At 37.6% G+C, this 288,358-nt stretch overlaps 3 protein-coding genes and 2 long non-coding RNA genes across 8 annotated transcripts in view; 1 reads left to right on the forward strand and 4 right to left on the reverse strand.

Moving 5' to 3' along the window:
• The window catches only part of stk10 (serine/threonine kinase 10), a 70,299-nt gene extending 68,244 nt beyond the window's left edge, over positions 1 to 2,055 (forward strand). The window contains exon 20 of the mRNA XM_030154763.1: positions 983 to 2,055. Within this exon, the coding sequence (XP_030010623.1) occupies positions 983 to 1,123 (141 nt within the window). The 3' untranslated portion in view covers positions 1,124 to 2,055. The remainder of the gene's footprint in view (positions 1 to 982) is intronic.
• Positions 2,056 to 11,936: 9,881 nt separating this feature from the next.
• Positions 11,937 to 105,490, reverse strand: sh3pxd2b (SH3 and PX domains 2B). 4 transcript variants are annotated; one of them, XM_030154658.1, is made up of 15 exons: positions 105,045 to 105,490; positions 100,606 to 100,686; positions 80,621 to 80,696; positions 66,775 to 66,851; positions 48,358 to 48,449; positions 30,757 to 30,782; positions 30,389 to 30,424; positions 26,347 to 26,478; positions 26,143 to 26,244; positions 21,538 to 21,621; positions 20,579 to 20,696; positions 18,600 to 18,805; positions 17,134 to 17,180; positions 16,897 to 17,022; positions 11,937 to 15,965 (listed from the first exon to the last, which is right to left on the reverse strand). In XM_030154658.1, exons 1-15 carry the CDS (start codon positions 105,114 to 105,116, stop codon positions 14,445 to 14,447), a joined length of 2,796 nt encoding a protein of 931 aa, XP_030010518.1. In that variant the 5' UTR covers positions 105,117 to 105,490; the 3' UTR covers positions 11,937 to 14,444. The 4 variants fall into 4 exon arrangements, with proteins under 4 accessions (XP_030010518.1, XP_030010519.1, XP_030010520.1 ...); XM_030154659.1 differs by lacking the exon at positions 30,389 to 30,424; XM_030154660.1 differs by lacking the exon at positions 21,538 to 21,621 and having other exon boundaries at positions 105,045 to 105,489.
• A 2,732-nt stretch (positions 105,491 to 108,222) lies between these two features.
• Positions 108,223 to 143,082, reverse strand: LOC115433264 (leukocyte cell-derived chemotaxin-2). The gene is made up of 6 exons (XM_030154577.1): positions 143,062 to 143,082; positions 140,495 to 140,549; positions 131,490 to 131,810; positions 128,583 to 128,673; positions 123,715 to 123,860; positions 108,223 to 110,899 (listed from the first exon to the last, which is right to left on the reverse strand). The coding sequence occupies exons 1-6, from the start codon at positions 143,080 to 143,082 to the stop codon at positions 110,733 to 110,735; spliced, it is 801 nt and encodes a 266-aa protein (XP_030010437.1). The 3' UTR covers positions 108,223 to 110,732.
• Positions 143,083 to 173,411: 30,329 nt separating this feature from the next.
• On the reverse strand, positions 173,412 to 199,333 carry LOC115433416 (uncharacterized). Its single transcript, XR_003937359.1, has 3 exons — positions 199,197 to 199,333; positions 187,740 to 187,747; positions 173,412 to 173,422 (listed from the first exon to the last, which is right to left on the reverse strand). It is a non-coding gene; the product is annotated as an uncharacterized LOC115433416 (long non-coding RNA).
• Positions 199,334 to 278,704: 79,371 nt separating this feature from the next.
• The window catches only part of LOC115433462 (uncharacterized), a 12,942-nt gene continuing 3,288 nt past the window's right edge, over positions 278,705 to 288,358 (reverse strand). The window contains exon 3 of the long non-coding RNA XR_003937365.1: positions 278,705 to 278,834. This is a non-coding gene — a long non-coding RNA (uncharacterized LOC115433462). The remainder of the gene's footprint in view (positions 278,835 to 288,358) is intronic.

The following is a 288,358-nucleotide window of genomic DNA, read 5'->3' on the forward strand; positions in this document are numbered from 1 at the left end:
CACGTGCTCGTCCAGGCCGAGGTCTGTCTGCAGTTGAGCCAGTTTCTTCATGCCTCTGTTGCATCCTGACTATGGTGGACACATTGCATCCAAAACGGCGCGCCACCTTCCGAGCAGAGATTCCGGCCTCCAGGAGCCCCATAGTATGGCATCTTTGGTCACGTGTCAGTCTAAGTATTGTTGAGTTATTGCAAATGATTTTGGTGCTTTTCAGCTTGCCTTTATATACAGAACATGACCACTCCTTAACTGACCACAGTTCCTTAAGTTGAGCAGTTCATTGCTGAGCAATGAGAAAAACAAGTCTTATGAATGCAGACAAGTTCATTCAAACGTGACAATAGCTCAACCTGTCTCAGGTTGTTAAGAAATTGTCTGGGATTATCTTATACAGGTGAAACTTAAACATGTTGATGCAGCTCAGGAACAATAAAACACATTCAAGTGTTGCGTTTTCACTGGCACTGAGTATAACATGAAAATAGAGATATCAATATAGTTACTATTAATTACTGATGGGAAGTCATATATGGACTTTCATTTAATTGGTTAAGTTCTCTTCCAGTGAAAGTACCACCCACTTCTACTGGGAGACTGACCTCCTGCAGCAAGACCACAGGTCTCTAACGTAGAACAGAACCTGACAACCTCACAAATTCAACTTGTTTTTGATCCTTGATAAAACATGCCAGTGATTTCTAATATTGTTAGGAAATAATTGATTTAATGAAAATTAATATGTTTTACAAAACCGCTGTGCATCAATGGTCTCTCACATACACACACACACACACACACACACACACACACACACACACACACTTACTTTACCTGCAGTTTTGTTCCATTTAAGTTTATGTTATATTGTTGTGGTGTCAATAGTTTTATATTTTTATTTGTTCTAAGTATAAGAGCCCTGCTGTAAATTCCTTCATTTAAGCTCAGTCATGTAATCACCTTCTCGTCCTCTCCAACCCTCCAGGCCCTTGAAGAGGAACTAAACATGAAGAAACTGGAGCAGGAGGCCTTCTTCCAGATGACGGCCAGTTCAGTGTGTCCAAATCCCAGTTCACCCCACAAACTGTCCAAGTTTGTGCCTTATCAAGACTCATCCACCACATAAAAGCTGCTGCTGTTGGGCCTCAGCACAATTAGACACAGAAAACACACACACACAGAGGCGTTGTGATTTCATGCTGCCTTGGTTTTAATGTTTTGCCAATGATGGCGACATGACTATCCATCCACTAGGTTCCATTAGATTTAGTGAGTATTTATGTTTTAACTCTTGTTTTTCATTGAAAAAGTGTTGAAGTAACTGATGGATCGAAAAGTCATGGCTCCATAGTATCTTTCCCATACAGTGTTTAGATTTTGGTTTCTTTTTCATACTCTGCTTATTTCCCACCAGGGAGTAAATATAAAGGAAATGACAGTTATTTGTTGGGAAGTACTAGTTTGTCAAGAAAAAAAAAACATCCATTGAAGTTTTTTTTTTTTTTTTACAGTAATAGTTTTAGCAGATGCTGGTGAGCCACTAAAAAAGCACTTTTTCATAGAACCCCAAACAACAAGCACAGTCTTCCAAGTATCTGGACTAAACACACCCACAGCTGAGGAGTTTGCGGACATGTTTATCTTTTTTTTTCCATTTCTTTGTGCCTCAGCTCATTAGACGTTTAGATTTGCGTCCCACAGCTGCCAAACTCTGCCTTATTTATTTTTACTGAAACTTTAATAATATTCATTTTCATCGCTGTAAGTGTTAATTTAAAACTGTTAACTGACATCTACGGTATCACGATGTGCTTATTGTTTTGTATCTTCTGCAGTGGGGGAATAAGGCTAAATCCAAAGTTTATCAGAATTTCTTTTAAATGATTGTTCAGTAATAACATTTTAACAAGGGAAGACTTTCTTTTTTTTATTATATTATGTGTTTTTACTGTAAATCAGTCACACTGGATGGGAACAGACTAAGCCAAAGCAAAATAATATTGTGTTCTTTAAAGGCTGTTTGATGGGGAATTTCATCTGAATAAATAAATAATGTATTAAGTTTATAATTGTTGTGTTATGTGCAGTGAATGCACCGCCTGCTAACCAAAGTGCAATATTACATGTATGTCTCGGCTATGCTTACAGAGGTTTATATTTTCTTAACTTTATCTTCTTTTGCACTGAGAGGAGGAATAATAGGAAGAGTCAAACTCCAAAACGCATCGACCTTTTTATTTTAATCCGTGTAAAGAATTAATCTGTGCCTTTTAATGCCAGCAATAATTCGGGGCTTTGATTTTTGTTTTTTGCAAATGGTTGATGTGCTTTTTGAAGCCGAATCTTCGTATCATCTCGAGTGCGACAATTCGTACCTCTGGATGTTTAATCTTCAGCTGATGAACTTTTTTGCCTAGTTGAGAAAGTGTTTTTTTGTTTAGTTTTTTTTGACCTAGATACAGGTCATCGATCAGGTACAGCTTCATCTTCCTCCTTAACACACTTTTTCTCAGAGTATTTTTAAAGTTATATCAAAGAAAACTACTCTGTTCTGTCGTGTCTAATCCGTTCCATGTCTTCCTCCCTGCCTCAGTTTACACAACGTTGTTTGTATGAAGGGGTTGTGTGTGAATGGATCTATCAGAAGGAACCACTATTGTAAATAACTTGGAATAAATGCAGATTTTCTAATTAATGGATTGTGTAGAGGCTTTTTCTTTCTGAAAACAGGACCAGTATTTATTCAGTGATTAAACTAATATAAAGTAGAAGAGTAACATCAGTTCTACATTTAACTCATTAACTCTTTTATTCACAACTACATTTAGAACCGATTGTAGAAGGTTTTACCTCTGGTCACTTTAGACCACAGGTGTCAAACATACAGTCCATGGGCCAAAGCCAGGCCCACTGAAGGGTCCAGTCAGGAACTAGAAAAGCACTCTGAGAGCGCGGACCTCTGCCAAGGCAGATCAATCCACCCCCACCCTCGTGTAATTTCATTTTATGTTGTAAACGGTGAATCAAAAATGCCATGTAACTCAGGAACAACATTGAGAAGATTAAAACATTTCAGTGCAAAAACTAGAACATGTTGTCAGTGCAAATTAACATTACAGAACTGCCAGTGTAATCTTTGTTTTTCAGCGGCACTCAATTTTGCCATACCTGACAAAAGTCAAATAGAATAACAAAAGACAAAGATGATATAGTCATATAAAAATAGAAAAGAAACATATTCACTTTCTTTCTCTAACTAATGTCTATATGAAGATATAGGAATGTCACTGGTGTTACCAGGAAGAAGAGTTAACACCATGGATAATTTGGGAATAAAACTTCACTTTGAACAAAATGGCTGTCATGTGTCAGACCACAGGTCTTCAGTCAACATCGAAATGATTTAACTCTCCAAAGGCCAGTTCACTACTTCAAAATAAAACTGCTTTGTGTAGCTGTAACAGCAATGTCATAATTTTGGGTGAGTGATATTTGATATTATTAATGATAATTTCTATTTCTTTACCATATCAATGTTGTATTCATTGTATGTAATGTTATGTACATATGAATGAAAAAAAAAGTATTTTTAAATGACATCTATGGGCTTCACTTCCTTGTATGATGAACATGACAAGAACTGCCATTTTATATATATTTTATATTTATTTTCACTAAGTTTTCTATTTGTGTCATTGCAAAGACAGACTTTCTTTATTAAACATATGTAGTTAATGTGATCATTAGGTCAACTTAAAGTATTTTGGTGCGTGCAAAAGTAAGTGACAGCACTTCCACCGTTTCTGCAGGATGACCCACCTGCCGTTGTGTCACCCGTGTCTCCCATGATTTTGTCTTGGTGATTGGAGTAACCGGGTCAATCACTTGTCTTGTCCACAGATCAACAGCTGCCTCCTGCACATCAGATGACATGTTCAGGTGAACAGGCAGCCTTGCATTTGTAAAGGAACGCCTTTTTCCTTCATCTCCCTTCTAACGGAGCCGTTCAGCTTTCCTCTTTGCCAGTATGTGGCTCATGTAGTCCTGCTCAAAGAACACGCGTCTTCCTTACCACTCCATGTGTTTTTATTCCAGGCAGATCGCAGCATAAGCTCTTTGGTCTTAAACTCTGGGAAACATATGACAACCGACCTGAGCTTGTTTTCTTGTGGAGGTTTTGTGCTAGCTTATATAGCATCTGCAGCGTCGCCATGGGATAGCTTGCTAATAGCATAGCGTAGCGTGTCATAGCAGCATCGCGTTTTTACCTTTAGCTTTGCTGCAATGCACTGTACATGCTGTATTGTCAAGCTTAAATACCAGTCAGTGCCTAGTTCTATCCCCCGTGGACTGGGTGGCCTAGTGGTGAAGCTGGGAGGAGATAGGTGATGAGGAAGAGGCAGGGCCAGATTAACGCTTCATTGTACCCTGGGCAACAATATTCAAGGGCCCCATCATCACAACCCCAGGATCCCTATAATCTGGCAAAATACAGAATAAATTCCAGGAATATATGTAAATATACCCCATACTTCAATATCTAACTATCATCAAATGCATTTTGATGTACAAATGTGTAAATGCTCGTAGAACTACACGTGCACCACTATAGCCTCTGGTCAAGGCCACTCACTTGCATATGATATGAAAACAAACACATTAGCATCAGTATAATCTAAAATTGATCCACTACATTAGAAAGAGAGGGAAGTGTCCTCCATTTTCACAAAAAAATAAATAAGAAACCTGTGCTCTTTTCGTGATCAGTAATTCTCTCCGGATGTTTCCACAGATAAATGCATGCTTTTGGGATGACAGGAGTTTGCACGCATAGCAATAAACTGATCCTGTTGATGGTGAGTAAAGAAGCCATTCCCTTGGAACAATGTCGTTGTTTGGGAGACGACAACGTAGCAAATCGTTCGTGAGGGAGCGTGTCCTAGTCCCAAGACCGGACTCCCTTACCGATGCAGGATACCTGGCAGCCCAGTTCTGGAAAGCTGCAGGTCCTCGGTAGATCGCCTCTGCTCGGAGCTGCTCCGTAAGGTGCCCCCATAGTGCAGGATCCCCATGGAGTAGAGACGCTGAAGTACAGAGGCAGCTCGTTGAATCGACGGGCGGCTCAGATGGAGGTGTGCATGGAGAGCCATCACCGTGTCCCTCAATGGTCTCACTCACAGAAGAGTTGACGTCAGCTGAAGATGCCGGGAGCTCTTCTTCGACGCTGTGAACCTGAGCTGCGTTAGCAGAGCAGCTGCTAATGTTAGCCACAGTAAAGAAATTACCTATTTTAAGATAAGATAAGATATTCCTTTATTGATCCCACAATGGGGAAATTCACAGTGTTATCAGCAGCATGGAACATACACATAAACATACACATAAAAACAGTCATATAAATTTGAATAAAAAAAGTGTTTAAAAAGGATAGTGCAAATATGGTTTGGTATGATGTAGTGCAATGGTTATAATACATATATATATATATATATATATATATATATATATATATATATATATATATATATATATATATATATATATACAGATTTGAATATATACAGCATAGATGGGATAAAGGGAGGGTTGTTATTACACCACATATGTAGACCACATATGTGGTGATCTACTGGGAGCAGGACTGATTGTGGAGTCTGACAGCAGAGAGAAGGAAGGACCTGCAGTAGCTCTCCTTCGTGCAGCGTGGGTGAAGAAGCCGGTCACTGATGGTGCTTTCCAGGGCTCTTACAGCCTCATGTAGGGGGTGGGAGACATTGTCCATGATTGATGACAGCTTTGCTGTCATTCTTCTGTCCCCCACTCCCTCGACTGGATCGAGACTGCAGCCTAGGACCGAACCGGCTTTCTTCACCAGTTTGTTCAGTCTTTTCCTCTCTGCTGCCGTGATGCTGCTGCTCCAGCAGACCACACTGTAGAGGATGGCAGATGCCACTACAGAGTCGTAAAAGGTCCTCAGAAGAGCTTCCTGCACTCCGAAGGACCTCAGTCTCCGCAGTAGATGTAGTCTGCTTTGGTCCTTCTTGAAAAGAGCCTGGGTGTTGGCAGCCCAGTCCAGGTTATGGTTCAGGTGAACACCCAGGTACTTGTAACAGTCCACTATCTCAATGTCTGTTCCCTGGATGTTCACCGGAGAGGGAGGGGAGGCCTTGTGCCGGCGAAAGTCCACCACCAGCTCCTTTGTTTTTCCAGGATTAATCTGGAGGCAGTTCCGCTGGTATTAGGTATGTTCTTTAAATTTTCAGCTTTTTTAATGTCCCTCTCCTTTTTTAATTTTCGTTTGGCGCTCCCACTTGGCTGGTTCTCCATGTTTGCAATGTTTTGTTCTTGACGTCTCACATCCGCTTAGTGCATGCACGTTGATTTGCATCACCGCTGATTTGCTTTTTGGACTGACCAATGATGAGAGGGTCTCAGTTCACGGTCACAGACAGCAGGAGCAGGGTTTCTGTGCAGGGCAATGGCTCTGGGCTGCGGACAGTTTCATTTATAAGCAAAAGATAACCAGATACTTTCGTTATGCCCGAGCTACCCAGGGCCCTTCAGTGGGTGCGGGCCCCTGGGCAATTGCCCAGTTGCCCATATGGTTAATCCAGGCTTGGGTAGAGGAGGTTCTGGGGGTCTGCTTTGAATCCCAGCGCTGGAGTAGCCACGTGGTCGCTCCTAGATCGGGCGTTGGGCTGACAGGCAGGGGGAGCACCGGCTCTGCTCGGGGTTGGCTGGTAGGTCCTTGGTTGCCAGCCTGTCGTCCATAGTTCACAGGGGCAGTGGTCCGGTGGGTTCCCATCGGACCACTGCCTTTTCCTATTACTTTAAGCTTTTTCAAACTGATAGCAGAATGGACTCTTTTTCTTAAGCGCTGTATTTTACTACAATTTGATAATATTTAGAGCTTTATTTTATCTAGTTTTATTGACTACAAATCTTCTGGCCTTACTCTTGGAAATTTAAGACATGCTTTTCTGCGCATGCATCTTACTGCCTTGTCATTCATTCCTATGGAATTTGCTAGCTGTAGCCAAGTATTAGCACTGTGTATTAGCATGGTAATAACAATATTCACGGCTGTTAATGACCCTCATTTGCATAATATGGAAACAATAAGGCTTTTCACAACTGTTAACCACCCTCATTTGCATATGAAAACAATGATAATTATCACTGTTTAACCGAAGCATTCTGCTAAACTGCCCACATGGATTGACTTAGTCCCAACATAAAACTCATGTCCACTTTGTTTTTCTGGCTGGGATTTTTCACTCCTAAACTGTCTATGAGGACTGGAATAAAGGAGCGAGAAAGGCACTCAGCTTTCCTGGCTTGCTTGCGTTAACATACAAGAGTAGAGAACACCTAGTGGTAACAGTAGAACAGATCTATGGTGATCTTTGAACCAGGATCACCTAGAATGTGAACAGGGCAGTTATGGGAGGCAGGCAGACGGCTTGTCAGAGCTGGGGAAAGACAATGTGGGACTTGTACACTTATTTTCCGCATGTAGGCTTTACAAGTGGGGTTTTACTGTTGTAACTTTGTTGGACTGATAAGTGCATCAGTAGTGACTGTGTATGTGTAGTATTTGTCCAGTGGAATTCAATGACAGACTGTGCCTGCAGACGCCTAGCCGCCATGTTAGTTGAGTGTTTGGGCTCAGTGTCTGTTCTGCTCACTATTGAGGTGGTGAACTTAAAGTCACCAAGTCAGAGCCGTCCAATAATCATCCAGAGAAGAGTGCTTACAATAACACAATCATCTTTATTGCAATAGGACAATACAGCAGGAGCCACCGGAGACGGGGCGAGACGCCAACAAGCAGCTCCAGAGGGACCGGAGTGTTAGGGCAGTGGCAGAAGGAGGACCTCTGCCTGCCGTCTAAGTACCCTTTGGGGCTGTAGGAACACTCTGCCACGGGAGTCCACGCATTGTTTTATCCGTGGTGTAGGTGTCCATACTGGAGCCTAGTCTCCTGTGTGCCCTAGAGCCTGCTGCTGCTGCGGGACACACCTGGAAGAGTCTGTCCCTCCGGTAATCACACACACCTGTTCACATCCACACACCTGTTCACATCACACCTGTTCACATCCGCTCAGCAGCCCACGCCCACCTCACATCACAGTATTATTTCATCTACTTTTGTTTTTGTGGAATGGGCTGTATGCGTAGCCCCACCACTTCCTGAACTTCCTCCTTTATTTCCTCTCTTTCATTCCTGAACACTCTGATTAATCCAGGTGTGTCCGCTACTTGTTGTGACTCCTGTGGTCACCTGGCACACCTGGATTAATCAGAGTGTCCAGGAAGTAGTAGTGCTGTGCATACAGCCCATTGTATTTTATCTTTACAAAGAGATTGTAAGCGTAGAACTAGACTTCCATACATTTCCTGAAGGAAATGTAACCCATGTGCTCGCCTGTTGCTGGATTGGTGGACTTGTGCGATGTTAAAGCAAGAAATATATCCCATTCACTTCATCTGTGAATGTGTGTGTCAGTGTTTGTGGACTGATGTCACCACAGACTTTCTGTAGACCTGTATTCAGATGAGAAGCTTTTGGGAATGTGCCTTTTGTCAAATATTTTGGTGTGATATCAATCTTTTTTTTAAATAGAAAGCTGGATATTTCTTTTAAATTCAAAATTGAAGATATTTTATTTGGTTTCTTTATTACTGATTTGCCTGTTCGGAAATTGTTTATTCTTAATCTCATTTCCTTATTAGCTAAATTTCATATACATACAAGCAAATTTGCCAATCAGAAACCCAGCTTTGTGGTCTTTAAATCTTATTTGAAATCCTATCTAAACACACTTAACTTTTGCACTAATCCTAAAGCTGTGAAGACTAAAGCCTTATGTGACGAATTTAAGTTGTAATTATTTATTTATTTATTTATTTATTTATTTTCTCTCTTCTTGTTTATTCCTTTACTTTTATTTTTTTTTTTAATTTACTTACCCATTTATGTAATTGTGTTTAATTTCTTCCTGCCTCACCTCGAGCATTATGTTGTTTTTTTCTCCATGCCATGTTCTGGTCTATGTGTATACGATATTTTATAAATAAAGTATGAAAAAAAAAAAGTCACGTAAGCTGTTATCAATTATCTACTTAATGCACATTTTCTAAGTTTTGCACTAAAAACTACAAAAAAAACCCGTCAGGAGTTGATTTTCACAAACAGTTCCTGTGCATGTTTTTCAAGTTCCAACAAATTCATGAAGGGAGTCCTCTCTTGTGTGTGATTTTAAGACTCTGTGTAACTAAAAATACCCAGTTCTGGTGCTGTACAGTATTGAGATAAAAAAAAACCCAAACAAACATCATAAAAAACAAAAAAAAATCATATGAGAAGCCCCTCCCACAGTCTGTGTCAGTCCTGTTAAAGCAGTGTTTAAATAGGCTCCTTTAGTTGAATAGTTCCATGTGTCTGTGTCTGTGATCCCAGGTGAGCTCATTCATTTCATAGAGAGAATTTATGGGAAGTTTTTCAGCTTAATTATATTTATGTTTTTATATTTATTCTAATTGCATTCATTCTTTATTATTTAGATGTATTTTTAATTGTACTGTATCTGTATTAGTGTATCTTTTTTTGTGGAGCCTTAATTATCTTAATTGTCGCAGCTGTGACACAGACCACATGTGCCGTTACCATGACAACAGTGCACTGCACTGAGGACACAGACACAAGCATGCTCATCTATGACTGAAAAAGGTCCCGAACAGCTGCTAATTATGGGAAAACCGTAAATAATAGATGAAAACTAACATGATCATGAGCAGCAGATAACGATAGGATAATATCTGTAAAGGAAACTGGTTCTGTTTACGGATCTCAGAACTGGTCTTGAAAACGGAGCCAACTTCACTCTGCCGGATAATAATAATAAGTGGTGTTATTTAAGGTGAAATAGACATTGTAGTGAATGAGGTGATGTCTGTCCATCACCATTAATATTGCTTCCTTTCTGGACCAGGTCTGGCCAAGCCTCTCATCTAACCACAGCCCCATGGCAAAAAGAGGCCAGAGTGGTTTGGAAGCACAGAAAAGTTTTGCAACTGCAGAAAGTGTTTGGTAAAAGCAAAAATGGGTTTGTAGGAGCAAAATCAGTTTTGTAGATACATTTTAAAAAAGAAATATATATTTTTGGTTTACCATACTTCACTTGCCCTTACAATACTTGACATACGTGTACAATGTTATCTGGCCTCATCTTGATGCCGTTGGAAACAGTTAATGAAGGTACTGAATCTAAAAGATACAGAGCAGTGAAAAGAGAAGGGACCACTCACTGATACACATAACCCCACCTCTCCTTCCTCTTCTCTCTATCCTTCTCTGTCTGGGTGGAACGTTGACAACGAACAGGTCCCTCCCTATCATCCACCCAGAGCCAACGGTGCATCTTGGAGAGCCCCTCCCTCTTCCACCTGACGCAAACCCGCTGCCATCACCCTCTCCACCCCTACCTTACCCGGAGGTACTGGACTCCACCTCCCAAGAAGACCCCTCCCAACATCCAGGCAGAGCCAATGGTGGCCAAGACGGAGAGCAGCCACCCCCCACCTCACATCTAGCTCCGTCTCCGACCAGCCTTCAACAAAATGGAAGAGGGGCCAAAGGGCATGGATGGGACAGAGGAGGCAGAGGACGAGTCTATGACCTAGATGTGTGTTTCCACTGTGGTCAGAAGGGACACTGGGCTCAGGAATGTCCTGAAAAATGCCAAGATGACCAGCAGGGGAGGCCCCAGCGTCAGAACCAGTTCCACTCAGACTGACTACCATCACCAAAGGAGACAGGTGACACACACACACACACACACACACACACACACACAAACAACATTCACTAACAGGAGGGAAGAACAGCTTTACACTGACACACTGCTTTCTCCAGTTCAGGCTAAGATTAGAGAACTTGAAAAAGAGCAGGATACCAGCCTAACCCACACCTATACCCTAATGTCATTCAAAGCAACTTCAACAATTTATTGGACTGATAATTTATGTGCACTGTCTGTATGTCTGACCCCCACCTGAAAATCTCTGTTCCATGTGTCAAACTCCTCCCCACACATTTCCATTGCCAAAGCTAGCTCACAGCAGTGGAAAGATTTGGGTCACTGTTGGATGCAGGGATTATGTCCCATTGACTTCCATTAAAACCACATTTTTTAATCTCGCTACTATTACACTCTATAGTCACTTTTCCATTGACCCTCAAATTGTGCTGATATAACTTGCGCATAAAAATTTGCCCAATGGGAAACGATAATTTAGCCAAAACTCTAGTTTTTTTATGAAAAGTTTTTGCGCTTGCAACAGGTGTTTGGGTGTAGCCAAATTGGTATATCTTGCAAAACTGCAATGGAAAGACCTTTTTGCGCAACTAGAGTCACATGAACAAAAAAACCTGGATGTTGATGGAGGTTACAACAAGAGAGGAGTTTTAAAACAAACATGACGCTGTATATGTGGATACACAAGGAAGCTGAACCATTTTTTAATTCAGTATGGGACAGAGGGGTAACGAGCATTCTGGATTCAAAACAGATATTTATGCGTGTCGCCATGTTCATAGAACGACTTCTTGTGACATCTTGTGATAAACAAATCATCGCATTTGTGATTTAATGGAAAAACCAATATTACGCGCTTCTGTTTTTTTTCGACATTTAGTAAATATCAGTAAAGTTATGTGCATATGTCCAATGGATAAGCAACTTATAACCATATATTCTCTAATGTCAACATTTTATTTAGAAGAAAACTAGTCATATTTGACGTTTTCAGTGTATTCCACCAGCTCTGCCAATAACAGACCAGTTGCATCGGGAGTTGTGCTTCATTGTACCTGGGTGAAGAGTTTTCAGTTGATTTACCTCTGAATAGAAACAGACACAGTCTGAGCCCTAAACTGAAAAATCAGAAAACTTTTATTGACTTAAGTAAAAGAAGAGTCAATGTAATGGAAAAAAAAAATACATAGCAAAAAGTAAATAGAATACAATACTGAAACACTGACACCATCAACCGTCTCATCCATTTATCTTGAATTGAACTGAACCATCTGTGAAACACACCTGAACAATACAACTGGACCCACTTATTCATATGTAGACTTCAAATGCACTCAGCGGTGTGTAAAACAAGGGCAGAAGGTGGTGTGATATTAAGGCGACTAGGAGCAGAACAGATGGACCGACACAAAATACAATCCGTCAGTGTTCCAACTCACAGCCTTGTCAGATTCTACTAGAACTTTAACATATTTTAGTTTCCATTTTGTGAACAGCGGGGAAAAAAAACAAACAAATCTGAGTCATTTGGCAGTTTCAACATTTCTGACCCACATTTTCTCTGGCTTTATCTTCCTAAAATCCCTTCTTCATCATCATCATTATCACACAGTTAAAGACAAAAGAGAAGTGAAAACAGTAAAGATATGACTCTAATTACTGTACAATAAAAATACTTTGATGATATTTTATCACTTGAGACCAGTCAAGCGTTAATGTAAAACATTATTATTATTTTTTATACATTGGTCACACTTTGTTGTTTCTATTTGAGCACCAAACTTCGGTTTGTAAAGAACAGACTGTACATTTACAATACTGCTGATCATTGCACAAATCACCGGTAGATGTTGAATTTCTTCTGCCTGGTCGGACATCTGGCCCAGATGTGCAAGGCAAGTCACATTTCACAATTCCAATCTTTTGGGTATGTGATCAAGATAAAGCTCTTTCTTTCTTTTTCTTTTTTTTTTTTATACATTTTCTTTACATCTTTCAAGTCTGGGGTATCATCTTAACATTGGTTTTTAGAGTATAAAAAACATGGCTATTAAAGTAAAAACGTAAGACTAATAAAATGCGCCGTGGGATTCTTTCCCTTCCTTCAGAATGTGCAAACCACAAACCTGACCTTCCAAGTCTCTGCAGTAATAGAAAACATATCCATGGCACTAAAACTAAGACGTGTGTTGCTATTTCAACTAACAGCATCTCTACTTGGCAAAGGCATCTCCTGTTGTAATTCTTCTAGCACTTGATACCCCAGATTTAGTTCCCGAACCCCCCCTGGTAGGTTCATGTGCAGTCTGTGTGTAGTTTTATCCACGGCTGGGGAAAGACTGAGTATGAATACGATGAACATTGAGTATATTCTCCTTTGGCATTGGATGTTTTATTCTTTTATTTATTTTTAAGAGATGCCAACAGGGCCTACGTCTGCAGCTGCATACAGTATATGAAGCACTTTGCATATAACATCGAGGCACCGTATTATTGAAGGCATGGGTGTGTACGTACATGTACGGCTGCTAAAGCGAATCACCTACGGATCGACACGGGCCGCGACTAATATAGCACGAAAAGCAGATAACGTCTTCCGCTACTGAAATATTTAGACCAAAACAAAAAAAAAAAAAGTAAACATTGCGAGACCACACAAGGTATGTTGTGTTATTGCTGGTTCAGTTAGGTAGAATATCCTCATCAAAATGAAACATAGCAAAATGTGTTAATTACAAAAGATACCTATAAATAAAAAAAATGCTAATTAGACACAATGTAAAGCTTTGTAGTAAAAAGCCTTTGGAAATAAGCATCAGATAACAGGTAATAAGGCCTTTATAAGATAGTTAATAACATTACTTAACCCTTTGGATTGGTGGGAACTGTTTTTAAACATCTGAGTTAAATTAATGTTTTCTACTTTTTTTTTTTTTTTTAACTTTCACCAAGTTTTTTTTGTTGCTTAATTAATTGTTAATTTACTCTCAGTTAACTGCATAGTTTTAATTTTTAACTCTTTAAGCGCCCAGAGGTTTTTTTTTTTTAATATTCAACTTTAATATCAAGATTTCAAAGATGTGTTTCATTCCATAATGTTGCTTGTTGCAAATTGCATCTTAGGTGCTTAAAGGTGAATTGGTTACTTGGTATCATTTTTATTTTGCTTTCTTTTCTTGAGCTGATAGATTTTAAATGTCCTTCTGCTGATTAAGTTTATCTGCATTTGCATTTACTGCTTATGTTTTTTTTTTTTTCCCCTGCAGCTACTACACCTAAACTGTCAAAATGAATAAGACATTCATTAACCTAAAACACATTAATTGTTAGTAAGTGCATAGATAGCTGCTACTAAATGAATAATTAAGTATTAACCTAAACAGCAACAATAAACCTTAGTGGAGGTTTCACAATAGCTATAATGTGTAAGAAGATAAACTGAACTGTGGTCTCATTTATCCCAAACCTCATAAAGCTTTCATGATGTTCATAAGCACATTTATAGTATTAATAAAGGCTGTATTACCTGTTAACTATCAGTTATTACAAAACCCTTCATACAAAGCATTTTTGTTCTTTTAGATGTTCCGTTGACGTCTTTATTTCATGACTGAACACATTTCTGTCTTACGGTTTCTTGCTCAGGTAATTTGAGGGGATCCAGCTCTCGTTTTCTCCTCCTAGGTTTTTACAGAACCACCAGCCGCTGCTGTTTTTCTCCAGCACCTCGAACACCGTACCCACCTTAAACCCCGACGTTTGTTCGTCCCCCTCAAAGTCCGCCACAGCCAAGTACAGCTCCTCCTTACTGGGCTCTCTGAGTAAAGGGGGCAGCTTGTCTTTGGGCGGTCCCGGCTTCTCGCTCTTCACTTGGGGCTTCGGCGGAATCGGGACTTTATTGACCTTGGACTCGTCCTTCTCTTTGTTTGGAGGAGTGAACCCTTTGGGTTTAGGTGGAGGGGGTCTGCTGAGCTGGGGCGGTCCGGCCTTGGGAGGGTCCTGGGCGTCTTTCAGAACAGGTGGAGGTTTGACCTCAGTCGGGCTAGAGGGGTCGGTCTTCTTTGGAGGTGGGGGTCTTCTTGGAGCCATGGCAGGTGGTCTCTGAGGGACTTCCTTGTGAGGCGGGACTGCTGGTTTTGCAGGAGGGGAGGAGCTCTCCTGGCTGTGACCATTGACGTGTTTTGGGGGGAGCTTTGGTTCTTCGGTGCTCTTGCCGTTATTCAGAGTGGGGATGTGAATTGGGGGTGAACTGGGGGGTGATTTGGGGCGGGGGCTGTTTGCCACTGCTGGACTACCATTCTGATGGTTCGCGTCTGAGCTGGGTTCTGCAGGTTTTGACGGCCTCAGCTTGCTTCGGAGGTTTGTGATGTCCAGTTTATTCTCTGCTGGAGGATCTGGTTTGGCAGCTGGAACAGGTTTAGGCTTGACCACTGGCTTGGCCTTCAGAAACACTGCAGGGGGGGCGGTCTCTGGTTTCTCCTCCGGTGGCTCTGGTTTGGGTTTTGGCGGTTGTTTGGGAACAGGTTTCAGGTTAAACTTCTTCACCTCTTTGGCAGAGACCTTGTGGCCACATTCTAGACCCATCTCGTTGCGAAGGTGTAGGGCCTTGCTCTTGTCTTCCTTCTTGGCCTCGGGGGTTTTTTCTGGTTTGAAGGGGGCTGCTTTAGGTGTGACCAGTGGCATGATGACTCCTGGGGCTGGTGGCTTAGGGGGCAAAGGTTTAGAATGGTCAGATCTGGGTTTCTCTGCTATTTCCAACTCAAAGCTCTTATGAATGGACTCCCTTCGAGGGGGCAGAGCTGGTTTCTCCTCCCCTGGGGGGGCAGCTGGAGCTGGGGGAAGAGGTCCAGAGAAGCCCCCCTTGTTAGCATTGGACTTCCAGTCTCTCAGCTTAGGCCGGGTAAAGGACTCTGAGGCTGTGGTGGGCTCATCTGGTAAAGGCTTGGACCAGTTGTCCTCAGCTCCTACATTTGAAGAACCTCCATCTTCCATTGTCAGTCGCTCCATCTCATTGGGCAACGGGGCAAGGAAGTTGGGTCGCAGGGCATTACTGGTCTTCTTATACTTGTCGATAAAGGTGGCAGGAGCCCAGCCCTCTTTGTCGTCGATCTGGATGTACCACCAACCACTCGCATTCTTCTCAATCACCTACAGGAACAGGAAGTAACATTACTTTTAATTAAATAGATAATAATCACCTCACAAGAAAAGCACTCGGAGAGCGCAGACCTCCGCCAAGGCAGATCAGTGGGCCCCCGTGCCCCCACCTCCCCCCACCCCAATCACCACCAAAATTTAATCATTTCTTCCTTGTGCCAGTATCAACATTTCCTGAAAATTTCCTGAAAATCCATCCATAACTTTTTGAGTTATCTTGCTAACAAACAAACAAACACGCACACACACACACAAAGCGATCACAATACCTCCTGGCAGAGGTAATAATACAAATTGTTTACTTGATTTTTTCCCCAGTATTTTACAAGGACAAACAGATTCAAAAACAGTTTTTACCAAACATCAATCACCACACAAAACAGAAAAACACATCTGATGTGTAAATGTTTCAAAGGGATTAGTGAATAACAGAATGTATGCTTGTGTGTGAGTGGTGGGTTCTGCTTAGTTCTTTTTTTACTCATTTATTTCAGCTGCTTTTATTTGTATGTTTATAGTAGGTTTTATATATGATGTACAGATGGGATGGCACTTTTAGATTCTCTTGTACTTATTAGAATGACAGTAAAATATATTCTATTCTATCATAGGGTGAGTAATAAAAGCTTGGACTTGTTAACATGACAAGATTTGCCAACAAACCTACTTTGATTGGATGTTTTCACTCTTCTTTATTGTTCTTTAACACTAAAGGAGCTTCAACTAAAGCTAAACTGTGTCAAACTTAGGTTAATAACCACTATTATCACACCTTTTACAGGGCTGTAGATGCTGGGTTTTGTCAAACCAGGTAACAAAGACACATCCTGGGTAAGTAGAAGTGGATTTATAGTCCAGGCCTAAACTGTCTTCAGAAATACCTCTTTCTGTTTAATACAGCTTTGGGAAGTGTGTGCCTCACCTCGACTTTGACTCCTGCCTGGAAGCTAATACCATCAGGGATGGTGGTCTGGAAATCTGCTATGGTGTAGAACTCCTCTTCAACTTGAGGAGGAACTGGTGGTTTGGGGAGGCTCGTTCCACGTGGCTGCAGGAGGTGAGACAGAAACAAACAGGTCATATAGAGAACTGGAAAATAAAACGACTGGAAACTAGAACCACCATAGCATCATGTGTCTGATTCAACAGGGTCTCTTACAATAGTCAGATCTCTACGGGGAGGAGGTCTGTGTCTGGATCCCACTTCTGTGGAAGCAAAAGACAGGCACAAATAGGTTATTTACTGTGCTGTGGCAGAGCACACAATACATACACAATACAAACCATTATATCATCGCTGTCGGACGGAAACCTTATAAGTCCATCTTTGGTCTTTTGTTTTTGGTCAGTCTTCACGTTGGCCTGATGGTTTTAGAAAGTTTTAACCAATGACAAGTGTTGAAACAGCTTGCGACTACATCTCTTAACTCCGTTCATTTATTTAGAATATATGTTATTTTTCCACTTTCCTGAAAATAACCATTTTGGACATAAGAAGTTTCCGCCCAACACTGACAGTATGGATTTCAAGATTCAGTTCACTAGAAAAATAAAAACAAACAAAAAAGTCAGCAGAGCTTACTACTAACCCCACTGCCACATAACACTCTGCCCCCTCCTGCTCACTGAGAACCTGCCTAGTCAGGGATTCATTTTGAATTTTAAATACAAGATAATTGTAAATTATCTTTAAATTAAATTACTGTCCTTTTTGGGTAGTTCAGTCAAACCAAGACAAACATTATTCTGTCCAAGTCTTAACTTTCAATCTGATTGCACTTTATCTGCTGAATTGGGTAAATAGTCTTCCAGAAATCGGCCAGGTGAATGTTCAAAGTAAAAAAAAATTTAAAAAAATCATAAGAAATATATAACGTAATAACATAATACATACAATACATTAACAAGCTCTGTATCATTATCATTACTACTACTACTTTATTATTACTACTTTGCTACTTGCTGTTTCTACCAGTACTTTCCAATGTGCAATTGCAATTTTTCACAACTGTTTTTTTTTTTAATAGGTATTGTAATGCTATTTTGGTATTTCTTGTGTGGCAGAGACACAATAACACAATTCGTTGTTATTGGAACCTCAATTTCCCGAGGACTCTGCCCAAAAGATAAATAAAGTTCTATCTAATCTAAATCTAATCTAAACGCAGCCATCATACTGTGCACTGCACCTCTCCTGGTGGTAAAGAAAATGTGTCAAATCTGAAAAGAATCTTCAAGAAAGTGGTTGGACAAAAATCTCGGACAGATGGACGGATGAAAAGACAGATGGAATTTCTGGTATTACTATATCCCCTATAGGGCGGGGGTATAAAAAGACTTCAACCACTAGATTTAGATTTTATTTGCCTGAGTTTTGTGTCTGAATCCAAACAATACAGATGATGAGACAAAATAAAGATCAATAAATGGTAGCGTTAATATTATTATTTTAGACTTTGGGGACTGATGCAGAAGCATCCAACACGGTTGTGTTCAATTATGACCAAACTCACACATTTTAAACACAGGAATATTAGGAAACAGATTGTGTATTTAAAGCTACCAACACATGATCTTACTGGAGTCATAATGAAGAGCCTTGGACCTGTCGTTAGCTTCACTTACTACTTTTGTTGTTGTCAGAGAATATGGACAGTCTGTTCTCCTTCTGGTTGTCTTTGTTCTCTTTCGCTGCATTGTTTTGAGGTCTGGAAAACCCATCCAGGTCGTTGGTGCTGGCGTGGGCAGCGGCACCTGCTGAGTGCTTCTGGATCTGAATGTCAGCCTTCTTCAGGTATGAGGCTGGGGCCCAGCCCTCGCGGCCCTGGTACCTGGAAGACGAACACACATGTATAACTGTTGACCTGTGAACATTTAGAGCAGGGGGGTCAAACTCATCTCCTTTCAGGAGCTTTGATGAGCCAGTTTTGGCCCTCGGGCTGCATGTCTGACACCCCTGTTTTAGAGCGTAGCTTCAGAGACTCTGGAACCATTATAACAGCAATACAGGGGTTGGATAAAATAATGGAAACACCTTCACTTCAAGATGATAATGCCCCAATCCATACAGCTAGAATTGTTAAAGAATGGCATGAGGAACATTCTAATGAAATTGAGCATCTCGTATGGCCGGCACAGTCCCCAGACCTCAACATTATTGAGCATTTATGGTCAGTTTTAGAGATTCAAGTAAGACGTCGATTTCCACCGCCATCGTCTCTAAAAGAGTTGGAGGGTATTCTAACTGAAGAATGGCTTAAAATTCCTTTGGAAACAATTCACAAGTTGTATGAATCAATACCTCGGAGAATTGAGGCTGTAATTGCCGCAAAAGGCGGACCTACACCATATTAAATTATATTTTGTTGATTTTTTAAGGTGTTTCCATTATTTTGTCCAACCCCTGTAACTATAAAGCAATAAACCGTTTGTTTCCAGCGGAATCATTCCAATGTGACACAAAACCATAGAGTAACCAATAGTAGAGGCTACACTGATATAAAACTAAGTTATGATCAGAAAACAGCTACAATAAAAATCAGAATCATGGCTTCATAACGCTCCACTTTGGTTCGTTCAGTTTATGCTGTAGAGAAATAATACTTTGTTGCATTTGTCTGTTTTATTAAATTATTCATGACATGCACTGGTCTCAGACTGTCAGCTTGTTTTAAATATTTATCCATTTAAGTGCTTGTCATTTGATTTGCATTTTGTTTTCCGAAAATTGGTTTTGTTGAGCTTTTAGCTGACACGTCGCATTACCATGGCAACAAAGACGGAACAGTAGCCAGGTGTAAGAGGTTACAGATGCACAAAAGTCTCCAATGAAGCTGATCAGGATGCTGAAAGCATCTTTGACAAATGCTCTATAGAAACCAGACGCTAACACTGTTCAGACAGTGAAAAGGAACTTCTAGGAGAGTAGGAAACATTCATCTGTTTAACTTTTAAAATGATTGCAAAAGTATTATTAATAATCTTAAAACCCATCTTTTCTCCTTGGCTTTTGACACCATGTGAGATGTTTGAATGTAGTATTATTCTATTGTTTATTTGGTATTGGTTTATTTTTATTGTTTTTAATTGTACTGCTGTTTTATGTCTTTTAATCTATTCTTGCATTTTATTGTCATTTTGGTTTCATTTATTCTTCTGTACAGCACTTTGGTCCACTGTGGTTGTTTTAAATTGCTTTACAAATAGAGTTGGATTGGATTACAAAAAAAAAAATTAATAAATTATTTTTTAAAAATAAATAAATAAATCACATATTCAAAGATCCCAGACATGTTATTTACATAGATTTTAAATGAAGTGACTGAAGTTTTTGTGTTGAATTTATCAGATCTAATTATTATTTATACAGAATAATTTTAGTGTGTTTTGACTGGAGGGGATCGTTAATAATACAGTAAGAAAAGTCAGATGGTCCAATGATTACACAGAAAAAAGTGAAAGTTAATAGATCTTTCTTTTCTTAGTCATTTTCGGAACTTAAACAAGGAACCCATGTTGTGAATCATTTGTATAATCGCTATAATTTCCATTTCAAATCCTGGGTGATGGGGGATGAATGGTATCATTAATTATTTTTTTCTTACCTGATCTTCCACCAGCCCTCCAAGTTCTTCTGAATCACCTCGACAATCATCCCCCTCTCCAGGTCGATCTCATCCTGGTCCCGGGCCGAGTACGGGTATACCACTGAATACTTCTCCTCTGGAGTTGGAAAACAAACAGAGCTGTTAAACGTAAGAACATAATGTGTGTTTTGACAAATGTGTAGATTCACACAGAGGGAGCACAGGTCAAAGCTGTAGGGGAATAATAGCTTGGGATCGCAGTATCACACTGGGAGAACAAGGGTTTGTGTTGGACCTAAAGTTTCCATCTGACCTTTTCTTCATTAACGTTACAGTAAAAAACACTGTAAAAAGTTCATTCATTTTACAGATATGTTGGGAATGTCAGCATCCAAACAAGCAACACGAACATAGATCCATTCGTAAAATGCAGAGGTTTGAGAGAATTTAATATTTTACCAAAACCATTGCAAAATAAAAAATCATATGACATCTAGAACTGCATTAATTTTACATGATCTAATTTTTTTTTTTTTATGAGGCCAGGCTTGAGCAGCATCTCGTGGAGTAAGAAGACGTAAGATAAACACAAAACGGACACACATCCTGCAAGAATATTAACAAACCTGCACTAGAAATGCAGACATTTCTACTATGTTTAGTTTTACTATTACTGTAGCATCACTTACAGAAATAGAAGATAGAAAGACTATGTAATAATACAACTGTTCCACTATTATTACATTAATGCTGGTTTTTGTATCACACATTAGTACAAAATCTACCATTCACTTTGCATGCAAGGGTTTAATTGTCATGCTTGGATGTTGCATGCAACATACACTGCATGCACATACATAGATGAACAAACATGCTGTGTGCACATACGCGTGCACACGAACGCACGCACGCACACGCACACACACGCACACACACCCACACACAGAATAGGGGGAAAAGAAAGGCGTGCGCTCCACCTTGCCCAAAGCCTGTGCTGAATAGATCCCCTAAAGTTCTGCGACGGCCCATGTGCCTCGGCAGTGACCAGAACCTCCGGGGCACTGACGTCACAGCACAATAAGTGTGGCAGGAGGTGAGCAAATAGGAAGTGAATGTTACTTAGGCTATCCTGAGGAATTTGTCATCCTAAAATATGTTTTTTTTTTATTGCTGTTGGACACAGAAGAAAGGACGATTTATCTACAACTTGGCAAGATTAGACAGTAATGTAAATAGTATTCTACAGAAGTGGAAAAAAGGTTTTGGACACCCCATGCATTCGTCATATATGACATTAAGAATCAGTGTTTAGTCATTAAGCTCTCAGTATTGTTCCATTTTCCAAACCCACATGATCCCTTCTGCACATGCTCCGTTCAGTCAAGGTCAAAACTGGATGTTTCAGCAAAATAATGCCCCTTGAAACTGTTGAAAAAATTTTTGTTATTTTTTCTTGTTAACAATAAACCAAAAAACATTTGCATTTGTTTGTGTCTGTCTGATGCAGCCACATCTTTTGAAACACAAAAAAAGATTTTTCCACAAATATTTCACAACATATTTGAGATTATGTATAATTTTAAGGGTGTCTGAAAACTCTTTTCCACTCTTGGATGTATGATCCATTACTACCCCAATACTACAACAAGAGGAATCACTAACACATACCAACATGTTTTATTAAAACAGCTGTTTGAAGGTTGTGATTCCTAGTTTTGGTGTAAAAAAGACTCAGTTGCATAATGAGTATTCAGTTAATCATAAATGATAAGTTCTCAACAATAGGTTGAAACTAGTCAGTTTAATGCTGAAGTCATGTTTGGTTGCACCACAGAGACGTAACAAAGGCTCAAACTAACAAAATTCAGTTTTCTCCTCCTGTGACCATCAGTTAAACATTCGATTCTTTCATACATGTTTATCATTATGTGATCTCATGTGCAGCTGGTTTTGAATATCCTGTCACAAAATAGCAGAGGCAAACAGCAATAAATAAATAAAGGGTTTAACAGTTAATCACAAAATGTCCTTAAACTTAGACAAAGTATTATGATTAACTGAATAAAATGTCTATCTAAAGATAGAACGAAATAACTTAGCAATAAACATATGATGGTTAAGTGTTATAATTAGTAACTATTACATAGAAAGCTGTCGAACCTTATTTATTTATTTACTTGCCACCGTTGTAGCATTAGTGTCTAAAGTGAAACTTAGTCAAGTTACCTGCTTTGTGACCTTGTAAAATATTATATTGATGTTAGTTTACATCCTGTTAAAAGGATATGATGGTGTCCAAAATATGGAGACCTTTGATTGATTGGTTAATTTCGAGCTTGTGCACTCTATGGACAGTGTTGTTTCAATTTCACAATAAGACAGAGATAATATACCATCCACATATTATATACACATCATTACGTGTACACAAATATATGCAAATATATACAATAATTCACTATTAATAAACACCCCTAGTAGCCCGAAAGGGAGCGAGAAGAAGTAAAACTTATTTACTCCCACCCCCAGTCATGTATGTTTTGTGGTGCAAAACGGCATCATATTAAATTTTTTTTTAAGGTTTAAGTTATAAGTTTAAGATTTAGGTTAGTATGTCTGCCTATGATTAAACTATTTCAGCTGGTACAACCCTTAAAATGCCAGTAGAACATGAAATCGATGCTGACATAGAAACAATGTTCAAACTAGGCTGTGCTGACTCTTAAACACAGTTGGTTCTGCTGTTTAGACGATGATCCTGCTAGCTAGTGATGCTGTAATAATCCAGGGGGTCCACAAAGCCTCTTTACAATTACAAAAAATATTTCAAAAACAATTGATGAGATACGTTCATCAGATTTGTTCTATGTACTCAAAGGTTATCTAAGTTTTTAATCACATTGTGGGATCATGTGCAAACAAATCACTGGTACATTTTTCTTCAACGAGAGATCAATCACTGCAAATGTTTACTTTGACTTTTTGACTGAATATGTGTCACCACAACTGGATGACCTTCAACCAGCCATCATTTTTCAAGTAGATGGTGCACCACCACATTGGGGACTGCATGTTGGTGGGTTCCTAAGTCAAACATTTCCAGACCGGTGGAAGGGAAGGGATGGTCCAATCCCCTGGACACCTCATTCACCAGATATCACTGTCCTGGATTTCTTGAGTTATGTTAAAGATATCGTGTATTGAACAAAGATATGGGACATCAATGACTGGAAGTAAAAGATCACTGATGTTATTGATACCATTGATGAGTCTATGCTAGGGCATTAACTGAAAAGTCGGTTTGTCGATGCATCGACGTCTGTGGCACACGTCGAAGTTACTTTGGAGGAGTTGACTAGTCGTGCGTTATTCTTTCTCCCTTGCCATCACCCGACAGTGTGCAAGCCGTCATTCAGTGCATGTCGATACTCTCATCTTTCTACATGAAAACATGGAGCACAGTGAGCGGCAGTGATGCGCGGATCAGCGGACCCGGCTCAGGTTGGTGCGGGTCCAAAAAATGTTACTTTATTTGTGGGGCAGGTCAAAAAATTCCACAAAGTGGCTTAAAAAAAAAAAAAAAAAAACGAAAAAACGACCCGTGCATCACTAGTGCAAGGCCAAGACTGAAGGAAGAAGACGACTCAGAGTAGGAACTAAACTGACTGATCTAGAAAAACTACGGTCTCAGTAATGTTCTGTGAACCATGTAAGCACCACCAATACTGAATAATAATTTGGACAGCCAGTGTGTTTGATTATTCTGTTCATTTATTTCATGAAGACAATGCACTCTTTTCTCTAACATGCTGTGCATCTTTTCTGCCGCTGTCTGAACCTTTTTCCCACTTTATGTTGTGCACTTAAATTTAAAAGAAAATTCAAGGTGTTAACCAATGTTTTGTTTTGGTTAAATGTCCGAGAAGGACTGTTGATGCTCGTGTCTTAGTTTTTTATTCTGCTCTTAACTGTACATTGTTAATGTTACAGTGAACGTTTGTACAAGTTGCTCATTGTTGAACGGTTGTGTGTCTGTGTTGTTCCTCCGCTGTCAATGTGATGAAGTCATCATACGACAAGTCGACTCGACTTTTACTTTACTGACAAATAAGTCGATCTGAAAAAATCTGAAGTCACTAACGCACTAGTCTATGCTACAGCCAACACGGAAACAAATCCAGTACCGTCTGGATGTGCTTCATACAACTGTCTATATCAGGGGTGTCAAACTCATATTAGTTCAGGGGCCACATACAGCCCAAAATGACCTGAAGTGGGCCAGACCAGTAAAACAATAACAGAAGAATATATAAATAATATCAATTCCAAAATCTGTATGTCTAACTTCTATGTTTTAGAGCGGAAAAAAGTAAAATTATATGATCAAAATGTTTTACATCTACAAACTGTTCTTTAAAGAATTGTGAAAAACATGAACAACTATGAACAAAATGAAATTAAGAAAAGAAAAAAAAGTGGAATTTTAACAATTCATGTCATTATTTTGCCTCAGCTTCTCATTTTCACATGTTCATTACAACGTACAGATCCCAGTGGATCTACAAATATACAAAACATATAATAACAGACAGAATATTAGTGCAATTACACTGAATTCTCATAAGATATTGTTCTTATTTGTTCTGGTTATTTACATTTTTTGTAAAAGGCTAGTCTGTAAATATAAAAGTTTTTGTGTAATTTTACTTTTGTTTATTTATTTTTTTACAGTAAAAAAGGAGCAAATTTTGTGGTTTTCATTATTTATAGTTTATTATGATAGTATTTTACTGGTCTGACCCATTTTAGATCAAACTGACCTTAAATTATTTTAACATCTTTGACTGTTAATATCTTCAGTGTAATTGTTGCATTTCACTAATTCATTCCAGGGGCCAGATTGGAGCCTTTGGCGGGCCGAATTTGGTCCCTGGGCCGCACCCTTGACATCTGTGGTCTATATAGAGGTGAATTAAATTAGGCAAAAAACTTCAATATCTACTTTTCATTTTGTAATAATTTCCACACATTCTTTCCATTCATTTGCTTTTGTAATAAATGTGTTAAATTGTAAAGAGACTTTATGGACACCCTGTATATTAAGTCTGGTGCATAGTATGTAACATAAAACCTATCTGTATCTATCATTAACAGCTGTTTTTGAGAGCATAACTAGTTAAAGACGTAGTTCGCTAGTGGCTATTGACAGCTTTTTTATTTATTTTTTTCAGTGATGTTAATTCTGTAATAAATCTCCAGCCTAATCATATCTAATGAAATCTCAGTGTCAGAAAATTTGCATGAAATCAAGTCGTTATTTTGAGCGGCTTGAAACTTATTTTTAACATTATTACATGTTCACTATTGCACACAATGAATGAATGAACAACATGAATTACAATAAATACACATTTGTTATTCCAGATGAAAACAGTATAATTCTACAGTATTGCTTCTTAAATGTCTAACTTTTGGGCAGTAATGATAATACAAAGATATTACACAAAATATGATGTCAACATGAAGTTGCCTTTAAGATAAACTGACTAAATAAAAACCGGTTGACTTGAAGCGTTCCGTACCTTCTTCTCCAGGGAGACTGAAGTCATCAGGGTCGTCCTGGGCCTCGAGGCAGGTGGCGGGGACCCACCCCTGGGCGTCCTCGGAGCTCACGAACCACCAGCCTACATGAGCATCGGATGGACAGAGTGAGGAAAACGCTGACCCACCTGTATTACACTGACGTAAAGGCGCCGCTGACCCTTCCCCCTCTACGCGTGACTCACCAGACTCATTCTTCTCGATCACTTCCACCACCTGACCCACATGGAGGCTGATCTCGGAGCTCTCCTGCTTCTCGTAGTCCGTCACCGCCACGTACTGGTCCAGGAGGAGGGGGTCCGCTGAGGTGGAATCTCCTGTTTTAGAGACCAGACCACATCCTGGGTTTATACGAGTGGTCTCTTCATCTCAGGTTGGGATCAAACCTCGCTCTAAAAAGGCCTCCACTCATTACCTTCAGAGATCCACTCATGACCTGTGATATTAGTTAATTTGGAGTTAAGTCATTAGGATGAGGGACCATGAGATAATGACCTTTTCGACTTCAAACATTTCACTGACCAGATGTAATGACCTTTTAAAATGTCACTTTTTATATGCACTTGTCTGTTCAACTTTAATAAGTAAAGCTCCACATTTATGAGGAAATGTCAAGAATATTTCAAAGGTCACCATTTTTGTTTCTCATAATGTATGAAGTCGGAGGTTTAAGTGAGAGGAGGCTTATCTAGAGTGATGAGATCCATCCAGACATGAAGCAGAAGAGGTGGTCGACTGATTGGAGAGGAGGGGTGAGGGTGGGGGGGCAGACAGAGATGATGTAAGGAGTATGGAGGGTGGGAGTGGATTTAAGAAAGTGTAGAGGGTTAGGATCAATCATCAACACTGCTGTGAGACAAACAAATCAACACCATCGAAACCCGCCACCAATGTTAGAGCTAAGCCAGCAAAAAAAAAAAAAAAAAAAAAAAGTACAACTAAACTAGACCAAATAATATAACTGTAAAAACTGGGACCTGTGGGATTCCTCTGACCCCTACAACCTTTTCTGTTTTCATTTAACCCTTTAACCCCTGATGTGTCTGTGGTTAGTGTTCTGTATGTAGGATTTATTTGAAATATTCCGAAAAATTCAACCGTTTGCTCAATAGGGAAAAATTTTTAATGTTTTGATAGAATAGACCTTGTACTTTCCACAGACATCTGAGCATGCTCAGAGCACCCCCCACCACTTATGTAAGGGGGGGTAAAACACAGAGCAGTGGGTGAGACCTACTCGCTATAAAAACAGATGGTTTGGGCTTTTTTTTTTTCTTTTTTACTCTGTTTTCCTTGTCGTTTTTGTTTTTTACTGTTTGCAGTGTTGTGGTGATTTTGACCACGTAACTGTTTCAACCAGGTGCCAAAAGCAGCTGGACTGTTTTAGAAAAAAAAAACAGTCCCAAAACAAAAACTACTGGGCCAAAATTCAAATCCTTGTTCTTCAGTGTGATCCAGTTCACAGTTCATGTTCAACATCCTAAATCTCTTACTGATGTACATTCTGAGTGCATTATTTAGTAAAAACCTGTCAAACTTCAATTCATCTCTTTGTCTTTTTGTTTTTCCACCCTGTTTTGACCCTAAAACACACAGTAAAGCAAAAACCACTGAAGAAAAGGAACACAAGCACATACTCACAGCAGCTTTTATGACACTGAAACAGATGCAAATACCAAACAAACAGCCTGTTTCACTGAAATAATGTCTCAGGGGTTAAAGGGTTAAAAGATGAGATTTTCATTGAAACTGAAGAGTTTAACCAGCATTAACGAACAATAAAAAAGCTTTTATTTGTATGTACACTGTACACACAAACCTCATCAAGGCCAAACTTTTGACTGATTCTAACGGCAATGGACAAAAATGTAACAATATCTGACATTAGACGTCATGGATCACCTTAAAGGTTCAGTCTGGGAGATTTTGAAGATTTTGGAAAAAACATCTACTTTTGTTCTGTTTCACAGCGGATTTCACGCAGCTTCCTTTGTTACATTACTGTGTTTGAGTGTAGATTTTTTTTCCCTTCAAGGAAAGAGTTAACTATAGTCTGTAATCTGCAAATTCACCTCCAGCTAAATATTATAAACCGACCCTTTAATTCAGCGTCATCGACACCATACAGCTTTTAATCATTAAATAAATAACTTCTAAACATCCCCTCTCCACTTTAAATGCTCTGAATACAACTGTAATTACTCTATATTGCACAGATCACTCCATTACTCACTGTTTGTAGTGTTAATATTACAAAGTTAGTAGTTTATGTCCATTCCTAGTGGGACTTTAATGTGTGTATGTGTGTGTGTGTGTGTGTATTACACTAACTCAGCACTAATACACATTTTTAAAGAGATTTTTTTTCTGAAGCAGGAGAACAAAAAAACAAAAAACACAATGTTAGGTTTTCCTAAGTTTGTGTTGGATTTAGGTTAAGTACTGGAATTTGTTTTTTAATAAAGTTTATGCACATTTGGATGTACAGTAAATGCAAATATATATATACGTATACATTTACAAATTCCATTAGGTTTTTCATGAGATTTTTCATTTTGAGTATTTACAGAAGAAAACATCAGCAGACTTTTTCTGTTTCTTCACTTTTGGTGCTGCTAGTGTTTGTTTTTTGTGTGTTTTTTTAAGCATTTGTGGTTCATTATGAAGGTGTGGAGGACACACTGAACTCCTTCAGGTCACCACAGTCGGTAATCAGTAGGAAAAGCTGCAGCTAATACATTGCACTTTGCACAATTAGGAAATGTGGATGTAGTTTAACATGATGCAAACATGCATTGTTTAGAGTCCAATAAAAACAATAACAACACACCCTCAGAACCGCCCATAAAGCCTAAGGCAGGGGTGTCAAACATACCACCCATGGGCCAAAACCGGCCCACCTAATGGTCCACTCTGGCCTGTGGGATGAATTTGTGAAACACTGAAGATATTAACAATCAACAGCGTCAAAATCATTTTCGTTCAGGGGCCTCATAAAGCCCTGTTTTGGTCTCAAGTGGGTCAGATCAGTAAACTACTATCATAATAACCTATAAATAATGACCGTTACAAATTTTTACCCCCGCCAAGGAGGTTATGTTTTTGTCAGCGTTGGTTTGTCTGTCTGTGTGCAAGATAACGCAAAAAGTTATGGATGGATTTTGATGAAAATTTCAGGAAATGTTGATACTGGCACAAGGAACAAATGATTAAATTTTGGTGGTGATCAGGGTGGGGGGGGCACTGATCTGCCTTGGCGGAGGTCTGCGCTCTACAAGTGCTTTTCTTGAAAAGACAGCGCAGACCTCCGCCAAGGCAGATCAGTGGCCCCCCCACCCCCGATCACCACCAAAATTTAATCATTTGTTCCTTGTGCCAGTATCAACATTTCCTGAAATTTTCATCCAAATCCGGGGCACTGATCTGCCTTGGCGGAGGTCTGCTCCAAGTGCTTCTAGTTCTCTTTGTTTTAGTGTAAAAAAGTCAAATTACATGAAAATGCGAGCATTTACAAACTATCCCTTCACAAAAAAATGTGAAGAAGCTGAACAAATATGAACAGCGTGAAATGTCCTAAGAAAATAAGTGTAATTTTAACAATATTGTTTTTTTCTATATTTTTTGTGTATTTATAGATCCAGTGCGACCAATTAGTGGTAATGCACATGTGTAAATGATAAGCGGAGGCATAAAATTATTAAAATTACACTTATTTTTCTTAAGAAATTTCAGGTTGTTCATTTTATTCACATTTTAGAGGGTAGTTTATAGATATAAACGTTTTCATAATGTAATTTTAATTTTTCATTGACGTTATTTTACTGGTCTGGCCCACTTGTGGTTATATTGGGCCATATGTGGCCACTGAACTAAAATGACTTTGACACCCCTGGCCTAAACGAAACTTTCTTACAGTTTGGTTCCAACTCGTTTAGATTTTACAAGAGGCGACAGAATTTGTGTTTTCAACCTCATGATCTTCTCCAAAACCTACAACCTGGAATAACAGAGGTAGTCCTGTGCTTAGCGTCCTGTTCTACTCCATACCTCCACCCAGGAAAAGCCAGCCACACAGTGTGATTAAACAGTACTTCTGACACCAACACACGCCTCCAAGCCTTCAACAAATCTACATCCCACCTGCCCGGGCCGGGGGGAGGACAGAAGGGGGAACAGGCCACTAGCAACCCGCACACAGCACGACCAAGCATGGCAGTGTGTTACTACCTCTCTTTAGGAAAGTAGTCGCTCTCTCCACAAACCCTGATGGAAAGGAAAATGAACGGAGAAGAAGACTGAAAAAAATGAACATGGATGCAACTTAAGAATATTAAAAAGAATGAAAAAGACAGAGAATATCATCAGTGACATGTTGGCAAGATGGTTTCTGGTGAAGTGAACTTGTGTAAAACTAAGTGACCACTAGATGGAGACAATGTCCAGTTAGCATTTACAGAGAAAAGCAGAGGAAGTGGCCCCCATTTGAGAAGAATCTCTTAGTATTTCATTATAAATATCTCTCTTCTCTGGGCTTTTCTTTTTTAGAATGCACACAATTCCTTATTCGTGTCTAAAACACAAAAGCAGTGTCTTACCTGTTTTCTTCTTTCCAATGGGTTCCCTAGAAAAGACACAAAATGCTCACATTACTACAAAAAAAAAACCACAAAACAAAACATGTAAATCAGACTGCAGTACTGTGGAGTAGTCCTGGATAACAAACACTATTGTGAAATATTATAATTAATCACCACCGATCCATGGATTTGACTGTATTTCAATAAGACATGGGCCTATTTACTGAAACATACAAGGGTATTTTGTTATCTTTTAACACTTTACACAACTTTCATTGCAAAACAACCCCTTTTCATTTTTTTTTTTTTTTTTTTTTTGTTTAAAGACCTCCTCTGGAGATCTTACGAGACAAAAACATTCTTACTGAGTCGTCATTTGGGCTTGATGAGGTTACTTCACTTTCATAACTTGTTAAAATTATATGTACTTTAATCAGACTCTCCAGATGAGCTGTGTCTGATTTTACAAATGCACCTGCCTGATTTCAGAGCTCTGTAACACTATTAAATATCTATTTCATGGTGGCCAACTCTAAATGTACAATTTCAGTTTAGATGTAAATGTAGCTGAAGTTCTGTTGAAAACATTGTAGCATAGAAGTCTCAATAACATAAACAAAAATAAAATGTTGGGCGCCAGACAGGAAAAAGGGTTAAATTACCTTCAACATGTCAAATTTATTACATATTTAACTTAAATGTGAAAGAAACAAAAAAAACCCCAGCTGCTCACTTCATTGCTACAAAAGATACCAGATAACAACATAAAACTAGAAGCACTCGGAGAGCGCAGACCTCTGCCAAGGCTGATCAGTGGCCCCCCCCCGTGGGCCCCCCCACCCCCGATCACCACCAAAATTTAATCATTTCTTCCTTATCCCATTTCCAACAAACCCTGAAAATTTCATCCAAATCTGTCCATAACTTTTTGAGTTATGTTGCACACTAACGGACAGACAAACAGACAGACAAACAAACAAACCCTGGCAAAAACATAACCTCCTTGGCAGAGGTAATTAACGTTTCTTAATTTTCTCAATTTTAAATCAGCAGTTCAAAATCATCTACATCATCATCATAACATCTCTAATTATTCGACAACTCAAACAAGTCTTAAATCAGGAAATAAACAGTAAATTAAACAGACATTAAATTAAACTTAGGTACTCCGTCTCAACATGTTGAACCAACAAATGTCAAACATGAGAGATCACAGTTCGCACGGAGTTAACAGCTGTTGTTTTTTTCTTGGTCCACACAATAATACCACAATATTAGAATTTAGACAGTTGCAGCCTTGGAGGAGTTTCCTTTTACATGACAAAAGGCCAAAACACATAAAAAAACTGAGTTAAAAAACACTCATGTACGTATCGACTACGCCTGTAAATTCACAGACTGACAGTTCCCCTTTTACAGTTTTTTAAGTGAATTTCAGGATCGATCCTGTGGCTAAAGGAACTTTCAAGCTGTATTGGACTGGAAAGATTGACATATATCGCAAAGGGCAAAAGGAAAGACTTTTACAAACTCTGGGAACCATATATGAACATCACAACGGGTAGAAACATTCAATCCATTTGATTTTTGAAGAAGATGATCATTATAATTATTTTAAGTTATTTTATCATTTGTATTTTTTTTTTTACCTATAATTTTATTATTGATGGTATTTATGTTACTGCTGTTATGAGGGAACATCTTAATTTACTAAAGTTAAATGTGTGTGTATTCATGGGTATGTACAGGGTGGGGAAGCAAAATTTACAATGAACATTTAGTTGTTTTTTCTCAGCAGGCACTACGTCAGTTGTTTTGAAACCAAACATATATTGATGTCATAATCATACCTAACACTATTATCCATACCTTTTCAGAAACTTTTGCCCATATGAGTAATCAGGAAAGCAAACGTCAAAGAGTGTGTGATTTGCTGAATGCACTCGTCACACCAAAGGAGATTTCAAAAATAGTTGGAGTGTCCATAAAGACTGTTTATAATGGAAAGAAGAGAATGACTATGAGCAAAACTATTAGGAGAAAGTCTGGAAGATACTATTAAAGAAGAATGGGAGAAGTTGTCACCCGAATATTTGAGGAACACTTGCACAAGTTTCAGGAAGCGTGTGAAGGCAGTTATTGAGAAAGAAGGAGGACACATAGAAGAAAAACATTTTCTATTATGTAAATTTTCTTGTGGCAAATAAATTCTCATGACTTTCAATAAACTAATTGGTCATACACTGTCTTTCAATCCCTGCCTCAAAATATTGTAAATTTTGCTTCCCCACCCTGTATGTCAGATGTGTTTGTATAATATTGTTAAAAAAGTTCAAAGTTCACTGTCTCTGTTTTGTGTTAAAGTACAAAAATATTGAAATGATGTATTATATGAAATACAAAAAGTGCTCAAAATGGAGCTTGAACTTGACCCGATTTCTCTGCTTTTGGGCCTTCCCCGTGTCTGTGTACCTGACGTATATCAGAAAAAACTGTATAATGTTATGGCATTCGGTGCTAGGAAAAATATTCTACAGCACTGGACTTTGGATAAAACCCTCTCAGTTGCGGATTGGTATAGGATATTAATGGAATTCATACTCCTGGACTTTCTGATCTGTCTCATGCACCACAAGACCAATGCCTTTGAAAGAATATGGAAACCATTCCTTCACTATATTAATGTGAACAGATCTGCTATAATGACTAGAGCATGTGTATAAAAATGATTTTCTTTATATCCAGCTTTCATTGTATTGTATATAATACTACATAATGTATATTGTATCTCGCATACACAGAATGTATGTGTATGTGCATATGTGTGTGTACACTTGTGTATGTGTGTATTTTATTATTTATTTTTTGACCACTCCCAGCCTGTGTTTAGTTTTACTATTAGGTTTATGTGTGTTTAAAAAAGAAAAAAACCCAATAAACACATAAAAAAAGTTAAAAGTCGATAAATACATTGTACAAAACACAGAAATACATTTGAAAAATCATGTGAAAAAAAAAAAAAAAAATCAGGATAAATCCCTGACTGACACCAAAATATTTGCAACTTCACCAAACCTGCTTATATGAAACCAAGATTAACTTTATTTTATGACAAAGGGATTTTCTGCAGAAAACTGACTGACACACTCTGTAAACAATACTTCTACTGTCAGATTTGTAAAAATGCTCCACACCCACGTAGGAAAAGGATGTGTTCTATGAGGAATAGATTAGTCTCCTCGTTTCTCTGTTTCAGGTCGATGTAAAAAGGAGCCTTCAGATAACTGATCTGTGAAATTTAGCCTGATGTTAAATTCAATCCGGCATCTGCTGTGTCTGCTTTGGACATTAGTGAGATAAATAGACCTTCTCTTCACAGCAGGAGTCTGGAGCTGATTCTGCCTCCAGATGCCCTGAAAGGCCAGCGGTGGCTAAAGCTCATCATTTCACGTTCTCCTTCTGCCACTCCATCTTTGTTTTAATCCAAATACTTCTCCTCCTCTGTCTCCTCTCTCAGACTTTACTTACTCCTTTGCTCATTTCACATGGAGTACCTCCTGCATCAACACAAACGCTCCCGGCCCCATAAGCCTCCGCAATTAACAGTTCTGCCGATCGAACAATGCTTTAAGTCTCAATAAATCTTTAGCCATAAGTGAACCCATTAGTGTTCTATAAAAGGAAACCCCAGGCCGGGCCCAGCTAAGCAGTACCAGTGATGTGGATTATGACGGAGCAGGAACGTGTCTGTACTATACTCTGTTTTTGGAGGTGAAAATGGGCTTGAGAAATGTACCAAACAGTCAGCAGTCGTCTGGATCCAAGGCCTAATAGGATTATTAGAACTGATTACAGTATCACATCTCATGTATTTTCCCACGCTAATCTGAATGTGGTTACAGAGAGGACAATTATTACCAAAGCCACATGCAACCCCGACTGTCATCAGATGAAAACATTCAACAGGATTAGTCAACGGTCAAACTGATGATGATGAAAATGTGCCAACATCAACATTTTAATGACACTGTCTTCATCTGATATTTAGAGACATCCAGTGTTGAAGATGTGAACTGTGAGAAAAACTCCAAACTCAGCTAAGGTGAATGCAAAATAAAGAAACATAATAATAATAATAATAGTCTATACGGCCTGATCACAATCAAGGGTACCAGAAAGGGTGCACATATAGATAAAAAATAATATTGCTCTATCAAAAAATCAGACAGGCCATTTTATTTGTCTGATATTTCTCTTTTCAAGTCCAAAATATTTTTGTATTACTGTGTGTACGAAAAATTTCGCAGGCTTGTACCCCTGTCAAATCAGAAATTATTGGGTGTACGGACATTCCAGCCTAATAGCCTCCATATTTAATGCCTACAAAGATATACAAATGTTTCAGCACTCAGGATAATCATGCATTGTTTATTGCATAGATGTCGTGTCCAAAGCATGCATGCTGAAAAATTCCATATATTGACAGAAACAATAAAATTAGACCCACATATTTTGATAATGGTGTACGGACACTACTTGGTGTACGGACTCTACCAGATTGGAATGGAAATCTGGCTTACCACATGGTCACATCTCTGTTAGATCTGTAACTAAGTCTTCCTGGTACAGGAGGAAATAAACATTTGTGAACAAGTTATAACAATATATCTATAAGGCATATGTGTGATATTATTGATGGAAGTATATTGGTGTACGGACACTACATGAATTTTGGTGAACAACGCACCATTGAAACCATGCGGTTCGATGAAAACATCCGTTTGACACATTGTTACCAAATTTTCTGCAGCCAGGGAGCATACCAACATCTGTCTAGTTGTGCATATTTAGTCCTAATAATACTGAAATAACAGGTTCCCATTCTATTATTACAATTACAGCTATACCGTATGATGTGGCATTTTTACACTTTTCTTTTGTCATCTTAAAATCCTCCTAATAAGTGTGTGTCAAACTAAAATGTAAAAGAAATCCACCAGGTATTGAAACTCAAAAATGTTTAATTCTCATATATTTCTGATAAAAGCCTGACCAATCATTTTAGTCGGTCCGAATAAAATAATTGGCCGAACCTGACTGAGCCTCCTGTCAATCATCCATTACGGCCGTCCAGCATCCGATATGTGTCCCTCTGAATCTGACGCTTCACTCGCGCTGCTTCTCCTGTCACTGACCACAGTCTACTGTCTAGGATGTGTTTGGATAGAACTGACATGCACATGTGGAAGGGAAAAAACGGATTTATGAACAGAAACGACAACTGAGGGGCACAAACGGGAGTCTGATGAATGAAGGATGGAGATAAAAGTCCGGAAGTCAGCTGTACTGGACTGAACAGGTCTGCATAAAGCTCAGCTTTTATGACGGTGGGACTCATACAGATACATGTACATGGCGTCACACATGTAAGATGATGTAGGATGATAATTGTATGGACTATGAAACTTCAAATTTCCACGGAAAATTCGCGGAGGCCGCGCGTTCACAGTGCGCGCACCCATCCCCTGGGCACTGCAGTGAAGACACTGACCCAGTACTGCACAGACCAGGTCTACTGATGGAACAGGAGCCGTGGGCCCACGGCAGGTGGATGATGCATCTGATTACTGAGGGAGGGGTCCGCGGACACGCCAAACGGACCGGACCTCCGCCTCTGCTTCCTCCTCCGTTTCCATCGCGCATCAGATGAGAGGAGGAGAGAGGAGCCTCAGAGCTCAGGCAGAGGGAAGGGGGCGGGGCTTTGGAGGGAGGCGGGTTGTTCATGTTCAAACTTCTACTAAGTTCTGTGAGAAATGCCACATCGGTAGGTATAGCTTTAAAGGGATGTAAAAGAAGGGTTTTCACAACAAAATGGTTGATTGTCTTAATACTGAAAATAAGAATTGATAATCAAACAGCTGTTCAACAAAAACGATCAATAAATGAAAAGCAATGTGATGTGTGTATTTTGTGATAAAAAAGACACAAGTGTTGAGTAGTAATTATTTATTGTGTTACAAAACATTATGTACAATAATTTTGCTCTCTTATAACAATAAAACTGTGCACGTTTTCACGCTCATTGGGTCGCCATTTTATCAGTTTTTATCCGATTTTCTTCAAATTTGGAGGATTGCAAGATCTAGTAATAAGATGGCTAAAGAAACATTTTGGTAATGGTTTTGGGGGTATCTTTTTGCAATACTGATTAATAACTGATGCAAATATACTTGTACACCTTGATTGTGATCAGGCCGATATCATAATACTGAAAAGTCTCAGAGTATGTGCATGTGTGTGTGTGTGTGTAGGTGTGTGTATCTGCACAGTTCTGAGAAAATTAGACATTTTAACTGACCAGTTTGGTACCTACAGTTGAGGACTATTTCCATCTCCACATTAAATATCTCAGCAAGTTGATAGGATCAATATTTTGGGAGGTATTAGTCGTGTTGGAATACAGTAGCCTTACAATCGCATTCCTCAGTTGACCAGAAGCGCAGTACCACACTGCATGATGGGAAATGAAGTTAAAAACAGGAACAACACATTTACTAACTTCAGTCCCTAGATATCTGTATTAATATGACCAGCAGAAGAAGAAGAAGGAGAAGAAGAAGGAGAAGCAGAAGAAGAGGAGGAACAACAAAAACGAGACGAAAAAGAAAAAGAAGAAGAGTCCCTCATCAGAGTTAGTGGTATTTTGTCCATTTTTTACTTTTTAGTTCAGGGGATATAATCCATAATCAGACATAATAGATGACAGTAGCACCTGGACACTGACATCCATTATAGAACAGTAAAGGCACAATATGGCCATGAATCCATGCACATCACCCCACTCCCGCTCCAGACATACACGGCTGCTTTCGGTAAAGGCTTCAGGACATGTTAACATTTGTTTTTTCTTCAGTTGAACTACCGTAGATGTATCACCACATAACTACTGCGTGATAACGTCTGTCATTTTTAGTTCCATTTTTTTTTTTTACAAAAATTCCCATTATAGATTGTGATTTATTTCCAAAAGAGAATCAATGTACAGTTTAGAAAAAACAACTTCAAAATTATGGGAATACTTCAAATTATTACAAAACAATATGTTGGTTGGATCACTGTGACACATTTTATTGGTATCACAGTAACACTAGCACCGACACAAGCACCTGAATTTTTAGCACTTTTACACTTTAATACAGTATATATCTTTATAAATTGTGTTACACTGCATTATACAATCACACAGAGGTCGTTCACAGAATAAAAATCTAATTAGATGATTGACTTGATTTGTTAGATCTGCCTTTTCTCATTTTACAGACAGGACCTTGAATGGATCATGTACCAGTATTTATGTGGTCACCAACTGGCAGATGAACTCAACTATAATGCTGTTACATATAAAGTATTTCACCCAATTCTAATAGTGTTTTTTCGTCTTTTTTTTATTACTTTGCTGTTCTGCTCAGCTCAGAGTATCTTTTCACACAAACCTCAGCCTGAACATGTGACTGAATATTGTTTTAACAGTGGAGTGCTCAGAACAAAATGTAAATAGTTTGACCGTTATCCAATTATTATTATTTTTTTTTTTATTATTATTATTTTTTTCATATACAAGGTTCGGGGGGCCCTGGTCTAGATTGGTGGACTACTCTGTATTAATATTTGATAGATTCATCATTGGAAAAGTAGTGGTCTGTGGGAGCCCTAGCTGATAGCCGACCGGTGATGTGACAAATGGAGGCAGGAACTAATCCCACAAAAGTGCTCATGAGCATATGTTCCCCAGGTTGGCCTTAATGTGACATCTATCAAAGCTTTTACTACAGTGGGAGCAGATGGATGGAACCACTGAGGGGCTCAGTATAATAGAGCATTGTTTATAAAGAAAAAAAAAAGTGCACATGCGGTAAACGGGCGCCACACTGCAGAGGACTGATAGAATACTGATATGGATCATCAGTTAAATCACTTTTCCCACCGCCACACCACGTTTCTACCCATATGTCCACTGTTCTGAACCTTTCTTTCCCTTCACTTTCCTTCCCTCCTCGTACACCCATCTCTCTCCTCAGCTCTTACATAATCTGCGTTCACCCTCCTCTTTCCCTGCTCTTCACTCTTCGTGTTTTCTACGCCGACTCCTTTCCTTCTCGCCCCGACTCTACTTCCTCTTTACAGTACACACTCCTCTTCCTCCTCATCCTCTACTCTTTATTTTGCTGCCGTTAAGCAGAAAGTCAGAGGCGTCCCTGTCAGAGCCGTGGATTTACAGGCCGTGATAAATCTTCCGTCACAGTGGCTGCTGTGTCTGTACACCGGCCAACAACGGGCTGCACTGGCAGAAAGCACTAATCCAATTTCAATAAAGACAAACCAAGGTCTTTCCTATATTCATCCTCTTCAAGTAAATGCTCCCTTGCTTTCCTGCCACTCCCAACGCATGCTTGGGGTTTTGTGCGAGGCGTGCGGAGGTATGTGTCCTTGGCAACCCCATCGGTGGGAGGACACAAGACGGACTGATGGTGTGTGAGTTGAGGAAGCAGTCTGGCTCGTCAGATACCATACATACAAACTGACAGGCAGCCGACAGGCCTTCGATTCTGTCAGACAGATTGTCCATTTGGTACAGGACGACTACCACAGCGGTTTAAGACACCCATCACTTGATTTTTATCATTTAACCCTTTAACCCCTGAGACATTAGTTCAATAAAACGTACTGCTGTAAATTTCCGTAAAAGCTGCTGTGAGTATGCGCTTGTGTTCCTTTTCTTTTCTTCAGCGGTTTTGTTTCACTGTGTTTTAGGGTCAAACAGGGTGAATAACAGAAAAAGACAAAGAGAGGAATTGAAGTTTTACAGGTTTTTAGTAAATAAGGCACTCAGAATGTACAGCAGTAAGAGATGTTGAACATGAACTGTGAACTGGAACACACTGAACAGCAGGTATTTGAATTTTGGCCCAGTAGTTCGGGGGCCACCAGTAAGGGTATATCCCTGAAATCCCACCAATCTCTGCAGTGTTTCAGCTGGTAAGGTTTTGCCATGGCGCTATCACCGTCGCATTAGACAACTTATACATACAGGGTGGGGAAGCAAAATGTACAATGAACATTTAGTTGTTTTTTCTCAGCAGGCGCTACGTCAGTTGTTTTGAAACCAAACATATATTGATGTCATAATCATACCTAACACTATTATCCATACCTTTTTCAGAAACTTTTGCCCATATGAGTAATCAGGAAAGCAAACGTCAAAGAGTGTGTGTTTTGCTGAATGCACTCGTCACACCAAAAGAGATTTCAAAAATAGTTGGAGTGTCCATAAAGACTGTTTATAATGGAAAGAAGAGAATGACTATGAGCAAAACTATTAGGAGAAAGTCTGGAAGATACTATTAAAGAAGAATGGGAGAAGTTGTCACCCAGATATTTGAGGAACACTTGCGCAAGTTTCAGGAAGCGTGTGAAGGCAGTTATTGAGAAAGAAGGAGGACACATAGAATAAAAACATTTTCTATTATGTAAATTTTCTTGTGGCAAATAAATTCTCATGACTTTCAATAAACTAAATGGTCACACACTGTCTTCCAATCCCTGCCTCAAAATATTGTAAATTTGCTTCCCCACCCTGTATGTATAATATATATTAGGCCTCGGGGCCAGTTCTAGGGAGGTGCAATGCCCCCATAACCAAACGTCCTGCCCCATCAGGTGAAAGTTCGCAAAGTTTCAGGAAGTAGGGAAAAGGTAAATGAGCTTCACAACAGTAACAGGACATAGAAGAGTGTCACTTTCTCTTTGCGTGTACCTATCGAGAGGTATGTGCGGCACGCACTGCGCTGCCCCCGACCAACCCACACTGCTCTGCTCCCCCAACCACTTGGAAAAAAAAACACCACCTGGTGTCAAAATATGACATCCTGTAAACTCAAGGTAGTGACATGAAGAAAGAGAATTGTTAGACAATCGATATGAACTCAGTTTGAGCTACATCGACCTGATAGTGGCAGAATAATGGTCAGAGAACCAATTTTTTCCAACAAAACTTCACCGATTGAATGAAAATGACACCATATGAACTCTGGATGGTAGCGAGAAAATGGACATTTGTAAGACGATCAATATGAACCAAATTTTATCTCACTCAGTCTATTATTGCTTGGTTTACATCCAAAAAAAAAGATTTTCAACTAAAGCGCCCGCATTTGGATGACTTATAAAACTTAGAGAGGCAGAAAACGATAGGGTTCTTCCACTAGGGGTCCCTTATGTTGGTTATAAAGGGAAAAGAAATCCAACCAAATCTGTCCTAGTTATCGCGTTCACACCAAAGATATCTGGCAGTGGATCCAGCAGCGGCATTTGGGGTAAAACCATTATATCCAAGAAACTCCATTTCGTAGATATTAAAAAGCCCAACTGTCTATTTTTAGAGGGAGTCAGTCTCACTTACTGCTCTGTGTTTTGCCCCCCTACTACACAGGCAGCAGGGGGTGAACTGAGCATGCTCAGATGTCAATAGAAAGAATAAGGTCCTATTCTCTCAGCACGTTTTGAAATTTTTCTTATTTAGCAAACAGTTGAGTTTTTATGAATATTTAAAATAAATTGTACCTACAGAACACTCACCACAGACAAGTTAAAGGGTTCACTAATAAAAACAAAGTTTCTTCTCTTCTAAAACAGGGAGGGTGAGGGTACATTTTCACAAAAATCCTGAGTATGTTATCAACAGCCAAGACCAGATACAGAACAACGCTTCAAAGTGACATTCAGCCCATTCTGATGATTAGTTACAGATGACATTACAGTAGGTTGGTCGGAGCGCCGTCTCACATAGTATTCAATCTCCATAACAACTATGTGTCCTATTTAATTGTCCTTCAGCCCGATGTCGAGCTAGCAGCTGTTCACTCAACACAAGTCACACCACAGATTAGCCACCAGAAATATGGACATAAATAAGGTGTTTCCTCCAAGATCAACAAGATTCATATCACAAGCTGAAAAGTAACAGCAGTAAACAACAGTCAGGAAATCCAGTTGTATACTCGGATACATAAATCCTTCTCACTGTTCAGGGTAACTATGGGAACAGATGGTGCATGAAATAAATGTATACTTTAGTGCGTTTTGAAGGTGGACTGTAGAACACATAAATGTAACAGTGATAGTTTGGAGCAAGAAAAGTCTGATGGCGATTTATCTGATATCAAGCCCTGAAAAAGAATATATCATTCAGAAATTAAATGTGTTGTACATCCTTAAAAACTGACTGATATTTGTGTTTAAATAATTATATAAAGTGATAAATACCTTAATTAATTCATCTTCATTGTTGAACACTAGAACTGGATATCAAGTAAAGTTTATAAAGGTAACTCAAAGTATCATTTTTGGTGTTTTCATGCTACCGCTTTTTCCTGAAAATCAGTATTTTTATTTGAAACGCCTAAACTTAAAGGCACTAGCCTTCATCAGAGCAATGTCTCTCAAAACTGATGGATTGTAAACTGTCCTATTTGTGCTGAATTTGCCAGACAGAAGAACATCTGAAAAAACTATTTAGAAGCAATTAATATTCACTCAAGGCAATCCTACATGGTCCTAGAAACATTTCCAAAGCTGTATTATATGTAAGTTTTCTTTATTTATATTTATTCAGCATAAAATAAATGAGGTTTAGTTTAGTTTGGTGCCTGCTGATAAACTTTAAATGTCCTACTCTGCTCTGATATCAATCAATTTATTCAGGTTTGTAGAAGTAAAATCTAAGACCTTTTCAAGACTACTTCAAACAGAATTTAATCCCCATTTCACAGCCATACCGGCAAAAATTTGTGACTCCAATAATTTAGGAAAATGTATTTATTTACTCCAGTGCCTTGGTGTCCACTGTTCTGAGCCATTTCTCACCAGGGGCTGCAAAGTTAGCAAGAATTTGTTGCTAATTTCAATATAAATTGTCGGGTTGGAATGGGTGGAACTGAGTCGACTAATGTTCCTTTTGTTGCAGTTTGGACATTTAACAGACCCATTTAAACATAATACAGCAAACAAGGTCATGGCAACGTAACTTAAAGGATTGTGGCCAAAACTGGTACTGCAATCAAATTCAAAATACTATAGAGCAGGGGTGTCAAACTCCTTTTAATTCAGGGAACACATTCAGCTAAATTTGAGCTGAAGTGGGCCGAACCAGTAAAATAATAACATAATAATAAATAAATAATGTCAACTCCAAACATTTCTCTATGTTTTAGAGTGAAAAAAGTAAATTTACATTATGAAAAGGTTTACATCTACAAACTATCCTTTCAAACAATGTGAATAACATGAACGAGCTGAAAAAATAAGTGTAATTTTAACAATATTATGAGTCAGTTTATCATTTCCACATGTACATTATAACTTACAGATCACAGTGGATCTACAAAGACACAAAACATTTAGTAACAGGCAGAATATTATTAAAATTGCACTTCTCCTAAGACATTTCAGGTTGTTCGTATGTGTTCAGGTTATTCACATTTTTTGCAAAATTATACTTTGTTTTAGTGTAAATACATGAAAATATTTACATTTACAAAGAGAAAAATTCAGAGTTGTCATTATTTGTAGGTTATTATGATAGTATTTTACTGATTTGACCCACTTGAGATTGAATTAGTCTGAATGTGGAACCTGAACTAAAAGGATTGTTAATATCTTCAGTGTAATTTTTGCATGTCACACATTCATCCCAAGGGCCAGACTGGACTCTTTGGTGGGCCGGATTTGGCCCCCGTGCTGCATGTTTGACACCTGTGCTATAGAGTGTGGTGTCCACTCTGCCTCCCCCCAGACTAGGGGTTGCCAGATCCAGCATGAGCATCCACTACAAGGCAAGGCAAGTTTATCTGTATAGCACATTTCAGCAACAAGGCAATTCAAGGTGCTTCACACAGGACATTGAAATACAACGACAAGGGAAAAAGAAGCACATTTAAAACATTATAAAAGAAACATAAAAGGTGATTAAAAACAACAAGTAAGAAAACAACACATAAAATCCAAAAAATAAAAATAAAAACACACATATTAAAGTAAGAGTTGCAGTGCAGAGTTTCAAAAGAGAATATAAAATTTAAAAAGTCAAAAGCCTTTTAGTCAAAGGCAGCAGTGAACAGGTGAGTCTTTAACCTTGACTTAAAAGAACTCAGACTCTCAGCAGACCTGATATTTTCTGGTAGTTTGTTCCAGATATATGGAGCATAGAAACTGAACGCTGATTCTCCATGTTTAGTTCTGACTTTTGGAACACATAGCAGACCTGCACCAGATGACCTGAGTGGTTTGGATGGTTCATACTGGACTAGAAGGTCTCTGATGTATTTTGGGCCTAAACCATTCAGTGCTTTATATGCTAGCAAGAGAATTTTAAAGTCTATTCTCTGAAAGACAGGGAGCCAGTGTAGAGACCTCAGAACTGGAGTGATGTGGTCCACTCTCTTGGTCTTAATGAGGACTCGAGCAGCAGCATTCTGGATCAGCTCCAGTCGTCGGATAGACTTTTTAGGCAGACCAAGGAGCTACCATATTTACGCATACCAGCATACCATATTTGTAACAGGCCTGGTCTCTTCACCAGGGGCCGGGCTGTGGCCTCTTCTCCTGGACCACGGTCTCTTTGCCCGGGGCCCGGTCCCGGCTCTCAGTGGCTCTTACTGGGTGTTGAGGAGACCACAGGAGAGCCCGCGTCGGTCTTCGAATTCTTCTCCACTTCCAGCCATCTCCATATTTCAAAAGCATCTCCTATACATATCCTGGTTTTGTTTCTCACTTTGTCACGGCATATTTGGGAATAATAAGAGGCCTTTTGGGTTTAGTAACATCAGACATTTGTGATCGGAAATGTTCCAGATGCAGCTCAGTGGGAACTGGTAACCTAGATGATGAAACGCTACTGACTTGGTGACTGGGCGGAGCATCAGACCAAAACACTAAATGACGACATAAACATTACTTGCGGGCTGACACTTAACTTTTCAAATACCAATATTCTGGCTGGACTACTACTGTCAGTGATATCAGCATTTGAAATGAACATGATTCCTTAATGTTTGGTGACATTCAAGGCCATTTTATGATTACTGAGAACAGAATTCTTACATACAGCTCCTTTAAGTCCTACCATATCAAATTTAATACCTTATAAAGATTTTTAAGGTCTTAAATGCAGATTTAGAAATTCAAGACTATTAAGACTTTTTAAGACCCCGCGGGAACCCTGTTTATTGATACCAGATTTTTTTTTGTCCCAATATTAGCTCTTTCATGCATGAATTATGAGAACAACAATCAAGATTTTTTTTTTTCCTGAGTGTTTTTTATTCCTCTTTAGGTGTGAAAAAAGAAAGTGATTGAATTTTTTTATTAACTTATTTTTCATGGAGTTACAAAAATGTCCACTCAGCTGGACATCATGCATTTAATTTTAGAAGCAAAGAAACATGATTTTATTGATATACTGTGTGAGAACTATGAAATAAAAACATTTTCAATGCTGCTAATCTGATGTCTTCTCACATTTTAACATACTGTAACACTAGTTATTACTCACTTCATGAGGATGATATGCAAAAAACCCCAAAAACTTAAAAAAACAAAAAAAAACACAAAAAAACCCTGTTAATTACAGTCTAATCACAATTTCCAATTTTTGTTTTTTTTACACTCAAACATGTTAGTGCAGATCACGTTCATCTAGAACAGCAAAGTTACAGTAATGGTATGAACTGCAGTGTATGGGATTATGCATAGGCGTCCACTGTGTTCGCTGATATGGAACTAAAACAACAAAATCCATGAAAATACAAGAGAACAGCTGGAGAATAGCTGTCCACTGTGGTGACCACTGTGCATGAAAGGGTTAGTGTTGGCCATAGACATCCCACTATTGTTCAGGCTCTAGTAGTGCATGAAATGATCTGATGGGTGATTTCGGCGTCTTAGATCTTCCATTCCAGCATAAATTAAAAGACTCGTCTCTTCTCCTGGACCACTCACCCTATATACACTTACAGATTATGCCACAGCCCTTCAGCTCTATTTCTGAGTCGGGCTCTGAGCAGCCAGTGCCACCCATCAGTGTGTGATGACAGAGAGGTTAAAACTAATGCCTGAGCTGACAGCTGTTGGTGCTGAAACCATCTCTGGGGTTAAATGTGTTCTGGTCTCTATGAAACCAGCCACCCATAACCTTTAGTGTCCCGAAGGCGCTGGGAACTTTAATAACAACAAATTTGCAAGCGAGGCCTATGTGTGAAATTACATGCGTGTCAACATGTGCTTGTGTGCGTTGGATGTGGCGTTTGTTGCCCGCTGATGTCTTTGTTTTGGCACATAGTAACTGTCAGCGCCGGTTATGACGTTAATGTGTTGAGTGAGGTTTACAAGACGCTATGTAGCAGGACCAGCGGACCCGTGTGGTGTCAGCTGTCTGGAGCCTGGTGGCTGAACTGAGATGCAGCTACATGCTTGAATGCACACTCAGCATCTAAAGGACTCATTAAGTGTGTTTCTGTAGAAAAAAAACAAAAAAAACACCCAACAACAGGAAGCAGCATAACAGTATGAAATCATTTCCATTAGAGGGTGTAATGAACGCTCATTATCAGCAGGGCTGGCAGGACCTGACATGACATCAGTCTGGAGGAACAATGACAAATGTTTCTGCATTCCTATGTGAGCCGGAGGGTATGAGTGGACCTTATTAACCCTTTAAGAACTACCATTAGAGCAGGCCGCCGAGATTGCTTTATGGGGTTTTTTGCAATAGAAGTATCAGAAATGTCTTTTTTTGTAAATTCTTTTGCTTAACTTTCGATATCTGACCATTAATTATCATTATTATACGTAATAAATGCTTAAAACAGTGTCTTACAGCAACAAATTGGAAAAAAAAAAAAAAAACAGATTCAAATTTGTATAATACATATTATGAAAACCAACTGTGAATGCGCAGAATGAAACTTTGAGATTACAGAAAAAAAAACTTTCAACTATTTTACATGTACTCAAACATTTTTGTTTGTCTAGATCATTCTGTGTCCATGTTTCATCTTCTTATTTTTTGTTATTTCTAGTCATTTTTATCCTGTGTGATAGTCTCTGTTCACTTTCTATCTACACTGAACAAAAATATAAACGCGCCACTTTTGTTTTTGCTCCCATTTTTCATGAGCTGAACTCAAAGATCTAAAACTTTTTCTATGTACACAAAAGGTCTATTTCTCTCAAATATTGTTCATAAATTTGTCTAAATCTGTGTTAGTGAGCACTTCTCCTTTGTCCTTTGCTGAGATAATCCATCCACCTCACAGGTGTGGCAGATCAAGATGCTGATTAGACAGCAGGATTATTGCACAGGTGTGACTTAGGCTGGCCACAATAAAAGGCCACTCTAAAATGTGCAGTTTTACTGTATTGGGTGGTCCAGGGGGGTCAGAAAACCAGTCAGTATTTGGTGTGACCACCATTTTCCTCGTACAGTCTTCTTCATGAATTCTCTGAAACAGCTTTGGAGATGGCTTATGGCAGAGAAATGAACATTCAATTCACAGGCAAAAGCTCTGGTGGAGATTCCTGAAGTCAGCATGCCGATTGCATATTCCCTCAAAACTTGTGACATCTGTGGTATTGTGCTGTGTGATAAAACTGCACATTTTAGAGTGGCCTTTTATTGTGGCCAGCCTAAGGCACACCTGTGCAAAAATCCTGCTGTCTAATCAGCATCTTGATATGCCACACCTGTGAGGTGGATGGATTATCTCAGCAAAGAAGAAGTGTTCACTAACACAAATTTAGACAGATTTGTGAACAATATTTGAGAGAAATAAACCTTGTGTGTACACAGAAAAAGTTTTAGATCTTTGAGTTCAGCTCATGAAAAATGGGAGCAAAAACAAAAGTGGTGCGTTTATATTTTTGTTCAGTGTAGTTGTAGACAGAGCCCCTGATTTCACTGAGAAAAAACATCCATGATCTGCTTCTTTCACAGACAGAGCATCTCTTTCAGCCCTGGCTAGCTCTGCACACACACATGTCTGTCTGTCTGTCTGTCTGTCTGTCTGTGTGTGTGTGTGTGTGTGTGTGTGTGTGTGTGAGTGTGTGTGTATTTGTATAATATTTACAGCTAATATACATATATCAATGAACTATACAAACCAGAAAAATACAAATAAAACAGTAAAACTCCACAAAAACATGCCAAATCACACTAATAGAACACTCCAAAACAGCGCTTTCACTATTATATACAATTATCTACAACAATTCTCAGCAGAAACCTCGCTAAAATGCTGCTAATAGTAAAACAAATCTTCCCTCTCTCTCTCACCGACTACGCTCTGCTGCGCTTTGCTCCAACTACTTCCACCCCTCCCCCTCAGCCAATGCAGGCCTCTACCTTAATGTGTTCTAGACCAACAGAAAGAACCCAACCTCAGTAAATGGTTCAGGAGTTACGGTAAATTGAGTGACGGTGGATGCAAAATTGTGGCACCGGAGACACAATCGTCCTAAAAGGGTTAATCTTTTGTGTGTGTGTGTGTGTGTGTGTGTGTGTCTTACTCCTTAGGTGGGTTGAGGTCCTCCGGTCTGGTCTCAAAAAAGACCCTGACCTCCTCACACTGGGAGATGTAGACTGGCAGCTGGATGAGGGCCTGAAGGTGACAAAGATATGATTTAGTGAACACACACACACACACACACACAGAAACTGTACAATCACTTCAGTAAAACACAGACGTCAAATAAAGTGTAAAAGAAAGGGTTCAGTGGGGGAATGTCCACCATGACGTCATAGAACCAGCACATATTATCTATAATATAAGCACATTGAGTTTGGTTTAGTTCTGGTTAGATCTATTAACTACATACACACATTAAAGACTATTGACTCCCATTCATTCTGAGCAGGTGTAAATATGCGACTTGTGCACATGTCATGTACATCTTCGGAAAGGTCTCAGTGCCGTGAATGTGAATATGTGTCAGAGTGGCGACAGTGGCGAAAGGCAACCGCGTCACTGGCGATAAGTCATATAAATTATACACAGTGGTTGAAGAAGTACTGAAAAAACACTGTAAAAGTCATAAAGTCCAACTTTCTAAACTACAATTAAGTAAAAATACAAGCATTAGCACTGACATAGTGGGATACACACTCATGTCCAAAGGATTTGGGAATAACACAAATGGATTTTTTTTTTTTTTTTTTTTTTGCTTACATGTGACTTGTCATGTAAGCAATTGTAATTTTAATAACCTTTATAATGCTTGTAATTGTTCTTCAATGTACCTCAGAAACATTTGGAAATAAAGAAAGAAAAAAAAACCTAGAGAGCAAATTTTGAAAAAACAAACCTTGTGTCATTCCCAAAATTTCTTGCCATGAGTGTTGCCTGTCTTAGCCATTATATATAATATACAATAGTTTGAGTTTTAGTACTGGTCAGGTGATGTCTTATGTCGTATCTGCCCTGTGTTGTTTACAAAGCCTAAAAGACAGACAGAAATGTAATGTTACATCTTATATTCCATATTTTCTGGTGTTCTGTGTCATAAAATGTCTCCTCTTCCTAATGCAGCCTAAGGCCTATACTATAACAGTGGCACGATGGAGAGAAAAAGTTAACCCATGAAGATCCAAACATCCACCACTAACCAGAAGCATCTGCTGATCTATAATGTTTAATACCTGTTAATCCACTAATCCTATCAATACATGTTAATAATTGGTGTTAAATACAGTTTGTCATCTTTTCATGGACATCAGATATGACCCGTTTGGACGTTCAGAGACTCCGTAGTGAACGTGGAAACACCGTCATCTTCAACAACACTGATTCACCAGTAAAACTCGTGGAGTTGGATCAATGACAGTGGATGGAGACACCTGGTTTACCTTCAATTAATTATATATTTTATCGGAAAAGTCACTTTTTCATTCAGTTTTCTCTGTTTTCATTTAATTATCTTTGAATTTACCCTGAGACTTAATGAAAATCTATATGAGCAGTGAATTAAATATAGAAAAATACCTGATTTTCATTGAAAAAAAAAGATAAATTCAGGGGTAATATTATAATAAATGATGATAAATCACTTGGGAATTACAAAAAAAAAAAAAAAATTGACAAATACAGTTGTGGGCCTAAAAGGGTTAAATCCATCCATCTTCTGAAACGCTTAGTTCTTAAGTAGGTCATGGTGGGGCCACACTCTATCCCAGATACCAATGGGTGAAGGCGGGGTACATCCTGGAGGTATGACTAGCTCCCCACAAGGCTGACACAAACAACTATCTCCTCTCGCATCCATACTTATCAGCGATTGAGACAGACCAGTTAAATTATTAAAGGTGCATGTGTTTGGACGGTCGGAGGAAGGTGGAGAACCCACGTAGACATGGGGAGAACATGCAAACTCCACACAGAAAGGTACGTATCGTTAGCCTCATAGCATAACTGCCTAAGTCATACACTATATGGAAAAAAGTATTGGAACATGTTAAATTCAGGTGTTTCTTTTCTAACGGGTCTGGGATACGAAACAGTAATGACAAATGTCATAAAATAGTTTCGTATCGTGATAAATATCACATTGATTATTAATACTGATGTAGCCATGATGTGTTCCAACATTTTTGTCCATAAAGTTTAGAAACACCAACATTTCCTTTTTAAGGTTAATGGGAGATTTTTCTTCCAAAGTGAGATGTGAAGAAAGTAGATGATTAGTTATGGTACAAAATTAAATTTACAGTGAGAGCACAAAAAATATTTTAGAAATTTAGAGGTAGAACATTTAAAATCAGTCATGAAAAAAAAAAAAAAAAAAAAAAAAAAATCAATGTTGAGAGAAATTAAGTAAAACCCATCTCTGAGGCATTTTGGAAGCAAAGATAATTTAAACCAAACTAACCAATGCAATCATATTTATCACAATACTTTTGTTCATTTAGTGTATGACGTAGGCAATTATGAGGCTACTGATATTTGAGGGTTTTGAGGGTTTGATGCAAGATACTAACCCCTGTACCACCATCATAAATCAAAATTAGTTTGTGTCACAATTAATCATCTAGATTTTCATGTCAGCCCGAAATGAAGGCTCCCGAACAAGCAAGTGACGAGTTGATCTTGTCTAACGATGTGTCTCAAAGTCCTCACAGCTGTTCAACTTCTGACGTGAATAACAAAGAGACGTTCAAAACACTGTGGCGTTTTCATCTGTTTTCGCAGCGGGTTCTGTTTTCTATTCTCCAGCTCACATCATCGACCCGTCTCGTCTACCTTCCTCCCTCCTCTCGTGCTTCTGTGGACGATCACTAACAGCAGAGAGATGAGCTTTGACAACACAACCCAGATAAAAGACAAACAACCACGTTCACTTTCCCCTTTATTAACATGATCCCTCTCTCTCTCTTTCTCTCATGGCCGATCGTCTCCAGCCTTTTCTTTTGTTTTCTCCTGAACGAGCTTTATCTCCGTCTCTTACTCGTGTCTTTCAATAAAACCTCCAATCAAAACAGATTGTCACCTAAACGGCTTGACGCCTCAAACTAGTCGACAATGCTAACAGCGACCACTGACCCCAGCAGCGTCCAACAGCTGATGGAGCCCACCTTTTCCTTTAGCTGCCTGGAAAACCTCAGTGCTATCCATCATGCTTCCTCTCCTGGCCTCCACCTCTGATTTTAATACTCCTAAGTGTTTCACTTCTGTCCTTTAAGGGAGTCTCCGTCTCCTTCTCGCACTCTCTTACACTCTCTGATATAACATCAGGGCTGACAGATATAGAATGAGAGCCAAATACTCAACCAAGGTGTCCTTGTGTTGCCTTGTCACACTCATCCATAATCTCAGGCCTGGACCTTATGTGGAAAGAGTAGAACTGCTCTGTAATATTAGCTCCGTATTTGGGTGAACACATGGACCATATTGCTAGATTAATATCCCTTAAAATGACCTCAAAATCTCAACGCTTCGTCTACACCTTAAACCAGAGCTAAGTGGCTGATTTAAGTGTTTTATTGGCGACCTCCAAGGACGCAGGCCCAGAATGCTGCTCTGTGCTTGAGGGTCAGAGTGCATCCTGAACCGGCGATCCACTCCTTCAATTTATACCTCTCCCCGTGTCAGCCTGTGGCCAGTCCACTCATTACAATTCTCCCCAGGGAGGAGACGGGAGGGAGGCTCAGGGCACATTACAGCAAATGGACTTTATGGGTGTTCTTTACAGCAGGCAGCATTAAGGTAATTGTGTGTGTGGCTGTGGGAGTGTGTGTATTTTGTGCGCATGTGTCTTGAATGAGGAATAACAAGGAATGGAAATTAGACATCTACTTCTGCATTCAAGGTACAGCGTCTGTATCAGTGCATAGTATGACTGTACAACACAGATGATATGGACAAAAAGTTAAAGCTCACAAGACTGTTGTTGATGGGTGGGTGGGTGTTAGGTGGGTTTTGGGTAAGGAGTGAGCCTCGACCACTGGGTGAGTGGGTGGGTGGATAGGCTGGGAGGGAAATGGAAAACTCAATGTGTCAATGCATCTGAGGAAAAATGGACCTCTGTACTTCGGGGATGACTGTACACTGTACATGTGAAAAACCATGATGTACTGTGTCCCTCCAAACTGAGGGACGATTCTTTCTTTTCTTTTTCTAAAATCAATGAAACATATTTACAAAAGACTGTTGTTTCTACTCTAAAACATACATGATCTTCTGCTATGAAGTAGTTTAATGCCGTGTTTCCACTACGTGGAACCAGCTCAGCTCGACTTGGCTCAGCTCGGCATTTCTGGAGACCATTTCCATTACAGGATACTACTGACTTTACAGGACCTGGACGTCATAGCGATGCGGCGTGTTTCCGTTTCATCTGCTCAGAGAGTTGCTGAAAACTCGCTCGTTGCGTGTTGTCTCATCTGAATTTTTACGTCGGCCACCAAAGACTGAATCTCCTCGACCGACCATGGTGTAGTTTGGGGCTGTTATCATGTGGATTACTGTACCGCTATATTTACTGTCCACTTCCACATGTGTTTTTTGTAAAACGGTGGGTCACAGAGACAACTGTCTGACCAATCAGAGGTCTGCAGTGTTATACGTTACAGTTTAATATCGCTTGGAACCTCGGTGGAGGTGATACCAAAAAGCTAGTACCGGGTACCAGATTCCAGGTCCTTTTCGTAACAGAAATGCAAAAAAGCTGAGCCGAGTCGAGTCGAGTCGAGCTGAGCCGGTACCATGCAGTGGAAACGTGGCATAATACTGTTAATCATTCTTGTCTTATCAATACACTGGAAAAAAATTAAAGTTTTTATTTAAAGGTTCTATAGGTATGATTTAGCTTGTGTGTTTGTTGATGTTAGCTACCTCATTGCTAAGCTAATGACTGTCCTGTTTATCTACACCTGTGGTAACTGCTGGACGCTAATTTCTATGAAGGGGGTCGGTTTTTCCCAGAAAATCTTGTGTTCTTCAGTTATACTTGGTCTTCTACAAAACCAACTGTATTCAACACGTTACCGTTAGCTTACAAATTGAGTTCGCTAACAACAAGGATCCATGTCCAAGCACCAAAGACACGTCAACAAAAATTTGTAAGTAAATGGTTCACATTGGACACGTCGAGTCACCGGAGTCACAGTGTCTTGGAGTGATTGCACAAATGGCATCTATTTTCAATTGTTCCTAATGAGAATGTACAGTATATGTTGCAGTATTTGTCCATCAGCAGCATCTTTGTGCAAAACACTGTGTTTGGATTTTATTTGAATATCCTGTAACTTGTCATGAAGACATTGGTGTCGTCACTGGCGGGGAAAGATTTGTCAACCAAGAAAACTCTGGTCACATAGAGCTATCTGGAGCTTAGAATTGATCCAAACCGACACACAAAACCACAAAAGCCCATTTGTTGGAGCTGATTGGTTGGATGTTGAATGTTGCTGTGCTTTTATCATCCTATGTGTTTCTAAGGTCTCATCTGTAACACAAAGGTAATCAGGGTCTTGATATTTCCTTTTAGGCTACGTTCAGACTGCAGCCAAATGTGGCCCAAATCCAATTTTTTGCTGCTATTTGACCTGTATCTGACTTGTTAAAGACAGTCTGAAAAGCACAAATCCGATTTTTTCAAATCCAACTCAGGCCACTTACAAATGTGGCACTAAATCCAATACATATCGGATATTTTGCAATGCGACATCAGTCTGAACGGCCAGGTTGCATTTATCCGACCTTTATGTCATTGACATGCCAGTACAGCCCGACTGCAACATGCTTGTGAACAGATATAGGTCACTGGAGATGAGTGTCTTGTCATGAGAGTGTTTCGGAGAGGCGGTCACATACAGTACAGGCCAAAAGTTTGGACACACCTTCTCATTCTTCGCATTTTCTTTATTTTCATGACTATTTACATTGTAGATTCTCACTGAAGGCATCAAAACTATGAATGAACACGTGGAATTATGTACTTAACAAAAAAGTGTGAAATAACTGAAAACATCTCTTATATTCTAGTTTCTTCAAAGTAGCCACCCTTAGCTCTGATGACTGCCTTGCACACCCTTGGCATTCTCTTGATGAGCATCAAGAGGTAGTCACCTGAAATGATTTTCACTTCATAGCTGTGCCTTGTCAGGGTTACTTAGTGGAATTTCTTGCCTTATTGATGGGGTTGGGACCATCAGTTGTGTTGTGCAGAAGTCAGGTTGATGCACAGCTGACAGCCCTATTGGACAACTGTTAGAATACATATTATGGCGAGAACCAATCAGCTAAGTAAAGACAAACGAGTGGCCATCATTACTTTAAGAAATGAAGGTCAGTCAGTCTAGAAAATTTCAAAAACTTTGAATGTGTCCCCAAGTGCAGTCGCAAAAACCATCAAGCGCTCCAACGAAACTGGCTCACATGAGGACTGCCCCAGGAAAGGAAGACCAAGAGTCACCTCTGATGCTGAAGATAAGTTCATCTGAGTCACCAGCCTCAGAAATCGCAAATTAACAGCAGCTCAGATTAGAGACCAGATGAATACCACACAGAGCTCTAGCAGCAGACACATCTCTACAACAACTGTTAAGAGGAGACTGCGTGAATCAGGCCTTCATGGTCAAACAGCTGCTAGGAAACCACTGCTCAGGAGAGGCAACAAACAGAAGAGATTTAGTTGGGCCAAGGAACCCAAGGAATGGACATTAGACCAGTGGAAATCTGTGTTTTGGTCTGATGAGTCCAAATTTGAGATCTTTGGATCCAACCGCCGTGTCTTTGTGCGATGCAGAAAAGGTGAACGGATGGATGCTACATGCCTGGTTCCCACCGTGAAGCATGGAGGGGGAGGTGTGATGGTGTGGGGGTGCTTTGCTGGTGACGCTGTTGGGGATTTATTCAAGATTGAAGGCAACCTGAATCAGCATGGCTACCACAGCATCCTGAAGTGACATGCCATTCCATCCGGTTTGCGTTTAGTTGGACCATCATTTATGTTTCAACAGGACAATGACCCCAAACACACCTCCAGGCTGTGTGAGGGATATTTGACCAAGAAGGAGAGTGATGGAGTGCTGCGCCAGATGACCTGGCCTCCACAGTCACGGGACCTGAACCCAATCGAGATGGTTTGGGGTGAGCTGGACCGCAGAGTGAAGGCAAAAGGGCCAACAAGTGCTAAGCATCTCTGGGAACTTCTTCAAGACTGTTAGGAAACCATTTCAGGTGACTACCTCTTGATGCTCATCAAGAGAATGCCAAGAGTGTGCAAAACAGTCATCAGAGCTAAGGGTGGCTACTTTGAAGAGACTAGAATATAAGAGATGTTTTCAGTTATTTCACACTTTTTTGTTAAGTACATAATTCCACATGTGTTCATTCATAGTTTTGATGCCTTCAGTGAGAATCTACAATGTAAATAATCATGAAAATAAAGAAAATGCAAAGAATGAGAAGGTGTGTCCAAACTTTTGGCCTGTACTGTATATTTAAACATTCTTCTTGTCATTCGAAAATTATGAATGAAGTCTGTGTCAGTGAAGCCTCTAACATCACTATCCCACCACTCCTGACTCCGACTCTGCATCCAAATACTCCGTTGTACAGACGTAGCAGCCATTGCACCACAAAAGGCCAGAGCAAAAAACCTGGCTCTCCTCTTTTTTAATGTTCTACTTAAAATTATTTGACTGTAATGGTGCTGACTTCGGTTGTAGAGAAACTTTATCAGTGCCACACACACGCCGATATGAGATGCCTCCATATTTACTTCCATAAACACAGTGCGTGCTGTGTGGTCACGTATTACGTCAAGACCTCTTTTGCGCATGCGGGTCGCTTCAGGGTTGTATTCAGTTCATACTGAGAACTGATAGAAGTCGCATTTAATTTGTAATATGAACGAGCACACAAAAAAATCGGATTTCACAAAAAAATCCAAATTGCGCATTAAGACCTGCTGTCTGAGCGTAGCCTAAGAAGCAAGAACTTACCATTTATGGATTTTTAATGACTGCAAATATTTGATGGTTCTCCATTTGACCATGTCTGTATTAGTGTTTAGCATTAGCCTACCCATCATTCCTTGTGCCAACATCAGCTGCCTACGTCTGACTACAACACCCAAAGAGCCAAGAAACAAGGGCAACTCTGAAACCAGTCTGAGGTCACACACTATTGCTTAAGGGGTCAGAAGCTTGTGATCTGGTAAATCATCACCATAAATTCATAATTTATGATCACTCTAGACCTCCTCATCATGGTTTATACTCCAGGGCCAATTCCTTGTATTTTGTTTTTCATCTGCGCTTCCTGGATCAGAATACAAACATAGGATTTCACAACCAGGGAAATTCCATATGAGTCACTTAAAGCCTCAGCTGTAAAACAAAAAGGCTGACTCAGGTCTTCTCAAAGAAAAGAAACTTGAAACAAACCATAATAGCTCTACAATTTCACCTTGTCAACCTGACTGCATGAGTGGGTGGATGAAAACGCCACTTTTTGTGCTTACAGTCAAGTTCAGATTTGTCTCTACGCTTAAAAGAACCCAGTGCCAAGGATACAATCTGAGACCCAACGTACCATGATACGATCACAGGGCTGAGTGATGTTATGACTTGTTACCACCAATGTGTGACACAAACTGTGGAAGTGGGAGGAGGCGATTTGCTCCGGCTGGCGTGTCACAGCTTGATTTTGTACTCCAAAAACTGAGTTCAGGTCTGGCTTTTTGCAATAATTAAAAGTTTTTATCCCAGAGACTGTTTTTATCTTCTTGAGGTTTTTATTCTGTTTTATTGCATCTTGTTTTTATTTGTTTGATCTTATTTATTTATTTATTTTATCCTTTTACTTATCCATGCTGCTATACTGATGAATGGTGGAACACTGAACAGTTTTTGTCTTGTCTTGACACTCAATCAAGTACCTGACTAACAGGTTCAATGTATGTTTTGTTGTAATGCCATATGCAATCACTACGTGTGCAAAACAAATCTACCCACAGGTATAAATAAAGTAACCTTGAACTTTGACCAGTTTGTTTGTTTGATTAATGAAGCACAATTACAGTCGGACACACATATTACTTATTTTTTCAGTAAAATCCCAGTGTGAAAACATTGCTCAGACACATTGGATGCCAATCAAAACCAACAAATCAGAGGGTAAATGCAATTATAACGACTCTTCAAACACATTCCCAGTAGCATCGTTGCATCCCACTGATGTCAAACTGGTAAGGCTGTTCCTATAAACATCCACACCCAGAGACAAGGACCAGCAACTCACTCCATTCCTCCCTTGAAACTCTTATTTTTCACGTAAGTGGTTAAAGATGTTGCCTACACCAGCTGTACATTCCTTTAACCCCAAACGACACTCTGAAGCGGAGTGTACATTCACCAGCCCCTCCAGTCTAAGTTGGTGTTTTTACACATAAAAGGCCTCTCCCTTCCCTCCAAGAGCTGTGATTTTTTTTTAATATTAGGAACAAAAGGAGGCCTATCAGAACCAAATCACAACTTCAACTAATTTGAACAGTGATTGTTTCAGAGAAAAAGTCCTGTGACAGAAATACAGTTAAATAATAAGGGGGGGGGGGGGGGTATTAGTAAGTGCGAGGTCAGAACGGACTTGTGAAAACATCCTCAAATTTCCCCTTCTCTGTGAGACAGATGGTGGTGTGTATGGTTTAGAGGCTCAAAGGCAGGGCTGTAAAATTGAACAAAAACACAGCCTATGGACGGTGGATGTGCTGACTGGAACAAACTCAGCACTTGTGAGCTCTTAGCCCTCAGCTTAATTCTGTGTTGATAGTTAACCACAAACTCATCCTCCATGTCGGTTACTGAAAACAAAGCACATCTTACTTTGTGGTGGAATGCCTTTCTTCTTTAGGTGGAGTAGCAGAGGTCAAGAGGGAATGACTTTACATCTGTCTGTGTCATCATGGACGTACAGACCGTTTACGGATGTGGAGAGTGTCTCTTAAGACTTATATGTTACAATCCCTTCTTCCTTTGCAAAATAATGACATGTAGATATATGCAGATAAAAAACACTGCTTTATTTGAGGAAAACTACTACTTCCACACTATGAAAATACTCCCCTACAAGTAATAGTTCTGCTTTCAAAACCTTATTTAATCTTTTATCATCCACCAGGTCACGGGCAACCCATTTAAGATTAAGGATTATATCTGAGCCTAGTCTGGGTTGATATGATTTAGGCTGAGCTTTAGCCATAGACTCGAAAAGAGGTCTTCTGTATGCATTAACTGTAAGAGTAAGCCAAAGCAAAAAAAATATGCACAGTATGTAAAGTCAGAGTAGTTCTTGTGCAGTTAAATGGTTAGTTTCACTCCAATATTTGATGTTTTTTAATTAATTCTAACTGCTGCATGAATATGTATGCTGGATTTTACTGCTGTAGATGTTTAATATTAACCCATAAAGACCCAGTGCTACTTCTGTGTCAGTTCCCAAATGTTCTTTTCTCTATATTTGATATTTCTTAAGTAATTTATTACCATTTATTACAAAACTATCCTCTGGATTTTGTGCTTTGTATGTGATAATCAGGTATTTTCCTATGTTTAATTCACTGATCATGTAGATGTTCATAAAAGCTCAGAGTAAATTCAAAGGTTATTATATCAAAACAGTGAAAAATGAAGAAAAACAGACTTTTTCTTTCAAATCTATCATTAACTGAACATAAATCAAGTGTGTCCATCCACTGCCATTGATCCAACTCCATGGGTTTTACTGGTGAATCAGTGTTGTAGAAGATGACGGTGTTTCCACGGTAACTACGGAGGCTCTGAACGTCCAAATGGGTCATATCTGATGTCCATGAAAAGATGACAAACTATATTTTACACCAATTATTTACATCGATTGATAGGATTAGTGGATCAACAGGTATTAAACAGTTTAAATCAGTAAATGGTTTTGGTCACCAGTAGCTGTTTGGGTCTTCATGGGTTAAGCTCCTTCCAACTACTTTATAAACTGTTGATAGTTTATTCAGCAGTAATGCATCATATTCCATAAGATCATTGTATGTTTGTTGCATTTCTGACTGGCTACTTCCGAAAAACGGGCCCGTTTTCAACTTTGTGACAACATGAATCCAAGAAGGTTTTATTTATCTTAGGAATGGGGGGAATTTTTAACCTATACACCCCTATACGAAACACATCATCCTTCAGTTTATCACATTCAACATATTTCAAGATAGGTGGTTTTGTAGGCGATTAAAGACTCTATTCTCAAAAGTAACTAAAGCACAGTATCTGCAGTGTCGTAAAAGCAGAAAGTTTCATAAAATTAAAACGTACTAACTCAAGTTGGTTCTTATGTGCAGTAAACATCCTACGCTGCTAAAACCACCCTATTAGCAGAATAAGTTTCTTGTGGTCTTGTATCGTCATCTCTGTCCTTCATTCATCTTTCTAAATGCTTCTGTGTCTGAATTTTCTGAGAGTCCTTCCACTGTGACTTAACCTGGTCATGAGATTTCCATCACATGGCTGATTTTGTAGATGTACAGGATGATCACATACAGTAATGGGCTCTGGTTCCACAACAGACATTACTCCTTGGTTACTGCAGACAAACACTTTTCAACTCAATGGAGAAAGATGGAAAATTTTAGGCAACTATTGCTTTGAGTAGTTCAAGGACACAAACCTTAGCGTTGCTTCTACAGCGCTCGACAGCGATCTTAATGTATTCACTTACGTTTCTGTGGTTACATCTGTCAAAATGTCATAATTAGTTTCAGGATATTGACAGTTTTATGGGTGCAGCTCTGTTACAGTTGACTAAGAATGTACAGTTGCATTTTTTTTCCCCCATTTCTTACAGCCTAGGGATTAATCTCTTTGTTAAAACACCATGCAATATGCTGGATAATGGACAGATTTACATTATATTCAATTTGACTGAAAGTGCTGCTGTATTTCAAACGGTTAAACCACGGGTGTCAAACATACGGCCCATGGGCCAAAACCGACCCGCCAAAGGGTCCAATCTGACCCATGGGATGAATCTGTGAGATGCAAAAATTATACTGAAGATATTAATCATTTCAGTTCAGGGGCAACATTCAGCCCAATTCGATCTCAAATGGGTCAGATCGTAAAGTACTATCATAATTAGGGATGCACCGATCCGATCCCAGTATTGGGCATTGGTTCCGATACTCAGTTTGTGTACTTGTACTCGTACTCGTAAAAGCTATCCGATACGAATGCACCGATACCACTTACGGCCATGTGACATTCCCAGTTCAGTGCAGCAGGTAAGCGGTGGTGTAATGATGTGTGGGGAGTGTGGAGATTTTTCAAAATAAATGACGGTGATAAAAGTAACGCTGACTGCAAGTAACGTTAAAGACACAGACAGATACAGACGCAGCGTTCTGTCCGTCCTCTGTGTACTTTCCATCCGTTTTGCAGGAGCTCACGGATGCGCACCCAGACAGAGAATACCAGCAGAACCGTGGAGGTAGAGGATCTGTTCAAAGAGTGTCTGTTTGAGTTAGTGAAGAACTACTGACAGATTTATGACAACAACCCAGGGCTGGACCAGGGGTACGGAGCAGTGCGGACCACCGCCAGCGGACATGAAAACGAAACTTATGGGTCTTTTCTCTTTTCTCTAGCTGCTGAAGCTAAGCTTTTAAACCTTATCAGCGAAAACGTTGCAATATTAGTATCACAGTAGTGTTGCCTCTGTCGTCTCCATGTTTGTTATTACTGACTTTCTTATTCTTCTCCTCATAAAAACTTTACTCTTCTTCGTGGTATTTGTCCAGTATGGTTAATTCAGAGCGGCGCCCCCTGGTGGATTAATTGACAAACGCTCATTCCAACACATTAAATGTCAGTAGCAGCACTTTGTTCCAGTCAGACTAATGACAACGACAATAAAGCACATTTACAAAAGGAACTAAGAACTGGAATGGGATTATTAAGGACTCGTATCGGTACTCGGTATCGGCAAGTACTCAAATGTAAGTACTGGTACTCGTACTCGGTCTGGAAAAAAGTGGTAACGGTGCATCCCTAATCATAATGACCTATAAATACTGACAACTCTAAATTTGTCTTTGTATTAGTGTAAAAAAAGGAAAATTACATTAAACTGTTTACATTTACAAACTATCCTTTCACAAAAAATTTGAATAACCTGAACAAATATGAACAGCCTCAAATGACTCAAAAGAACTAACAGGGTTCCTACTGGTTTCTACAAGTTAAATTTAAGACCGTTTTAAGACTACTTAAAGCAGAATTTAATGCCCATTTCACAGCCTCACTGGCAAAAATCTGTGACTCCTAGAACTTAGGAAAATGTATTTATTTATTCCAAGGCCTTGATTCCTACTGTTCCGATTCATTTCTCACTGGGGGCTGCAGAGTCAGCGATAACTGGTTCCTAATTTCAATATAAATTGTCGGGTTGGAACGAGTGGAATCGAGTCGACTTATGTTATTTTCTTTGCAGCTTGGACATTTCCCAGACACATTTAAACACAACACAGCCAACAAGTTTATGGCAACATAACTTAAGACCTACTATATTAAATTTAATACAATTTAAAAAACGTTTTAAAGGTATTGAATGCAGACTTATAAATTCAAGACTTTTAAGACTGTTTTAGACGCTGCAGGAACCCTGAGTCAGTGTAATTTTGCCAGTATTCTGCCAGTTATGTTTTGTGTATTTGTACATTCACTGTGATCTGTACACTGTAATGTGTAAATGTGAAGCTGGGGCAGAATATTGTTAAATTTGCACTATTATTCTTAAGAAATTTCAGTTTATAGTTGTTCATGTTATTCATATTTTTTAAAGGATACTTTGTAGATGTGAACATTTTCGTATGTGGTTTTACTTTTATTCACTCTAAAACATAGGGAAAAGTTTAGAGTTGACATTATTTATATACTATTATGTCATTATTTTACTGGTCTGGCCCACTTCAGATCATGTTGGGCTGTATGTGGCCCCTGAATTAAAATGACCCCTGGATTAAACAGATACCATTAACATACTGCAACACTCCTCTGTCCCCTCTAGGGGAGCAATCCACTGTGTCTTTGTCTTATCACTGACAGAAAATATATGTTACAGTGCATGGGGACCAGGGGAGTTTAGTGTAAATAGGTGAGACAATGTCACCCTCCTCACATTTGGCTACACAGGAACATATTTTCTGTCTATACACTTTTGATCCCTTGAGAAAAAAACCTCCTTCACTGCGTCTCAGTGAGGTCAGAGTCAACTTGCACCAGGGGAGTTTTTAGGAGACCTCACCCGGGTAAACGCCTGCTGCCACAAAGACTTGTTCCAGGGAATTTACAAGGCAAGGGCAACAGCATTATTCATACTGCTGCTCTCTGAATACACTAATCCTGTAAGTTTGGTTATTGTGCTAATATTGCAGTATATACCCTAAAAGTCAAAAAATTTGGACACACCTGGTTTTTCTTTATTTTCATGACTATTTATGAATGAATGAATGAATGAATGAATGAATCCTTTATTTCGAACATATAGACCGTGAAATCAAAACAAAATCAACCAACAAAATATAAGTACTAGTACAGGGTGGGGAAGCAAAATTTACAATATTTTGAGGCAGGGATTGGAAGACAGTGTATGACCAATTAGTTTACTGAAAGTCATGAGAATTTATTTGCCACAAGAAAATTTACATAATGGAAAATGTTTTTATTCTATGTGTCCTCCTTCTTTCTCAATAACTGCCTTCACACGCTTCCTGAAACTTGCGCAAGTGTTCCTCAAATATTCGGGTGACAACTTCTCCCATTCTTCTTTAATAGTATCTTCCAGACTTTCTCGTAATAGTTTTGCTCATAGTCATTCTCTTCTTTCCATTATAAACAGTCTTTATGGACACTCCAACTATTTTTGAAATCTCCTTTGGTGTGACGAGTGCATTCAGCAAATCACACACTCTTTGACGTTTGCTTTCCTGATTACTCATATGGGCAAAAGTTTCTGAAAAGGTATGGATAATAGTGTTAGGTATGATTATGACATCAATATATGTTTGGTTTCGAAACAATTGACATAGTGCCTGCTGAGAAAAAACAACTGAATGTTCATTGTAAATTTTGCTTCCCCATCCTGTACATAAATGATTGATAAGCAAACAAACTAATAAATAAATAAATAAGTAAATAAATAAATAAATTAAAAAAAATAAAATAAAATAAAATAAAAATAATAATAACAATAATAATAAAACAAATGAAATGAATTATACATGCTCGAAAAGGAGTAGGAAGAAGTAAAACCTTATATACTCCTACCTCACATTTACACTGTAGATTCTCACCGAAGGCATAAAAACTATGAATGAACACATATGGAATTATGTAGTTAAAAAAGTCACATAACTCAAAATAGGTTTTATATTTTAGAGTCTTCAAAATAGCCACCCTTTGCTTTGATTACTGCTTATGTCATTTAAATGAGAAGGTGTGTCCAAACTTTTAACTGCTAGTGTATATATGAGCTTCATTTGATCCATATCCATGTGTTTCAAAATGTAAAAAGCTCCACTGCATCTACAATAAAGGCCTAGTTATTGAAAAATTAAATAGCCATTATATTAGCAGGTTGTGCTTATTGCAGCGCATAATGAAAACACATATTTTAGCCAGAAATACATATATAAAGTTTTGCAAGTGGTCTCAGTATTGGGGTATTATATAAAAGAACGTTTTATTACCCGGCCCCCTGAAGGGGAGGCAAGGGGTATTATTTTTGATTTGGTTTGTTTCTTTGTTTGTTTAAAATTGTAGCAGCAAAACTATTGGTTGATTTCATACCAAATTGGGTTTATAGATCGCCAGTGACCCAGATTAGACGTGGTAAGATTTTGGGAAAAGTAGGTCAAAGTTCAAATTTTTTATGAATTTTTCAAATCTTTTTTCTTCTCCCATTTACTTATAATGGGTGAAATTTCAAATGTCTATAAAAACATAAATTTGGTTTCTATTTACTTCAAACTTGGCACATATATAAAGGTAACTGATATGATGACATCAGCACACGCATAGACATGATGACATCAGCTGGATCGATGCCAAAATAAGATACAATATGTGCGAGGGGCGGGGTTTGTTGTGCCTGGCACCACTTGTTTTTTACTGGTTCAGTTTGGTTTGATATCAGCTGCACTTTCCCAAACATGTGTTCTCTTAAAGGTTATTGTTCTTTAAATAAAAAGGCTTGTTTTACTTAATTATTTTTGCAGTGTCTGTTTAACAGTTAACAGGTGAATATAATGGTGACAAATTAGATTAAATAGGCTGGGATTTTTCTCTGGAAACTGAATGTCTGTGGTCTCCAGAATGTGCTGAAAGACTTGGCAACTCATGATGCCCATGTATACACAGTGGGTTTGAAAAGATTGTTTTCCATTTTCCTGTTCGCTGCTGAGTTGATACTACGTGGGTGGGATTACTGGGCCTTTTCTCCTCCATCTCAGCTTTTTTACCCTAGACAGGTGTGTGTGTGAGTAAAGACCCTCCAACAATACAAAGGATGAACAATGATGGCGAGAAATATGATCAAAATATATTCCCAATTTGATAATTAACAGTATTAATCATGATATATTACTTAATGATAGTACTAGTAACGCGTTAAGGCCTGAAGGCTGAAGAAAAGGGTTATTATCTGAACAATAAACATCAATGCAAAGAACAACAACACAAAGAAGGTAAAAAACGTTACCATTTTAAAGATTTGTGGGCATTCAGGTATTGATTTCTGACTTTACAAGACGCACTTTTACAGTACAAAATTCTGTCGATTTCAGAGTTTACTATGCTCTTAAATTGGCTTAAGAGTCTGGTTTTGACCAGCTCTATATGGAAAGTGTCATGAGATAACTTTTGTCATGATGTGGCGCTATATAAATAAAATTTGATTGATGGAATTTGATTGATGTGCACTTGAATGCACCACAAAATCCTTGTTTCTCTGTTAAACTCCATCACAGACAGCAGCAGGAAAAGAAATGCTGCATTTGTAAATGAGACCAAAACACACCTGACACTCATAGTTTAAGTCTGAGTTCCTTGAATTACACTGGCCTACAAGTCAAATACTTCCAGAATAAAAGTAGTGAAATTTTACCGCATGTGAGTCATCGATAAAGAAAAATCAAGTCACAAATGTTGGTTGGCTGAAGTTTCCAAGATACAGTCTTGAGTCAAAATGCGAAATTCGAGAATTAATGAGTGAATGGGTTTTACTCAAAAGGAATATTTGTGTCAGAGCCATCAGATCTACTTCAAAACAGTAGCGCCTTTTACACAGCACTTCTGTTATGGGAATATGTCCCCTTTATTCTGGAACAACGTCTGGTCCCACCTTTATCACAGCTCTGTAATGCCTCTGGACATAGTAACAGCCGTGCTAAAGGTGGAATCATGACTCCAGAATGCTAAGTAAAAGGAACACCTCTCGTTCCACAACCAATGTGTTGTTTTGATGACATATTGCTTGTGTGACCCCCGCATCGGGGGGATTTAAAAATGAGCGTGGGCCGTGTACAGTAAACAAACATATCAATGTGACCAGAAAGATATCGAACGGGGGACAGTACAAGATCCACAAGCTGTTGTCACTTCGGGCGGAGGACTCACTCTATCCATGCTAACATTTGTGGAACGGTGAAAGACTCTGGAGAGATTAGCAACACCGGGGTATTTCCGATGCACAAGTTATACGTCACACTATACGCTGCACTGTGTCACCGCCCCTTTGATTCCAGAACACATGTCCACTGTGTAAAAGTCCAGCCTATCTCACCTCTGTTACTCCTTTGGCTTGGCTGTGGAAATCAGTCAATGGTGGAAAAAAGGCGGGATCACCATCGCACCATTTTTCAAGGATCTCTTTGTAAAAGTGGCTAGTGTCTGCACATGACAATACATTCACTTTACAGGTTCTATCTAGTGCAAGATTTATAAATCTATTGTATAAATGTACATAAACTAATATATATGTGTAATAACACACCATCATATACCTTGAAACATCAGCAAACCAGCAGTTTTGTTATTTGTGTTACGATTAATCTTATTAAAATACATAACATTTAGCACATTTAATCATCCAAGGCAGATAATTTAAAAAAAAAAAAAATGTAGACCAGTGTTGTCATTGTGACTCCTTTGGTACAAACATTTTTCTACCAGTGGAAGGAAAATCTAGTCCCAGCTGTTGGATTAAAACATTAGCAGCACATCTAATCTAATCTAATTAATCTACATTGTTACATATTTGTTTTGATATTCTATTCTTCCCGTTGTTTTTGGTGCATTTTATAATACATAGCACAGCACAATAAAACATGGTGGGCCATCACAGTCTGTATCATCAGTGAGAATCACTGATATTGACTCAGTGGACTCACCCTGCAGTACTCATTAATGGGCCTTAGTCGTTTCATGGCCACATCCCTGATATGGCTTCTCCTGAACAGGATCTTCCCTGGAAAACAGATGGAACACAACATTCAGAACCAAGTACATAGAACTGCTTCCAGTGGCGATGCAACAGTTGTATACAGATGACAGTATGTAGAGGTAGAGGAATTGTGAAATATGCATTTTCTTTAAGTCTTATTTTGCAGATGCTCACTTCCAAAAAACTTTTTTTGATCTGTTAGAGGTGTATTGAAGGACAATAAAGACACAGCAGTTTTTCCAAAATGTAGTTGGTGAATTAGCATGCAGACAAAATCCAATCTCATCATCAATAACAATGACAGCACAATGAGTTGGGCGAGGAGCTAGGTGAACAGCCGACCTTTGTAAGTAATGAATAAATGATTTTGGGAAAGTAAATGATGTGTGCACAGCAGCTTAAAAGCAACTTCTTATCTGTGGTCACAAATAACCACAGTCACAAAGGAGCTGAGTCGCCATAATAATAACAAGAAAAGGCTACAAATAGGCCTCTGAAAACACCCCTCTAACTTAAATGGTATGCAGGAAATTTGAGCGCCAGTGTCTGTTTTCTTCCAGTGTTTAACGGCTGAAGTTTCTCCTCCAAATTCACTGAGACAGCTCTAATGCAAACACATAAACTGGGCAGGAAAAGTCCGGTTGAAAAAAGGTCCTGGGAGCAAAAAAAAAAAAAGACATGTTTGAGAAGTTACTGTATCGTCTCCATCAAGTGCTGTTGGTATTGTTTTTTTTTTTTTTTTTTTTTTTTTAAGAGTATTCGAAGCAGACTTGGTGAGACAAGAATCTGTCTCACAGGAGAGGTCAATCCCCTTCTAGCGCCACCGTGGAAACACCAATACCACGGCTTTTCTGTTACATCAAACCCCACAGCTGAAAACCACACAAGTCTGCTTTGTTTGTATGTGTGTAGTGAACTGACTGCAAACCAAAACTCCATTGAATATTTATTTATGTTCTGTTTTCTGAACCATGTGCAAACGTAGAATGGAAAAAAAACAAGCACACACAAAGAATAGAGAATGTTTCAAAGTTGTGGGGAGTAGATACGGTTTGTGCTGATTTGCCACAAAATCACATTTTACATGCAAACCACAACCACCAACACAACACCCTCCTCACCTCTGGACTCCATCCAACCATCTCTGCTGACTCTTATCTACGAGTCCGCCTTAACACATCAACTCCTTTTCTTTTTTTGAACAAGATTTTCTCAATATAATACAAGTATAGTGCTGAATGGTCCTTACAGATATCTGAGGTACACATGGGTGTATATCAATCGCAGCTAGCACCATAGAAAAAACAGAACAAAACAAAGCAAAACAGAGCAAACAACAGACTGTACATAAAACAATCCCTCCTCAGTCGTTGCCAGCGCACTAGACATAGTAAAGGACCACTATCACAACACAAACCTGCATTAGGAGTAAGTACGGAGTGAGCAGCGTTGATAAACTGCACCCAAACGTCAAGTATTTACAGGGTCTGGAATGTTTTTAGGAAGGGACCCCACACTTTCTGGAATTTCCCATTTGATTGCTGAAGTGAGTATCTAATTTTATCAACTCCTTTTCACACACACAGTTACTTTGCAAACCACTTGATGAGTTTGTAATCTTGGAGCATTTTTCTCTTGAGATTTGGTTTCTTTTGACAGAAAACATGCATGACTACAAATGTATCAGTCAGATGTTTCAGGTTAGGGACTTCCGTTCATCCTCTGCCGTTACCTTTAGTATTACTAAATAGAGCTGCAGTTTTTGATTATTTGTGAAATTGATGAATCTGTCAATTACTTTCTTTGATTCAATTGAAGAAATATTTGAATAGGCAAAAAAAATTAGTAAAAATGTGAAACAAACATGTCTGAACATGATAACTTGTCCTTTATCCCAGAACCAGCTGAAAAAAAACATAAAACGTATAAAAGTAAAAGGATATCTAAAAAATATATAGTGTTTTTTGTTTGTCACACTTAAATGTTTCAGATCATGTTCATTTGGATTTTTTTTCCCCCTTAATAATAAAGACCTATATTTAAAAACTGCATTTTGTGTTTACTTGTGTTATCTTTGTCTAATATTTAAATTTGTTTGGTGATCTGAAACGTTTAAGTGTGACAAACATGCATAAAAATAAGAAATCAGGAAAGGGGCAAACACTTTTTCACAGAAATAACAACAATAACAACAGTATAAAAGTGTATATTAAAATATCTACATATATATATATGTCACAGGAATCCTACAGGATTTCAGTCTCTACTGTGACATATATATATATATATATATAAAATCAATAACAAACAAGTCAAATGACATCTACAAACAATATGTGCATTATAGCCATCAACACATTGTAACTTACTAAAAACTTCAGATGGAACCAACATACAACTTTGTGTTGATCCTGGCGTCATGTGCATCACAGTAAGTGTCCGTGTGAAATATAACAGCAGAACCAGTTTTTACCAGCAGCGAAAATAAGGGAACAAAGCTTCGATTCAGAAAAAGTGTAACAGAATATGTTTTTTTAATCGATTTGAGTCAATTAACAGTTTCAGCTCTTCCACTAATTCTACTACTATGATAGTTTGCATATCCTCCTGAGACCCAGCAATGCATTTTGGTCCTCTGTAGGAGACAAGAGTTTCACAGCTTTACTTAAAAACATTGTGCACTGTAAACAACATTACATAAAAAGAAAAAGAAAAGAATTAAAACATTACTAGTGGATGCAGCCACAGCCCCAACAAGGATTGACAGGATTCAATAAAAATGTATCTGGAAAAAAAATGTTGCATTATGGCAATTATTTAATGTAAAAGCCAAAACTTTTCTCTGGGTCTCAAGAGGATATTCAGCTGAACTTGCCTTGAGACTAGAGACATAGAACCAACATACACCTTACACCAGTGGTTCCCAAACTTTTTTGGCTCGTGACCTTATTTTAACATCACAAATTTCTGGTGACCCCAGAGATTCAAAACGGAGACATTTTTTCTGCTAAAATTAATTTGTTTTTGATCATGTAATAGTTTGCTATACTACATTGCAAATAAATGCTAATTTTAGACAACATTTAGTCTATATAATGTATATTATTTTGGATGGAGGCAGAAAAGCCAGGTGGAGATTACTGCACAAAGTGAGAATTTTATTTTCCTTGGTCAGGATATGTACAGTCAGTCCAGCTTGGATTTACAAGGCTGACAATTAATACTGAACAAACAAGAACTTAAACTATGAATTATGAAAGAGCTGCAGCATCTGAAACCGACCACAATGAACATCTGAAAGATAAACAGTACCACAGTGCTTCAGTTTCAGCTTCAGAGTTTGTCATGTCTTTTATGAATTGGGATTGTCTTTCTCAATTTACCATATTTTTATTACCTCCGCCAAGGAGGTTATGTTTTTGCCAGGGTTTGTTTGTTTGTTTGTCTGTCTGTCTGTCTGTCTGTCTGTCCGTTAGTGTGCAACATAACTCAAGAAGTTATGGACAGATTTTGATGAAATTTTCAGGGTTTGTTGGAAATGGGATAAGGAAGAAATGATTAAATTTTGGTGGTGATCGGGGGTTGGGGGGGCCCACGGGGGGGCCCATTTCCAACAAACCCTGAAAATTTCATCAAAATCTGTCCATAACTTTTTGAGTTATGTTGCACACTAACGGACAGACAAACAGACAGACAAACAGACAAACAAACAAACCCTGGCAAAAACATAACCTCCTTGGTGTGGGGGGGCCCACAGGGGGGGCCACTGATCAGCCTTGGCGGAGGTCTGCGCTCTCCGAGTGCTTCTAGTTAGTAAGTTTTTATTTATTACCTCCACCAAGGAGGTTATGTTTTTGCCAGGGTTTGTTTGTTTGTTTGTTTGTCTGTCCGTTAGTGTGCAACATAACTCAAAAAGTTATGGACAGATTTGGATGAAATTTTCAGGGTTTGTTGGAAATGGGATAAGGAAGAAATGATTAAATTTTGGTGGTGATCGGGGGTGGGGGGGCCCACGGGGGGGCCCACTGATCAGCCTTGGCGGAGGTCTGCGCACTCCGAGTGCTTCTAGTTTATTTATTTTTTATTAATTACTAGAAATTCCAGGCAATCCCACATGGGGTTCTGACCCCAAGATGGAAAAACACTGCCTTACACCTTGTATTTAGGTTGACTAAGACCGTGCTCTAACTAGAAACTAACCGATCCAGATTTTGTGCGACACTATACTGCGACCATGTGCTCTAAACAGTTTTGGTGTGGTTGTTTTTTTTCCACATTTCAGCACAATTACCGCTCTCACACCTTCCCAAGCAAATCACACTGCTAAACAGAAAACAAATAAGTTCAATTCAAACCAATCGAAGTTGAGTAGAACTGGTTGTTTTCAGTGTGATCATCATGACCAGCGATCAGTCTGAGCTCTATCAGATTCTGTGCTGGTCAAATGGCTACACACACAATAACCCATAATGGAAACTCAAATGAACATCCCATGTCTCTGTGGTAGTGATGCAGACCTGCTGAATCCACAAATTAATGTGCATCTGCTACTGCTACATGACAGCAGTGTCATAAAAGTGAGGATGACAGATGTGAAACATCTCCGTCCTCATTGATGGAGGTAATGAAGTGAGAAATTCTGCTGTTATTTCCAGTTGAATTTTAGTTGAAGAAAAAAAATCTGTGCAACACCTGGAGTTCTTCACTTTCACATGTGTTTGGGTGAGAAGCTTTTGTAACCTGGTATGACTGCCAATACTTTATTATGAGCATAGGATTGAATTTCAATTAAAGACGTTTTATAAAATGTATGTCTATGCTATTACTTACACTTCCTAGAAAAAAAGAAAATCTACATCAGCTAAAACCAGAAACAGTATGTCACCCTGAACATGAACTGAATCTGAATCAGCCGTGACAACTGCAAACAATGCATTTCTAATTTAATGATAGTGAAAACAGTCTCAAAATCAGAGAGTGCAGACAACTGGAGACACATCCATTACTGTCAATGACTGAAAACTGGACAGGGTTATAAAATAATACAATTACAGGCAAAATTATTATGTATTCGGATGGGTAAAATGCACTGAATGACTGAATTTCCCTAAGGGCAGTGTTAATTTAGTCATCTAAACTATTTTAGTTTCGGTCTAGTTTTAGTTTTAGTTCTAAATATTAAAATTTTGTCAACTAAATCTATTGTAGATTTAGTCAAAAATCTTCCCATATATCTGCTCTTCTCTTTCTACCAAGTGACAGCATTTTTTTGGTTCCCATGTGCAGCTTTACTGTCGACACAACCAGCAGTTTGATCAAAACAAATGTAAGCGCCTTCCATGTGGCTCATAAAGTTGAGTTCTGATTGGAGCTCTTCTCAACTTGTGCAGCCTCCTCCGCCTTCCCATTGGGTCTTGTTCTCAAGTTATCCCGCCTCTTCCTCCTATCCAGTGGACGTCCTTTCAACTCCTCCCTCTCCCTTCTGACTGGATCTCGTCTCTGGCCAACCTATTCGTCTAGTTTTTATTCGTTGATGAAAGTGTCACAACAGTTACTCAGTCTTTTTGCTCTTGTGCATTATTTTTTAATTTAATTATCAGCTCGTTTTCCTCAGAAAAAATAACACTGCCTATGGGGGCAGTAAGGTTAAGCTTAACCTTAACATTTGATTGTATTTATTGTCTTCTTGCACATAACTCTTTGACCTTTCCTCATACACCACTCTTAAGAGCATAGGTGTCAAAACCGGCCTGTAGGAGGAATTTCAAAGTAAAATAATAGCATAATAACCTATAAATAATGACTCCAAATATTCTTCTTGGTTTGGTGAAAAAAAATTATATTACATTATGCCTATAAATAATGACAACTTCAAATGTTTCTTTTAGTGCAAAAAATAACATTAAGTTATACAATTATTTACATTTACACACTATCTTTTAACAATAAATATGAACAACCTGAAATGTCTAAAGAAAATTAAGTAAAATTTTAACAATATTCTGCCTGTTACTAAATGTGTAGTACCTTTGTAAATCTGATCCATAACGCACATGTATAAATGATAAGTTGAGGTATAATATTGTTAAATTTGTACTTGTTTTTCTTAAGAAATTTCAGCTTTTTTCAGGTTATTCACATCTGTTTTGTTCGGATAGTTTGTAAATGCAAAAAGTTTTATAATTTAATGTTTTGGGTTTTTCGTGCATTAAAACAAAGAAAAAATTTGGAGTTGTCAACATTTAAGGCTATTATGCTACTATGTTACTGGTCCGGTCCAGTTGAGATCAAACTGGGCCGAATGTGGAACCTGAACTGAAAAGAGTTCGACATCCCTGCTTTAGAGGGTCAAAACCAGAACTCGTCCTTACTCATTTACCTTATAATTATTATGGCCAAACTCTTTGTATTTTTATAATGTTTCTGAATGCTGTTAAGATATTACAGGCAGATCGAAGTTAAAACATTTCTGACCATTTATTCAAGACAGAACAGTACGCTACTACGTGACGGAGAGGATTAAAAAGGATATTATCTAGATGGAGAATGCGACGGGACATTCAATCTTAGAGAAACTGGCGTCGTCGTGCCAGAGGAACCGAAAGGACGCCGTGTCTGGACGGTCATCAAAACGAGAAGAGTTCTGAAAGTCAACCCGTGGCCGCCTGCTTCCCTTCCTCAGCCTCTCTCTCCGCCTTTCTTCCTCTCCTCCCCTTGTCACTCCTCAAACAGAAAGCTTTTTTGACGCTTTTCCAAAACTCTCTGGGGTCAGCAGAGAAGCACTGACTCAACACTAGCCACTCTGTATGCAAGTCAGCCTATGGGTGTAGCCCATGAAAAGGGCTTGTTTAGGGAATGGTGGGACGGAGGAGAAGGGGGAAGGAAAAAGTGCCGCCTCAGAGCCAGGACTCAGGAAAGGTAGACTTAAAGGCAGATCGCAGCGCCAGCAGTGACCGAGGGTATCAAACAACATTTGTTTCCTGGTGAGAGTGAGGGAGTAGAGACAACTAGAGATGGGAACACAGAGAGCCTCCTTGTTACACCTCACACACAAAAAAGCTTTCTCTCAATGCTCCTCTTTTAATCCCTAGATGTACTACACATGAATTCCTCCGGTTATTTCACCCTACTCTAGCTCCCGAGGGCAGCTTTAAGAGTCTAATCCCTTTACATAATGCCAAAGCTGCAGACTTGAAACTTGTGGCACAAATCACAAAATGAAAAATTTCAGAAACGACTATTTGGAGACTTTATACATCCAAATAACAAAGTATTCAAGCGCTGAAGTTTCACCTTGAACATGGGGATTAAAAAAGTACTGCACTGGCAGAAGCTTCAAAAGATCAAATTATTAAATCAACTGGGTGAAAGGGGATCTGTTGAAGTATTTTAACAGTCACTTCACAGAGATTAAAACCAGTACGGTTCTAAAAACTGATAATGACGGCCTGTCAGTCTAGGCCATTACATTCATACAAAACACTGAACTGCAACTAGACGAGAAAGAGACCTTTTCACGCCTGAAGGTCTGAAATAAGATTCATGGTTTGTTTGCTTTTTATTAAAATTGCCTAGATTTCTTCTTATTAGTTTTTATTTCACATTGCAAAAGTTTGCATGGCATACACATGTCCTGTTGTCATGATGTATGTGTCCTCTTGCTATTTAGCATTGAGTGGTTTTACAGACAAGTGAACATCTAACATCATTTCAAACTTTTTCCATATTAATTTCAGATTGACTGCCACTATACAATTGTGTATAGTGACAATCTGTGTATAGTGTGTATATGTTGATGCACAATGGCCTCTCATATACATAAATATGTAAAAATTGCACACTTAAAATTATTTGTGTTTTAAGTGTTTATTATTTCATCAGACCATATTTCCATGAATCTCCTCCTTTTCCCTGTGTGTTACCACAGCTCTGTGTGTTACTGACTGATGATAGTCTGCCATAACTTCCTGTGATTCTAAAACTAACAGTGTAAAAGTGATGTTTTCACTCCAAAAACCAAAACCAAACCATAGTTTCCTTCCAGGCTCTTTAACCCCAACTGGTCACGGCAGACGTCCATCCTCCAAAGGCGGGCTCTGCTCCAGGTTTCTGCCTGTTAAAAGGAAGTTTTTCTTTCCACTGCCACCAAGTGTTTACTCCTGGAGGACTCTGTTGGTGTCTGTGAATTGGCTTAAGAGTCTGGTTTGACCAGCTCTAAATGTGAAGTATCAAGAAATAACTTTTGTAATGTGGCACTACATCAATACAATTTATTTGATTGACTGATTGACTGACTGAGACTACCTCTTTTCATATTTCATCCAAATCATGGAGAACTGAACTGTGTTCAGTCCAAACAGAAAAGCTTGACCAAATGAGACATATATATTACCTGTGAGTAAAGATCATTACACTTGACTGCAGAGGGAGTTGAATAAGTGGCCCTGAATTGTTTGCGTTCAAAGTTACTTGGTTTCTTACAGACGCTGCTGCCACAGACACTTCATCGAGTGCTGCATAGCTCTTCAGAAGTCAAGATTTCTTTTGCAGACAAGCAATAAGCGTGACGCGAATGAGGCATGAGCGACAAGGTCAGTTTAACGATTCGGTTCATTTTTCTATTGCTCTGTCCTTCAGCGCAGACCAACAGGGGAATGCGAGTTATTCCACACCACAGAAACTGACTTGACCTGACTAACATATTGTGCCTCCTGCTGCAGAAGGATCTGCAAACCACCAAACTGGCTGAGAGGATGAATCATTAACAGAGAAAAACAAAAACTGAACCTATGTTACAGCCTGATGCACATATTCCATCTAAGCGTTTGGCCATTTAACATCAGTCTGGATGGAGATGCTTTTCCTGTTAGTGAGGATGCTTAGATCCTTAGATGACTGATCATAACCATATCAGCTCTTGTACAAGGCTGTCCTTGTCTTATGACCTTAAAGTGGATCCATCATGATAAAAAAGTCACATCTAATCTAAACATCTTGTATGAACTCTGAGAATCCTGGCACAGTGAAAGGTAACCAATAGCTAAAGATTCTTTGCACATACCATGTAATCTTCAGATAAGAAGACTGCCAAGCCCAGGTGTGAAAAGCAACACCAGATTTAACATGTGAAACTGTCTACAGGTTGGTAAGAAGTGGACGTTTAGCTTTGTTTGGGGTCTGGAAGGCTGGAATTAGCGTGCAGCAGAAATTCAGCACACATGTAGACGACCTAATTTGCTGATGTGAAGACATTAAAGGAATAAAAACCGCCCTGGGGCATTGAACAAACCAAACAGCAAAGGGAAAACCCACTTCCGTGCCTTGTTAGTTTGGTTTCATTCCATAGTCCAGACTTTTGCTGTGTAAGTGAAGGGTTTTCTTGGCTGACAGGAAAAAACTTATGCAAATCAGTAAAAATGTTACTGTATCTCAGCATCCCTTCTAAAATAAATGTCTGATCTGAACTAGGACTGGTGATCTATGAATAGTCAGTTTGAGACACTAGGAATAAAGATGGTTTTAGCTACAACCTGTCTGCCAAGTGTCTGCAAATAGCTTTAAACACTAAAAAACACCAAGAGCAACCACCACCCACAGATTCAAGAGCGTTACCCTGAAAACTCACACAAAGACAGATGGGAAGTCGACTTCACTAAAGAGAAAAATTGTTATTTTATGTCTGAACAGTAGATCCAGTAAAGAAAAATAGCACCATTGTCCCTGTATTTCACCGGTATGTTCTATCAGGAATCAACAGCTTGAATGTGTGAAGTTGTCAGGTTCTGCCGCTATGTTAGAGTCCTGTGGTCTGGATGCAGGAGATCAATCTCTCAATAGAAGTGAGTGGTACTTTCACTGGAGGAGAACTGAACAGATTAAATGAAAGTCCATATATGACTTCCTGTCAGTGTTCAATAGGAACTATATTGATATCTGTAACCATTTCCATTTTATAAGACATCAAAATGTGGCCCATTAAACTGGTCTACAAGGAAAATGCTTCCAGAATAAAAGTAATGAAATGTTACCACATGAGAGTCACTGATAAAGAAAAATCACGTCAAAAATGCTGGTTGGCTGAACTTTCCAAGATACAGCCTTGGGTCAAAATGTGAAATTCAAGAATTAACGAGAGAATGGGTTTGACTCAAAAGGAATATTTGTCTCAGAGCTACAAGATCTACTTCAAAGCACTGTCTGCACATTAGAATACATTCACTTTACAGGTTCTATTTAGTGGAAGATTTATAAAACTATTATATAAATGTACATAAACCAATATATATGTGTAATAACACTTAATCATATACCTTGAAAACATCAGCAAACCGGCACTTTTGTCATTTATTTTCCAATTAATCTTATTAAAATACGTAACATTTAGCACATTTAATCTCTGAAGCAAATCATTTCTAAAAAATTGTAGACCAGTGTTATAAGTAAAGGCACATTTTTAATATTTCAACAATTTGGTAAAAATTAAAAAATCTAAATTTCTCAAAACTGTGAATAAACTTTATAGACATTGTCCCAAGGAAGCTACATAGCCTATAGCTATAATTTGGAAAGAACTGGACCATTAGTTTCAGGGAAGAAGATTGTTGAAATGTAGACATTGGTGACCTTGAGTTTGACCCTACAAGGTCACTCAAGGTCAAAGGTCATGAACCCAAATGAAAGTCCATATTTGACTTCCTATCAGTGCTCAATAGTAACTATATTGATATCTCTAACCATTTCCATTCTATAAGCAATCAAAATATGGCCTATTATAAGTTGAGGCAAATTTTAAATATTTCAAAAATTGTGTCAAAAATCAAAGTATCTCAAAACTGTGAACAAAGTTTGTAGACATTGTCCAAAGGAACCTACATACAGGGGTTGGACAAAATAATGGAAACGCCTTAAAAAAAATCAACAAAATATAATTTAATATGGTGTAGGTCCGCCTTTTGCGGCAATTACAGCCTCAATTCTCCGAGGTATTGATTCATACAACTTGTGAATTGTTTCCAAAGGAATTTTAAGCCATTCTTCAGTTAGAATACCCTCCAACTATTTTAGACACGATGGCGGTGGAAATCGACGTCTTACTTGAATCTCTAAAACTGACCATAAATGCTCAATAATGTTGAGGTCTGGGGACTGTGCCGGCCATACGAGATGCTCAACTTCATTAGAATATTCCTCATGCCATTCTTTAACAATTCTAGCTGTATGGATTGGGGCATTATCATCTTGAGGTGAAGGTGTTTCCATTATTTTGTCCAACCCCTGTATAAAGGTTTAAATGAATCTGAGTTGCAGTTTTGTGAGAGAAGAAGCTTGAAATAATTGCTAACAAAGACGGCAACAAAGACAGTGGACAGAGTGCCTTCACAAGAGCTCATGTTGAACTAATAAAAATCAGCCAGTCTTTGTATCTACCTGTATATATGTACTAGTATCCATGCTCAGTATATTCACACACACTGAACGAGGCCCAGTAGGATCTGTCACAGCTGTTCACCCATTTGCTCCTACTCTGTCTTCATCAAACACACAGTGACGTGTCTGCATGTTTGTGTTCATATTCTCTCCATCAGTTCCAGACCTGCAGAGCCCCCCCCCCCCCCACACACACACACACACACACACACTAAGCTGATAGGGGAGATATGAGTGGAGTCTGTATGGATGAGGCATTCCTCCAAAACAAAAAAAAAGATACTAGGATCCAACTCTCAAACTATTTCCTAAGTATTGAAAACAAACCTCCCTGCTGCCTGTATTTATGTTAAGTATTAATGAAGTTAATCCTTTTGGGCTTTTGGATGATAGATAAGCCAGTGATATTACAGTTTTATGATGGAAACACAGATTTTGCATTTTTACAGTTTCGTCTGGATGTCTAACATATTCTCTCAGTTTCATAAATACTGCACCATATTCTGGCTTGGTTCACAATGGAAACTGTGAGGTTTTGATAATTACTGTGGCTGCAGGATGTTGTTTGATGATTCCTTTGGGTGCAGTGTACAAACCCAACAGCCTCCCATGAGTCATTGTTTTATACATTTTAACCCAATGAGAAGTCTGTGAGAGTGAGGATGAAACAAAGAAATGTTATGTTCTACTCATGTTCTACTTGTTTTTTTTCCATCTATGACTAAAACCATCTACTGATCTAAAATGGTGAACAACTTTTAAACCACTGACCCTATTGTGAACAGTGGAAATAGTGTAATTATCTGCAACATTAATTCACCAATAAAACCCATGTAGTGGTTGTAAATGTTTTTTTCTATTCAGCTGATGATATGTTTAATTGAAAAAGTCACTTTTTCTTTAGTTTTCTGTTTTAACCTCCTAAGACCCAGCTATGGGTTTTCTGTCCACATTTGTGGACAAGAGTTTCACAACTTTATACAAAAAAAAAAAGAAAGGAAAACTGTCCACCACAAAGGACATTCCATAAAAATTTTAAAAACTGCAACTGAAAAAACTGTTGCATCATGATGTTTCCAATATAGGCACTTATTTAATAAAAAACAAAAAAAGCTTGTACTTTGCTGATATTTCTTGAGTCTCAGGAAGTTAATATACCGTACTTTCCGGGCTATAAGGCGCACCGGAATATAAGCCGCACCTGACTATAAGCCGCTGGTGTCCACGTTGTGACATGAGATATTTACACAGAATGATGGTAAACAGAAAGATTATTTAAATATTTATTTCCATATCTTAACTGCTTTTTTCCAAACAGTGCCTGTAACACAGCAGTAAAACGGCAGGAACACGACTGGTTAAAAAACCCAGAAAAGTCATTGATCTATATCTTCATCTTCCTTCTGCTCATTGACACCACTGCAGTCATCTTCTTCAGTGTTGGAGTTGAACAGCCTCAGAAAGGCTCCGTCACACACCTTCTACATCCCCCCTCCGTTGTTGCTCAATGGCACTTCCGTGCTGCAGCTCTATTTCCTTCTTGGACAGACACATCGATTGCTTTTAACTTAAAAGCTGCGAAATATGCATTTCTTCGTGTGTTTTCCATGATGAGGGTTTGTGCATGACACGCAAAATGATTGTTAAAAGTTAAGATTAAAACTTCTCCTCTTCGCATCACCTCTTCCACCTGTCTGTCTCACTTTTGTGCTTCCTGCTAGAGCGCCCCCTGGTGGCCGTTAGCCCGTATAAATCTATACTTGAGCTGCATCGCTGTATAAGCCGCAGGGTTCAAAACGAGAAAAAAGTAGCGGCTTATAGTCCGGAAAGTACGGTAATAACCTTTAAATTTTCTCTGAGCTTGAATGAGCATATATGTGATCAGTGAATTAAATATAACAATAATAATAATACATTTTATTTATAGGCGCCTTTCTTGGCACTCAAGGACACCGTACCGTAAAACAATAAAACAGGAGAGTATAAAACAAGCAATAAAACAGAGTAAAAAATAAAAGGCAGGTTAAAAAATTGGACAATGCAATTGTGTTCACAAAGAGAAAGCGGTTCTACACAGATGGGTTTTGAGTTTGGATTTGAAAAGAGGGAGTGAAGTGATATTTCTGAGCTCCGGTGGCAAGGAGTTCCAGAGTTGGGGAGCAGAAGTGAAAAAAGTTGATTTTCACTTAACAATGAAGAGGATAAAATAATTAGTGATAGTGACTTAGGAAATGTTAGATGTGAACAATTTGTGGAAGTCACCACAAAAATGGGTCTTTAAGGGTTCATCTAAAATAAATAAACAAATAAAATATGATCACTTGTGTCATTGAAAACTCATGAGAAGGGATAATTTTAACTCTTACCTGGTAGGAATGGAATAATCCTACGTTTTGGGTCTTTCTGGCCTCCTTCCACCGGGAATTTATCCAGCAATTCCATCTGAAACACAACAAGTCGGTCAGATTATTCAACATACTGATTTATGGGCTGTAGTTCATGCAAACACATGGACATACGCATGCACTTCCTATAACACCCAACATGATGGCTTAGGCTACAGAGGAAGAGTCCACATTTTTACAAATCAGCAGTTTCTAGAAGGAATCCGGCCAATAAAGGAAAGCCTGCCAATGATTAGGAATGTTCAGAGCAGATGGTACGGTTTTTCCCCTCCGCTTCATATGCTGCTGCACCGAAGGCGCTTTAGGCACCACTGACATAGTGGAACATTTCTGTTTCCATGATTTTCAAAAGCCAAAGAGCAGTGGTTCTTTAGATCCCTTGATCATCATTCCCTTAGTCCATCTGCTTATTCTTTATTTTATCTCTCTAAAACTTATTTTTCTTGGTTTCTTTTTCACCTATTTTCAGTCTGGTGCTTACACATTCGATACATATTCATGTTTCATCACCATCGTCCTAGACATAAACATCTACAATTTGATAAAATGCACTGTGAAAGGCTGTGTATGCCTATAAATGTGTGTGTATCCAAGCTAAATGCAGCTGAAGCCAATAAAACAACACCTGGCCACATTAGCAGCTGAACTCCAAGTGCACTCCCCTTCTCTACTGTACTTTTCCAAACAGATCTGCCCTTTGTCTTCACTGATGCCTGAAGATAAACCACATCAAACATTCAACCAACAGACTTATCGGTTAGAATCAAAAATGCCTCACTCAGTTTAATGTTTTAAAGATGAACATTTGAGTATTTACTTGATATTATTGCACAGAAGCTTCTAACAGCAAAGAAACAAAGACCAAAACATTAAGGGATGGAACTCACTTGTGAAGTTTGACTAGATCAGAGTAAAAGCTCATTTTTAGTCATGTTAGCAAATTTATATGTAATCTAGGTTTTTAACCCTTTAACCCCTGAGACATTATTTCAATGGAACGAGCTGCTATGAATCTGTGTCCGTTTCAGTGTCATAAAAGCTGCTGTAAGTATGTGTTTGTGTTCCTTTACTTCAGTGGTTTTGTTTTACTGTGTGTTTTAGAGTCAAAACAGAGTGGAATAACAGAAAAAGACAAAGAGAAGAAGTTAAGTTTTACAGGTTTTTACCAAAAATGGCACTCAATGTAAATCAATAAGAGATTTAGGACGTTGAATATGAACTGTGAACTGGAACACACTGAACAACAACAATTATTTGAATTTTGGCCCAGTAGTTTTTTTGGGCCCCTCTTTTATTTCTAAATCAGTCCAGCTGCTGGTTGGGACCTGGTTGAACTCCAAAAAGCAGTTACACAGTCAAAACTCGGTAGAAACGTAGAAAAAAAAAAAAAAAGGAAAGTCTCCACAACACAGCAAACAACGGCAAAAACAAAAAACAGGAAAATGGTGTTAAAAAAAAAAAAAAAAAAAAAAAAAGCAGCCCAGACCTACTATTTTTATAGCGAGTCAGTCTCACTCACTGCTCTATGTTTTGCCCCCCCATTACAAAGGCAGTGGGGGGTGCACTGAGCATGCTCAGATGTCAGAAAGAATAAGGTCTATTATATCAACAGGTTTTGAAATGTTTCTTATTGAGCAAACAGTTGAATTTTTATGAATATTTAAAATAAATCATACATTCAAACATTCATCACAGACACATCAGGGGTTAAAGGGTTTATCAGTCATGTGAAACAATGGATGGCAGGGAGTTTGTAACATTGTCTTCCAAACAAAAGTCAGCACCTAGTTTAGTTTTGCCTCTTAGTTCTAAGGAAAGCATATTAGTGAAATCAGAAGCTGATTAATGATCTTGTCTGTCATTCATTAAGTCTTCAGTGGTATGGCTTGAATTACATCACTACATTGAAATGTGGGTATCTCTGCTGTCATTAGGAGATAAGCAAACCAACAGGGGAAAAAATCTAGCAAATGTATAACTCATTAGCTGATTTTCGAACTAAAACTGTTTTGCTTTGACAAGAATTCTTAGCTCTCGGAGAAGAAGGAAAATGCAGTAAAAGCTGAACCCTGTGACCAAGGCATTAAAAGAATAAAATGAGATTAATGTTCTTTCTGATCCACTGTGATTCACTGTTAACTTGATAAAATTACCTCTACCAAGGCTGAGAACCAAGGAGTCATTTAAGGGTTAAAAAAAAAGGGCTAACCAAATAAACCACATATGTAAACTTTCTGTTTCTATTTTTACTGGTGTGTGACAGTCATTTCTAGAGTTTGCAGAAGTACACCATATTCACTCTGCAAACCGTTTCCTGTTGTCATGTAATGTCTACAACTGTGCAATCTGACTAATGTTTTTATTTCACTGCTTCCCAACTGATCAATGACTAAAAAGACACTGGATGGTGAAAATCTGGAGAAACATCAGACTTCATTTTAAATTAGCTACTGATTAACAGTTAGATTTAGCACTCAGCCGTTACTGAATCTAATGGGTGGTATTTCTACATGTAACAGTTGTAAAAAAGTGCATTATGTTTCTGAAATACTTATGCTCCGCTGCCTTTTCTCAACATTTACACAACAAGAAAGGACACTTATTTCTGATTTTCATTACATTACCCCTTTCCTTTCTTATTATAGTCAACATAGGAATTGGTTGAATGCTAACATTAGCTATTTAACAGGAGCCAATGGTTATCAAAAATGTTTTTAATATGACATTGTCAAAAATGACATTTAAAAGGTTACCAAATATGTTCCTACATTAACATACACACAATGAGATTATATTTTAGAACAAAGCTTAGGGTATATCCCCAAAATCCCCCTAATCCTCAGCTATATAATAAGGAAAATAAATGACAAAATGTATAAAAGATACAAACTTAATTTTGGATGATCGATATGAACCAAATTTAAATTTGATTGGCTTACCATATCTATTAATAATGTCCACAAAAACAAATTTTTCAACAGAAGCGAACCCCATTTAGATAAGTGTTAATACTCATGGAACACCCAAAATCAATAGGGTTTGTCCCCCAGGGGTCACCTATGTTGGCGCTAAAGGGGGCTAGTTATCGCATTCAGACGAAGGATATCTGACCTGACTAATGTCAGAAAATTATTTGCTGAATAATGTCAGAAAAGATATTAGATATTTGTTGGACGATCAATATGAACAAAGTTTGAGCTTGATTGGCCTACTATTTCCTTAATAATGTCCAAAAAAATTATTTGTCAACAGAAGCTCTCCCAACCATTTGGAAAAAACACACCACCTGGTGTCAAAATATGCCATCATATAAACTCAAGGTAGTGGCATGAAGATAGATAATTGTTAGACAATCGCTATGAACTCAGTTTGAGCTACATCGACCTGATAGTGGCAGAATACTGGTCACAAAACCAATTTTTCCCCACAAACCTCCACCTAGTGAATGAAAATGACACCATATGAACTCTGGATGGTAGCAAGAAAATGGGCATTTGTAAGACTAATTGATTGATTGATTGAAATCTTTATTTCAAACATGTAGACAATCAATATGAACCACATTTTATCTTAATCGGCCTATTCTTGCTTGATTTATGTCCACAAAACTGATTTTCAACTAAATGCCCCTATTTGGTTGACTTATAATACTCATAGATAATCTGAAATCCATAAGGTTCTTCCATTAGGGGTCCCCTATGTTGGTTATCAAGGGATAAGAAATCCAACCAAATCTGGCCTAGTTATTGCATTCACATAAAGGATATCAGGCGGCGGCAGAGGATGAAGGTCAGGGTAAAACCATTATATTCCTGAAACTCCATTTTGGGGAAATAATTATAGGATATTACAGAATTAAACCTTTGCTAATGTGCTTTGCTAACAGAGAACGAGGTGTCTAAACTCCTTTCCTCTAGCCGTCCTACAACATGCTTGTTGGACCCTATTCCATCCAACCTCTTACAGTCTGTTGCCCCTACTATCACAGCACCAATCACACATGTGATTAATGCTTCAATGACTTCAGGAACATTTCCTACAGTATTTAAACAAGCGCAGGTAACACCACTACTCAAAAAACCTTCCCTCACCCCCACTCAAGTGGAGAATTATCGACCAGTCTCACTCCTCCCATACCTTTCTAAGATCATCGAAAGGGCTGTTTTCAAACAGGTCACAGAATTCCTCTCCCAAAATAACCTCCTGGACATCAACCAATCTGGCTTCAAAATCGGCCACTCCACTGAAACGGCTCTGTTGTCTGTGACAGAAGCCTTGAAAGAGGCTAGAGCAGCAGCCAAGTCTTCAGTACTCATTCTACTGGACTTATCAGCAGCATTTGACACTGTCAATCATGATATCCTGTTATTCATACTCTGGAACATGGGCATCACAGGCCACGCACACTCCTGGTTTCAATCTTACCTTGCTGGTCGGTCCTTCAGTGTGTCCTGGCTAGGGCACACATCAGCAGTTCACCGCCTCACCACGGGGGTCCCCCAAGGCTCTGTGTTGGGCCCCCTCCTTTTTGCCATATACACCACCTCACTCGGTCAGATCATCCACTCACACGGCTTCTCATATCATTGCTATGCTGATGATACCCAGCTCTATCTGTCATTCCCACCTGATGACTCCACAGTCTCAGTGCGGATCTCAGATTGTCTCTCTGACATATCTGCATGGATGAAAGCCCATCACCTTCAGCTGAACCTGTCCAAAACTGAACTGCTGGTCTTCCCAGCTAAGCCAACCATACAGCTGGACATCTCCATCACTATTGACTCCATACCTCTGGCTCCTACCAGTGTAGTACGTAACTTGGGAGTCATGATTGATAATCAGTTGACCTTCACGGATCACGTTGCCTCTGTCACCCGATCATGCCGTTTCACTCTGTTCAACCTAAGAAAGATCAGGCCATACCTAACCCAACAGGCCACCCAGCTCCTGGTGCAGACTATGGTTATCTCCCGTCTTGACTACTGCAATGCTCTTCTAACGGGCCTCCCAGCTTGTGTTGTCAAACCACTACAGATGGTCCAGAATGCAGCAGCGCGTCTGGTCTTCAATCAGCCTAAAAGGGCACATGTCACCCCCTTACTCATTGAGTTACACTGGCTACCCATAGCTGCCCGCATCAAATTCAAATCTTTAATCCTAGCCTACAAAATTCTCCGTGGGTCTGCTCCTGTCTACTTAGGTGCACTAATAAAAGCTTATGTCGCCCCACGACCACTCCGCTCGTCTGGGGAACGTAGTCTGGTGGTCCCCAGACCTTGTACAAGACAATCCAGGCTCTTTTCATGGGTCGTTCCACGTTGGTGGAACGCTCTACCAAGTGCTACAAGAACAGAGTCATCCCTGCCTATCTTCAAGAAGCTCCTGAAGACCCAGCTCTTCCGAGAGCACCTCCTATCCTAGCACTTTCAAACATTCCATTTTAAATATTCTAATAAGGTTTTTCCCAGGACAACCACAGATTCTTTCACGATTATCTCTGGACCTGCTGCGGTGGTCCGGCCTCTTCCCTGCCCTCATCATCACCACTCACTTATCCTCAACCGCCTCCATGTGTCTCCCCCTACTCCCCCTTCTCCCCCTCTCCCCCAGTCCCTATCTCTATCGCTCTCTCTTTTTCCCCTTCTCTACTCTCTCTCTTTAACCCCAACTGGTCAAGGCAGACGGCCATCCTCCAGGAGTCTGGGTCTGCTCGAGGTTTCTGCCTGTTAAAGGGAAGTTTTTCCTCGCCACTGTCACCAGTCACAAGTGTTTGCTCCTGGAGGATTCTGTTGGGTTTCTGTAGAATTGACTTAGAGTCTGGTTTTGACCAACTCTATATATAAAATGTCAAGAGATAACTTTCTTGTGATCTGGCGCTATATAAATAAAATTTGATTGATTGAGTGATTTAATTGGTTTTCCCCTGTAAGTCGCTTTGGAAAAAAGCGTCTGCCAAATGCGTAAACATAATGTAACCTAGTGTAACATGTAAAACTATCGAAGCATAATGTAGGTGGTCAAATGCTAATATTAGGTTGTCTAACAGGAGCTAATGGTTGTTTTACCAGGACACAGACATGAAATAAAGGTATTAAACAGGTTCTCAAGGAGGTCTCTTTTCATTAAACATACAACATTTATACGACAGACAGATATTTCAGAAATACTATCAAAGAGTAACATTAGAGGGTGGATGCTAGCATTAATGCTAACAACTAGTTATTAAACCATTAGCCTTTTTAGACAGTTAATGGGTTAGCCAACTAGCATATGACCTTAGTAGTTAATGGAATTTAATGGGTTATCGTATCTGAAGTGTTATGTACCATGTTGTCTTACTTCCTAATGTTTAATTTCAGAACTACTATATCTGCAGTTCTTCCGCTCTGGGCTTACGTAATGAAACAAACACAGACTTTAGATTTGTGTCTTGGCAGATCATTTTTTCACACGTACAGTACTCTATCTGGGAACAAGAGGCAAGAAACACACCTGACTCAAATTATAAGACCAAAGATGAGCCCATTATCATCCTCTGATGTGGGTTCAAGGTTAGATTTTTACTGAAATGTTTAATTATTCAGTGTCAACTTCTCCAATTCATTACTTAAAATAATTGAATTCAGATAGTTTTAACATCAAGTGTCTGTTGATATATTTGAGTGAAACAATAAGTTGTACTGAGCCAAAACTAACAAAGAAAGGAGAGCTGAGGAACATTTATCGGGCAATGTGATGGAGAGGTTATGGGAAAGAAGGGCACTTGTGCCAAATAGTATTTGTGAATGCTTTTATGGACCGACTGACTATTAAGGTGACAAGAGATACTGCTATTAAAAAAAAAAGACTGGCTTTTAGTCAAATCTTCACTCAGGGCTTAATGTTTGACTTTTGCACAAAAAACAAAGAAGTACAAAATTACCAAACACTATAGATGTTTAAGTGTACATTTATCTCTTCAGAGCATCAAGGATGAATGCACTGACATGAAACCTAATGGTGAGCATTTGTTGGAAGCTTTAGTCATGCATCTCATGACAAACTGGCACAAGAGATGATCGAAGATGAGAGATGAGATGAGAGAAGATCGAAATTGGAGAAATATAGAATTCTTAACTTCTGGGAAGAAAAAAATGGTACCTATAAATCTTGCTGGCTTAAGAATGTTTAATTATTGACACAGTGCCAACTTTAAGATAGACAGTATAAACAAAGAGACAGGCTGAAAAAGGGGAAAAAAAAGAGTCAAAGACAGAAGAGCCTTTACCCCCCACACTGTAATTGTTCCCATGTGTCTGAGTGCAGGCACACCCAGTCTGTGTCTACGCTAAACCTCGTATCTACTCTGTAATCAAAGCCACTCAAACACGAAAAGGCATCTGGAGAGAGTAAAGATGTCTCTTCAAAATACCAGTTACATCATGCGTCCAACATCAAATATTCATGCTCTACAGGCAGGAGGATGACAGGCTGAGGCGGAGCAGTCAGTCAACCTCCCCATGACTTTCCAAGGCTGTTCTGAAATATGCTTTTAGAACCATATCCTTATGTGCTTGTTTCCAATAGGAGCACATGCACGCACATACGCCATAATATACGTAGGTTTAACTTATTTCCTCAAATAGTGACCCCGGCATTTATTCCTCTTTGTTGCAGAAGGTGCCAGGCCTTTATTTGAAGGGGGCTTGTATTAGAGACAGGCCTTTAATTGTAATTTCCTCTGTTAATCTGAAATGTTCAATCAATAATCCTATCAATACATGGAAAATAATTAAGGTAAAACACCGTTTGTCAGCTTTTCAGGAGCATCAGATGTCTTTTTCAGATGCATCCATAGTCTGTGTAGGGAACTTGGAAGCACCATTATCTTCTGAAACATTGATTTACCAATAAAACTAAATGACAGTGGTTGCAGATGCTTGTTTTCATGTAGAATTAATGATATATTTTGTTGAAAAAGTCATGTTTTCTTCAGTTCTCCATGTTCTGATACAATAACCTTTGAATTTACTGCACTTTATCTAAACGTAAATGGTCAGTAAATTGAATAAATGATTTTCATTGGAAAAATGCAAAGGATAGCACTATAATAAATAGTGATAAATCACTTGGTAGTGGCTAAACACAGAGAGAAATTCATTTGGACATCACAAAAAAATACTTCCGTGTTTTTCAGGGGCTGAATGTAGAAATTATCCTAATTAGTATGAGACCTCATTTTGAGCCACTCACGTTTATGATGTTAAAAGTAATGCAATGTACTTTTCTCCAAGGAAAAGGCCTCCTTAACTATTACAAAATTAAAAGCCATCTAACATTTCAGTGGATAGAAACCGTGCATTGGTTAACCCTAACCATGTCACATGACTAAGTGTCTATAAATGACATTTTTGCTGAAAATGTACAACACACACCTGCAGTGACAAACTTCAAGTGAGAGAAGAACTGATGCGTTGAACAGCTGAATTATACTGTTGAATGTATTAAATTAAACTTGTGTCAGGCTCAACACTGGCTATCATTAGAGGCCAAGCTTGTAAGTGACTCCTGGTTTTAATTTAAATGTTCCAACTACAAAATAATGAAAGATAGAAGAATGAATAGACAGACATTATCCTGACCACTAGCTAACTCAAGATAAATCACTCCTCTGCTATGAGCCTCAAAAAACCTCTTTAATTCATTTACCATCATCAGAATGTGACATTTTGCTTTTTCCCTCTGGAAGCAGGTGAGCGGTCTCATTGAACCCTTATTGTGCTATGATTTTTAAAGATGTTTTTCCCCTGTGCAAAGAAACACAGCTATTAACAAACACATAAAGTGTATAAAGCCTTCCATATCTGTGTACAAAGCACTCAGTTTATCCACCTATTCCAAATTGTGTTTTTATGTAAATGTCCCCCCCTTTTATGTAAATGTGCCCACCTTATTGTCAGAAGGTCCTTTAGTCATAAAATTAGTTTAGATTTAGTTGATAAATCTAACCCTAACCTTAACCCCTTTCTGACAACAGGGTGCCTCCCGTCCTGCCTAGATATGATGTGCTTTTATAAAATGCACTCATTTTAATAAGATATAACTAAACACACACTTTCTACAACAAAAACTAGACGCTTAAGTATGTTTAATTCAGTTCAGTGATATTTTTGGTCTTTTATTTGATGAGTTCGTCTACATCACACAGTCAACAAAACAGTAGAAATCAACCTGCCTATGCGCATTTTATGTCAACTTGTTGACTATTACTCAGCACAAAATAAACTCTTAAGTGTCCCTGTCACCACAACAGTCTGTTAACACATTCAACGGTTCTGTAAACCTTTAAACACTGTTATTTCATTTGACTGGTTCCATCTGAGTCAGAAGCTAATGTAATCCTCCAAGGGTCTATAATTTGTCTAGTCCATATCCGCTTGAACCACATCGGGAGCCTTCAAATAAAGGCCTAATAAAGAGTACCAGCGAAGCGCCAGGCCCTGAATGAGAGGATAAAAAAGGCAGACAACAATGGCTGTTCTTTGTACAATATGCTGGTCTTCGCTCCCTACTGTACATTCATGTCTGTGGTCATTTTTAACACAATGCACACTTCTTGTTACAGACACGCCTAATGTTTGACAGAGCCTGACCTTTTGCCCCACCACCCACTGGGAGCACCAGGTGGTCACCTAACCCACAAAGACTCAGAACTATTTTGTGTGGTGACTTCCACATTAAAGGAGTGATTTTTTTTCCTTTTTTAAATGGAATTATGCATTTTAAAACATTTCTCTGTGGTCTGCATAAACTGTAAATGCTATGCTTGGGTCTGAATTTTTCATTAACTCAACTCCACAGGTCCATCTTAAACCCTATTTCTGAGTAATGACACCAGAAAGGTCGTTATGAGCGCTAGCCCTTTAAATGCAAATGAGTCACTTCATGCCCCACCCCCTCCAGGTTGTTGACTGTGCTGCTCTGTTCCGTTCAAGCAACGATTGAACATTTTAGGTAATCGGCTCAAAGTTTGGACATATTTTCAGTATGGACTACAACCACTGCTGCTGATAAACAATTATGCAGCACATGGAGAAATGTTCATTGGAAGTCTTGACCTTATATGCGCAAATGTCGTGGCATAACTAGTTATATACGTAACAAACTAAGAAAGTATTGAAACGGGTTGTAGAAATCCACTCGATTTTTGCTGGAATTAATATAAAGATAGCTTTGCAGCACCTGGAGGGTTCAAATTCAAACTTTTTGAAATATTTGGGTCCAAATACACAAATAAATGAACTAAAGACTAATAAAAATGGGTTTAGCAAAATATGACCCCTTGAACATCTTTCTACATTCATCCATTATCAAGTGAATTATCAGCATTTATTATATTATATCATTTATTATACTATTATCCTTTGCATTTTGTCAGTGAAAATCAGGTATTTTCATACATTTAATTAATTGGTCTGGGTGAGGGTGGGGTACATCCTGTTGGTAGTTCATCACAGGGCTTGGTAAATTCAGCAAATATATCAAAACAGAGAAATTTGAAGGAAACTTTACATTTTCTGCAAAATATGTCATTAATTCTGCATAACAAGCATCTACAACTATTGCCACGGGTTTTTCTAGCTGAACCAGTGTTGCAGAAGACAATGGTTTTTCAGTGCTCACTACAGAGAATATGGATGCATCCAAAAAAAAAAAAAAACATCTGATGCTGTGGAAAAACTTAAAAACTGCCTGAATATGATTGTATTGGTAGGAATTGTGGCTCAAAAGTTATTGAACATTTTAGATCAGTGAATGCTTTTGGGTCTTTGAGGGTTAATCTCGGGTTGGATCCAGGTATACTTAGAATGGTATGCAGGTTTTTTAGTGTTGCATTCGAGGCACCAGGTTCCTGAATGGTGACATCTGTGCTGTGTTAACATTAAGCCGATCCAACATCTGAAAAGATTGGATTTAGTCACATCTTCTGGACTTCACATCTCTGTACACACATTTTTTATGATGTCATGCATTTTCCCACCCTCCTCTAACAGGCTAAAGAAACCACTTCCATGTACCTTCCTTCCACTAAAATCTATCCCAGAATGCATCAGACAGGAAGCACAGTACCCCCTGGGCATATCAACAGTCTATGGCAACAAATGAAGAGGAACTTTCCACTTAACAGTTCCTGATTTACATATTACAGCACCGGTGCATGAAGTGTGTATCATTTTCTGGTTTAGTTTCTTGACACATTTAGCAAAGAACTGCCTGTTTTCTCACAGGTGGCCAGAAATAATAAAGCATTTTCCTAAAACAAGATTAATCCCAATCACTCGACTGTAAGTTCCAGTTCTTGTCAGTCTGAATCAAGATAATTCAATGACAGCAAATGGTTAAAAAGAAAAACAGGTCTACTTTCACATCTGGGGTTTTGTGAGCCTTGGCCATACTCCTTAGAAACCCTTTCCAACTCTAACAGTCAGGAACAAACAAGCACATAATGAAACTGAATGCAGTAGTGACGTTTACTCTGTAAACATTTGTCTTTTGGATTTGATTCACAAAATCATCAAGAACACAGTGAAACCCCAAAAGTTCATTTTAATCCGTCAGCAGAAATCTCAATACATGCAGTCATTGTTGGCAACACTGGCAAACATTTATTGCCAGCATTTTTTTCTCCAACAATTATCCTGGACTCAGCTGATAGAGTTTTAAAAATACATGTGAACCTGGACTGGACGGTTACGCCAAACTTTACCTCTAGGTGTTGCATTTGACTCAGAAGCCTCTCCACAGTTTGACGTAATGAGACCGTCACAGCCCAAAAATGAGCGTGAAGTGACTCCAGTCCACTTGGTGGCAGTAATGCACCTCTAGGCTGGCTTATCAACTGTCAACAAACAGCAGGCAACGTAGTTCACAATAAGCTGACTGTATGACTTTTATTTACATGTTGCCTTTTCTATATTTTACAGCTCTCCTCTTTAATCACCTTAAAATTCCATGTTGCGATGTTGGTGCCTTTTTTTTTTTTTTTTTTTACATTTGACTCCTTTCCTCATGGCCCCAAAAACACACAAAAAAAAACTTCTCTCATAAATAAGCACAACAGGCACTGGGCATGACTTCCCTTTACTGAAATGTCATGGAAGTGTCCTTCATGTTGCTGCCCTCATCTCGGCTTGGCAGTAAATTGCACATGGCTCAGCAGAAACAAGGATACTGGTCGCTGATGCAACTCATTATGTAAAAAAAAAAAAAAAACAGTACTCAATTACAAGCCACGTCTCTAATAATAGCTGGGAGTGAGGCCAATACAAAGAAATACAGGCTGGTCCTCAAAAACAGACCAAGTAAAAATAAATAAATAAATAATAATGATGAGGCTTGATTACTAGTTAGGCACTGTGTACAGTTGTGTCACTTTAATTTGAGACATTCAGCAGTATAATGTCAACATTTGCTCTAGATCATTCATCTGAACTGATACCGTTCCACTGCAGTAGCTGCAGGTGTTTGAGTAATTCAACCAATTGTCAAGAAGATAATTCATCTTCAAATCATCCAATCTCCTTCATGTTTGGTATTGGGTGCAACCTGGGAAGCTCTTGAACAAGTTCGTTGGTTGTCAACCTTGACAGTCATTTTCAAGGTCAAACCTAGGCTGACACTAGAGCTGCATAATAGATCATTTGAGCATCATCATTGCAATGTACATGTGCGCAATTGTCACATCGCAGGTCCTGCGATGTAGGAGGCAAATGAACTCAATGTGTTCTCATCTAATTTCAAGGGTACCTGACACACACTGCACGCAGCGATCCACCAATCACAATCATTCTTAATCAGTTTGCCGAAGCAGACCACGCCCCTGCACATGGAGTGAGTCACTGGTAACAACATTGAAAAATAGGACCAATGGCCTTGTAGCTTACTGGCCAAATTAAAAGCTTTGGGAAATGTATCCAGATGCCATTTACACCCAGTTATGTGTATTTATTATATTACAGAAATAACCCATGTTTTGGTCATATTCCAATCAGATCTGTAAAAAATTCAAATTCCAAGTTGATATCATTGATACTTACTAATTTATTGGATCAATCTACTTCCTGTCTCTTATAATGGGAAAAATTTTCAAAGTCACACCAAATCCAGAATCAGATTGGGATCGAAATAATTTCAATACCTTATGTTGACATCATCATAAAGAAGCTGTATACCAATTTTGAAGTCAATCGGAATTGTAGTTTCGGAGAAGAAGATGATTGAAATTTTTGTAACGGACGACAGATGATGACAGACGACGACGCCAGATGCCGCATGACGACAATAGCTTAAAGCCTGTCGGCCGGTAAGCTAATAAAAATGAGCAACGAACAAGACAAAATCACCAAAAAAAAAAAAAAAAAAGACTTGGTGCCAAAAACAAAAGCAACGTCAGTTAATCTGGAATTATTTCGGCTACAAGAAGGACGATATTGAAACACGTGTTCTGTGTCGACAGTCCCTTGCACCTGTTACCACAACGAGAGGAAACACAACTAATTTGTTTGACCATTTATGTCAGCATCACACAGCTATTATATCCTCCTGAGCATTTTTTTGTATTGCAATATATATCGCAGGGTTAAAAAAAGTCGCAATGTCAGTTTTTTCCAATGTCGTGCAGCCCTAGTTACACATCAAATTTGGACGGCAATGTTGCCCTACATTTTTTGGGTCTTTCGGGGTCAGTGCATGGCCACGGGGTTAGAGGAGAACCCAGGACAGATGAGATGAGGGGATAGTGATACTGGTAGGGGAGCAGGGACCAACAGGGGTATAGGTGCAGGGCAACCCTCATTGTCTGAGGGGTCATTACAATATTCAGTGCTGATCTTGTTTACTTTGCCAGAACCAGACATGATGACAAATGTCCGTTCAGCAGGTCTGCATAAATCAAACAGCCATAAGCTCTTACACCAGAGCAGCAAACCCAGGAACTGACCTAAATCTACATCTGGACTTTCCTTTTTTTCTTTCTTTATTTCTTTTCTGGGCTAAAGGGATACAGTATGTAAGTTCATTTGATTCTGAATGTGACCAAATGACATTAACACATTGTTGGTGGGTTGTGAAATTCACATTAAAAAAAAAAAGCTCTTGAGCAAATAACATGCTCCCACTTAATCACACACTTCAAAAGGTTTGGTAACAATATTACTGCAGATGGAAAGTATGTGACAGTTGCAAGTGCAAATGTGAAGAACCAAGTAGCACTGCATTTTTTTCCAAGTTTTAATGAGCAACTGTATTCTAATTTTAAGGCGATTGTGGGAGCTGGAAGACAGAGCTTGTGAAGTTGAGCGGACACGTATGCAGCATGGAAACTCTTCTTACTGACATGGAACTAAAGCTGCAAACTCACTAGGACAACGAAAAGCAGTATCCTCGTCTTAGGAAATACCATGTCTTGATGCTATTTAGGCTGAGACAGTTTCACAGTGATGGTTGTTTGTGTATTTTAGGTAGAACATGTGGTTTAGAAGAAACAACAGATATATCTTAGGTGCGAAGAGCGTCAGACTTTTGGTGAAGTCTTCTCAGGAAGTGCAGACTGTGAGACATGAAAGGCATTAATAATTACAGAGAAGTGTCAGCTGTGATGCCAGTGTTGTTTCTATTTAATGTGGTGGGCTTAATTCTATACCATTTGCATTTATAACCTTCATTAATGGGTTTTAATGTTTTAATGCAGTAGACATTAGAGGCATTACTAACATAGCTGTCTAATAGCTGTGTGATTTGGGTGCCTGTCTCTCTGGAAAAAGGCTTTAAATTCTATGGTATTATTTTTAGGCTTGGAAGTATACAAATTTCCCTAACAACAAGCAGAAAATGAAATGACACAAGGCTGAATGGGTATGTGGGCCAGTGGTCACAAACAGCACATGTTGCATCAGCTGCTTGGATCTGGGCTGTTGACGGGATGTGGTGAATAAGGCTTCCTGTCTGGCTCGGAGACTTCAGAATGACCACAGACATGTGTTGCTTTGTACAGTGATGTTACTCCTGTGATTTCACGTCAACCACCATGCTGCTGCCGAGACAGCCAATGGGTAAAAGGATGAGTTCATACGTAGAAAACTCAAATAGGATGAGAGGAAATGAGTATAAGGTGGTGAGCAGCGGAGGTACGTGACTCAGATCTGAATCGCTGCTCTGTCCAGACACCTGTGATGAAGTCTGATGATGTCAACCCACTGCCTCATCCCTCAAAAGCTGCTTAATATAACAGCATGGCGGGACAGATGGGATTTAATGTCCATTTATAAAACGCACCTTTTCAGATGATCAAGACAAACCGCTTCATAGATTTCTACAAGAAATACTGGCACACAAAACACGTATAATCCTTTTTATCAAGGTACAGAGATGAGATTTAAAACATTCTAACCTGCCACACCACAAAATGCTGCTGCCTCGAGGTGGCTTTAATACATTAGTGCCAAACTTAACAGGAGATAAGAAAATGGTTTGTAATCTCTCCAGTTGGTTTTATCTACATCTCGGTTGCTGACGAGTCCACCCACAGGCTGTCAGCGTATCAGAAACGGCAACAAATGACCCTGCTGGAAAAATTAACCCACTCAGACGACAGCACACATTTGTTCTCATGCAAGTCAGGGCCACTGATCCTATAGTGTTTGTTGCAGTGACTTTTAAATGTACTGGGGTTATGTTAAATTTAAGATGAAACAAGCACTGAAAGCCATTGTTGAAATTAAACCTCTGATGAAAGGTCTTTTTGTTTATAATGGGATAAGGAGATTGATTAAATAACAAACATTTAAAGCTGCAGTGCTTGGTGGTTTTTGGCATCACTGGGAAAAAGTTGCATAAGAACCTTTTAGCATATTTTAATTCAAAGGGTCTGGGTGGAGGAAAGGGTTCTAGCCACTTCTATAAGCTTTGTTTTCAGGCTGTAGAATATCTGCTAGAGCGGCACAATATATCGTTTGAGCATCGTCATCGCAATGTACGTGTGCGCAATAGTCACATCGCAGGTCCTGCAATGTAGGAGGCAAATGAACTCAACGTGTTCTCATCTAATTTCAACCTGGGTAACTGACACACACTGCGCGCAGCAATCCACCAATCACAACCGTTCTTAATCAGTTTACCGAAGCAGACCACGCCCCTGCACATGGAGTGAGTCGCTGGTAACAACATTGAAAAATGAGCAACGAACAAGTGAAAAATCACTGAAAACGAAGACTTGGTGCCAAAAAGAAAAGCAACATCAGTTATCTGGAATTATTTCAGCTACAAGAAGGATGATACTGAAACACGTACTCTGTGTCGATAATGCCTTGCAATTGTTGCCACAACGAGAGGTAACACAACTAATTTGTTTGACCATTTACACTACCAGTCAAAAGTTTGGACTCTCCTTCTCATTTAAATGATATAAGATGGACCTCAGATGGCCATCAACTGTTCAGCATCACTGGAAACTCCTTCAGGACTTTTGGAAAAAAATTCAGGTGACTATCTCATGAAGCTCTTCGAGAGAATGCCAAGAATGTGCAAAGCACTAATAAAAGCAAAATGTGTCTATTTTGAAGAATCTAAAATATCAAACATGCTTTGAGTTATGTCACACTTTTTTTAACTGCATAATTCCATATGTGTTCATCCATAGTTTTGATGCCTTCAGTGAGAATCTACAATGTAAATAGTCATGAAAATGAAGAAAAAACAAGTGAGTCCAAACTTTTGACTGGTAGTGTACATGAGCACCACACAGATACAGGGGTTGGACAAAATAATGGAAACACCTTAAAAAATCAACAAAATATAATTTAATATGGTGTAGGTCCGCCTTTTGCAGCAATTACAGCCTCAGTTCTCTGAGGTATTGAGTCATACAACTTGTGAATTGTTTCCAAAGGAATTTTAAGCCATTCTTCAGTTAGAATACCCTCCAACTCTTTTAGAGACGATGGCGGTGGAAATCGACGTCTTACTTGAATCTCTAAAACTGACCATAAATGCTCAATTAATGTTGAGGTCTGGGGACTGTGCCGGCCATACGAGATGCTCAACTTCATTAGAATGTTCCTCATGCCATTCTTTACCAATTCTAGCTGTATGGATTGGGGCATTATCATCTTGAGGTGAAGGTGTTTCCATTATTTTGTCCAACCCCTGTATTTCGTATCACAATATATATCGCAGGGTTAAAAAAAATCTCAATGTCAGTTTTTTCCAGTATCGTGCAGCCCTAATATCTACCACATGACATAGACTTGGCTGAAGTGTTTTAATGCAGGTAAGGAGGCAGGAAGGAGCTAGAATGAACAATTGCTGATCAGATTAAATTAGATGTGACTCTACAACTCTACATGGAAGCTTGGATAAACCTCAAATTAAAGACATTTAGGTTTTGATTTGGCCGAGAGAAGAGAGCTGCAGAAGATAGAGTATTTTTACTCTGATTTAGACTTCTGCTACTTAAATAGCAGTAGCCACTAAAAGTAGACCTTATTGTAACAATACATTGCTGTGTCATGTTTCTCTTATTAGTTCTTACCCCTCAGCCAACTAGTCATCAACAACAGGAGTGTTTTTATATCCTGCTGTGTCTCCCTGTACATCTATCTGTCTGTCCATCAGTGATTACTCTTTACCAAATAGATCTCCTTCAGGATTGGGATTTAGGTGCAGCTTCATAAGCTCTTGGATGAGTTCTTTGGCTTTTCAACCTTCATTTTCAAGGTCAAATCAGGGTCGACTCATCCAATTTGGACAGCAATGTTGACCTTCATTTTCAGATATTTTGCGGCTAGTGCATGGTCATGGTGGAGATAGGAGAAACTAGCACAGATGAGATGAGGGGATAGTGACACCGGTAAGGGAGCAGGGAGTAACAGGAGTATAGGTACAGAGCAGGCCTCATCATCAAAAAGGGGCTGAGGGGTCATTACAACACTCAGCGTTGGTGACTGCATTACCTCCTGTTAAAGTAAACACTGTCTGGTTTCTTGGTTTCTTTGCTGGTTGTCTGTCAGCAGGTGTACATAAAAACTACTGCAGAGATTTTCATGGGGTAAAACTATTTTTGATTCAAAGATGCATCCTAATGAGATATCAAGATCAAATCCAACTGTGAATCCATTTAATTGTCACATGTCTAATTAGTGATACACTGCTGACAGGTATGTAGTATGTTTATGTCAGTATTGAACTTGTTGAATGGTGAATTGTAATAAAATCAAAACGTAAAGTTCCATACTTCTAATTACAATAATATGAAGTCAAATTAGATGAATCCACTTTGTCAAATTCAGATCAAGGTGTGTGATGGTTCACAAAGTGAAGATGACCTTCAACATGTTGGATATAAAATGTCATCACTTTATCATTTTATCCCATTACATCAGTTAGACAATACCGGCGACAAATGTTCTTAGTAAGTGGGCCGTACATTTTTGAGTCGACTAAAAACATGATTAGTGAAGTTCACTCAAGTTCATTCAAGAATGGGATATTTTTAAGATACTGCATTTTTATCATAATGGAGAGGAACTGCAAACCTCACAGAAATGAGTGAACACATCCAAAAAGAGACAGAAGAAGGAATATTTTTTCTTTTTTTCCCTAATATTTGCCTGAATAACAGGACTGTGGGGCCTTGGTGGAGGTATGTACTCTACTGAGAGCCCTTCTAGTTTGAGGTGTGATCTGACAGAGCTCAGATATGTACTCTGAGGATGACTGGCAGCATGACATTGGCTGTTTTGTTTAAAGCAGAATAAACAGACTTAAGTATATGCCATCATAATCCATTTCTTCTGTTATTTGAATCGCACGTCACATCAGCTCACAATGTAAATGTAAGAAAATCCTTTATACTGTTATGAATTATAATGGTGTAAGTGAGCAAGAATCATGACCCCACATTAAAGACTACAGAGGATTAGTAGAAGTAATTTATAACAGAAGACAAGCTCTATAAATGTTGTGGCAGTTGTTCTACACCATGACAATGGATGGGTTAGTAAACCATATACATCAAATGTTATTAGTGAAGAGCACACTTTACTCAGTGTTTTCAGCCAACCTGCTCTAAGTGCACTAACACAATACATTATAGTTTATAGCTTTTACATTAAATTTAACTCCACCAACACCTCTATGCTAGAATGCTGCCATGATTAAAAATCAGTTATAGCTGATGTATAAATAACATTTGTCAGGTTTTATGGGATTAACTAAAATTAATGGAATTAGTGACGGAATCACTCACATTCTGACAGTTACACTTGCAGTCACACCAAACATATCTGGACAACAATCATTTTCCATCTCATTGCTCATGCTCTGGCAATCCAAATCAATTAAAAGCAATTTAATCCAGTTAAGATCTACAGTGGGCTGCGCCTAAATTGAGTATGCGGTCATTACTAGCAATTGCCTCTCTGGGTTTCCTGGAGCCCACGCTCTGTAAGCTCAGCCATGACAGCGGACCCGGCTCCATTACCTTCGAAAGAGGAAGGGAAAGTAGGATACTAATGAGATTCCCTCCTTGTGCAACACACGCTGCCAGTATGACGTTCGAGAATGATTCAGACATTTCTGTGGTCATCAGTGTGGTCGCTGCATTCATCAGTGTCCTCTATTAACTTCAATGGGATATTTTCCTGACTCTTCTCGTGCAATATAATTATCAGTGTCGTATGGGTGGAGCGGGGAGAGCTTGGCCACAAATACTGGATCTCCTGGGGACATAGTCGTATCCATGACAGAAATGGCACTTCATCTGTCTGATATATGCTAGTCTATGTGAAACTAATACCTGCCACACGACTTATGTCTTAAAACACAAACAAAACCCAACACACCTTTAGAAAACCTAGACAAAACATCATAAGACAGATTCCTACACTTTAACTTTTTACATTACTCACCTGTAGGTCAAAGAACTTGCTGTAGCGTCTGTAAATGACCTCTGTACTGCCATCACTCCAAGATACTTTGATAATGTAAACCTGGAAGATAAAAAGAAAGAAAAAAAACACTCAGAAAAGTCATGATTGTCAACCATGTGATGACACAACCACCCGACGGGAGATCATTTTTGACTCATCGTGACAGTAACGAGCGCAGGAGTCACTTCTGGTGAAAGGATCATGACTAAAGGTTGGTGGCACACTTGTCAGGCAACATGAACATGGCAGGGATATCCTATTATTTCATCTCCTAGTCCCACTTATATCACTTCCTGCCAAAGAGGAAATCATGATTTTGTGTGGTCTTATCTGTCTTTGCAAAATTGCAGCACTTATTTCAGCTTCAACCATAAAAACCAGAACATCAGCCTCTGGTGAGCTTTTATGGTTAGCTATTATACAGAATCTTAAACATAAATAATTTACGTAGGGGGAAAAAAATATGCCCCAGGCCCCCCATATAACTTTATTTTTAATGACTTTTTCTTAACAAGGCAAACCTCCTATTGTGCTGTTTACATGGCTAACAAAAATGCATATTCCCCCTATTTCTATGCAGTTGTGCATATCCTGGTAAAAATATGATTTGGTAACAGATATTCTGACATCAATACACAATCTCCATGTTCTAGTGCTTCAAACACCTTCTGAAAAAGGTCAGCATTTTGAAATTTACTCATACACAAATGCCTGCTGGTATCCCCTTTCATAATGTTTAACGATAGGTTAGGTGTGTTTCTCCTGGGGATGAAAAATGTGGGCTTTTTGTTTTGAAGGGTGCGTCTTTACCAGAGGGGATCTTTGTCTTGACCCCAATGAGAGTAAACAGGGGCCACGTGGTGCAACCTGTGATGACATCCACAAATGAGTGCAATACCTGAATGCACTAAAGAATCCTCATGAAAATCAGAATAATCCTGCATATCCCAGGATATACCTCAATCAGAAAATGCTCCATTCAGACAAAGGCCCAATTCAGGGTATCCAAATCTTGTTTACGTCACATCTGGCATATTCAGGATATTGACAAATTTGGAATAATAGTGTAATATTAGGGTATGTGTAAAAGTACTCAGTGTACAGACTGTAGCATCAATGACAGTCATTCACTTAGAAATGGCTGACATGACATCAACTAACAACCAGCTCATAGCACAAAACCTATGCAAGCATAGAAGCATGAAATCTGACATTCTGACAGAACTTAGCACACCCGACATTTTGACAGGGAACAAATTAACACAGCTGTTGCCATAACATTCTGACGACTGACAGGAGAAGTGGTAATAATATTAATTATTTTATTACAATGGAACCTTTGACTGGGTTGGATACATTCAGCATCAAGTGAACATTTAGTCCTTGAAGCCGATGCGTTGGAAGCAGCAAAATAAGAAACAAAAAGAACTCTGTCACTTTGACCAGGTCCGTATTGTATCAGCGACTGGGTCAGAGCATCTCCACAAATACAGGTCCTGTTGGGTGTTCCTGGTCTGCAGTGGTTTAATACCAACCAAAAATGGACCAAGGAAGGACATCACAATCTCAGGCCAACTGATCATCTGTGGAAGGTGTTGGACAATTAAGTCTGATCCAAGCAGGTCCACCTTTTTTACTTCCAGGACTTGCTGTTAACATGTTGGTCCAGATACCACAGCACACTTTCACAGGTCTGACAGAGTCTGGGCCTTGGGTCAGAGCTGTTTTTGTGGAAAAATGGAAACCCTACACATTTAAACAGGTGGTAATCATGTTCTGCTCCCATAAATGCTGGATTGGTTGAGATGTTGTTGTTCTTTACACCACTTTTGGTACTTCCTAACCACTTTACATCAGGAATGTCAAACAAGATCTGGAGATGCTCTGACCTAGTGATTTTATCATCATAATTTCTCCCTTGTGAAAATTGCTCAGATCCCTACAGGTACTCATTTTGCCATTTCTAACGTATCAACATTGAGGGCTAAATGTTCACTTTCTGCTTAATATTTCCCACCCACTAACAGGTCCCATTGTAATGACATCAGCAAAATTAAAACCACTTTGCCTGTCAGTGTCATAATGTCACATGGCTAACCAGTGTATAAAGTAGTCTAAATGCACAATTCAATGAAATGTAGAACACAGAGTTAAAGGTTTAGATATTTTAATGTGGGAATGCCTCACGTTTGCAACTTTTGCATATGAAACCATAAACTCAGTCATTCTGAGATCATTCACAGCAACAACCAACCAAAGGCATCTACTCCAATCATCACAGTCTGGAGGTTAACCCAAACAAACACACTCCTTAATTTTCCTCCCAGTAGAAAAAAGAAGAAGAGAGAGGAGGCAGGGAGGTGACTGGAAACTCCCTGGTGGATCGCTGGGTCTGGCTGAAAGCTCCTGGCCTCGCTCCCAGACCTTCTCTAGGCTCACACTCATCTAAGGGCCAAAAAGTCACATATGGGCACCACTGCAGGAGACTTGTAGGCCAGTGGGGAAGCATTCTCTTTTGTTACATAAAGAGAGTTACATTTCAAAGCCTTATATGACAAATATGAAACAATATATTCCCGCAGAAATCAAAGATGGTGTTTACTATCCTGAAACCACTGTGTCCACTTACACTGACAGAGGCTCACACAATGAGATAAGCACAAAGATCCAATTTGCGTCTGGGCAGTGACTACATTAAATCCTCCATAGTCTGTGAAAATAATTGAGAAAAATAACCTCTCTACACACATAACGCATAATTATGGAATTCCAAGTAAGTAAAGTGAAGCTATAACTTTAACAATAATGACACTCTGGGAAATGAAACTCCATTACTAGAAGTGAAGTGCTCTCAATTTTTCAGTCCTTTCCTAATCTTTCATGGTCCGACTCAGACAAAGATGAAACTTAAGCTGCTTTTTGTATTCTGAACCACACCTCAGGTTTGTCAAAGCTTTAGGGATTGAAGTCTGTGTTTGTGCATAAAGGAGTAAAAGGCCAAAAAAGAGCAACATTGGCTACATCGGAGAGCAAAAGAGACAGATGGAAGAGACACAGGGACCACAAGAACTCTATGTCCTTGACCAGTAACATTCACAGCGGTAAAATGTGTTGATCCCTCGACCCGGGTGTCACTTTCACACATGCACAGATGCAAACCAACACAGGATCCCACGCACATGTACACGGAACAAACACGGATACCTGCTGATCTCTTGGCATTGACACTTATTGGCCCTCGAGATCAGATGATGTCATACAGCACAGCGGCCTGCATGGTTACGATCTGACTTCAGGCACTTACACAGAATAGACTGACCCACATTAGTCTCCCATTACTCACTTTCAGACAGTGATGATACAAGTCTGATTGTTTATGAACCACAGAAATACTTGAAATGGGTCTTTGTCATTTGGACATTCTTGTCTCCCACACAAGCTTTGGAATATCAGTGGGGTGGGTTTCTTTTCCAGTCCCCCGTGGAGTAATATGGTAATACAAAACAGACACGCTCAAGTAATGAATGCAACATGATGGAAACCAAATAATAACAGCATCACCCGACATCCACCCGAGGGATGTTACCACTTTTATTTAGATCCCCCTATTATGGATGCCTCCAGGTATACTAGTGGGAGTAAACTGAAGAGCATTAAAGCGTGACAAAGCCAGGATGTTCAATTTATTCTCCAGCCTTGACCCTTTGAGGGATTCACCTGGACAGCCTATTATTAGAAAAAAAATAAGACAATCTTCAGGAAGTGGCAGTGGAGAAAACACATTTACAGACATTTAACTCCATGAACCTCCATACACGAGCGCCCCAAACACCTACATTTCACTTCTGGAATCACACAAAGCTCATACATTCGCATTCATACATGTGACCAGAGCAGATGTCGAAGGGATGGGTCATGGGTCACATGGATCACATCAGTTTGACTGCATTGTAATGACATGGTATAACAAGAGTGATGACCTTTGCCCTTTAAAGACAAAAATGTTAAGTGTCTACATAAAAAAAAAATTTAAAATAAATAAATCAGACCCAAGTGGAGCAACAATATTGTCTGAATTCATATTCAGCTTGAATACCTGGAGGTTACTGTTAAATAGGGTCAAACTTCAGTTTTACTTGATTTTTCTTGACTGAGATTTACTTTCATTTTGCAGATTATGTAGTCATAACGGTGATAATAATGTTAAATCTATAATAAGTGATGTTGTGGTAAAATAAAGCCGGATTCTGGTAGGGGTTTTTTCCGTGTCGGCTGCTTTGGTAAACTGTAATCTGACACTCTCTTTGTTTTTACTTTACCCTACAGGAAAAAGGCCGAAAAGTGCCGAAAAACGCCGAAGCGGTGCCGAGTTCAGGCAGCGAAAATCACAATAGTTCTGACCGTAAAATGAATCTTACGTAGTGTTTGTTGGGATTCCTTCGCTTCTGGACATCTTGCACTGTTACTTCTTGCACTGTGCGCCGTGGCATGATGTCCTCCTGTTCTGCTGTTCTGCTACGTCTCCTGGTTGTGAAGAAAACTACTGGGACCAGTCAAAACCCGGCTCTCAAACTTTGCACTGTCGCGACGCCGCTCGGTCCTCGCGCCGCTCCGCTCGCTCCTCGGACCTTCGGACGGCAACAGATGCAGTTTTACGGTAAAGCGTCTCACAGTCCCCCCACCGACATTCAGCCGCAGTGAAGCCTGAAGTTAGCAGCCGCTCGGTCCTTCCTTTGCTCTTTCCTCTTTCCTCGCCCCCCTCCCGTCCTCTTCTTCTTCTTCTTTCGCCTTCTTGTTCCGTCCCGCTGACGGCTCCGACCAAACTCCCAGCCTATCCCAGCTCGCCTACTCCCATCTGAGGGACTGGGACGCTCCACTCGGCTCCACGGACCACCCTCTAGCGTCACGGACACACACACGGGCTGCAGGATCACTTAAGGCACAGGTGTCAAACATGCGGCCCGGGGGCCAAATCCGGCCCGCCAAAGGGTCCAATTCGGCCCGCGGGATGAATTAGTGAAATACAAAAATCACACTGAAGAGATTAACGATCGAGGATATCAAAATAAACTTAGTTAAATTCCATCTAAAGTGGGTCAGACCAATAAAATACTATCATAATAAAGTAGGAATAATGAAAACCACATATTTTTCTCTTTGTTTTAGTGTAAAAAAAGTAAAATTACACAAAAATGTCAACATTTACAGACTAGCCTTTTACAAAAAATGTGAAAAACCTGAACAAATATGAACAACCTGAAATGTCTTAAGAGTAATTTTACCAATATTCTGTCTGTTATTAAATGTTTTGTGCATTTGTAGATCCACTGTGATCTGTATGTTGTAATGAACATGTAAAAATGAGAATCTTAGGCCAAATAATGGCATAAATTGTTAAAATTGCACTTTTTTTCTTTAAAAATTTCATTTTGGTCATAGTTCATGTTTTTCCATTCATTCATTCATTTTCTGAACCCGCTTTATTAGGGATGGGAATCATTAACAATTCCGATTCCATTATCGATATTGCTTATCGATCCGATTCCTAATCGATTCTCTTATCGATTCTCATTGGGTGAGGGAATAAAAGAGTACATACAGGTGTGTTTGCATTAACTGTCTTTTATATTTCCATCTCTGCACAGAAAATATAACATATACAGTATGTATAAATAATAATAACAGATGATGCTGGGCCCGGTTCGGGGGGGCGTACAGTGAAAGTGAAACTAAAGACGCTTTACTGATTCTTCTATTGCCGCATTTCTACTACGTGGAACCGGTTCGACTCGGCTCGGCTTGTCTCCTGTTGTTGTGCACCTCATTTCTTTTACCTTCTTACCTTCGGAAACTTGTATTTGAGGAGTTATGACGTTTGTTGCCCGCACCGGAACCGGCCCGGCATTCACTCTGCCGCTACATTCACAAGCACCACTGAGTATCAAATACGTGACATTCCTGTAAATGATTCACATGCTGTGGACAAATGTTTGAGGATATTGGAGGGATTCCACCCTGTTGAAGACATGGAAGCTTTGACAATATTCCAAATGGACCTGGTGTTATCTTTTTAGACAGTTCCTGCCTCAACGCCATGTTGGCTACGTTCTGACCAAAACAATGCAGCGTACTTGTGACGTCATCACGCATGCACAACGAAGGCGGAATTGATAAGCAGAATCGTTAAGCAGGCAGGCAAACGATTCCAAGGAATCGAGCTACTGGGAACCGGTTCTCAAAAAGAACCGGTTCTCAATTCCCGTCCCTATGCTTTATCCTCACTAGGGTCACAGGGGTCGCTTGGAACCTATCCCAGCTACATAGGGGCGAAGGCAGGGTACACCCTGGACGAGTCACCAGTTCATCGCAGGGCTAACATGTTTTTCTGTTTTTTTTTAAAAAGATAGTTTGTAGTTGTAGAAATTTGGATAATATAATCTTACTTTATTCACTCTAAAACGTAGTAAAGTAAGAGTAAAACATAGAAATTAGACATACAAATTTTGGAATTGATATTATTTATGTATTATCATGTTATTATTTTAATGAGCCAGCCCACTGCAGATCATATTGGGCTTTATGTGGCTCCTGAACTAACATGAGTTTGACACCCCTGACTTAAGGGTTCACATCCTGTCTGTTTAAAGCTGTATCACTGGGTTGGGCACTTAGAGTGAGATTTAGGCAAATCACACACTTTTTTTTTTTTAGTGTGGAACTAATCCAACATTTACTGAATGAGAAAAAGGAGAATAACACAAGAAACTACAATCTATGAATATACAGACAGAGGATTGGAATCTGAAATGCATTAAAGTTTAAGGCAGGGGTGTCCAGTAAAATAATAACAGAAGAATATGTAAATATATAAATAATATCAATTCCAAAATTTGTATGTCTAACTTCTATGTTTTAGAGCGGAAAAAAGTAAAATTATATGATCAAAATGTTTTACATCTACAGACTGTCCTTTATAGAAATGTGAAAAACATGAACCATGAACAAAATTAAATTAAGAAAAAAAAAAAGTGCAATTTTAACAATTCATGTCATTATTTTGCCTCAGCTTCTCATTTTCACATGTTCATTACAACGTACAGATCCCAGTGGATCTACAAATACACAAAACATATAATAACAGACAGAATATTAGTGCAATTACACTGAATTCACTTAAGACATTGTTCTTATTTGTTCTGGTTATTCACATTTTTTGTAAAAGGCTAGTCTGTAAATGTAAAAGTTTTTTGTGTAATTTTACTTTTATTTATTTTTTTACAATAAAAAAAGGAGACAATTTTGTGGTTTTCATTATTTATAGTTTATTATGATAGTATTTTACTGGTCTGACCCATTTTAGATCGAATTGACTTAAAATTATTTTAACATCCTTGATTGTTAATATCTTCAGTGTAATTGTTGCATTTCACTAATTCATTCCAGGGGCCAGATTGGCCCCTCGGCTGCATGTTTGACACCTGTGGTTTAAGGTAACGTTCAACCTATGTTCCCATAAGAGTAGATTTCGGGGGGGGGGGGGGGTATGTCCATTTATACCAGCCAATAATAATGAAAGAAGCAGAGGTGGGGTTTTTTAGCCCTGTGAATGAATTATGAGCTCATACAATCCAACACAGATCCTTTAACAAACACTTCAATTTATTCAGGTTTTAGTTTTAAGTCAGCTTCAGTATTCCCGAAGTTATTCAAAAAAGCTCTTGGACACTTCATGCATTTGTGATATATTGAATTAAGAATCACTCTTAAGTCACTGAACCAAGTATTGTTCCATTCTCCAAACCCACATGCTCCCTTCTGCATGCACACTGTTCCATCAAGGTCAAAACTGGATGTTTCAGCAGGATTATAAAACACTTCCATAGCATGACATATTGAAACTGTCAAGAATGTTGTTATTTTTTCTTGTTAACAATAAACAAACAAAAATTGCATTTGTTTGTGTCTGTCTGATGCAGCCACACCTGTTGAAACACAAAACAGATTTTTCTAAGTATTTCATGATAATCTTTGATATTGTGGAAAACTTTCAGGGTCATCAAAAGCTTTTTTCCACTTCTGTGGGTGTGTGTGATATGTATTCAGTGTGCAGGAAGCAGAGGCAGACACTGGTCTTCATTTTTTTCCCAGTGTAAATTAATTATGTCACGATGAGAAAAAAATAATAACATTATTCTTTGATTAACATTTGGGTCTTAGGGAAGAAATCAAATTCATATTTCTTTAATGAAAACACTTGAAAATAATGGTAACTGAATTATCATGAATTCATGCATGAAAAAAAATCATGCATGTAGTTCATCATGAATCATCAGTGATGTACATAAAGAAATGGTGAGTCATGCATAAACTGATGCATGAATTCATGATAATTCACATACCATTATTATCCATTATTATAAAATGTTATGTTTTTTAAGTTTTGAGCTGAAAAAGTTTTGAATTTATTCACATAAATACATAAATTCCAGTATAAACTAAGGTACTGAATGCTTTTGTCCATGTGGTGTATGTTTTGAAGTATCTACGACACTGAGGTCAAAGGGAGGATCCGTTCCTAACTGCAGCTGCAGGATACTCTGATGTCTGGGTGTGAGTGTTAGTCATGAGATGAATAAGTGGTGATGGAGTAACAGGAAAACTGCTCTATAATAATTAAAAAAAAAAAAAAAAAGTACTTAAGCTCAAATTCAGATACTTGTGCTTTACTTGAGTATTTCTATTTTGTGCTGATGTGTTCTTTGACTACACTCTATCTCAGAAGCCAATGTTAAACCTTTTTTCTTCTTACTTTTTTAACACTACATTTTAGTCAGTTTTCAGATTAAAAGTCATAATCCCTTCTCAGTTCAATGTTTCCATGTCATTTCAATTGCATTTTGTTGGCACTTTGTTCTTTTTGGTTCAGTGTGCAATTTGCAAATTTTGATGTTTTTTTTCTTAACCCTTAAAGATCTAGAACAATTTTTGTGGTGACTTACATGTGCATTTTTTCTCTCCATCTAAAGTTTGTTAAGTGATTTATCGCCACTTACTATAATATCACCCTCTGTACCTTGCATTTTTTCAGTGAATATAGGTGGGTTTCTGCATATTTAATTTACAAATTGTGTAGATGTTCATAAAAAGTCAGAGTAAATCCTAAGGTTATTATATGAGATCAGAGAAAACAGAGTAAATTGTGAGTTTTTCAAAATATATACTATCTGAACATAAAAACAAGTGTCTACAACCAGTCATTTGTTCATTCATTAAACTACAGGTGTTCTACTATTGAATCAAGCGTTACAGAAAATGTCAGTGTTGTCAAATTCACTGTAGATTCTCTGAACATGCAAATGGGAAACCTGACAAACTGTTGAACAGTTACTAAACATAATATATAAATGGATGCTTTTGGCTGCTGTTTAGGTCTTTGAGGTTTAAAATGCACAAAGGTCAGGTTTGAACCATAACATTTTCATTGCAAAATAGCTCCATCTTGTGGAGTGTTGTACTCATTACATTAAGGTTATATTTACAGCAGTCCTTCCCTTTTCCCCCCACCCAACATATTTAACTTTTAACATCCCATAATTCATTTCTAACTGGGTTTTATTTTAACTAAAAGCAGAAATGAAAGTCACATTGTATTGAACATCTGACAAATGCACAGACATTACGTAAAAGGTCATATGAGTCAGTGTTGAGGGATGGAATGGGGGTTTTTCAAAGAAGGAGGAAAAGGTTGTAATATCATAATTATAGACATGTTTTTCCAGTAATCTTAAAAAAGCCTCCCCCCCCCTTTTTCCACTTAAAAAAGCAATAATTAATACAACATTCATATGAAAAGTGATGTTTGTGTGAATAGTACAAACAATACCTATAATAAAATGAGAAAACAAACATATACATTGAAACTAAAGAAACACAGTAACCCAGACTAATGAAACTTAAAAACAAAAATCAAACAAATGTGTCACAGACCTCAAATTATAGCTTGGATTACCTTTGAATCATACTCTAAACAAATTGTTCAAATGAAAATATGAATTGTTTGGGATCAGTGATGGTACAGATTAGAGAAAAAGGGTCGTTTCAACAGGTCATATGAAGGGTGAGGGGTCGGTGCCGTCACACATTTGCAGCTTCAGGTGTGAAGTGATGCCGGACAAACGGTCTTGTAGTGGCAGCAGGTAGCCCAAAGCTTCGCCTTTAGTAACAGGACCCATGTAGCGGTAAGGACGGATGTTGAAAATCTGCACACAGTGAACTGGACACAAAAAAAAACAAAATACCAGAAGGGATCATTAAAATCATTATGCTGCCTTCAAAATTTCATCTCCTTCCTGCCTTGTGAAAAATACTCATCTCCACATGCGGTGATGTGTTGAGTATTTGTGATAAATTAAAGAATTCATTTTTAATAATGTGTAAAGCTGAACCGTCTGATGGACCACATGTCACTTCCAATTGGGTTCAGGGAAACAAATAGATTTAACCAAAAGCAGAAATGAAACAAATGCAAACACATTACGCAAATGGTCATGAGTCTATGTCGAGGAGTGAAACGTGTATTTTCTAAAAGTAGAAGACTGGAAGCTTGTAATTCCAGAGTTATAGATAGGATTAGGATAATACAGGGTGTCCATAAAGTCTCTTTATAATTTAACACATTTATTACAAAAACAAATGAATACACAAATCTGTGGAAATTATTACAAAATGAAAAGTAGATGTGGGTGCTTCTATTAGACTGGTCCCTAAAAGCAGGACAGAGGGGCTAAAATTCAAACCAGATGTAGACTGATGTTATGAAGCAAGTTCGGAAGCACTTTGGGTCTGTTTTAAAAGTAAATATTTACTGAGATAAAAGAGAAACTATTTTTCAGATAAAACACATTTTTATTTGACGTGCACATACAAAAATCTGCATGTAACACGGTAAAAAGGACAGCAAAATTGTGCACTACTATTTTTACCTCCGCCAAGGAGCGGCGGAGGTTATGTTTTCACCGGGGTTTGTCAGTCTGTCTGTCTGTTAGCAAGATAACTCAAATGCCAAATGTATCATATTTGGTACATGAGTTTTGAAGCCCTCTGCATGATAAGTGTGGTATTTTTTTCTTAAAAAACCTGATGTATACAATTAGATACATGCAATACACAGATAATCCACCAGGGGGGAGGAATTCATTCACCAGAGGCCTTTCCAGTGACACTACAAGGCTGTCATTAATGAGGAAGGAGGCAGAACTTTGCCAATTTTGAAAATGAATGACCAATTTGTTAGACATGTTTGAGTTATATTATGTTTCTGTTTGTTCAAAAATAATAATATTTGAGCATTGAGACCTGATGTATCAAATATGATACTAAAACGAAACTCATACATGGAAATTGATATTTGAAAATATATTTTTTTGGTTGTTCAGAAGGACCAATAAAGGCTCCAGTTTCAAAGAACTGGGTTTTCTATCAGTGACTTAATGGTTCAGGCTTTACAGGGTTAAATGGGCAGGCTCCACATGTAATGCGAGTGGACACGATAGGTTGCGCACGAAACCTCAAATGAGACTGCTAATTCATGAAAAACCCACATGTCTGGGTTAGAAAAACCACTAGGATCGACAAATTTAACATAGTGTCTTTATTTATAGCGCGATATAAGACCATTTACAGCTATGTGGTCCAGATCAAATACACTGACACCTAGGTAGCTTTTCATGTCCCAGTTTTGGTTCTATTTTTGGCCCTAATATTTTATTACAAATAAAACATTTTGGGATGGCTCTGAGTATGATTTTTTTTAAAAGAGCATAATTTTTTGCATTTATCTGAGGTCATCATTAGGTAAATCCTGGGAGGAAATATGTCTAAATTGTATTTCATACTTTTATTATTGGGTCTAAAAAAGCTGGCAAAGTACCAGATATCAAAATAAACTCAGTTTCATGGAAAGACCCATACTGAAAGTTTTATTTTGCCTCATTTAATTCAACACTACTGTATATGGACACCATTAGTATCATAACCTCAACAATGGTGTCAATGACATCAGTGATCTTTTACTTCAGGTCGTTGATATCCTGTATCTTTGTTTGATACACGATATCTTTAACATAACCCCACTGAAAGAAATCCAGTGGAGTGATATCTGGTGAACGAGGAGGCCAGGGGATTGGACCGTCCCTTCCAATCCACCGGTCTGGAAATGTTTCATTTAGAGCCCACCAACATGCAGTCCCCAATGTGGTGGTGCACCATCTACTGGAAAATGATGGTTAGTTGAAGGTCATCCAGTTGTGGTGACACATATTCAGACAAAAGGTCAAGGAAAACATTTGCAGTAATTGAAGACAAATGGCTCAATGATTCGACTGGACATGATCCCACAATGTGATTAAAAACTTTGAAAACCACTGAGAACATAGAACGAATCTGATGAACATGTCTCATCAATTGCTTTTGTAATAAATCTTTTAAATTGTAAAGGGACTTTGTGGACGCCCTGTACAATTATAACAGAACAAGTGTAAATGAAGGGCATATATGAACTTCTTGTGAATGGGAATTTGTTCTGGTTTCTGTGTTAAACATGTTGCGTGGTTGTACGTTTTGTTTAAACATGAAAGGGGTCACATTCAGAATGTTAATCACATTTCCTGCATTCTTGTGAACTTTATTAACTAATTCATGCTTTCAGTTTATGATGCAAATGTCTAGATTTATGAAAAAGGAATACACAGTCACAGGTACCAGGTGACAGTGCTTTCAGTTATTCTCTATGACATTAAAATATTCACTTTTGTGTATCCTCATGGCCCTAACAATATCTAAAGCCCAGCTACAAAATGAATCTGACATAGTTGGACATGGATTTGATATCTCCCACGGTGGTGGTTGGCACTAAAACACAATGTTCACTAATACAAGTTCAATTTATGATGTTCACCAGTGTAATCCAGTTACTTTCACACTGTGTTATTGTAGATCACACATCTGAAGTACTTATCACATGTCAGTCACTGCAGGTGTGTGTGTGTGTCTCATGCTTTCAGCAAAACTATCATTATTTTCATCCCTTTTTCACCTCAGCGGCTGATAGGCCATAAGCTGTTGTGAAGGCATTCTGTCCAGCATCGTCGTCGTCATCATCTTCATGTGAACTGATCGGATTCATTTCAAATGTTATATGTAGCTTCCTTAAGACAATGTCAACAAAGGTTGTTCAAAATTTTGAGACATTAAAATTTTGGAGTTTTTTATGAATTTTTGAAATGTTAAAGAGATATACATTAGAGATATAAATATAGTTACTAATGAGCACTGATAGGAAGCCATATATGGACTTTTATTTGGGTCCATGACCTTTGACCTTGAGTGAACTTGAAGGGTCAAACTCCAGGTCACCAATGGCTAGGTTCAACAATATTCTTCTCCAAAACTACTGGTCTGATTAATTTCAAATTTTATAAATAGCTTCCTTTGAACATTGTCTACAAATGTTGTTCACAGTTTTAAGAAGTTTTGATTTTAAAATTTTGACAAATTTCTGAATTATTTAATATTTGCCTTTACTTATAATGGGCCATGTAGAAGCCAATAATATAATAACAACCAATATCGTAATAACAGCTGATAATGTAATAAATGTGCATTTTTAAAAATAATAAGCCAATAACGTAATAGAATTCCTGAACCAATAATGTAATAACTTTTGGCCAATAACGTAATAACTCATTAGCTTGAAAGGCTAAGGAGCAGCAGACAGGACTAGAGATCATTTTTACCATCAAGTTAAATAGACAAAAACATGGAGAGAGCGAGAGAGAGAGAGCGAGAGAGGGAGAGAGAGAGAGAGAGAGGGAGATTTTATCACAGTTATATCTAATAAATGAAACTTAAATATAGAGATATTAATGTATTATGATGTTATTGGCTGAGGTATTACATTTGCAAAAATTTTTTGGTAAGACAAGTTTTGGCCAATAATGTAATAACTTATTACATTATCGGCCAAAAGTTATCGGTTCAGGACTTTTATCACATTATTGGCTTATTACATTTTAAAAATGGCTAATTTATTACATTATCAGCCGTTATTATATTACCTTTTGTTATTACATTGTTGGCCTCTACAGGTCATATTTTGATGGCTTAACATGGAAATGGTTACTGATATCAATATAGTTACTACTGAGCACTGATAGGAAGTCATATATGGACTTTTATTTAATTAGTTGAGTTCTCCTCCAGTAAAAGTATCACCCACTTCTATTGGGAGATTGATCTCCTGCATCAAGACCACAGGACTCAAACATAGTGGCAGAAGCTGACAAAGCCACAAATTCACCTTGTTATTGATTCTTGATAGAACATGAGATACAGGGCCATTGGTCCTTTTTTTTTTTTTTTTTTTTTTGTAATGCAACATATGATTTACACACTCAAAGGTCTGCGAAGCAATGAATGATTTTGATTGAAAAACTACACAGATTTTATTATGTACTGGTGAAAGAATTGTTGTGTTGCCTAATTATTAAGGTGCATATGTGCATGGAGTTACATATCCTCATTATCATCCTGTCTTCTGCTTCATTGGTCAGACCATCTATGCATAGATTTATTGTAGCGCTCCCTCCAAAATTTCTCTTTCCAAGACCTGCATCTAATCTTCAGCATTCATTATTCTGTCATCTATGTGTTGTATTGTGCCTTTTATATCCAGGTCAGCAGGTAGAAAGTAAATGGAAGATGTGGACTACTTGATGACAGCTACTGGTCTATATTCATCCATTTCCACTTTTGAAGGAAAGGAGTAACAGGAGAACAGCCTTCACTTTTTCTTTGAGTTGAAGAGGTGCATGATGTGCTACTTTTTTTAAATAATTTGGAGGAGAGGATAGAAACCCCCCCCACTGTGGTCCTGGTCTGATCAGGTAGTGTCATAAATTATGAATGGATTTTTAAAAGGTCTATGTCTGACTCTTTTCCATTCTTTCCAGTGACAGCTTTTATCAAATACAGGCACTGATGGTTTCTAAAAATCACAATTAGCTTGTTTTTTGTTTTAAATTCATGTCAAAATGCCAAATGTTAGGCTTGAAAATGGTAGTCAAACAAGGTGAGCTTTGACCACTACTTATAGACAATTTTACAGTCAGGAGAAAAACCACGAAACACAAATTTTGTTGCTTTGCCTCTTCAGTTTTTTTTGGCTTGTGTTTGTGACAGAGCCATGCAATGAACTGGCTAGAACTGAGATGATTAATCGAAACCAATTATTTATTTATTTTTTAAGTTATGTGATTTTCTATTTATTACAGAGTATTATAGAGTTATAGAGTTTTATTACTTACTACTATTATTATTATTATTTTTTTTACATTGTTTGTCTTTTGCATCTTTTTGCATGTACAATTTTTCTTGCACTATAATCTGTTGCTGCCTTGACCAATCTAATCTAATCTAATCTAATCTAATCTAATCTAATCTAATCTAATCTAATCTAATCTAATATGATATAATATGATATAATATGATATAATATAATATAATATAAGCTAGAGTTGTATATTTGTTACATCAGTTGTTAGCAAATTACTAAATTGGATACAAATTTGTTGAAGATGGCAGTGCACATATTGTTTGTCAGTGTCATTTAGTTAGTTTGTCAGTTAGTTAGTTAGTTAGTTAGTTAGAGATACTTTATTGATCCCAAGGGAAATTCAAGCATCCAGCAGCAGTACACACCCTAAATACACAAAGCACAATAAATACAAATGCAAATATACAAGATAGAAAAATATCTTCTCACTATATGTACAAAAGACAAAAAAAACAAAACAACAACCTCAAGTTCAGATACTGCTGAAATAAAATAAAATAACATAAAATAAAATGAATAAAGTAAAATAAAGTAAAATAAAATAAAATAAAATAAAATAAAATAAAATAAAATAAAATAAAATAAAATAAAATAAGGGGTCCCTTGAAAAGAAAGGACAATCTGTGTTATTGTTATTCTTTCCTATTTTTTGACTGGGCAGTGTTGTGTAGTCTTGTGGTCTGTTTGTGTGGCATTCGTTTATATCTATAGATATTTTTACATATACACTTGAATAACAATAATAATCAATAGCTGCATCTCTAGAGTTGGTGACCCATCCAGGCAGGGTATACACCCTCATGAGCACCAAGCGGTTTGGTAATGGATGGAAGTTGGTGATATATTGACGAACAATGATAAGCATTTTGTAAGTTTCAAAAACAATTACTGCTGAGAGTCAGTTTGGTTCACTGCCAAAACATTTTACAGTGACTCTACAATTGATGGTTGTGATCCACAAAATACAGTGTCCATAAAGTCTCCTTACAATTTAAAACATTTATTACAAAAGCAGCCGATGAGATCTGTTCATCAGATTTGTTCTATGTACTCAGTTTTTAATCACACTGTGGGATCATGTGCAATGATTTTTCATCAATGAGAGATCAATTAGTGCAAATGTTTACTTCGACCTTTTGACTGAATATGTGTCACCACAACTGGATGACCTTCCACCAACCATCAGTGATGGATTCCAGTAGATGGTGCACCACCACACTGGGGACTGCATGTTGGTGAGTTCAAAATAAAACCTTTCCAGACCGGTGGATCGGAAGGGATGGTCCAATCCTCTGGACACCTTGTTCGCCAGATATCACTGCCCTGGATTTGTTTCTATGGGGTTATGTTAATGATATCATGTATCGAGCAAAGATAGGGGACAACAATGACCTGAGGTAAAAGGTCACTGATGTCGTTGACACCATTGATGAGTATATGATACAGCCAATATAACAACAAATCCAGTACCGTCTGGATGTGCTTTATGCAACTAATGGTGTCCATATACAGGGTGGGGAAGCAAAATTTACAATATTTTGAGGCAGGGATTGAAAGACAGTGTATGACCAATTAGTTTATTGAAAGTCATGAGAATTTATTTGCCACAAGAAAATTGACATAATAGAAAATGTTTTTATTCTATGTGTCCTCCTTCTTTCTCAATAACTGCCTTCACACGCTTCCTGAAACTTGTGCAAGTGTTCCTCAAATATTCGGGTGACAACTTCTCCCATTCTTCTTTAATAGTATCTTCCAGACTTTCTCCTAATAGTTTTGCTCATAGTCATTCTCTTCTTTCCATTATAAACAGTCTTTATGGACACTCCAACTATTTTTGAAATCTCCTTTGGTGTGACGAGTGCATTCAGCAAATCACACACTCTTTGACGTTTGCTTTCCTGATTACTCATATGGGCAAAAGTTTCTGAAACGGTATGGATAATAGTGTTAGGTATGATTATGACATCAATATATGTTTGGTTTCAAAACAATTGACGTAGTGCCTGCTGAGAAAAAACAACTAAATGTTCATTGTAAATTTTGCTTCCCCACCCTGTAGAGGTGGATTAACCCATAAAGACCCAAACCACCACTGACCACCATAAGCATCTCACATGTTTAATACCTGTTGATCCACTAATCTTATCAATACATGTAAATAATTGGTGTTAAATGCAGTTTGTCATCTTTTCATGGTCATCAGATATGACCCATTTGGACATTCAGGGGCTCCGTAGTGAACATGGAAAACACCATCATCTTCTACAACATTGATTGACCAGTAAAACCTATGAGTTGGATCAATGACAGTGGATGGAGACACTTGGTTTATGTTTAGTTAATGATAGATTTGCTGCAGAGGTAACTTTTTGTTGTTTTTTTTATGTTTTGATAAAATAACCTTTGAATTTACTATGAGTTTTCATGAATATCTAAATTAAATATAAGAAAATATATGATTTACAGTGAAAAATGCAAAATACAGAGGATAATATTATAATAAATAGTGATAAATCACTTAAGAAAGGTTAAATATAGAGAAAAAATTATTTGGGAACTGACATAAAAGCAACACTGGGTCTTTATGGGCTAAATGAGGCAAAAGAACAAAAAAAACAAAAAAAAACAAACCTTCAATATCTACTTTTCATTTTGTAATAATTTCTACAGATTTGTCTATTCCTTTGCTTTTGTAATACATTTGTTAATTTGTAAAGAGTCTTTATGGACACCCTGTATATTCAATACATGACCCAAACAAAGAAAAAATTACCAAGATTCAGGATAGAAAATTGGAAAACACTTCCAGGTGGCATTACCCTCATCATCCCCCATAAATCCCTCTTAGTGTGCTGTAAACAATTTGCACATATGATTAACACGCCAAGGTCAGTGGGACACTCTAATGCCCTGCCAATAATATGAACCAGGGAGATAACTGGCTTAGTGTTTTTCATTCTTAATTCCAAATGGATCAATTTTACAGCCAAGACCCTCAATAATAACGGTCTTTATTGCTATTCTATAGACAACAAAAGCAAGTTGGAAAATGAAAAACAAACAGCTTCAAAGTAGGTTGCAGTCGACAGCCGACTCATCACCATCATTAAAACCTGTGAGCTCCTAATAATGAGTGTCTCAGCATTAACGCGAGTATCATGGAGAGGTAATGTGTCTCTGTGATGTCTAATCATGTCTGTGTTTTACCCACAGATGAAAGGAGCTGACAGTACACGTGTCCGACTGATGATACAGTTCAATTAGAGGTAGAGGCAGAATGAGGACTAATGATGTGTACTCATCACCGCCCCGCTGTATCGACTCAGGACGCGCTCACAACGCTGGCACCCACATAAACGCATACGTACAGGTGAAAAAATATACATCACCAAGCTGTGTGTGTGTATGACAGGCTCCATTTACACAAACACACACACACACAGCGCTGATGCATTACAGTGTTGTGTAATACAGGCCTTTAGCGGGGGTCATTACTCATGAAGAGCCTTTGATGGGGTTTCACATGCAGCTGGGTCCCGGAGTAGAAGGCAAGAGAGAGTTCAATAAAGTCTTAGCCACCCCCCAACACCTTGACTAATCCCTCTAAATCACTCCTTCCTTTTATCCCCATCTACAGCTTACACCTAGCAATGCCTCTGCCCTGACAATGGCCTTATACACTGTAGATTACAGGAATTTACGCTCTGGGATAACAAGTTCTTGCAGCTTAACAGGGCATGTTAAGGTGTTTTTTTCCCTTATTTTCTTATTTTCTTATTTCTATAACCATAATCTATTGCACAGGTGCCAAACATGCGACCCGAGGGCCAAAACCGGCCCGCCAATGGTTCCAATCCGGCCCGCGAGATGAATTTGCCAAGTGCAAGTTAGGGCATCAAACTCAAAAATAACATCATAATAACATATAAATAATGACAACGCCATTTTTTTCCTCTTTGATTTAGTGCAAAAATCATTAAATTATGAGATGGGATGAGTTTGTGAAATGCAAAAATAGATATTAAAAAATTAACAATCATTTTAGTTCAGGTTCCACATGCAGACCAATTCAGTCTCCAGTGGGTCAGACCAGTAAAATTCTATCATGATAATCTATAGATACTCACAACTCCTCATTTTCTCTTTGTAAATGTAAATATTTTCATGTATTTACATTAAAATAAAGTATAATTTCACAAAAAATGTGAATAATCTGAACAAATGTGAACAACCTGAAATGTCTTAAGAACAATAAATGCAATTTTAACAACATTCTGCCTGATACTAAATGTTGTATGTATTTGTAGATCCACTGTGATCTGTAAGTTATAATGTACATGTGTAAATGATAAACGGAGAAATGATATTGTTAAAATTACACTTATTCTTTCAGTTTGTTCAAGTAATTCACATTGTTTGAAAGGACAGTTTATAGATGTAAACATTTTCATTGTTTAATTTTACTTTTGTCACTGTAAAACAGAAAAAAGTTTGGAGTTGACATTATTTATATATTATTATGTTATTATTTTACTGGTTCGGCACACTGAAGATCAAATTAAGCTGAATGTGGCCCCTGAACTAAAATAAGTTTGACACCCCTAATCTATTGAAATTCAGATAATGAGTGTCCTTATTCATACAGTACGTAGAAATAAAACTGCTGACTTTATTGTAGGCTTTATTGTTATTACACATTGTGCATCAAAATTACAGATGGTCTCTATGCAACTATATACAACACATTAACAGACATATATTAAAAGAAGTAAAATATATATATACAGTATACATAAAAAATAACGTGCGAGAGAGAGATGTGGAAATTAGAAATATACTGTATGACAAGGTACAAAAATTTTACATTTAAAAGTAGTATTAACTTCCTAAGACCCAGCTATGGGTTTTCTGTCCACATTTGTGGACGAGAGTTTCACAACTTCATACAAAAAAAAAAAAGAAAAAAACTGAAAGAAAAAAGAGAAAAGACAACTGTCCACCACAAAGAACATTCCATAAAATTTTTAAAAACTGCATCTGAAAAAATGGTTGCATCATGATGTTTCCAATATAGGCACTTATTTAAAAAAAAAAAAAAAAAAAAAAAAAAAAAGCTTGTACTTTGCCGACATTTCCCGGGTCTCAGGAGGTTAATAAAAGTCATAAGAGTTTATGACAAAAAAATAAATATAATTTGTTGTTTGGTTTTTTCTGGTTCTGCAGCAGATACAGCACAAAATGTTTCCCCTGTATGGCTGATATTAACAAAAACTGCCCACACATCTCATAGCAGGGGTGTCAAACTTATTTTAGTTCAGGGGCCACATTCAGCCCAATATGACTTCAGGTAGGTCAGATCAGTAAAATAATAACAGTGAAAAAAGTACAATTACATTATAAAAATGTCTACATCTGCAAATTATCCTTTAAAAAAATGTGAACCATGAACAACCTGAAATTTGTTTAAAAAAACAAAACAAAAAACAAACAAGTGCAATTTTAACAATATTATGCCTCCACTTATCATCTACACAAGTACATTACAACTTATATATTACACTGGATCAATAAATGCACAAAACATTTAGTAAAAGGCTAAATTTAGGTAAAATTGCACTAAATTATTTTCAGATATTTGAGGTTATTCTTATTTGTTCAGGTTATTCACATCTTTTACGAAAGCATAGTTTGTAAATGTACAGATTTGCATGTAATTTTACTTTCTTTTTACACTATAACAAGAAAAACATTTGGAGTTGTCATTACTTATAGGTTTTTATGACAGTGTTTTACTAGTCCAACCCACTTGAGACCAAAATAGGGCTTTTATGTGGTCCCTGGGGTGTTATTTTGGCATTTCACAAATTCACCCCCTGGGCTGGATTGGACCCTTTGGCCAGTCGGTGTTGGCCCACGGGCTGTATGTTTGACACTCCTGCCTTATAGAATAAATGCATTTACTGCTCAGGTTTGACCACAGTGTTATGAATTATGGAAGTCAGAGTTCATGCTATGGCAGCTACAAATGTCCCTTCCCTGTACATTTCCTTTTCTTTCCTCTGTGAAATGAGCCTTTTCCTCCCTGTATTTACATCAGTGTGATATTAATCGCTATTTTAGACGACACATTCGCATTTATCAGAGAAAGCTCCTCCTTCTGCTGCCTCTCCTTCATCTGTGTTACTGTTTCCAGAGACACACGTGTAAAACCTGTTACATTAGTGTGTAACAAGCCGTGGCTGTTATATTAGTGGAACCCCCATGTCCTCATCAGGTGTATTTATCTGGATCTCTGTGCTGTTTAACCCTCCGGTATCCCATCCATCAAGGCCCTTACTAAGCACCAAGTGTGCCTTTTTGGCACACTTGTGGAGTAATGTAAAAAAAAAATTCTCACAGTTTGTTTTTAATTCTTTTACACTTTTTTCTATTTCATCAACTTGAGCCGTAAATAAAAATACCAAATACTCAATAATTGTCACATTTTTTAACCCTTTAAATGCTGTGTTTGTAATGGAAACAAACCATTTTTTGGGATGCAAAAAACACAAAAAATTATTTTTTTTTCAAAATACTACATAAAAAGTGGATCACATATTATTTGATTTTTGCAGCCTGGCATATGTCAATGATTAACTCCAACATCGGTTAATTTGCATTATTATTTTTGGCGCTAGGTCAAATGTTAAAAAATACTAGCATCTGTCACCAAGTGTGCCAAAATGGCACACCTATAAATCAAACTATTAAATATTATATATTGATTTATTTTCTGCTCTAATTTGATTTTATTTTTGTAAATCAAAGTAAGCCCTAATCATACATATCAAATAATCATTCATTTTAATTTTTTTTAACCCTTTAAACAATCTCTTTTTATCATGATGTCAGTACATTTTTTGATGCAAAAAATACAAAATATGATTTTTTTTCAACATACTACATAAAAATTGGATTACACATAATTAGATTTTTGCAGCCTGGCATATGTCAATGATTAACAGCAACATTAACAATGTTAATAAATTAATTTAGACCCTCACCTCTGAAATGAAGCCCAGATATCAGTAAAAGCAGGATTTATGACTTAATGGCTTTCGGATCAAAAACAGTGGTTATAATGGAAGAAATAGTGCGTTTTAGGCACACTTGGGAGAGAGATGCTAGTCTTGTAATTGTCTTTTGTTTACAATGTGCAAATTTTAGTTGGTGGCCAGAATTTTAAAGATCATGCAAAAATTAACAACTTTTGAATTCTAACCTTATTTAAATTGTGAAAAATAATATGAAGTTTTTTAACACAAGGTGCAAAGTGTGCCTAAAAAGTGCACCCAGATACCGGAGGGTTAACACTGGTCTTTGCAATAGATGTAAACAATGAAGCTGAAATAATGAATAATGTTCTACCCTCATATTTTGTCTGCAGAGTATACCAGGCTTTACACTGACACTTGACTTTTAATAATCTACTTATTAGTCCGAGAGGAAAATAGTACTTTTATTGATAAAACTGTAGCTACATCTTGATGCAAACACATATGCACACAAGTGGAGCTTTACTTTTACTTATAATGGAGAATTTTTACAGAGGTGTATTTGTAATTTTAATCAGAAGATGTGAATACTTCTTCCACCACTGCGTTTAGTTGATTTTTTTTTTTGACCCACTGATTATGTGAATACAGTAAACTTACCATCACTCAGAAGTTTAACCCCATCGTACTGTATCCCAGTTGGATCCATGTGAGTCACTGGACCTGCCAGAGAGCCAGAGAACGGAGCGTTGACAAGCCCATAGTCATCACACACCACATCCACTGCCTTGTGGAGTTTATTACCTCTGTAAGACAAAAAAATAGGACCAGTGGCCCTATATGTCACCTGCATGTTCGATCAAGAATCAATAACAAGTTGAATTTGTGAGGTTGTCAAGTTCTGTCACTATGTTATCAGCTTCTAACTTGGGAAAGCAAAGTGACTCAGACCCTCTTCTGGATCACTGTCAACCTCCATCACCTCATTAATAGTAAACAGACTCCGATCAGTGGGGAGACACAATGAGGAGATTATTGATCACAGATGTTGTAGTTCAATTGTATTTACTGTTATTATTATTTGTTTGTTGAATTCAGTTTAGTTTGTTTGTTGTTCTCTGTCCACCTATAGTCTTTCTCAGTGTTGTGTGTAATGCATTACTATGTAATTACTCATCACTTCATTTGTAACCCAACAACTTTTTTCGGGTAAAAAGTAGTGTAACGTGTTACTCCTGAAAATTTGGTAAGTTAACGTAGATCCTTTTTTCAATTCGCCACAACGTTACTTTTCTTAGGGACACATTTGACAAGTGTCACGTACAATTTTTTCCCCTCAATTTTTTTTACGCCCAAAGAATTCTGTGCATGCTCCAAACTGTCGGACATGTGCAAACGCATTCTTTTCTATGTAAACATCCGGTAGTCATCCGGTAGTGAAACAACTGCACCTGCGCAATAGTCACAGGCTCTTATTTCACCTCATTTCTCTAGGTAACTAAACATGAGTTGGACAAAAATAGATAAGCCTTTATGTATTTTGTGTTCACCTATATGCCCATAAGATGTACCGAGGCAATGTTATTTCATATTGTTTGATAGGGCTTAGTGGGGGTGTTGAAGAGTAGAGTAGTCCAGTGTTCTGTTTGTTAAATTTTTTATAACAAAGAGCACAAAAGAAATACGTGTCCCCCATAGTAGAACTTTATGCAGCCCATACATGTAGGAACAGATATGTGGTTCTGCCCAAAGTCAAGCAACATAAAAGTAATGTAAAAGTAATGAGTAATGTAAAAAAAAAAAAAAAAAAAAAAAAATCTGTCAAGGGTAACTCAGTAAAATAATGGATTACTTTTTAACCATTTCATGCACACTGGTCACTCCAGTGGACAGTTATTCTACATCTGTTCTCTTGTATATTCATGGGTTTTGTTGTTTTAGTTCCATATCAGCCAACACAGTGGACGCTCATGCATCATCCCATACACTACAATTCATACCATTACTGTAACTTTTCTGCTCTTGATAAACTTGATCTGTAGTAACATGTTTTAGTGTAAATCAATTGCTAATTTTTATTAGACTGTAATTAACAATTTTCTGAAACAAATTTTTTTTTTTTTTTTTTTTTTTTGCATATCCTCCTGAGACCCAGCAATGCATTGTGTCCTCTATCGGAGATAAAAGTTTGACAGTTTAACTAAAATGCTGTCCATTGCAAAGGACATTCCATTAAAAAATCAATCAATAAAAAAAAAAAAAAAAAAAAATTAAAATGTGTCTGAAAAAACTGTTGCATTATGCAGTTTCCAATCAAGACAATTTTTTAGTGTAAAAAAGCTAAAATTGTTAATTTCCTGGGTCGGTCTCAGAGGATATTATCTCCATGAAATGAGTAATAATTCATATCAGAGTATGATAAAATGTGAGAAAACATCAGATTAGCGGCATTAAAAAGGTTTTTATTTCATACTTTTCACACAGTTTATCACTTTCTGATGATGAGTTTTAAATGCATGTTTCATTGCTTCAAAAATTAAACGCATGGTGTCCAGTTGAGTGGATGTTTTTGTAACTCCACAAAAAACAGGTTCATAAAAAAATTCATTTGCATTGTTTTTTCATGCCTAAAGAGGAATAAACACACTCAAGAAAAAAATATTGACTAAGGTTCTCATAATTCATGCATGAAAGGGTTAAAGAAGTAACTAGTAATGAGCAAAAGTTACTTTTGAAAAATAACTTCCCCAGTACTGGTCTATGTACAAGTACTGTATTTACAGCTACTGTATTCACAGAACTTCATGACGTCACAAAGCCACCACTGCCCCCTGCTGGTGGGATTAATGAAGTTTTCTGTATTTGAATCTACCACTACTACTACCACTACTACTACTACTATTAATAATAATTCTTTTATAAGTCATTCTGAGGTCAGACAGCCCCTCCACTTGCTCCAAATTTAACCAAAATGGTCGCCTTTGTGCTTTATTAGTGCTTGATTTAACCATTAGAATTTTGATTTGTACTGCTGTGGTTTTATAGATATTACAATATTTATTTTCTGGTGATGACATCACACAGCCCCTGCTTTGTTCTAAAATGGTAACAGTGGGATACTCACTGAACAGTGCTGTAATTACACGGCTTTCAGCATTCCAGTGTATTATGTTTAGGAAAAGCCCTTTTAGTTCATTTTAGTTTTAGTTCATTTGTATTATCATTATAAAAATAGCATGATGGGATAAAAATGCAGTTTCTACCCTTTATTTCAACGCAAACCAGAATGAACACAACAATGTTTTATGGGAAGCGAGTTGGTGGTAATAATGTTAGTAATAATGCTATAATTCTGTGTAGAGTTACAGCTTTTTTATCAGCACATGGCCATATGTTTATGAATGTAACCATGAGTACATGTTGTGTTTATGATGTAAATCAAAATGTCTGCACTTTTCATAAGTTCATTTTTTTTTTCATTCTAAACAAAATGTAACAAAATATGTAAAGTTAAATGCTATATTTTTCAGTTCCAGATGCCTGTTACTAAAGTAAGTAATGTAAATGTGTAAATGATTAACTGAAGACAAAATATTGTTAAAATTGCTCTTAGATTGTTCATAGATTTTCAGAATATTCACATTTTTTGTGAAAAGATAGTTGTAAGTGTAAACATTTTTCTTAAGTAATTTTATTTTTTTTGCATGAAAACAAAGAGAAAAATTTGGAGTTGACATTATTTATAGGTTGTGGTTGTAGGTTGTAAAGCTTGAGCTCTGTTTGTTTGGATAATGACAGCTAAAATAGTTGGTATTACAGTCAGGACGCTGAAAAAAATGCGGCATCAATAAAACAACCTCCATGCCTGAGACCAGAAAATGTGTGAAAAAGTGACTATTGACTCAGTACTGTGGCATGAAATGTTAGTTTGTCTGTTACCACAGAGCCAATCAGCACCCTTGTTATATCATGGCTAGACTGATAACGTATGTCCCAAAAAAGTACCAAGACAATCAGAGAGTGAATAGGTCAACCTGATCCCCAGTGGGCAGTTAGCTCACTTAGTAGGGTACTGGACTGCAATGTGGAAGATTTGGGTTTGATTCCTGGTCAGAATATCATTTCCTTTTTTTGTCAAAAGATTTTCAAATGGGGAGGGGGGCACTGATAGGTAAATCTAACACTGATATAAATCACCCACTGGGACACTGTTCAGTATGCAGAATTCCACAGGACCACAGCACTCAATACATTGAACTGACACAGAACTGAAGTCACATGGCACACTACAGCATCTAACATGTAGCTCCGCCCACTTTCTCCAACCTCCAAAGCAAAGAACACCATAAACCAACATATAGAGTATTTAGAACAATAATTCCTATTCTGTACTATTTACTATCACTACTTTGTCTTTTCTTCCATCAACTGCCACAGTTCTGTGGTAGCAAAATGTACAAAAGAATGCACTGAAGTATACTCCATGTATCACCACAGTACCATGGCAACAAGAGGCTAATGAGTTCATGGAACAGTATCCATGACTGACTCTAGTACAAATGCTAACATTTAACTGGCTCTGTGGCAATAGACAAACTGATATTTTGTGCCACAGTACTGTGGCAGTAGCCATTGCCTTTTTTTTTTTTTTTTTTTTTTTTTACCTTTATTGCCTGTTGCCACATACATGCAACATACCCAAAACTCTCTCTACTTTAAGTGCTATAGTCAAATTAAATATTTCCACTTAATTTAGCATCTACTTGAACGCAAAAACACACATGATATATTTTTTAATATACTTGTATATAAATTCAGACGAGAAGAGGTTAAGGTGTTGTTGATATGTATATTGTATCTGAGGACAATTTAGTGTGAAATGACACCTAAAACTGTTAGAGGAAAATGTTTGCACCCATGCACGGTTCCTTATTAATCTCTGTCTCTTATATTAATGTAGGTATTTGTAGTGCATTGAAATAAAAAACAAAACAAAACAAAACTATTTACACGGTAATAGGATTTGATTAATTATAAGTACATAAATATAAATTCATATTTCATTGTAGATGTTAAAACATTATTCATATATATACACAATTGAGTAATTCTTTTTATTTTCATTCTAAAACTGTACTTCTGTAATAACATGATCATGGTCCTTTAAGAGCAAGACAAGAAAAGAACTCATGGGTAATAGAGTCAGTGCATTGTTGTCTATTCGTGCAGAAACTTAAAGAATGCTTGATGCAAACCGAACTGAGGACAGTAATAAAAGTTGCCCAAAACAAAGAAGAACGTGAGTCGGGTCGTTCATTTCAAGGGTGCAACATATTTCTTTATTTAACAATAGATGGTGAAACACAACACAGTCATAGGAAAAGTCGAAATGAGGGAGACTTCAGTAGTTTATTAAACCATCATAAATCACAACTGAACATGAGTCTTCAGTGTTTTTTTTTTGCCACTGGCAGATGAATTTGTGGCCAGTCATCTGAAGCATTCGTATATAGAAAGACCAGACTCACCTTCTAGAGTTGAAAGCTCCACATCCATACACATCACATGCCCTGACTCTGTTGTTGTGGTGACCAGCACAAAGGATGCTCCAGGCTCCAACTACAGACACAGTCAATAATCAGACATTCAGACCCAAAGCAAAGTGACAAATTATTTCAAAACCAAGTGCTTTATTCTTCTTCTTCTCATTATTCACTGCATTTAATAAAAGATGCTCTATATTCTTACAAAAATATAGCTATAAAACCTCTATTCAAAGGTAGTGTTTTCTTAGACATGAAGCGAGTTCAGCTTCTTTTTGTGAGACGTGAACTGAAAACATGAGAAATTTTAGGGATCACTAAAATATTTATAGTATATGTATTTGTATTTTCACATCATAAATCATGTGTAATATCAGGCTATTATTGATTGATTCCTGAATGATTCTTACACACATGAAGAATGAGATGTAAAAGCTTTGCACATTTGTTATTCAATGTATTTGGAAGAAGGAAACACAGAACATTAACCCATAAAGACACTGTGACCAAAAGTATGTACTGAACTAAACTGTTGATCCACTAATTTTATCAATACATGTAAATAATTGGTGTAAAATACAGTTTGTCATCTTTTCATGGTCATCAGATATGACCCATGTGGATGCCATCACCCTCTACGACACCGATTCACCAGTAAAACCCATGGAGTTTAATCAGTGACACTTGTTTTTACGTTTAGTTATTGATATCTTTGCTGAAAAAGTCACTTTTTCTCCTGTTTTCTCTGTTTCTAATATAATAACCTGCAACTTTAATCTGAGCTTTTATGAACATCTACATGATCAGTAAATTAAACACAGGAAAATACCTAATTTTTACTGAAAAAATGCAAAATACAGAGGATAACTTTATAATAAATGGTGATAAATCACTTAATTAAAGTTAACAATAGAGAAAAAAAATATTTTTGAACTGCCTCAAAAGTAGCTCTGGGTTTTTATGGGTTAAAATAGAAGAGAGATTAGTTTTTCATTTCCAAATCAGTCAGTGATAAAGTATTTTTCATTTTCCTGGCCAGAAACAGCAGATACAACAAAATTGTCTTTTTTTGTCATTGTGAAATAGAATGGTGAAATACAGTTACAGATTCTGATTCTGTTTTCTATTAATACTGTCACAGAACAGTCTATTTTGCTCCTTATCTCTTTCCACCCATCTGTGGTGCTGTAGGAGACAAAATGGTAATTTTCCTAGACTTCATATTATTATTAAAAATAAAAACAGCTCCTTTGTGGCCATTTTTGAAAAAAAAAAAAAGAAAAAAAAGGTCCCTCTAAAGTCACAATATATTTTGTGTCCTGTTCAACATGAATCCATCCAGATCATCACACCACCATTAAAACTGCCCTTATAACCTCTGCTTATGTGCCTTTGCAATTAAAGTGTCAGAAAATGTCTTTTTTGCCAATTGTTTTGCACCTTTGTCTTCAGCAAGAAATTAACTTTCAATATCTGGACGTTAATTATCATTATTCTAAAAAATTAAATGCTTAAAACTGTGTGTTTTCGTAAAACAGGGGAAACATGGACTTGAAGTTTTAAGCATATTTATTGTCAGAAACAAATAAATGTCCATAATCAAACTTTTAGAGATTGCAGAAATAAACCTTCAACTATTTTACAACTGCTCAAACCTGCTTGTTGGTCTTAAACATTCAGTATCCATATTACGGAATTATATTTTTTGTTATTTTCAGGTGTTTCTTTTTTTTTTTTTTTTTAGCCTGTGTGGACGTCTATCAAACAGTTCCGTTCTACTTGTGATAGAGTTCCACATTGCAGCCCTAAATCAAAAAATTATTGTTACAATTTTCCACCATCAAAGCTTTGTTTCCTTAATTTTGCTAGAGAAAAATGTGGAGTTGTCATTATTTATAGATTATTGTGTTATTATTTTACTGGTCCAGCTTTGAGATAATATTGGTCTGTATGTAGAACCTGAACTAAAATGAGTTAGACACCCATGTTCCAAATTAAACGCTTGAGTTCTGTTTGTTTGGATAATAACAGTTAAAATCATTAGTGCTACTGTCAGGGCACTGAAAATAATGTGGTATCAATAAAACCATGCCTGAGACCAGAATTTATTTATTTATTTATTTATTTTTTATTGCATGTTGTCGCAAATATAAAACATACTCAAAACTCAATGTATTTGATGTGCTATAATCAAATTAACAGTCTCCATTTAACCCTTTCATGCATGAATTACGAGAACCTAATCAAGATTTTTTTCCTAAGTGTTTTTATTCCTCTTTAGGCATGAAAAAAACAATGCAATTGAACATTTTTGTAATGAACCTATTTTTTCATGGAGTTGCAAAAATGTCCACTTAGCTGGACACCACGTGTTTAATTTTTGAAGCAAAGAAACATGTATTTACTGGCATACTGTGTGAAAACTATGAACGATTTTTTAAAAAAAATGCTGCTAATGTGATGTTTTCTGATGTCACATTTTAACATACTCTAAAATTAGTTATTAATCACGTTATAGAGATAATACGCAAAAAAACAACTTTTAGTGAAAAAAAAACCCTGTTAAATACAGTCTAATAATAATAACAAGCAATTAATTTACACTAAAACATGTTAGTAAAGATGAGGTTTATCAAGAACGGTAAAGTTACAGTAATGGTATGAATGTCAGTGTATGGGATGATCCACTGTGTTGGCTGATATGGAACTAAAACAATAAAACCCATGAATATACAAAAGGACAGCTTTGAATAACTGTCCACTGTAGTGACCACTATGCATGAAAGGGTTAATTTAGCAGCAAAAATACAAATAATTAATTTTTTTATATACTTGTATGTAAATTCAGGCATTAATATCTGCAGTTGTATATGTGTACTTGTGTTGGTTTACCAGGCAAACAGCATTGCAGTGTCTTGGCCCCTGAGCACTTGTCTTCCAGGTAACGGCCTTGGCAGATATAACGGCTCAGCTGACAGATGCCGCCCAGTCTGGTACAGCTGACATCGCCTCCCGACCCTCTGGAAACACCTCTACTCCCTGCCTCTTTCAGCTTTTTCTTCGGAGTCACAGCTTTCGGTCTCCTGTCATCGACTGCCGCTGCTGCTGTGTTATTTTGTGTTGCCTTTGTGGTGCTGTCTCTCTTCTTGCCTGGCCTTCGTCGTTGTTCACTTTTACTTTGTTCATGTTCTAAAGACCACGTCAGCAGGACATCTGAAGGAAAAATGACAGTTACACATAATTTCTCACTCACTCTTATTATTGTCACTTGTAACAAAGAGATGTAGTAAAAATATTACAGAAAATAAAGAACTTGTACATCTGAGGTATAGATGTAATCAAAACAGATATTTTGTATTGTTTGTGCTATATCTGTAATTCATAGAATTTCAAATATTTACATTTATCACCACCATCTACACACCTACTTTCTTTTAGAGACAGTGAAAGGAAGAGGGGAAACAGCATGAGAAAACAACAAAGAAGGAAAACAGACAAATTACTTGAAAGTATCAGGATATTTGTCCTCTTTCAAGGTTCAAGGTTTAAGGTTACTTCATTTGTACCCGTGGGTAGATTTGTTTTGCAAAGGAAATGATTGCTTTTGGCATTACAGCAAGACATACATTGAATCTGTTAGGCAGGTACTTGATCGAGCGTCCAGACAGGACAAAAAGTGTTCAGTGTTTCACCATTCATCAGTATAGCAGCATGGATAAGTAAAAGAATAAAATAGATAAATAAGATCAAATAAATAAAAACAAGATGCAATGAATCACAATAAAAACCCAGAGAAGATAAAAACAGTCTGGGATAAAAACCAGGATAAGAACATAAAATTAAAAAAATTAAAAAATTGAAGTCACAATAATAATAAATAGAGCAAAGAAATAGGATAAATAACTAAAATAAGTTAATAAAGTGCAATGTCACTATTTCTTATTGAGCTCAGTGACGGCGACAGGAACAAAGCTGTTTTTATAATGCTGGGTCCTGCACCCTGGGACTAAAAACCTCCATCCAGAGGATGACAAATAATGTCATCCTGATGACATTATTTGTGATACGGATGTACAAACCATCCACCCCATCCTTTATAATCCTTTACAGTCACACTCTGGTTTACCACTGCACTAGAATCCTACATTTACAGTTTACATTATCATGTTATATTCATTACTTTACTTTTTGGTTTTTCTGTGTTTTTCTTCATGTTGAAAAAAAAACAAACTGCCCTCATAGCAACAATAAATAAATGTCTTTATACATTTATATTATTTATTTATTTGACTTTTGTTTAACCAGGTAAGTTAGTTGAGACCTGATTCTCATTTCCAATCATGACCTGGCAAAGAGGCAGCACACAAACAGAATGAACAACAGAAATATATAAATAAATAAATCTATATATTTTCCTCTAATACCTTTTTGACAAAAAAAAAAAAAAAACATTATTAGTTTTTAATTGAAGACAGTCATCTTAATATTGAAGAGGAATATGTTATTGGACTTGTGTGCAGATTTTTGACGTAAGTATGAAAGATATTAAAACAAAAAAAAAAAAGGCTGTTAGATTAAGGGTTATTTCTTGTAATTTATTTATTTATATTTTACCCTATTGCCTCAAATAAAAACTGTAAGTCATGTACGAGCCATGTCTCTAGTAGCTATGGTAGAGATCAACATGATCAAATGACTAGTATTCATTTAAAGGGCACATAATAAAAAAAACAAAAAACCAATATGGCTAAATGTCTGGTGACTAACTATGACATGTTACCACTTAAGCACATTTTAGTTAATATATTCATCATATAATCCAGAAGGTTTCAACCCTTCATTGTCCTAGACTGCTCTTTTCGAGTGTTATTGTTAGATTGTGGACACTGCAGGTGTATGCGACACTTCTGCAAAACTGTCATTTGTAGAAACTTACAAGTGCAACAGGAAGACAACACTTACACAGTTAAAGCTCTTTTAAGGAACAAATGCTTTCTATTCACTGAAATACTACAGATAACTCATTTTTGTAATGGTTAAAGAAGTGTTGCATTTGGGAAAAAAAAAAAAAAAAAAAAAAAAAGCTTTGCAGCAACATTACAAATGCAAATGGATCAAAATGAGATTTTATACAAAATATGACCATTCCTATTACACAGAGGAAATCAGAATTAAAGGCCTGCCTCTTATTCAAACCTAATTCGCATAAATCAGTGGAACCTGCTACAGCTGAGAAAAATAGAATAAATGACACTTTTGCCCTAAAGTTGAGATAATTTTGTTTTCAGACACATTCCTCTTTTTATTCCTATTTATTCACATCAGTAATCACTTTTGACCAAGAACAATGATTATATACTGAGTCCCAGTTCCACTTTATCTATGAAAAATAAATCACATCGACACAATCATTTAATGAGAAAAGACAAAATATTGCATTCCAACTTTAAGGGCAACAGTGTAGTTAGAAAGACAGTATGTATTTCCAGAGGTTTTAAAAATGTATGGAACTGCCTTTATTTCTGTTTATGAAATAGCTTTGTTAGATAACGGTTTATTACATTTTCAGTCACACACTTGTTGAAAACCCATTCCCTCATCCACGTGGACAGACAGAGTCATAGTTCAGTTTTTCATGGTGTGTTCCATTCTGACAGCATACTAATTATCTTGGCCAGACATGAGTCTTTGATCTTCATTAACTCTATTAACCTCAGAGCCACAGAAAATATTTCAATCACAATGCCCTGGAACACACACTGGGCTCAGTGATTGAAAGGCACTGCTTATCACTGGAAGACCTTAATGACTGAAGAAAGTCATGCAGGATGTCTGGCTGTGGTGCGCAAAGCAATTTTCTGCAACATGTGAACTTAAATTAGAGGAGGAGATAAATCTGGAAGAACGTGTGCTTGTTGCTAATGCAAGAATGTCTTAAATTAGTGCTTTGCTGTATTAAATGGTTGGTAGTAACACATACTGAAGTACATTCTATACTTACAGGGGTTGGACAAAATAATGGAAACACCTTAAAAAATCAACAAAATATAATTTAATATGGTGTAGGTCCGCCTTTTGCGGCAATTACAGCCTCAATTCTCCGAGGTATTGGTTCATACAACTTGTGAATTGTTTCCAAAGGAATTTTAAGCCATTCTTCAGTTAGAATACCCTCCAACTCTTTTAGAGACGATGGCGGTGGAAATCGACGTCTTACTTGAATCTCTAAAACTGACCATAAATGCTCAATAATGTTGAGGTCTGGGGACTGTGCCGGCCATACGAGATGCTCAACTTCATTAGAATGTTCCTCATGCCATTCTTTAACAATTCTAGCTGTATGGATTGGGGCATTATCATCTTGAGGTGAAGGTGTTTCCATTATTTTGTCCAACCCCTGTATGTTGGATATATATTTAGTCTTGAAAAGCCACTCTGTTTTGTTACATTAAAACATCCATTTGAAATACTGACTTCTGTTCTGTTTTCTCTGTGAACTCTAGCAGCAATACATCAGAAAAATGAGGAAATATATGGAGCAGAGATAAACAGCACCATGTACAAGTCCCAGTCCAATAATAGGTTTGTTGGTTTAGTAAAGTTATAATAACCACATGTATTGTATTAAGATCCAATGTGGATCTATATGAAGTATGTACAGCACTGAAAACTAAAGTTTCAGCAAAATAACAGCTTCTATAAACCACAGTGGAAATATTTAGTGTGACCTCCTTTTGTAATTAACATGTCTTTATCCCTTTTGTTCAGACAATATGTGATTTATTGCATACATTTCCTGATGTTTTATACCAGGTTTCATTTCAACATATGTCAGATGTTTGTAACTGTTTGTGCTGCTTCTTGTCATGGGGTAAGAGGTCACACTAAACAGTGACTTTAACCTTTACAAACCATTTAGTTCAGTTATTTGTGTGTCTTTAAAGGCTGTGGACATATCTGCTGCATTTTCTTGTAACTGAAGAAAAAAAAAAAACAGACATAAATGCATGTATGTATGTATGTATGTATGTATGTATGTATGTATATATGTGTGTATGTGTGTATGTATGTGTGTATGTATGTATATATGTGTGTATGTGTGTATGTATGTGTGTATGTACTGTATGTATGTATGTATTTATGTGTGTATATATGTGTGTATGTGTGTATGTATGTATGTATGTATGTATGTGTGTATGTGTGTATGTATGTATGTATGTATGTGTGTGTGTATGTATGTATGTGTGTGTGTATGTATGTATGTATGTATGTATGTATGTATGTATGTATGTATGTGTGTGTGTGTATGTATGTGTGTATGTACTGTATGTATGTATGTATGTGTATGTGTGTGTGTGTGTGTGTGTGTGTGTGTGTGTGTATGCATGTATGCATGTATGTACAGGGTGGGGAAGCAAAATTTACAATATTTTGAGGCAGGGATTGAAAGACAGTGTATGACCAATTAGTTTATTGAAAGTCATGAGAATTTTTTTGCCACAAGAAAATGTACATAATAGAAAATGTTTTTATTCTGTGTGTCCTCCTTCTTTCTCAATAACTGCCTTCACACGCTTCCTGAAACTTGCGCGAGTGTTCCTCAAATATTCGGGTGACAACTTCTCCCATTCTTCTTTAATAGTATCTTCCAGACTTTCTGGTAATAGTTTTGCTCATAGTCATTCTCTCCTTTCCATTATAAACAGTCTTTATGGACACTCCAACTATTTTTGAAATCTCCTTTGGTGTGACGAGTGCATTCAGCAAATCACACACTCTTTGACGTTTGCTTTCCTGATTACTCATATGGGCAAAAGTTTCTGAAAAGGTATGGATAATAGTGTTAGGTATGATTATGACATCAATATATGTTTGGTTTCAAAACAACTGACGTAGTGCCTGCTGAGAAAAAACAACTAAATGTTCATTGTAAATTTTGCTTCCCCACCCTGTATGTATGTACACAGTAAAAAATGCAGTGTCAATATTTCAGAGTCAAGCTGTTTTAGCCCTGACAGAGTATTTTTAACTCTATGGAGAGTAAACCAGCTCTAACAGTAGAGTTAAAAGTCAGTGTAAAGTTCTGCACAGATGCAGAGTAAAATTCAACTCTACAGAGTGATGATTCGTGCCAGTCTGCTGTATTGCATAGTGGATACTGGACCTTTTACTCATTGTGTTCTATTTTATGTGCAGGGGTTCAAGAGGGGTTTTGTGTTAATGTTTATTTAGGTTAATGTATCTGTCTCACACCGTTTATTGGCCTTTTTGTGCTTTTTTTTTTTTTTTTTTTAAATTAATGTGACACCATTAGTCAAACCTATAGGCAGAACAAAACTTGCATTAAAAGCAGGGGTGACTTTGTTCTGTCAAGCGAAAAGCATATCTAAAAATTCTAGTAATCCATAGAGCAAACTTACGCCCTTCATGACCCCATGGTGGGAACCCCTGAAATTCTACATTGTTTTAATGTTAACGGACAGTGCAAACTAATGGTGAAAATAATACTGCAGAGATAATACTGCGGAGAAATATATGTTAAAACACTACCGTCATGTTTAAACTAAATTTACTGTGAAATTTGCTCTATAAGGAGTAATCATACTACTCTCAACAGTGTGAAAACACCACAGTGTTAAATATTTTTTACACATTTCATTGTTAATTTGACACTGAATTGAGTAGAATTAACCCTGAAAATCTGACACTGGCCATAGAGTAAATTTTACTGTAATTTTAAATGGGACCAAATGTTATGTGAAACAGTTAAATTCAACTCTCAAAGAGTTAAATTGACACTGTTTTTTACGGTGTGTGTGTGTATATGTATGTATGTTCTAGTTTCAAACCCAAAACAACAAACCTAGAGGTAGCCTAAGACTTTTACAAATCACTGTATATACACACACACACGCACACGCACACGCACACACACACACACACACACACACACACACACACGCGCACACACACACACACATTTTTGCCCCTATGTGAAAACTACCCATGGAGGCTGTTTGGGACACTAATGCAACAAGGGATGACATAATGCATAATGTGTTACGCTGACGTGTGTCCTTTGAGTCCACTTGAAATACAATATACCTCTTATGCTACAGAGTGCGAACGTCCACTGCTTGGCATGAATCATTTCATCTCATTAACAAGATGGCTGTCTCATTTTTATGTTGCCCAACAGTCCCTTCGAGTCACGTTGCCCTGAGCTTTGCAGCTTGACGCAATAATGTAATGTTGCATTAAGCATTCAATCATGCTTTAAATGTCTCATCTACTTGCACTCCAGCAATAGGCTGGAACCCCCAAGGTTTGTGTTTACAGGAGTTTACAGTCTGTTAATAGCGCTCAGTTCAGGGTAATCCCCAGGCAGATGTTTATATGCAGTTTATTGTTCCAGTAATACGAAAGTTATTAGTGGGAGCTGCTGAATGGTAATTGTCGTGCAAGTGCTGAGTGTCCTTATGTATGCATGGAGATATGGTTCTTATCTATGAGAAAGTACTCACTGCTTGTCTGTGCACGTGCCTTTTTTACGTGGACATGAGTCAGTTTTACACTCAAGAAAAGAGCTGTCAACTGACTGTGATGGCTAATGGTTGGATTTGATTTGAAGCATTTTGCAGACTTTTTAAATACAATTTCAAATAAATTTAATCTACGTAAAGGTTTTGTAGGCAATATTTAGTGATATCTAGTGGAATAGCTCCACTCTACCTACAGGAGCAGCAAAAAAAAAGGTGTTAATTTTGTCCTTTTCTGTCTGTTTTTGTTCATCAGGCATTCACCCTGGTCCACACTCAAACAGCAGATGATGGTAACACATCTTTATGCTGGGTACCACCCACTGGGAAACAAAAAAAAAGAAGCTGCTGTAGAAACAAGGAGGTGAAACATGTTCAACTCTGTGACTTTAGCTTGGGGTCTGTTTTTAACGCCCTTACAGCATCAATGGTTCGATGTGCAGCCAGAGAGAAGTCAGAGTAAGTTGTTGCACATGCTGCCATGACAAACCAAACTCTAACCACGTTGTCTAGGACGACGTTCAGACAGCAGGTCTTAATGCACAATTCAGATTCTTTCGTGAAATCTGATTTTGTTGTGTGCTCGTTCATATTACACAATAAATGCGACTTCTATCAGTTTTGAGTATGAACTGAATACGACCCTTAAGTGACCCGCATGTGCGAAAGAGGTCCTGACGTAATACGTGACCACGCAGGCACAAACTGTGTTTACGGAAGTAAATATATTTTTCCCACCACTCCTCCTCCTGGGATGCAGAATTGTGACATTTGTCACATTTCAATGACATAAAGGTCGGATAAATGCGACCTGGCCGTTCAGACTGAAGTGGCATTGCAAAATATCAGATACGTATCGGATTTAGGACCACATATGAAAGTAGCCTGGGTTGGATTTGAAAAAATCGGATTTGTGCTGTTCAAACTGTCTTTAACAGATCGGATACAGGTCACATGTGGGCAAAAAAATCAGATTTGGGCCACATTTGCCTGCAGTCTGAACGTAGCTTGCGTGTCTTTCAGAGTATCCTCTTCATTTCCCGAAAATGACGCTGTGGATGTACCTTACACGTCCAGATGTGAGGCGCTGACCAAGCATTAATACGAGATGACTTGGGAATATGTAGAAAATGCTCGTTTTTGTTTGATTATCAATCAATCAAATCAATCAAAGTTTATTTATATAGTACTTTACAAGAACACAAATAAGACCAAAGTGCTTTACATCTAAAAACATGATCAGAATTATGAGATAACAACAGTTTAATCAAATGCTATAAAAGTGCATCAAACAATAAGACATGAGACACAGTGATAGAAAAGATGACAGATTTAAAACCTAAGAGTGTCTCAGTGCTAAGGGTTAAAAGCCAGTCTGAACATGGTCTGATTATGAATTAATGAGTAGTATATTACATATAAATCCCCCTAAAATTTGACACACTAGACCTTTAAAAATGCACAGCTATGACTGATACTGAACAATTTTCTACCTCAGCACTCTTTCATTGGTCGTCTGTTATAAGAACATATGAGTAATCAACACTGACTATCAGAGAGCTTATTATGTGTAATCGCTCTGAACAATGTTGAAAGAGTTTTGAATTGTTCTGTCTTTCACTTAACCTCCTAAGATCCAGCTATGGGTTTTCTGTCCACATTTATGGACAAGAGTTTCACAACTTTATACAAAAAAAAAAAGAAAACTGTCCACCAAAAAAGGACATTCCATAAAAAATTCAAAAACTGCATCTGAAAAAAACTGTTGCATCATGATGTTTCCAATATAGGCACTTATTTAATAAAAAACACACAAAAAAAGCTTGTACTTTGCCGACATTTCCTGGGTCTTAGGAGGTTATAGGGATTCATTACAAGTTTACTGGTTGTCACTTTTTTGCATTGACAATAATTGATATCTGTCTGTGCCCTGGAAAAGTAATTACTATTATGATTCTTACTTTACAAATGCCAAAATCGTGTGTTCTTCTGTATATTTTCCATACTGTAGACTACTTACAGCACACAAGCAGAGCTGCAATGACACAGACCCTCGACAGAATTCTCATCATTACAGGATCAGGCGAGTCTGTAGAATAAGCAGAGGCCACAGAAAATCTCATCCATCTCATCAGATAACTGTCCATCATCTTTGTATAAAAAACCAGGGCTCTATATAGTTTGGTTATTTCAAGTATTTCTGAAAATTCCATCTGAGGATCAATATCTTGAGCGTCTTATTGTGGACTAAGTTTCATCCTGTCTCAACTCCCATGAGCCGAACAGAAAAAAGACCAAATATCTATTTCTGACTGAATAACGCTCAGATTTTATAGTGAGGGAAAAGTAAACTCTTACCAGAAGTGGTGCAGCAGCAGCAGCAGGCGCAGCGGGTAGAAACACAAAGCAGGGACTGTTGGAAAGCAGGTCAACCTGCTGAGGAAGCTGCAGGAATAGGCCACAGGACGTCCCCCCACTGTCAATATTGATATTGGCCTTTAAAAAACACACCCATTTAGTCTTGCTGGAAAAGACACCTTTTAGACACATTATGTAGTGAAACTCACACAGAGCTAGTTATTGTCCTCTGAGAAGTTTCATCTGAAATCAGATGATACCAACTGAGCTGACAAATCCATCAAAATCTATTTTGTTTTGGAGAGTTTTGCACATAATATCAGTGATGATACTGATTATACTTTCTCCAGACTTATGACAAGCTACTTATTTCTGAAGTCTCAAAGGTTAAGTTTTAACCTTTGAAAAATATACTACAGTCTACTCTCGTTATACCGCCAACTTCCGTTCACGGCCAAACTGGCGGTATAGCGAAAATGGCGTTACAACGGGTTGCGTCCATAATGTGCATGTCTTTACTATATGATGTCTATGCTGCCTCCGTTAACCCGTTCTAATTGCGTTTCTAAATAAATCTTGATTCTGTTATGTTGTAAGGGATCATTTAAAGTGGGGAAACATTTTAAGCATTATTATACCTTGTCGGGAAATGACACCCCATCATCTTGAGGCTTTGGCTTAATCCCACGTCCTCTTCCCGACATCCTGACCTACTGAGTGTTCTGCGATAAATGAACGGTGGCCGTTCCGTAGACCCACTCGTAGCTTGTCGCGATCAGCGTCTGGCGGGTTTGTTTCAGTGCATTGTTAAAATTTATGTGTACTCGATGGCAATCACGCTGGCGGTATAACGGTCGGGAAATCAATGGTATAAGTGTTGTTTGTGCATGGAACTGGGCTGGCGGATGGCGATAGGCGGAAATGGCGGTAGCTAATGGAATAATGCACTGGGGATTTTTGTGCAATGGTTTTGGTCGGCGGTGAGCGAAAATGGCGGTATAACGGCGGGCGGTTTAACGAGAGTAGACTGTATCTTAAATATGTAAATAAATAATAAGAAGTAATAAAATAATGGATTCTATTTTATAGTTCATGTTTTACTCTTGAATGTTTCTGCCTGTCTTTCTGCACTTGTTTTTTTTGTATTTTGCTGCTGTAAACACTACAATTTCCTCAAAGGTGGGATCAGTGAACTGTTATCTTATCTTATCTTATTGCTAGAACTCCTTGACATATGAAGAGGTGGACTCAAATGCACGACTCACAAAAACTGAAGATTTTAACAAAGGTATTTTAATAATGAAAAAGTGATTAACAGAAAGCGCTCACAAGGAGGATATAAAAAAAAAAACTACAAACAAATCTCTATGATGAACAAAACTCTCACACAAAAACTTGAAGCATAAAACTGACAAACATGAAAAAACCTGGTAGGCAGCTTGATGTGAAACACAATGAGGGGATCAGATGAACCGGCACAAGACAAAGGGAGACAGGACTATTTATACATGAGGTAGGGGAACACAGGTGAACACAGTCAGGGGTGGGGCTAACAATCACACTGGTGGGAAAACACACAAAGGGAGGAAGTCAGGGTCTGAAACAAGAGGGAAGAGATGTGTATAAAAAATAAAACAGGAAGTGCAAGACAGGAGCAAATGTGAAACTCTAACTTAACATAAAGTGACGAATCAAACAAAGACAAAACACTGAAAACCAAAGACGAGACATGATACACTAAACATTAACATGATTAACAAATCTGACGAGACATGACACTTATCTTATCTCATCTCATCTCATCTCATCTCATCTCATCTCATCTCATCTCATCTCATCTCATCTCATCTTCCAATCCAGCTGCCATATGTAATTTATCATATAATTCTTCTAAAACAGCTGAGGAATTATTCGCCCATCTTCACTGTACTTTAGGTCCTGATGACCTGCTACAAAGCCATAACAAAATGATCCCATTAATGCTTTCTGACTTTTTAATCACACAGTATATATTTTCTGCCACCTGGGGTCCCTCAGTCAAAACAATAAAATATGTAGAGGTAGATGATGTTCTCAACTAGTGTGGGATCAGGGGAGTATTAACCACCACTGGCAGATGAGCTAATCTATTAAAGTTTTATTCACATTATGGTTAATGATGTATATTTGTGTTCGTTGTAAATGAAAAGGCTGTGGTGGCTAAGTGGTTAGTGCTGTTATTTCACAGTAAGATGGTTCCAAGGTTGAACCTCTGTTGGACCAGGGCCTAGCTACATATCTGGAGTTGACATGTTCTACTCATGTTGTGTGGGCATCCCCGTGGGTACTCTGGTTTCCCCTGCTACATGTACAGTATCAAAACATGTATGCTAGGTTAATTTTCCTGTGGCCTTTACATAAGGTACAGTTTAAATATGGAGTTGGTTCTTTCGGCTACTGGTGGGGCCTTCTTGGCTTCTTGTATATATTTGGACGGAAATGGAAAATGTAATGAAAATCCGAAAAACTGTCCTTTCTTGTTGTGTAAATGCTGCGAAAAGACATCAGATCATCATTCGAAAACTGACTGCCCGTTCAACCTCATCCATTCTCATCTACCTTCTTTTGTATGTTTTTTTTTTGTCAGTATTTGTCTCTGTATTTGTTCTTCGATTACCATTTAGTATTAACTTCGTATCTGTTTACCCGTCTGATGTATGTTTGTCCCTTGGCTGTTTATTGTAAAGCATCTTTGAGTACTTAGAAAAGCGCTATATAAAACCGATGTATTATTATTATTATTATTATTATTATTGTATGTCTCTTTGTTATGTCAATGTCTCTTTTTGTTATGTCTGCCCCTACTGTTGTTGCTGTCTGTGTTGTATAATGTTGCTGTCTTTTTCTTGTAATGTTCAGTCAGTGAAGAAGAATTTCCCTACGGGGACCAATAAATTAAATCTAATCTATTATTATTATTATTATTATTATTATTATTAAATTACAAATATTTCAGAAACGTTATACCCCCCCAAACTGTAGAAAGTGCATGTAGCAGTGTCAGTCTTTAGTGTCTGCACTGGTTGAACGCTAACACTAGCTGGTTAACACTTAAATGGGTGGGTTAAAACGTCATATGTTTGATCTTAACCCATAAAGACCCAGTGTTATTTCTATTTATTTCAAATTAGTTTTTCTCTCTATTTAACCTTTCTGAGGCGATTTAGCACTGTTTATTACAATGTCATATTCTGTATTTTGCATTTTTAGGTGAAAAATCATGTGTTTTCCTGTATTCAATTCACTGATGTCAATCTTAAAAGTCTAAAATAAATTTGAGGGATATTACATCAAAAACCCAGAAAACTGAAGAAAAAGCTACTTTTTCAATACAATCTATCATTAACTGAACATAAACTAAGCATCTCCATCCACTTTAATGGTAACCAATAAAGAGCCAAATATCCACTGGTGACCAAAAGCATCTAATGATCTGAAATGTTTCATGCCTGTTGATCCTCTAATCCTATTTTTACATGTAAATGTTGGTGTAAAATACAGTTTGTCATCTTTTCATGGTCATCAGATATGACCCATTTGGACGTTCAGAGGCTCCGTAGTGAACACAGAAACACCGTCATCTTCTACAACGTTGATTCACCAGAAAAACCCATGGAGTTCGATCAATGACAGTGGATGGACATCCTTGGTTTATGTTCAGTTAATGATATATTTTACTGAAAAAGTCGCGTTTTTCTTCAGTTTTCTGTATTTTTGATATAATATCCCTCAACTTTATTTTGGACTTTTATAAATATTAACATGATCAGTGAATTAGAAATCGGAAAATAGATGATTTTTCACTTAAAAATACAAAATACAGAGGATAATATCATAAAAAATAGTGATAATTCACTTCAGAAAGGTTAAATAGGGAGAAAACTGTATATGGGAACTGCCACTGAAGTAGCACTGGGTCTTTATAGGTTAAATGAGGTAGGTGGGGAACATATCAGGATGTACCCCACCTACCCTCGATGGTAGATAGAATAAGATCCAGCACCCATGGAAGAGGATTAAGCAGTTTGGGAAATGTATGAACAATTCAACAAAATATAACAGGGCCATGCTTTTTTAAGATACTTTAATGCTAAAATGTTACATATTACAGCCGTAAGTCTAAGCCATTTTTTTTCTTCAATAAAATCCACTTAGCGAGGGAGCGGTAGTGTATAAATCTTTATTAATTTCATGGCTGCATGAAGTACAGAGCACTCAGCAGGGATAGGAAAACCATGTTGAGTCTCTCTGCTGCATACCCTCCTACCACCACACAGCAGATTTTGCATCTTAAAAGCAAAGAAAAAAAATCATTAGAGGGAGATAATTAGCTTTTAGGCCTCACAACATGCAAGGGAAGTCGATCAATAGCATGAATTTCCTACTGTCTATGGGACACTTAAATTGGGAGAATGAACGCTAATGTATGTGAATGGAGTATTTAAGAGTTTACTTAACCCTTTATCGGGCAAGAGACTATTTTTGGTCATTTCCGCATGCATTACAAGACAGTGACAGCAACAGTTGCAGTGAGGACAGTGAGGCAATCATCTCAGGTCCAATGTGGTCTACAGGGTCTGTAAGGTCCATGAACAGTGAGTGTACCTGCTTTGTTAGGTACCATGAAGTAATGGTACTAATGTAAGGAATGATGTTCAAAGGGATCATGTGGATGTGGACAGGGGTCTGGATCAGCACTTATGTTGTAATGTTTTAAAAGTGATGTTCTAATGTTCTAAAATACATGTTCCTTTCACCTTACATGTGTTTTTCTTGCATTTTGTATATTTACTTCTTGGATTTTTTTTTTTTTTTTTTGCCACCTATAGACAAGGAACCAAATATGGTAACTTCATTGACCTTGATTTTGTCCATGAAAATAAAAAAAAAAATGAAACATTTCCTAAAAGAAAGTCTTGTTATGTACTCTAATAACACACTAAGGTTGAAGTTTTGAATTTCAGAGTATTTCTATGAGTGAACTATAAACGGTTAAGAGTTTAAAAATGCACATCAAAGCTTAAATAAAGAAAAGATTAATTCAGACTGTGTGTGGTGTAGAAATAAAAAAACAGAACTGTATTTGTATGTGTTTCAGAAGTATTTCACTTTTAATAATAAAATAAGTTGCTCACAAAAAAAAAGAGAATTGTTCCACATGTTTCTTTGGACTTACAATAAAACAGAATATCAAAGGTACTGTGTACAGAATTTTATATAATCTAGTAGTGACGTTGGAGATTGAAACCAACTGAATATCTCCACCTCTGAGCAGCTATGAAAACCTCCAGGGGTGCAAAAAAGTGAAAAATGTGTAAGACTCTGCAGCCATTTTTTATTTTTATTTTTTAAATTCTGGGTCACTTCAGAGACATCATGTTGGAGCATCTTGCAATAAGTTGAACACCCACTGCCTCACCCTTCACCTGCACTGGGCTGTGTTAGTGCCGATGTTTGGTTTGTCCATTTTGGGCTGTTTGAGGATATTAACACTCAAACACAGTCAGTGAGAGTAATGCACTTTAAGACTAGATGTCATCTGCAATAAAACAGAAAAGAAAGTAAAAGTTCTGAGCTGTTTGGAGTAGAAACTTGGCAGCAAAAGTTCCTCTGACAAAGAAATTCATACAAGAAATCTTTATGCCTGGGAGAGGCAAAAAGTTTCAATTTGCTAAAAAGTAAAACGTGAGCCTCATACTGGGAAAACTAGGCCAACTATGTCACACCCTATAGGCCTGATTTTATTTTCACAAATCAGCGATTGTGTCGTATAGAAAAGATCACCCCCTTCTTGTACATTGTTTTTCCTCTTTCATTTGGTTACCTGACATAAAACAAAAATATTATTGGGGCATTTAGAGCGGCAACAGATGTATGATACATACATACGACATACTGAATGCGAATATCTGATACTGAATGCCAATTAAAAATAAATTTAAAAAAAAGCAAAATGTAAATAAATGCAATGTAAATAAATTAAAGTGAACCTGTACTGATCATGGTTATGACATTAACTGTGCTTTGTGTATTACTTATAAGGAAGAGGGGCGTAAATTTAGTAAATAATCTCCATAAATGCACCACACTGGACCTTTTTATTATGTGAATTACCTGCAGGGGCTGAAATTATGAGGAGCAGCTATTACCGGCCAGAAGTGATGCACCATTGTCAATTCAGGGTGATCGAGTATGAGAAAACAAGCAGCTGTCAGTGAGCGAGAACGAGTGGATTTCTGCACTTGTTGTTTGTGCATCCTTAAATTTTGCTATTTTTTCCTACAGATGCGACCCAGCACGGGCATAATGTGTTCTCTTAGACTGGTGTTTGTTGCACGGGGTCAGTGACCAGTCCATCACAGCCAAAGTAATCAGACAATACAATGGGTCTGCGTCGATACCGATGTTGGAGCAGCCCATGAAGGAGTCAACATGTCACTGACCATGAATGACTGATGGAGCAATGACCTAGTACTCACGCATATACTGACAATGGGCTATTATGTAAGTTGCCTGATGAAACCACTAGTATTATGCGTAATCTTTTGAAATAGCTAACAATGAAAATTCACTACAGGTTCCCCTTTAAGTGACTAATTTAGTATTTCCATGTGCAGATCAATAAGATAATATTATAATTATATATTATATAATTTTGATATTATATTATTATCATTGTATTATAATATAACATATATAATATGTAGTAGAATAATATTAACCCTTAAAGACCCAAACATCCATCGCAGACCAAAACCATCTACTGATCTAGACTGTTTAATACCTGCTGATCCACTAATTCTATCAATACATGTAAATAATTGGTGTAAAATACAATTTGACATCTTTTCATGGTAATCAGATATGACCCATTTGGACATTCAGAGGCTCTGTAGTTACCATGGAAACACTGTCATCTTCTACAACATTGATTCACCAGTAAAACCCATGGAGTTGGAACAATGACTGGATGGAATCACTTGGTTTATGTTCAATCAATGATATATATATATAAAACTGAAAAAGTCACTTTTTTTTCTTCAGTTTTTCTTCTATTTTTGATATAAATACCTCAACTTTAATCTGAGCTTTTATGAATGGATCAGTACATTACACACTGGAAAATACCTTATTTTCACTGAAAAATACAAAATACTGAGGATTATTTTATAATAAATGGTGACAAATCTCTTAGGAAATGATAAATATATTGGAAAAAATCATTTGGGAACTGCCACAAAAGTAGTACTGGGTCTTTATGGGTTAATGGCACAAACAAACAGAAATGTCATATTAGACAGAAACAGTGTCGCGACACCACCATGTAAGACCAACTGCAGAAACTTAACCCTTTATCAGGCAAGTGACTGTTTTTGGTCATTTCCACATGCATTACAAGACAGTGACAACAACAGTTACAGTGAGGACAGTGAGTCAACAATCTCAGGTCCAATGTGGTCTCCAGGGTCTGTAAGGTCCACCTCTGCATGAACAGTGAGTGGACCTGCTTTGTTTGGTACCATGAAGTGATGGTACTAATGTAAGGAATGATGTTCAAAGGGAGAATATGGATGTGGACAGGGGTCTGGATCAGCACTTATGTTGGTCTAATGGTCTAAAATACATGTTCCTTTCACCTTACATGTGTTTTTCTTGTATGTTTTATATTTACTTCTTGGATTTTTTTTTTTTGCCACTTATGGATGAGGAACCAAATATGCTAACTTCATTGACCTTGATTTTCTCCATGAAAATAAGAAAAAAATTGAAACATTTCCCAAAAATAATAAAGTCTTGTTATATCCTCCAATAACGCACTAAGGTTGAAGTTTTAGAGTATTTCTATGAGTGAACTATAAAGGGTTAAGTTAGACTAAAGTTTTGACAAACTGTGGAAGAGTTTGAAACAGCATTATGACGATCCAGACCAGTGGTCCGGTTCAGGAAGCAAAAGCTGTCAAGCCAGATCCCAGACCTTTATCAGCCCCTCCATCAGCAGCTCAGGTAGGAGGTTATTGCATGAAATACTACATCGAACTGCCACGGCAATGATGATGATGAACCAATTTTTCATATTCACATAACAGTTATGGATGAAAATGTGCATAAATTCACATTCCCTGACAGTTTGGTTAAAATTCATGGATGGAAACCTGCTGAATGATTTTTCTTTTCAGGTGATTATATAGTAATGAAAACATAATACGGATTACTATATTCCATTTCTGCAAATAAATCCCTCTAAATCTCACGTACTACACAATTAATGTAAATGAAGTCCACAATTGAACGGTTTGATTGATTTGTGTTCTCATATCCAGGTTTCTTTTCAGTGCATCTTATCTTCTGATGTAAAGCGGTGCAGATAAGGTAAGTGAAGAATCTGAAATGCTTTCATTTTAATTCGGAGCTGGTTACTCTCTCTGAATTCCAATGTACCGAGGACAGGGGAATGGACTCAACTGTGGCCGATGGTGAGTTGAGCCTCTTTGCTGCCAGAGACAGCTTTGATAATCAAATATCTGGGCAGAGGATTACACTGATGGACCATATGGCCTGGAATCTGAAAAGGAGTGAGGGAATTAGGGAGTGAGGGAGACCGACAAGGACAGAGAGATGTAGGGGGTAAATATGAGAATAGCTCAGTGAGTGAATGGATGAGCGAGTGACGGAGTAATTAGGCGAGAAGAGGGACAAGGAAATAAGGGAGGCAGGGAAGGAGACGGCAATGTCTTGAAAGAGTAACGAGAAAAGCCTATTTGAGGATGAAGATGAAAGACGGAAAGATGAGGAAGAGTCATTTGAAAGTCCAACCAGATGTCTCGCATCCTGAAGACTTTCTGTGACGGCGAAGAAAAGAAAAGAAAAAAAGCGTCATATTGACTGTTTGAGAACCCTTTGATAAACATGGGTACTTAAATAGAAACACACGCCACATTCTTCAGAGTCCTCGGAGGATACGACTGACATTTCACTCTGGATCCTCTGTCAGTTAGTTCTGGCATTTCAAGGAGAGGGAGAAGAGATGCCACAAGTGTTTCCTAGCAACAGTTCACTGCAAAAAAAAAAAAAAAAAAAAAAAAAAGAAAGAAAAACTCCCCTCCCCTCTCTCCTCGCTTCCCTCCGTCCCACCTGCTCTACCCCTCCCACTTTAAACTCCCTCCTTCCCCGAGATACGAGTTGCAGCAATGCACCACTTGTTTTAGACCTGAAATACATTCTAATTCTCTTGACTCTCCCTCTCTTTGCCTCCTCTTCCCTACAGCAAACTGCCAGGCCTGCATCAGATGACATTCAGGCCCCTGTCATCTGTAAAGAAAAAGCACACACTGAGAGGCTATTCCCCCCTTGAAGGTTGAAGGCACTGCAACTGTTGGCACACAAAATCCTGAAAGCATGCGGGGATATTTCACCCCTTTTACAAGCTGTTCAGTGACGGGGATGAGCCTGACTTCTATTCTTTCATTTCACTTTCACGGCGCCTTTTTCTGGTGCTCAGGTGAAAAGAGCGATTCACAAAAAAGGGCTTGTGAAAAGGAACTGTGGTCTTTAGTTGGATCGGATCGGCTTCTCGGGGCTAAATCAGCGTTTTCTCAACACTGTGGTTCAGTCACACCCACTGTGGGTGTGTGGGGAGGGGGATGGGGATGGGGATGGGGATGGGGGGCAGGCGTGCATCCAGCCTGAGCAGACTTGAATAGACAAAAGTGCTGTAGGGCAGGAAATGACCGTGAAAATGCAGGAGCCAACAGACAGGGGGCACCAAAGTCTGAATAATGTTTTCCACTAAAAGCATTTCTATGTTTGATGAGAAAGGGCTTCCAAGGAGTGTCAGCGGACGGACAGCAGTCTGGTCACACAACTCTGTCTCTAAGTCTGCAGGGAACAAACCAACATTTAGCCAGACATATCTTTTAAAATATACAAATGTCACTCCATGTCCTTCATCCCTCTTGTGAATTCCCATGAACCCGCAGTACAAGTTAAAAGCCAACCTGAGCAACAAGCAGAAAGACAACAAAGCCAACGACTGAATGTGACTAGAATCTCAAGTCCCACCAGCGTCAGACGCATGGGCTATCATCAAAGTGAATCATTTTAGTATTTCTTCCAGAGCATTAAAAACAACCCGGACTCGACTGCGTTTGTGTGAGTGTGTGGAGATCTACTGGAGGAAATGGCATAATAACAAACGTTCCTGTACTGTATGAATTTTTCATACACATGGTTGAAGAAACAGAACTAGCACTGCAACCGGCAATAACATATATACAACTGTTCAATGAGAGAGACAGAACAGAGTGTCTTCATAACACAGCAATTAATACACCATCATTTACTCTGTTTGGTACTTTGCAAACATAGTTACTGAATCCACCTATACCACCTAGTCCCACAACAGACAGATAAGATTTATTTTACAATAGAACTAATATTAACCCTCCGGTATCCCATGCAGCAGGGCCCTTACAAAGCACCAAGTGTACCTTTTTTCACACTTGTGGAATAATGTAAAAAAAACCCAACAACACACAGTTTGTTTTTAATTATTTTACACTGTTTTCTATTTCATCAACTTGAGCTGTAAATAAAAATACCACATACTCAATAATTGTCACATTTTTTAACCTTTTCGTGTTTGTAATGTAAACAAACCATTTTTTTTGGATGCAAAAAACACAAAAAAAAATTTTTTTTTTTCAATCTACTACATAAAAAGTGGATCACATATTATTTGATTTTTGCAGCCTGGCATATGTCAATGATTAACTCCAACACTGGTTAATTTGCATTATTGTTTTTGGCGCTAGGTCAAATGTTCAAAAATACTAGCATCTGTCAAATCGAACTATTAAATATTATGTATTGATTAATTTTTCTGCTCTAATTTGATTTTATTTTTTTAAATCAAGGTCAGACCTAATCATACATATCAAATGGAAGAAATAGTGCGTTTTAGGCACACTTGGGAGACAGATGCTAGTCTTGTAATTTTCTTTTGTTTACAATGGGCGCATTTTAGTTGGTGGCCAGAATTTTAAAGATCATGCAAAAATGAACAACTTTTGAATTCTAACCTTATTTAAATTGTGAAAAATAATATGAAGGTATTTAACACGAAGTGCAAAGTGTGCCTAAAAGGCGCACCTGGATACCGGAGGGTTAAAGCACATTTATTATTACCCCGCCCCCCCAAAGGGGAGGCGAGGGGTATTGTTTTTGGTTTGGTTTGTTTGTTAACACTCTAGCAGCAAAACTATTGGTTGAATTATATACTGAATTGGGTTTATAGATTGCCAGTGACCCAGAACATATTTCATTACATTTTGGGAACAGTAGGTCAAAGTTCAAATTTTTATGAATTTTTAAAATCTTTTTTTCTCCGATTTACTTATAACGAGCGAAATTTCAAATGTCTGTAGCAGCAAAACTCTGGGTTGGATTCACACCAAACTGGGTTTGTAGATTACCAGTGACCCAAAATAGATGTCATTACATTTTAGGAAATGTAGGTCAAAGTTAAAATTTTTAATTCATTTTTTTTTTTTTTTTTTTCCCCATTTACTTATAGTGGGCGAAATTTCACATGTCTGTAGCAGCAAAACTACTGGTTTAACTCATACCACATTTGGTTTATAGATTGCCAGTGACCCACAATAGATGTGATTACATTTTGTGAAAAGTAGGTCAAAGTTCAAATTTTTTTAAAGGACTTTTTACAATTTTTTCATCTCCCATTTACTTATAATAAGCGAAATTTCAAATGTCTATAAAAACATCAGTTTAGTTTCAATTTACTTCAGACTTGTCACATATATAGAGGCAGTTGACATGCTGACATCAGCACATGCATAGACATGATGACATCGACTGGATCGATGCCAAAATAAGCTACAATACAAGCGAGGGGCGGGGTTTGTTGTGCCTGGCACCACTTGCCTGACACACGTGCCTGGCATTCTGTATAACTCACTTATTCTCCCTTATTTAGATTACTGTACAGAGGCATGGGGAGACACTTACAAAACTTCACTTCAACCACTTTTCATTCTGCAAAAAAGAGCAATCAGAATCATTCATAATGCAGATTTTGGGGTTCACTCGAATGACTTCTTTTTAAAATCCAAAACTCAAAAATTTTTTGACTTGGTGGAACATAAAACAGCCCAATTATTATACAAAGCAAGGAATAAATTGCTACTGAAAACTTTCAAAAAATGTTTTATGAAAGAGAGGGAGGTTATAATTCAAGGGAAAACTTAAATCTAAAGGTCAGAAGCGTGTGCACAACATTGAAAAGCTTCTGTATCACTGTTAGGAGAGTTAAACTGTGGAATAGATTGAGTGCAGAACTAAAACTAATTGCCAGTATGATTGTGTTTAAAAAGAGGCATAAAGAAATTATTTTCCAGAGGTACATTGATCAATAAACTCCATAAGGTGTGTGTTTGTTATTTGGATATCAATTTTGCAATGTGGTGGTGAATGTGTTGTAATATGGATGAGTGACTAAACGTACATGTTTCAAAATTGCTGATACATTTGGGACAGTGTTGTTTTCAGTAAGCTTGGAACGGTTTGAAGGGGTAGGATTAGATAAGTTTATACTTCTTCCTACTCCTTTTTGTTCATATGAATTTTGAGGCTTAAGACATTGCAGTTTTAAGTTACCATTTTGTTTTGTTCTCATTCTCTTGATCGCCATTTATTTGTATTTCTGTTTTTAAATTGTCATTTACATGATCATAATCAATCAATCAATCAATCAATCAATCAATCAATACTGCAGTTTCCACAATATATATAGTTTATGTTCTATTGATACATATTTTACATCTCATATATTGTATCAGTCTAAGAGATCAAGCAAACCTTATGTAAAAGGTTCAATTCGTAAGATCAGCCTGTATTTGTGTGTTTATGGAAAATCATAATCCATGATCTGAATCATAATTTTTCCACCTCTTATTCAATACAGACAATTTACAACCAAATTAAGTTTTCCCTTGATTTTTCCCAGGTGTCTTGGTGGGATAGCTTTTTCAATTGTTGTGACTATTAACTGCATTTTTGCCTCATTTTGGACCAAAAATTGTTGCTACACTTTAGCAATATCTAGATGAAGTGAACAAATGCATCCACATTTTTACGTACTTCCAATTTTTGCATTTTTAAAATTATCTTTAGCTTATTTCATCCAATTTAAGTTTTAGTTTTTTAAGCTTTGAGTCATGTGAGCAAAAATCTAAGGAATCTGTCTAATTCAGAGCCTGAAGCTGACACACTTACGGTAGTTTTTCATCGTTGTTTTTTCAGTAGAAGCAAAGCAACACATTCCAGTAACTCTGCAAGTTAATGGAGACTAAACTGAACACTTATCTGCCACTAGACTCTAAAGCAGGGCTTGTCAAAGTGGGGATCGTGAGACGAATTTCTAAATTGTCTTAATGAGACCCCTGACATGATTGCGATATAATGACAATGGTATTATGACACTTCTCGAATGCAACTGGGAAAATAACTTTGCATGACTTCTGAAGAGTGGGACAAACTTATACATTAGAAGAACAAAGTACAGATCAATTGCACAGGGCAACAACTTGTTTGCAGATGGGACTTTTGTTTACCTAAGGATGTTCAGTGGGCAGAAACTGTTGTGATTTGTTCAATCAAGTAACCAATCAAAACAGAGGAGAGGTGGGCTCACTAAGGTGTCTTGCTTCTCCCCTGGAACCCACGGGTGCCATGGCTCCCCCTCACCTCCACATGGATCAGACAGCGGTGTCCGGAGCAGTGGGCGATGGTTCCTGTTAGGGATACACCAATACCACTTTTTTCCAGTACAAGTATGAGTACTTACATTTGAGTACTTGCCGATATCGAGTACCGATACAAGTACTTAATAATCCCATTCCAGTTGTTAGTTCCTTTTGTAAATGTGCTTTATTGTCGTTGTCATTAGTCTGACTGGAACAAAGTGCTGCTACTGACATTTAATGTGTTGGAATGAGCATTTCTCAATTAATCCACCAGGGGGCAATGCTCTGAATTAACCATACTGGACAAATACCACAAAGAAGAGTAAAGTTGTTGAGAAGAAGAAGAAGAAAGTCAGTAACTAGAAAAGCACTCTGAGAGCGCAGACCTCCGCCAAGGCAGATCAGTGCCCCCCCCCCCGATCACCACCAAAATTTAATCATTTGTTCCTTGTGCCAGTATCAAAATTTCCTGAAATTTTCATCCAAATCTGTCCTTAACTTTTTGAAAGATCTGGATCAGTCTTTGCCATTTGATAGAACACCCCATTGTAAATCCCTGAGTCAAATTGCATGAGATTTGCACAGTTCCCCCATATTGTGATTTCCACCTTAAATATTAGTCCCATATTTATTTTACCTATATTTTAAGATTCCTTGACCATGAAAACATACCATTAGCAACTGGATTCATAATTATATCCTTATTAGTTCAGTAGTTATTCACGAAAATCACATTTCTCGTAATGGCGGTTTTCTTCTGGATCTAGCTCCTTAAGTATTAAAGCTACATGAAATCCGGTGGCATACTCCCGATGCGGAACTGACTGAGCTACACGATGGCGCTTGTCAGAAATTTCTACCTTTAATATTAAAGGCACAGTAGGCCAAAAAGTAAGGGCACCCCCATTTTTTATATAAATTGAGATAAAATCCGCCTTCTGGATCAGATCCGGATCAGCCTTTGAAATGTGATAGAGGACCCCATTGTCAATTCCTGAGTTAAATTTCATGAGTTTTGGTCAATAATTAAGCGAGATATTGGGAAACGAAAATTTTGGCCCCATTTACCACAATGTTAACGAAAATTTCTAAGTGATCCAGAATCCAGGATTTCTTCCGGATCACCCCCAAAAGTAATCATTTCTTCCTTATCCCATTTCCAACAAACCCTGAAAATTTCATCAAAATCTGTCCATAACTTTTTGAGTTATGTTGCACACTAACGGACAGACAAACAAACAGACAGACAAACAAACCCTGGCAAAAACATAACCTCCTTGGCGGAGGTAATAACAAACATGGAGACAACAGAGGTAACACTAATGTGATACTAATATTGCAGCGTTTTCACTGGTAAGGTTTAACAGCTCAGCTTCAGCAGGTAGAGAAAAGAGAAATGAGCCAGAAGTTTCGTTTTCACTTCCGCGGCAGTCCGCACCGCTCTGTACCCCTGGTGGTTCCTGCTGGTATTCTCCGTCTGGGTACGCATCCGTGAGCACCTGGAAAACGGATGGAATGTACGCAGAGGACAATCAGAATGCTGCGTCTGTATCTGTCTGTGTCTTTAACATTTCTTGCAGTCAGCGTTACATTTATCACCGTCATTTATTTTGAAAAATCTCCACACTCTTCTCACTCCCGACACATTATTCCACCGCCGCGTACCTGCTGCACTGAACTGTGAATGTCACATGGCCGTAAGTGGTATCGGAGCATTTGTATCGGATGTCTTTTACAAGTACGAATACGAGTACACACAGTGAGTATCAGAGCCGATGCCCGATACTCGTATCGGAATCGGTGCATCCCTAGTTCCTGTTGTCAGCTCTACATAAACTAGGGATCTATTCTTTCATTGTTGTTCTGTGGTGGAAGTTCATTTCTGCACCTACTCTTGGCCTGAATGGAATGAATGACACAAATATAGGTGGTCAGCATTTACAGTTTCCTATTTAATTTCTTCATTAATTCCTGGCCTAAGAACATCCTTTAAAGGTCCCGTATTATGCAAATCTCACTTTGTGAAAGTTTTCTTATAGTAGTGTGTGTTGCAGTAGCCTCATTATGAGGTTCGAATTTGAAAACTGTCTGTTTCCTCCCTGCCTTGCTACACCACATTTTGTGAAAATGCCTGCTCAAACGGCCGAGTTTGAGTTGGGTCCGCTTATGTCGTCATAAGCGGATTTAACTCCTCCCCCTGACTGTGCCCCCACCCTGCATGAAAAGGTAAGCCCCACCCTGGCAAAGTACCTCCTGGACAACAAACATAGTGAAGGCGAGACACACAAGTTGTGGTGTTGTTAGCTGCACACACCAACAAGATAGTTTATTTTTGCTCCCCACTTCCGAGCCTCTCCGTAAAAAGTGGCTGGATTCTATCTTTGATGGTCATGTACCAAACAACATTCCCAAACGCTTGTATGTGTGTGCCCGGCATTTCACGGACGAGTGTTTTTCGAACATGGACCCATACAGCTCCGGCTTAGCACAAAGACTCCGAATCAAGAAGGACGCAGTACCAACGCTTCGTGACCCAAGTACAAGTGTGGGAGATGTAAGTTCTTATCATTTTTTTGTATCTTTACTACATAACCCTACATTACGGATAAGCTGGTGGTTGTTGATGTGTACGTCTAACATTAGCATGGCAGCTAACATAGCTCGGTTACTGCTGCTAACGTTTGCGTCCCCGTTAACATGCAAGAGCTGATAATATCAAGAGACATTCAACAGAACTACTTTGAACACGGGCCTTTTGTGGTTGGCATCAGTATAGTTAGCATCAAGCTTGTTAGCAGCTGCCTGCATTAGTGGCGGCAGGCGTCTTTCCGTGTCAGGTCCACGAACCCGACACAACACCGCCATTTTCCGTCGGGGCTCAATCACGCCTCAAGGCAAAGAAAGCCAGTGTTTGAAAAGACGTTCTGTCTGAGACGTGTGTATTGTAGATGAGAGCCATGGCTTCACAGTCAACATTAGCGCGTAGTACCGCTAGTGGAAGCCGCGTCCTCTCCCAGAGAGGGGAGGGGGAGTGGGCGTGGACAGATGCGTTCATTTGCGTACCCGGAAGCAGGCCCAGAAACAGCCTGTTCTGAGGAGGGCTGGTGAGAGTGACTTTTTCGACCGCTGAAACTCCGAAAAAAGGATGATTTTGGGGCGAACAAACTTAAATACTATGTTTTTGGGCTTCTGAGACCTTTATGACGTGACTGAAAAATAGCATAATACGGGACCTTTAATGAGCAAATGTAACCAAACAGGTAAGGCATTGCTGGGCCTACACGTTTGACTAATGGTGTCACATTAATAACAATAAAAATAAACATAAAAAGGCCAATAAACATTGTAAAACAGACAAATTAACCTTAATATACACCAACACAAAACCTCCTTGAATCCCTGCACATAAAAAAGAACACAATGAGTAAAATGACCTGTACCCACTATGCAATGAGGTAAAGATGCCACAGTATCCTGGTTTGAGTCCTGTCCTTTTTTTTATGTTTCAGTATTGTGTTATGAATATTGTTTTAAAATTAAGTTTGCATATGACAGCAACAATGTTCAGTCATACATTATGTTAGTAGGTTTATTATTTTAGATTTTTCTTCTTTTTTTTTTTTTTGTTGTTGTTATTTTTGGTTTCTGTTGGATTTTCTTCCCATTTTGGTTTATTGTTGCCACACCCTCTTTTGGGATATAATGAGGCTGATTGCCACACACCTGTTTTGCTACATGCATTTGGGTTGCCACACAGAGCAGAGCAGGATTGTGCTGAACAAAGAAGTGAGGTGAGCACAAAGAACATTTGAGTTTGATTTGTTTGACACATTATTTTGAACAAATATCAAGCTTGACAGTCATGTGGAATGGGTTGTTTTTTTTTTGTTGTTAAAGCGCAGTTTGGTTCGCATACCTGTTATACATTGGATGAGTGAGGAGTTTGCACCCTTGGTAGGCAGAGCAAGGTATGTGTTAATTAATTGTAGTGGCATGTTTTGATCTTTTGTTTGTTCTCTTGTTTGAAATGTGTGTATTAAATTACAATTTTAATTATGAGTAATATGTCCTGTTGTAATGTCTGTGTTTTTAAAGAAAATGTAACCTAAGTAAACTTTGTAAAATAACTTATGTACAAATGTTGTGTTTTAGTTTCACGATGCATGATGATGAAATAAAGATTTGCACCAGTCGAACTCTACGCCGTTTCATTGATGCCAAGGGCTGCTATACATTAGATGGAGATTACTTTGACATATTCTGCTTTTATCTTGTAAATTGTTAAATATAAAATCATACCATGGTTGTCAGGCTGTTCTGTTCTTTTGTGCTTTTTATGCCCATGTTTGGTTACGCCTTTTAGTGTGTGACTCCTGTGTGCACATTTTATTTATGTTTCAGTCACTTAGGGGAAAGTGGGGGTTGCCGGTCACAGACGCTGTTATTTTGGGGGTCGTGAGTTTAAAAGTTTGGGAACCCCTACTCTGAAGTATTGCTACTGACTGAAATAAGCTCAGTATCCTGGTGACCTGGTTGGTTGTTAATGTCACCTGACTCCATCGCTAAACCAATAAACCAATTACTGTCTCAGCTAACTACATCCATGATAACAGCTGTACAGTCATTTTACGTAAAGAACCTGAGTCAGTTTTTCCACAAAAATCCACATGCTTTGGTGACTGTTGTGCTCCTCTACAGCTGCAACAATGAACAACAATAGCTACCATTAGCTTAGAAAGAGGAGTCAAAAAAATGATCAGCTCTCCAACAAATTGTACATCAGTACAAAAACATGAGGGAATTTATGTCAAACCGTTAATCTAAATTATAGTTGGGTGCTTCTATGAAACTGTTCCCTAAAAACAGGATATGGGGCAAAAAATTCAAATCAGATGTAGACTAATGTAATAAAGCAAGTTTGGAAGCACTTTTTGGGTCTATTTTAAAAATAATTATTTTACTGAGATAAAAAAGAAACAATTTTTCAGATAAAAGACACATAATATTGTACATTACATTTAATAAAAAAATCTGCATGTAACATGGTCAAAAGGACAGAAAAATATACATTACTATTTTTTAATATCTTTTTATTCTCTCACAGGTACATTTTGGGAATTGAACTAATTAGTCAAGGCAGAGTTTCACAAAAATGACTGCTGTTGCAAAATCATTTACAATGTATATGCATTTAACTGGGCAGGTTCTGTATGTAACACCAGTGGACACGATTGGTTGCACACAAAACCTGAAATGAGACTGAGATTCATGAAAAACCCACATGTCTGGGTTAGAAAAACCACTAGGATCATCAAATTTAACACAGTGTCTTTATAGCGGTATATAAGACCATTTCAAGCCCTGTTTTCCAGATAAAATGCACTGACACCAAGGTAGTTTTTCCTGTCCTAATTTTGGTCCTATTTTTGGCCCCAATATTTTATTAAAAATCCATTAATTTTGGGATGGCTCAGAGCAAAAGTATAATTTTTTTTTTTTGCATTATCTGAGGTCATCATTAGGTACATCCTGGGGGGAAATATGTCTACATTTCTCTTTTATTAGTAGGTCTAAAAGTGCCAGGTACCAAAATGTACCCAGTTTCATAGACACTCATTTTCACAGTAGTATTTGCTCTTTTAAAGTATAAAAAATGAGCATTTTTGGTAAATTTTTTTGTCATATTTTACAAACAAAAGTACTGAAATATGATATAGTCAGACAAAAATAGTATCTGTACATTAGTATTCATACGGCACTTATCCCATAAAGCTACCTCTATTACACCAGCTGGCATTCACAACACTGTAACTGTTGTGTATCTTATCCTCCATGTACAAACAAATGCATTCATTTGACATTTTAACCCTGACATTTACTTAATGTTGCATCACAACCTTTGTACCGACAAAATTAATAGAGCTTGTGACACAACAAATACAAAGATGATGCCGGAGATATTGTGTCTCAGATGCAAAAGTAAAAAAAAAAAAAATAAATAAATAATGGTATAGTAGGATGTAAGGGAGGCCGGGAGACGACCGAGATGCCTTTGAACTGTGCAGGAGTGGCCAAAAAAAAAAACACGACAGCAGAGAATTGAAGATGATGAGCGTCCCACATGTCGCTGTGAATCATGTACGGATCAAAGAACGGTTTCTTTGATTGACGAATCAGCGCTGAGTAGAGCGGGAATATGAAACACAGAGGAGAGGGCGCCTTAATCATATCCCTTTACTTTGATGAAGAAGATGACAGAGGTATACAGGGTGACGGATGTGATGGAGTAAAGGAACGGCCTAAATGAATTAAGAAAGAACTGATTCCCTGTTGAGAACATGGCAGTCACCTGTGTCACCACAACTATCATCTGATCCTGGTTATAGGGGGCAAAAAAAAAAAAGAAAAGAGACATGTTTTTTTTTTCTTCTTTTGGTTGAAGAAAGAGCTCTGTTTTGGTTCTCTCCCCTTTTCGTGGAGAGCTGAAAATTTACTTTCAAGTCTCTTGGGCTGTAATAGCTATGCAGGAACATGTATTGCTAACCCGTTGCACATCTTATCCCAAAGAGTACAGAATAATGTTTGACAATTTGTAGTGGTTTGGATTTATCTTCAGAAGAGGGGAGTGAGAGTGGGGGTGGGGGGTGATGATAAATATTCTGCTCATTGCATGGCATATCCCAGGTGATCAGCATGCGGTGAACACAGAAACAGCTGCTGGCCGATCGATTTGCTTGAACAGTGAGGTTGCATTGATGAGGGGATAACACAGACGCCACTTATCCTTATGTCAAAGATCATTGTTGGAAGCTCATATTAGAAATTGAGTCTTGTAATGAGAACAATACATTAGTAGTAAGTTATCTCTGTCCTTTGCAGCCCCTGCTTTCATTTCAGCAACATCTCATTTAAAGTCTGTTCATTAAGAAGTACCTAATTACACCCACATTATCTATAATTACAGTGTTTTTACATCACACTTCCCAGATAAAAGTCCTTTAAATGCAGCTCCAGTGTATAATTAGTTATAGTAAGCACCTACTACACACATAATTAGATAGAAATTGATACTGATACACCTGTCTGCAGCCGACTAAAATACAGCATGTACAAAGACACAAACGGAACCATTTCACCATAGGATGATTACTGTTTCAATGAATCTACAAGTTAAAATCCTGCTGGGAAAGAAGCATATGCTGAGCAAAGGGATGGAAAATAAAGCACCCTTGGCATCTGGCAAGAAAAAAGCAGACAACAAACAACAGGCAAAGAAAACAGACAATAATGAGAAACGTGAAGGAAGGAGCTGACTTGAGATCACAAACAAGAGCTGGCTAATTTGTTAATGTTTCAGCGTCTCAAACTTTTCCAGAACCACAGCTGCGACAGTATCAACCTACAAACATCCCTAAAGGGGCCAGAGGAAAGGATGAAAGAGAAACAACAGAAACAGGACAGTGCAATGACAGCGGAACAGCAGCTAACCTACAACTGATGACAGCCAGAACAAATGGTTTCAGGTTCCCTTTGTGTTGGTTTTTATCCTGTAAAAATCTGCTCTTTTCACGCAACCCTATCCAGAACCCTAACCCAACCATAACATACATTTACCGGTGATCGTTAGGAGGTTTTTAACCCCATAATGCCAAACGTATCATATTTGATTGCATGAGTTTTGAAGCCCTCTACATGATCAGTGTGACATTTTTTTTCTTGAAAAACCTGATGTATACAATTCGATACATGCAATACACAGATACTAAACCAGGGGGGAGGAATTCGTTCACCAGAGGCCTTTCCAGTGACACTACAAGACTGTCATTAATGAGGAAAGAGGCAGAACTTTGCCAATTTGGAAAAGGAATTACCAATGTGTTAGACATGTTTGTGTTATATTATGTTTTTGTTTGTTCAAAAATAATATTTGAGCGCTGAGACCCGATGTATCAAATATGATACAAAATGGAAAGTCATACATGGAAATTGATATTTGAAAAAAAAAAAAAAGGTTGGTTGTTCAGAAGGACCAATAAAGGCTCCAGTTTCAAAGAACTGGAATTTTCTTTCAATGATTTAATGGTTCAGGCTTTACAGGGTTAAAGTGACATATGACTTTGGGTGTAATCCTACCTTGCTCTACCAAAACAACACCAATCATTCCTATAATTACAATCCTTGTTGCATTTGCCAAATTATTGTATTTTCATGAAATAAATACAGTAATATTGCTTTAGAGTTTGTGGGATACTAAGCCCTTAACCATCACATTTTCTCATCTGCCTAAATATCATTTTAACCCAAAAAGAAGGTGAATTTTCACAGACAGACAGACGATAGATAGATAGATAGATAGATAGATAGATAGATAGATAGATAGATAGATAGATAGATAGATAGATAGATAGATAGATAGGAGGGGGATAGGACAGCCTATAAAAGGCTGCTCTTTTTCATTGTGTGTGGAATGCTGCCTGAACTAGACTTAGAAGATGCTTTACATAGACAGTATATTTTAACTTATTATCTGTGTCTTTTTTGTAAATATTTTTTCCCTGCATTTTGGGTGAGAATGAATAAACGAAACTATGGTCTGCACCTGGACATGCTGCCTCCGCTCTGCTCTGTTCCTCCATGTCGCTAACCAATAGGCCTACCAACAACAGTTAGATTAGATTAGATTAGATTGGACTGGATTATATTATATTATATTATATTATATTATATTGGATTAGATTAGATTAGATTAGATTAGATTAGATTGGATTGGATTGGATTAGATTAGATTCAATTTTGTTGTCATTACACCTGTACAAGTACAAAGTAACAAAATGCAGTTAAGCATCTAACCAGATGTCCATAGATTTTTGGGATACTGAAAATATATTATATTGATTATATAAATATTAATAAACATTGATATTTTATGTACAAATTATGGACATATACAGGTGAATAGAGACATAATATATAGATTGAGGTGATATTAACATACTATGCAATTAAATACAGTACTATGAACATATTGGATGGATGGATGGACGGACGGACGGACGGACGGACGGACGGACGGACGGACGGACAGACAGACAGACAGACAGACAGAAAGACAGACAGACAGACAGACAGACAGACAGACAGACAGACAGATAGATAGATAGATAGATAGATAGATAGATAGATAGATAGATAGATAGGTGCAGCAACAGCATTTGACATAGCAAAAAATAGAATACAAGAATAAAAAATAGAACACAAGAGCTAACACACTATACATAATAAATTAAAAGTAAGTACAAACCGAACTGGGCAACACATCTGGAGGATTTAACAGTAAGGTGCAATAATAAACTGTAATCTGCAAGTAAAATGTAATTTTCCGGTGGGATGGAGGTGCAAAAATAACAGTAAAGTGCATAATGGAAATATGGTGCAAGACCAGGTTAAACATTAGCCAGAGTTGAGGTTATTGTAAAGAAAAAAATATAATATTATCATGTGATAAAATTATAAATAATATATAAAGATATATTTAATCCTCCAGCTCAGGTCACCTGTTGGCGACTTCCAACTGGAAACCAATTCATCATCCGAACAGTGTTTTTGGAGGTTAAAATGTCAACCACTTGCTCAGTTACATCTTTCTCTGACACTCAGGTTTTAATCCGACCAGAAGATGGCAGTAATAATCCATCAGAGGAGGCTGCAGAGTGGGAAGCAGCAGGCACGTTGCAACAGCAGGAATCTCATAGGTTAATTACATAGCACTCTCATGCCAGGGAACGTGATCATTCAAACAGTATCTAACTGGATAGAAGCACACAGACAGAGATCGAGAGTGAGAGATAAAACAGAAAAGTAAGAGAAGGGGAGAAGAAAGACAGAGGAACACTGAGAAATCTTTTATTTTGCTTGCTAATAATTGTGTCACAGTGTTTGCTCGCTCTGCTGCATCTCCTCAGTCTGCCGTAACAGTTACAGAGCCTCTTTTTCATGTCGTTCACATAATGACAAACAAGACCTGGCAACACTGGTGGGCCAGTTTTACCAGAAGTGGTGACTGAGAGGCTGAATCAGATCAAGCATCTTTGTTCATATTCCACAAAACATGCACCCACATGGTGTATATACAAGATCTGATAACAAACGTTAGTCTACAACATTAAATATGAACGCTGTGAACTCAGTGGGATAGCAGTGAAAGCAGCAGTGATGGTACGACATTTATAGCAGATGTACAATAAAACAGATGTAAAACAAGCAAACTAAATGCACACCATACAACGGACTATTATGAGTAAATGTATTCTCTTGTAAGGATTTCTGCTTCCCACCACAGTTATAATGTTCCATATAGTGCTGTTTCATTTCATTCAGCCTATCAGAGTTTTATTTTAGTCATGCCATAATGTTTGAAGGTTACATTCATCTACGCTGCACTATACACAAAGGCTTTCAGCTGTGTCTGTGGTTCTACTTTTTACCTCTTCCATTTCATATAATTTGAACATAAACCACTTCTTTGCCACCTTTAGTCCCAACAAGTCAATGACTAGCTGTTTCTCACAAATAACAGGAAGTAGGAGCATCTGCAAAGACAAACACCTGTAGAGTTTAGGATTGGGGAGAAATATTGAATGACAGGGTCCATTATTATTGCATTAAATGTAAATAAAGTGATTCTTGAGAAAGCCTGTTGATATTTGACCTCAAAACTAGCAATGTTGAGGGCTTAAAATGAAAGTATTTGGAGGAGAAATACGATGTAAGTCAAAACCAAGAGAACAAATAGTGTTTGATGAAGAAACATTTAATAGGATCGATAACTTTATTGACACTGCGTAGAAATGTAGGAAGGGGATTGTCTTTTATCTTTATTCCCTCTAAACTGTCCCATCAATGAATTTTACCTTTTCATGCATGAATTATGAGAACCGTCGTCAAGATTTTTTTGTCTAGAGCAGGGGTCGGCAACCTGTGGCTCCGGAGCCGCATGCGGCTCTTCAGCCTCCTTGTAGTGGCTCCTCCCTTTACTGCGGTCAAGCCAGCCGCGATTCTCCTCTGCATGGGCAAACCAGCCGCTAGCGTTTTTCTTGTGCGCTACTTATTCGACAATTACGGTAGATGAGCTGCATGGAGCGAATGTGCCTTCCAGACAACAAAAGTAACGGCTCATTTATGCTCTACGTTAAAGACACAGACGGATACGGACGGAGGGTTCTGTCTGTCCTTTGTATTTTACTCACATAATTCTGTCCATTTTCCGGGAGAATATGGAGCAGTACAACTGGGAACTGCGGAGGCAGTGTTGAGTTTTGAAGAGAATAATTTTCATAAATAGCGAGACTTTTCATAGAGCAACTGAATGAGTATAAGTACTGTGTACTTTTGGGGTAATCCTACAACAGATTACATTCCAAGCTACAAAAGTGTTTGTTTTCGTCTGAAATAGGCTTTAAGACTAAATTCAATGATGAATAAAATTAGGATTTCCAATAAGTACCTCATGAATTTTTTTCAGTTGGTATTAGTACTTCAAATACTATTAGCAAAAATACTATGAACTACTTTTACTGTGTACTTTTGAAGTAATCATATTCAAAAATCCCTTCCAAGCTCCAAAAATGTTTGTTTTTTCATCTGAAATAAGCTTTAAGACTAAATTCAATGATGAATTTTTTTTTTTTTTTTTCCAATGAGTACCTCGTGAATTTAGTATTTTTGGTATTAGTACTTCCTATACTATTAGCACAAATACTATGAAATACTTTAACTGTGTACTTTTAGAGTAATCATACTCCAGAATCCATTCCACACTGCACTTCTGTTTGTTGTATTCAGTGGTTGTAACAGATAAAATGTAAAAAAGATTAAAACTTTTAAAAGTTTATAAGCTCTGTTACTTTTGGCGGCTCCAGACTATTATTTTTGGCAGAAGAGGGGGCAAAATGGCTCTTTTGATAATAAAGGTTGCAGACCCCTGGTCTAGAGTGTTTTTATTCCTCCTTAGGCATGAAAAAAAAAAAACGTGATCGAGTTTTTTTTTTTTCATGTCGTTACAAAAATGTCCACTCAGCTACACCATGGATTTAATTTTTGAAGCAAAGAAGCATGTATTTGAAACCCAATAGGGTCAAAAGACAGTAATGTCCCGTCAGAGAGCAAACTTTGATTGATTGCCATTCCAACATTTATTTCAATATGAAGTAGCTCCTTGTTTTGGATAATCCCTTATTGTTCAACTAAAGCAAAAATTAATTTAAAAGTAAAAACGTGGGTCATTTAGCAACACTAATCTGTCAAATTGTCTCTAAAATGTCCCGTCAGAGAGATTTCAAATATCATGTGTTGACTCAATAGCAGAAAGTGATATGAAAAGAATGAAATTAAAACATTTTTAATGCCACTAATGTGATGTTTTCTCACATTTTAACATATTCTAATATTAGTTATTACTCACTTCATAGAGGTAAAATGATTTTAAAAAAAAATCCTTTTTGCTTAAAAGAAAATGTTAATTACTGTCTAACAATTAACAACTGATTGACACTAAAACATGTTACTGCAGATCAGATTTATCAAGAACAGTAAAGTTATAGTAATGGTATGAATTGCAGTGAATGGGATGATGCATAAGTGTCTACTGTATTGGCTGATATGGAACTAAAACAACAAAATCCATGAATATACAGGGTGGGGAAGCAAAATTTACAATGAACATTTAGTTGTTTTTTCTCAGCAGGCACTACGTCAATTGTTTTGAAACCAAACATATATTGATGTCATAATCATACCTAACACTGTTATCCATACCTTTTCAGAAACTTTTGCCCATATGAGTAATCAGGAAAGCAAACGTCAAAGAGTGTGTGATTTGCTGAATGCACTCGTCACACCAAAGGAGATTTCAAAAATAGTTGGAGTGTCCATAAAGACTGTTTATAATGTAAAGAAGAGAATGACTATGAGCAAAACTATTACGAGAAAGTCTGGAAGATACTATTAAAGAAGAATGGGAGAAGTTGTCACCCGAATATTTGAGGAACACTTGCGCAAGTTTCAGGAAGCGTGTGAAGGCAGTTATTGAGAAAGAAGGAGGACGCATAGAATAAAAACATTTTCTATTATGTAAATTTTCTTGTGGCAAATAAATTCTCATGACTTTCAATAAACTAATTGGTCATACACTGTCTTTCAATCCTTGCCTCAAAATATTGTAAATTTTGCTTCCCCACCCTGTACAAGAGAACAGCTGGAGAATAACTGTCCACTGTAGTGACCAGTATGCATGAAAGAGTTAAAGCAAAGTTGTTCAATAAACTAAAGGTTAAAACAGTAAACTATAACAATGTAGGTTGAAGGACGTTAAATAATAACATGCTTATTTTATCTCTACTGTGGCTCACTGGAATAAGGATATACTTTTCTATCACGTAGCAGCTGGATTATCATTCTCCTTCTTTTCTCTATCTGTGCATTATTGCTTTGAAAGTCCTCCTCGTTACATGAAAGAACAACCTCCAAGCTGCAGCCTCAACCTGAAAATGGCAAAAATGGCAAGGTCTGATAAAGGCACACAGATTTTTAAGCGCTGTTTTCTTTTGTAGGGATTTAATTGTTTTAATACCATGATGCGCTTCCATACACACACATGTTCCACCAAAACAAACACTTTTTTTTTTTTTTGCAAATGCACTGGTAAAGACTACAGCCACTTTTACACAGAGACTCCGGAAAAAGGTGAGATGGTGATCCCACCTTTTTTCGACCATTAACTGATTTCCACAGCCAAGACAAAGGAGTAACAGAGGTGAGACAGGCTGGACTTTTACACATCGGACCTGCGTTCTGGAATCAAAGGGGCGGTGATGCAGCACATTTTATAGTGTGACGTTATCATGTCCGCTTCGGAAATACCCCGAGCATAGCGGTGTTGCTAACCTCTCCACACCTGACCCATCTTTCACCGTTCTACAGGGTGGGGAAGCAAAATTTACAATATTTTGAGGCAGGGATTGAAAGACAGTGTATGACCAATTAGTTTATTGAAAGTCATGAGAACTTATTTGCCACAAGAAAATTTACATAATAGAAAATGTTTTTATTCTATGTGTCCTCCTTCTTTCTCAATAACTGCCTTCACACACTTCGTAAAACTTGCGCAAGTGTTCCTCAAATATTCGGGTGACAGCTTCTCCCATTCTTCTTTAATAGTATCTTCCAGACTTTGTCGTAATAGTTTTGCTCATAGTCATTCTCTTCTTTACATTATAAACAGTCTTTATGGACACTCCAACTATTTTTGAAATCTCCTTTGGTGTGACGAGTGCATTCAGCAAATCACACACTCTTTGACATTTGCTTTCCTGATTACTCATATGGGCAAAAGTTTCTGAAAAGGTATGGATAATAGTGTTAGGTATGATTATGACATCAATATATGTTTGGTTTCAAAACAACTGACGTAGTGCCTGCTGAGAAAAAACAACTAAATGTTCATTGTAAATTTTGCTTCCCCACCCTGTACAAATGTTAGCATGGATAAAGTCCGGCACCAAAGTGACAACAGCTCGCAGATCTCGGTGTTTCCCCAGTTCGACATCTTACTGGTCGTGTTGATATGTTTGTTTATTGTACACAGCCCCTGCTCATTTTTAAATCCCTTCCGGTGAGGGAGTCACACATACGATCATCAAAACAACACCTTGGTTGCGGAATGAAAGGTGTTCCTTTCACATAGTGTTCATGATTCCACCTTTATCACTACTCTCTTACTACCTCCAGAGGCATTACAAAGCCACAATAAAGGTGGGACCAAATGATCCCACCATTTTGTTTACACAGATGTCATTCTGGAATAAAGGTGAAATATTCCTGTAACATAAGTGCTGTGTAAAAGGGGCTGATATTAGACTACCTTAGCTTCTAAAATTCCAGATAGCAAACTTGTGTGCAGTCGCCAGGTTGGCTAAGAGAGTAGAGAGTTTTAAAAAACACCTCATAACACTCTTGTTCAAGCTTGCTTTTTAATTTCCCAACTGACTCAGGGCTGCTACAAACTGATTGCACTTTATGTATTTATTATATTTTAATTGTATTTTATTGTGTTTTAATGGTATTTTAATTGTATTTTTATTTGTACTGTTTATTTGTACTTCACACTGTAAAGCACTTTGTGACTGTCTGTGAAAAGTGCTCTATAAATAAAATTTACTTTCTTACTTACTTACTAAATGTTTTTAACTCCATCAGTTTGATGAGGAAACTTTGAATAATCATTAAGTAGATGCAGCAGAAAGTTATAGATCTTGCAAAGTAACCTCAAAAAAGTGTCAAACTCATGGAAACTGTAATATTCTAATAATAACTGCTTTACAGTGGGTACTGCCATCTCTGATTTATTAATAGTGTTCTTAAATGTTCACTATGTACAATTTACATGTGCTTGCCAGTTTATGAGAAGTGTGTATTTGAGTCTGTTTTGCTGGGATTCAGCCTTTTGTTGACAACATCTGACTCTGTTTCTAGGTGACCAGGACAGTCGGTCTATGTATGCTCATTTTTGTGTAGAAGACTGTTTTTTTCTACAAAAATCTTGACATTCACTCCCACTTCTTCGACTCCTCTCATCTGCTCCTCTACATTTATAACAATGTGCAAGAAAAACCACAAAGTCAACAAACCCCAGTACAAAGTCCACATGAACGAATGTTACGTGGATCGAATGTTATTGAAGCTTTAATGACAGATCCACTCGTGACCACAGCAGGCATGACTTACTGGAATGATATCATGCATAAACACACATGTACAATCCATATTTTACTAACCTGATTATGTCAGCAAGTCTTTCAGGACCACTGTCCCTAAATTCAAAGTCATCTTGTCCTGTGCAAAGCGTATGTTCCATTATGGAATAGTGATATATAGAACATTAAGACCTACTTTACCAGAGCTGAGGCTGTGCACAAACACCAGATTTCTTTTTAGTGCACATACAGAATGTACAGCTACAAAACCACAAGGAGACATTTACTGAATCTGACATAATGTGTATTACATTAGAATCACTTACTCTACCTTTAAGTTAGCCAGTTTAGCTTGAGGGAAGTTTTAAGTTGTGGGTGCGCCGCTGACCTTCACTTCCCCCCACCTGATTTCAGTCTATAACTATTGACTATTTCTAGCAGTATTTTCACCACATAACTTATGCCTCTAATACTTTTTTACCTCAGAGCAGGAGTTCCATGAATACCAAACTCCGCACCCAGCCAGAAAACTCTGCTGGTGTATGAAATCTTAATAACACTCCCGCTGAAGCTTTGATAAAATCTCTTGATTGCTCGATAAAACTCACACACCGGTAGGCAGTCAATCTCTCCATATATAGATTTAGACTTTGCAAACAGCAGATGTAAGACCTTTAGAAACCACAATACAAATCAAAGCTTCCAAAAGAGTGATAGACAGCTAAAACTCCTACTGAGTCTTGCGCATCTACCATTGATCTGCTGTCCTGAACCAGTCTGGACTACCATTTAAAAAATAACATTGCATTCAGACATAGCACCTGGGATGAATACCAAGTCTGGACACATATTCTTAACTACTCTGTTTTACAAAGCTATTATAATGAAAATTCCTGATATCATAACATCCTGAAGTGTTGTCTTAACCCATAAAGACCCAGTGTGACTATTGTGGCAGGTCCCAAATGAATTTTGGTCTCTATTTAACTTTTCTTAAGTGCTTTATCACCATTTATTATAATAATATGAGGATGATATTATTTATTATATCATCCTCTGTGTTTTGCATTTCTTCAATAAAAATCATGTATTTTCAAATATTTCAACATTCATCATCAATCAATCTTGACTTCTTCCCCGGAGTCTCTGTGCTTTATCGCCTCACAGGTTTTCCCAGGATCATCACAGGTTTTCCCTGGATCATCTCTGGACCTGCTGCTGTGGTCCTGCCTCTCTCCTCCTTCATCGTCATCACTCACTTATCCATATAGTTATGATAGTGTTTATTACATAGTTCCATAGATGTTCTAGTTCAGTTTTCTGTGCATCAACTGCATCCATGTGTCTCCCCTACTTTCCCCCTTCTCCCCCTCTCCCCCAGTCTCTCTCTATCTCCATCGCTCTCTCTTTTCTCCTCATTTACTCTCTCTCTTGAACCCCAACTGGTCAAGGCAGTCGTCCATCCTCCAGGAGTCTGGGTCTGCTCGAGGTTTCTGCTGTTAAAGGGGAAGTTTTTCCTCGCTACTGTCACCACTCACAAATGTTTGCTCCTGGAGGATTCTGTTGGGTTTCTGTAAATTGGCCTAGAGTCTGGTTTTGACCAATTCTATAAAGTGTCATGAGATAACTTTGTTATGATTTGGCACTATATAAACAAAATTTGACTGATTGATTGATATTTAATTTACTGATCATGTAGATGTTCATAAAAGCTCAGAGTAAAGTTAATTGTCATAATATCAAAAACAGAAGAAAAATAAAGAAAAAGTGTCTTTTTCACTCCAGTCTCTAACTAACTGAACATAAACCCAGTGTGTCCATCCACTGTCATTGATCCAACTCCCCGACTCCATGGGTTTTACCGGTCAATCAATGCTGTAGAAGATGACGGTGTTTCCACGGTAACTATGGAGCCTCTGAATGTCCAAATGGGTCATACATGATGACCATGAAAAGATGACAAACTGCACCAATTATTTACATGGATTGATTGGATTAGTGGATCAAAAGTTATTAAACATTTTTGATCGGTAGATGATTTTGATCACCAGTGGTTGTTTGGGTCTTTATGGGTTAAACTGGTAGATATAAATCATGCACTTTAAGTAAGCCTGAGAATATAACCAGCTTTTGAAAATAATAGATTATAGCTGTCTGTACATGCACTAATTATAGTATGGAACTGTATAATGGTAGTTGGCTGAACAGGACTCTATATTGTACCTGAATATGTGTTTCTAGTTTGTGTGTAGGGGCTAATGGGTCTACACTCTATTACTATGGACTTGATCCATGGACATTGTTAACAGGAGTCATTAGTGTCAGCACAGTCAGACATAAATAGTATAAAGAATGCACAGGGGTACCTTTATACCCACTTAGCGCAGAAAGCATTGACCAACCTGGGTGAAGAAGCTCAGTGTGTGAGTCTGAAAGCAGATCCCAATTATACCCCACTCCCATGGTGATGATGTTCCTTACTTCCGTGTAAAAAATAGTATTTTGTCATTTAAATCACTGGTGGATTCAATGTTATCCTGGATGGTAAGCTTGATAAATCCTTCTGAAACACGCAAATAGCCTCAGAGTAAAAAAAAAAAAAAAGGTGGTTTAGAAGAGACCTGCAACCGGATACTTTACACACGGGGCACTTAAAGAACAATACAGGACTTATTAAGAAATATAAAGCAGTCTCTATGGATCACAAACATTCATTTGTAGATTTGTGTTGGATAAAAGATATAGAGTATTTTGCCAGTAGAACTCCGACCAAATGGAACAAATATTCATTTAATATGTAAGAGCCATGGTATTTAATGGCAAGAGGTCATTTTGAAGCCAATCATCAGAGATTTGACCATCCCCATGTTGGCTATATTGGAGGTGGGAATGACCATATTTGGACAACAGAGGCTGAGCAGCGGGATCATGATTGGTCAGAGCTGTCTGCAAGGGGTGAGTGGTATGATGATGATATTGATATTAATATGATTCTACTTTTTATGCTGGAACTTTTTATGCTGAAAACTTAATAACATGGTACAATAATAACTGAAAAACAAAGGAAAGTAAACAATATGAAGTCAAGGTTGGAAATGAGAGTAAAATATTGGAAAGTTGTTAAAAACATCCAATTCCGTTATATTAGCATCCTACATCTAGTAGAGAGGAAATGCTAGCTACAAGTAGGGATGGGAATCGAGAACCGGTTCTTTTTGAGAACCGGTTCCCAGTAGCTTGATTCCTTGCCTGTCTGCTTATCGATTCCGCCTTCATTGTGCATGCGTGATGACATCACACATACACTGCATTGTTTTGGTCAGAATGTAGCCAACATGGTGTTGAGGCAGAAACTGTCTAAAAAGATGACACCAGGTCCACTTACTTGGAACACTGTCAGAGCTTCCATGTCTTCAACAGGGTGGAATCCCTCCAATATCCTCAAACATTTGTCCACAGCATGTGAATCATTTACAGCAATGTCATGTATTTGATACTTTACTTAGCGGTGCTTGTGAATGTAGCGGCAGAGTGAACGCCGGGCCAGTTCCGGTTTGGGCAACAAACGTCGTAACTCCCCAAATACAAGTTTCCAAAGGTAAGAAGGGAAAGGAAATGAGGTGCACAACAATGGGAGACGAGTCGAACCGGTTCCACGTAGTAGAAATGCGGCATTAGAGGAATTAGTAAAGAATCTTTAGTTTCACTCTCACTGTACCCCTCCCCCCCAACCGGGCCCGGAGTCAGCTGTTCTTATTACTTGTACATGCTGTATATGTTATAGTTTCTGGGCAGAGATGGAAATATAAAAGACAGTTAATGCAAACACACCTGTTTGTACTCTTATTCCCTCACCCCATGAGAATCGATAAGAGAATCGATAAGGAATTGGATTAATACGCAATATCAATAATGGAATCGGAATCATTAAATTCCTAATGATTCCCATCCCTAGCTACAAGCCTTCCAGCAAAAATCTGTGTGTTCTTTTGTAAATAGATATGGTTTATCAGCTGTTACTGACTGATGTATCATGTTTAATCTGTTTTAGTAAGGCTCTCCAGGGTGGATAGACTGGATAGCCCCATGAGGTGTTAGCAAGATATGCGTTAGCATGCAAATGTAGCTATTTCTGGCAATTATAAACGTAATAATGCTACTGCATAGCTTTCTGATTTGGCTATTTTTTCCATCTGTTGTCACAATGCTTCAGTTTAATACAGTGTAGTACACTAGTTTGAAATTTGGATATGTAAAATGGCATAGATTCGATAAAATGAGTGACGCACAAGCAATAAGTTTGCTATTCTTCCTGCTGATGCCTCATGTCTTTTCGAACATGTATCCATTTCTGTTTTGTTTAAAGCTCTCAGTTTTTCAGCTTAAAAAAACAACTGAGCTCAGGGTTCTTTATCCTGTAGGCAGTGAATCCCAACACAGAAGAGCTTTTAGGCTTTTTTGTTTGTTTGTTTGTGTTATGTCTCATGTCAAAAGTCGACCAGGAAAAGCTCATTGATATTTTTTGTTTCTTGTGTTGTTGACAGCTGCAGTAGTGTTTTGTCAAGACTCTCCCAAAAAGATTATTGGAATCCCTACAAAAATACTGTAGAGCCTATGTAATACCAGGCAGTTCTTTTTTTTTTTTTTTTAATTGAAAAATACAGTGTTATTATGCAGTGTAGTCGAAATAATATTGCCACTGCATTTTTACATAATGTATAAAGCTGTTGTCCAAGATATGTGGCAAACAGATATACTGACATAATGTGACCATGGAAATGTAAATCATCTTGTGGTGACCCTGGGCATTCTGACATTAAACTATTAAATATAGATGTCAGAGGATAATTATTATTATTATTATTATTATTATTATTATTATTATTACCATGACGCTTTATCAGAGAGTAAGTCAAAAGTTCTTTCCATGCCTGGTGTTCACCTGACCTCACTCCTCTAATTAAGAAGCTGAGATACAGGAGCAGTCAGTAACAGTTCATGTTGAACAGCTACAACAAACAAAACAGCTGAGTAAAGTGGGCGTACATTTGTTTCTCTGGAACTCTTTGTCCTGCACAGAGTGCCTTGTGACGATGATTGAATGCTAAAGAAAGTAGATAAAGGCGTTCTTTCTAAAGGGGTAAAAAGTTGAAAAGAGGCAGCGAATAAAGTTATGTGACAGGAGAGACAAGGGGATCTGAGAGGCCTGAAAGGAAAGTCTTAAAAAAAGAAAAGACCGTTCCATGAAATAACAAAATGTGAGGGGGCAGGAGTTGCTGTGTGCAGTGTAACTTTCTCCATCAAGAGTGTGCAGTGGAAGTGTCAAAGGGCTGGAGAGACACCCAATAGGGAGTGACACACATCACCTAACACTGCTCTACTGCTCTGACCCTGTCGTCCAAAAAGCACAAATCTGGTAGCACCTGTCCAACTTTTCTAAAAATGAACTTTTCCTGGACTCTGATGTTTGTGCAGTCAGATAATGATATGCCCCGAACTCACATCAAATAGGAATGAACCGAACCCCCCCCCCCCCAAAAAAAAAAACAGGAGCAATATCCTGTTGTTTTAATCCAGTACATTAGTGTTGTTGGACTCATCTCAGACCTGGGCATAGACTGTAGATCAGTGTTTTTCAACCTTGGGGTTGGGACCCCACGTGGGGTCGCCTGGAATTCAAATGGGGTCGCCTGAAATTTATAGTAATTGATAAAAATGAAAATGGAAATTTACTAATAAAAAAATATATGGTGAGTTGCGAAAGACAATCACAATATATAAAAGACATGACAAACTGTGAAGCTGAAACTGAAGCACTGTGGTACTGTTTATCTTAAAAATGTTCATTGTGGTCGGTTTCAGATGCTGCAGCTCTTCCATAATTCATAGTTTGAGTTCTTGTTTGTTCAGTATTAATTGTCAGCCTTGTAAATCCAAACTGGACTGACTGTACATATCCTGACCAAGGAAAATAAAATCCTCACTTTGTGCAGTAATCTACACCTGGCTTTTCTGCCTCCGTCCATAATAATATACATTATATAGACTAAATGTCATCTAAAATTAATGTTTATTTGCAACATAGTATTGCAAACTATTAAAATGATGATTACTATGATCAAAAACATAAATTTTAGCAAAAAAAAAAAATCTCCATTTTGAATGTCTGGGGTCGCCAGAAATTTGTGATGTTAAAATGGGGTCACAGGCCAAAAAAAGTCGGGAACCACTGCTGTAGATAATTAGTGGACAGAGGAACCATGATGTCACCCAGTGCACTGCAACAAAGGCCTGTACAAAAATAAGAAAATTAAACTCATTATTAGATTAAATGTCTTATTTCAAGTAAGATTATCTGCCAGTGCAGTAAGAAAATTGCACTTATCAAATTTTCTTTAAAAAAATCTAAGGATTATAGAATCCTAAAATTCTTATTTTAAGCAGAATATACTTGTTTAAAGTCTTCACAGTAAGATTTTTTTTATCTATGGTACACTGCAAAAATCAAAATCTTACTCAGTATATTTTTCTCATTTCTAGTCAAAAATATCTCATCACGCTTAAAATAAGACATAATCACCTAAAGAGTAACTTTTCAGTGAGATATAAACACTTATTTTTAGACAATAAATCTTGAAAATCTTATTTGAAGAAATCTTACCAAGATAATTTTTATTTGTTCCATTGGCAGATTTTTTTTTTTTTTTGCTAAATTCAAGATTTTTTTTTTTTTGCTTTATTAAAGCAAAAAAAATCTGCCGATGGAACAATTGAAAATTATCTTGGTAAGATTTCTTCAAATAAGATTTTCAAGATTTATTGTCTAAAAATAAGTGTTTATATCTCACTGAAAAGTTACTCTTTAGGTGATTATGTCTTATTTTAAGTGTGATGAGATATTTTGACTAGAAATGAGAAAAATATACTGAGTAAGATTTTGATTTTTGCAGTGTACCATAGATAAAAAAAATCTTACTGTGAAGACTTTAAACAAGTATATTCTGCTTAAAATAAGAATTTTAGTATTCTATAATCCTTAGAGTTTTTAAAGAAAACTTGATAAGTGCAATTTTCTTACTGCACTGCCAGATAATCTTACTTGAAATAAGACATTTAATCTAATAATGAGTTTAATTTTCTTATTTTTGACAGGCCTTTGTTGCAGTGCACTGGGTGACATCATGGTTCCTCTGTCCACTAATTATCTACAGTCTATGGCCAGGTCTCATCACACTTAAAATAAAACATAATCACCTAAAGAGTAACTTTTCAGTGAGATACAAGAGCTTATTTTTAAACAATAGATCTAGAAAATCTTATTTCAAGAAATCTTACCAAGATAATTTTTACTTGTTCCATTGGCAGATTTTTTTATTTTTTATTTTTGCTAAATTCAAGAATTTTTTTTTTGCTAAATTCAAGCAAAAAAAATAAAAAAAATAAAAATCTGCCGATGGAACAATTGAAAATTATCTTGGTAAGCTTTCTTGAAATAAGATTTTCAAGATTTATTGTCTAAAAATAAATTCTTATATCTCACTGAAAAGTTACTCTTTACGTGATGATGTCTTACTTTAAGTGTGATGAGATATTTTGACTAGAAATGAGAAAAATACACTTGGTAAGATTTAGATTTTTGCTGTGCATTGACCTTCAGAGCTTTAGAGTCCTTGTCCTTTAGATCTGTTTCAGTATCAGACAAAGAGGACTTCCAAGACCACAGCTGTAGGGATGTCATTAAACTTTCTGTCTACTTGCTGGTAAAGGGGATATTATACCTCACTCTGTATCAATCTGTAACGTTTGAAACAAAAACAGAAAAACAAAACTATATAATACTGTTGGGTCATTTCATCCCAAATCAACCAGATTTCAGAAAGCGCCCCCATGACCCCCTAAGAAAATTCTGAAAAAATTCACACTTGTTCACCGACCAGATAAACAAACACATCCAAAATTGTAATGTCATATCTGTAATAGTTTATGAGATACAGCCCTTTGAAAATTAATGTTTGTTTTTTTTTTTTTTTTTTTTTTAATTTTGCAAATTTGCTTTTCGGCCAACTTTGAGGAGCTATATCTCCTTAGGTATTCAAGCCACACTGCTGAAACTTACTCTCTGGGGTGAAATCCCCCTGAAAAGACCATACTTTGTTTCAAAAAAATTGTAGGTGTCTTCATGTTTGGTCCATGAGGCCTTGAAATCAGGCGAAAAGGCTGATTCTTCAAAATGTCTGCTCTCTTCAGGCTTGTACTGTTCCATAATGGATGAATGTAGAGACCTAATTTTTTTTGCATGGATTCTTATGGTCAAGATGCAACACTATACTACAAAAAGACTAAATTTCAATGAAAAGTGTTGCTGTGAGGCAATGAATAAAATGGGTCGATTTCAATTTTTCACAAAAATACTCTTTATTTGAGCACCCAAATTACCATGTGGCCAGTTAATGAAAATTCTGATTTTTTTTTTTTTTTTTTACCATGTCTTCATATATGTTTCAAGATGTTGTGGACAAAATTTTAGCTTTGGGATAGAACTGGTTCTATTTCTAACATTTTTTTTTACTGCACGACTATATTTTCTTCAAATTGTATACAAACGTAGGTGTAAATGGCCTTTTTAACAGTATAATGACATTGATTATTGCACAAGTTATGATAATGCTTGAGATATTTGAACTAGGTGTGGAACTGCATGATGGTTCAGATAGAATAATTATAGATTTCCCAGAACTGGCTCAGGTTGATGCCTGGAGTAGAGACTAGTAGTAGAGAAATTGGATGGAGCTGGTCAGTTGACCCAATTTCACTAGGGTCAATGACATAAATGTAGCTAAGATTTCCCAGAATTTTTATGATGCTGGCCAGCCTAATTTTGGGAATTCTATTCATAATCCTGAACAAACTTATTCATCATGGAGGAAAAATGTGTTGTTGGATTGATCTTAAAGGATGAATGTCACAGAAAAATTAGGCTGTATCTCCTAAACTCTTACAGATATGACATTAAAATTTTGGATGTGTTCGTTTATCTGGTAGGTTAACAAGTGTGAATTTTTTCAGAATTTTCTGAGGGGGTCATGTGGGGACCATTGGTTGAATTGCCATGGAATGACCCTTTTGTGTACAGGGTGGGGAAGCAAAATTTACAATATTTTGAGGCAGGGATTGAAAGACAGTCTATGACCATTTAGTTTATTGAAAGTCATGAGAATTTATTTGCCACAAGAAAATTGACATAATAGAAAATGTTTTTGGTAACACTTTACTTGAAGGTCTAGTTTATAATGCATTAAGCACACATTCATAAGACATTATAATGCATTTATAATGCATTATAAAAGTCATTACAACAGTTTATGATCATATAAAACAACTTATACCAAGGTTAATAAAGTATTATAAGTGTAGGCATAATGTATTAGAAATTCAGCTTTCATAATGTTTTATACATCCATACCAAAGTGACAACAGTGTTTGTAGGAAGAATTTCAAGTCCTGGGTTACAGGACACATTATCAATTGTATGATATAACACAAGTATGATGACGTATGAGCAGTATCTGCTAGCTCTAAGTAAAATGTAAGTCAAAAATTATACATCCAAGTGTTCTTAATAACTCTTTATTTTGCAAAAACAAAACATTAAAAGAACAGAGACAGTAAATAGAAGTGTTACATGTTGCTTTATACATAAATAAAAAATATTGTGGCACCTCTAAATCTTTGTTAATTCAAACACATACTTTTTTTTTTTTTTTTTTTTTTTTTTTAAATAAATATGAAATCCCTAAAATAGGTGGGTATAGGGACCAGTGACAAAACCTAACAAAAGTTCCCCACCTAAAAAAATAAATTCCCTCCCACTGCTTTGGTATGGATGTATAAAACATTATGAAAGCTGAATTTATAATACATTATGCCTACACTTATAATACTTTATTAACCTTGGTATAAGTTGTTTTACATGATCATAAACTGTTGTAATGACTTTTATAATGCATTATAAATGCATTATAATGTCTTATGAATGTGTGCTTAATGCATTATAAACTAGACCTTCAAGTAAAGTGTTACCATGTTTTTATTCTATGTGTCCTCCTTCTTTCTCAATAACTGCCTTCACACGCTTCCTGAAACTTGTGCAAGTGTTCCTCAAATATTCGGGTGACAACTTCTCCCATTCTTCTTTAATAGTATCTTCCAGACTTTCTCGTAATAGTTTTGCTCATAGTCATTCTCTTCTTTCCATTATAAACAGTCTTTATGGACACTCCAACTATTTTTGAAATCTCCTTTGGTGTGCAGAGTGCATTCAGCAAATCACACACTCTTTGACGTTTGCTTTCCTGATTACTCATATGGGCAAAAGTTTCTGAAAAGGTATGGATAATAGTGTTAGGTATGATTATGACATCAATATATGTTTGGTTTCAAAACAATTGACGTAGTGCCTGCTGAGAAAAAACAACTAAATGTTCATTGTAAATTTTGCTTCCCCACCCTGTATATAATCTGGATCCGCCTAGATTTAGTCTTGGTCTACCTTGGTCTTGGTTTTGACCCCTCGAGGTGTTGGTCTTATCTTGATCTCTGGTCTTGTTCATGATTTAGTCCTTATTTCAGGTGATCTTGAATACAGCATTAAAACATACTGTGCAGTACTTTCAAGGGAAAAGTAAGAATATTCCTGAAATCAGCCACTGGGCCATTTTCAGTCTGAGAAAAGCATGTTGCAAACAAAGCCTTGGCCTTGTACTCACAGAAAGGATTAAGTTGTTGGGGAAAAGAGGAGTGAATGAAGAACTAAAATGATCCTGAAATAGTGAAAGGCTGGATTTCAGACTCTATACAGCAGTAAATCCTCTTTTACCTTTCCTCCTCCATCCTTCTACTGATAGTTCAATTGCACACGCCGATCCAGACATGCGTTCGGTCATAATGTGATTGTTCGCACATAAGTTTGCACGACCGTTCTCTCAAACATTTTTGCATTTTTTCACTCAAACAATCTTACTCCATACACAATCCCAAACACACACAGATGCGCACACATGCACGCACTCACGCAAGCATTATATCTCTGTTGTTCACCTTGACTTAGCAGAGGGCTGTTTCCGTAAATCCATCCTTATCTCAAGTCTCAAATGCACCCAGATATATGACCGTGGGATCTGACTGAAATATGTAACACTATCAACAGGAGTGATAGACACACCCATCCACACATTTACACACATACACACACAAATATTATGCACAAATATGGAGAGGCAGAGAGCTTTGTAAGATGGTCGAATCAACAAGTGTTTGCAGCCGTGTTTCAACGCAAGTATCAAGTGAATATGAAGCAGATTTAAGCCAATGATTTGCATTTCCATCAGTGAATAAATTAGACTCCTATAGCGTTGTCAGAAAGTGTGTTATAGGCTACGTTACTGAAGGCTGTAGAAGAAGTAGAGCATCCCGTTGCTGTTTTCAATCTAAAATAACTGATGTTTTTTCCATGGATGAAACCGAACAATAATTCGTTACCCAATATGAACCTGTTGCTACTAACATTCATGTTTTTGTGCTTAATGGAAATATCCAGACTGACACTGGATCATTTCTGTCTTACATCTCTGTTATGTCAGAACTCACTGAGAATCCTTAACAACCTCGAGCAAGCATAAAAAAGATTTTAAATTAATATTTTCTGATGTGAAACAGGGCTGGTGTTGCATTCATAAACTGTTTTGTGTGATAATATATACAGTTTAGACTATCGAAGGCATACTGTTACAAATGAGCAAGAAAAAAATGTGGAATAAATTTCATAATTTAATGCAAGACAAACTGGAAGTTGAGAACAGAGAATATAATGTAGTATTGATATGGTCAGTTATTATAAGAGTGTAATTTCTTGGATGGACATGTATATATTAGATTAGGAATGCTTTTACACACACCTTATTTGTAGGTAGGTGGTCTGGACTTAGGAACATTTAGTGCTAAAGGTTAAAGATTAAATGTTAACTCACTTTATCATTTCTGTAGGGCACGGTTTTTCAACTTTGGGGTCCGGGTCGCCTGAAATTTCTAGTAACTGATAAAAATAAAAACTTACTAATAAAAAATACATGGTGAGTTGAGAGAGACAATCAGAATCCATAAAAGACATGACAAACTGTGCACCTGAAACTGAAGCACTGTGATACTGTTTATCTGTCAAATGTTCATGGTGGTCAGTTTCAGATGCTGCAGCTCTTTCTTAATTCATAGTTTGAGTTCTTGTTTGTTCAGTATTAATTGTCAGCCTTGTAAATCCAAGCTGGACTAACTGTACATATCCTGACCAAGGAAAATAAAATTCTCACTTTGTGCAGTAATCTGCACCTGGCCTTTCTGCCTCCATTAATAATAATAATAATAATAATAATAATAATCAGTGACGTACAGTGGGGTTCATGGTTGGGGAGGCACTGACTCTTTCAGAGCCAGATCTACAAATATATGGTGGCCTGAGAAACTGGAATAGAGAGAGTGAGCAAAAGGAATGGCCTGGGTATATGGGCTCTGCATCAAGTCAGCATAGGTAGACTGGCAGGAACTCAACAGGAAACCTTCAAAAGGAGCCATTTCAAACTAAAAATAAAAAAAAGTTTACGGTCTTACCTTTATTTGTACATGAAATCCATGCGCCGATCCTGGTGAATTAAAGTGTGTAAAAAAGAACGAAGGAGATTATAAGCGCATGAATCTGTGGACTCACAGGCGCCATCTATCATGAGGCAGGGGTACTGTTTGCCTCCCCTAGTGACTTTTTCACTGCGGTTTTCTGATTAATCTGTGAGCCTAAACACATTACAGAAATACATTCCGTACATTATGCAGATTATGGAAGGATAGAGCATATAATCAGAGTGTTTGAAAGCATTTTAACTGCGATATACAGAGGGACAGCGACACAATATTTTCATCGGGTACCAGCAGAGTTCATGAGGGGAGTAGACAGTTCTCCTGGAGGCACAGCACAGCGCTGCCTCGCGGCGCATCTCCTCCCTGTATTTGAATGGAGCATGCGGAAATTCTGCTATTCTAATTGACAAAAAATAAATAAATAAATAATAACAATATTGGATTCGAACGGAAAATGAGTTTGTAGGACATATCAGCTGACAACTATCAACATTTATTATATTTTATAGTCAAGTTTTTTTTCTTTTCAAGATTGACAAGGGAGGCAGAGAGCCTCCCCTGCCTCCTCTGACTGCACGTCACTGATAATAATAATAATAATAATAATAATAATAATAATAATAATAATAATAATAGTAATAATGGATTGGATTTATATAGTGCTTTTCTAGACACCCAAAGCGCTTTACATTATTGACCCATTATTCATTCGCTCTCACATTCTCCCTCTGGTACATTATGTCGACTAAATGTAGTCTAAAATTAACGTTTATTTGCAACATAGTATAGCAAACTATTACATGATCAAAAACAAATTAATTTTAGCAAAAAAAATGTCTTGAATGTTTTGAATGTCTGGGGTCGGCAGAAATTTGTGATGTTAAAATGGTGTCACGAGACAAAAAAGGTTGGGAACCACTGGTGTAGGGAAATTCAGTTTGTATTTTACCCATTTCAATACATACACACAGTAACCTTCCCAACCATTAGCAATTAGCATCAGCACTAGGGATGTCCGATAATATTGGCCCACCGATATTATCGGCCCAATATTGGCATAAGAATGTAATATCGGTGAATATCGTTATTGGTTTTTTTGCCTATCATTAAAACCGATAAAATAATGCCTTGATTTCGCCGGCATTTACTGACGCATAATTGAAGCATTGTTTGTAGCTGGAAGAAATATGCAGTTTTCAAAATTGTACAGTAGAGTTGCCACACTGTAATAGACTCATGGAGTGAGGAAGAGAAAATAAATAAATATGGCATTTTTTCCACAACTTAAGTTGAAGTATGTATTCTTTGCACAGACAGTGTTTACATTTTGAAAGCCTTGTTGCATTTGAGAATGCATCCGATGGGGCATCACAATAAAATTAGGCATGATGTGTTAATTCCATGACAGGAGATATGTGATGTTACCTAAAATTAGTTTAATATCCCACATACATCGGCAGCAGTATCGGTAGATATCGGAATCGGAAATTAAACGTTGGACAATACTGGCATATCGGTTTTTGTCAAAAAAGCCAATATTGGACATCCCTAATCAGCACATTAGGAGCAGTGAGCTGCCATTGAAGGTGCCCGGGGACTGACTCTTTATACATAACACTTCTGTTCCAGGAATATTTCACCTTTATTCCGGAATGACGTCTGTGTAAAGAAATGGAGGATCATTTGGTCCCACCTCTGTCACGGCTCTGTAACGCCTCTGGAGGTAGAAACAGAGCTGTGATTAAGGTGGAATCATGATTCTGGAGCGCTATCTAAAAGGAACACCTCTCATTCCACAACCAAGGTGTGATGTTTTGATGACATATTGCGTGTGCGACCCCCGCACCATATACAGTAAAGAAACATATCAACGCAAACAGAAAGATGTCAAACTGGGGGGATGCCGTTTGAGTTTGAATTAAATTTCAAATCTGCACCGCAAAAAAAACATCACTCTACTCTGTCCATCTTTCAGTGTTGTTCTGAGAGCCAACACTGCTATGCTCGGGGTATTTCCGACACGCAAGTTATACGTCATACTATATGCTGTGGTGTGTCACTGCTCCTTTGGTTCTGGAATGCAGGTCCGCTGTGTAAAAGTCCAGCCTGTCTCACCTCTGTCACTCCTTTGTCTTGGCTGTGGAAATCAGTCAGTGGAGGAAAAAAGGTGGGATCAACATCTCACCTTTTTTCCAGGATCTCTTTGTTAAAGTAGCTTAAATTTCCTCACGACTGTGGTCAGGGGAATGGACAGGAGAATTAATCTATATGTGCCTGTTTTTAACCCTATAATGCCAAATGTATCATATTTGATGCATGAGTTTTGAAGCCCTCTACATGATCAGTGTAATATTTTTTTCTTGAAAAACCTGATGTATACAATTAGATACATGCAATACACAGATAATCCACCAGGGGGGAGGAATTCGTTCACCAGAGGCCTTTACAGTGACCCTACAATATTATCAGGAGGCAGAACTTTGCCAATTTTGAAAAGGAATGACCAATTTGTTAGACATGTTAATGTTATATTATGTTTTTGTTTGTTCAAAAATAATAATATTTGAGCAGTGAGAACTGAAACTCATACATGTAAACTGATATTTGAAAAAAAAAAAAAAAAAAAAAAAATTGGTTCTTCAGAAGGACCAATAAAGGCTCCAGTTTCAAAGAACTGGAATTTTCTGTCAATGATTTAATGGTTCAGGCTTTACAGGGTTAATGACAGGGGAAACTGGAACCTATGTGGTGCAGAAAGAACCGATAAACTCAATAGAACCAAAATTACAGGTATGGAACCTCCCCCAGACCATGGTGTGGACAAATTGGCTGGTCTTTGGTCTGAACAAAGAAAATAATCTCAGTCTGTGTTGAGTTGAATCATGGATCAGTTGGTTTACAGCGTGAAAATACTTGGTTCGGACTTTCAAACCAATTGCAGAAAGTTACACAAGGTTGTCGTCATCTTACAGACAAAAGAGGAAAACTAATACAAGATGAAGGAATTGAAAGTGAGCTGATCTATAATGATGTGTAAACCACCCAGTAGACATAGATGATCACAACAAGATGGAATGATATCATGTAAACTTGATTAGTTCACTCCAAAACCAGCACTGTGAATGTAGAACTAAGAAGGCTTAGTGTATATCCTGAAAAAACCTAAAAATACAAAGGTTCAGACTTTGGCTTGGAGTTTAATCTGCGTAAATGTCAAAAAATCTAATTCTACATCTATGATAAGTATGCCATCATATCATCATACTATAAAGACCATGGTTATGCAACATGCCTTTAAACCTATTGTCAAATGAATTGCACACACTCAAGCTTTCTGACATACATCTACATCTGAAATATAATACACTCCACTGCTCCTTTTAGACTGTGAATATGTGTAAATGCATGCTCTTCCAAATCCTCCATCTTATTATAGTGGCAATATTTCTTTCTCATTTTGACTTGCAAATATGTTTGGACTGCATATCAAGTGTTAAAACTGTTTCAGAATAATATTTTACCATAATCCTGTTTTTATGCATAGTTCATGAGCACACTGTCTGACAATCAAACGCACAAGCGTCGCTGTTTAAAACCCTTCTCCCTCTAGGCCTGTGTAAAGCACCCTACACTGAGTGGAGAGGATATACTGTAAGGATAGACAGATGTGTGAGTGAATGTATGTGCGAGTCAAACAAGGATGGTCAAGACTCTGGGGAACTAAAACATGTCAGTTTCTGGGGTGCAAACTGGCTGATTGCAAAGACAGATCCTGCTGGGTATCTTCAAACTAAAGTCGTCTGGAAAGAGAGGGTAGATGGAGAAAATGAAGGAGTGGTGGAAAGTAAAAAGATAGAAGGTCCTAGTACTTTTGTTACATTAATATTTTCTGTGTTGTCTGATTTTGTTTGTTCCTTGTTTTTTGTGTGTTTGTTATGTTTGTTTGATTGTTGTTGTTGTCTGCTTTGTCTTATTGTTTACTTTATTGTGTATTCATATGTGTTGCCTTCAAGGATTTATGTATGTATATATGTACTTATTTATTTTTTTTACTTTTCTGGTATGTCAATATGGATGTGTATGTGTATCTATGTATATGTGAGCAGGGTGTGATTTGTCAAAAACCAGAGGGGAGAATGTTTTTCTGTTTTGTTTTGTGTTTTGTTTTGTTTTTTGTTTTTTTTGGGGGGTGGCAATTATAACGCTGTCATGCAACTTTACATCCTGGGTTCTATTCATCTATTACAGGGGTGTCAAACTCATTTTAGTTCAGGGGCCACATACAGTTAAATTTGATCTGAAGTGGGCCGAACAAGTAAAATAATAACATAATAATATAGAAATAATTTCAAATCTAAACTTTTCTCTGTTTTAGAGCGAAAAAAGTACATTTACATTATGAAAATGTTTACATCTACAAACTATCCTTTCAAAACATTTGAATAACATGAACAAACTGAAAAAATACGTGTAATTTTAACAATATTATGCCTCAGTTTATCATTTACACATGTTCAGTATAACTTTAGGATCACAGTGGATCTACAAATACACAAAACATTTAATAACAGGCAGAATATTATTAAAATTGAAAAAAAAAAAAAAAAAAACGCATTTCAGGTTGTTCATATTTCTCCAGGTTTTTCACATTTTTTGCGAAATTATACTTTGTTTTAGTGTAAATACATGAAAATATTTACATTTACAAAGAGAAAAATTTGGAGTTGTCATTATTTATATGTTATTATGATAGTATTTACTGGTCCTGCCCACTTGAGATTGAATTGGTCTGAATGTGGAACCTGAACTAAAAGGATTGTTAATAACTTAGTGTAATTTCTGCATTTCACAAATTCATCCCAAGGGCCGGACTGGACCCTTTGGTGGGCCAGATTTGGCCCCCGGGCCGCATGTTTGACACCTGTGATCTATTATACAGCGGATCGTACACAGAATTTTCACAACTTCTAACCTGTATCCACTGGACACACAAATCCTGGGCAAGACCCCCACCCCCCACCCTTTACAGTGCCCCAGTGCATGGGGACATTTGCGAATTCTGAGACTGCCGACAGTTCAGTTCAGGTGAACGTTAGTGCCAGTATTGTAGATATAGGTGGAAGAAAACTCAGTCACAACCTGCCTGTTATTTTAGTTGGTTGGTTGTCCCCCCCTGAGGATGAAATTGATTTAGCAGAAGTAGGGATGTAAAAACCAGAGGGCGGGGTTGATCCCCCCTCATTCCCCCCAACAAATTGGATCCTGTATGTGAGGATGATAAGTGAGGTTAATTACTTGCAAAAGATCGAAGGGACTTGATTTTTTCATATATTATGCTAATAAGAAGCTAAAGGACAGACTGTTGTGCGGAGAAGCGGTGGGATTAAATACATTACACCTGGTTACAAAAAAATGTTTTTTGCAAGTTGTCTAGGTTTTTTCAACTGAATTAGGACCATTTTGCACCGCTAAATCCAAAAATGACATCTGTTTTTCTCAATCAGGTCAGGGTTTTTTTTACTAATTTGATTTTGAAAAATTTGATCGTCTCACAAAATTGATTGCATTTTTTGTGACTTTAACAGTTGATTTTTTTATATAGTTCTCACCCAAAATAGGTTTTAAGAGAAAAAAAATCATTTGATCTCTTGATTCCTGTTAGGTACAATGGTGTATTCACCGCAGATGTAGCAGAATACGTCAGGCTTATTTTTGCAAGATCTTCTAGTCGAAGCCATTTCATTCACCGGTAATATTAAAAAAAACAATCATAAATTGCCAAAAGTAAAATCTTCAGAACTCGTTTATTGCAAGAAATATGAAAGAATTTTGTATCATATAATGTGAAAATGCCCATAAATGTAAGCAAAAATGTTAAAAAGCCAATATGTAGCATAGTTCAGAAAGTTGACCTGATTGAGCAAAATTAAAGTAATTTTTGGATTCAGCACACCAAAATTATCCTAAAGCTCAAAAAACTTAAACAATAAATTTGTTGTTGACCAGTGTTATACTTCCTCCCACTCCTTTTCAAATGTGTAAATGAAGTTATGTATATGTATAAGTTGTTTTTTATTTTTTTTGTTTTCTTCCATGACTTCTTACTACCTGTTTTATTTCTAAGAACTAAGTAAGATTACTGTCTTGTTGCATATTCGAAATAACCTAAACTAAAGTAAAAAAAAAAAAAAAAAGAAAAAAGAAATGAAGAGGAGAAATAAAGGCAAAGGGGGAAATGAGAAGAAACGACAGGTAGCAGAAATGGCCTTTTGATTAGAAACTTCATGTGAGTCTTAACATTATGCGGAAAGTTTCAAGGTCAGACATAGAGTAACTAAGAGTCCAGGAAAGAAAGTGTACATAAATGGGATACTGGAACATTAAAAGACGTACAGCTGAGTCCAATGTACACATAGGGCATGTGAGGTAAACCTTTACAGAGCTTCAGAGCATCAAGGGATAAGGGGAGAAGGAGAACAGGGGTAGAACATCGAGGTTGGAGCCCTGGCATCCAGAGGGACAACCCGCCTGCAGAGCAATGCCACTGGGCATTGACACTTCCCCTACAATGATTAATAGGGCTGTCACTTATGACAAATGCAGCACTGTGTACGTGACCTACTTCAAGATAGCAGAAATACAACATTACTTCTTCCTCTGTTTCTATTTCCTCTTCTTTCTTTCCATCTAAAAAGGCGGATCAGGTATTTCTCCCACCAGTCCTCAAATGCCTCCTTCTAGTCGCTGGGGTTGTGCCAATGTTCTGCCTTTATCTGGGGCTGTAAAGATCCTCTGTACTGACTGAATGGGTTTGTCTCCTCTCTGTGCAAAGGGACCAGGGAAGGACATTATTGAGTTTGTGATGCAGTGAGGTCCCCTACGAGTCCAGGGCTGACACCAGTGGGAGACAACCAGGACAGGTTTTTCACACCAATCCTGCACCTTGTTCGGTACACAAAGAATAGTCTAGTAATATCAAAGAATAGTCTAGTCATATCAAGTTCTTCATGCGTTCTTCAAAAGGTGTTAATGGAATACCTGGCAAGAGTTAGGCAGTAATCTAAATAGTTCCAGGAAGGCAGTAAAGTGACACTTGTGCCATTTAGGAAAATGACTGGATGACACCTTATAAAGTTGGACTTTGATACCTTAAGGGTGTATTCACACCTGAAAAGTCCTTTGGTCCGCTTATTTGATTCGGATCAAATGCGGACTTTATTTTTTTCATTTGGGTCGGATCACATTCACATTGCACTTTTTGCTAGTGGACCAAAATGTGTGAACAGAAGCACGCATGTGATGAACTGCGCTAGCATTGGAAAGAAAAGTCAGGGGCAGGGTGAACCAGAGACGGCCGGTGTTGATGAAAATAGACGTGGTGCTCCTACATACAGTTATCATTTTCGGAATATAAATTGTATTTTTACAGACGCAAATTTACAAAAATAACGTTAACACTCAAGAAAAGCTCAGTCGGAGCCAGTTTCATAATACGGGCATCTGACCAAATGTCAATGGCACACTCAGTCTCCTCATTGCTCCACGTCTGTCCACAGCTCATAGCTGCTGCTATCAGCTCTGACCACCCGTAAACCTCGGCTACTTCCAGTGGCTACGGTGGCTCGTCAAGCACAAAAAGGCACAAGATTCCCTGGTTTGGTTCAGTTCGAGGTCAGTTGTATTCACACCAGAAGTGAACCGGCCCAGAGTCCGGCCCAGAGTCCGGCCCAGAGTCCAGAGCTTGTTTGGTTCGAATCAGAGTTCGCATGTTTGTATTCACACCTAAAAAAGAGTCCGGACTTTCTGGGGAAACGAACTCTGGTCCGTTTTAAATGGACCAAACGTGGTAGGTGTGAATACACCCTAATTTTAAGTCTCTGACAGCCATATGATGGGAGTAACAATAAACAAAATCCCGTAGTGGATAAAACAAAGCCAGGGAGGCAGAAGTATAAGCCAACAGAAACTGAAGGAGCTTCAAATTCTACCTCCATAATGATAATGGGACAACATAAGAGAAACAACATTATACCCTGGGCACTAGTCCATCTCCTCCCCTAGTCTTTAAGTGCAACTCTGATGAGCAATGAAGGACAATCAGCTGTCCAGAGAATGGACAAAACCCAACAATTACATTGAATTGTGATCAACTCCCTTAGTTAAGTTTGTGGTCAGTTCTGATTGAGTTCACACAAAGTGGGAGGAGTCGGCATCAGCTGGCCGGACATTAACATGGAGAGACCTGGAGCTGCGTACTATTTGTGGGTTAATATTCTGATTCTGATCAATGTCATATAATTAAGGCACCAGAGAACTGAATTATAATATTATAATTAATTAAACAAATCTATTCTACTGACAATTTCAGCCTTACTCTTCAAAATTCAACTCTGGCTCTGTTAAATAGTCTGGAAGCATAATAGACCAAATAATATAAGAACAGAATTCACTTTCCGCCAGATAACAAGCCCTAGGCCTCTGTTTAATCAGTCTCACATTAAGATTACAAACAAAACCAAAACCAAGGGATTTTGATGGTCAGTATAACTATTGTCTCCTTTCTTTCTTTCTTTCTTTCTTTTTGTAACCTTTATTTAATTGAAGGAGATTTTACAAAGCATTACAAAACACAAAAAACAAACCCCTCTATACTTAATAACTGTACACATATTTCCCCTTGTCTTCTTTACATCCTCCTCTCATTATCTGAATTGAACTGGAATTCATATACACATTTAAGTGTTGCAGGGCAAGATAGCATTAGGTTAAGTCTAAAGTTTTTGAAAAATTTTTTTTTGTGATGCATCTGAGGTTTGTTGTTTTGTGAAAGATTTTCAAGTTTTGTTGTAGATCACACTGATGTCACATATTACAAGATGGATGTTTAGTTATTCCCATATTCCCATACATTAGCCTTTTACTAGAGTTTGCCGATGATGTTTATTCACAAAAACCCTGAAATAGTTATGCAGTTGAGAGGATAATTTTTGCTGAACAGTGAGTGGAAACTGTGCAAAATATGGTTTTCCTTGTCAGAAAAAGCAGAAGAATCCCACTGACATTTAGTTAAGGGAAGTAAGAAGATGCTATTTTCTGGGTTAACCTGTTAAACCCTGACCATATTTTCAGGGGAAAAACGCCTAAAAAGACATACCCAAAGTAAATGAAGAATTACTTCACAATAATAAGGTTCATATGGATGTTCTTGGTGTCTATGGGCATTTAGAGACCTCACAGAATCTATTCCCATTGTCTAAAATATTGTATCTATTACTATGCCTGAGTAAACTGTAACAAACTGAAAGAGAAATTAGAATTTTTTATCCTTGCCTGTTTTGTTCCGGCTGGATTGACGATGATATTCATAAATTAATTGTTTGTGTCGGAGATTTTTAATAGCGTATATTTCACCCCACAAAGATTAAAAATCATGTTTGAACATTAAAGTTTGCACTAAAATACAGTTCTGATGTACTTTTATTAACATTAGGGTCTAAACTTTGAGCAAAAGTTGAAAAAAACATCAACATTTTATAGTAGATGAATATTAATATAATTTTTGATCGGGCTAAAGGGGTCATATTTTGCTAAACCCACTTTTATTAGTCTTTGGTTCATTTATTTGTGTATTTGGACCCTAATAGTTCCAAAAGTTTGAATTTGAACCCTCCAGGTGCTGCAAAGCTATCTTTATATTCATTTTGGCAAAAATGGAGTGGATTTCTGCAACCCATTTTAATTCCTTCTTAATTTGTTACGTCTATAACTATTTACATCATGACATTTGCACATATAAGACTTCAAGACTTCCGACGAACATTTCTCCGATATAATTGTTTGTCAGCAGCACCAGTTGTAGTCCATAATGAAAATATGTCCAAACTTCATGTCGATTTCCTAAAATGTTCAGTTGTTGGTTTTATTAACGAACACAAGTGGCTGAACAGGACAGAACAACCTGAAGGAGTGTCATTACTCAGAAATAGGGTTGAAGATGGACCTGTGGAGTTGAATTAATGAAGAATTCAGACCCAAGCAGAGCATTTACAGGTTATGTAGACCACAGGGAAATTTTTAAAACGCATAATTCCATTTTAAAAAACCCCAAAATATTACTCCTTTAACTTACAAAAATATATCTCTGCTCTTTTCCGATAAGTTGTTGAAGAGTTGGTCTGAGCTGCAAGTAAACACAGTTGTTTTGCCATGCAATAAATATGCATGTCTTTCCATGTCTTTATTCGTTATGCTCATAATTAAAGTCATGAATCACTTGCTTTTAGCTGCTGATGTGGGATGTACTTCCATTCTAGTACTTTGGTGCAGCTTTAGACACAGCCGATCATATAATCCTCTTACTGCATTTAGAACAATGGGTATGCATCAGTGTCGCGGCTCTAGAGTGGCTTAAGTCATACCATGCAGTCAGTGTTTTCTATGTAAGGACTGCTAAGGCTGGTTCTTTCATTGCTGCTTTGTTGTGGGGTTCCTCAGGGATGAGTCCTTGGGTTGATTTTATTTGACATCTGTTTTCATTTATATGCAGATGATACCCAGGTTTACTGCAGCTGCAATAATGTCAATGAAATCTGTGACTGTTTTCCTGCCAATCAAATCCAAATTGGCGCAGCTATGTCTGTGCTCTGAATCCTCCTACATAGATGATAAACATACTTCCTATACTACTAACATACCCAAATCTCATTCATTCACAGTATACAAAGCTTAGTGTTTTAATCCATACTAATGTAACTTTAAATGTGTCAGGAAACTGAGACTTTTTTTCTGCCACAAACCTTGAAACAGTTATCCACAGTTTTGTTTCTTCAAGATGAGATCATTTTAGCTCCTTTTTCTTCACCTGCAAGAAAAACATTTCTTTACCGTCTACAGTTAATCCAAAATTCATGTACCAGAAAATGGGAGCACATTAGACTTTGTACTTTTGCACTAGCTGACAGTTAGTTTTACAGCTGATTTTAATAAGATACAGTACTTTTAAAGCTTGAACAATTTGGCTCCAAAATAAATTTCTGACCTTGTAACACCCAATATAGCACATGACAGAGCTCGAGACACACTAATTCTGCCCACTACTTATGTTTCCTAAATCCAGGTTAAAAAAAACACTAGACAGTCCCAGATTGAAGATGCTTGGCCCCTTAGATCATCTCCACCACAGTGAATAATTCCCCTATGAGATGAATACACTAAAGAAACATATACATTATTAATCAGTTCTTTGATCCTTAAAACGTCCCCCTGGAACGTGGATTCATGCTTCTATCTTCAGTTGCTCTGATACTATTTTAGTGATTTTAGATTCAGTACTGTCAGTTCTATTATCAGAGTTTGAACAGGTCTGATATGGAAAAGGAGTGAATTGGCAATGAGTATAAATATGAAATTGCATGTTCCTATATTCAAAACTTTGGTCAGTAATGCCATCAAATATACTGGATTTAGAAATTAAATCAATTTTGGATTATTTTACCTACATAGGTACACACAAACATATATACATACATACTGTACATACATACTGTACATGCATACATACATACATACATACATACATACATACATACATACATACATACATTCATACATACATGTATACATACATACATACATACATTCATACATACATACATACATGTATACATACATACATACATACATACACACACATATACACACATACAGTACATACATACATACATACATACATACATACACACATATAAACAGATATACATACAGTATATACATACATGCATACATACATACATACATGCATACATACATACATACATACATACATACATACATACATACATACACACATACATACATACATACATACATACATACATACATACATACATATTGTACATACATACATATATACATGCCTGATTGTAATATACCCAAAAGGTAAGGATAAGGAAAGACTTTTGCTTTCAGGGTCCTTAAAATTAGAATACTTTTTCCTCTTATATAGTCGAGTCCTCATGTGATCCTTTCCTATGCTATTCATTTCATTGTTTTTCTTTTGTTGTTGTATTTCATTGCTTTGTTTCATGGTTTTTCATTACTGTATATCTGTGACTCAAGTGTATTATTTATTGTTATAAAATAATTATTTGTTTCCCTCAGCCTTTGTGCACCGCAGCAGTGCCTATTCAACCTCCACTTCCTATGTCACCAACCAATTCTGAGATCATTCCAATATGTAATTATGGCTGCGCAGATTGTGGTCTTTGAAAAATCTGCATTTTGGGCTGAAAATTGTAGATAATAGAGGGAATTCAGATAATGAGCTTTGCAAATGGATAAAACAAAGCACATGTAGGACTCTGAAGCTCCCCGTAGACCCCCTACAAAGGGAACGGATCAGCTTATTTCATGAGTCATAAGTAAGACTGGTTAAGTTTTGTCCCAGGCGGTGCAAGTAACTGAAGCAGTTCTACATCTATGCCTTGCTTGGAGACTTGTAGCTATGCAGAGTCCTGCTGAGCTTAGGTTTCTTCTGAGTCAGTTTGTCTGTATGGGAAAAAGAACTCCCAGTGCACAAATGATTACACATAATGTACAAGTACACTAAATAACAAAAAAATTATAAACTAGAGAAGCACGTGTATAGTCACACAACATTATATATTTTTTTTATAAAAAGTTAACTCTTTCTCATTACAAATAGCTGCAGTGAAGGAAAGAGCAAAAAGGACGTTCAAGTCTATTTAAAGCTGTGAAGTTTGACAGTATTTGCATGTTTAAGTGAAGCTGTAGGTACAAAGCACCATGCTGAGCCAGTCACAGAGGAGAGATGATAGAGGGAGTAAAAAGGACAGGACACCAAGAGGATGAATGTGAATGTGCATGGAAGTAGACAGGAGTGTTTGGGATTTTGTAAAGTTATTGTAATAGGGTATTTACCTGCTCCAGGTGCTCCAGGGATGCTACCTCAAAGGTTATGTGTATGCAAATGATATTTTCTCGCCTGGATTGTTCACCACAGCGGAAAGCACTTCATGAGGTCCTTTATTGCGTGACCTTGTCATGCTGAGATGCTACATGGAGAATATTTTCCTGTGAAATCCATGCTGCTAAATTCAAGGGGTCAGCTCTGGTACCAAGCACCAAAGACAAAGCATGAGTGCACTTGTCTTTGAAAATGACAGAAATGATTTTGGGTGATGTTGGGAATACAGAGTGCATGTGTCCGAGGTTTTACCATGTCCTTATACAGCTTTACTCAAGGTAATTTCTTATGATGCTGTTGTAGTTTGTGCTGTAAATACATATCCATAGAGATACATGATGATATGTACATGTGAACATACCTATGCATAAAAAAACATGAGAGTCAACAGTGTGGCAAGAGGTGTACAAGTAACGGCTAGAAATGAGTTGTGCAAATACAATTGTGTGCAATGACTATTACAAGTGTCTAAAATGTGCAGGAGTTACAACAACAGGGGGCAGTAGTGCACCACAAAGCACCCAAACCACCAATTGTCCCACTCAAAATTCAGTCCATCACTCACTAAAAACAGTCTCTACCGTACATCTGTGTTTTAACGTCATCGAGTTTTCTCTTTGTCAAAATAACAGTTTTGTAAGCTCCACGTATGGTTCATGTTAACTTGATTAGCTCAGTTTTTAGTCTGATCTGAAAATAGCCACAGTAAAACCGTAAATCACTTTCATCTGGAATGATTTTTTCCCCTGTAATTTGTTCTGTCAGTAGCTGCACTTAATATCTGTTTTGGTCAGAATTTTCACAATTTAGTAAGTAAAAAACACAGCTAACTTAGCAACCATAAAAACACTGTCAGTAAGTGCATGTGTTTATGGAGTAAGCTATTGCTGCACTGACAACTTGTGAGGTCAAACTTCATTCCTTTATTCTCCAGCAGGGAAAGCAATGCGGACTCTTTTTGCTTCTATTTTTATCATTTCTTTTCTCTGACTTGAAATGTTCGGTTAATATTGTTCTATCTCTCCTTCCTTATCAATAATAATGAATTAGAACTAAGTCTAGTGAGTACATCATATGTACTTACTGTGTTGGACTAAGGCTGAGAGGTCAGACTCAAGCCTACAGCGGCTCACTACTCACTCTAGTGGTACTAAGTGGTATTACAGAGTACTGGCTCTGGTCAGGCTGATAACACTGGTCTACAATTTTTTAGAAATGATTTGCTTCAGACATTAAATGTGCTAAATGTTACATATTTTAATAAGATTAATTAGAAAATAAATGACAAAAGTGCTGGTTTGCTAATGTTTTCAAGGTATATGATTAAGTGTTATTACACATATATATTGGTTTATGTACATTTATATAATAGTTTTATAAATCTTCCACTTAATAGAACCTGTAAAGTGAATGTATTCTAATGTGCAGACAGTGTTTTGAAGTAGATCTTGTAGCTCTGAGACAAATATTCCTTTTGAGTCAAACCCATTCTCTCGTTAATTCTTGAGTTTCACATTTTGACCCAAGGCTGTATCTTGGAAAGTTCAGCCAACCAGCATTTTTGACTTGATTTTTCTTTATCAGTGACTCTCATGTGGTAAAATTTCATTACTTTTATTCTGGAAGCATTTTCCTTGTAGACCAGTGTAATTTAGTACAAATCCTAGCAATAAAAGGCATCAAAACTGTTATTTATAAACATTTTAGATTATTTTGGGGTATTTTGAAGTATGAGTATTACAAGTAACTCGTTTCAATGTGCAGTGTGTAGGATTTGGAGGAAATGAAATATCCAAAGTTATGTTTATATTAGTGCTGTAAAATGATTAAATTTTTTTACAAGATTAATCACAGGGTTGCTGTGGATTAATTTTGATTAATCACAATTAAATATCATACATTTTTAATCTATATTAATCATGTTTCATTTTGCATGAGTAAAAAGACTCAAGAAAGAAGGGAATACATGACAAGGTTCAAGGTTTGAGTTGCATTTTACTGACATTAAGGGCAAAAATTCAAGTTCTTGGTTATGGACTGAAAATATATCAGTTTAGGGTCAAATTTTCTCAGGAATCTGAATCTGAAATCATTTATGCAAAATCTTTTGTGGTTTTCAAATCACTGAGCCTTTATTGACACAATGTTGAAACAAAAAAACATGAAATTTGGCCTATGCACTGCTTGATTTAACAATTCAATTTCTGTCAAAAATCAAACCTAACATGCTTTCTTCTCTTCATCTGTGAGCTTTGAATCCTCCCCAGGAGGTCTTCCCTCCTCCACCCCTGGATGGCTTTCATCTTGGCATCTTAGCCCTATTCAGTCAGTCTGAATTAAAAAAAAAAAAATCAATTAGGCATTCCTCCATAACATGTGTAAGAGTTGTTTTATTAGTTTAACTATAAATTGATATATAGAAGGCTTCCTAAAGTGACTCTGCCTGGTTAAATTGGCTTCATCATTGACAGAGCAAGTCAAAATCTAACAAATTGGCGGGCAGTTTCAAAAACGAATATGAAAGTTTGGTTGTAAAAAAAAAACTTGATCTCACTTTAGGAAAGTAAACGGGCCTAAATAATATAAACTACTTGTAGCCCATGTAGGTGGGCATGATTGATTAAATTTTGGAGGCTAGGTATTGGAAATTGAGTGACTGCAAGTTTTTTTTTTTTTTTTTTAATAACAGTATGTGTTTTTTTCACAAACTAAAAACTGATGGGGGTAGGGTTAGTAAAAGTAATGATTTTGCTGATCTAATATTAGAACATACTTAATTGTTGGGTAATGCTTTATTCACAACAGAAAAGAAAGAGAATGGTGTATAATACATACAGATTTATGATAATGTCAACTCTACATAAAGAATTATAAGTCAAATTCTTACCTAGAAGCCAAAAAATCCAAACAAAATTGTCACAGGACGTCTTCTGAGGAACTGGCTGATCTGACGTCATTGACTTTGAACTGAAATCACTGAAACTGATTCTCATTCAAAAGGGCAGAACATAAGCTCTTCTTCTGAGGTTCAAAGTAAGCAAGTTCAATGAAAATTTGCAAGCAGCAACAGGATTAATATGGGTTTTCAAATTATTTGTCACTGAAAAAGGGTAATTTTTGCCCACTTTTCAGCAAACATCATGCAAAAAGTCACACAAGGACAAGTGAGACACATTTTTTGATGTTATATTCTGAAACTACACAATTTTTCCAATAAATTCAACACGAGACACTGCATGAAAGGTATACATTTATTCCACAAAATTTTTTTCACAATAATGTCACAATAATATTGCTCAGTTTCAACCTTGTCATATATGCACTTAATGTGTTTGTTGCAAGCTGGGCAACACTTCAGCTGAAGTGCTAGCAGAATCCCTGGCCAGTGTATGCTTCACATTAATGTGGTATTTTAAGCTGGAAGTGCTTCGGTGAAAAGAAAACTCCTTCCTGCAGAGTACGTATAATACTTTATGTCGGTTGACTGTTCCGTCTTGTTTTTTTTGTCCTCATATTTCCATCCAGAGGGCCAACGTACTGTTTAGCGTCTTCTGTCTTTATTTGGGTGGTTCTGCTGCCTGTCACTACTGGATCAACTGCCCATTTGTGCGTGTGTGACAGTAACTCTACTTGGACAAACTGCTTGAAATGCGTTACCAGAGACGTTCAGAGTCATTTGTGCTGCAGATGGGCTAATTGTATTAAAATTTTTAATCAGATCATGATGATGGATTAATGTGTTAACCCTCCGGTATCCCGTCCAGCAAGGCCCTCACTGAGCACCAAGTGTGCCTTTTTCGCACACTTGTGGAATAATGTAAAAAAAAAAAAAAAAAAATCATAGAGTTTGTTTTTAATTCTTTTACACTTCTTTTTCTATTTCATCAACTTGAGCCGTAAATAAAAATACCAAATTCTCAAAAATTGTCACATTTTTCAACCCTTTAAATCCTGTGTTTGTGATGTAAACAAATCATTTTTTCTGGATGCAAAAAACACAAAAAAATTATTTCTTTCAAAATACTACATAAAAAGTGGATCACATATTATTTGATTTTTGCAGCCTGGCATATGTCAATGATTAACTCCAACATTAGTTAATTTGCATTTTTATTTTTGGCGTTAGGTCAAATGTTCAAAAATACTAGCATCTGTCCCCAAGTGTGTGTAAAATGCACACCTATAAATCAAACCATTAAATATTATATATTGATGTATTTTTCTGCTCTAATTTGATTTTATTTTTGTAAATCCAGGTCAGACCTAATCATACAGGGTGGGGAAGCAAAATTTACAATGAACATTACAACTGAACATTCAGTTGTTTTTTCTCAGCAGGCACTACGTCAGTTGTTTTGAAACCAAACATATATTGATGTCATAATCATACCTAACACTATTATCCATACCTTTTCAAAAACTTTTGCCCATATGAGTAATCAGGAAAGCAAATGTCAAAGAGTGTGTGATTTGCTGAATGCACTCGTCACACCAAAGGAGATTTCAAAAATAGTTGGAGTGTCCATAAAGACTGTTTATAATGGAAAGAAGAGAATGACTATGAGCAAAACTATTAGGAGAAAGTCTGGAAGATACTATTAAAGAAGAATGGGAGAAGTTGTCACCCGAATATTTGAGGAACACTTGCGCAAGTTTCAGGAAGCGTGTGAAGGCAGTTATTGAGAAAGAAGGAGGACACATAGAATAAAAACATTTTCTAATATGTAAATTTTCTTGTGGCAAATACATTCTCATGACTTTCAATAAACTAATTGGTCATACACTGTCTTTCAATCCCTGCCTCAAAATATTGTAAATTTTGCTTCCCCACCCTGTACATATCAAATGGAAGAAGTACTGCATTTTAGGCACACTTGGGAGACAGATGCTAGTCTGGTAATTTTCTTTTGTTTACAATGTGCAAATTTTAGTTGGTGGCCAGAACTTTAAAGATCATGCAAAAATGAACAACTTTTGAATTCTAACCTTATTTCAATTGTGAAAAATAATATGAAGTTTTTTAAAACGAAGTGCAAAGTGTGCCTAAAAGGCGCACCTGGATGCTGGAGGGTTAATTTGGACAGCCCTAGTTTATATCACTGCATATTCATTTGAAAACAATATTTTGTTGCTGTTTGTGGCAGCACTGTATCTGTGATATTGTAGTACCCCAAAACACCAACAAACATACGCATGTTGTTGCAGCCATCATTTTTTTTCTGTTTTAGATTTGACACTAGAAAGACAACAGGTATTCAGTTCCCTTACAGATGTTAATAAATACTTCATGATGTTTCTTCATGGTGTTGACCATAACACATGACATGTTCAGTTTGCATCAAAATGACATCATCTCTTACATTTTGTTCCCAGTCCATGACAGCTACCATTTCATTTATTTACTTCAGATCCTCATTCAGTATTACTACAGTAACTACTATTCCTCTTGGGCTCCACACAAAAACAAGCAGGACATTCACACATTTTTAACAACTGTTCGTACCACAGCCCATAATGCTCATTACACATCACTCTTCTCAAAGGCCTGACTGTAAAAGTAAAAGCACTCGGAGAGTGCTTTTCAATTTTGATTCATGAATATATGAGTTTAAACAGAGTAAAGACAGTTATAAATGGATCACTAATTTAAATTGGGGTTTTTTTGTTCATTTTTATTGTTATCTGTTCAGTTTTGATCCTTTTGTTGCTTATTTTTAATTTTTGGTTGTTTTTTTGTTTTAATATTTTTGTGGTATTATTATGTAATATTAATTGCTTATTCATGTCATTAATTTGATTATTGTTTGCTTGGAGATTTTCTTAATCTTTTTTTCATCAGGTTGTTTATTTTTTATTTATTGTTTTGATCACTTTTTTCAATATGTACTGTTTGTTTTTTTATTCATTCTATCACTCATATTGTTCATTTTATTGTTTTTTTTTTAACCATTTGTATTTTTTAGTGTTTTTTTGCTGATTATTTATTCATTTAATCACTTTTTTCATCGAGTTTATTTTGTTCATTTTGCTGATTTCGTGCTTTTTTGTTCATTTTTACAGATTATTTGTTGATTATTTTGTGCCTTTTGCTATTTTTTTTGTCGTCATTTTGTTAACAAGAAAAGCACTCGGAGAGCACAGACCTCCAAGACAGATCTGTCCCCCCCCGATCGCCACCAAAATTGAATCATTTGTTCCTTGAGCCAGAATCAACATTTCCTGAAATTTTCATCCAAATCTGTCCATAACATTTTGAGTTATCTTACACACAGACAGACAGACAGACAGACAGACAGACAGAGACCAACGCTGGCAAAAATATAACCTCCTTGGCGGAGGTAAAAACAGAAAACAGCTCACTGTAAAGTCAATGGAGCTCTCTTGCAGTGAGTGAAGATACCACAGATGATCAGTGGTGGAAACACGCCTGAGTGTGAGTCTAAAGCAGGGGTGTCGAACATAAGGCCTGTGGCCCAAAACTGGCCTGTTAAAGGTTCCAGTCTGGCCCGTGGCATGAATGAAAGTACAAAACTTATACAGAAGTTATTAACAGTGAAGAGTGTTGGAGTCATTAGGCCCTTTCCCACCAAAAGACCCAGGAACTTTATTACCAGGAACTTTTTGGGGTAAAAAAGTTCCTGGTAACTGCGTTTCCACTGCACCCGAAAGTTCAGGGTAATTTGTAGCTCAGGGGCCACATTCAGCTGGGATGAATTTGTGAAATGCAGATGTTATTAACAATCATTTTAGTTTGATTATAAATAATGACAACTCCAGATTTTTCTCTTTGTAAATGTAAACATTTTCATGTAATTTTACTGTATTTACACTAAAACAAACTATCATTTCTCAAAAAAAAAAAAAAAAAAAAAAAACCTGAACAAATATAAACAACCTGAAATGTCTTAAGAAGTGCAATTTTAGCAATATTCTGTCTGTTATTAAATATTTTGTGTATTTGTGGATCCACTGTGATCTGTGAGTTGTAATGCACACATGTAAATGATAAACTGACACATATTGTTAAAATTGCACTTATTTTTCTTAAGAAATTTCAGTCTGTTCATGTTATTCACATTGTTTTAAAGGATAATTTGTAGATGTAAACCTTTTCATAATGTAATTTTACTTTTTTCACCCTAAAACATAGAGAAAAGTTTGGAGTTAACATTATTTATATATTCTTATGTTATTATTTTTCTGGTTTGGCCCACTTCAGACCAAATTTGGCTGTACGTGGCCCCTGAACTAGAATGAGTTTGACACCCCTGATCTAAAATAAAATAATAGCATGTTAACCTATAAATGATGACTCCAGATTTTTTTCATGGCTTAATGTGAAAAAAATCGTATTACATTATGCCTATAAACAAAGACAACTCCAAATTTTTCTCTTTGTTTTAGTGCAAAGAAGATCCCCCATTAAATTATGAAAATATTTACATTAAAAACTGTACTTTAACAATAAAATGTGAATAACCTGGACAAATATGAACAACCTGAAATGTCTAAAGACAATAAAGTGCAATTTTAACATTATTCTGCCTGTTACTAAATGTTTTGTGCCTTTGTAGATCCAGTCCATAATACACATGCATAAATAATAAGTTGAGGGATAATATTGTTAAAATTGCACTTATTTTCTGTAAGAAATGTCAGTTTTTTCAGGTTGTTTGGATACTTTGCAAATGTAAATATTTTTGTAGTTTAATGTTATAGTTTTGCACAAAAAAAAGAGAACAATTTGGAGTTATCATTAATTATAGGCTATTATGCTATTTCTAGTGTGTTGACCCTTGCGGAAGCATGGGTCATTTTAATACAGATACCTATGCACTGAAGTTAGCAAATGTGTCGTTCCTGTTTTTAACTTCATTTCCCATCATACAGCATCAACCATCATGGACATAGCTACATGATTGTAAGGCTTTTGTATTCCAAAATTACTAATATTTCCCAAAATATTGGTCCTATCAACTTGCTGAGATATTTAATGTGGAGATGGTACTATTCCTCAGCTGTCGGTACCAAATCGGCTAATTAAAAACGTCTACATTTCTCAGAATCATGCTGATACACACACAGACACTCTGAGAGCTTCCAGTATTATGATAGAGATTTTACTGGTCCGACCCACTTGAGATCAAATTGGGCTTTATGTGGCCCCTGAAAGAAAATGAGTTTGACACCCTGGTCTAAAGGCTGCGTTCAAGCTGTCATTGGTCGTGTCTCAGTCAGTAACGTCACTGCCCACTGTGACCCCAGTAGTTTTAGAAGTGCATGTGTCAGTCAGCGTGGATGTGTTCATGTCTGCACACACCCTAACACCTGTCATTGTGTCTCCTCCTGTTGCGTTATTGTGTGAGTGCTGCTTTTGTATATATAAATGTGCATCCTTGTGTTGTGTCTATGACCCTCTGTGTGACTTGGTGACCCATTTAGGTGTGTGTGTGTGTGTGTGTGTGTGTGTGAGTGTGTGTGCGCCCATCTGGAGGTGTGTGTGCAGCCATGGAGAAAGAGTGACAGGCCCTGTCGTCCCTTTCACTAGACACTAAAGTGAATCAAAAGGGAAAAAACCAAGAAAACCAGGAGATCTCTGGCCCTGGTTGTCTCACTGGAGGCTGTATGGAACATGACAAGTCCATTCACACATCCTGGAAGGAAAAAAAAACATAGAGGAAGAACAGAAGACAAGCAAATTTACAGACACACATAAGCACAGAACACAAATCCTCCTCGATTACAGGCTTTTAGAGTGTGTGTTTGTATTACCACTTGTCAGTCCAATTATCCTCTAACCTATGACTACATCTATCTTTGCTATTCCAAAAGTGCTAATTGTTTTGTAACTCTGCAGCCGTAGTAAACAAAGCTAAGATTGTGTGAGAGGAAGGATCTCTCCAGCAGAATCATAGTAACACATAGTACAAAGATTACACAACTCCAAGGACGGTCACAGCCTGTATATGGGTTGCATTCACACTTTCACACATAACCACACACTTGTGCGCCTGAAAACACATACACATTGATCGATATGACAGTAGACATTGGGGGACTTGTCATCGTGGATATAAAACTGGAATGACTTTCATCACTTTCTGAGGATGCTGAGCAAAGGCATCTGGCTCTTCTCACTTTTCTTAACTTCTCTCTCTTTCTCTATTTTCTGTCTTTTTTTGTCTCTTTTGTCCACGAGCCCATGCCACTGATGTCCTCTCCTCTTCCCCCACTTTTCTTCTCTGCTAATAACCTTTCATGGAGGTGTCCCATCTGCCTTTTCTTTTATTATCTTTACCCCAAAATTCCTCATTTGTGCTGTAATCCTGTATTTTTTAATCCTTCCTAATGTCTGTCACAATCAGTTTTGACCTTTTCCAGAGTTAGGTGTGCATTTTACTGTTTGTACTGTATGAATAGACTTCCTTATTCAGCAACGATGAACTATAGTAGTATGTGCACACACCTTTCCTGTGCATTGAGAAATATTTCAGGTGGAATCATTTTTAATCTTCTGGGTACCTCTTTTCATGTCAGATAGAATTATGTCTACTCCACACAAATATGCCTCTTTGTGTGGGATGTTATCAAGGCTGAGATGTCGACTTAGATCTAGATATAATGTCTACCTTTAAAAAAAAATTAAAAAAAACAAACAAAAAAACATGCTAAGACAAAGTATCACCGATCAAAAATAATAATATAATAATAAGATTTACTTCATATGGCCTCTGTTCAGTATTCTGTTTCATTTAAATGCTTTTTAAGTCACACAACTATATAATTATTACTTCCACCAGGAGGTATTGTGATCACTTTGCTTTGTGTGTTTGCATGTTTGTTTGTTTGTTAGCAAGTTAACTCAAAAAGTTATGGACAGATTTTCATGAAATTTTCAAGAAATGTTGATTCTGGCACAAGGAAGAAATGATTAAATTTTAGTGGTGATCGGGGGGGCAGATCTGTCTTGGCGGAGGTCTGCGTTCTCCGAGTTCTTTTCTTGTTAACAAAATGAACACAAAAAATTAACAAAAGGCACAAAATAATCAACAAATAATCTGTAAAAATGAACAAAAAAAGCATGAAATCAGCAAAATGAACAAAATAAACTCGATGAAAAAGTGATTAAATGAATAAATAATCAACAAAAAACACTAAAAAATAAAAATGGTTAAAAAAAAATCAATAAAATGAACAATATAAGTGATAAAATAAAATAAAAACAGTACATAATGAACAAAAGTGATCAAAACAATAAATAAAAAATAAACAACCTGATGAAAAAGAGATTAAGAAAATCTCCACGCAAACAATAATCAAATCAATGACATGAATAAGCAATAAATATTACATAATAATAGCACAAAAATATTAAAACAAAACAAAAAATTAAAAATAAGCAACAAAAGGATCAAAACTGAACAGATAATAATAAAAGTGAACAAAAAAAGCAACAAAAATGACAAAAAAAGAATTAAATTTAGTGATCCATTTACAACTGTCTTTACTCTGTTTAAACTCATATATTCATGAATCAAAATTGTGTCTAGTCCCTCAGAAATAACAATATTAAATACAGGGTGTCCCATAAGTCTCCATACATAGGAAAAATAAACGTTTCTTGACATAAATCATTTTTATTTATATAATATGCTCTATATGACTGCCATTTTGTCGGGAACACATTTCAACGCGTGTCCTCCACTGCTGAAGAACTATAAAGAAGAAATATAAAGAAATACATGTTAGAACCATATATGTACGGAATGTATTATGTCTCCTATGTATGGAGACTTATGGGACACCCTGTAGTTTCCAGATGTCCTGGTTTCCTTTGGTCCTATGTTACACCACCATAACTGACAGGAATAATTGCCAAACTCCAAAAATATTGTTAGACAAATAGTAAAAATAACAATCTGAAGTATTTTTACCCACAGCTCTGCAGTTAATCTTTTCTCCTCTTGAGACCTGCTTGAGTATTTTTGTCACATCTTCAAGCGAGAGGCTTTAAACCAGCAAAGGAAGATTGATAAGATGATGGAGAGTCCAATATCTTACCAATTTCCTCAAATGAAAGCACACTCAAACAGAAAGGCCATAAGACGTGTCTCCCCGAAGTGAAAGAAAAATGTGCCTTTGCTCAACATCTATTTGAATGTAGATGTGTGTTGACGTACGGTGTTGTGATGTTAAACCCCCCCCCCCCCCCCATGTTATTTATTTCTTTTTCTACAGATGGAGGACTAAGGGACTTCCAAATAAACTCCATCTTTGTCTGTCTGTATCTTACATTACCCATCATCCATCTCTTCTCTCGCTGCTGTAAAGACCAGGCAGGGGAAGCCGTCATGACACATCTGGAGAGACGGATCGCGAGGAGAAGTGCATCTGACACGGTAAGTGGGTTTAACAAAGGCCTGAGGAGACTCTCTGGAGCAATTGTAACTGGCACTAGAATTAAGAAATGTGACTGTGAGGTTTTTTTTGTGAGGCTGGTTCCACAAATCAGCCGACACTTACCTATGTGAGGGTGTTTCCTGCGTTCATGTCAACGATAGTGGCTCAGTATGAAGAAAGGAAAATAATAGAGTCAGAACAAAAATAGGAGATGAGGACAAATAAACCGTTAACCTTGTAACGTAGAAGTCTCAATAACCTAAACAAAAAATAATTTGTTGGGCGCCAGACAGGAGAAGGGTTAAATTACCTTCCACCTGTCGAATTTATTACATCTTAAACTTAAAGGTGAAAGAAACAACAACAACAACAAAAAACAAAAGAAACCCAGCTGCTCACTTCATGGTTACAAAATACATCTGTTAACACATAAAATTAAGGTTTCTTAACTTTCCCTCTTGTAGACCAGCATTTCAAAATCATCTGCATAATCATCAAAACATTTCTTATTATTCATAAACTCAAAAAAAACATCTTAAATCAGGAATTAAACATTAAATTAAACTTAGGTAGTCCATTGCTGATCACAATAGGTTTTTCATGTAGGTATAGAGTTGAGTTGAGTTGAGTTCAGTTGAGTTCAGTTCAGTTCAGGGGGGATGTGTGTGTGTGAGAAGGGGTAAAGATGTAGGGGGTCCAGTTCAGGGCAGGTTGGAGGTTAGGGGCATATAGGTGTAGAGTAGGGGGGAGAGAGAGAACACAGGGGGTTTCCTCAGGCCAGACAGGAGAAGCCAGGAGAGTTTGGGGAAAAAAGGGACTTATCTGGTTGGGGGGTGTCCTCCGAGAGAGAGTACTCCTGAGTCCGAGCAGGTCAGGTCCGCCTGCTCCAGGGATTCAGCTTCTCTTTTTAAAATCTCCTGGGTCCACATCGGTCCATTTCCAGATTCTTCCGTTAAAATCACATTAAGGTTTTCTTTTTTTGTTCTTCCCTCCTTTCCTTGTCAATCTCACTTCTCCTTTTTTCTCTGACCTCCTTCCAGTCTCTCTTTTGTTTGAGTTTCCCTCCACCACAGCTCTCAGGTGTGTCTCATTTATCAGCTTCCCTTCCCCCTCCTTACCAGTGATGTCATTGTTAAGTTCTACTTCCTGCTACAACCTCATAGTATAACAGTATATGGACAAAAGTATTGGGACAGGTGAAATTCAGGTGTGTCTTTCTAACAGGGGTCTGGGATACAAAACTATAACGGCAAATGTCATAATTGTTTTATATTGTGATTGTGCATTGATTAGTTTGGTTTAAATCTTTGCATGATCTTTGCTTCCAAAATGCCTCATAGATGGTTTTTACTTAATTTTTCTCAATACTAATTTATTTATTTATTTATTTTAACCTTTATTGAAGGGACGCCAAGTGACAAAGAGATTTATGTTCAGTATCATACAATATTTACATCCACATTACATCACCATAATGTGTGTGTGTGTGTGTGTGGGGGGGGGGGGGTTAAGAAGATATGTGACATGTAATATACTAAAGAAACAAAATGTCAGTCAGTAATAAAAATCAGTGTCCTGTCTTGGTTGTGTAAATGTTGTGTGTGTGGTGGAGTGTGTAAGATGTGTAGTGTGTAAGATGTGTTGTGACTGTTGTGATGTGGGCTTCTCAAAAAAAACTAAAAAAATAAAATAAAATCAATCAATCAATCAATCAGGGATATGACCAAAGACAATCATTAGGTAACTGAAACTAAATGAGAGGAAGAAGAAGGAGATGGAAAAGGAGAGAGAGAGAGAGAGAGAGAGAGAGAGAGAGAAAGGGGGAAAACGGGGCATAATAAAAAATAGATAAGTAAATAAATAAATGAAAATAACCAAATGAGATTAAAAGTACAGTCTGACATTTGATGCCATTGCCCCCACTGCCTCACCTCGTCACTGATTTTTTGTTTTGTTTTTGTTTTTATGACTATGATTTTAAATGTTCTACCTCTAAATTTCTCAGAGGGATACAGGTTTGAATATAAGTGCTTTGTAAAAGAGATTGGGTTGAATTTACACTTAATAAATAATCAAAACAACATAAGTTATTTGAACAGATATGCAGTCAAATTAAATATATTTAATTAATTTAAAATGCAAGAAAACTCAGTAGTTCTAATAACATAATGTGACAAAGGAAAAAAAAAAAATTGTATTACTCAATTTGATGGTTTAAATGATTTTGAACTTGCATTTTTTTTCCATATTTTCCTTGTGTGACACTTGTCTGTCTAAAGGCCTTTACACACACTTTTTGTGAGACTAATTTGAACATTTATTGTTGTTGTTAAAATCATGAGTAGTGAATTAATAAAGGCATTAACCAATCACTTTACAGACTAGATGTGACAATAAAAACGATGGAGCCAGACCTCTTGATTTCTACCCATCTTGTTCAGTATAAAAATAAAAAATAAATAAAATTAAAAAAAAAAAAGATAATGAAGATGAGACAAGATGGCGACACCCAGGGCAAAGATGAAGCTCCAGGTGATATTGAATTCATCACTGTTTCTCTCAAACAGCCTGCCACAAATATATTCTTTTACTGAACAATCTCACATTATTATGAAAAGACCTGATGCAAAATGTCTGTCCTTTCATCACACCGACAGTGTGAAGAAGCTTTTAGATGAACCCTTAGATGTGTGAGTGTCTGGACCCTCCACTCTTCCATAAATGGGTAAAAAATGACCCATGTTAAAATCAGTGTGTTTTTATGCCACTGTTATTATTCATTTTGTCACGTTAAAAATATTCATTTGTATGATATTTTAGTTCACAAAGAATGACTTCATGTTTGATTTTTTTTTCTTGTTCTTTCTTTCTTTCTTTTTTTTTTTTTTTTTTTTTTACCATTTTTACCAATTTTATATATATATATTTTTTTTAATATTTAGAAAACTTGAAAAGCAAAGTATGTCTAGTATATAATATTGTCGCTGTCAGGCAGAAACCTCTTATGTTCAAAATAGTTATTTTTCAGGAAACTGGAAAAACAATGTATGTTCTAAATCAGGGGTGTCAAACTCATTTTCTTTCAGGGGCCACATTAAGCCAAATTTGATCTGCAGTGGGCCGAACCAGAGAAATAATAACATAATAACATATAAATAATGTCAACTCCAAACTTTCCTCTGTGTTTTAGAGTGAAAAAAGTAAAATTATGCAACCTATTATGCCAACTATCCTTTAAAACAATGTGAATAACATGAACAAACTGAAATTTCTTAAGAAAACTAAGTGCAATTTGAACAATATTCTGTCTCAGTTTATCATTTACACAGGTCAATTACAAAACGTACAGATCACAGTGGATCAACAAACACACAAAACATTCAATAACAGGCAGAAAATTGTTAAAATTACAGTTCAGACATTTCACAATGTTCATATTTGTTGAGGTTATTCGTGTTTTTATGAAATGTTAGTTTGTTTTAGTGTAAATACAGTAAAATGACATGCAAATGTTTACATTTACAAAGGGAAACATTTGGAGTTGTGATTATTTATGGGTTATTCTGATAGTATTTGACTGATCTGACCCACTGGAGATTAAATTGGTCTGTATGTGGAACCTGAACTAAAATGATTCATATCTTCAGTGTAATTTTTGCATTTCACAAATTCATCCCAGGGCCGGACTGGACCCTTTGGTGGGCTGGATTTGGCCCCCGGGCCACATGTCTGACACCTGTGTTCTAAACGAATGAGTAGAGTTAAGAGATGCAGTCACAAGTTTTCAACACTTTTCATTGGTTAAATATTTGTAAAACCATCAGGCAAACGTAAAGACTGACCAATAGAATCATTTTATGACAAGAAGAAAAAAAGAACAAAAATGGACTTTCGAGGTTACAGCGACGATATATAGTATATAACAGCAATAGAACAATGTCGACTTACATTTTTTGAGTGAGTGAGTGAGTGAGTGTCATTTTGACCCACTTATGGAAGCTCGGGGTAAAAATACAAAAACTACAATGTCATAAAATCTATAAAAGGTAAAATCAAAATTGAAATGGCATGATGTCAACAACATGCTTTTGAGGAATACCTGGAATATGAAATAATGACAACTTTTTATTACAAAGATATGGTAAGAAAACCTCACCGCGTCATTTTTGATCCATTTATGCATCTAAGTGTTAATGCTGAAAGCTTTTTTTTGTCCTTTGAAAAATGACTAAAATTACCTGAAGGTGAAGCAGCAACAAGCAGTTCTGTTAGAAAAAAAAGGTACATGAAGTGTTGTTTGTTGATGTGGAAGTGCACTCTTTATATGATGTGGATTTGTCTTTGTCCAACTCCGGTCCGGTCCGTCTTCCAAAGGTGTCTGTGCTGACCTTGATCTACAGCAGGTCATACACAGTTTCATACACCTGGATTTGATGTTTCAGGTGCCGCTTCATTACACAAAGCAATAAGAGACAAGTGCAAAATGAGCTGTGACACCATCATTTCCCCATCTCTCCATTTTTACACACTTGAACACATGGATGCACACAAAGCCTTTTTGAAAATCTGCACAAATCTCTGTGTCCTACAGGTGTCAAACATACAGTCTCTGGGTCAAAACCGGCCGATTGAAGGGTCCAGTCCAGCCTGTGGGATAGATTTGTGAAATATAATAATTACACTGAAGTTATCAATGAAGGACGTTAAAATCATTTTAGTTCAGGTTCCACACAGACCAGTATAATCTCTAGTGGGTCAGACCAGTAAAATACTATCATAATAACTCATAAGTAAAGACAACTTCAAATTTTTCTTTTTGTTTTGATGCAAAAAAGTTAAATTATATGAAAATGTTTACGTTTAAAAACTATACTTTCACAAAAAAATTAGAATAACCTGAACAAATACGACCAACATGAAATGTCTTAAGAGAAATAAGGGCAATTTCACTAATATTCTGCCTGTTATTAAATGTGCGTTTTGTGTATTTGTAGATCCACTGTGATCTGTAAGTTGTGTAAATGATAAACTGAGGCAGAACATTGTTAAAATTGCACTTATTTTTCTGAAAACATTTCAGGTTGTTCATGTTATTCACATTTTAAAGAAACTTTGCAGATGTAAACATTTTCATAATGTAATTGTACTTTTTTCATTGATATTATTTTACTGGTCTGGCCCACTTCAGATCATTAAAATTACACTTCAGACATTTCACAATGTTCATATTTGTTCATATTTGTTGAGGTTATTCATGTTTTTATGAAATGTTAGTTTGTTTTAGTGTAAATACAGTAAAATGACATGCAAATGTTTACATTTACACAGGGAAACATTTGGAGTTGTGATTATTTATGGGTTATTCTGATAGTATTTGACTGATCCAACCCACTGGAGATTAAATTGGTCTGTATGTGGAACCTGAACTAAAATGATTAATATCTTCAGTGTAATTTTTGCATTTCACTAATTCATCCCAGGGCCGGACTGGACCCTTTGGTGGGCTGGATTTGGCCCCCGGGCCACATGTCTGACACCTGTGTTCTAAATGAATGAGTAGAGTTAAGGGATGCAGTCACAAGTTGTGTGGCTCCTGAACTAGAATGGGTTTGACACCCCTGCACCTACACTACCAGGCAAAAGTTTGGACTCACCTTCTTATTTAAATGACATGAGATGGACCACAGATGGCCAACAAGAGCTCAGCATCATTTGGAACTCCTTCCAGACTTTTGGAAAACATTTCAGGTGAGAACCTCATGAAGCTCATCAAGAGAATGCCAAGAATGCACAAAGCAGTAATAAAAGCAAAATGTGGCTATTTTGAAAAATCTAAAATATAAAACATGCTTTGAGTTTTGTCACACCTTTTTAAATTACATAATTCCATATGTGTTCATTCATTGTTTTGATGCCTTCAGTGAGAATCTACAATGAAAATAGTCATAAAAATAAAGAAAAACCAGGTGAGTCCAAACTTTTGCCTGGTAGTGTATAACAGTGGTTCTCAGTCTTTGTCTGTCTGGCCCCTCTTTGGAGGATGAAATATCTCCAGGACCCCCTCAACCCCAACAACATTGCAACAGTGGTGCAATTATAACTTTTATTGAAAGAAATATCAATATCGTAACAATACTTTTTGCTTTTCCTTGAATAATTTTTGTTCAAATTAAAAATATCTTAGACTTTTGCTTGAACAATACGAATAAACACAACAAGACTGCTCCCTGAGACAATATTTTTCCAAATAAAAATAGGAAATGCACAATTATGTTACAACTGTGACAATAAAGTTATTGATTTATTTATTTTTTTTAGAACAAAGGCATTTTGGTAACAAGGATGAACATTTTAACAACATCAGTGGCTGCAGTGAGCCTGTTTCCATTGCACATCTCAGAACATTAAAGTGCAAGCTGTACAAACTGTGTAAAAACAGAAACATTGTACATTTTTCTTTTCCAGTCCAATCCTTGTCCATTCTCCAAACCTAAACTCTTTGTCTAGTCTAGTGACAGATCACCATGGCAGTAGATTTCTTTGTTGTACGTTCCTAAAATGAGTCCAGGGTGCTTCAACGCTAAAACATTAGTTCCACTGCTACATGTTCTAACCTGAACAAAATAAAAACAACCACCCAGGAGTGATCCCATGCCCCCCCGGCACGCCTTTGCACCTCCCCTAGGGGGTCCGCCCCACAGTTTGAGAAACACTGACCTATAGTGACATTTACGTGTGGATAGGATGCCCAAACACAGACAAAAATATAAGTTTTTGTAAAATATCTGCATCAGTGTGGATGGTTATTGATAAAAATGAAAACGTCCAAGGACTAGGTAACTCATATTCAGATGTATGTGTAAGTTTAGCAGATACATTCATGTCTCGGCCGTTCTGTTCTGCCTGTTGTGATCTTTTTAATCTTGCCATCCTCTTGGGGCTCCACTCTGTCACTCACCCTCTACATCCAAACACTGCTGTCTGCTGTATAGTCTGATCTTATTTTCACCTTTATACTTCACGAAGGATGAACATAAGAAAAACACTGTGATGTCGAGACCGTGTCGGTGCCTTTCACATCCACACACTTACTTCTCAGTAAACATAAAGGAGATGGTCGGCCGGTTTCAACCCTTTCCTTCCCACGCAGGTCCTGACCGTTCCTTCTCTTTAACCGAACTCCCAAGTATACAGGGTGGGGAAGCAAAATTTACAATATTTTGAGGCAGGGATTGAAAGACAGTGTATGACCAATTAGTTTATTGAAAGTCATGAGAATTTATTTGCCACAAGAAAATTGACATAATAGAAAATGTTTTTATTCTATGTGTCCTCCTTCTTTCTCAATAACTGCCTTCACACGCTTCCTGAAACTTGCGCAAGTGTTCCTCAAATACTCGGGTGACAACTTCTCCCATTCTTCTTTAATAGTATCTTCCAGACTTTCTCCTAATAGTTTTGCTCATAGTCATTCTCTTCTTTACATTATAAACAGTCTTTATGGACACTCCAACTATTTTTGAAATCTCCTTTGGTGTGACGAGTGCATTCAGCAAATCACACACTCTTTGACGTTTGCTTTCCTGATTACTCATATTTGGCAAAAGTTTCTGAAAAGGTATGGATAATAGTGTTAGGTATGATTATGACATCAATATATGTTTGGTTTCAAAACAATTGACGTAGTGCCTGCTGAGAAAAAAACAACTAAATGTTCATTGTAAATTTTGCTTCCCCACCCTGTATGATTAAATAATAAATAAGACTATGCCCCAAAGCAAACAGAAAGCAAAGTTCTAGAGAATAAATCATGATCTAAATAAGTTTTCACACACACAAATATGGCTGTAACACAGGGGTGCCAAACATGTGGTCTGCAGCCCAAAAACGGCCCACTAAAGGTTCCAATCTGGAAAACTGCCAAAATTATATTTAAGACATTAACAGTCAAGAGTGTTGAAGACATCACTGAGCTGCACTTTGTCATACATGCATATGCGCTTTATTATGTACTTTATTCTGCTAGGGAATGTCTTTTAAATGGTGAATGTGCTTTAGGTGTGTTTTACTTATGTGTGTGTTTTTAAGTGTCTGTTTTTTAGATTTTTTTTTTTTTTTTTTAATCCTATTATTAACTTATTATTGGGACCTGAATACTACGGTGGCCGACAAGGGCCAAACACACTGCAATGGCCCAATGCATCTCAGTTAAAAGAAAACAGCTGCAAGTACAGAAACGATGCAAATTCACAAACTAATACACAAGTCTAAACGAGGTACAAAAAGAGGAACGTGGTGCAAATGAAAAAATGCGTGTCAAGAAGCAAAAACGAATGCATAAATCATCAAATGATCTGCAAATAAAGAAACGATGCAAACCAAGAAAACATCTGCAAATGAAAAACGCTGCATAACCAGTCACTACAACTGAAGTTTTTTTTTCATTTGCACCACATTCCTCTTTTTGTACCTCATTTAGACTTGTGTTTGAGTTTGTAAATTGGCATAGTTTCCGTACTTGCAGCTGTTTTCTCTAAACTGAGACGCTTTTAGTCGTTGCAATGTGTTTGGCCCTTGTCAGCCACCATAGAATACACATTTCGTTCTTCATTTACTACATTGAATGAATGACATTAAACTTTGAACTCATTGTAGCTCAGGCCACATTCAGCCCAATATGATCTAAAGTAAAATATAAAAGCATAGTTATCTATAAATAATGACTCCAAATTTTCTTTATGGTTTAATAGGAAAAAATAAAGAAACTAGAAGCACTCGGAGAGCGCAGACCTCCGCCAAGGCTGATCAGTGCCCCCCCCTCGTGGGCCCCCCCACCCCCGATCACCACCAAAATTTAATCATTTCTTCCTTATCCCGTTTCCAACAAACCCTGAAAATTTCATCCAAATCTGTCCATAACTTTTTGAGTTATGTTGCACACTAACGGACAGACAAACAAACAAACAAACAAACAAACAAACAAACAAACAAACCCTGGCAAAAACATAACCTCCTTGGCGGAGGTAATAAATAAATGTTATGAAAATCTTTACATTAACAAAATATCCTTTAACAATAAAATGTGAATAACCTGAACAAACATGAACAACCTGAAATGTCTAAAGAAAATCAAGTGTAATTTTAACAATATTCTGCCTGTTATTAAATGTTTTGTGCCTTTGTAGATCAAGTCTGTAATACACATGTCTAACCTCCTAAGACCTAAGAATAAAAAACAAAACAAAACTGTCCACCGCAAAGGGCATTCCATAAAAAAAAAAAAAAAAGCATCTGAAAAAACTGTTACATCATGATGTTTCCAATATAGGTAATTATTTATTATTATTATTATTATTATTATTATTATTATTATTATTAATAATGATAATAATAATAATAATAATAATAATAATAATAAAAGCCAAAACTTGTACTTCCCTGGGTCTCAAGAGCATAAATGATAAGTTGAGGCATAATATTGTTAAAATTGCACTTATTTTTCCAAAGAAATTTCAGTTTTTTAAGGTTATTCACATCTTTTTTTGTTTGGATACTTTGTAAATCTAAATATTTTCATAGTTTAAAGCTATTTTTTGCCATAAAATAATAACAAAAACTTGGAGTTGTCATTAATCATAGACTATTATGTTATTATTTTACTGGTCCAGCCTAGCTCGGATCAAATTGGTCTGTATGTGGAACCTGAAAGAAACTGACTTTGACAGCCCTGCTCTATCAACTGTAATGCTTTTCCAGCTTTAATCTAATTTTAATATCAGATGTCATTTTGATAAGTGACCAGTGATCACATCTTGGGTGGTTTGAAGGTATTCTGAAGTTTACCTCTAAACATGACATTGTGACATTGGAAGGTCACATGCATTAGAGAGATGAAAAATAAAAGTCGTCCTGACAATTCAAACAGGACGTGGTGAACAAACGTGGACCGAACCATATCCATGCATTGACAAGGAAACTGCAAAAAAAATTAAGGTTGTCATTTTAACATATCGCCTGTAGAGATCAATTTACCCCCAATGTTAACACTGGCCAACAACAAATTTATTGTTTAAGTTTTTTGAGCTGATTTAGGATAATTTTGGTGTGCTGAATCCAAAAATCACATTAATTTTGCTCAATCAGGTCAACTTTCTGAACTATGCTACATATTGGCTTTTTAACATTTTTGCTTACATTTATGGGCATTTTCACATCATATGATACAAAATTCTTCCATATTTCTCGTAATAAATGAGTTCTGAAGATTTTACTTTTGCCAATTTATGATTAATGTTTTTTTTAATATTACAGGTGAATGAAATGGCTTCAACTAGAAGATCTTGCAAAAATAAGCCTGACGTATTCTGCTACATCTGCGGCGAATACACCATTGTACCTAACAGGAATCAAGTCACAAGTTTCATAAAGTGTGCTTACCAATCTTATTTTGGTATTAAACTTGGTGACCAAGATAAAGTTTGGGCGCCACATGGTATGCAAATAATTTTCAAAATCAAATTAGCAAGAAAACCTGACCTGATTGAGAAAAACAGATGTCATTTTTGGATTTAGTGGTGCAAAATGGTCCTAATTCAGTTGAAAAAACAACTTGCAAAAAACGTTTTTTTGTAACCTAGTGTTATGAACTAGATAATGCATGAATAAGTGAAAAATAAAACCAGCCAATGATGTAAAAATTGACCTTTCGTATTATTGGCCTGTTTTGTCAAATGCTTTAAAAACCATCACTCTTCTGTTCTTGTCAGACAGCAGTAAGCAGACTCTGAGGTGCAGTCTGTTGTCTCATTATATCTTTGTATATGTAAAAATGTACTTGCTTCATCCCCGCTTCAGTGACTTCTGTGTTTTCATCCTAATTGTATCCAGAGTGTTAAAAATCTTCCATGACAGCATTTACTGACACTTTAACTCTTGTTCGTGACGTGAAAAAGGCCCTGATGACAAAAATGAGCATAATTATAAGATACATTTATTATTTATTTCTACTTTTGCTCTTCAATATTTTTTATCCTGAATATCTTTTTATCTGGAGTCCAAAACTTACTTACCCTTATTCATACATTTGTTTATTTTCAGGATTTTAATGCTTCAGATGCCTCTTTAAAACTGTTATTCAAACTAAATGATGAAAGCAGAGCAGAAGAAGGAAGGATTTAAATGTCATGTGGAGTAATTTAGAATTTATTGTTAATCTGATCAATTTATTTGGAAAATTTCCTATACACAAAAATGAATATGCCAAAACATGTCCAAATTTAAAGTCTTTCTGATGGAATTTGAAAAATACATTAAATCAATGGAATTTACTGTATCTTTAACAAAAAAAAAAGCACTAACGCCCTGGCAATTTATAAAGAATTCTTTAACCCTTTCATACATAGTGATCACTACAGTAGACAGCTGCTCAACGGTGTTCTCTTGTATATTCATGGATGGTTTTGTGGTTTTAGTTCCATATCAGCTAACAGATTGGACGCTTATGCATCATCCCATACACTGTAATTCATATCAGTACTGTAACTTTGCTGTGCTGGATAAAGCTGATCTGCTCTCATGTTTGAGTGTAGAAAAAATGCTAATTGTTATTAGATTGTAATTAATTTTTTTTGTTTTGTTTTGTTTTGTTTAAACAAAAAGTTGTTTTTTTGCCAATTATCTCCATGAAGTGAGTAATAACTAGTATTATAGAATGTTAAAATGGGAGAAAATGTCAGATTAGCTGCATTAAAAATGTTTTTATTTAGTAGTTTTCACACAGTATGTCAGTAAATACATCTTCTAAAATTAGACGTATGGTGTCCAGCTGAGTGGACATTTTTGTAACTCCATGAAAAATAGGTTCATAAAAAAATTCAGTCACATTGTTTGTTTGTTTTTCATGTCTAAAGAGGAATAAAAACACTCAGGGAAAAAAAAATATTGATTAAGGTTCTCATAATTCATGCATTAAAGGGTTAAAATGGACTGAACTTACTTTCTGATTTATTTATTTATTTATTTATTTATTTTTCTTATGTCTGAATATTTAAAGTATTTATTATTATTATTATTATTATTATTATTATTATTATTATTATTATTATTATTATTTGTCTATTCTTTTTTTGTGTCTCTAAGTGTTTGCACTATTTTAATTTATTTGTTTAGATGTTTTTTTCCTTTTGACATCTTGATGTTTGTTCAAAATTTCTATGTGTTGCAGACCTATATATTTTCAATAAAGTTGGAAAAAAAAAAAGGAATGCGTATGCAATATGTTAAAGTGTAACTTAAGTTCAACTTTAATTGTTACTGTAACCTTACTGTGACTTAGTTAAACTCCATCCACTGTGTGATTCTAAAAACAGCTTTAGAGTCTGAAACAGGTTGTGACAGAGGTGGTCCATGTCTGAAGGCATTAATGCAGAACCACTGACTGAATAATAATAATAATAATAATAATAATAATAATAATAATAATAATAATAATAATAATAAAAGTATATTAAGCAACAAGTATTAAGTATCAACATTAAGGTGAAAAAGAAATGAACAGAGGAAAATAAACACAGAAAAGAATGCCTTCATGTCAAACTGTCAAACAATATTACTGTCTCAGAATTGTAATGCATTACATGACTTCGGTATTACTTTTGAGTTACATACAGACTCTTGTTATAAATGGCATGTGCACAGTAGAACCCCCCCCCCCGCCCCAAATACAAGAAATAGGAGAGGTTTAGGATGCATAACTTTGTGCTCCAAAGTACATGGGACAGATAGCTCAGTGAATAACACTATGGTCTACGATGTTGGAATCCCAGCAGGAACGCTTACATTTTTTTCAACATTTTACATGTTCAAACAGGTGGTGCGGCACCAAGGACGCCGGTAGATAAATCTGCAATTGATAAAGAATTCTGACTAGTCATAGAAATGTAAGCTTACCTTGTCATTGCTCATCACAGGGATCAGGCTAATGCTAAGTAGCTTCTTAAAGCAGGGTTAGTGTTAGTAATGAACGTACGTCCATGTGGACAATGGACTGTCTTCTACCACCTTCACCACTGGCTGAACACCAACAGGAAATAGAATGTTACAGACACATTTTTGATCCTTTAAGGTCTTGCTGATTTTTTTTTTTTTTTGTAATTAAATTATGGGCGAAAAGTGTGTTGTAACACAAGCGCTATTGAACATGTACCGAGTAAAATATTACTGAAAATTGATTAGTAATGCCTTACACTACTGCATTACAGCAAAAAGTAATCTGTTACTGTAATGCAGGGGAGTAAATTACAAAAGTAATGCATTACAGCATGGGTGTCCAATCCTGGTCCTCGAGGGCCAGTGTCATGTTTTAGATGTTTCCCTCTTCCAGCACACCTGATGGTCGTTATCGGGCTTCTGCAGAGCTTGATGATAGGCTGATCATTTGAATCAGGTGTGTTGGTAGAAGGATACATCTGAAACATGCAGGATACCGGCCCTTGAGGACCAGGATTGGACACCCCTGCTGTAATGCATTACTTTTGTAATTTACTCCCAACACTACAAACAAATGAACCAACCAACCAACCAATTGAAGGATGATCAGTAACTGCTAAGGTGATTATTTATCATCATACTGTTCCTACATGTTGTAAGTCTATGTGTGGTGGAAGGACATGAGAAAAAAGAAAAGATGTCAGAATTAAAAGAACACAGTCTGTTCAGCCATTATTACCTCTGCCAGAAGGTATTGTGATCGGTTTGCTTTGTGTGCGTGTTTGTTAGCAAGATAACTCAGAAAGTTATGGACGGATTTTCAGGAAAAATGCAGGAAATGTTGATACTGGCACAAGGAAGAAATGATTAAATTTTGGCAGTGATCGGGGGTGGGGGGGCTTGCCCCTCTTGTTTATGATCTGAATCCCATGTAATGAAAAACTGACGTTCAATTTGCCCCCATAAAGTAAGTTGCTGAGTCATCAAACTGGAAGCTCTTTAAGCCAAATGAAAACACTTTTCTGAGCAACATGACATTCAACTGTCCTATCTGAGAAAAACAAAAAACAAAAAACAACTTATGCCAAAATTTAATTCACGGGTTCCATCTCCTTGCCTGACCCCCCCAAAGCGAGTTAAGCAATATTTTGAGAGCATTCTCTGTAAGATTAAATTTGCCCCAAGCTAAATCTCCTTGTATCCTATTTGATTCAGGAGGCAGAGACATAATCACCTTCTCAAATATTGTGTTGTGTTCCTGGATGCTCCTGGTCTGGGCTGCCTTAAATGTAGTTATTATTAAATGTAGCGAGACTTCAATTTAATGAATATTTAAAACTATATTATGGAAAATAGGTTAAAATACATATCTATATGTTTACTTGGGTACTAACGTTATATAGTGTTCACAAAGCTGTTCAAATTCCAAGAAATCCGTCATTTTAATCACTTTAACTAGCTGTTCCAGAGGTTGCCTGTAAACATGTCATGTTCCCTTCACTGACATTATGATCAAATATTATATGGTGCTTTTTCATTAAAGTGAAATGACATACTGTGAGTCAGTACATGATGAAAGTAATGTGAGTAAAAACTCAATGTTACCTCATTTATTAACATGTTTTCAAAGCTATTAGACTTTAATTGATGAGTATGGTGAAAACAACAACTCCCATGATCCCATGCTACCTCAGGACTGCTGAAAGTATGGGTTAAAATTACCATGTTTTTTTTTTCTTTTAAATCCACCAAATGGCTTTTCTTTCCTTTTTTTTGAGGAATTGTATCTAAAGAGTGCATAAATGCCTCATAGTTTTACACAATAGAATAGACAGTGGAGAAATCTAGAATTATATAGAAATCTAACTAAACTATCAAAACATAAAAATGGGAATGTACATCATAAGATTGGAAATGAACTCTGTTACTACTCTTGATACTAAATAAGCATTAAACTAAGCGGAAACCTTTGATACAATGATATTTGATGCATTAATCTGAGTATGTTAAAGGTTAATTCACCTCATTATCCCTATATGGAAATTCGCTTTTGGCATTTTACTCATCTGAATACACACACCTGCTGGCATTAGCACATAATACACATTAGGAGCAGTGAGATGGCAATGAAGGCATTCACGGACCAAGTGTAGATCTTCATCAGTATTATGGTCATGGGTACTGACAGGAGAATTAACCTATGTATACCTGTCTTTGTCAGCTGGGAAAACCAGAGGACCTAGAGGAATCTCACTAAACAACAGAGAGAAAGGTCAAACTCAACACGTCTAGCTGTGAAGTATTAACCAGGCTGACATACTGCTGTTATTTCAACGGGGTCTTAAAAAGTCTTGAATTTACAAATCTGCATTTAATACCTTAAAAAAAAGTCTTTAAAAGGTATTGAATTTGATATGGTAGGCCTTAAGTTACGTTACCATAAAGTTAGTAAACTTAGTCCACTCAGTTCCACCTGTTCCAACCTGACAGTTTATATTGAAATTAGGAACCAACAAGTGGTACCGGGCACAACAAACCCTGCATATATTGTAGCTTATTTTGGCATGGATCCAGCTGATGTCATCATGTCTATGTGTGTGCTGATGTCAGCATATCAACTGCCTCTAAATATGTGCCAAGTTTTAAGTAAATTGAAACTAAATTGATGTTTTTATAGACATGTGAAATTTCACCCATTATAAGTAAAAGGGAGAAAAAAAAAGACTTCAAACATTCATTAAAAATTTTGAGCTTTGATCTACTTTTCCCAAAATGTAATGACATCTATTCTGGGTCACTGGCAATCTATAACCCAATTTGGTATGAATTCAACCAATAGTTTTGCTGCTACAGACATTTGATTTTTTCCCCCATTATAAGTAAATGAGGAAAAAAAAGATTTTAAAAAATTAATAAAAAATTTTCGCTTTGACCTACCATTCCCAAAATGCTATCAGATCTATTCTGGGTCACTGGCAATCTATAAACTCAATTTGGTTTGAATTTAATCAATAGTTAAGCTGCTAGAGTGTAAACAAACAAACAAACAAATAAACAAACAAACAAACAAACAAACCGAACCAAAAACAATACCCCATGCCTCCCCTTTGGGGGGTGGGATAATTATTGCCAACTTTGCAACCCCTTGGTGAGAAATGACCACAGAATGTGCAGCTGTTAGTCGCATGCGTCACCCAAGAAAGCTGACTTTGGGAACTTTAAGGGACAGCTCACAAGCAAAAAGTCAAAGTAGGGAAGTGCAAATTTAATTGGTTGGAGAAAAGACCATTCTCGACCTGGTTGACACAAATGGAGGGGAACATGTTTGAAGTTCACTGCACCTCAATTCAACTCGGAATGATGGCAAGTAAATAAATACATTTTCCAGTATATCCATGAAATAGGCTTTGAAATGGGCATTAACTTCTGTTCTAAGTAGTCTTAAAAAGTCGTAAATTTAACTTGTAAAACCCTGTTATTATTACTACTATTTTTACTGCATCATTACTGTGCTACCATACTCTATCATTGTTTAATGTTTATTTCAGATGTGCATTTCCGGTATCTGGAAATGTAGCTTTTCAACTCTAAAATCTGACAGATCAACAGTAACCCATTTTAGAGTTAGAAAAAGAAGGAAGCAATGCTTATAAAACAAAGTGGTTTTCAAATGCAAAATAAATTCACTAAACCCTTTAATCACCAGTTCTCAGGCTGAGTCTTCATTTCTGTCTTTCATTAATGCATAATATTCGACAAAAGAAATTGACATTGAAATTGGGTTTTTATTTTGTAATCAAGTCCTGTCTTTCTTTTGAGGTTAAAAAGAATCTTCTTGCTGCAACGTTTATGTCTGTGCTGGACTACAGTGATATGACTTCCATGCATGTGTCCTCTGAAAGCTATTTATCATGGAGCACTGAGGTTCATTTGGAGCTTTATAGCCCTCACTCATCACTGTTGTATGTTTGTGATGTGTGACATGAATTATCCCCGCTCAGACTCCAGCTTTGGCATGTTCATGTATCTTAGGTCTGTTTCCATCATACCTTCAAAACTACATTAAAAGAAAAAAAAGTACAGGTAGTTGCATTTTTCAGTCTTTAGATTTACACCTTCTGTCTGTTCCAAAGGTCAGTTCCAATCTTAGATAAAATGGCCTTAAATACGGTAGTCCCTCGGCTTGGAATTAATTACAACATGAGCTAAACCTTAAGGAGATGGCCTTTCTGGACACTAATCTCAGTGTGCTAAACTGTGGTTAAATTTAAAAAAGAAAAGTGTGTAAATGTGTGAGATTAATTTTGAAATGGAACAAAGGGAAAAGGGAAAAAAAAAAAAAAAACAGCCCAAACATGGCTCAAGTGTAAACTGAACCATGAAAAGACCAGGGGCCTTATGTAGTGAAATATTATTTTAATTTGGATGGTTGAATTCTTGGGTTTAATCACACGTCAGTCAGTACTGGTCAGGATTCTTTTGTGTCACTGGTTAGTGTTAAAGATCTTTGGATAGGTCACATCTTGGTCACATACTAAACCGTCAGATTTATGATCATAGGACTTTACCTTAGGTACACTTTTAAACACACATGCCCACAGACGATCGTAAACAAGAGATAAGAGGTAATATAGGGTTTTACATAGAGTTGACGTATTACATCTGTTTGACTTTAGAGTCAGATGACACCAGTCCATGTTCTGTGACCCAGCCCACCAGCACAAGGGGTTCAGCCCATAGTTTGGAGATCAGTTTACAAGGATTATAAAAGTGATGTGGATTGAAATGTCTTGATTCATTTTCCTGACTTGAGGTGTGGATCCTCAGCTGAGTTATATTTTGTTTGTAATCAGATCAAGTCAACAATAAATTTATAAAAATGAGACCTAAAAGAATCTGGACTTATTTTTGGAGCTTCCAACAAAAGAACACGTTAAGAGTATAAAGGGTACATATGCCCAAAAATGTGGCGTGTGCCCTTTTCCATGCACATGTTCAGATGTATAAAGAGTGAAATAATCGTGGAAATGTGCGGTGCTCCATGCCGAGTCCATGACTGGAGTATGTATGTCTCTAGTGCTTTTGAACCATTGGTGACACTTAGAGGTGATACTGGGAAACTGTTCATGTAATCCAACCCGTATGCTGCCTATGGCGCCTCTCTGCACCCGGATACTCTGCGTTGTGTTTTAGTGTGAATCAAGGTTATTATCGTTAACGAAAACGAACGAAATGATGAAACCTAAAATTGAAAAAACATTTTCGTTAACTGAAATAAATAAAAACTCTGATTAAAAGAAAAAAACGATAACTAACTGAAACTGTATTGTGAGCTTACAAAACTAACTAAAATGTATAAAAATTATGGATAAAATTCCCTTAGTTTTCGTCTTTGTCAATGTCGGATTGATATCAAAATGATTTATTTCGCTCCAGCAATTTTAGCTAGCAGCACCATACGACACTTCACAGTCTGTCATGTCTGGTCACTGGTGGTTTCCAGTCGTCTTCTGGTCCTAACTCTACCTGGAACATACAGACTAAAGCTGGGACAAAGCAGCACAGTCCTGTCTGGGATTTACTTTAGTGATACGTGGGGTCGGGTTTGTTTTTTTTTTTTTTTGGCGCACCGTGTGTGTGTGTGAGTGACAGAGATAGAGTGGAGCTAAATGACAGCATCAGTGTTGAACTAGCATCCAGGTAAAGACTGGAGAGTTTATCACCATGAAAAGGCCTTCCAAGGCCTGAACTGCACAGTTTAGAAGAGGAGAGAAGAGGAGGATGAAAACTAATCCAATTACAGAGGTATGGAACCTGTTAGAATGTTAAAAAATGTTTGATGTTACTAGCTACAGCTAGCTGAATTGAAATGAAGCAAAGTTGGCTAATAAGGGAACTGGAGATGATTAAGATATGAGATATCTGCTAAGGTGTGGTTTACTGATGAGGAACTGGGTTATATATGTTTATAAGTGGTTTATATATGTTTCTGTCTGGTTTATTGCTGGTTGGCTGGTTTATATATGTTTCTATCTGGTTTACTGCTGGCTGCTTTGTGCATCTCCTCTCACGCTTTGCACATCTTTGCATTGTTTTCACATAAGTGACGTTGTGTATGGATCGCACCCTCCCCAACCTGCTATAGGGAATTTATACATTGTACTGTACATGTGTTTGTGTCTCTGCTCAGTCAATGAGCCGCCCTAACCCGACCCCCAAATAAAGTGTCCAGGGTAACCCACTGATTCGCACCTCACTAATTTCTTTGAATAGGATGGTGAGGAAGATAAAATATATGAAATAATTAAAACTAATACTAAAACTAAACTAAATTAAAACTAAGCATTCAGAAAAAAATGATAGCCAATAAAAACTAGAAAACATGCTCTAAAAACTAATTAAAACTAACTGAATTACAGAAAAAAAAGTCAAAACGAATTAAAACTAAACTATAATTAAAAATCCAAAACTATTATAACCTTGGTGTGAATGTAATGCAGAGGGACGAGACGGACACACGGTAGCGATGACCATGTTGTTTATTTTCTTCACTGACACTGATGGCTTCACTCTTTCCAGCTTTCTAGCAACATGAAAACCATTTCAACATCAGAATATGTTGCATAAAACTAAATCACATGTACAATGCAGTGCTATATTTCCACTAATTTACAGATGACTGACACCAGGAAGCTAGTGTAACATAGTTATAGTAGTTTTAAATCCTGATAAATTGGAAGGTAGTGCCCCCTTGTGGTGCAGGATGTTTGCAAACTATAAGTTCATTGATTGGAATAATAATGTTATTATTGTAATTATTCTTGATTGTTCTTTTAACTTAAGTGTGTTACCTGGCGTTGTTTTAGTCGTAGTCCTGTGTTTTGTTTGGTCCTCCGCCCTCTTCTTCATTGATTTATGTCCGGTCTTCTTCGTGTATTTCCAGGGGTACCCCAGTATAAAGTCAGGTTCCTCCCCTTCCTCTTCACTTTTCGAATGTCTTGTCAAGGGAAGAAGTAGGTCATCTGTTGTTATCCATTGTCATTGTGTATTATTAAGTTTTTTTATGTCCCTTTTTGGCATCTAAGTTTATCTATATTGTTGTCTGCGTGGTGGTCGAGTGGATTGGGTGTTGGTACTAATTGATTGTGCATGTGTTTGATGGGTGGATGAGGTGCGTGTGTGAAAGTATGCGAACCAGTGTCTTTTTCATTATAGTTTGGGGCTGGACCGTAGTCAGGACTGATTACACTGGGTTACAAAAAAATGTTTTTTGCAAGTTGTCTAGGTTTTTTCAACTGAATTAGGACCATTTTGCACCGCTAAATCCAAAAATGACATCTGTTTTTCTCAATCAGGTCAGGTTTTTTTGCTCATTTGATTTTGAAAAATTTGATCTTCTCACAAAATTGATTACATTTTTGTGACTTTATCAGTTAATTTTTTATATAGTTCTCACCCAAAATAGGTTTTAAGAGAAAAAAAAATCATTTTCTAACAGGATCCCTGTTAGGTACAATGGTGTATTCACCACAGATGTAGCAGAATACGTCAGGCTTATTTTTGCAAGATCTTCTAGTTGAAGCCATTTCATTCACCTGTAATATTAAAAAGAACATTAATCATAAATTGGCAAAAGTAAAATCTTCAGAACTCGTTTATTGCAAGAAATATGAAAGAATTTTGTATCATATGATGTGAAAATGCCCATAAATGTAAGGAAAAATGTTAAAAAGCCAATATGTAGCATAGTTCAGAAAGTTGACCTGATTGAGCAAAATTAATGTGATTTTTGGATTCAGCACACCAAAATTATCCTAAATCAGCTCAAAAAACTTAAACAATAAATTTGTTGTTGACCAGTGTTATGTTTTAATTTGCATATTGTCAGAACCAGAATAAACAGAGTGTAAGTGCTGTTTCCTCCTCCAGTCGCAACGTTGTGTCCTGCGGGTCCATTTTGCATCGCACCACAAAGAAACACAGCGCAGAGAAAACACCACCGTTCACACTAGCACATGTGCAACTTAAAAACTAGCCACACTCTCGGCCGACATAAGCATAAAAATATATTTAACCACAACTGTACATTCCCAAACTTCATCAGACCCTTTCATATTTGTTTTAATACACATACCATTCATACTGAATTACTTTACAATTGTTAATAGTTCAAATATTTGACTATACTGGAGAGACACATTCACATTGTGCTTACCTTTCAAGCAACAAGAAAAACATTAGCGTAAAAATGGCGCTCGTGCAGCCATCTACCGTAAAATACAGTGGCTATAACAGGGATTAAAGTTCTCCGTCACCACGACGGATTTCCGTCATAATGGAAAAATTGAGGGGGGAAAAAAGTCATATTGAAGTAACTTCCCCACGTGTGTCGCGGAGTCCAGTCAGCACCGCGATCCTGTCCTGGGTCTGCTGTCCTGAATCTGCAGCGCTCTGGTCTGCAGGTGTTGAACACAGGCACGCCACGCACAGGGGGCTGATAGATTTAACAGTGATGATAATAAGATGACTTATTTATTTTTATGTCGGGAGGACAGATTGATGACTATTTCTCTTTGGAAGGAAACGCTGCTCATTCTGTGCCTCAGAAACACATGGACAAGTTCAGCTTTACCGAAGTTCAGCCTCCAGCCTAACTTTAGTTTAGTGCTAACAAGTAGCTTTCATTATGAAAGAACCACAGCGAAAAGGGAAGAAGACAGAACTGATCTACATGTACCTTCATGTTTGGGTTCTTAGCTTATCTCCTCTTGCCGGTATATGACTAGTGTGTGTGTTTGTGTGTATGTGCCCTTCCCGTGCGTGCGGCTGTGCGCGCCGCGGCCTTACGCGGTTACGCGCCCGACTGCATAAGTGCTTTATTTTGACCCGTTTAACATCTTATTTCTATCTGTGTGGTACAGTACGAAGATAAAATTGAATGAATGAGTAACACCCTTGGTATTTGCAGTGCCAAAAAGCAGAAAAAATAAAAGATTAGTTAGTTAGGGTTACATTTACACAGACATTTTCCCCAAAATTCATGTGCTGTTGGAGTTAGAGTTATGTTTTAGGAGTTCCTAAATTGTTAAATAAAAAGTTTTTCACTCATTTTTTGTAGTAAGGTTTTCTTCTAGTTATTATTTTCACTTGCTTCAAAGGTTTTCATACCCTTTAAAATTAACCAGAGAGCACCAAAATTGACCTGAAGCTTTAAAAATTTTCTAGGGGAGGACCCCCAGACCCTCCACCAATTCCACTCATGACATTTTTTCTATCCATGTTACTAATCTTCTACACCTGTACACTCTCCCATTCAGTGTGTTTTACAGTATTGCCAAATTTGACTATATAAACTTGTACGCAATAGTAGTATTGTATTGCATCATTTTTAATAGTGGCCAATGATTTTGACCAGAAGACAATTTTCAGACAGATGAAAAATTTTTGCTTTAATCCCTGGGCTACAAGGACAAATGGCCAAAATCGCTAAACCCCCCGAGGGGAGAAATAATACCACAGCGTCATCTACTGACCAAAATAGACAACTGCCTTACATTAATAATGTGAAAAAGGTCATTCCTCCGATTGATGTGCACATCAGAGATACACAGATGAACAATTAACACATCGACACACCATCCTACTGCCAGAGCAGCACATCCCCCCACCAGACCAACCCTGGACCCATCAATGCCAATCCTGCCCAGGAGGACATTCAGCAACCATATAAAGAGACAAGGACACAACATTCACTGGTTGATAAATGCATTTAATGTAATGTTAATGTCTGTGAGAACATTTATAAGTCGGTTCAGTTGCTCATTGATGCCGCCGATTGTCCTCACGATGTCCTCTGGTGACTCGGGTGTCCTCATGCCGGTTGGATGGGCATCAGCAGCTGTTGCGGTGGACTGGAGGATCAGCTGACACCAGGGAGGCAACAGGAAGCCTCTGTGGGTCTGTGACACAAGCTGATACTGTGTCTCATCGTTTTCTGTCTCATTGTTGGAAAATAATAAATTGAGTGATTAAACATAAGTCACAGTCTTTGGTTTCCTGACATGATTACGCATGAACCTTTATCTCATTTGGCTGTGATCAGACTATTGTATGACCTGTGGAATGAACAAACGTGTGTTACACAAATACAAAACATATACAGTCTACTCTCGTTAAACCGCCCGCCGTTATACCGCCATTTCCGCTTATCGCCATCCGCCAGCCCAGTTCCATGCACAAACAACACTTATACCATTGATTTCCCGACCGTTATACCGCCAGCGTCGCGGCGCGGCACCTCCGAGGTGCGGCTCCCAGTGTTGTCTTTTCCGTGGAAACCGGGTCGAAATGGCTCTTTGAGTGTTAAAGGTTGCCGATCCCTGCCTTACAACATAACAGAATCAAGATTTATTTAGAAACGCAATTAGAACGGGTTAACGGAGGCAGCATAGACATCATATAGTAAAGACATGCACATTATGGACGCAACCCGTTGTAATGCCATTTTCGCTATACCGCCAATTTGGCCGTGAACGGAAGTTGGCGGTATAACGAGAGTAGACTGTATTTACCTTGGGGCTGATCCGAGTCACCCACATGTGCCCCCACCACCCCTGTTAGACCAGTGTCACCCACACCCAGCCAGCATGTCCATGTGGGCCACAGAAGGGTTACATTTGGGCTGCATATGAGGGTCCCATGTGGGTTTGTCCGCAGTTTCCATGGTGGACCCACATGTGTTCGCCCATATCAGAATCAGAGATCTGAATATCTCATATTATTGATTCTTCACACTATTTATCCTACGATATTTGTCTATTTTTTAATGTAAATAACTGTGCCATTTACTGATATTTGTTGTTGTTTTACTGATACATGTTGTCTGTCTGTAAATTCTTGCACTGAACCTGAGAGCTCTACCTCAATTTTGTTGTACTTGGTACAATCACAATAAAGAGATTCTGATTCTTTTTTGTTTTAAACCCAAACCCATGAACATTCCCACCCTGTTGCACCAAAAAAAAAAGAAAGATAATTGATGAAAAGAATAATAAATAAATAAGGAACACAGATATTAGTCACAGACTTGTATTAATAAGACTACTGTGGAATAAGTGAGGGATCGACCTCTTTTATGTGATTTAGAACAGGTTGCCAGGTACTGAAAAACTTTTTGGCACATCCTCTTTGAGAATATCTGATTTTTTTCCAATGTTAAAAGATGTAAAAGATCCAGAAACCAAGATTTAAATGTCAGAGGTTGTTTATCGTTCCATTTAAGTAGTATTAGTCTATGAGCTAAAAGAGTGGTGAAGGCAATTAGATTTTTAGATTTTTGGTTAAAATGAAAAGAATGTAATGTAATGCCAAATATTGCAATTGTTGCCTCAGGTTCAATATGAAACCCTGTTATATCAGAAAGAAATTTAAATATAGACTGCCAAAAGTTTTTCAGTTTTGAACAAAACCAGAACATATGAGACAGTGTGGCCGGTTCAGCTTCACAAAGATCACAAGTAGGATTCAAGTCTGATTTAATTTTTGTCAACTTCACTTTCGACCAATGCAGTCTGTGAACCACTTTGAATTGAATTACTCCATGTTTTAAACAGATTGAGGATGAATGAATGTTGTGAAGTATACAGGGTGTCCCATAAGTCTCCATACATAGGAAAAATAAACGTTTCTTGACATAAACCATTTTTATTTATATAAAATGCTCTATATGACTGCCATTTTGTCGGGAACAAATTGATCCAAAACACTTCCTGTTTTTTTGAACTTGACAATAAGTTTTGCCACAGTGTCGTGTGTGATACTCGTCCCATGTTTTCTGTTAAATGCGCTTGCAACCATACGACTGCTTGCTGAACCGGCCATCAGGATGATTTCAATTCGTTGCTCTTTATTCAAATGCATTCTTCGGGTTATCTGAAATATAAAGAAATACATGTTAGAACCATATATGTGTGGAATGTATTATATCTCCTATGTATGGAGACTTATTGGACACCCTGTAGATTGCCATACATCTTCAGAAAATTCTGTGGCCTATTCTTTCTCCCATTTTCTTTGAACAAATGCCAAGGGTTCCAAATTAGAGGAACTGATTACAGTGTATATATTCTGATTCTGATATGGGCAAACACATGTGGGTCCACCATAGAAACTGCGGACAAACCGACGTGGGACCCTTATATGCAGCCCAGATGTAACCCTTCTGGGGCCCACATGGACATGTTGGCCGGGCAATAGTGGCGACTCTCTGCTCAAATGGGCTGAGTTCAACCTCTTCTCTCCCTCCACCTGTTTTGACCTCCTCTTCGCATCCACCTTGACGTCATCAGCTGACCATGCAGAGGGGAGCCCTGTTTATACTGATTTGCATATTTAAATATGGGTGTGAAGAGGGAGGAGTCTGGTACTCCAACATATGTGGTCAATTCTACGCTGATTGTATAAAGGAAATGTACTTGGATTTGGGTGTACGCACAGTTTTATTCATCTGGATTTTTTTGTGTGTAGGGAGTTTTCTGGATTTAAGCGTACGCCAGGTTTTAGTATGAAATCCAAGCAAGTCTTTATACATGAGGCCCCACATGTTAAAATATTTAAGTGGAAAAAATCTGATCTATTCTTTGTCTTCTGGATTTACAAATAATGGTGTGTTCATTGACTGTTTTAGAAACCATTAAGTTGGTTATTGTTCTGCACCTAAGGAAATAATACAATTAAGTACAACGACAAAGAAGAGGAAGATCCTGTATCGTTCCATCAAGTGAATCAGCACCAACAACAACCTTTTGTCTGTCTCAAAGCAACCGAGCAAGAGTTTTCCAGACAATACAACACATTCTTTTTTTTCATTTTGCAGGCCCATGCTTTGTATTCTCAACAGTGCACTGCAGAATGTGCTTTACATTAAACCTAATTCCAATGTAAGATCATGTTCACTGCCACATGTAAAATACTAGGAGCCGACAGACAATGACATTTGGCGTTGCTCTTGCGGTGTTTTGTGTAAATCGTTGATTTCCATCACCTCAGCGGCAGTTTGCCTTCAGCGCCCTTTAAATCCAAAAGGAGCATCAAGGATTATCTGCACTCAGGAAGATTTCACCACTCTGCATTACATATTCTGGTTGTCTTGCCTTAAGTTAGACCTGACATTGGGCCTCTGCCATGGAACAGCCTGTGGTCATAAGCCTCTCCAGTAATCAGCGAACAAAAGAGCTGAAATGCAGGATCAATGTGTGTTAGCGTTATCTTCCTCACTGCCTGCAGCATGTGAGTCAGGAAGGAAATGTCAGAGAGGTAAACTGATCCATATTCAGAGGTGCAACACAAGGCGGTGAGCTGCAGCAGCTCCAGTGTATGCACTTCTGAGAGGCATGCAGTGCTGTGAATGCAAAAGGAGGTCAGAGCGTGAAGGAAAGCCTTGGCCTAGAAAAAGCATCAGCTCGTCATTGCCATTGGTTAGTTTGTGCCACTTCGTATTTGTCCACCATTGTAAGAAGTCACCACATTGTAATGACACCGGTCTATCTTCAGTGGAGTTTCCAACAAACCATTTTCCAGCAAAATATGTCACCACTGTACATTTCTGAAAAACATGCAGAATTTTGTGAACCATAAAATATCAGTTAGACTACATTCAGACAGCAGGGCTTGATGCACAAGTTTGCAAGATTTTTGGTGAAATCCAATTTTTTTGTGTGCTCGTTCATTTTACACATTAAATATGACTTGTATCAGTTTTAAGTATGACCTGAATGTGACCATGAAGTGACCCACATCTGCAAAAGAGGTCCTGATGTAAATTAAAGTGAATATGTTTCTCCCGCTCCTCCTCCTCTTGGGACGCAGAATTGTGATGTTTGTCATATTTACCTCCGCCAAGGAGGTTATGTTTTTGCCAGGGTTTGTTTGTTTGTTTGTTTGTTTGTTTGTCTGTCTGTTAGTGTGCAACATAACTCAAAAAGTTATGGACAGATTTGGATGAAATTTTCAGGGTTTGTTGGAAATGGGATAAGGAAGAAATGATTAAATTTTGGTGGTGATCGGGGGTGGGAGGGCCCACGCGGGGGGGCCACTGATCAGCCTTGGCGGAGGTCTGCTCTCTCCGAGTGCTTCTAGTTCAATGATGTAAAGGTTGGATAAATGCGACCTGGCTGTTCAGACTGAAGTTGCATTGCAAATTATCAGATACGTATCAGATTTAGGACCACATATGAAAGTGGCCTGGCTCGGATTTGAATAAATCGTATTTGTGGTGTTTTTTTTTTTGTTTTGTTTTTTAATTGATTTATTTCGAATATGGAAATGGTACAAGCTTCCTGATAGACATACACATACACAACTAGAAGCACTCGGAGAGCGCAGACCTCCGCCAAGGCTGATCAGTGGCCCCCCCCGTGGGCCCCCCCACCCCGATCTCCACCAAAATTTAATCATTTCTTCCTTATCCCATTTCCAACAAACCCTGAAAATTTCATCCAAATCTGTCCATAACTTTTTGAGTTATGTTGCACACTAACGGACAGACAAACAGACAGACAGACAAACAAACCCTGGCAAAAACATAACCTCCTTGGCGGAGGTAATCATATACATATATATCTATACATATACATACACTTACATATACCCATGCACATACACTTTCATATACATGTATATACACTGATACATACATACACATATAAATTCACATAGGCTTCTCAGCCTCTATTCCCTGTGCCATATCAATGAGTAGAAGACAATAGTCAGCAATGATAACTATCCATTATCAGTTGTAACTGCTAAACAAAATATTTTTGTACATTTTCTTAAACTGGTTCATATTTGGACTTTGCTTGAGTTCCTCAGATTGTTCCATAACTTGACACCAGAAATGGATAAACAAAAACCTTTAAAGGTTGTCCTGTTTTTGATTTTGAAGTTATGTTCTCCTCTTAATTGATAATCTCCCTCCCGATTCTTAAACATTTTTGGATATTTTCTGGTAATTGTCTGTTTTTTACCTTGTACATGATTATTGCTGTTTGGTAAGACACAATGTCAGTGAGTTTCAGTAGTTTTGATTGTCTAAAAAGTGGATTTGGATGTTCCAAGTACTGAACCTTGTGAACAGTCCTTATTGCTCTTTTCTACAGGATGGTAAGTAATTGTACTGATGTTTTAAAAGTATTTCCCCAAACCTCAGCACAGTAATGTAAATATGGCAAGACCAGTAAACAGTAAAGTGTGCGTACTATTATCCAATAATTGTTTTGCCTTGTATATGGCTGCAATACTTTTTGAGACTTTGTACTGTATATGTTTGATATGTGATTTCCAGTTCAGCCTGTCATCTACTTCATCTTCATCAACCCTATGAAATGTATTTTCATGTACCCTTTCAATTTCAACCCCATCTATTCCATTCTCCCCTTTGTGTTCACTTTGCCGAATAACATACATTTAGTCTCCGCTACATTTAATGATAATTTATTCAAGTAAAACCATGTTTTTAGAGCTTTTCAATTCCTCATTTATAACTGCTTCCACTTTTCAAACTGTCTTTAACAGATCAGATACAGGTCTCATATGGGCAAAAAAATTGGATTTGGGCCACATTTGCCTGCAGTCTGAACGTAGCCTTAAGGCGGCCATACACTGTGCGATTATTTCGATCGTTGCATGCAGCTCCATCTCAAACTGTGCGAATCAGTCGTACAGTCAGGCTCACGATTCATGCACTCACACTGCATGGACTGACGCTCGTATGCGACCTGACTGCTCACACTGTAGGACCATACACCACAGGACGCACCACACGTTCGAGTGTTGTATCCGGAAATACAACCTTAAAATACCAAGGAATCCGTAAAAGTACATAGACGATTGTGTACTGGTGTGAGCCACGAAATGGTAGTGCTAAACAAAAACCAACGAGCTGCTTTGGCAATATGTGCCATTATCTGCGGGGAATCAAAAAAGAAGAAAAGACAACGATGTGTTTGGTGCAGGAATTGTTTGTCCAGACGTGGACAGTATGGGCTGTCATCCTACAGCAGGAACTAGAGGTAAGCTGCAACAGATAAACTGCACTAGGCCAAGAGCCAGCTACTGTTAGCTTGTATGCTACTGTACGCATCTGTATTCGCGCATGCAGTGTGAGAATTTGAGGCACATCGGCTTGTGTCACTGCTTTGACAGTACGATACACTCACAAGGAGCGAGCAGGATTTCAAACAGCTCCGTTTTCCTTGCAAACACACAATTGCTGGTTGTGAGGTGGTCGTGAGGTGCTAATCGCTTCTTTTTACCCCATGTACACTGCACGAAGCACAACACACGATTAGAGGCACATCGGGCCCGATCCCAGAAAGAGTCGCACGAGTGAGAAATTGTCTCTAAATTCGCACAGTGTAAGGCCGCCTTTAGTGTTGTAGATAAGACCATCTAAACTAGTGTTTCTCAATGGGTGCATTTTGAAGGAGAAAGCTGAGAAGGGGGGTGTTAGTCACTGTCATTCATCACAATGTATAAGTATCAATATCTGAACAAACTTTGTTCATTTGAATATAAAATAAGATAAAAGTATAGCTTTTCAGTGTGATAAATACCAGCGCTGCTTGTGCTGTCAATGGCTCAACTACTCCACCCCCACCCACCCAGTCTACCTATTTAGCTATATAACCCACCATGTCCTCTGCGAACAGGTCTGTCGTGTTACTTATGGAATAACGTACCCCAAGTCAAATATTTCGGGGACATGGGGACAAGAAGCTCGTGATGACACCGTTAGCGGGTGTTTGTTCAAAAAAAAGTTGAGAACCACTGATCTAAACCAAGACCAGGTCATCACTGAGACCAGAGTGTAAAGACACCAAGACCAACGTCTTTGAGGTGATGAAACCAAGAAAAGACCAAAACCAACACAGGGACGATATGAAGCCCAAGACCGGACACATTACAAGAGCAGTACGGGAACCAAGTCATGCACACACACACAGACTGAAGACTGAAGGGTGACGTGATTCCACTCGTCACTGAGCAGCATGAGGAGGGGGAGGTCTGTGGAAAGATGAATCAACGATCGACAAAAATGACCCCTAAAAGAAATGCTTAAAAGACTTTTTTCAAAACCACATGAATGATATAAGTGAATAAATCTGAAAAAGCACTGAATGTTTCGTGATACCCTACAGCTGGTATCTTGACTGGTGTTAAAATAAAATCTAAAGTACTTTTTTCGTGGACAAAACAAAACCAAGAGACACGACTATGAATTTTGATAATTATACATAATATTAGTGTGGTTTTTTTTGTTTGTTTTTTTTTCACCTTTCCTGGACAAGCAGGAAATCCAACTCCCATAGGTTTTTAAAGGTCAGTAAATCTATTTTGGTTTTGCACAGGGCTTTATTTGAAATGTTTTTTTTTTCTTGTTAAAATAGCTGATAAAGTTGTTCAGAATGCATGTATCTAAAAATGTTAGTATACAGTATATTTCTGGGTCTTAACTGTTGACATTATTTCTATCTGAGGTTTTACAAACAATAGCTACATTTGACTCCAGTGCCTAAAAACCAACACAAAGATTGTTCTAAATTGTTCTATCTTTATCTCTGCGCTACGACATCTAAACTCTCCACTCATTCACTAAATATAAAACTAATGCTCAAATGAATGACTGCATTTATGTAGTAGCTAATGGAAGGTACGCTGATGTTTCATCGTGTTTCCTGAAGTGTTCCCTCCAGGTTAGCTTAACCCAAATGTTCTTCCTCCCAGGCATGCTGTCCGTCTGGTCCTGGGGGATCCTTAAGCTTTGATGTAATCCCTCCAGAGTGGTGTGGATCTGCCTCTGTGGACTTTTCTCCCGGTCAGTCATGCCTGGAATAATCCCACAGAGTGTATGTCTCTGGATACTCCTCATCAGATGCCCAGACCTCCACAGTGGGTCTTTCAACCTTCCAGATGTTCACCCTCCTGACTTTTTCTCTACAGATGTATTAAAAAGTAAAGTGAATGTAGGAGTACTCAAAACCCACAATGCACTCTGGTTTTAGTTAAAGACCACAGAGCTGCAACATACAGTATGTTACCCTGTAATTCTATACAGTAGCTGTGTTTCTGCATAATGCTCAAACACAATTTAAGTGAACTTTTGGAAGAAAAAAAGGCGAATTTGGTGCATTTTCATCAGAAGGTGGAGCTATGAGGCATGACTGTAAGAAAAAGAGTAGAAGAAGTAAAGAATACTCAAGCTGTTATCGGTCTTCTTTTTTTTTATATCCATAGATGAGACGAAAGAGTAATTAGGTCTTATCAGTCCACTACAACAGGGGTGTCAAACATGCGGACTGTGGGCCAAAACCGGCCCGCCAAAGGTTCCAATCCGGCCTGCAGGATGAATTTGCAAAGTGCAAAAATTACACTGACGATATTAACAGTCAAGGGTTTTGAACGGGTTTTAGTTCAGGTTCCACATTCAGCCCAATGTGATCTCATGTAAAATGATATAATAACCTACAAATAATAACTCAAAATTTTCTTCTTGTTTAATGTGAAAAAGTAATATCATATGATGCCTGTAAATAATGACAACTTCAATCACAAAAATACTTACATTTACAAACTATCAATAAATAGTGAATAACCTGAACAAATATGAACATCCTGAAATAGTGAAAGAAAATTAAGTGCAATTTTAACAATATTCTGTCTGATACCTGTAATGTGTTGTGCCTTTGTAGATCTGATCCATAATGCACATGTATAAATGATTAGTTCAGGCATATTATTGTTAAAATTGTACTTATTTTTCATAAGAAATTTCTTTTTTTTTTTTAGGTAGTTCACATTTTTTTGCTTGGATAGTTTGTAAATGTAAATATTTTCATAATTTAATGTTTTTTTTGCACTACAACTTGGAGTTGTCATTATTTATAGGCTATTATGTTATTATTTTACTGAGATGACATTGGGCTGTGTGTGGCCCCTGAGAGAAAATGAGTTTGACATCCGTGCACAACAACCACCATGTTTTCATGGTTTATTGGGGTTTCTACCAAGGTGCTAGGACAGGGGTGTCCAATCCCGGTCCTGGAGAGCTACTATCCTGCATGTTTTAGACGCGTCCCTCTTCCAACACACCTGATTCAAATGCTAAGCCTATCATCAAACTCTGCAGAAGCCTGATAATGACCTTCAGGTGTGTTGGAAGAGGGAAACATCTAAAACATGCAGGATAGTAGCTCTCGAAGACCAGGACTGGACACCCGTGTGCTAGCAAAACAGCTGATCAATCATGTGTTTGTTAAATTAGAACAAAAATGTGTTTCCATCAGCCGTTGAGCAGATAATAAATCTAAAAAGTAAAACAAAAGGCCTCTAGCTACAATAAAAACTTTTTCTTTCTTTTTTTTTTTTTTTTTTTTTTTAAACAGAGGAAAGTTGTTTTTTTAGTGTTGCTGTTTTCGTCAGCCTTTAACAATGCGTTACTTCCAAAAATCACATAAAAATCTTGCACATCACTGCAGCCACTGTGGAACAGATCAAGGTTTCCTGTATAATCAACTGTAAGCAGATTCAAGTTTAAGGCTACATTTACAAACAAATATTTTGGAGAGCACAGTTAGAACTGATGTAATGTTCTGTAACTTTCCATAAATGTTTATCCAAAGTAATTGCAACCATTAAATGAATTTGTCTGGCCCATGGGCTAAGGGAAAGTCTCCTATCTCATATTATTTTCACATTCATTCCAGCCTCAACATTTGTGTTTATTTTTTGGATCACAGATAACTGTTGAATGTTGTATACCCTGATAGTTCTTAAACAAATACACTCAGTACAGAGCAGATACCACATGTTGGGCTCACACTGAATATACATCTTCCATATATTGCTGGTGTCTTTTTCATTCCTCAGGTTTCTCTGCTGCTGTGAACGGAGCGTCTGTTCCTTAATGACTTCCCACCTGTTTGACTAATTACTGTCCCACTACACATCCACTGAGCGTGGAAGACGGAGAGGAGAGTGGGCCTGTTCTGTGAAATGTTGCATGTGCAATTCCACCAACATTAGTCAACAAAATGTGTTCTTTTTTTGTGCTTGTATGAGTGTGTATACTGTATATGCTGCTTTCAGTTAAGTGATGTTAAATTGCTGGCGAGTTAAGAAATGCCTTATGAACGCTGGCACACACACTTGGCTTTATTTACTGCACGCCAATTTGTTTTGCATGGAAACTGAGGCCCTCCGTCGTTTTTGGCCTTATACGTGCTGGAATTCTCTAAGCACTCCCTCTAATTGGTTCTCCACAGGAAACATACATACACATTGCATCTTCTTTTTCCTCACTACATTCAAGTACGCCTGTTAACTTTAATTTAAAAAACCCACAAGAGAAACATAAGGTACATCATCTGTGCATGCCTTTGTAAAAACATCATATTAATAATGGTGATTGATTACATATTAAATGCTACAATGAGTAAACACATACACAGTGAGAAACACACAAAGAAATTAAGCAAATGATCCAAAAACATTCAGTAGAAAGAAGACTTCTATTTGGCAAAATTACATATAATTCTATAAAAAATATACAGCACTGTGCAAGATTCTTAGGCCTCCTTTAACTTTGTTGTTTTTGCAGGGTTGAAATGAGCATACACATTTTGTTTGTTATGTTTGTTATTCTCTTTTCTTCAGATACAACAAAAAATACAAGAAATATGTGCAGTGCCTTAAAAACACACAGAGAACTGAACTATATGGGTTGTAAAGGTTAGAATCACTATTTAGTGTGACCCCATGACAAGGAGCAACACAAACTATTAGAAATGTCAGACACGTGTTGAATAGAATCTGGTATAAAACATCAGGAAATTAATGCAATAAATGTCATATAGTCTGAACAAAAGAGTTAAAGACACCATAGTATTTTTCACTGAAACTTGTTTTTACTGCTGTATATACATCACATTTATCAGACTGGATTTTAATAGAGTCTGAGAAATGCATGTGGTCATTACAACTTTACAAAACCAACAAACCTAATGTTGGTCTTGGACTTTTGCGCAGTACTGTTTGTAAGTTATGTCTTTGCAAATTCAGGACAGAATACTTTGCACAAATCTCTTTGGTTTATACATATTAATAAGTCAGAAAATGGTTCACAGTTAACATCCTTTAGCTGTGTGACATTTCTTTGCAGTTTCGGAGCATTAAGCCTTTTAAGAATAAATTGCCCAATGTATAAAAAAATCTGGTTGCAGGTTTGACAGGTGGATATATTTATATATAGGAGTTATGGAGCTGAAACACAACAGATGGTGATTCATCCATACGGGGGTTTAAAAATATATGGAGACTGTGAACAAATGTGAAGGAACCTGTGACAATACAGAGCAGCGTATAACCACGGAGCTTTAAAGATTAAAACTTTCAAAATAACTTTAGCTTCCCTTTTTTTTTTTTGGTGTTTCTAAACTTTTTGCTATTATGAAACATAATTTTACATGCTTGTAGCATAATGCAATGTACATCATTGCGATAAAAAGTGAAAAAAAATATCATGAGTGTCGATATGTATTTTACCCCAGTGACAAGGTACTGTGCTGGAAATTTGAAAATGATTTTTAATAGTGTTTGAATTTGACCTTGAAAAATGTGTACGAACCCAGAGTGAAGCAGTTGCTGTTAGATTCTACTGGTGATGGTTGTGTCATGTTACAGCTGACATTGGAAATGCTGTGTTACCACCAGTCTAACCGCAGTGTGTGTTAGAAACATAGAAGTGGCTCCAGTTCTGCTAGAAATACTCACTGAGTCCATTTCAGTCAGTCACCTCACGTTAGAATATTATTTCCAGTAGCAAGCAGCAAGAATTTTGCAGGTCTAGGGATCATGACTCCCTGCAGATTTTTACATATAGGTATTGGAGAATGATGAATAAATGCCTTCAACTCTGACCTCCAGGTGGAGGGGGTTTACAGCACTGTCATGGAGCAGCATTTGTGTTTCCAAAGGGAGAGCTGGGAAATCCATGTGGTTTAAACAGGTGCCAAAAGCAGCGGAGCTTAAGTTACCTGCTTGGATTTGCTTACTGGTATCACTCAATTCTTTTTTTTTTTTTTTTTTAATTCTTTATTTATGAAAGTTTTTCTTAACAGATACAAAAACAAACAAAACAAAAAAATAAAAACAGAATGAACAGGTCATGTGGTTAAGGGGTTACAAATACCGCGTTTCCACAACGTGGAACCGGCTCGACTCAACTCAGGTACCAGGTCCTATTTCTGGAGACTGTTTCCATTACAGGATACTACCCGCTTTACAGTATCTGGACATCATAGCAATGCAGCGCGTTACTTCCGTGTTGTCTGCTCAGAGAGTTGTTGATAAACTCGCTCGTTTCATGTTCTCTTGACAAGCTCATGCTGAATTTTTACGTCTGAACCTCCTCGACAAACCATGGTGTAGTTTTCGGGCTGTCATCATGTGGATTAACCTATCGCTATATTTACTGTCAACTTCTACATCTGTTTTTTGTAAAATGGCAGGTCACAGAGACGACTCTCTGACCAATCAGTGGTCCGCAGTGTTTACACGTCACGTTTTAGAATCTGGTCCCCAGTCCTGGAACTTCAGCAGAGGTGATACCAAAAAAGTAGTACCGGGTACCAGATTCCAGTCCTTTTTCGTAATGGAAACGCAAAAAGGCCAAGTCGAGTCGAGTCGAGTCGAATTGAGCCGATACCATGTAGTGGAAACGCGGCAAAAGATTACTCTGATTAGACAAACAACACAATTTTTACACAAATGGTTTAAATGTTTGTCTCACAGGCTATGTAAACGCATTGTGTAGGTCATCTGTTCTAGTAAATGGAGATATTTTACAATATTGGTAAAGACAGTCATCAGTGGACATTCTCTCATAAGCCAGTATTTAGTAACAGTCTTTTTACTCGCTGCCAGCAAGACCATAAGGAGTTAAGCATCATTCTTACTAAGACCATCAGGTTCATGGCCAAGAAAGAGGAAAGGGAATGGTGTGCTGATTTTAAAACCCAAAACTTTAGAGATGATTTTCAATGCTTCCTTCCAGTAAGTCTGAATTGAGGGGCAGGACCAGAAAACATGGGCGTGATCCACCATGGTTCCCCCACATTCTCTCCAGCTGCACTGCTGCAGGTATCACTCAGTTCCTGATGGACGGCCCATCGGTCTACACAGAGTGGATGAAATTAGATTAGTTTTCAAAATAAAAAAAAAAAAAAAAAAAACAACCACACAGATTTACTGTATGAAATGCAAAAGAAAACAAACCAAATCTTCTCTCGTGTTGTTTATACCTGAAATTAACCCTACTGACTTGGACTACAACATGATAGACACAAGACAAAAAAAAAAAATTCAACTACACATAGCCTACTTATTCAAAAGCAGAAGCACAAAAGTTGAGTGAAAAGGGTCAAATCACACCATGGGCTGCAGAAGTTACACTGCAGCCACAATATGGCACAGTCTTTTCTTCCCACCTTTGCTTCTAAATATATACTCTGACATCTTATAGAGTTGGAATCATTTTGCTTTTCAGACACACATTTTTCTTCCGGTTTATCCACATCAGTAATCACCTTTGACCTGGTGCAATAACTACACACTTAGTCCCAGTTACACTTTACCAATCAAGAATAAATCACATTGTCATTTCATGAGAAGAAGTAAAATTATTTCATCCCAGTTTCATGGGCAACAGCACAGGTTAATTCTCCTGTGCTGATGAAGATCATGAGGGCCTTCATCGGCAGCTCACTGCTCCTAATGTACACTATGTGCTAATGCTAAGTACTGAAGTGTTTTTCAACCTTGGGGTCACAACGCCATGTGGGGTCGCCTGGAATTCAAATGAGGTCACCTGAAATTTCTAGTAATTGATAAAAAATAAAAGAATTACTAAACTTTGTTTTTTAATGATTCAATATATATTTATTTATAATTAAAACACCGCACACTTTTTCTAATAAAAATCAAGTTCAAATAAAATGCAGGATATAATATCTGAGAGGTATTTCTTGATTGACATGATCATGTGACCACATGTGTTACTACGCTTCAACCTGCAGTCAGACTGCAGTCGCAGTCAAAAAAACTGGACCGAACAGAGAATGGAAACATTTCTTTACCTGCCTGGCTCTGCTAAGACATCTCCAAGAGAAACTGAGAAGCAGACACCAAAAAGGTGCATTATATACATTATATAGCCTAAATGTCGTCTAAAATTAACATTTATATGCAACAAATTATAGCAAACTATTACATGATCAAAAACTAATTAATTTTTGCCAAAAAAATCATCCGTTTTGAATGTCTGGGATCGCCAGAAATTTGTGATGTTAAAATGGTGTCACGAACCAAAAAAGGTTGGGAACCACTGATGTACTGTGTTTGTATTAGGATGGGTGAAATGCAGAGACTGAATTTCTATACTGGGACGATAAAGCTAGTTAATCTTTAACTGCTCCTGTTGAATACTAAGGGTGGCATTTTGCTGAAGGTTCTGCCTGGATCTACAGATTAAGTGTCATTTGTTCTTCCTACTCATTAACATCTTCTAAATACCTGCTGCATGTCTGTCACTACAGGATTATATACAATATTAGAGTCAACACAGTCCTCTGTTATGTACTGATAATTGTTTAAAATCCAACTAAGCCTCCCATGTGCCTCCATAAACAACCTTGCATGCCTTGTTGAAGTCCTTGTTTGCCATTAAAGGTACGGTGTAAACAATTACCTGTGGTTGCTATTGTGATCTCTGTCTCTGCCTCTTGTGCACTGCCTCCCATGTTGCCAAACCCGTGGTGGGAGAATGAAAGATCGATACATCCCAACCTTCTCTGCTCCAGCACTGATTAAGTTGGGTTAGTATGCACCTCCTCCACTTGTAAGACAAATAAATTATAGCTGATTCGAATCAGACAAGTGTGAATGAACAAAGGCCCGAATACATGGAGAGTGTGGGCAGGCGATCGATCCGAGACATGCCAACATGCTAATGTGTAAGGTGATTAAAGCTGACAGGCTAACAGGGCTGCTGACCTTAAAACTGGGGATGTGTCCTTCTGCCCGGAGTGAAGCCATCACTGCTGTCTTCAGTGGAAAGATGAGCTGAGGCACAATAAGGGAAGCATTGTCTATTATCTTGAAATACACAGTTTCATTTGTGTTTTGCAAATGCACCTCAGTATATTTTGAGTTTAAGACTTTTTTTTTTAAGTTCTGTAAGCAAAAGTACAATAAATGTGTACTCAGATCTGGCAATATGAGCCCAGTCGAAGTCTAATGATCAGTAATAGCAACACAGTAACTTTCTCCACACTTTAGTCAGGCCATCTGAGGATTGTAGATAGGTTTGGTCACCCTCCAGTATCATTTCTGACATAGGGGTGAACAATTATCTGATGTGCTTGTATAGTTTTTGGGAAGTACTAAGTAGGATGCTGCTTTAGCAAAATAGAATCAGTAGAGATGTTGAAATTGTTGCATGTCGTCGTATTAATATGACTGTTCACTACAAAAAAAAGGGCAATAAGAAGAACAGTGTCTGTCAAAATGTTCCATGTTCAGGGCACATTTGCAGTTTAAAGGATGTGGTTCTTTCACTTAGAGAGGGACTTTCAAAGCAATAACAGACAGAAACATAACGTGTTGCACACTTTTAATCCCCTCAGCTGAATATAGTGTTAGATTCTGTTGAAAGTTTCTGCCCTATAATTTAGATTAGATTGTCTTTGTGTAAAACTTATTACATACATATTCATAATTGAAAGTACTTATATATTATAGCTGCACAAGGCTGTATCAAGCAAACATATCACCGCACCAAAGGGGTCATGTCTCCATTTGACTTTGAAAAAGTAGGTCAAGGTGACCTGTTTTCAATAGGCTTCCGCTACAAACCAAGATGCATCCACAGTATAAATATGGTGCAGATATCTCAATGTATTCTTCAGATAATATGATTACATTGTTAAATGGACAGACAGACAGATGGACAGACGACAAAACAATTACAATACCCCTTCGGACAGAAGTTGGCTGAAGGGTAAAAAGGAAGGAGAATGGCAATTCCTTAACTGCATAACAAAAAGATTGTTTACATGCAAACCAAATACACCGATCATTATCTGATTTCTGGAGTTATCAAATTATTCCAGTGATCATGTAAACAGGATAATCTGATAGGTTTTATATGATAACGGCAGTAATCTGATTATGACAAATCGGATTAACACGCCTAGATTTCTCCTCAATACTCTGATGTCTTCACGCATGTATACAGGTTAATCTGATCTGATCTGCGCATGTGTAAAATCTATATTTTTATATATAAATGTATATAAATGGAAGTTACGCAGTGGCGTGAGCCTAAGCAAAAAAGTAAACAATGAAATGAAATGAAGGATAGCAGCATCATGTGATCTATTTTGTAGTCTTATTAGCTCCTTCCACAGTAGGATAGCTAACGCTGATACCGTAGGCGTTGGCATGGTCAACAAGACAAGACCGGATGTTTGAAAATGACAGGAAGTGTACACCTTATGTCATAATGTACGTACGTACTCCGAAAGAAAACAAACAATGGACTGAAATATGTAAACCAGGGTTTTTTAATCATTGTATCTCTGAAGTGCATGTAAACGCGTTGCATCTAATTACGGCAATTATCAGATTACTTCCAGTTATGGAATTTTTATGGTCATGTAAAAAGGGCTCCTTTTTTTTATTCTAGCAGAGTACATCAAACAAACTAGATGAAACTTTAACTGAAGATGTCATTGTAGGAAGAATTTGAAAGAAAATCACAATATTGTTAAATAGTTCAAGGGTCAATAAGGGGTAAAGGGGTTTATCATTTATCAAGTAACTGTGTGTGTGGATGTGTAAACCAATAAAGAGATGGTCACATTCAGTTAATTAATGGAAAAAAACAAAGAGAAAAGCTGTATTAGATGGAAACAATGACAAAATGTGGCCTTATATGAGAAGGTACAAACAAACGTTACAATAATTTTAATATTATATTATATTATATTATATTATATTTTATTATATATCTGACTGGTAAAGTATAAAACAATGATTATGAGGAGCCAGTTCTATTCCTGTAACACTAGTGGGTGGAGATATAATGGATATAAATGGGAGAATGAAGAATTGTCTGTAACATTCAGTCCTGTGTCTTACCGGGGGTCAGCCCTTTGTTCCCCAGTGCCTATGTAGGGTTAGGGTATGGGGGTTAGGGTTAGACGCTGATGAACACAGGTACGCTCCCTTCTTACTGAGGTGAGTCATCCACTGCAGCTGCTTCTTCAGTTGGTCTGATGCAGATTTCCCAGAAGTCCTCCACCTTATTCAGTGAGCATCTCTCCACCTCGGTCCCCAGTGAGTCCACCTTCTCTCCAGATGAATTTTTTTTTTACACCACTTTGTCTGGCCGACTCTCATCCTTTTGTGTGATGCTCACTCCCCGGCAGATCGCAGCAACATGTGTAGTATCTCAGTGCAGACGTCAACAAACCTGAGCCTCCTGAGGACAAACGGCCAACTCTGGCCCTCTGTGTTCAGGGACCAGTCCACCTTATCATCCAGATGCACACTGAGATATTCATATATTGTCATGTTAGAATTATATAGTTGAAGAACACATAAAAACCTAAGCATTGTATAATTAGAATGTAATGTGTTATAATCATGATAACTATGTTTTGTAATTTTAATGTAATGTGATATAGCTATGATTCCTGTATTTTGCTGATTTGCGCTAAGTTGTGTGATATATTGACAGTGTAAGGTTACATGCTTCAAAGAGGGTCACAGGTGGGCTAGTTTGGGTTTTAGGAGGGGAGAGGTTTAAAAACAGTTTCTTTTCTCCCGCCAGCCGTCTTTTAAATAAGTGTCTGTAAATGGAAATGTGCAATAACCTTTTATTTATGTGTGCAATGTTTAGTATATATTTATTTTTCTCTCGGTTTTAGAGTTATTTATTTAAGACTACCTCATCAGTATTCTATATCTATCTATCTATTGTGGTTAACCCTCAAAAGTCAAGACCAACAGACATATTCCTCGCTGTAAAATAACTGCTGAACCTCTAATCATAACTGTGTGGAGTTTTGATAGAGGCTCCATAATTTATGCAAACAAATAATGTATGTTTGCATTAGTTTAGTTGATAATGTAAATATAGTCAGGTAAATATAAATAAATACCCTTAAAAACACACACAAAAATATTGAAAATAAAGGGACTGAAGTTGCTTCGTAAAGACTAGATGTACAGAAAAAAAAAATATGTGGAAGCTTTAAATTGTGACTTTATTGTTCACAGTAACAAATATTGTTAGTTTGTCTTTTCAGTGAGATATCTATCTATCTATCTATCTATCTATCTATCTATCTATCTATCTATGAGTGTGGGATTAGAATGAATAAGGGAAGAGTATGATGTTATATTTTTAGACTAGGGATAAAGATAAGAGGTTATGAGGCCTGGGGTGCAAGGACAGGGGGTAAGAATGAAGCGGTTAGGTGAAGCATGGGTGATATGTGAAAACACTGGCTGAAGTTAGGAGTAGGAAGACCACATCCCATAGAAGAGTATAAAGAAGCAGGAAAAAGATAATTTGGGGCTCTTGAGGATGGGGGGCAGAGAGATGGGTTCTACGTTTGGAGAGTTTATATCTGTGGGCCTGGAACACTGATTCTCTTTGGGAGACCACAGACTGATCAATGCTCATTAAATGATTGATTCATTGTTATTCTTAAATCCTGGTTCAGGTCTGTTTAATGGTCAATGTAACGAACACGGAGGATAGAGGATTAGAGTCAGATTTGTAAATAGAATCCCAACAGTTACCATCTCACTGGGTACGGTTACATGATGTTTTTTTAAATCCGATTTATTTTTCCAGGAGAAATTAATTCGGAACTAAAGTATTTTTTCTTCTGTTTACATGGAAATGTTAAACCCAAATAAAGGTTTACATGAGGTATTAATGAGGTAGATAAGTGAGCAAAAGGGTTTGCGCTGCAGTGCTCACGTTGCCTTGTTCTCGCAGCCCTTCTGTTAGCTTAGCTTAGCATAGTCACTGCATTTCCATGCTCACACGTTGCCAGTTTTTTAAAGGTGATTTGTTGTCTTTTGTAAGTGATTTTCTGAAATCCAATTCTCCCTAATTATTTCTTTAGATCCACGACTTACTGCACTCATACAATCTTGGGACTGTTGTGTTGACGGAAGTCGGAAAATCTTTTTGTTGGAAGAGATGCATGCTCTAAATTAGCTTAGCTTTACTGTTTTAGCTTTATATTAGTTTTTATTTCCCAAGATGTTCTTACTGCAGTAAGTCACATGTTTTGAGCCTCAATTTGTGATCATATTGACCCCACCGGACTAAAGTAATGATTAGGGAGAACTGAATTTCACAAAATCACTCATAAAATACTCCAAATCACCTGTAAAAGCCTGGCTATGTCTGACCATAGGAATGAAGCAATTATGCTAAACTAGGCTAAGCTAAGCTAACAGAAGGGCTGCGAGAACAAGGCAGTCGGTGCACTGCAGTGCAAACTGATTTGCCCACTTATCGAGCTCATTAGTGCATGACAAATGAATTAATAAAAAAACAAGTGGTGAACTCCTTCAGGGTTTTCCAGGCTGGTAGATCCCATCAGAATAGCCCACTGGAACGGTTTGGGAAGACCAGACTGCATTGCATATTCTTCTGCCAGCGCAGAAAGTGTGCATCATCGTGACAGGACAAGACAACGAGCATGTGCAGAATGGCAGGAATAAAATCCAAATGGAATCGCCCCTATGTAGCTGGGATAGGCTCCAAGCGACCCCCGTGACCCTAATGAGGATAAAGCGGGTTCAGAAAATGAATGAATGAATGGAATAAAGGGTTTACATGTCTGAGGAATAATTTAGTTCGGAATAAAAAGTGGATTAAACCAGTGACTTTATTCGGGTTTAAATTTAATCCGAACTATTCTTTTTCAACTGGAATAAGGTGTTTACATGGGCATCTTAAATAGGATCTAACGTTTAATCAGATTAAACCAGGAATAAAAGTTGTCATGTAAACGCACGGACTGTCCACCCCACATATAGGTTTTCTTAAGGTTTTAGACTTAGAGGTGTTCAGCAGGAGGCAGATCTTTAAGTCCAGTCATAAAAGCCTTTGGTCATTTCCATGTCCTCTCCTTCCTGTCCATTCCAGGTACACGCCACAATAGCACAATCACAGTATTTCTGGGCGTGACACATTAAATTTAGAAGAAGTGTTCATATATTCCCATTTTTTTTTGGCAGATGGAAAGCCACTTACAGAACACACTATGTTTCATTATCTGGACAAGAAAGATATGATTTAATATGCTGCCCCTTCTATAAATCATTTACAGAGAACCTGAATCAGAACTCATAACTTTGGGGGAACTCAAGTTTATTTCAAACACTTATGAAAATGCAACTCTTGGTCGATGTGATTACCTCAAAAATTGGGCTGAAATAGTTTTGTAGCTTGTCCGTAATTAATCATTATCTTGTAATGTATTTATTCATTTTTAGTGTACAAAACTTTCTAGTATTTTCTAACTTTATTTATTCTTATAACTACGTATACGCTGCTGTCTTGTCCAGGTCACTGTAAGAAAATAAATTTGTAATGTTTTAATGATGATTTCACCTGATTGAATAAGGAACACTACTCATAACATACTGTTCACACTAATTATCCAAACCTAAATGTCTACCATATTTGAACCATTCTGAAATTCTGTTCCAGTTATGTATTTGGTCTCAAACCTTTCTTGACACAGTAACACAACACATGGCGAGTACAGATGGGAAATTGAAGCTCCTTTCATTTGTTGTGTCAGGAAAATCCACCAAGGAGGGTGAATAGATTGATTTGGTCCACACATCATTAGCTGTTCACCCATATAACCTTCTTCCCTAGGCTGTCTTTGATGAAGAACAATGTGGCAAAAGAAATTGGATTGACTGATTCGCATTTGTTGGTGGCGAGTCTCTTTGTATGCACACCTGTCAGCAGATTGAGTGTTGTCATTTAATGGGAAAGGTTAAACCATCTGATTACTGAAAACATTCATTAACCCTGCATCTACACAAGTGAATGAATAGAATATCATCTGTGTTACAGTGTGGAGGACAATATTTTACATATATTTGAAATTTGTCTCATCTTCGATCAAAAAACACATTTTTCATCCCATTGTCCAATAAATTCTTCTTTACCGTTGCCTTTATGAAAGACACAGTGATGGACATAAACTGCAATGAGTTTGGGCAGATGAACACCAAAGGAAGCACATGCAATAAATAAATAATCTAAGTCCAAGAGACAGGTTAGAAACCATGAGGTAGTAAAAGAAAAGTGTTTGACACTGGAAATGTATGAAAAAATAAATCGTTTCAGTGCAAGAACACATTTACAGAAACCGGAGTTTGCAAAGTCTCAAGATTCAGAGATCCTTTATTGTCAGTTCACAGATGCATAACATACAGAGAACTGAGATACTGTTTCTGTCTCATTTTGTTCAATGTCATGCATTTAAAAAGGATAAAAATTGAATAAGAATAACTAAACTGGATAAAGAGTAAACTATAACAGGATATAAAGCAGTAGTTCCCTTTTTTGGCTCGGGACACCATTTTAACATCATAAATTTCTGGCGACCCCAGACATTCAAAATGGAGACTTTCTTTTTCTAAAGTTACTTTGTTGTTGTTGTAATAGTTTGCTATACTATGTTGCAAATAAACATTAATTTTAAATGACATTTTAGTCTATATAATGTATATTATTATGGACAGAGGCAGAAAAGCCAGGTGTAGATTACTGCACAAAGTGAGAATTTTATTTTCCTTGGTCATATGTACAGTCAGTCCAGCTTGGATTTACAAGGCTGACAATTAATACTGAACAAAAAAGAACTCAAACTATGAATTATGGAAGAGCTTTAGCATCTGAAACTGACCACAATGAACATTTGAAAGATGAACAGTACCACAGTGCTTCAGTTTCAGCTTCAGAGTTTGTCATGTCTTTTATGGATTGGGATTGTCTCTCAACACACCATCTTTTTTTTTTTTTTTCTATTAGTAAGTTTTTATTTTTATCAATTACTAGAAATTTCAGGTGACCCCATTTGAATTCCAGGTGACCCCATGTGTGGGGAAGAACACTAATATAAAGTGTATGTGTCTCAGTAAATGATCTGACAATAAAATCCATGTGGTTTTAGGAAATGGAAACTCATCACTGCTACAGTTTGTGACCCAGTGGGATTAGAATCATCGCTCCAGTCTGATGCCGATGCCAGTGATGGTGACAGGCTGTGTACTAGGGTGACCAGTTGTCCCCTTTGTGTGGGACTGCACAGCATTATTACCATTTTTCCACATCCCATAAATTGAGACAATGTCCCGCATTCAATTGGCTCTGGCTCTCCAAAGTGCCGGGCAGTCGCCTTTCTCTAAACTTGACTTTCATTTTATAGCTGAGAGGGCGCTATCACCATTGGCTGTGTCTGCTGTCAATCAACCAACATACAAAGATTTCTTTTTCTTTTTTATCAGACAGGTGGAAAAACATCACCTAATACTTAGGATGCCGTCCTCTGTGGGATGCCAGGCAGTAGGGGGCATAATCGTCCCCTGCTGCTTGGCAAACCTGGATAAAACAGCTGACAATGACACGTCACAGTAACATGAAGTGACAGGTGCAGCCGAGACATGTCAAGGCAAAAAATCTACTTTTTCCACCTGTCTGACAAAAAAGAAAAAGAAATCTTTTTAAGTTCAGTCGACAGTATGAACCTAATCAAACAACCAACTTACATGTGGGGTCAGGAGTCCATCAACCTGTCCCGAGTGTCCTCCTGACCTCCGCCCACTGACACACAAAACAAAGGCAAACACCTCAGACACCAGTATGCAAATATTGGTGGAAAACATGGAAATTCTGCACAAAAAAAAAGATGCGATGACAGAAAAGAATGTGAAAATGTTTATACATGGTTGAAAGCGGTGTGGGATGATTCACAGAGGGTATTCTGCGAACTATGTCAAACTTATTTCTCCATCACGCACGACGGCAAATATGACTTGATGCGACACACTGTGTGTGATATTTGGTTTCATCCCTGTTCCCTTTAGCCTATTTTTAAGTCTGGAGTTTGAACTGAGAGACTTGAGGTGACAAGATATGCTTCTGTTAAGTATGTGGATATCTTTTTTTTTTTTTGTTACAAAATTCCACAGGATATTTAATTGATCTTATTTTATGTTTATAATTGCGTTAGAATGCAACATGTTTGTTCTGTGTAGGGATGGACAAAGGTTTTGGGTCCAAGTCATTTTAGGTTGGTTGGAAGTGGAAACAGCTGTTATAATGTTGTCAGTTATGCCTTTTGCTTTGTTGCACATAGATTAGTTTACCTTTGAGGGTTGAGAACATGCACTCAAATAAAACAAAGCTGATTCTCTAAAAGTATTCAATTCCAATATTTGAAAATGGTCACAACGGCTGCTCCCCATAGGTTCTGCCCCCCTCCTGTAATTTGTGTTATAAAAGGTCCATTGTGGTGCATTTATGGTGACTTTTTTTTTTTTTTTTACTGAATTTGCACCTCTGTTGCTTATAACCTCTAAACCAGATGATGAAAAAACACCTACTTTGCGTTTCCCTTTTTCCCCCCAAAAGACTTGCCTGACAATAACATGTCACATTCAGACTTCCTTACAGTTCCAGAACAAAGGCTGATACTCATGGGGGTCTTTGCATAAATACCACCACTGAACATTTGCTTTCTCTCCACCAGCATGAATAAAAACAAAAAAAAACCAAAAACAAAACTGTCAGATTGTATTTTACATGACTGGCAGAGGAAAGTTAAATTCACTGTTTTTCCTCTAAACATCTGTTATATGAGATTAAACTGAAACTCGTGCTCTGACATCAGTAAGAAGAGTGACATATGCAGTCAGGAGGAGAACATTAACATGCTGGTGGCTGCCACGGATCACAGAGTCCTCAGTCACTGATGAATTGCCTGGTATCCCAGTGCCTACTCCTCTCCGTCCCAGAGGACCCATTTCACACAGGCTTCACCCCCTCCCCTCCCCATTTCCATCCTCCAATATACAACTATTTTGCTTTGAAATGCCTTTGTCAAAGTTTAATTTGTATGGAAATAATAACAGAAATGTACTTACATTCACCATTGTAAAACAACAACAAAAAAGTTTGTTGAGGTGAAGAAATAAACACTGGATTTTTCTGTTTTCCTGTAATGCGTTACTTGTTTCTTGTTTTAAAGACTTTACACTGGTTTGATCTTAATTTAACAGGGATTTGTAAATTTTGCACTGTTTTTTTTTCCATATACACTGAACAAAAATATAAATGCCCCACTTTTGTTTTTGCTCCCATTTTTCATGAGCTGAACTCAAAGATCTAAAACTTTTTCTATGTACACAAAAGGCCTATTTCTCTCAAATATTGTTCATAAATTTGTCTAAATCTGTGTTAGTGAGCACTTCTCCTTTGTCCTTTGCTGAGATAATCCATCCACCTCACAGGTGTGGCATATCAAGATGCTGATTAGACAGCAGGATTATTGCACAGGTGTGACTTAGGCTGGCCACAATAAAAGGCCACTCTAAAATGTGCACTTTTACTGTATTGTGTGGCCCAGGGGGGTCAGAAAACCAGTCAGTATTTGGTGTGATCACCATTTTCCTTGCACAGTCTTCTTCATGAATTCTCTGAAACAGCTTTGGAGATGGCTTATGGTAGAGAAATGAACATTCAATTCACAGGCAAAAGCTCTGGTGGAGATTCCTGAAGTCAGCATGCCAATTGCATATTCCCTCAAAACTTGTGACATCTGTGGTATTGTGCTGTGTGATAAAACTGCACATTTTGGAGTGGCCTTTTATTGTGGCCAGCCTAAGGCACACCTGTGCAAAAATCATGCTGTCTAATCAGCATCTTGATATGCCACACCTGTGAGGTGGATGGATTATCTCAGCAAAGGAGAAGTGTTCACTAACACAAATTTAGACAGATTTGTGAGCAATATTTGAGAGAAATAAACCTTGTGCGAACACAGAAAAAGTTTTAGATCTTTGAGTTCAGCTCATGAAAAATGGGAGCAAAAACAAAAGTGGGGCATTTATATTTTTGTTCAGTGTATATTTGTAAACATTTCTATTTGACCTGCAGTGACACCATCTGCTGGCCGTTTACATGTGGACACCCTCTGCAGCCCATTACCTTCATGCCCAGCTGGCAGGTTCCTATTGGTTAGACCCTACTATATAGGAACCTAGTTTTTCAGGTTCCTGTTTGACTTCCTGACAAAGGCTTGAAGCTGAAATGCGTTGAAGTTTTTTAGGTCTAGATATGACCATGCCATGCTAATAGAGGCATTTTAATGTTTAAAGAGAGTGCCTTGGATTTTTCTTCCAGTGTGATAAATATTTTGAATCCCTTTTTCCAAAGAGCACCTCGAACAAACTGTTTTTTGGTTCGAGAAGCATTCCTTCCCAAACATTTTTTGAAATACAGCTATTTTGCTTTGAAATGCCTTTGTCAAAGTTTAATTTGCATGGAAATAGACCCAGAAATCTACTTATATTCACCATTGTAAAACAACAAAAAAGTTTGTTGAGGTGAAGAAATAAACAATTTGAAATGTACACTGACCATATAAAGGGAGACTGTTCTGCTCTTGAAATTAGAATGTGATAACTGAATATGATCTGAAAAATATGCGGTGATACAGGGAGGAAGGAGAGTATAATTTCTTCTAGTGAGTGGATATGAGCTTGTATATGTCCTCAGTAGCAAGGACATCACCTGCAAACACAAATTCATTGCCTTTTCCTAATCTTTAGTGCCCTCCTCTCCAAATCCTCTTTAATAGGAATTTGGCAGAGAGGGTCAGACCCACAACTCTCTTGGTGCTTAGAAATAAGCACTAACATCTGTGAACTTACCTTAAAAAGACACTGCATTTGAAAGACTTTGGAAGTGTCGTTTCTCTGCCCAACTCTCACACACACATACCGCAAAAATGATATTCACTGAGATCACCTTGAGCTTGTTTTAGTCCTCAGAAGACATTCATAAGGGAACAGATAAACTGCTTAAATGTGCAAAGACAGGACTGTACATGTGGAACTTTAGGGAAACTGTTTAAATTGACTTGGCAAAAAGTATCAGCGAGTGTACTGCTCACTACAGATAAAAAAAAATGATGTATTCATTATATCAGCATGCCCTTGGGTGAGATAATGTGGGAATAGAAGTAAGCGCCTCTCTTCTCTGGCTGAGCCTTCTATGAGCTGTGAAATCAGCAGACAGCTATCCCCAAATACTAAAGGGATACGAGTGAACATTCTCAAGACTGTACATTCATACACCAGTGCACATAAAAACAAATGCAACCAGATATTGGCATGTACATATTTATTTTTTCTTTCTTGTGTAAAGCACCTTCGTTGTTCAGGGAGATATACCAGGTGTCACCATGTGCAGCTGAGCCAGGAGACTAGTGTCTGAGCGCTGAGGCAGAACAATGATTTGACACGTCACCTGAAACAGGGGCACGCTGAGACAGATGCCACCAGACACTGAAGCCAAGCGCACCAAAGGCCTGCAGAGACCGGGACAGACTCCTCATAGATACACTGGTATTCACAGACGCAACGAGCCTGTTTACATGCACACCAATACTCCCATCATTATCTGATTTCTTATAAAAATGTTATAATAATTAACACATATGAATCAAATAAAAATGAAGAAATAATACACATGAATTAAAAAAAAAATGACACAATTTGAATGTATTCATTTAATACAGTGAAATGGTCTCAACTCCAAAGATCTTTTTTTTTTTTTACAACAAGAATAAAATAAAATCTGGAGTTAGGTAAAAAAAAAAAAAAAAGAAAAAAGAGTGAAAGTTACATTTCTGGCATTTATTCTGTAAGTTTAACTTCAGTTTGTATTCAGGAATACTTTTGGACGGTGTTATTTTTTGGGGTACATTCAGCGGGTGTTGAGGATTATGATTGAACACCAGAATGGGTGCTGACTGCTGGGCGGAGCAACAGAGAAGACCAGTGTGAGGCAGGTCAAGGTACCATTTTACTTCTCAAACAAAGCCCTTTATTAGTCTGTTAGTGACTTTTCTGTCAGATCTGTCAGTATCATAATATCACAGGTGTATATTTCTGCTCGGACTAACTTGCTAACCAGCTGCTGAAGTTAGATATTGCTACAAACTTAGAGTGTGGAACCGGTGTTCTGTCGAGTTGAGCTGCTCCGTCGAAGTAAGCTACCGGTAGCTTATATCGACAGTGACGTCTATCGATTGACGGTACCCTGTCAAAACATGCTACGTTACGTTTCGACACGCCTATTTGAAAATGAAATAATGCTTCGACTGTAGAAAAACACCATTATTTACTTATTCATCTGAATATGGGTAGAGGAAGCTCATTTTGACAAGCTTATAACTTCTATCAAATAAAGCTCCTACTATAGAAACACCATAATTTGTGTTATTATCATGTCACTTCAATATTCTACGTCTATCCTTCGTGCACATGTAGTTGCTTACAGGAATTGTTAACATAGATTTAGTCAGTTAAATGGTAGGTTACCATTATTGGTGTCTGTTGAACTAACTTAAACAATAATCTAAATGCTATTAACACCCACCTGACCCACGTACTTAACGCTATATCATACAATGAGAACTTCCTTACGCTATTATCATCTAACATCAATATTCTACGTCTATCTTTCGTGCACATAATTGCTTCCATGCTTACTGCTCAAAAGGCACTATTAAAGAAATATACTTACAAAATATGACTCACTTCTGCCTGGGGGAGCACAAATCGATGGGCATTTAAACTGTGAAAACGCTTAGGGGCGTGCGCACGCTCAGTAGCTCAACTCGACAGGTAGGGTGGCTCGACAGAACACCGGCTAATTTTAGTTCAACAGCTTCAGCTTTTAGTCTGGGGTAAGTTATACAAAACATTAACGTCATAGTTAACATTACGTCTGCTTTTCTGTGTGTATATATGCAAGTTAACGTAATCTTACAGTGTGGTTAGTTCTGTCAATGTAACCTAATACGTGTAGATTAAACTGCTGCCTGCAAACAAAGGAATGTGGAGAAGGTGTTTCCGCTGGTAAGGTTTTGCCGTGGCACACCACCACGCCATGGAGTGGGGGTTGGGGGCATCTTATACCAGATGATATGCAACCCACCCACCCCCCCCCCAGTATGTGCCAAGTGATTTATAATGTTGCTAACGCACCCGCGAGCAGGCACGATGATGTCACTCACAACCCCCCCCACAATGTGCTTGCGCTCCCTCAGTTGAGAACCACTGCCATAGACTGTTGGGTTAATGCCTTAGTTAGCACAGGCTGTAAATTAATGCTGTAACACATGCTGTGCAGTTTACACACAGCTCCACTACTTCCTGAAGTTAAAGCAGTTCCTTTACTACCTACGCCAGGAGGTTTTGTGATTGCTTTGCTTTGTGTGCGTGCGTGTTTGTTTGTTTATTAGCAAGATAACTCAAAAAGTTATGGACGAATTTTATGAAATTTTCAGGAAATGTTGATACTGGTGTAGCCGGAATGGTCCCGTCCACTCCAGCTACACTGTGTTGTGTTCTGGTGCTCAAATAAGATGCGGACACAGACTGGCCTCATTTAACTTCTCTTTATTCTGAATGAATTCAGAGAGAGCAAAAATGCTGTTCAGTTTGCGGTTCTTTCCTGCACAACACACCTCTCGCTGTCCAGCTCTGGGCCGACTCATTTTAAAATACAACAACAAAAAAAAACATTATATTCATTCTAAATGAATATCCAGGTTACAGTGATGTAAACATCAACATATTACCATGAATTAAGGCACATATTAAAATAAGAGTCAATCCATACAGTGTTGTACAGTAAACCAACATTTTTTACAATACTAAATTGGTTATTTAAGAACACATTAATGAAAACACAACATGATAAACATACCTGAATGAATTCAGAGAGAGCAAAAATGCTGTTCAGTTTGGGGTTCTTTCCTGCACAACACGCCTAATATGAGAGAAAGACATACTCAAAACGTGTCTCTTAAGACGACATAATGGCGGTCGCAACCCGCACACACACAGCATACATAGCAGACGTGTTAAGCTAGCTCTCTCTAACTGTGAATTTCAGGGTTAATAAACACAAAAACATCACTCATTCCATCTCTTTAACAGATATTTATAACAACCGAACACTTTTTAACAGTTAACTCAAACTGAGAACTATATATTTGTGTTTTGTGAATGAGCAACAATGGATACATACCTCTCGCTGTCCAGCTCTGGGCAGACTAACGACAGGTCGGAAGTGACGGCATAGACCCGCTAACGTCAGTGGAGGATGCCATAATACCACTACTGCACAATACAATATAATACAAAATAAAGACTTAAAAATAAATAAATAAAACAGAAGATTTTGGTGAAATTAACCCTCAATACACCTACAAAATATGACAAATACCCCCCAAAATAAAAAGACAATATTCCTGTACAGTGCATTTTTCCATATCTGTTACACTGGCACAAGGAAGAAATGATTAAATTTTGGTGGTGATCGGAGGGGGGGGTGCACAAGGGCCCACTGATCTGCCTTGGTGGAGGTCTGCGCTCTCCGAGTGCTTTTCTTGTTCCCTTTTTCATTATTGGACACACTGGTTAATCCAGGTGTGTCTGACCATAGACACACCTGCATTAATCACTGTGTCCAATAATGAAAGACAGGAAACAAAGGACCTTGTTTAACATCAGGAAGTAGTGTGGCTGTGCATAAAGTCCATTGTGCTATGAAGACTATTTTGTGACAGTCCATACATTGCTATTATTACTAAAAGTAATCTTTTGTCTTTAGGTGGCCAAGGTGAGACTCGAACGGACAAAGAAATGGGTGAAAATATTTTTATTATGTCCTTTTATGTCCTTTTTCTTTTGGCCTTTATGAAAAGTTTACTTTGCTTGATAAGGTTAAAGATTTCACAGTAAATGTGACCTGAACTGTGAGCATAGAAACCACTGTATAGGCCGTTACCATGGATGGAAGCAGCTGAAACAGATGGACAGGGTGTTCAGTTTTTAACTGTTCATACAATAGGGAAAAAAGAAAACGTGAAATTCTTCATAAATGGTCCAACTATCATCCAAGGCAATAAGATATAGATTCTTTGATGTGGTTTCTCCCTTTTGTCAGCAGCAAAAACCCTCTTGCTTTGCTTCAGTGAATCTAAATGCAGCTGCCAAGATTTTGACATGTGCTAGAAAATAAGAGCCCATTGCACCTATCATCCTATGTACTAGTCACTTTAAAAGTTAACACATTACTTTTAAAGGTAGTTTGGCCCCAAGCTGCATTTGTGACCTTTTAACTTTCTACACACCGCCTTAAACCCAGAGGTCCTCAAATGTTGCCTTTCTGATGTTTTCAAATTCTAGTGTGTTCAGGGCGTTCAGTCTTTGGAACAACTTTGTTAGTGAGATTAGAATGTCTGAATCTAGTTTATTTAAGTCTCCTCTCCAAATGTAAATTCAGTAATGCCTTCTAGTGATCCCAAGTTCACCTCCATAGACAATTAATCGCATTGTTTTAAATTTAGATTAGATAGAACCTTACTGATCCCTTGGGCAGAGCCCTCAGGAAATTAAGGAAACGCAACGTTATGTTTAATCATGAATTCTTGCTCATTCTCCTGTTTCTTTGTTAAACCTTGGAAATGTAGCCTATAAATAATGTTTACGATTAAATTATAAAAATGGAAACACTGCAGAGAAAAGTTAATAACTTAAGGAAGAATAGTCCTGCTTTTATCACTTTTCTCATTTTTAATCAACATCTTTTGATTATAATCATGTGACTTGAAAGTGCATAGCAGTGAAAAACAAGGACAAAGTTAACCAAGACAAATTGTTTTGTGGGTTCCAGATGCAGAGACAGGAATGAGGTAACATTTATTACTGAGATTACGTAAACAGGCACAAGGAGTTGAGCAAGGGTGCTGCCGGCCATTTGGATGCCCCAAGCATAATTACTTTAAGGAGGGAAAAAAAACAACAACAAAACACTGGAAACTTCTTTAGTGCTGACAGACACTAAAAATCACAATAAACTTAAATAACCTTACTAGCATACATTAATGTATTAATGTTACAACATATTACGCAATGTTTTCAGTGTCTTACTAATATCTTGCTGAATATAAACCACAGGGGGCTGGAGGACTGTGGGACCATAATTCATCATATTATTTCAAGCAAATATATCTTGTTTTGCTTGCAATGGTCAGACAATGGGAGTAAAAGGGGTGTGTGTTGGGGGGGTGTCCTTCCTCCTCAGCATTTACAGTGGGTACAGAAAGTATACAGCCCCCTTAAAATTTTCCCTCTTGTAACGATAAAATACGTGCAGTTGTAGATTTGTAAACCTATTTGGCGCTAGGGTTTATTGACACATATGACAGGAGGGTTAACATGTGGGACTATTTAGGTCAGTTTTTTTTCTTTCCCTTTTTTCTTTTGTTTCTAATCCAACCTTGGTAATATAATCTGACCCACATTGTATTCACCTACTGTAAGTGCAGTTAGATTCACACAGCATTGTGTTTGTATTTTCCTTTCATGACTTCCTTTTCTCATCTTTCTTTGACCTCCTGACATTTTCCAGTGAGGCCAAGGTGTACAGAGGGTACAGAAAATACTCAGACCCCCTTAAATTTTTAATGTTTAATGTTATATTGCAGCCATTTGCTGAAATCTGTGTAAATCTAACTGCACTTACAGTAGGTGACTGGACCATCCTTTAACTAAAGAGAGGAGAGAGAGTTATCCTACTATTCATAAACATGCTGGTGTGTTCTGAACTTTAAACAACAGGTGAAGATGGACATATGTCAGACTGATCTCAATAAATGGCGTTGTATGTCATGCCAGGTCTCATGCCATTTGGTGTGCTATACGTACACATTTTCGACCTTTTTCGTGTTATTCAGCGTCATTTGATTGTGTGTCAATTTACACCAAGATCTGCGGTTCATATAACCCTAACCCAGTGTTTGTCAACCTTGGGGTCGGAACCCCGTGTGGGGTCACCTGGAATTCAAATGGGGTCGCCTGAAATTTCTAGCAATTGATAAAAAAAAAAAAAAGTACTAATTAGAAAATATATGGTGACTTGAGAGACAATCCCAGTCCATAAAAGACATGACAAACTCTGAGGCTGAAACTGAAGCACTGTGGTACTGTTTATCTTTCAAATGTTCATTGTGGTCAGTTTCAGATGCTGCAGCTCTTTCATAATTCATAGTTTGAGTTATTGTTTGTTCAGTATTAATTGTCAGCCTTGTAAATACAAGCTGGACTGACTGTACATATCCTGACCAAGGAAATTAAATTGTGCAGTAATCTACAACTGGCTTTTCTGCCCCTGTCCATAATAATATACATTATATAGATTAAATGTTGTCTAAAATGAATGTTAATTTGCAACATAGTATAGAAAGCTATTACATGATCAAAAACAAATTAATTTTAGAAAAAAATAAAAAAAATATATATATTTTTTGAATGTCTGGGGTCCCCAGAAATTTGTGATGTTAATATGTAATTTTTTTTTTTTAAATCACAAGCCAAAAAACATTGGAAACCACTGCCATAGGTTCTGCCCCAGTGCATAATTCTCATAATAAAAAGGTCCAGTTTGGTGCATTTATGACCATTTCTTACTGAATTTGCACCTCTCTTGCTTTTAAGTAATACACAAAGCACAATTAATGTCATAAGCATGACCAGTACAGGTTCACTTTAAATTAACTGAACATTTCATATAATGACATTTTGATATTTCAGATGTTATAGATGTGATGGATATGATAGATGTTTCGATTCACTCAGTCAAGACCTTTCGTAAACAAAAAGGACCAAAGGGAATCAAGTCAGAACAAGCTGGACTGATGAGGAGACAGAGTCCAGGCAGTGACACAAGAGCAAAAAGGCTGAATAACAAAAAATCAAAAACAAAAACAAAAACAAAAAAACAAAAAAGAAACTGGTAATAAGTGACTGGAATGTGGTGGATGGTACCGGAGTGGAAGTGGAAGGGCTGAGTGTTTTGTTGAAGGTGTGGATTATTGAACTGGTTGCAGCTGGTGGTGGCTCTGCACTGAATCCAGAACACCTGCCCCCCCACTCGAAACCAGACTCACAAGAAGAGGGAGAAACACTCAGCAGCAATGGGTTAAGAGGACACAGAAGTGGAGGTGGTGGGTGTGGCAGATGATGCCCCAGGAGCCCATGTGACGCAAATACTGAACAGTCGACACAGAGAGAGAGAGAGAAGAACTTCATAAAGGTCAGTAAGACACAGAGTAAAGATGCAGAACATTCTTTACATGCATTTTTATGTAAATTAATTGCAATCTTTTCAGCGTCTTCTGTAAAGGACAAACTTTTCTACAGCTCTTCCTGTTTTCTCATTAGCAGCTGAAACCAGGGGAAGTGGTATGAAACCTGTCTTTATTAAAACGTGAAGGAACTAGTTTGAGTTACGATGACATTTGTCAAAGTTTGTGCATGGTATACAGCACACACAAATGAGATTAAGCCTGGAGAAGCGAAGCCATTGCCGTGGTTGGTGCCCAAAATATTGCCTGTAATGATATTGACAGATTGACTTTAGCGACTATGTGAGTTATATCAGAATGAGGCCAATGAATAGATAGCTTGTCCCATTGGATCAATATGCTCAGGCTCCATATAATTAGCTTGGCCTGTACTTATTTTCATCCAAAGGGCCTAGAGCACAAATTATTGACACTGACGACATACCTCAGGACACCATCAAAATGGATCTAACTTATATGCCGCTAAAACCTCTATTTAATGATGTTGCTGTGCTTTCAGCTAAACATCACATTATAATCCAGAGCCCTGCAGAGATGGGTATGAGCGGGTCGAACTACAATGATGACGTTGACCTTTGTAGCACGACCTCCTGTCACGGATGAACCTGCGGAGATAATTGGCTCTGCAGTCGCCACCTTCAATAAGTCTGGACCGGCAGAGATGAAGGCAAATGGTATTTACACTTAGAGCCCAAATTATAATTAGTATAGCAGATATCTGCGTGGTGACTAATCCTTCCAACCTGCCAGCTATCTATTCATCTGCTCTTACTGACGGGGTTTTAATTTGTCCAAAAGAACTACTCAATCCAAAATGATTTTGTCAAGCAAAGCTAATTTGCGCTATGGTAATGGCTTGGCCCCTTGGTGTTTGCCGACTCCGTATGAAGATGGTGACTGACCACGGCCTGTTGCTAAGCTCGTAGTTCATTTTCACAGGCCAAGCCAAGGGGAAAATGATGTGCCAGCTAATAAAAATTCTAGCTGCTGCCACCGAACCAGTGAAACAGTCATTTAGATATGCATTCCTCCTCAGGTTTTACAAAAGTTCTAACTGATTTATTAACATTTCACACTAAACTTTTTAACATTTTAATCAGCATATGGTCTGTATATTTTCAGATGATGTGGTCACATAATCCTAACTGAGTGAAATGACCAGAACTATCAGAGTGTCAGTCACAGTAATAGCTTCAAATTTTCTAAATGCAGGAAATAAGCTTCAATGTGTCACTTAGTCTCTCCTTTAGCACAGGATACACTGGACCATCCTTTAACAAAGAGGAGGAGAGAGCGTTATCTCACTGTTCATTAACATGCTGGTGTGTTCTGGACTTGAAATAACAGGTGAAGATGGACATATCTCAGACTGATCTCAATAAATGGCGTTGTATGTCATGCCAGGTCTCATGGCATTTGGTGTGCTATACGTACACATTTTTGACCTTTCTCATGTCATTCAGCGTCATTTGATCACTTGTCAATATACACCAACATCTCTGGTTCACATAACCCTAACCCAGTGTTTTTCAACCTTGGGGTCGGGACCCCACGTGGGGTCGCCTGAAATTCAAATGGGGTCGCCTGAAATTTATAATTGATAAAAACAAAAGTAAAAACTTTCAAATAAAAACTAGAAGCACTCGGAGAGCGCAGACCTCCGCCAAGGCTGATCAGTGGCCCCCCCCCCGTGGGCCCCCCCACCCCCGATCACCACCAAAATTTAATCATTTCTTCCTTATCCAATTTCCAACAAACCCTGAAAATTTCATCAAAATCTGTCCATAACTTTTTGAGTTATGTTGCACACTAACGGACAGACAAACAAACAAACAAACAAACAAACCCTGGCAAAAACATAACCCCCTTGGCGGAGGTAAATATATGGTGACTTGAGAGAGACAATCCTAATCCATAAAAGACATGACAAACTCTGAAGCTGAAACTGAAGCACTGTGGTACTATTTATCTTTCAAATGTTCATTGTGGTTGGTTTCAGATGCTGCAGCTCTTTCATAATTCATAGTTTGAGTTATTGTTTGTTCAGTATTAATTGTCAGCCTTGTAAATCCAAACTGGACTGACTGTACATATCCTGACCAAGGAAAATAAAATTCTCACTTTGTGCAGGAATCTCAACCTGGCTTTTCTGCCTCCGTCCACAATAATATACATTATATAGACTAAATGTCCTCTAAAATTGTTTATTTGCAACATAGTATAGCAAACTATTACATGATCAAAAACAAATAAATCTTTAGCAAAAAAAAAAAAAAAACTAGAAGCACTCGGAGAGCGCAGACCTCCGCCAAGGCTGATCAGTGGCCCCCCCTGTGGGCCCCCCCACCCCCGATCACCACCAAATTTAATCATTTCTTCCTTATCCCATTTCCAACAAACCCTGAAAATTTCATCCAAATCTGTCCATAACTTTTTGAGTTATGTTGCACACTAACGGACAGACAAACAAACAGATAAACAAACCCTGGCAAAAACATAACCTCCTTGGCGGAGGTAAAAAAGTCTCCCCTTTTGAATGTGTGAGGTCACCAGAAATTTGTGATGTTAAAATGGGGTCATGAGCCAAAAAAGGTTGGGAACTACTGATCTAGTCAGATGAGACAGGTGAGGGTGAGGAGGTCCATCCAAACAGGAGAGGGTGGGCCGGGCTGGTTCAGTAAAGATCTCCGTAATACTAACATCTTTTGCATAATGTCAAAACTGCTATTTCCAAACACACTAACGATGTCTTGACATTTGGTACAAGAGGTGTCAAAGTCACATGATGACACTTAAGATAGACATGAATTGTTCAGTATTAATTGTCAGCCTTGTAAATCCAAGCTGGACTGACTGTACATATCCTGACCAAGAAAAATAAAATTCTCACTTTGTGCAGTAATCTACACCTGGCTTTTCTTCCTCCGTATATAGACTAAATGTCACCTAAAATTAACATTTATTTGCAACATATGGCAAACTATTACATGATCAAAAACAACTAAATTTTAACAAAGAATATGTCTCTGTTTTGAATGTCTGGGGTCACCAGAAGTTTGTGATGTTAAAATAGGGTCACGAGACAAAAAAGGTTGGGAACCACTGCCCTAACCCCCAACCCTAGCCCTCAGTGTGTGGTATTTGACGCATCGATTCAGTTTGGACAGGGGGGTAATACACATGGAAAGCTTATAATGTGTAGAGATAACACGCCAATTAAAGGTGGTATGTATATTTCTGCGAGTCATGATATCACGTGGCATATCTCTATTGTGAAGGAAAAGTGCATGTATGTAGTATAATATACTGATATTACAAACTCCATAAGATTTCAACAAATATGACAGGACAGGAAGATGCATGTGAGTAGCATACTATATTCCTCCATTTCTATGTCCACATTTATACACCTTAGGACGGTACAGGGTCAAGTATCAAAGATGTGCTTTTAGTTTTTCAATAGATTCATGAAACATCCTCCTAATGTAACTGCAGATGGATTTTCAAAGCATCATCTTTTTCCAAGTCCTTATGAATTCTCCTTTTCATCTTTCCTTGATTTCATGACTTTTCATTGAAAATCACAGTAAAATAGTAAGAAAAGGTCATTATTTGTGACCTCAAAGTCCTCATCACTTTGTAAAAGAATAACAACCCCTAAGCTGCAGTTGTACATTGAAAATTTTTAAAAGCTCTTTCCATATGTTATTATCTTTTGCTGTGATTTTGTCAGATTATATGATGTCTACCTTTTCAAAGTTGAATAGTTGGTTATAAAGCAGCCTCATCAATATCAACACTATTCTGTCCTCCATACCAATAAAAATTCAATATCATTCAAGCCTCTCGAGATTTAAAGGAGTGATATTTTGCTTTTTTTTTTTTTTTTTAAATGGAATTATGCATTTTAAAGCATTTCCCTGTGGTCTACATAAACTGTAAATGCTATGCTTGGGTCTGAATTCTTCATTAATTCAACTCCACAGGTCCATTTTCAACCCTATTTCTGAGTAATAACACCAGAAAGGTGGTTTTGAGCACTGGCCCTTTAAATGCACATGAGCCACTTCATGCCCCTCCCCCTCCAGGTTGTTGGCTGTGCTGCTCTGTCCCATTCAACCAACAACTGAATGTTTTAGGTAATCGGCTGGAAGTTTGGACATATTTTCAGTATGGACTACAACCACTGCTGCTGACAAACAGTTACACTATATTGCCAAAAGTATTTGCTCACCTGCCTTGACTCGCATATAAACTTAAGTGACATCCCATTCTTAATTAATAGGGTTTAATATGACGTCGGTCCACCCTTTGCAGCTATAACAGGTTCAACTCTTCTGGGAAGGCTTTCCACAAAGTTTAGGAGTGTGTTTATGGGAATTTTTGACCATTCCTCCAGAAGCGCATTTCTGAGATCACACACTGATGTTGGACGAGAAGGCCTGGTTCTCAGTCTCCGCTCTAATTCATCCCAAACGTGTTCTATGGGGTTGAGGTCAGGACTCTGTGCAGGCCAGTCCAGTTCATCCACACCAAACTCTGTCATCCATGTCTTTATGGACCTTGCTTTGTGCACAGTCATGTTGGAACAGGAAGGGGCCATCCCCAAACTGTTCCCACAAAGTTGGGAGCATGGAATTGTCCAAAATCTCTTGCTTCAGCATACCAAGACATTTGGTGTTGCTTCAGACTTGGTATTGGTTCAGCATATCAATAGATTTTGGACAATTCCATGCTCCCAACTTTGTGGGAACAATTTGGGGATGGCCCTTTCCTCTTCCAACATGACTGTGCACCAGTGCACAAAGCAAGGTCCATAAAGACATGGATGACAGAGTCTGGTGTGGATGAACTGGACTGGCCTGCATAGAGTCCTGACCTCAACCCGACACAACACCTTTGGGATGAATTAGAGCGGAGACTGAGAGCCAGGCCTTCTCATCCAACATCAGTGTGTGATCTCACAAATGTGCTTCTGGAGGAATGGTCAAAAATTCCCATAAACACACTCCTAAACCTTGTGGACAGCCTTCCCAGAAGAGTTGAACCTGTTATAGCTGCAAAGGGTGGACCGACGTCATATTAAACCCTATTAATTAAGAATGGGATGTCACTTAAGTTTATATGCGAGTCAAGGCAGGTGAGCGAATACTTTTGGCAATATAGTGTATGTCGTACTCAGAGAAATGTTCGTCGGAAGTCTTGACCTTATATGTGCAAATGTTGTGATGTAACTAGTAATAGATGTAACAAATTAAGAAGAAATTGAAACGGGCTGTAGAAATCCACTCGATTTTTGCCAAAATGAATATAAAGATAGCTTTGCAGCACCTGGAGGGTTCAAATTTAAACTCTTTGAACTATTAGGGTCCAAATACACAAATAAATGAACCAAAGACTAATACAAGTGGGTTTAGCAAAATATGACCCCTTTAAAGAAATTGATAGAAAGGTTAGTCTGCAGGTAGTCAGTCGGTATACATTAATTCCATAATTTGCATAGGAGGACAATTCTACACTGATTTTTTGCAATATATTTTTGTAATTAAGGGACAATTCTTGTTTATGTCTTTGTCAACTACAGTCTCTGCTGTGCTTGACAAGCACCAAAGAGAAAACAATACATTTTACAAGTGAGTAATGGTTGAAAACTATGTATTTGTAAAATGTCTGTGTTCAGTACTAATTAATGTCATTTGAATTAGTGTCACATACATGTTGTAGTCTATCTCGGAGGAGTCGTTGCCTAGGCGGATAATCTGTGAATTTGCTCTTTCACCAGACAATTTCTTTGTGGGTGCCCACACCCAGCTCTCCAAATAATTAAAAGCAAGGATATGATGACAATAATATTTAATTTTGGTCTGCAGTCTTAAACTGGAACTGACCCGACAACATTTAATTAGATCATGAGCATAAATTAAAGAGAACACAAACAGATCCAAATCTCTTTTCTTCTCTTGTTGGAACTAACTTGTTTTCTCTTTAATTTTCTGATCTGCTCTTTTCACCCCCTACATCAAACCAATTATTACTTCTTCAAATGAGGTGATGTTTTTTTTTGTGGAGGGCCATATCTGCACAAGCAACTTTTGATCAAATGAACAAGTTTGCAGTAATAACAGTCTATTGCTTTTAATTTGATGTTTCCATTTATTCCTCACCATGCAGCTGACCAGCTACACTTTCACGTCGCATTTGTTTTCAAGGGATTTGCTGGAATACTTAGCATAAATACTGCCTTTTGCTATAGCTGACATCTGTGACTACGACTGCAGTACTTATTATTTCACTGATTTTTCTAATGTGATGACTATTATGTAAATGTGAGACTTCAACATAAGCCGCATTTTTCATAGCCATTTTAAGATCTGTTACATAAAACTTAGGTGCATTAAAGAAAATCTTGTGGGATTTTAATATAGGATGCATAATTTTGTTTTCATTTATGCATGTAAATGAGATGTTTAGACCTACAGAGGGAGTGGATCACATTACATGGAGTCTGCCATGTTGAGCTGCTGTGTTTCTACAGTAAATCACACAATGGATTTCCTTTTTTTTTTTTTTTTTTTTTTTTGTACCTTTTTATTACAGGTGGTATTCAAAGGTAAGGTATTGGTGTTAACTACAACATCTGAGTTTGGACATAGTCAACTAACAAACCCAGACTGAGGGCATAACACATTACATTCCTAGATAAATAAATTGTGATTGCAAATATGCTTTGTTGTAAATAGAAATCCACGCAATGTTCATTTCTATTTCAACATGGTAATTAAATGGTGTTAATTAGAATTATTTCCAAAGATGACTGATCACAAAAAAAAAAAAAAAAACAGTTTGGATCAGATCTGCAGTGAGAAATATGTTTCAGCTGTAACAAGTTCTTCAACTTGAACTGATGCGATGAACTTCTCATTTCTAAAATGAGCATCAGTTTGATAGAGAGCATAAAGATCGGACTGTATTTCAATAGTAAAAGGTCATGTGGTGTGTTGAGTCCAGATAGACCCTGTTCCAGAGTCACGGGTACATCCGGGTGAGTGGAAAGGGAGATGATGTGACTACCCATCATGCCTAGTGCCTACAGTACAAGCCTGTGGGGGCAGTATTATGATCTGGGGTTGCTTCAGTTGGTCAGGTCTAGATTCAGCAATGTTATGTGTCCAAAAAATGATGGAAACAAGTGATGCCAGGCACAACAAACCCCACCCCTCACACATATTTCACCCAATATAACAAAAAAGGAAGATTTTAAAAATTCATACAAAATTTGAACTTTGACCTACTGTTCCCAAAATGTAATGAGATCCATTCTGGGTCACTGGCAGTCTATAAACCAAATTTGGTATGAATTCAACCAACAGTTTTGCTGCTACAGACATTTGGAATTTCGTACATTATAAGTAAATGGGGAAAAAAAAAAGATTTAAAAAAAATTCATAAAAAAAATTAACTTTGACCTACTGTTTGCAAAATGTAATGAGAAATATTCTGGATCATTTGGCAATCTATAAACCAAATTTGGTATGAATTCAGCCAATAGTTTTGCTGCTAGAGGGTTAAACAAACAACCAAACCAAACCAAAAACAATCCCCTTTCCTCTCCTTCATGGGACGGGGTAATAAAGGTTGTATTATTGCATCAGCTTATCAAAATAACACCATGGTGAATACATGCCACAGATAAAGTGTAAAACTATTCAACAAAATAAGTAAGAGTGTGCAGTTCTTTTTGGCCAGGCTACATAATTAACCAAAACCATGACCTTTTGCTAAAACAAACCAAAACATTTTATTGTCTCAACCTAATCACCCAGAGTCAAGAACTCCAGACCCTGGTCTAAAAATCCTGCATTTTGTAAAACCATCATCCACCTCAAAATACCTCCCTGTTGAAGAATGTTAGTAGGGCCATCAGTGAGAGTAAAACCAAGGTGCTGACATGTTTATAACAAAAAGTAATTGAATTTTCTATGTATGTATATAGAAATGTAATATCTGCAGGACTGGTTTGCTATTTGAAAAGTGCAAATAAATCTGAATGACTCATTTCACAATTCATATTAATGTAATCGAGTGCCTGTACTGTGTCTTATTTCCGACTTGACCTACACTTAATGAGGCTTGGAGAACATGTTCCCAATACTGTCAACGTAGTCTCCCTCGATGAACAAACTCTTTAATTTCTTGCCTGACTGAAGCCTCACCGGACAACTTGAGAGGTGAAAGAGGGGACAATCACTCATCCAAAAAGCTTGGCTTGTTATCACACGGCCTTAATGGGAGCCCTCCTTGGAGCACTGCAAGGTTTGGCATTGATTATGGGATGGATATGTGGGATTTAAAGGTGACTGCTTAGGGTGCATTAGTGTCAATTCAGTGTGTGTTGACAAACTCAGCAAAAACAATATAATCAAGCGTATTAAAATGCTGTAAAAGAAAATTTCCACTTCATGAGACAACAAATCAGAATTCATGGGATGTTAAAACCATTAAAAATGCTTCTGCAAAATTACCACAGTGGAAATGTTGTGGAAGATGGGATGTCTTGTTACATGTTGTGACTTTGCATTTCTTTCTCTCATAGTCTCCCCTCAATGCATGAATGAGCAGAGGAATAAGCTCCATGCCTAATTTACAGATGATTTCGCCCATTAATCTGCCGTCTGCAGATGTTGTTAATTTATTTTACTCATCTAACCTCCTGTTGTCGCAGCTGTTGGAGGTCGGGAAAAGGGAACTTTGTGTGCATTTCAACATCAGTGCATCGTTTACGCTTTGATACGGTTTGAGTACGACCCATGTGGGCATATGTAGGAAGTTTAGCGTCCACATGAATGTCTGCCTGTGTTCTGTGGATCCTGTGCCAGTGTAGTCTGTTGTTAGGGCAAAGAAACAGGTGGAGAGTGAAGTGAGACATGCACTCCAAGCACGGCACTTACAGCTCATTGAACTGCAGCCACTGGAGAACGTGACCAGACTCCACTGATGCACACTTCTACCCAGACTGTTGAGGTGATAAAGTTTGCGTATTCATGTCTATCTTAAGTGTCGTCATGTGACTTTGACGCCTCTTGTACCAAATATCAAGACATTGTTAGTGTGTTTGGAAATAGCAGTTCTGACATTATGCTAAAGATGTTAGTATTGCAGAGATCTGTACTGAACCAGCCAACCCACCCTCTCCTGTTTGGATGGACCTCCTCACCTGCACCTGTCTCATCTGACTACATCAGTGGTTCCCAACCTTTTTTGGCTTGTGACCCCATTTTAACATCACAGATTTCTGGTGACCCCAGACATTCAAAAGGGGAGACTTTTTTTTTTTTTTTTGTTAAAATTTATTTGTTTTTGATTATGCAATAGTTTGCCATACTATGTTGCAAATAAACATGAATTTTAGACAACATTTAGGCTATATAATGTGTATTATTTTGGACGGATGCAGAAAAGCCAGGTGTAGATTACTGCACAAAGTGAGACTTTTATTTTCCTTGGTCAGGATATGTACAGCCAGTCTAGCTTGGATTTACAAGGCTGACAATTAATACTGAACAAACAGTAACTAGGAATTATGAAAGAGCTGCAGCATCTGAAACCGACCACAATGAACATTTTAAAGATAAACAGTACCACAGTGCTTCAGTTTCAGCTTCAGTTTCATGTCTGTTATGTATTGGGATTGTCTCTCTCAACTCACCATATATTTTTTATTAGTACGTTTTTACTTTTATTTTTATTTTTATCAGTTACTATAATTTTCAGGCGACCCCATTTGAATTCCAGGCGACCCCACGTAGGGTCCTGACCCCAAGGTTGAAAAACACTGGACTAGATGGACCCCCCCTTCATGTGCCCCCACCCAAATGCATCTTTACAGACTGGAACTACATCTGCAAATGTCCATCAGTCCTGGTTTCATCTATAGTCTGTCTGTCCATGGGAGTGGATCTCTCCTTCACTGTGGTTCTCCCTGAGGTTTCTCTTTTCCCACTGGGTTTTTGGAGTTTTTCCTTGCCGAGAAGGAGGGTCTAAGGATGGGAGATGCCTGGGATGTTAATCCATTCCCTTCTTCTATTGTTTATTTGACTGTTGTTTGTTTTCATATCCATATTTTATGTTATATACCTGTTGTGAAGCACATTGAGTCTGTCTTGTGCATGAAATGTGCTCTATAAATAAAGTTGAATTGAACTGAATTGAATACTGAACTGTCATCCAGGGCCTGGGATAGCATCATAGCATGGTCATATATGTATATACCACTAGAGCAGGGGTTCTCAAACTTTTTCACACCAAGGACCACTTCATCACAAAAAAAAAAAAAAAAAAAATCATGGCCCACCTAATGAGTCAGCCAGTTTCCCACTCCCACCCTTAAAAAAATAACCTTTTTAAACGGCCCATATTGCAATTTTATATTTTGTATATTACAACTTAAATCTGCAGTATATTACAAATGATGCTAACAGCTCGATGCTAACAGAATATCTTTGCAGCTTGTTGCTAACATTGGTCATCAATCCATTGTCGTATTTTAGAACTGTTCAACTCACTCTTTGTTTCGTTTCATTTCATTTCACTCTTTGTTTCTGATTAGTTAGCTGTTCTACTTCATTTCCACAATTCAGAAGTCACGAGAGGTCTTTAATATAACAATAGGTAACCTAGGTTACCTAACTGTATAGAGACGATGATGCAAAACCTGGGTTTGCATAGACAAATTGAATAAAAGTCTACTCTTAGGCTTATTTAGGCTACATTTGATTCACTTTTAATTTAGAAAACAATTATCTATACTCGTAACTTTGCTTTGGAAGTCAGATGAGGGTGATCTAAGAAACACCGATATAAATTTGACTTTTTTATGACATCCTCTCGTGGACCACTTGGGGGCGCTTGCGGACCAGACACTTTGAGTATCACTGCACCAGAGCGAGTAGTGAACCTCTGTAGCCTTGAGTCTGCCCTCACTGCCTCAGTGTCTGTTTGAGATCTTGAGTCTGACATACAGTAAATAGGAGGGAGGTTAGTTGGACACATTTTCATTCATATGGAAGGACATGTAGTGAGCTGTAAATGCAAAAGCAAACATGAAACACATTGATGGGTGAAACTTTTCGCAAAAGCAACCATTGTCAGCACGGTCACTATCTCTGTGAGAAACAATGTTTGCAAACAAGGAGAAGCAGTGATATAAAATAAGAGCGGTCATTCTAACTATGTTTGCTATGGTCACCAATTGTCCATATGCCATTATTGGTGCAGTTATGAACATAAGAATCTTTAGCGACGCTACTGGCAACATAAATCATATAGAAAACGTTCCAAATGGAGCAGATTTTTGATTTTTCTATAATTGATTTCTTGATAAAACTGAACAAAGTGAGTTATAATGTAAGCTCTATCAACTGATGAGTAAATTAAGATAAGACAGCAGTGTTATTAAGATTGAGTTTTGTTCGAAGGAGAAAACCTGATGTAAGTCTGATGTGCTGACAGTAACACTGGTCTACAAGTAAAATACTTCCAGAATAAAAGTAGTGAAATTTTACCATGTGTGAGTCACTGATAAAGAAAAATCAAGTCAAAATGCTGGTTGGCTGAAGGTACAGTCTTAGGTAAAAATGTGAAATTCAAGAGAATGGGTTTAACTCAAAAGGAATATTTGTCTCAGATCTACCAGATCTAGTTCAAAACACTGTCTGCACATTAGAATACATTCACTTTACAGGTTCTACCTAATGGAAGATTTCTAAATCTATTGTATAAATGTGCATAAACCAACATATATGTGTAATAACACTTTATCATATACCTTGAAAACATCTGCAAACCAGCACTTCTGTCATTTGTTTTCCTATTAATCTTATTAAAATTATGTGGCATTGCATTGCTTTCATCTAAAGCGACTTACAAAAGAGAGGATCAAATCAAGGATCAGTGCTAAAGTACATTTAATCTCTGAAGTAGATAATTTCTAAAAAAAAAAAAAAAAAAAAAAAGAAAATTGTAAACCAGTGTAGTCTTCACTTACTTTTTTCAGGGATAAGCCCATACACTGTACAGAATAACTGGACAGAGCCACTGTCACATCTCTTATTGGTTTTTGGACTTCTGTGTTTAAATCAGGAGTGCACATTTTGACTATCACCATTTTGGCAGAGGTGACCCGATTTGGACAAAATGGTGATAGTGGGAAATAGGGCTGTGCAATTAATCGAAATTCAATTATGATTTCAATTATTACACTCAACGATTACAAAAATTATGTAATCGAGAAAAAACAATTATTAATTTTGAGTTGTTTTAATTCATGTGCACGCAAGCGACCATGAGCTGCTCAGCCCTGCCCCCCTCTAAGCTCCAACTGCCAGCTAGCCGGCAGGTCCACCCCACGAGGACAGTTGTACCTAGTGGTCTTGAAAAATGGCAGGAGAATCACGGCAGAAGCGCTTGGTAAACAAAAACGCAAGTCAAATTCAATTGTATGGAATCACTTTGGGTTTGATGAAGAAGACGAAGAGCAAAAACACATCACGTTTGTAGTTGTGTCTGCACCGACCGCTAACACAACAAACCTTTGTAACCATCTAAAGTTTAACCACCACGACCTTTAGGATAATCTGATGAAAAACCAAAACACAAAAAAACAACTCCATCTACAACTTCGTCCGCAATGCAATCTTCAATCTCTTTACGCTGCAACTCCCTACTCATCAACATCGGAGAGAGACCAAAAGAAAAACAGAATCCATTGTCCATTACCTGGTCAAATGTATGTGCTCCATTAACACCAGTGACAATTCGGGCTTACACTGGACAAACGCTAGGTTTTGCCTTCAAGACATCATTTTACACGAGCTGCTACTACATTGAACATACTTGAATTTGTAATTTGCACTTTACGTGAGTTTTTTTTTGTTTTTTTTATTGCTATAGTTCTATGGCAAGTCTATAGCAGTTTAATTATAGTGCACTATTTGTTTACAAAAGGAAACAGACTTGAATTTACAGTATACTGAATTGCATTCAAAGATTTTTTTTTGTTTTTGTACTAAAGTGAACATACTTTGTTTTAGTTTTTAAAAGCTTTATTTGTTGAAAGAGTATATTTTACATTGTTTTGCAAAAAAAAACAAAAAAAAACCAGAACAACTTTTAGGTTAACAAATAATTGTTTTTAATAATCGTGATTTCAATTATTGCTAAAATAATCGTGATTATTGTTTTTTTCTATAATTGAGCAGCCCTACTGGGAAACCATGAGGGGTGATGAGTGAGCTAATGGCATACATTAACTTACTTATTATTGTGAAACAGTGATTCTTTTCAAACAAATACATATATAAAAACTCTTACAGTCCAACTTAGTGACTGAGTGAATAAAGCAATTCAAGAAAATTAGGCTTCCCTTGGTGCTCCCACTGGAAGTAATTGTTTGTGTCAACATGGTTAGCATTAACATTAGCCCTCAGGTCAATGCAAAACACAATGTTTTGTCCTGGTGAGAGACTCTTAGTTATCTGCATAAAGAAAAAAAAAGCCATTTTTGCCATTGGTCTCAGATATTATTAGACTTTTTACAGCAAATGCTTTGTGTCTAGAGGAAAAACAGTAAATGAAGTAGTGAGGACTCATAACTCAGTGTACAATACTTTTTAATATTGCATAGTGGCAGAAATATAGGTCTCAGCCCTGGGCTTTCTTTCCTGAGACATTCATGGCTGTAATCAAACAGTAGCAAGGACCAAGCTGGACAATAAGAAGACAATAACCATTTCTCAAAGTAAATCCTAATTAGTTTTCATGAATGCAGATGGAAATCTATGAACTGTTATGTATTACTGTGAATGCAGGGTCTGTTCGCATTGACCAATGATGACTGCACTCATAATAAAACATGTTTGATTTTTTCACGACTATGTGTGAGTGTGTTTATAGCAGTGTGATCGTATATGTAATTGTATATGTAGCTGAGGTTTTATGACATGAAATCTTTCAAATGTTAGGATATTAACTGTTCAGCTGCTTATTTGTTGGTGAGAACATAAATTGAATGGAATCTGACATGTATCGCATGGTTGATGATCACCGCTCTGGTCCTGGGTTCTGTTTAAGGGTCTCAGTCACAAGTTTAAGGGTCTCAGCCACAAATTACTCGGACACTGACAAAGCCCGGGGCTGAAACATGTCAGCTTCTTTCTGCTGCTATGCAATATTAAAAACTATTACGTACTGAATTGCAAGTGCTGACAGCTTCATTTACTATTTTTTATGATTTTTGGGTCAGCACCCATCTAATAATACCATAATTTTGAGTAGGGTATGCAGAAGATACAGCTGTCTAACATCTTATAGTATTGTAATTCCTTTGAAGGATTTACACATCTGTATTATATGTGACATCCATAGGAAACATAAAAAGATTATGGAGCAATATTCAGTGCATCGTATACTTAGATTTTACATTCTGTGCATCTGAATAAGTCAGTGCTGAGTCAAATATGGACAAACCCATCCATAGGTTGTTATAAATTAGGATTTCTATGAACCCAGTCATGAACTGTTGTTGTTGATAATTATTGATGATTGTTGATCATTTCTGCCCCTTAAAATTGTAAAAAAAAAAAAAAATCCCTCAAATCGTTTTTTTTTTTTTTTTTTTTGTCTAAAATTGTAACAATTAACAGATAATGCCAATGAAATAATTAGTCAACTGTAAATGAAAAATCTAGGTTGTAGTAACCTAACCTTTTACTAATTAAAATATGTAGAAAGAACAGAATAAAGTTGATGCACATTTAAGGCAAAGTTGCAACACACATATTTGTAAGTTGTTATCAGTAAGTTGACACATATCAGTAAGTTGTTGGTTGGCTGATGTCAAAAATTAAAAGGCTGATGTTGACTAATGTGAGCTGGGTGGCTGTCTGGAGTGAACTGACGTCAAATGAAATTTCTGTATGAAGTTGAAGGGAGGACAACCCTACTGAGCAACCTATAAGACATGCCACAGCAACATCATTGTGACGCTTCTGATGAAGGCTACAGGATGTAGCTGAAACTAGTAAAGCAGGTAAACAAACAACTACCCCTGTCTGAGAAATGAATTATCTACAAAAACAAATGAAGTCCACTGTCCAGCTGGATTAAACTGCCTGAGTTTCAGGTTGGATGTCCAACCCCATTCAAACTGGAATAGGACAAACCTGCCCAACCTGTGACCCACCTTGAACCTGCATTTGCAAAATGAAAACAAACCTCATATTATAGTTGTGTGTAGTTTAAAGTGCTGTAACCATAGGTACAGATTACATTGTCCACTGTGCACCTTAGGAACACATCATGATGCTGCAAAGTCACTATCATCACTTTATTTCACTGTTGCTGCTACATACACAACCACTTTAACTGTTGCTGTTGTTGTTTTTTTTGCATTATTATACATATTCAGAAGTTTATTTTATTATATTTTTGTGTTTTTTATGGTAGTTTTTATTCTATTACATTTAGCTTTAATATATTTTATTTTATCCTTTTATCTTTTTCATGCTACAAACACTGAGACCTGGGTAACTATGTTTTATTCTATCATGTCTATTGATTGAATGACAATAAGTCTGAGTCTCTGTCAGGTAAAATATGCATAACACCAAGGCTACACAAACTACACCAAAGCTCTGGCAAAGAGCTGTTTATTTTTCAAAATAAACTGCTATATTAATTTAATTATTTCCAACATTACATTTCACAAACCAACAAACTCCACAGATTCACATACACATTTAACACACACTCTCTGAGATCTCATTGATCTTTCACTAAGTCTCTCTGACCCCTTAACTGAAAGGTTAAAAGCCAATCATATTGATAAGTCAATGTCTCTATTGATCAGGCTCAAGAGTTAATAAGGATTACTCATTAAAGTTTACACTCATTAACTGAATTAGAAGTATTAGAGAACTTAGCGTTGTCGGAGACGGCACTTGTTATAATGGCAACTGTCTCCCTAATTGCCTCGAGTGAAGGATTCTCATTACCACCACAAACATCCGCAAAAAGTCTCACAAGGTGCGAGCTAGCTCAGTCGAGAAAAGGGCACCGACAGGTCAAATCTGTTTTTATCATCACAATCAACGCTGACTGTTTGTAATCAAAAGGCACAGCATGAGCACAGCCAAAGTATGTCAGGACGTCATCAAAATGTGCACTAATTAGAAACGATGACTGACACAAGGAGAACAGCTTGAGGCTTCATCTCACAGCATGTGGTGATTTTATTGATAGTTACGTTACATTTACCTCTCCTTCACTGTATGTTCATTGTTTGTTTAAGAATATGTGGCTTTACTGACCTCTCATTTTCTTTTATTTTATACAGTATTAATATTTAAATCTGTAAAAAAAAAAAAAAAGCATGCACATCTCCTACTGGGTGAGGGTATGAGAAACACTGTTACACAATGGCAAAAAAGGCTTATTTATTAGTGCTCTTGTTTTCTTTTTTTTTTTTTTTCTTTTTTTTTTTTTTTTACAGATAGCCTGTTTTCATACACAGTACACTTTAACTGTGTGAAATGCTCACTTTTAAATGAAAGGAAATTAGGAGAGCTTTGCTAATTTTGTGATTAACTGATTAATGGACTGTAGAAAGTAGTTGAGAAGTGTCCATTATAGTCAGGTTCAATACAATCAACACATAAAACTGAAATCAAACAACAAAAGCCATTTGAATTTGGTTCAGGCTATTAAAGCTGGGGTTTTTTTGTTTTTTTTTTTTATGATGAATGCACCTTAGTACACAGTGGCGTTGCAGTTGTATGATGCTTTCTTCCATTGTTTCATAGAGTGTACCTCTGTCATACAGTGTTTCACACCAATTACCCAGCCTGCTGTGGGGCTGACGCCTGAGGCAAATAAACGAAAACATGATAGAAACTGCATGAGCCAAAACTGCTCAAAAACAACCACAGTTTTCCATGTTATCACAGACCTCAGTGATGGCGTGTCTGTGGGTGGGTGTTACCTGGCAGTGCGCTCCACAGTGGCACAGGCTTGTGTATCATTTGAGCCCACTGTGGCCAAAACAGCCATATGCCCAGACTGAGGGTGGCTGAACCACACAGGGCTGGTCCTATGGACGAGTTCTCAGACCAAACTGCCAGACCATATGGACATGGATAATCTGTCTCTTTTCAAAGAATCTTTGGACTTTCGTTCCATGTTTCAGTGGCATTTTGAGGGGAAAAAATGTCAACTCGTCCTTGAAACAAGTTTAGCACATGTTCACTGTGTTTGTGTACGTCCTCGTATGAATAAGTGCAATAAACTAGAATAGTCACAGTCTTTAAAGGACAAGTAGCTGGGAATGGATGGATACAGTGGAAGAACACATTTGCGGATTTCAATACAGGTGATGAGTGTTGGTCATGCATGAGGATGTGTTGTAATGTGAGTGGCAGCCAATAATATCAGCTGGAACAAAGGGTTTTATTCATAGTGAATTCACAATTAACACTTAACACTTAACCAGCTTGTGCAATCGTATGAAATTCTGAAGGGCCATTACACATAGAACAAAAAGAACAGCAGCAGGTGTTGGCAATGCACTGAAATAAAGGATATACTTACATACAGTGTTACTTTTGTGTTATTCTGTTCTGTGACTCAATCCCAATTCACCCCTTGACTGTCCACTTTGGGCATTCACATGAAGGGGTAAGGGTGTCCTGATTCTCGATGTGTCGGAGGGGAAGGGCTAAGGGGGAGGTCTGTTTGGCCCCCAAAACAGAGATTTTACAGGACCACACTACAAACGGGGGAGTATGAGAAATCTCCCATAATTCTGTTTGAATCATCAGCAAGATGGAGGTAAACACAGCCAAAAAGTGCAGCAGTGTGATGAAAGAAACACACAAATGTACGTATTGTCTTTGTAAACAACTTAATCATTTGATTGACTGTTTAACTCTTTCCCCGCCATTGACGAGATATTCCGTCAATTGCTTCCCAACGCTTCCCCGCCAATGACGAGATTTTCCGTCAATCCGTGTTTTCACTGTTATACTGTAGTTGGAGGTGTTGTGGATCATGTGAATTACTTTCCTTAGTCCAAAAACAAACAATTAAGCAGTTTTTTCGGAAAAATGACGGGCCGGGTTTAACGTTTTTGCACTGGAGTCTCCGTATCCCATGGCAACGCATCCAGCGGCAGTCACTGAATGAGGAAATGAAGACTGCAGGAACCGCGCGCAGTTTCAAAAGCCTTAAAGATGATTATGGAGACAGAGTCTGACAATTCAATATATGATGGAGCTACAGAAGAACCATTTAGAGACAGGAACGGAGAAACAGAAGGTGAGGGAGACGGACACGGAACACGGGAAACAAGGAGCGGCTCAGGTCCGACATGGAGGTGCGGGTGGGGGGGGCGGGGGCACAGAGCAACACGGAGAAAATGACAGACAGGAGGAAGAGAAAAGAGACATTTGTAGAGGACATTCAAGGAGAAGACAGACATACAGACATGGGACAAGACAAAGGAAAGCTAGTGTTCATCTGTTAGAGTGAGTTCAGATTCAGACTGAGGACACAGAACAGATTCAGCTGTAGAATGTCAGCAGGACACAGGGAAGACACTGTTGGATTTGGCTTTTGTATGAAATAAATAAATACATATATTCATACAGAGATAAATAACTACATGTCCATAGAATTATTTACAGATCAAACACAGCAGCTGGTCCAACAGGAGGACCTGGTGCAGCCAAAGGCCAGAAATCTACAGTATTTAGTGCATTTGTTTCTTTTTTTCTTGAAAATGAGGAATATTGAGGTGTTTATATCCAAAAGCTAAACTACTATGTGTTAGACTTATAACTGATGTATGTAAATGTGCAAAGTTTAGAAGGAACCTGGTGCTTTACAAGATGTTCGGTCTAAAGTTTGGTGTGGATTCCCCTAACATTTTGTGGAATGATGGGATATCTTAGAGCTGTTTGTTACTATTATTGCTGTTATTATTATTTTATTTTGTGATTTTGAAGACAGTGTTACTGTTGGTAAATAAGAAAGAGTCAAAAATGTAAATAGGAAATCAGTTTTCTCTTGAAAATCAATATCTTTGAAAAAAATGCAATTTTCTCAGCTTTTTGCTCAAAATTCAGTTTTTTCCTGAAAATGACCAATATTCAAATATTTATATCTCACGAACGAATAAAGATAGAATAAAATAGTTTTTTGTGTTTAAAAGTTGAAGTTCTGTTCTTTCTTTTGATGTATTCAGTGTTCACATACTCCTAACACAACATTTTCAGTGAGCCTCCAAAGATTAGTGAAAATGACCAAAACGGCTGGCGCTGGCTACCAACTCACTGGAAAATGCTCTGGCGGGGAAAGAGTTAATTCCGTTTCAGTGTGTTATAGATCACATTTCTGCAGTTTATAGTTGATAGACGCAAAAAGATGACCAAAGCCCATGGAACAGAGACGGTTACAGCTGCTGACGGCATGGTGAATACTTTTGGAAACAAAGTTTTCGTATCTGTTAATAGCGGCATCAATGACCACTGATGACGTAACAGGTCTGGAAGGGTTGTCCCATTTCATAGGGGAATGTTTCAGCACCTACCCATTGCAGGTCCATTTCAAGGGGTAGTGCCAAATGCAAGGGCCAAGGGGGAGGAGAAAGGGGGAGGGCTAAGGGGGGAATTGGGATTGGGCCTAGATCTACAACAATACTATTTTTACTCTTCTCTTTTACTCCTCTTCTCTTTTTCAGTCATTGTACATCATATGATGCACTTGAACAGTCATCTCTGAATGTAAGAAACTAATTCACTGGTTTCAACTTGTATTTAAAAAAAAAAAAAAAAAAATCTTTCACTCGTGCTTCTTATTTACAAAAATCTTGTACATTTTATGTCAAATTAAGAAGCACTAATTCTCTGTCAGTACTGGAAAAGAGCTTTATGTGTTAAGTCCCAGCAGATTAGAATACTGTTTTTGTTGATATTAGATCATGTCATAATTTTGTATATTTAGGCAAGCATTGTTTAATCACTCTGTGATGGTCTGTTATTGTCATTAATTTTATATATAATGTTTACACCTAATAGTGGGTGATGCACCTCAATTATACCACTTTAATTATATTGTATACATTATTTGCTTTCTTCTTTGTACATGTTGCTATTAGGTGACACGGTGATGCAGTGGTTAGCACTCGTGCCTCACAGCAAGAAGGTCCTGGGTTCGATTCCAACACCAGTTGATGGGGGGTGGGACCTTTCTGTGTGGAGTTTGCATGTTCTCCCCGTGTCTGCGTGGGTTCTCTCCGGGTACTCCGGCTTCCTCCCACCATCCAAAGACATGCACTGGATTCAAAGGAGTTTATTTGTCATTCCATCACAAGGAATAGAACGAAACTGGTTTCTGAGGACCCGTATTTGCCATCTGAATAAAATAAATAATAAATAAATGAATACATTAAAAACGACTAAAACTAAGGCTAATTTAAAATCAGTAAAATATACGTCTAAAATTAAACTTTAAAATACCTACATAAAATAATAGCACATATTTACAACCTAACCTAGCCTATACACAGTAGACGCTGAAGTACAGTGCAACAGCAGAGTGAAGTGCAAAGAGGCCGTGCAATAAGGTGCAGTTAGGAATTTGTGTAACCGTCCCTTATGTGACAGGCTACGGAGCAGTGCCTGAGTTCAACAGCCTCACCGCTGTTGGAAAGAAGCTGTTTTTTAGTCTAGTGGTCCTGCTCTGGATACTCCGCAGCCTTCTTCCTGAGGGAAGAGGGACAAAAAGTGCGTTTGCAGGGTGGGTGGGATCATTCATGATGCCGCTGGCCCTCTTTCTGCACCTGGAGATGTAAATGTCCGTGGTGGTGGGAAGGCTGCACCCGATGACCCTCTGTGCAGCCTTCACCACCCTGTGTAGAGCCTTCCTCTCTGCCACAGAGCAGCTGCCATGCCACACTGTGATGCAGGAGGTGAGGACACTTTCCACCACACACCTGTAGAAGGAGGACAGGACTGATCCTCCGAGTCCAACCCGCCGCAGTCTTCTGAGGAAGTATAAGCGCCGGTGAGCCTTCCAAACCAAGCCTGAGGTGTTGTGGCTCCAGGTAAGGTCCTCACTGAGGTGGACACCCAGGTACCTGACGCTGGGGACCACTTCCACTGATAGGTTAATTGGTTAATCTAAATTGCCCATAGGTGCGAATGTGAGAGTGATTGTTTGTCTCTATATGTTCAGCCCTGCGATGAACTGGAGACCCCGCCTTCGCCCCTATGTAGCTGGGATAGGCTCCAAGCGACCCCTGTGACCCTAGTGAGGATAAAGCGGGTTCAGAAAATGAATGAATGAACATTATTTGCTTTCTTCTTTGTACATGTTGCTATTAGTAACTGCATTTTTATTGTATTTCTGTCACTGCTTTTGCAAGCACTCTTGATATTTTAAGTGCATTTTATATAAATATTTATACATTATCTGCTGGTTTTTAGATGTAATTGAATTTTGTGCAATTTGAGCTACTTTGTACATATGTAAGTAAACTTTCAAGATACTCCTTTCATCAGTGGGCATATATTCCATTGATGCACCAGGATGACAAAATGACCACTATGAATACATTTGCATCAGCAGTATGGATAAGACTAAGAAGAAAGGGGTCATAACAGTCTATTAGAAAGGACTGCACTTACAAAAAAAAAAAAAAAAAATCATGTGAAGTTTTCATAGGTTTTGTTTAGTTGCTGAGTGATATTATGATGAATATTTTCATTTAGGTGGCATTAGCAATTACTAAGCTTTTATGATGTATCTTGAAATAAGGAGTGTGTCACCATTAAGAACAAAAGAAGAAAGACCTTGTATCACATCTTCAATAAACACATACAGTCTACTCTCGTTATACCGCCAACTTCCGTTCACGGCCAAATTGCCGGTATAGCAAAAATGGCGTTACAACGGGTTGCGTCCATAATGTGCATGTCTTTACTATATGCTGTCTATGCTGCCTCCGTTAACCCGTTCTAATTGCGTTTCTAAATAAATCTTGATTCTGTTATGTTGTAAGGGATCATTTAAAGTGGGGAAACATTTTAAGCATTATTATACCATGTCGGGAAATGACACCCCATCATCTTGAGGCTTTGGCTTAATCCCACCTCCTCTTCCCGACATCCTGACCTACTGAGTGTTCTGCGATAAATGAACGGTGGCCGTTCCGTAGACCTAATCGTAGCTTGTCGCGATCAGCGTCTGGCGCGTTTGTTTCAGTGCATTGTTAAAATTTATGTGTACTCGATGGCAATCACGCTGGCGGTATAACGGGCGGGAAATCAATGGTATATGTGTTGTTTGTGCATGGAACTGGGCTGGCGGATGGCGATAGGCGGAAATGGCGGTAGCTAATGGAATAATGCATTGGGGATTTTTGTAAAATGGTTTTGGTCGGCGGTGAGCGAAAATGGCGGTATAACGGCGGGCGGTTTAACGAGAGTAGACTGTATACTGAACAACAAAAGAAACGCAAGTTTTGGTCGTTATTTTAGGCAAGAGTTCAGCTGTCCTGTTGAGTTGTCAACTGAGATACACATTAAAATAAGTGAGTTGTAACCATTGGAGCGTGTGTTTGCAGGCAAACACGACCACGAGTGGTGTTGAGCACGTGTACAAAGTATCGGAGGTGCGGTACGTTTTGAGTGATATGGTAATGGGAGCAACAAATGGGAGTGGCAATTCCCTTTGTTTATCCGGGGGCTATAAAAAGAAATGGTAATATTCAAAAGTTACTGCATTACCACAATGCCTCGCCTTAACGATAATCTGAGAGAACGCGCCATTGGTATGCTTGATGCTGGTTTAACGGCTCGCAACGTTGCCAGACGTCTGCAAGTGCACGAGTCCACCATCAGGGCGGTTTAACGAGAGTAGACTGTACTATTCTTTTCACCTATGATCCTGTGTGTTTGGTCACTCTGATAAGATTCTCAGACCTTCACAGCAGCATTTTAACATGGATTAACATGTGTGTTAACAGCATTTTTAGCTTAGCATTAGTCGCACAAAAAAATGACAGGGCACTGCACTTTACATGTAAAATGAAGTGTTAAAGATTTGTCAAAGTGACTTTCAATGAGAACTCTATTCCACTGCAAATTGGCTTGACATTTCATCCCCAGTAAGAGGCAGAGTTCCCTTGTTAAACAGCAACGTGACAAGTGGCCAAGCATTACCGTTGACCCCTGCATTGTGTCTGTTTCGTCTCTGCCCATTTATCAAGACGAAAAACAACAGTATTAAAAAGACAAAATCCACTGTGATTCAGTACGGCAATCATCTTTGCAGCCAGATCCAGGCCAGATGAACTGGTGGGAGAATACTGCATGATAATAAGCGGCCCATTACGAGCGTTTGGAAGAGGTATCACGCTGTGCCACAGTAATAGACTGAGTAATCACGATGCCCGCGCTGGCAGTAATAGAAGCTTTGCAGCACTGTGAAAATAGTCCCTTCTGAATGAGATGCTCATCTGTGTGAACAGATAGAAAGGCCATTCTCAGACTGGGCCACTTTGGACCTCATATCTTTAGGAAAGATTAGATTTCTGTTTATTTCTGTGCTTTGTCATTTGTGACATGTTTACAAACCATATATCAAGGAAGGACTCCATAATGCGAGCTTTTTTGTGCTAAAGTGAGTACCTGAATATTTTCATAGAAAGCAACTGATTAAAGTAATCTGTCTATTTTAAGATTTTAGTTTTTTTAATGTACTTTTAGTAAATTTATGGAATATCTTAAAGCAGGAGTGTCAAACATATGGCACCGGGGCCAAAACCGGCCAGCCAAAGAATTTTTTAAATTTGCTAAGTGCAAAAATTACATTGACGGTATTAACAATCAGGGGTGTAAAATAATGATAATAAATAAAATAATAATAAATAAAATAATAGCAGAATAACCTATACATAATGACAACTCCATATTCCAAATTCAAAAAAAATTGTAACAATATCATGCTTGTTATTAAATGTTCTGTGCCTTTATAGATCCACTGTGATTTGTAATGCACATGTATAAATAATAAGATGAGGCAAAATATTGTTAAAATTGCACTTATCTTTCATAAGACTTCAGGGTATCCTTTCACATTTTTTGTGAAAGGATAGTTTGTAAATGCAATATAATAATAGTACAACATAGCTATGCAAACTACTACACAATATAAAGTGCAAATACTGTAATATAATCTGCAATAATCTGTTTATATTTCAGTCATTTCTCCTCCTCTTCCATGTTGACATATTATTATTATTATTATTATTATTATTATTATTATTATTATTATTATTATTATTATTATTATTATTATTATCTGCACTTTGCGCTGTTTTCTTTGTCTGTTTCTTAAATGTGTGTGTGCTCTGTTTTCTATTTTCTACTTTTTCTATTTAAATGTTCATTTCACTCTTGATCATGTGAATCATAATTTTGTGTATCACACCAATGTTGAATGACAATAAATATGAATTATAAATCTAAAAATCTAAATTATTCTAAATCTAAACATTTTCATTGTAGAATCTTCCTTTTTTGCACTAAAACAAA

The sequence above is a fragment of the Sphaeramia orbicularis genome, chromosome 14 (genome assembly GCF_902148855.1).
Source record: "Sphaeramia orbicularis chromosome 14, fSphaOr1.1, whole genome shotgun sequence".
NCBI classification, from domain to species: domain Eukaryota; kingdom Metazoa; phylum Chordata; class Actinopteri; order Kurtiformes; family Apogonidae; genus Sphaeramia; species Sphaeramia orbicularis.

Coding starts and splice junctions, on each gene's coding strand:
- sh3pxd2b (XM_030154658.1), bottom strand. CDS start 105,116: ATGCCACGGCGCACAGTGCAAGAAGTAACAGTGCAAGATGTCCAGAAG. Junction 30,783..48,357: donor GACCTCAACCCACCTAAGGA/GTAAGACACACA, acceptor TGTCTTTTCTAG/GGAACCCATTGGAAAGAAGA. Junction 21,622..26,142: donor CAGTCTCCCTGGAGAAGAAG/GTACGGAACGCT, acceptor CTGTGACGTCAG/TGCCCCGGAGGTTCTGGTCA.
- LOC115433264 (XM_030154577.1), bottom strand. CDS start 143,082: ATGGATGAGGTTGAACGGGCA. Junction 128,674..131,489: donor ACTGCAATGCTGTTTGCCTG/GTAAACCAACAC, acceptor CTGTGTCTGTAG/TTGGAGCCTGGAGCATCCTT. Junction 110,900..123,714: donor GGTTAAACTTCTGAGTGATG/GTAAGTTTACTG, acceptor TTTTGTGTCCAG/TTCACTGTGTGCAGATTTTC.